Here is a 214,624-nt window from a genome sequence, read left to right on the forward strand (position 1 = left end):
AAATAAAAAAACTAAAAAAACAAACATAATTAAAAACAAAAACATGGAATATAAAAATAATTAAATTAAAAAAACATACAAAAAAGACAATAAAATATAAAAACAAAAAACGTTATATTTGCTGCTGTGGTTGTTCTAGTTTTAAGTATTTTATAGGTAGAATATGTACTTTGTTAGTTTTAAGTTTTATATTAGGGACCTTATTTTAAGTAGTTTTTAAGTAAAAATAAAAAGGATATTGATATTAGTTTTTAAAATTTTCTAATTAATACAAATATAAATAAAATTAAATTGAAGTTAAAATAGATCTTAAGGCCGAAAGGCATTAGTAGTAAGTGTTATAGTTTAACTTAGAATGTCCGTATGGGACCATTTAGTTAGTTGTAAGTTATGGTTATTCATCCTTGTTTTATGTATTTTTGTCTAGCTTTAAGATAGGTTTAAGATTGAAATAATAAAATTGAATTAAAAAAAAAGTGCGTTGGACTGTCATGCCAGAGGTCTTGGGTTTTATCCCTGCCTATGTCATCTAAAGTTTTTTCACGGGTACTGCCTCTTGCAGGAATTGAAAATTTCTTCAAGAGTAATTCATGTCATGAAAAGTACTTTCTCAAATTAACCGCTTGGTTTGGCGTTAAACTGTAGGTCCCTTCAATCCCTGATAACATTACTCGCACACAGGAATGGTTGATAGTTGTAAGTAACTATACCCTAGTTCTCAACGGACTGTTGCGCCACCCAATTTATTTATTTTTATTTCATTTTCGGGGCGATTATTTTGATAGTGCACACTTGAGCGGCTTCATTTCACCAGAGGCATTCCTCTTTTTAGATAGATGCCTATTGATGCAGGATAGATTGGCAGTTCCGCTAATCTACCACGTTAGGCGAGGAACCGTGGATGTAAGTTATTTTTTTTTTAATATTCTAGTGAATACAAAAATAAATAAACTTGAATTAAAGTTAAACAGATCTTAGGGCCGAAGGGCAATAAAACTAAGTATTTCTGCTTAACTTCGTATGGGAATAAGAAATTAGTTGTAAGTCCTGGATAATAAGGCTAATTTGATGAATTTTTGTCTAGCTTTAAGATAGTTTTAGTAAAAATGATTTAGAAAAAAAAAGTGCGTTGGACTGTCATGCGAAAGGTCTTGGGTTCGATCCCTGTCTGTGTCACCTTAAGTTTTATTCACGGATACTGCAAGGATTTGAAAAATTCTCCAAGAGTAATTCTTGTCATGAAAAAGTGCTTTCTCAAATTTGTCGTTCGGATTCGGCATATAAATTGTAGGTCCCCTCCATCCCTGCAATTACTGGCACGCAGGAATGGTTGAGAGTTGTAAGTCACTAGGCCCTGGTTCTCTACTGTAGAAATTCGTGCAAACACCTCTTCTTGGAGCTGCTAATGTAAGGCCACTCACAAGTTCAATATGGATAGCTTTGGTGTTGAATCAAACATGTATGGCGATATGACACTAGGTCGATCGGTTTCCTCGCCCCTTGGAAATTAATATTTTAATTGGTCCATCATAATCAACTACGGTGTGTATGAACGGTCTTGATGGTTTGACTCTAGTTCCTGGAATTAGTCTCATTTGTTGATTTCTTTACTGCACTGTAAAACGGAAGCATTTCATACACTTATGAGTGACTTGTCGGATACATCTTTTAGCTTGAATGACCCAATTAATCTGCCTTAGTTTTGCAAGGGTAAATTTGATATCACAGAGATTCATTCATGGGCATCTTCAACCAACAGTTTTGTGAACCACTATTCATAAGGCTAGATAATTCGATGTTTTTATGTTCTAGTAAGCTCTGATTTTTTAATCCACCGCCAACAACAAGAATATTGTCTTCATTCAAGAATGGGTTTAAGGAAAGTACTTTACTCCTTTTGCTGATGTTCTTTCTTTTTTTCTTGAATATATCATATAATTACTTTTGTGACAACGTTCTGCTCCTGAAGTGTTAAAATAGCCGTTAAAGTTGGATTTATTCTAAGCAACTTATAGAAGTTAAGGAGTTGTTTGGAAATGTCACCAGTATTATCTTCTGCAGTCGTTAGGACTTAATTATTTTAGGTATATCGAATACTATGCGTTATTCTTGTAGAGGCCAATGATCGAAATCAAATTGCAGCCCACCCGCCCCAAACCATCAAATATGGTGGACATCTGTTCTAGGAAACAGCCTCTTAAACCAACCAACGTACATGCCTCCAGCAGGTTGTATTTTTTTCGAACTGTGAGCCAAAGGTCTGATGTTCAAATGGTACACATGTGCATTCAAGAGAACTCAAGCGTCCACAGGTTTTTCTCAAAACTCACCTCTGTCTATCAACTCCTACTTTCACCTGCCCATGGTGAGCATTGGGTGCCTAGTACCTCATCTAGAGATTGGGCTCCAACGCCAGTGGAAAGTTGTTGAGGGTAGCAAACGGGAGGGAGGATAGAATTGTTCCCACTAAGGCACCTATCCTTTCATTTAGATGGCATCGTAGGAATTCCAAGATGGAATCAACGGTGGCATCTGCAGTTCAAATTTGGTTGAACTATTTAGTGAAAACCCTATAGGGCTACTACTAATTATTCGATTCAAAGGTCTGTAAGGAGCGGTAATGCCGGCTCTCACCGTTTTTTAATAAATCAAATACCTGGTTCTTCAGGTTAAAGATCGTGTGTTAGGTTGTCTTCCTGACCACATAAAGAATAGCCAGTTGCAAAACAACAACAATCCTTGGATACGGACGAATTAACTGTTGACAACCCACGCAAACGATAAGAACAATGAACTTCGGATATGCATGAGGAATGTTAGGTCCCTTAACAGACCATGTGCAGCCGAAAAATAATCGGAGGCCTTAGACTGCTTAACAGCAGACATCACCCTCATCCATTAAATACGATGGGATGGGCCAAGTAAAAAGAGGATGAAAAACTTCTACATTTACTATGGTGACTGCTGCCTAGAAAACTAACCGCTTATTTGGACATGGCTTTGTCATTGGAGCCAAACTGAGGCAACAAGTCTTGAGCTATAGGTGCATCAACGAGAACCTCCTGAACATCCGCATCAAGGCTAAATTCGGCAACACTAGCATTTTATGAACGCTCGAGCTAGAAACATATGAGCTGTGTCCTAACTAAAACTGTCCTGGACGATTTTATTACCAAGTTAAGAAGGGACATCTTTGGTGGAATAATAGGGAAACACAACCAGCACAACACCACTTCTGGCAACTGATTCAGACTCATCAACTTTCATAGTAGTCAGTACTTGTTTTCCACACCCCAACATCCAAAAAGGGTCTTGGAATTCTCCAAATCAATGAACCATATTGCGATCGACGGTAGACACGCTTCTAGCATCATGGATATCTGAACCTTCTCAAGAGCTAACATCAACTGGGAGAAAATACAAAGTCGAACGGCTACAATCGCAAAAGATCGTCAAATCCTTCTCCGACCAAGTTACAATTACAAAAAAGCTCTCTCGAGGTTCTCTGCTGCTAACACAACGTATCGAGAACGAAGGGCAACATTGCCAAGAGGCAATTAGAGCGCTGGTCATGAGCTCTATGAGCAGAAGAGGTGAGAAGAACACCGACTTTTCAGAAGAAAAAAGAGGGAGCATAAAAAGTGTCCGGTCGAAGATGTTGAGACGTTCAAAAGCACAAATGAAGTTTGAAAGTTTTATGAGCAAGTGAAACGAAATTCACATGTACATAAGCCTAGAACCGAGGGCTGCAAAGACGAAAGTGGATACATCATAGTGGAATCGCAGTCATTGCTGATGATATGGAAGGACCACTTCTGCAGACTGTATTACAGCAACACAAACCGAATCCCGTTGTCGGGCAGGATTATCCGTTCAACATAGACGACGAAAGCCAACAATTTCGTCCTCCCGACTTAGAAGAAGTGGGAAGGTGGGAGCATATCAATGCTGAAGTCTAACAAAGCGCTGGAGTAGATGGCTTGATTGCCAAGCCCATCAAAGCGGCTGGAGATAATTTGGTTATTAGCATGCACCAACTTGTCTGTAAGATATGGTTGGAAGAAAACATGCCAGATGAATGGAACTTCAGCATTGTTTTCCCGATTCTGAAAAAGGAGATCCTCTTAACAGTTTATTTAACATCGCTTACAAAATCTTCTTCGTCGTAATATGTGTATGCCTAAAATCTATCGGCTACAGCCTAATAGTTCTTTATCAGTGTGGTTTTAGACTGGCAGATCCTGGAAACACCAAATCGACACCTACTTCCTCTTAATTTATTTAAAGGCTGCATATGGAAGGATCTACAGGGACGAGCTGTACAGAGACATGTCTATTTTTGGCATCCCTGCCAAACTCGTCCGTTTGTGCAGGATGACCATGGAGAATTCACGCTGATCCATAAAGGTTGGAAACAACTTAAGAGGACCTTTCGATGACAAAAATGGTTTAAGACAAGGTGATGCGCTGTCATGCGATTTTTTTAATATCGTACTTGAAAGAAGAGTGCAAAGCTCACTAGTCAAGACTAGAGGCTCTGTCTTTCAAAAATCTGTCTAATTACTAGCATATGCTGATGACATTGACATAATCGGAAGAACACACAGTGATGTCAATGGGGCTTGTTATTGAGGCAGAGGTGGCAAAAATGGGTTTAACGGTTAATGAGGGCAAAAGATGATGACTTGGTTTGACAAGACCGTTTCGTCTCACAGATATTTTATTTATATTAATTTGTTTAATGATTTCCTTATTCTCTATTTTTTACTCTGACATAAGCAGCAAGTGGAAATTAAACAAGAAGGTAGATCAGAAATGTATGAATGTGAGATATAACTTAGGATGGTATAAATACATATTTACAATACTGACGTCTCGGTTAAAACGTCACTATTGACAGACGTAACTTTGAGGTAGTTAAGGACTTCGTCTACCTAGGCTCTGCTTAGAATACAGAAAACAACACCAGCGATGAGATCAGACGAAGAATAACTCTTGCTAATCGCTGTTTCTTTCGGCTAAGAAAGCGATTGAGTAGCAAAACCCTCTCTCGAGGGACCAAAGTGTCACTATAAAAGACACTTATCATCTCCGTATTGCTATACGGATGAGAGCACCGTATGACGAGCTGTACGGGCTGTACAGCAACATAGACTTAGCCAGAAGGGTAAAAGTCCAACGACTTAGAGCTCATGGAAACCAATGCTCCAGCCCGGAAAGTCTTCGAATCCACACCTAGAGCACAGATCAATAGAAGAAGACGCGGATCAGTTGGCATGCACAAGTGGAAAGTGAACTGACCAAAATTGGAGCGTAAAGCTGGAGAAATCTAGCTAGAGATCGAGCTAGATAGAATTAATACCGTTCTCGATTTAGATAACTTTTTGTCGATTTGTTATTTTAAATGTACCCATGTTCAATGAGAGAAGTAAAATACAACGTAGTTGTAGGTGGACGTTTTAATACCAAAGTGAGATTAATGTAATATAATGAGGTTAAAGCTGTGCTGCATAATTGTACCACTAGTTGTGAAACAATTTGCTTTGTTTAATATAACTTAAAGTGGTAAACATACGTTTTAAGAAAAAACTGACTTTTTTTTCTTAAGAAGACGATTTGTAATGGTCTTTTCAAGTCAATTTCATGATTCATTTGCTAAAAATTGTATTTCACTACAAAAAGGAAAACCTCGTGTAATGTAATACAAAGGACAATCATGGTTTACAAAGAATGAGCAAATAAAATGATTTGTAAGTGGGATTTCATGCATTTCATATGAATTTTTGGATAGATTTTTTTTGAGAAACACTTAGAGGAGGGTAATTATGACTTAATACTGTTGGAATTATCTAAAAGGAAGAATAAGTTTCGGAACGGCAGGACTTTGTCAGAGGGATAACCCTAGGGATAAGTAGATTCAAGAGCAAGGTAAATTTTCGTGACGTTTATTTGAAACAAAGATTTAATCGATGTTTTTAATTATTTTACTGTTATTTATTGGTTAAAATCTGTACAACTAAGGATGCATTTGGGCTTCCTTCGTAATTTGCCCTATCTTTCAGATAAATTGATTAAGCTACGGTACGTCAATTTAATATTTGAGCACTTAGCGCTATTATTTAAATCTAGTTTGTTAAAAAAAAAACAAAAACAATTTTAATAGCTATTTTAAAAATTCAAATCATTCGTATTAGAATTGAGTTCGAAATTCAATGAAATAATTGACGTTTCGTAATTCACCACGAAAAATAACAGTAAATATTTCCTAGGAGATTTTTCCAAATTGCTTATTTGAGGTGCCTCTACACTGCTAAAATAACATCTTATTGAGTTCTTTAAGCTTTTAACTGTTTGGTATTCAATAATCTTTTATATAAAATTGAGTCAGTGGCAGTAAGTAGTGTTCGAGGAAAACAAACGAATGCCCCATTAAAATGGCGATACAGTCAAGTTTATTTAATCTAATAAATTTCACACAATACGTCGTGTTCTAAACATAAAAAGAACAAAGATTCATTAAAGCAGTATAATCGACAATACAAAAAAAAAACTTAAAATATATGTCATATCTTTATTTTATAAAATTTAATTTAGAAAAAATATAAAATAACATATTTCATCATAGACATTGAGTACAAAGATAAATGAAAATTCATAAAATTCACAAAAAGAAACTACAGCTGAAAAAAAATGCAAAAATTTGTTCTTTAGGATTTTAGGTTATTATGTGGAAAATATGTATAAGCTAGTCTGTTTTGTTATTTCACAAAGCATTGAGTTGTACTTTTGTCCATTTCCAGTTATACTTACCAGTTACAGCTCATATTGTGTTCGCAAATAATTTAAGTGAAAAAAATACCGCATTAATAAATCATTAATTACGTATTTGGTCATTTCTAGATACAAATCTTCCAATTTAAGACCATGTCAGCACTTTAGATTGACACATTCAAAATGAAGCATTTTGATGGGTCGGAACACTAAATGTGAGATTTTTTCTGGTTTTCGCATCATTTCACGCACACTTTCTCACATTTAGTGTGCAGTTAGCTTGTAGGCAAACTGAAACGTCAGTCCCCAGAGGAAATATATTATCTATAGTCCTGACCAGAGATGGCAGAGTAGATTACGTCAGGTAATCTACTCAGTAAACTACGTGTAGTTTATTGGGTAAACTACACGTTTGATTTGTTTCATTTACTACCCTACAATTGTTACGTGTGCTACCTTCACAAAAAACGTTAAATTTTAAAAAGAATTTAAAAAACGCCTAACGTAACTAGTGAAAAACACTAAACTATACATAAGAACCAAATATGTAGCGTAAATGAACTAAATCAATTAATTCGAAGTTTTATGAAAGAAAAATGCAAATTAAATAATCATGTGTTTTATTTTTGTCGTTCATTTTAAGAGTATAGTGTATATTTATTAATTTTTGGGAATGTTCTGGAATACTTAATAAACGAATAGCATATCTTGATATGCGTGGATGCTGTCTGGATGCCAAACTCCAGTAAGTTTTTGGCAACAAAACTTCACTTCCACCACCTTTGCCTTCGCCAGTATCACCATCACCACTTTCTCTAATAAAGCAAAAATGCCCTGATCTTCGAGGAATTTATCGTAATCATTTAGCTCTCCAGCTGAGAAAATTTCAATGAAATGTAGTGTAACCTCGTTTCGCTGCGGTGTTGTTAAACTTTTGCCAAGATATCTTGGATCCAAGCTATATGCTGCTATTGCATCGATGGAGAGCCCCATTTATTTCCTTGCGCTCAAAAAGTGGTCATATTTTTCTGGCAATTGCAGCTGTAGCCACAAATCTACAGCTTCAGAGATGTTGGTTGCATCATCTTGACACTTGTTGATCAGTTTGCAGACTGGATCGTAGATATAAATTTCTTCTTCTATTGACTGGACGAAATTGTCATCATACAATAATTGCTTAATATCTGTTGTTATCTTTTTATCAGTATCTGTAGCTGCTAAAGTCTTCATATGGTTCAGGTTGTGCAACAAATTTATCTTTTCGATGCAATTTGTCAATTTGGTGGCTGAATGGACATTTCAAACTACGTTTTGACGTCTACCGCTACGTCTGCTACATTTAACTACGTTAACTACATTAAACTACTTTAACTACCTTATTTATGTAGCAGACGTAACAAATGTAGTAAATCAAAAAAAATCGCATTTCTGCCATCTCTGGTCCTGACTTAATGGGTTTGCTCTCTTTCGGCCTACAAACTAAATTGGGAGAATTTTGCCCGTTAGCATAAGCATGTGTTAGTTCTCCCGTGCATTTCTTATGGGAAAATCCAGATTGTATGTAGTTGTAATGGGCTTGTGGTGAAGTTTGCACAATTGGGGGAAACACAACGTGAGGTGAATTCAGAAATTCAAAAAAATGGATCCGTTGAATTCAAAAATTGAAAAATGAATTCGATATTTTAAGAAAAATTAATTGGGATACATCTTTTCAGTGAAAACTTTGCTAAAAATAACATTTGACTACTTTTAACATACAAATTCTATTATTTTTATGAAAATTTTCACTAACAACAGAAAAAATAATGCAAAAAGTTTAGGCGCGCCCTAGAACTGTAATGAGAGTGTTGAACAATTTCAGTTCGGCTCATTTCAAGATTAACAACGAGGTGAGAATTTTGACAACTCAACAAAATGTAAACAAAACAAAATTCATTTCCAGTAATGCAAACGAAGGTAAAACAATTTAAATCCGAAATATTAATTTATTTAAATAAAATATGTAATGAATTTGCACTTAATTTACTCTTCAGATGAAGAAGTAACCAAATAAAATGTTGCAACAGAAGAAGTGGAATTCCCTGGAAGATATTCCCATATGGTGCAACGCCGACATATTTATTCTGGAGTGAAGAGGTATAAATTGAAGGTAAACGAATATTGTATTAAATTATATGAATATTGTTTTGTTTTGTTTTTTAGTTAAAATTACACTTCTTAACAAGACTTTGTTCCTGGCAATCAAAACGCTCTATTCTGATGGCTTATATCCTCATTTTTAACCCTGTAGGAATGAGAAGGGCCGATTACAGCAAAGGGATCGATGTCGCAGAACCATCGCAACCTATCTGACATGCTTCATTTGTCAAGATGGATATACAAGTCGAAAGTTGCTATAAAGTTGAAGAATCTCTTTACTTGGTGGTTATTCATAGCCAAACCAACTTGAACACATCAATCAATTGCAGTGTTTGATGGCAGTAGCACATTCACGTCATGTGTCACCATCTGTGCAATGCAAAGAACTTCTTTCAGCCATCTACGGATAGGCGAAAGATTGCAGTGTATTCAAGTCCTTCTTCATGATGTGAACAATAGTTAATTTAATATACAGTCAGTTTTTCAAAACAGTACCTACCACCGAGGATTGGCCAATTGATCTGTTTTACTATGTTCTTTTTTGTATTAATTCTGAAAAGAAATAGTTTATATTAATTATTTAGATAAAACAAAATAATTTACAAAAACTTACTTGTAGAATCTCAAATTGAATGTTTTGTTTTTGAAATCGAAATTGTGGAACTTTCATTTTTGACAAGAATTCAATCTGACATTTTGCTTTTTTTCCACCACTTACATGTATTCACCGATACGGAATTTGAGAGTGTTCACCTCAAATAAAATTTGAGGGTGTTTCAAGTAGGACGGGTACCGGTCGGGACTCTAGATAATATAAGGAGTATTTTCGATGCCAACGAACATGGGTTTTATATCAAAAACACTCTATATGAAGATATTAATCCTTCGTATGTATCACCCTCCCACGCATGCATTGACTTACTGTTCTTAGGTGAAATTTAATAAAATTAGGGGATGAATCACACGCATACTTAAATGAGTTTATGAGTCCGATTTCCGGTTTAGCTTTTAGGCAAACCAATATGGTTACCGAGGATTTATATCTTTGCTAGAATGTTTTTGGTTTATATCTCTTTTGGAGTGTTTTTGGAAGTAACTTGTGACGAGAGCTTCCCACGGCCACGATTTTGTGTGTCAAGTCAGAACTAAGTTCGCTTTTTGGAAAAATAGAATAATTGATCTTAATAGATTATACTTTAAATTGAATTTTTTAACAATCTTATCACATAAGTAACAGGTAATTTATACGTTTTTCTACTGCTGATTCAACAAGTAAGATCTTACATCTATTTACTTAACTTGTATTATTCATGTTGTGTATAATAAATTAGAAGAATAAAAATAAAATAATACGATTGTAAGTACATACATACATGGATGGTTATATTTTATGAGACCATTTTGGTTCAATTGAATATTTGAGTTGATGACTAACCTCAATTAAAAATTAAACTCAATTTCGATAAGGAAAACCAATAGTGCATATCTTTTCTTTAAAAAAATAATGTTTTTTATTTTGCACAGTTCTTATAACTTCGAACATAGTTTTGCTTGCCACAACAATAAGAAATATTAAATAGGTATAAATTTAAATTTTTCTTACTACCATCATTGTCCGATATAAGATATATTTATACAAACATTTCTTTTTAATTTCTTATCATTTATTAACTCTATTTGTTTAATATCTAATTCAAGTTTTAAGGTAATTATGGAAAAAGTATATTGAGTTATTTAAACATGATATATGATTTTGCTCACCCATCTATTTTGACAGTATTGTTTGGTTGATATACTTACTTTCGTTTCGTTAAATGTTTGGGGTCACATAAAAAAAACTCGAGTTAAACCTGGCAGTCTGAATCCAATATATATTCATACTTTCATTACTCGGAGAAATTAACATTTAAGTGAAAGCGACTGTGATTTCCTAAAAATTTAATTTTAATGGCAATTGATAAATAGATACCAATCAAGTTCTTGAAGATGGAAACATAAACCCATTTTTGAAACCAGCTATCAGCCCCTTTTGTAAACTTAAAACCTATGTACTGGTTTTAATTTAATGTTACAGTAAACCATAAAGTTAATGATTATACATATATTCCTACAAGTCATATGACGAAATACAAAGACATTGACAAATCGAGGAATTTATAAGGATTTGATTATATTGTACACAAACCGATGAATCTTCAAGGAACAAATATATTTTTGCGTTCATCGGTTTTTATTATTCCCTACCATTGCTTTAGGCAAAAGTATGCTTCAATTTATTTTACTAGGACTACCTGCACCTGCAGAGTATGCACAAATGAGTTAGACATCAATGAATTTTATGATCATTATTATCAAAATGTTTAAGTTTGAAGTAGCCGCATGCGAAAAGTTTCAGTTCTTGTTTCCAAATAATTTTTCTAAATATTTTCCTATTAAAGTCCATCTGCTTATTTTTTCAATTTCGATTCCAACATTACCGAACTTTTGTGGAGGACTTTATTTATAAGTGTTGAACACTTCCTGGAAAAATGGAGAGAAAAGAAAGGGGTTAAGGTACAGTTTTGTACAAATTTTTAGGAAATTAGTTTTTTTTTTGAAAAAGTTGTGGGTAGACTTTAAAGATTACATAATTTTACATACAAACAAAATTGTAGATTAAAACAAAATTATCGAAAACATTGCGCATATAGTCAACAAACTTTAATACTATGGAGTAAAGGAGAATGGGCATCTTGGTTTACATATTGCCAACAATTGAGATATGTACATATATGTATGTCGTTGGAAAGCTTAGCTCTAGCGCATAATTTCTTTGCATGAATAGGTACGAAGCTCTAAACCATAGAGTTTAGGGTTTATATCAACCAAAGTTTGCAATTACAGTAAAAAGTAAAGTGACTTCAAAATGACTGTATTGGTCACTTTCCATGAACTGTATAGGCTTTAAATAAATTAACTTTTGTATCAATAGCCAATAATATTAAATTACCTCATGGTAGAGAATAGTTCACGTTAAAAAATAAAAAAATCAACTTTTTTCAATTCAATTCAGTGAATTATGTGAATGGGAATAAATGTTCACAATTAAGACATGCCACATTGGAAAGCTTAGTTCAAGATCATTTTTGATTGTGGACACAAAATTCTAAACGATGGAGTTTAGAAAGTGTATTGTAAAAACTATTTTTCACTTTAAAAATATAGTGCTTTCATTTCTTATTCAGCTGAAGAGAATTGTTTTGTTTTTGTTAGTTTATATCAACTAATTTAAAGATTATGAAATAAAGGGAATTGTATATCGATCATTGCCTTTATGTAAATTTATTGACAGATGATTCTAGTGTTAAGTTGCAACAAGATGTCGTGGTACCAGATACTATAGTTTTTACTTATTTCATCAACAAGGAAATGAAGAATATCGATGTAGTTATTGTGTTGAGTTCGAGAGCAAAGCATGTTCATACAATAGGAATAGGACAATATGAATAATGCCATTCTTCATAAACCAATTATGTATATAAAATTATAAAACCTGAAACATTTCTTCTTTGTTTATTTAAGTCAACAACAAGACTGTTGCGCCACCTAATTTATTTATTTATTTAAGCAAACCCTCATTGTGTTCGTTCATAAACAATAATCATAGTACCTAATCATTTTAAAGTTCTTTTTTCGGGGCACTGATAGACCATTACATTTTTGATAGTCAAATTGACAATAACTGAGCTTTCCGTCTGTGTAAGATGAATCAACTCAAGTCAATTCGATTGAAAAAATTCAAATTAGAATTGTCACAGTTCATTGTTGCTATGGCTTGTTACTTACTTACTTAAGGTGGCGCTACAGTCCTGTGTGAACTAGGGCTTCACCCAACAAACTTCTCCATCTAGCTCGGTCCCTAGCTAGATGTCTCCAGTTTGGCGCGCCACCTGATCCGCGGTCTTCCTTTACTGCGCGGTCCTGTGGGTGCGGATTCGAAGACTTTCCGGGCCGGAGCATTGGTTTCCATGCGCTCTACGTGACCCAGCCATCTTAGTCGTTGGACTTTTACTCTTCTGGCTAAGTCTACGTCGCTGTACAGCCCGTACAGTTCGTCATTCCATCTTCTCCTCCACTCCCCTTCGATGCATACGGGACCGTAGATCACACGAAGAACTTTTCTCTCGAAGCGACCCAAGGTGCTTTCATCCGCTTTTGTCATGGTCCATGCTTCTGCACCGTATAGCAGGACGGGGATGATAAGGGTCTTATATAGCAACACTTTGGTCCCTCGAGAGAGGACTTTACCACTCAATTGCTTTCTTAGTCCAAAGAAACAGCGGTTAGCAAGAGTTATTCTGCGTTTGATCTCAGCGCTGGTGTTGTTTTCTGCGTTTACAGCGGAGCCTAGGTAGACGAAGTAACTGACTACCTCAAAGTTACGTATGTCGATTGTGATGTTTTAACCAAAACGTCGGTGTTGTATGTCCTTTCTAGACGTACTTTGCTTTGTACTTTGTTTTGCCCTCATTAACCGTAAAACCCATTTTTGCCGCCTCTGCCTCAATACTCACAAAAGCCCCATTGACATCACGCTGAGTTCTTCCGATTATGTCAATGTCATCAGCATATGCCAGTAATTGGACAGACTTTTGAAAGATAGTGCCTCTAGTGTTGACGTGTGAGCTCTGCACTATTCTTTCAAGCACGATGTTAAAAATATCGCATGACAGCGCATCACCTTGTCTAAAACCTTTTTTGACATCGAAAGGTTCTGTTAAGTTGTTTCCAACCTTTATGGAGGAGCGTGAATTCTCCATGGTCATCCTGCACAAACGGACGAGTTTGGCAGGGATGCCAAAACTAAACATGGCTCTATACGGCTCGTCCCTGTAAATGCTGTCATATGCGGCCTTGAAATCGATGAAAAGATGGTGGGTGTCGAATTTGGTGTTCTTGAGTTTTTTCCAGGATCTGCCGTAATGTGAATATTTGATCAACTGTAGACTTTCCTGGTCTAAAACCACACTGATAAAGACCTATCAGGTTGTTGACGATGGGCTTTAGACGTTCACATATTATAGCAGAGAAGATCTTATAGGCGATGTTAAGTAGATTTATTCCTCTATAGTTGGTGCAGTTTAGAGGGTCTCCTTTTTTCAGGATCGGGCAAACAATACTGAGGTTCCATTCATCGGGCATGCTTACCATATCTTACAGATAAGTTGGTGCATGCTCCTAACCAACTTATCTCCAGCTGCTTTAAAGAGCTCGGCATTCAAGCCATCCGCTCCAGCGGCTTTATTAGACTTCAGCTTAGATATGGCAATCTTTACTTCGTCTAAGTCGGGAGGACGGGATTGTTGGCTTTCGTCGTCTATGTTGAATGGATCATCCTGCCTGACAGCGGAATTCAGTTCTTCGTCGCCGTTATACAGTCTGCAGAAGTGGTCCTTCCATATCCTATTATGTTTCCACTTTCGTCTTTGCAGCCTTGGTTCTAGGTTTATGTACCTGTGAATTTCGTTTCACCTGTTCATAAAATTTTCGAACCTCATTCCTGCTTTTATACCTCTCAACATCTTCGACCGCACGCTTCTCATGTCCTCTCTTTTTCCTTCTGAGAAGTCGGCGTTCCTCTCGCCTCTTCTGCTCATAGAGCTCACGAGCAGCTCTCGTCCTTTTATGCAGCGCCGCTTTGCGTGCCTGTTGTTTGGCTGCGTTTGCCTGCCGACACTCCTTACCAAACCAGGGGTTCCTTGTTGGTGGCTGTTTGAAACCCAGCACATCAGAGGCGGCTTCTCTGATTGCATCTTGGCAATGTTGCCACTGGTTTTCGATACATTGTGTTGTCGGCAGAGAACTTCAAGAGAGGTTACTTGTACATAAGGCATTAACACTTTAGAGGAGCAAGATATGAGCGAAACTGGGCGATGTCCGTCAATTAAATATTTGTCTTTGTTAGGTTTTTCAACTGTGTGGAATTACTGCGGTTTCGAGTACGTTATTGTATAGTGTAACAAATTCTGTCTCGGCCAGGTGTTTTACCCTTAGTTTTACTCAAGCATGACGGAGACATTTTTAATGGGTTGTACGGAGAACTATTCATCTTTTTTTGTTTTGAAGGTAGTATGGAAGTTTGGTCTTTTAAATATTCAGACCAAGTTTGGGAAAATGTGTGTAAAATTAATTATAGAGCGGTAGGCCTTTGCAGCTAGAAGCTCAATAATTTTATATTAACATGTAATTTATTACTTGTTTAATAAATATATAATACAAATAATAATAATAAATTACACAATTTAGCTGGATGTGTTAAAAACTCTTAAATTGAATACACGGTATTGTAAGTCGGTTAGAATTACCGGTAAGTCGCCGGATGTTTTGGCATATCATAGTCGTAGTGGATTTGGGATTTATGCAAGAGGTAAATTCTGCAAAATTGTTTGATTTACTTTCTTTGAGCTCACGTCTAAAATTAGCATTTGCTTTTTTGTAGGATATCAAATTGGTCTGGGTGGGTGATTTTTCAAAAACTTTCAATGTTTTCATTTTGTCTTTGCGTAGTGACGAAAGAGTTCGGTTCCACCAAGCGACAATGCATTTGATATGAAAATTCTTTTTTGATGTTGTTTGGGGAATCGTAATATTCGTAGCGGTTTTCACTGTTTTTCGAATTAAAGCTGCTTTTTGTTGGTGTTTGTAGCAATGGGTTTGTCACATTAGTATGATGTAACAACTTTTCTAAAAATTGTCCAATTGGATGAATTAGTTTTAAATTTAACGATTGGGGTTATTTTTGTCGAGATCGTTTTTACAAAATGTTTGTTTAGAATGAATGTATATTCCAATGTAAGTTATTTTGGCTTGGAGTTGCATTTCAAATGCCAAAGTTTAAATATCTGAGTTAATAGATTTAAATTTATGCGGGATGTTATTCTGGATCAGTAAACATATGTATAGCCATTTTGGATGTTGTTTACTGGGTGTTTACTTGTGTTTGGGTTTGCTGTTTGGAAGGATTTATTTTGTTGTAAATATAAAGAGTTTTGATGATTTCGGTTGTTAAGATATTTACTCTGCGAACCATAAGTTGAATGATTAGAGCTCCCTGTAGAGTTCAAATAATCCAACCTCTTAGTTGCAGAGTCAATATTTGTGTGTGTTGACATCGTTTTCGTCTAGAGTTGTACGTTCGGTTCGGTTGCTGTAATCATTGAAAAGAGGTAATTGTCTAGGTGAACCAGCTCCAGCAGACTGGGCAGCGTGTTAGACATATTATTGTTTGTGTTGGCTTTTGAAGACAGTGGTATTGATGTAGTATTTTTTGTTTAAGTTTGAAGGATAGTGTGCTTGAGCTAAATGAAGTGAAAAGAAATTTTTGGAAGCTGTTGTTGAGGTTATTGATGTGTTTGTAGAAGGACAATTTGATAAGGCATGAGAGTAAGATGTTGATGCAAAAAGAAAGAAAAGGGTTGGATCTTTAATGTTGTCAGTCTTCAGAGCTAGAAAGATCATTTGTATTTTGTTGAACTTTGAGTGAATTATGTGGGGAGTTTTGTTTCAACTTTTCATCCAATGAGTTAAGTGAGGTAGGGGTTTAAGTAGAATTTCGATATTATACTTGCGTTTGGCTTCACTAATAGTGCATTTATTTGTTGTCTTAATTGCTAAGATTAGAAGCATAGACCTGTAGAGTGTGGTGGGAGGCTGCATGTTTCATATTTGGTATTGCCGTTGCATCGTTAAGTAGTATGGCCTAATAATTGTCAATTTTTGCATGGCATGGCATTAGGAACGTAGTACCCGTAGCATGATGGTTAGTGCGTTGGACTGTCATGCCAGAGGGCTTGGGTTCGATCACTGCCTTTTGCCATCTTAAGTTTTTCACGGGTACTCCCTCTTGCGGGGAATTGACAAATCTTCCAAGAGTAATTCTTGTCATGAAAAGTGCTTTCTCAAATTAATCGTTCGGAGTAGGTCTCCTCCATGTGACAGCACTACGAGCACAAAGGAATGGTTGAGAGTTGTAAGTCGCTAGGCCCTGGTTCTCTGCGGACTGTTGCGCCACCTAATTTATGTACGACATTAATAATATATTCCGTAATACGAGCATTATAAAAACCAATTCCGATTAATTTAGGGGGGTTGGACAAATTAAATGTGAATAACATTAAATCCAGAAGGTTGTGGCTTACCTTTATTGTAATTTTTGTTGTATTTATACACTTCAGTAACACCTTGATTTTCCATTTCATTAACACTGGAGTACGTGGCCTACTACTACTACTACTCGCACCGATGCGCTAGCGCTGAAATAATTTTATTTTTCTTTACACTCCAACTTAAAATTCATAAATTATGGTTATTAAATGTTAAAGGCAAAATAAATATTACTTTCAAATATTTGTTTCATTTTAATCTTTTCAAAATAAAAAATTATTAACATCATTAAATGGTCTACCAAGTAGGCCATTGGTGTACAAAAATAGGGCGCGTGTACTCCAGTGTTAACAATTTCAGTTTCTGTTACATAAATAAGACACGGCGCGTAAGCGATGCCTTTTGAGGAGTTAAAGCGGCCATGAAGTTTTGCATCCACTGTGCAGACGCTTGCTAGGTTGGGATTTTGCCATGATAAGGAGGCTATTATCACGAAGCATAGACATTTTTTCATATTCTGTGCTTTTTTTTTAAGAGGAAAGGACTTAAGGATGACGTTGGTGAATGAATACTAAGTAAAAAGTTTAAGTACCACTAAAATTTAAGAAGAATCTTCGATCTTATGTGCTTTTTACTATAAGTAATTATTACGTACTTCATTTAATTAAATTCTTAAAATTGATCCAAAAACATAATAAATACTTTTTGGAACAATTTTTTTTGCAGACTTCGTTTTTATTGTAAACATCCTGCACTTTTGCTTTGTATCATTTTTAATTCTTTTCTTCAAGTGGAAAAAAAGCAATGACAACTAAAACACATCGTTCTATCAGCCAAATTTGTAAAGAGTGATTTTTAGAGGTATAGAACTTTGAAATAAAAACCAAGATGTTTTTTAAATTTAAATGAAATTTAATTTTTTTAAAAAGATAATCTTTAATCAATATAATTTAAAATAAATATTTGCATAGACCGCCATGCAATCGATGTAGTCTAAATTAGAGGTCCAATTTTTGTAGATTGTTTCCAACATTTGTGTGCCAAGTGGTCAATCGTTCCGGGCTTATCGGCGGCGACTACCGACTTCGAAAGACTTTTTCTTCACGTATCACGACTTTAACCAAAGAGTTGGCTTCATCGCAAAAAAATGAGCGCAATACGTATTTTAAACAGAATTATGATTATCAAAATAAATTTGCGCAATTTGGAAGTGTTCCTCTATTTATGTTGAAACCAAACTAAAAATAATTCACTAGACAAAATGGCCGCCAGTTATAACAGTGTTGTCAACATACAGTTATATACCTCTTTAAAAAACACCCGTCATTTTCGTAAATATTAAAAGTGCTTTCTGTTAAAATAAATAAATCTCACCAACCACTAATAAAAAGATCTAAAACAGAAGTTCTAAAATTATTTATTGATGAATATAACAATAAAACGAGTTTTAAACTTAATGCAAACCAAATAAAAAAAAGTATAAATAATTTCAAGATTGATTTAGAATGCGTTTCGGAGGAAACTACGTTCCAACGTACTTCGAAAGGACCGTCAGTGTTGTATAAAATAATATAAAACATTTTCGCCTGCATTACTTATTAACTCGATGTTGAAATATCTGTGGGGGAACTTGGAAGAAACTCCAACGTCAAAAAGGAGCACAAGGTGGAAGATGGTGCAAGATTCAATTCTGTTACCAAAAATAAAAGTGAGGATTAACAACAATTTTAACCATTAAATAATTATTAAAAAAATAAATATTTTATCAATTTCAATTGAAATATAAATTTACATAAGAAATGAAATGAAGTGTAAAATATTTGCGTACGGTGCTTTTCTTGAAACTGTTTTATAATCTACCCATCGTTACTCGTTTTTTGCCTCGAACTGTCTTACACTTCGAAGAAAACTATATTGGCATGTTCTAAATGATCTCAACCAAATTTTGCTTTGAGAGTTCAAAATATATATCAGCTATCAAATATGTTCTCAGTTAGATACCATTTTGATGATGAAGGATGCTACAATGAAAAAACTGCTTTTTATTTATTTTGCTTGACTGATATACCAAGTTCATGTTTTCCGTAGTGGCAAGTAAATATATAAGTAATCATGCACGATACTTAAGAATTTAGATTAAAATTTGCCGAATTTGTGTCTTAAATTTATTTTTTTATAACATTCCTTACCTATTGACTTAACAGACATTTATTTTTTTGTTTATAGAAAATAAATTAACATGGCAGACGAAGCAAATGAACAACTGGGCCATGAAAACGAAAGGTCTTCACCTCCGCCCCCACAACAACAAGTGACTATTAGAATCATTGAACACATCAAAGCGAATAAAATTGACGTTGCTATGTGGGCGACTCGCATGTTGGCTATTATCTTTACAGCTGGCTACGTTCTCCCTATTTTTGGGTAATTTTAGCTTAATAGTCGAAATTAAATCACGAAAAAAAATATATTTTTATTCTTTTCAGAACGTCTCAAAGTTCATTTAACAAAGTTCTTCTAGCTAATGCAGCAACTAATGCATTGCGCTTACATCAGCGACTACCTAGGTTTACCCTGTCCAAAGAGTTCCTGGCCAGATTATTCACAGAGGATTCTTGTCATTATCTTATGTTCTCGTTAATTTTCTTTAATGTGCAACCAACATTATTTATATTAGTGCCGATTTTTCTGTTCGCGGTGTTACATGCTGCGAGTTATTCACTTAAAATTGTTGACGTGAGTATGAAATACCTTTATTTTCCAAAACTTATACATTTGTATTCAAAAGAATGTTTTAAAATATTATTATTTAATTATTTTCTAATAAAAGTAGAAGTAAAATATATGTACATAAGACCATGTGTTAAATCCGGTACTTCTGATTTTTGGATACCTGTTTATGATGTTAGCCTAGATTTGTATAAATTATTAATTTCTAAGAGAAACCATTAGGTCAATTAACACTTAAAAACAAAAAAAATCGAATATGTTAGCACCTGGAAACCTTGAAACCTATCTTAAAGCAATTGGTAAAGTTTGTGGTAGTTTCCGTGTTCTCCAAAACTTTTTAAAGTTTCGTCCCAACAAAACCAAAACTCTTTATTTACAATTTGGAACGTAAATAAATATTAACAACGTAAAGACTGCTAAGTGTGACAAAATCTCTCTAATCTAAACTTACTGCTTATTTAAATTTCTTTAAATAAAATAAATACTAAGTTAATTGTGCGCATATTTAATGCATGGATGGTTAGGAACTGTATACACATGTAAAAAGAGAATAACTACACGTGTATACAACGATATTTCTTGAAATTTAGTTAAACCTAGAGAGAAACTGTTTAAGCGAACAACTGAACCAAGCATTAACTAGGATCTGCAAATGAAAAAAGAGCTGTGTCTTGTCGATTAACAAACTTAAAGCAGATTTAGTACATCTAACGAATAGGAATGAAACACTACTCAAAAACAGGATCTTCAGTAGAAATTGGGACAAAATCCTAAAATCATATTTTGAATGTAGTTTGCAATATTCAGTCCAGTGCAGACTCTTGGTAACATGGTTTGGTGGATGGTTTTAAAAAAGCCTAACATTTTAAAACCCTTACAAAGGAACCCTTGATTTATATGTAGAAGAAACCCTTGCAAACAGCACCCTACGTCTCAGCTAAACTAGTTGCTGGAAAAATAGTAAGATGGGACGTGCACGGATTTTACAGGAATACTTAGCGAATGTTTGCACAGGCTGCATAACACTATGTCTAAACTTCAATAAACCCATCCGAACAACCTTTGCTTGATTTAGAAAAAGTGTTTCATCCCATAGAAATATTGTTGTTAATGTTTTGCAACATTTTAAAACAATGTTTTGTTTTACAGAAACCAAACATCTTTCAAAATATATTAATTTAACTTCTCGAAAAATCTATTTCCACAGAAAACAGCTTAAACTAACGTTTTTGCATACTTACTTACTAATACAATTTTTCTAAATAAAAAAAGTACTTTAAAAAATTTAAGCGGGTCTCAATAGGAAATTATCAGTGTGGGTCACATTTGAGTCTATTTTTTGTTTCGTATCAAAATTATTCACAAGTTCGCAAAATGCGCAGCATACGTTTACGAGGACAAAAAAAAAAAAAAAAAAAATATCAAAATTGAAACTCACTTTTTGTCATATATGTACATATACCTATGGATACGTGTACATGCCTCTATAGACATTGAATTGACAGCAAAAAAAGCAATCTTCGAAGTTTTTTATAGTTAGACACATAGCTTTGAACAGGCATACTGGCAAGCCAATATGTGAAATCAAAAACAGCTTGTGGAAAAAATATGGGACATTTTCTTCTTTAGACATGAGACATCTCTATAGTTTTTTATTTGTGATAATTCTTTTCATTGCTTCAATTTTTTTCAAAAATGTATCATTTTCTGGGATTCCTTTTGATTGAATGTTAAGAGCATAGAACATAGAAACTTTATGACAAACACCGTTTCTTTATATCACTATAAATTCATCGATTATTAAGAAATAATTGAAAAAAGCAAAAGAAGCCAGTTCAGGAATGAAAAAAAAAATTAATAGGCGTAGCACGATAAGTGACATTTCAGTCTTTTATATGTCTATAGTCTATCCCTCGGAACATTTGTTTTTTATTAATGAATGCAAAAATTTAATAAAAATACCATTTTTTTTATTTCAACAACAAAAAATTAACACGTAAAAAATTATAACTGTTCTTTCTTTTCAATTGGCTGGCATTTAATAATAATAATAAAAAAAATAAAAACGCTCGAAACACCCACAAGAAAATAAATACCAAAACTAACATCTATTTTTCTTTTGAATTGTTTAACAATTGCAATTTCAAGACTTTTTTCAATTTAACAAGTTCTGCATAGTTAATTTTTGTATTAAATCACGCTTAAGCACCGAAATGTAACACTGTGCGACGCCCTCCTGCATCTGGATTATAACTTTTAAAAAGCTTATATCATCGAGAATATACATCCTCATACTGTCTCTCGATTTTGAAAAAGCTTTCGACTTAATTGTCTTCAAACCTTTTGCAATAAGGAATTTGAAATGAAGTATAAAGATATATTATGTTCAAATTTCCATTGTATACTAGAAAAGAAAAGGACCACCTTTCTTGGTTTTATTTATAATACCATTTAATGAAATAAACAAAATATTAACTAATCTCAAATAACTTGAACACTTATGCTGATGATATTTATCTTTATGTAAATCTAAAGCTATGGACAAGACTAAACTTTTATTTCGAGTACCTATTGAGTAAATTATAAATTGATCAAGCAGATCAGATCCTACTTACGAAAATGTAAATTGATCGATATTTCTTGAAAAATAACTAAATAATGAAACAAGCAATCATGTTAATTGATTAAGTATTTTAGAGCTTTCATTTAACAAAAAAGTTAGTTTAAGTAAAATAGATTACGGGATGCACAATATACGGACATTGGTCTAAATCAAAATTTACTACCATCGAGGAGCGTAAGACAAAAATACGAAAACACTTTTGGCCAAACTTGTTTTCACCAAAAACCCTATCATTGAAACTAATCAAGCAATCACTGATAAGATTTCGTCAACCATACTCCCCACAGCTGCCCAATTGAATGAATCTGCACACAAAAATCCACGATATATACCAAGATTCTTTAATCAGAGATTAGTTATATGCACTCTAACACCGTACACAAAACTAAACTTTTAGACATTCCTGCAAATTAAGCTAAAAACTCATTCGTTTACAATTAAAGTCTTCACCAAATCAGATGTATATAAACTGGTAAAAAAAAAAATAAAGCTTATTACAATTCATATTTAATTCCTAAAAAAGGCATCCATATATCCCACAAATGTTTGAAAACATATTCAACTTCGTACGCCTTCGCCTCTTACATACCACAACAACACGCCAACATCTTCTTAATAAAACCTCGCCTCCACTATGTAATACAAGAATCATATTTTAATGTGAATCTTATGAATATTGCAAATCTATCTAAATTTATAGAAAATTAATATAAATTTTTTAATAAGAGCCAATAGTCTCGGCAACTAAGTTCACTTTTTGTCTCTACATTGCCACGTAATTTTAAGTACTTGTTAATAAACAATAATAATAATATTTGTTTTGTTTGCTTTTAGTTGATTGGACAAAATTCGTGGTGGGGAGCCAGATTCCTCATTTCTTTGGTTGAATTCCAGGCAACGAATATTCTTAAGGCTGTTGCCTTTTCAGAAATTTTCATAATGCCGATGGCGATCCTCTTGACATTTATGTAAGTATAACTGAATTCACATTGCAATTAATAAATAAATACCAATAAATGAAAAATTTAGGGGAAGAGCTGGTCTGATGACACCCTTTGTGTACTACCACTTCTTACAGATGAGGTACAATTCACGTCGGAACCCCTACACAAGAAATGCATTTGCTGAACTAAGAATGGCTGTTGAATCACTCGCCGGCTTATCACCACCATTTGTAGGAAAAGTTTTACGGGCTGGTATTACATTTGTCAATCGTCTCAGTCCGCAACCTCAACCAACACCTCCGCCATCGCAATAATACACTTAATTCGGAAAGTATTTAAATAGAAAACTATTTTTTATAATGTTCTATATAAGAGAATCAAACCTAAAGTAAAAGACAAAACAAGTTTTTGAGAATCCAATTTCTTGAAAAATGAATCCAATAACTCTAAGTTACTATTGGAATATTAATTCTAAAAATACCTTTAATTCTAGTTAGGTCAGAAAAAAGGAAAATGAGCAGTTTCGTTCCATGAGTGAAAGTTCTGAATAAATACAACTATTATGTAGCCGTTAAAATCTGCATCGGGTGCAGGAAAAAATAATGTAATTAAGGTTTGAATATGAATACTATAACTAATGCGGGAACACTGTTTCCCTGTAAGAAATTCAGATTTCAAAGCACTGATAAAAATGTATTTGTGTTAAAAATGTACGCCGTAAAATTAAAATAGTAATTCCCGAAAAGTTATCTATGAATAACATAAAAGTAGGTTTGGCAACAGCGTACGTGAACTTCAACCATATGAATGTTTTAGTTTATTTTGTTACAGGCCTACTTTTATCATTGAATAACTAATTAATAAAATGAAAACAATTTAAACCGTATCAAATTTTTTCCTGCACGCCACCCAGAATTATGACTATATAAAGTCTTTACAAAGTTAGTTGCATTCGTTGAGACCTTTAGGTCTTAATGTGTTACAACGATGGAGCGCAACTCAATGGGTTACATTGATGTGACGAAACTCTTACAACTATGCTCATTTTCCTTTTCAAGGATTTTTAATTCTCTTGTATTGAACGATTTATAATTTTTAAAATGTTGGCAGGAAATTGGACTAAAAAGACGATTAATCATTAAAATATTTAATGTTTAAATTATGTTTTAATATAAATAATTTTTTTTGTTTTCAAGTTTGTTTGGAACTAGGGTGATGTTTATACAATAAATAAAAGTTTTTTTTATATTCAGGTATTGAATTTTCACTAACAGAGATTATGAATGGCATTTCAATACAATCCGGTATCGGAATCGACTTCATATCTGTGAACGCTTCTAACACTTTGATGATGTGCGATTAGTCTATGGCACTACTAGATAACTCGATTTTACAGATAATTTTTAGAAAATTTAATCCTTTCTACGAAAGTTGTTTTCAATGTCTTTAATATTTCATTAAGTACATTTTTAGTTTGTATGTTATTTGAACATAATCACCTAAATCTTAAGCTTAGTGCACACTATTGGAAGATCTTCTAATGTTGGCAGACTTTCCGCAAAACATTTTAAATAATTTTCTATCAACCATGTTAACAACCAATTTTTTATATTTTCAAATTGGATTTTGGATAATGTTCTTTCCGAACAACATCATTTAATTTTTAATTATTAGACAGTTTTCGAAACAACGACAAACACTTACAGGATTTTAATACTAAGTATATCAAATGAAACAAGAAGTCACTGTTTGGAAAGTTAACGAAAAAGGAGTTATGCAAAAAACAAAGGTTGAAAAGGATGGGACACGTGAACAAACCTTACATGATTGTGGTCATTGTCTGCTTCATTTGTCATGATTTTGCATGGCATGTTGTTTCCATTTCTAAAATAAATATTCATATTCTCTGTAATCTGAAAAGGAATTTGTCTTCCAACTTAAGTAAAACAAAGCCATTTTTTCGGAATAAACATTTCTTCAAATAAATGTTTTCTTTCTACTAATTTTACTTCTTACATTTTCATTAATTTCAAGCCAAATCGTTACACTATCCATTAATTCATTGTTTTATTACTATAACTATTAATTAATTTTTTCACTACAAGTGTAAAATATAATGCGACACTTGTTTTAAAATAGGAAATTTTGTAGTTATTTCTTTGGTATTACCGTCATTCAATTCTTCTTTCAACAAGAGTCTCAGTTTGAAAAAGAATCGGAAATAACTTTCGAATAGAATAGAAATAGAATATCTTTGCCGAAAAACTGAAAGATCTTGCTACAAGGGATGATCTAACGAGACTTTACAGCGAAATAAATTCTCTAAAAGAAGAAAACTTGCAACTTAACAATCAACTTCATGTGATGTCGGAAAGATGCGAGCTTCTGGAAAATCAACTTGAATTCTTATCACGTAAGGCCAACGAATGCTCCATTGTTGTACAACTTCCCATAAACGCAGAAACCAATGCAACTCAATTCGCTATACAAAGTGGCAAGGGGCTTCTTAAGCTACAGGAAAGTGATAGTTTTCACATTAAAAAGTCCCGTGAAATTCACAACAACAAGGCACAACGGTGAACTTTTGTTCTCGAGCTTCTTTCGGCAGAAATCGTAGACAAGTTTATAACCGCGGCGCACCATCTTAAAAACTCGGGCATCAGTATCTTTCGGGAGCAATTATTTTTATATAGAAAAAAGAGCCAAAAACTATTGCAATTCCGGAGCAAACTTCTCGAAATTAATCCGAACGTGAAAATTATTGTCAAAGGCGACAAAATGCAAATTAATAGCAACACATTTGTTTACAAATATTCACGTGGACTTAATGTCAAAAGTTCTACGGAGTTGACATTTATCAAGCAGATGTTTGGTGACGATCGTCTGAATTTTTTGACTGCGGCGAGGAAGTGAAATTTGCACCAATTTCGATCTCACCACCTTCCTCTCAACGGATGTTAGCGCCACCTGTGAGTCAACATCACAAGTCTTAAGGGTTGTTCGCAATAGGAAGAATCTGTCGCCTGACACAATATTAAAACCATAGAGGAAATCTATGATTAAAACTAACAATAATTTACAAACTATACAAATTTTATCGTATAATATTACAGGTCTTGGAAGTAAGCTTGCACAACCTGATTTCTTTAACTTTATTCAAGATTTTGATGTTATAATTTTATTAGAAACTTTTTTAGAGGAAATACACGAAAATGATTGCATAAAATATTTCAAAAATTTCAAAATAATGGGTTCGCCTGCAACTAGAACAAACGTCCACGGTAGAGCTAGTGGAGGAATTTTATGTGGTGTCAAAAAAACTATAAAGAGCAAATTTTTTGTATTTGTTTAGAAAATAGAATAATTTTTAATGATAACTTAAAATACTCAGTAATTCCGGTGTACTTGAACTATAATAACTGGCAGAGTGACTTCGATTGCTTAATTGATTACGTGAATAACAATAATCTGGAGAACATCATGATCATTGGAGATCTAAACGCACGTATTGGGAGATATCAGAATCCTTCAAATTATGAATTACTGGCGCTAAACTTACTAAATGTTGCTAGAAACTCCAAAGATGAACAGTTTAATGGGAGCGGACGACTTCTTACCGAATTCTTTAAAAACTTTGAACTATTTGTACTGAATTGTGCGATTACAGGCGACGAATATGGAGAGTTTATCAGGGGGCAAGGACAGTCAGTGATCCATATTTGCGCATTATCAACTGGGTGGCTAAATACAACCCCAAACTTCAAAGTCGGCATAGCGAACTTCTCTGCACACCTTCCAAACTTCAAAGTCGGCATAGCGAACTTCTCTGCACACCTTCCAATAGAAGTCAACGTTAAATTCTTTGATTTAGCTAGCCAAAGCATCCCAAATAATTTCCAAAAGTTAAGGTGGAAAGAAAACAGTGCTACCGTTTATAAATTTCTCCTGGATCGTAACTTTAGCTCCCTCCCTCCCCATGCCACAACCGGAGTAGAACATTTAGATGATAGAATAACAAGTGAAATTCATATCTCAGCGCCATTTGCCATTAGCAACAACAATTCTAACTCTTTTACTCCTAAAAACTTATGGTTTGATAATGATTGCAAGAAGCTCCGCAAAACTATCATTTGTTAATCTCAAACTATTTCGATCCACAAATGCATTGTTCTTCAAAAGTATTTACCTTCACGTAAATAAGGAGTAAAGACTTTATGCGCAGCAAAAAGAAGAGATTACAATACTAGTCTGGCGAAGAAACTTGTAGTTTGTAAGTTTTCTGGGAAATTATTTGCGAGCTAGGAGGACGTTGTCGACATTCGGTGAATACTCTCGCAGCTGAGACACTAACGACTCATTTTAAAACGCTTTTGTCGGCTGACGTGAATCTCCATACCTTCTCTTATGCTCTCCCCAACTTTATAGTCGATGAACTGGATGTTCCAATACTGTTACGTGAATTGGAATCAACTTTACAAAAAATGAAAAATAATAAAGCACCTGGTATCGATGGAATTCCAGTAGAATTTTACAAAAATGGTACTGAGCAATTGAAAAATTATCTTCTTCTATACTTCAACCTATTATATGACGAGTCTCATGTTCCAAACAATCTAAACAAAGCAGTTATTTTTGCAATGTATAAGAGATGGAGATGTGAACCAGCCAGAGAACTATAGAGGCATATCTATTCTTAGCTCATTAAGGAAGACCTTCACTTCAATACTCTACGAACGGCTGACCAAATGGATTGAGGACAAAAACCTTCTCAGTATGTTCCAAGCAGGTTTTAGAGCGCGTTACTTAACGCTGGACAATATATTTGCGTTAACAAGTATTGCCAAGAAATGTATTGATAAAAAAAAGTATACGCTTGTTTCGTTGACTTCAAAGCTGCATTTGACAAGGTGAATAGATAAGCATTGTTGTACAAGCTTCAGAATCTCTCGAAAATTCTTGCAGCTATACTTCAACTTCCTTATCTCGTCGACTGCTTCGGTTTGAAACGACAACAGGTGTCCCACAAGGCTGCATTTTAAGCAAAATACTCTTCGCTTTATTTATTGATGATATTTCCGATGTTCTTCCAGGAGGAAAATCTTTTGCCGACATACAAGTAAAAGTTTTACTCTATGCTGATGACCTAGTACTGTTGGCGGAAAACCTTTTCACTCTACAGCTGCAAATAAACAGGTTAAATACATTCTGCGAGAAATGGGGGTTAGCTATCAATACTAGCAATACTAAGGTGATGATTTTTGAGACTCGTCAAAGAAGAAGGCTTCCCGAAGAGAATTGGCAACTAAATATTGCTATTGAAGTGGTGCATGAATTTAAGTATCTGGGAGTTTTAATCAAAAACAAAATAACTTCAAATAGCATCTACTAAAAATATCGTAATATGAGGAATTAAATTAAATATCAAAAACTTTTCGTTTTATTATAATTTTTCACAAGGTTTTGTTTTAAACAATTAAGAAGAATTGAAGTTTATCAAAAACACGTTTGGAGAAGACGCATTGCAAAACCTTGACACAAATAGCACCAACTGCTGTCAGAACTATGCGATGACAGCGCCAGTAGTTCTTCAGGGAAATCGCGGTGGTCAGCAGAATCGACAGTCACTTCGTCTAAGAAATAAGCTTTAATCTCCAGATTTTTTTAAAATTAGTTTTAAACTTTGATATTATTATTTAATCACTATGTTTTAAGTATTTTAAAAAATTTTCTGTCAAATTCACTCCAGCTACTAGAAGAAGTATTTTTGGTGGCTTTTTAATCGCAACTAAATGTAATTTAAACAATTTTGTAAAAATTAAATCAATCACTTTCGTATGGGGGTTTGAATGGGAATGTATGAAACTTCACAAAAAAAGGAAACTTTATATAACTGGTGTAGCAACGATCCTCTCATCATGTAAGGACTCAAAAACATTTTGACAAAAATAAAAATTTGTCATCTTCAGTTTTGGCAGTTGAATAACTTGCTGACCACTTCAAAGTGCTTCTAAACCCGTTTCGGTTCACCAAACGTTTGAATATGCTCTATCTTTAGTGAAAATCCAAGAACTTGATGGGCAGCCTTCTTGTTAAAGAATCTACTCCGAAATCATTTTTAAAAGCATGGATATGCACGATATTTAAAAAAGGAGACTTGAATTAAATTGTACATTATATATTGTAACATGATACCAAACCACCATATTTTTGGAAAAAAATCCAATTTACGGTTTTTTTATAAATCCATAAAACTGAAAAAAAATTGTCATGTCAAAAATCTTACGAATTTAAAATGATTTCATCTTCAAAAACAATTTTGTGCAACGTAAAAAACGTTTTTAACATCTGGTAAACATTTTTTTATACAAAATAAAAACCTAAATTGTTTACTCAGAGTTGGTAAAAATTGAATTTCGACTCAAATATCTTTTCGAAACCTTGGGATTATGGCTTTCAACTTATTTTATCTTATAAGAAATATAGTTTTCAACATTTGGGAAAATTTTGATAAAAATTGCATTGGCAGTTTTTTTTTACAAAAAATAAAAACTTAAAAGAAAATTTAACAAAAGTTGGTAAAAATTGATTTTCGACACAAATATCTTTTTCAAAAAATTGAGATAAGATAGATAGATAGATAGATAAGTTCTTTATTTTATCAATTTTTTTATAAGTACAATATTTCACGATAAAAGATATACAAAGCATGGCTATATAAGCCGTCTGCCGGGAAAAAAAACTAATTAAATAAACAACCAAAAAAAAAGTACAATTTGAGTAAAAAGAGAGAATATTTCACAAAATAAGTTTCATAGTTAAAAAAAAAGAAAGTGTAAATATAAATATTAAAGAAAACTATTTTTTTTTTAAATTATTATTTTTATAATGTGGCTTTTAGTTTAGTCAAAACAAAGAAAAAAAAAAAGAAAACATTGAACCATATGAAATAATGTTCACCATTAAAGTATATTTTGATATATATATATAGTATAAAGCAAGCAATAACAGGTATTTATAAGTTTAATAAAAAATGTGACTTTTAGTTTAGTCAAAACAAAAAAATTAAGGAAAAAAGAAAAATATTGGTAATGGGCTTTTAGTTTAGCTAAAACAGATAATGGTTTGTAAGTGAGAAAAAAAAAGCAAAAAAATAGGAAAATAACTGTATATTTCTCAAGTTTTTTTTTTTTTTTTAATTTTAAGGACTTTTAATTTGGTTAAAAACAAAAAAAAAAAAAGAAAGGAGAAGATACAATCACATTAACATCGTCTTAAAACTCAAAACAATTGAGATAATGGCTTCCAACAAATTTTTAAATATAAGAAATATTGTTTTCAACATTCTTAAAAATTTTGAGAAAAATTGCATTGGCAGTTTTTTTTACAAAAAATAAAAATCTAACCAAGAAAATGAATAAAAGTTGGGAAAAATTGATTTTGACTCATATATCTTTTTGAAACTTTGAGTTTTGAGCTTCAAACTACTTTAATCTTTTAAAAAACACTGTTTTCAACATTTAGTTAAATTTTGAGAAAAAAGAATTGACAGTTCGTTTACAGAAAATTTAAAACTTAAACAAAAGTTGGTAAAAAGTGATTTTCGACTCAAATATCTTTTCAAAAACTTGAGATTATGGCGTCAGACTTATTTTATCTCATAAGAAATATTTTTTTAAATTTTTTTATCAAAATCGTACTGACAATTTTTCTACAAAAAATATAAACCTGAACAAAAAAATTAATAAAAGTTGGGAACAGTTGATTTTCGACTCATATATCTTTTCGTAACTTTGAACTATTGGTTAAATCTACTTTTATTCTTTAAAAAATATTGTTGTCAACATTCAGTAAAATTTTGAGAAAAATCTAATTGACAGTTTTTTACAAAAAATAAAATCCTAAAAAAAAACAATAATAAAACTTAGTACAAATTTACTTTTCTTTTCAAAAAATATTGCCTTCAAACTTTTTTATTTTGTAGAAAATATTGTTTTCGATATTCAGTAGTTTTTTTTATAAAAATCGAACAGTTCATTTTTTCATTAAAAAAAATAAAATCTACAAGAAATATGGGCGTATTCATAGAGTACTAATAAAGTCGTGATTTCTTGATCTATAGTTTAAGGTTTGTTAATTAATTAGTACCCGTAGCATAGAGGAAATATAATTCCCGACCTGTACCCGTCCTACATAAAACAACACAAATATTATTCGAGGTGAACTCTCTCAAATTCGAGGTAAACTCTCTCAAATTTGCTATCGGTTCGTTGAATACATGTGAGTGGAGAAAAAATAGCAAAATGAGGGATTGGGCTAAAAAGAAACTTATGGAATTTGTGTGACCTGTCAAAAATGACAATCAATTTTGCAAAACAAAACAATGGATTTTTGTTAATTGTTTTGATATTTAATATAATTTGATAAATTTCAGACTAAAATCCTTTTTAATGAAAAGAATATATACTTAGCTGGCTGACACAGATGACGTAGATGAGGTAGCCGAACAGAATGTCGATTTGGAAGCAACCTGCTGAGATAATAAAGCACCTCTTAAATGAATCCAGTCGGAAATCATTGGTTAGTCTTCCGAATGGAAATTAAAAAAATAATTTATCATTTTTGTATGTACTATTTTAGAATTTCCTGCAGTTTTGGTAAAATTAAGGACTGCCAATATAGAAGAATTCCCTAAAGCATGTTTCAAACGACTTAATAAGCCACAATTTTTCAATCTATGGATCGACTTACGAGCCTTCTTTTGGGAATAATACAATTATAATCTAATCCATTTCATTGTGCGTTCGTTAACCAGAAGGTTCATGATGGCGATACTACTTCAAAGTAAGTTTTACATAAACCACAAACTTTGAAAGCACTAATTAATATTTTTTAGCAACCAAACCAAACGAAGTTGTATTGCAACAAGTCATACAATTTGATTCGACGACATGCTTAGAATTTCATCCATTGATAATCTTTTTAAAATAAATTTGATTTTTTTTTCAAAAATTTTTTTTAAATTCAATGCTATTATTTATTTTGAATTAAAAAAAAAACAGAAAATTAGATGTTTAAATGTATCTTAGTTTTTGATTAATTAAAAGAATATTTAATATATGTACCCAAGAATAACACTTCTTTTTGGTTTTCCTAAATTGTATCTACTCAAGTCAAATATTAAATTGCTGAATTATAACTTATTAGTTGTATTAAATTTTTGGCAAATAATACAAAAAAAAAACGAATAAGCTGTATAAAGTATTTTTTTCTTTATTGAGGCATTCAAAACGTTATATTTGTAATCCTTATTCTTCTGATGTTTTGGTTTTTTTTTTATAATTCATTTTTATTAATTCATTCTTAAACCTATCTTAAAGCTAGACAAAAATTCATAAAACTAGCCTAATTATCTATAACTTACAACTAACTTAATGGTCCCATACGGACACTCTAAGCTAAACTATAACACTAATTACTAATGCCTTCGGCCTTAAGATCTATCTTACTTCAATTTAAATTTTATTTGTTTTGTTTTTATTAGAAAATTTTGAAAAAACTTATATCAATAACCTTTTTTTTATTTATTTTTACTTACAAACTACTTAAAATAAGGTCCTTAAATAAAACTTAAAAACTAACTTAAACTACCTATTCTACCTATAAACTACTTAAAACTTAGAACAACCACAGCAGCAAATCTAACTATCTAACAGTTTTGTTTTTTATATTTCGTTGTCTTTTTTTTTTTTTTTTATTTTTTTATTTATTTTTTTTTTAATGTTTTTTAATGTTTTTTTTTTTTTTATTATTATTTTTTTTTTTTTTTTTTTAATTTTTTTTTTTTCGTGCCACCATGCCTATTCTACTTAAAACTAAACCCTAAACATAAAACAAGTATGTAAGCCGGCCAAGGCTTAAAACCCCATCCCGACTACCCAATATCAAGTGCCGATTGAAGCCACCAAAACTGGTTCTCCTGCTTCACCCTATCAGTTATGATGTTTTGGTTCATCACGTTTGTGTGTATTCTTTCTCGATTTCATGTGGTTAACAGACTCATGAGTCTTCATTTGACTCTACCTAAAGTTTTAATTTATGGTTTTAAATAGTTTGCGAGTTAATTTTTGATGCTGATTACGAACTTCTATTTTAGCTACAAAACTATTTTTCAACATTATTTTTGTGTATTTTTAATTTACTACAGGAACTTGATGTTTTAACCTAAGACTACAAATTCGTAATAAAAAGTACGAAACAATTTTAAACGGAATATTGATTAAAGATATTGTAGGTTTTGGAAAAACATCACACATTTTTTTTTTGGAAAAAAGCTATTTCATGAATTTAGGTAGCCTCGAAAAGCCTTATAATGTATTATAAATCATTGTTTAGAACCAGTGCTCCACTATCGTAAACGTCCTTATTTTATCTTTTGTTGTTCTGTATTAATTCATTTTAATGTTAATTATGTATTTTGTGCGTGTGTTAGGCTTTAATTGTATTATTATCTTACTAACAATTAACACATGCACATGATGAGCCTCTGATCGTGGTTTGAAGCTTGCTATAAGCTAATTACTTTCTGAAATTCTGAAGTGTAGAAAAAAAGGTTGGGTGCCGAATAGAATTTAAAAACGTATTTTTATTAATTCCACTTTATTTTGAAAACAAATAATCATGATTAACATGTCAAAAAGTCTACATGTTTAATGATTTAAATAATTCCTTATGACAGAAAAAGAATACAATATTATTGTTAATTACTGTTAACTAGTATGAATTTTAATGTGGATCCCATTCATATACTAATCCTCATTGCCAACAAAAAGGAGACAATTTACATTTTAAACGGATCGATTCCAAATCGATATGCATGCTTAATTAAAGCCACACCAGGCATTCGGATACTATGAACAAAACAAAACATAAGAAATTAACAACTTGAAAATCGTAATAGTAAACTTACTTACATCTAAGCTCGAAGTTAAGCTGCAACAAAGCATTAACAGCAGCAATATGATTTGGACGAACACGGTTGATCGGTTTCACGTGTTGGACGCACTCCACTCCCATTCTTATAATGAGTGCTGGCAGTCTCTATTATCTAGGATCATAAGGATATAAATCATCGTAGATATGTTGTGGTGTTCTACAGAAGGTGAAATCAGACTGGTTGTTTGTTGATGATTCTGATGTCTTGGATATTGTGAAACAACCTTTAAATGAGTAAATAAATAAATACAAATTTTAAATAAACTTACAGAATCATCTAAGAGCAGCCATCGGAATTTTCATCATTTTCCTTTTTTACATCTTCGAGGTCGATTTTATCCTGTTCCTCTGTGCTCCCTTCAAAACATTCCTCTTCTTAGTCTTCAAATTTAGAACATCCTCATTATGCTTCAAGCTTCGTAAATTTTATCGTGAACTTACGAACGGTTGGTTCTTTGTTTTGGATATTGCATATTGTTGAACAACCTTAAAATTTATTTTGGATCTAAAATTAACTTACTTCTGGTGGTGTATGTAGTTGTTCTTGATATAGTAGTTGTCTTTTTTAAAATCCATCTATTTAGCATCTTCCTCCTTCTTCTTGGCATCTTCGAGATTTTAACCTGTTCCTCTTTACTCAATCCCCTGCTTCGTCTTCAAAATCTCGTCATATTTCTTAAATTGTGCAATGCTTTTGCTGATATCACTCAGGTCTTCGTGACTCATGTTAATAGCACTGTATTAGTGGTTATCATCTAGGCTTGATATAGCAGGACACACCAGAGTTCTTTAACTTCGTGATTAACTTTTCTTGAACTTCGTGATTTGCGTCTGGCAGGTGGAATGAATTGATTGCGAAATACCACGCCTGGCCTCTGTGCACCACTCTTACCGCTGTTAGATAAAGCATTTTTGCTGGCCGACTTATTGTTATCTTTGGTGCTTCAAGCATCGTCAACTTTATCGCTTGATGATGAGGACGAAGAGGAAATGAGTTCGAATTGGATGACGACTTGATGATTCTAACTTTTTCCATCCAGATTTCATTGATGTGGCTAACTTAATAGATTCAGCTGATTTAGCCGATCTAGATTTCAAGTTCTTGGAATCTTCTGGTTAAAAGCAATCTTTGATGCTTCTTAAAATAAAAATCTGCATAAATTATAGTTTTATAAGAAAAAATATTGAATAGATTTGTTTTGTTTTGATTTAATTTTCGCTGTCAAAATACTTACCTCGCTGTTGATCTGTCAAAACTGGGAACAACTCAAATTGGGCCACGTTCACATTGCAGTTCCTAGTGCGCCTATACTTTCTTCATGATTTGTTCTGTTTTTATCAAAAATTTTAGAAAAATCCTAGAATTTGTTTGCCAAAAGCAGTCAAATATTATTTTTAGCACAGGAAAGGAAGTTGCAAAATTATTTTTTCGTAAAATATTGCATTCATTTTTCAATTTTTGAATTCAACGGATCTCTTTTTTGAACGGCTGAGTTCACCTCGTATTTTTTTCCCCGCGGTTGAGCAATATGGGCACAAATTCTATAACAACTACATTCATAATGGCTTGGTCCCATAAGAAATGCACGGGACAACTAACACATGCTTATGCTTATGGACAAAATCCTCCCAATGTAGCTTGTAGGCAGAAAGAGAGCAAACCCATTAAGTCGGGACTCTAGATAATATATTTCCTCTATGACCCGCACCGTGATGGTAAGTGCGTTGTACTGTAATGCAAGGGGTCTTGAGTTCAATCCCTGCCTGTGCCACCTTAATTAAAAAAATAAAATAGTTTTCGCATGTACTGTCTCTTGTGAGGAAATGACAAATCCTCCAAGATTTTCTCATGTGTTTAGTAAAGCCCCAGTTTAAGATTGTATTTTACTACAATTATACTTTAAATGACAGGTCAAAGCAAAAAAATACTGTAACGCAGTATTCACATGAGCGCGACCAACGAACGACGAATGAATTTCAAAATGTGAGATATATTTCCACACAAGAAGAAAACAAATTTATTCGTCGTGAACAAATTTGTAGTTGATACTACCTGTCAAACTTTATTTGAGTGCCACATTATACACACTAGCAACTAATAAAATAATCACACGTACTTAACCTAAAAAATCATTCTTGTTTCGGTGGTAAATGGTGAATGGCAGTCTCATTAAGGAAACATATTCTCCCTCAATTTTCTGATTTGCATTAAATGGATGCACATGAAATCTTTTTCTTGTTTATTAACAAGGACACCAATAACTTTTTTTTTAAACAAATATAGCTTCGATTGCATTTTCTCAATCGTTTGTTTTCAAAACCATCGACATACTATACTTGGACTGCTAGTAGCCAAAACTTCACGGTGGTTCCACTTTTAAAGGACAAAACACTAGCGCAAAGAGGGATATGCGGATAAATTGTGTAACATTTAATACTCACAGCCACTGCTGTCGTTCTTGCTACTATAGTAGTATTTTACTATTTTCAGACTCAACTGCTACTCTACCCACGGACGAAAACTACTCCCCAAAATAAAACGGAAAAGAAATTTTTATTTGGTTTACAATAAAAAACAAAATTAAAAATATAACGCCCCAATAATAGTGCAACAACAGAGAGAAAATTTTCAGACTTATAAAAGATAAAAAAAATAAATTCACTCAAGGTAGAAACGGTGAATGCCCTACTTACTGCTAAGAAACTTCTTAAAAACAATTTCACCGAAAAATGGGAGCCATCGAAAACTTTAATCTAGAATAACAAAACATTAAAACATTGTATAAGGCGCCAGTTATAGCTAGCTAGAATTGGTTTTCATTATTGAAAACAAACATTGGAACTTTTTTGACAGGTCGTGTATAGCTATCCTTAATATTTCTGTCATTGCAAAAATTTCCGGATTGAAATCCACTGACAAAATTTTACCAAGTGAAATCTATCATTAGAATTGTGTGAAATTGAAACACAAATCAGTGGAACGATTCGTTTCACTTTTGAACATAAAGTATCAGCTGTTCAGGAAAATGAATTTCCATCCGTTGTAGAGAAAAATAAATGCGCAATTACACTTTTTTTTCTCAAACAAAAATTCTTTGTGTGATTTCCGATGGATGATTATATAATTTTCATTTCCAATCAAAGGGAAACACCGTCAAAATGTTTTGTAACTGAAAATATGAAACATCGAATTTACAACAATGAATTTAATTTATTCATGAATATTCAAACATGTATGTTGATGTAAAATATAATTTAAATTGTCAATTTCTTATTTAATAAACAAAAAGTATTGAATTTAAATTATTTATTTCAACAATATTATTTTAAAATGTTGGCCTTTAAGCAGTGAAAGCAAAAATTTGGTACGACATTACATCCATCTATTTGTCTGTTTTCGGAACATTAACCTTTGCAATAGTCCAATTAACTTCAAATTTGGACATTATTATTTTCAGTTTTTAATTTTTTTCAGGGGCAAAGCATGTGTTGTTTTTTTGTTTTACTCCTCCTTATTTAAGAAAATACTCCCCAAAATGATTGAAAAATACTACTCTTGAAATTTTCAAAACGACAGCACTGCTCACAGCAAAAAAACATGGCATCGTTTGTCTTCAACAAATTATACTAGATGTCAATACTTTCTATGTCAGAAAAAGCTTATCTCAACTAAAAACAAACAGATGTCGCTAAATATTTCATACCTTTTTTTGCCACTGGGCCTGAAAGGGCTAGTGTAGCTAATTTGAAGTGGAACCATTTTTATTAAAATTTTGTATGGAAAATTCACACTACTAGCAGTCCATGTATAGTCTGTCAATGTTCAAAACAAAACACATTAATGATAGACAAAAAAAATTTGATTTTTTTTGTTGTGATTTTTTAAATTTTCTTCATTTCCAATCAACCAATCAAAAAACCTCATTTTACGTAATATAAATAATAAATTATAAAAAAGTGTCTTTTCATTGCCTCCCTCGAACTTTCGCTGAGTTTGTAAACATTCTTGTCTATCTTCTGTTTTCTTAATAATCTGGAAATTTATTATTTAATATTGGAATTCTCGCTCATTTTTACCCTACTACAATAAATTCCATATGTAAGTCATGTGGAACGAACTGTTTGGGAAGTCCATTAAAAGGTGTCAGGCCGAGCGTTCGGCTTCGTGATTATTCAAATATACATACAAAGCCAAATGTCATTTCGATTATACATCAATTCAATTACTCGATCCACTGACGACATATACCTGGATCGAAATCCCAATTCAATTTTAATTCGATTCCTCAATCTCCTCTTGTAACCAGGGTAAGAGAAAGTCAAAATTCGTCGTCTCCGTCCTCTCGAACTTCTGTCATATACAAGTTGGATTTTTTTAAGTTGGTTCGCAATATAATAGCTTCTTCGGTAAAAGAGAGCCATCGTCGAATATTACTCTATCTATTAGTTTCTTCTCTCTGGATTTTGTTGCCAACATTTTTTATTTTGTTTTATCAAATTAATTCTACTTCTAATTGGAATGTAAACATGACTACATTGTTTCCATATATCTACATTTGCTTTCGAAATTAAACAAAAGAACATAATACTGAACATTGCCAAATTATAATATTATCGTTATAATACCCCACTCGTGTATTTGTTTTTGCTTCATGACTTTCGAATAAGATCAACTAAAATAAGAGGGTAATAATAAAATTTAATATAAATCTCAACTAAAAAATACTAGGATTGGAGATATAACTTACTAATCGATTAGATGACTATAAAAAAAAACAAAGACGTCGACGAACTCGAGCAAAAGTGACTATTCATTAAATATTATAAATATTGAAAAAATTGCAACGCAATACAGAGATTAATTTGAAAGTTATATGGTCAAGTTATGGATCCAAAGAAAATCACGGAACTTGCTAATTTATTACGAAACAATGGTGATAAAGTCCTTAATTCGGAATTTAAGTTAACACTTACAGGTGAGTAAGTCTCGAAAATATATGCATATACAATATTACAATGAAAAAAGTATCATGTTCTCGTATCCAGTTTGAATCAAAACAAAAGTTTTAAGTTTAAATACTTCGTAGTGTAACCCTTTAAGGATCTAATCGTCTTGGCAAAGGTCTTTCAGTGATCTCAGACTATTTGTTCCTTCAGTTTTGTGCAGTTCTCTAGCTTATGAAAAACACTGCACCATCGCATCCACCTCTATGTTTGACTGTTCGTCGAATATTGTTAGGAAGGTATTCCATATGTAACTTTCAACAAACCATTTGTCTGTAGTCCGAGATATGGATATTTAAATAGTATCGTCTGTGAACATAATGGTTTAGAAGAAGTCCTTTGAATGAAATTCTTTGGCTAACACAAGCCGTTTTAATCTAATGACTAGGCTAATCAATGGTCATCTCATAAATCAAATATAGTCTTTGATGTCCTTATATTTGGATATATTTTACTTCCCGCGTAATAACCATCTTGTCTTGTGTGTTGAAAATACGTAATACGAGGCAAGTTCTCAATTCTTTTTGCATTTAAAAATTGGTTTGGTCGATCTACTAAAGATGAAATTTCTTAATGATTATATTGATGGTATTCTACAACGAGTTTTCGAAGTTATTATTATTATGTATTTAGTTTCTCGTTTTTACGATTGTATAATATGTACATTAGACTTTGAGCACCTAAGTCTAACAAAGATATAACGATTCTAATTCAAAAATCTGCGAACAATATGGCATGTGTCTAGTATTATCGATTTTTTTACTTTTCCAATGAATTTTTCCTAAGTTATTTATCTGAGCGAAATGGAGATTCGGTACGTCCAGGAGCCCTCTTCCACCGTCTTCATGAGGTGGGGTAACCCTTTCTACTGCATTTCGCGGATGGTGACGAAGGTATTTAGTCAGGGTAGTTCCTGCTGAGGTTGATATCTTGTCAAGATTTGTGTTTGACCAATCGACGAAATACTGGAATATCCCAGGTGTTAATGGCTTTTCGCTTATTACCAGCGTTTAAGTGAGACTTGAGAACTTTAACTAGTCTCTGTTCAAACTTGTTTATTTATTTTTGGATGGAACTAGCTACAAAATAAGAAGATACAATGTCTTTTAATATAGCGCAAGTTTCATTATTAACATACTATTTAGAAATGTTTATGATGGTAAGTAAAAAAAACTGATTAACATTACCAAAGAAATATCCAAAAACTAATAAAAACAAAATGCAATACTTTATGATAAATTAAACGAAAAAGAAAGAATAATTGCATTTAAAAATAGAAAGATTTTAAATTAGTTAAATATAAACGAAAAAGTTTATCATCGAGAGTATTGTCTAAGTCTCGTCTTGAACCAAATGCTGCATCTAATCATCTTTATGGGCAGGAAGAGGGAATTCCACAATCGAACCGCGTTTATAAAAAATTGACGACTAGAAAAAAGGCAAGAATAGCGTAATAGAGTCAGAACATAACTTCTAGTTGAACGAGAAAATTTAATTTTGCTATAAGGATATGGTGGTTTTTTTTTTGCAGAATACTGTGCAGCATTAATACAATTCTTAAAGCAAATACATTTTCGAGAGAGGTGACATGTATTATTTTCGAGTATGCAGAAATAAGTTCATATATCCGCAGAACAAAGATATGCCTTGCCATACAGGAGTATATTAAGAAGTGCGGGCACCTGTGGGGTAGTTGGGCAAGATGTCGCGGTTAACAAAATGTTTTAGCTCATTTGCTCTTCTGTTGTTGTAGATCTTCGGGATTCCGTCTCTGCGAGAATAGTCGCTGTTTTGATTGTTATTATTATTATTAAATTAAATTAAATTGGGTGGCAACAACCCGTTTGAGAACTAGGGCCTAGTGAATGACAACTCTCAACCATTCCTGTGTGCTAGTGCTGTTGTCAGGGATGGAAGGGACCTACAGTTTTAAGCCGAATCCGAACGGCAAATTTGAAAAAGCACTTTTCATGACAAGAATTACTCTTGGAGAAGTTGTTAATTCCTCGCAAGAGGCAGTACCCGTGAAAAAAAGTTTAGGTGGCATAGGCAGGGATTGAATCCATAACAGTCCAACGCACTAACCATCATGTCACGGGTAGTTAGGTAGGTAGGTAGAAATGGCGATCTCAAGGCAACCTAGCCTGAGTGCGCTGTTGAGCGCCGTTTTGATACCAAAAACTCGTTTGACCTGTGATTGAAAGGGACAAATTTATAGAGAAGCTTCATAGCGATTATGTTAGAGCCATTTTGTCGCATTGAGAAAAAATATTAGGTCTCTAATCTTTGTCTCAGATAGCTTATCAAGTTCGTGAAAGAATGCTTTACAAAGTATTTTATTCTAGTGCTTGCCAAAGCAGGACATTTGCAGAGGAAATGGATTATCGTTTCACTTTCTCTTTGGTCACTACAACTTCGGCAAAAAGAGTTGTAGGAGATACCCAACTTCTCCGTATGATTTCCTATAGGCCCATGTCCGGTAAAAACCGCAACAATCCTGACTATGTTTTGCCTTGGCCTGCACAGAAGATCGTTTGTACGGGCTTTATTATAGATGGGCCATATCTTCCTAAATATAATGCAGTTGGGTAAATTGCTCCACCTTCGGTTAGATTCAGTTTGGTAGATAGAAAAGATTTTACCCTTCATAGCGCCAAGAGGAATGTTAACCATTTCCGCAAGTGAGCTATGAAGGGCCGATCCTTGCCTGGCTAGATGAGGATGTGGCCGAGTTAATAGCTTTGACAGCTGCCTGTCCGTAAAGATATCCGCATTTCGGTTTTGGTTTGGGCTTTTTTTAAGTTTCTTACATGCCTCCCTTATTGCCAGCAGTTCAGCCTGAAAAACGCTGGCGTTTGAAATCCTTCGCGGATTCGTGGCCTCGCCTACCCACTTTCGGGATACAAACTACTTTCACCTGTCTGCACGACATGGACACATGTTTGAGAAGGAGGCATACTTTGAAAATTTGTTCCAGCTTTGGAGCTGACACATCATGCAACTTTTGAAGCATAACTGGCAGTATGCCGTAATATTTTCTCTGGTTATAACGGAATTGACTTGCTCCACATGAGCTACATTTAGCTTTGTGGTTTCAAGCTGTTCGGGGTTATCACTCTCGCAACCCGGAAAGTGCGTCTTCATCAGTAGCTCAAGAGATTCGGCTGGAGAGGCTGTCCAGGTTCCATCAGGCTTTTTTAGAAATGAAGGATTACAATGTTCCTTCGATAAAACTTTGCGGAGTCCTTTATGTCTTCGATTGATTGACAGTATTCTATCCAGCCTTGTCTTTTGGCTTATGAAAGGGCTTGCTTGTAAATTTTAAGAGCGTCTTTATACAGTTGGTAAAACTTATGTTTCTGGCAGATATTGAAAATTGTCCTCGTCATTTTCCTAAGACTGGACAGACCTTCATTCCACCAAAAAGGAAGGGTTTTTCGGCTATATTTAACTGGGCAAGAGACTCTAAAAGCTTAACTTATAGGAGTTTCAAAGGTTTTCACCTTTGATTCAAGGTCTCCTATCGATTCAGTGAGATTGGGTAAGTTGCTTTGTTTAGAATTAGCAATTTGATTGAATTTCGTCCAGTCAGTTCTTTTGGGATTTCTGTAAGGCGGAAGGATTTTCGACTCTAAATTAATTTGAAAAAGAATCCACTTGTGATCCGAAAACGAATTCAAAGGGGAAACTCTCCAATTCTCCACTAATAAATTACGGTTGTTTACTAAAGTAACATCAAGCACATCCTCCCGTTCATCATAATTTTCCGAGCTCGGAAAGACGAAAGTGGGAAAGCGCCACCGGTACTACCGTATATTATTATTATCATTATCATTATCATTATCATTATCATTATCATTATCATTATCATTATCATTATCATTATCATTATCATTATCATTATCATTATCATTATCATTATCATTATCATTATCATTATCATTATCATTATCATTATCATTATCATTATCATTATCATTATCATTATCATTATCATTATCATTATCATTATCATTATCATTATCATTATCATTATCATTATCATTATCATTATCATTATCATTATCATTATCATTATCATTATCATTATCATTATCATTATCATTATCATTATCATTATCATTATCATTATCATTATCATTATCATTATCATTATCATTATCATTATCATTATCATTATCATTATTATTATCATTATCATTATCATTATCATTATCATCAAAAGTAAGGGGATTCACGTCCCCGTCCCCATGGCAGTCGCGTTTAACTTTAATTTAAAACAAAACAAAAAAACTCGCAAAAAAAAAATGATCAACAAAAAATCAATAAAATTAAATCAAAAAACAGTAACGAACAAAAAAAAACAGTGAACAACAACAGCAATATATTAAAAAAAAGAGCAATACAAATGGAAAAAGCCAACAATACAAAGTTCCTATACAAAAACACAGTAAGTGACATTGCCTTCCTCACTCTTTCTTTATTTTTTTTGTACAGTTGAGTGGCTAAGCAGGTGCATTCATTGGGCTTAGCTTTTTGTAAGCCAGCTCAATGGTGTGTTTGTGTTGGTTCATTCAATTATATATGGATTGTAGATCACTGTTATGATTATTAGGGTCGTGACCAATTTAACGTCACTAGTAAAGGCATTACACTAGAAGTGAAGTTTTTTTTGTAAAGACCTTTAAACAATCTTATACAGTGATATACTAAGAAATTCGTCTGTTTTGATTTTTTGGATTTTATGTATTGCAATGACTGGTAATTTGGGGTTGGTGGGTTGAGATTGAATTTTCTGTCTGTGTACATCCCACAGTTTCTAGGTGAAGATTCCGATCCTGCTAAATTTTGTATTCATGGGTATTGCTTGGTGCCATTATTCTTCGTACACCATGGTCTCACACTATATATTAGGAATGATGTTACATTTCAACTTTTACCACAATATGGTTATTGTACCAACACCCTCTTTAATTTCATGTGGTTAAAATGTTCCTTTATTAAACACATCATTCACTATTGTTTTCTTTATCGGAACCCAAACCTGAACAGAGTTTCGACTTCTCAGGAATTTGATGATCTGTCTGATCTCCATTCGGAATGTGTGCTAAGATTTTTGCTGAAATTAAATATCTTACTCAGCTTGTCAATGAGCCTACTACTTGTTTCTCACTTCTGAGCCTGATAAGTACACAAGCAGTGTATTGACGCTTTTAGAAACATCGGACCACAGTGTCATATCTGCTAATTTCTCGTGTCAAACAAATCCAGTTAAAGAAAGAGCTCCGTTTGGCAGACTAGAAAGGCAACTGGGACGGTGTCAATAATTTCTTCAGGATCTTTAACTGGTCATTATGCTTCCTCGGTAGTGACGTAGACTCCTGCGCAGTGATTACTAATATGATTCGTCTGGGAATGACATTTTTATCCCGAGTAGGGTTAAAAGAATTAAACCTAAGAATAAATCATGGTTTAATTCGAGCTACAAAGATCTTATCAAGGGGAAAGAGGTGAGCTTCCGGTATTTTAGAGCCAACCCAACTGAGGAAAACCAGAAAAATTTAAACAAGCCAAAAAGGCCTGCAACGCCCATATTCGAAGGACGAAATTTTTGCATGACCAACAATTAAGGCAAAAAATACTGCAATGTCCCAAAGGCAGTAACAATTTGTTGCTCAATTGTAAAATACGTGAGGAAGTCTTCCTCTTTCTCGGTCCTACGCTTGTTGTCAATGACTCTAGTTAGCTCTATTGCTCTAGTCATGGCGCCAGCAAAACCACTGCGTAAGCTTTTCCATCTATCCTATTCTTCTGGGCTCGTTCCGAGTAGTTGGAAAATTGCATTTGTTAAGCCAATCCCAAAAAAAAGGCGAATATTCTTCCCCCACAAATTATCGACCGATAGAACTAACGAAAAATCCAAAATAGAGCAAAATAAGATGATTGAATTTTGACGTTAGAATGGGTTAACATCTCTGTTTCCAAAAAAGTTGGCTTTTGAAACCAATATCAAAACGGTATTTAAAAAATTAGTTATTTCAAAAACGTTCGCTTTTAGTATTACGTTCGATCCGTTTCTCGTATTAAGGGCATAATGCTAAACAAAATTCGCTTATGAAAAAAGGAACATTGATCCTATTTTGAAGAGTTGTATAGACATTACTCTACTCATGTGACAATACCAAACCAAACTAAAAATAAATTACTTGACAACTTATAAAATTAAGAAAGGAATGAATATTTTGGTCGGTTTTTAAAACAGCATTAATTTGTTTCGAAATTCCGCATGATGATCAGCTAAGTATATGTGGCATGTTCAAGTTGTTGTTGCATGATGGCCAGAGAGGTGGACTTTCTTTTCTTAATAGGTGTTGGTGAGTTAAGACACTGTGTCCTAAGCGAAGGCTAAGAACGATGATGGGTAGATTGGAGCGCATCGACCAGTGTTTATCTTTGCATAATGATTTTCGTAGCTATTCCAGTTGAGAATTTTGTTCTTTTTAAGTAATTGATCGATTTATCTTTCAATGTCATTCTTAAAAATGTATCGAAAGTAAAAACAGATTGTAGAGTTTTGCAGCTTTGTCGGCATATTCATTGCCTGGTATACCGATATGACATGATAACATTCATTTTAATTTTTAAAATTTCCTTCATTTGGACAGTCTTTTAAATCAGATGAGTGGGGGCAGGGCAATGAGCACACATTTTTCTTGTACACGCGGTATCTTTATGAAGTAGTAGATTAAATACATTGCACATTGGATTTCTGTTGCATTTTTGTTTCGTATGTCCAGCGCATGGGATTAGGGTAGTACTCAGACACTTTGGCCTTGGACCAACCTACTTCCACGGTATCGGGAGGTTGGAAAGAATCAACCAACACCAAAACGGCCTCGTGTGCACAACACCAGCACTCCTTTCAATTCCATCAGGAAACAAGTCAGTTTCAGTGACGTCACGAAGGACAAAGTAATGGTTGCGGTCATTGACAGGAGCGATGATGATGGCACAATATCGTCTGATCGTTGGCAGCTGGTCAAGGTAAAGCTCTTGGGTGGTTTTTTAAGCATTTTGAGAGAGCTTCCAAGACCACTTCCATCCATAAGCGATGAGGGTTCGCATTAGGGTCATGTAAACTCATGGTTTGTGGCGATCAGAGGTGGTATGACTTATACAAGCTTGCTGTCAGACGATTAAGTGAAGTTTGGCCAGGTTCGAAGCTCGAGGTTGTCGCTAAGGAAGACATTTCTAGCATAACCGGAAGATCGTCAAGCTAGACGAAGTGAAAGGTCTTTATAGGAGTGCCATTGTGGTACTCAATAAAGAATCCTTGGCTCCTCTAGCCTTGAAGAATGGCTCTATAAATTATGATTTCGATCCCATCAAAATTCGAATATGCAAAAAAATTAAGGTTATCGCGTCGTCTTTTCTCCCTCTCTAATCACGACTCCACCCTCTAAAAAAGTCGAAAACAGTCCATCCTTAATGAAGACTGAGGACGACCTTAAGATGATTCTTCTAAGCGAGGACAAACTCTTGGGTTCATCCTCAGACTCGGAGGATCAAAACATAACCGTGGTGGAGGTTGACCTGCCTAATTGTAGCCAAAATGCTGCAGTTAGTACAGATTAATCTCCAACGCTCCATAAAGGCCTCGTACTCACTTCTTCTCCGTATGGCCACCAAGTGCAAATCATAATTTTTTTTAAAGTAGTACATTTGTAGAATTTGCCTGTTGATCAGTGTTTTAAGATTATGAGGTGATACATATTAGAGTCGAAAAGCAGTAAAAATAATAAGGTGGCAACCATTGTGCTTAAAAAATATTACATAACTAAATCTAAGTGCATAAAATCGGAATAAAGTATTTAATTATTGAACTCAAATGATATACAAATTTGAACTGAGTGCTTTCTTTCTGCTAGAGTCTTAACATACTTGTGAGTACATTTTTACCACATTGATAACAATCAAATACATATAGTATAATACATCGCAAGCGACGAAACAAAGGTATCTCTCACGCTTGCAATTTTGTCTGCGCATGCTCAGTAGAAAAGTAACGTTGAGTAGTTTTTCAACTCTCACAAAAATAGATAGCCAACACAACTCATAGCTATTTATTTGACAAAACTCTCAATTCACAAGAAAGCACAGAAATTGGTCGCATTCACAAAGCTAGTGGCTACGAAGTCAAAATTCAACTAGCTTTGTGAATGCAAAACTACACTACAAAGCTAGTCAATCTGGAACTGTCGTATTATTGACAAATGCAAATATATAAAATAAGAAATTTTTTTGATTTGATAACTTTAACTTATCTTTTGTGTTTTTAAATTCAATAAAATCAAATTTAAGACACAATTTGAATGATTTATATTTGTATTTAAATACTGGAGGATTTATTTCATTTTGAATTCGTGTTTCTTTACCGAGCAGCTGATTCTGAAACGTCAAAATCATTCGTCACTAACTTTGTAGCCAAATTTTGTACACAACAACGGAGGGGAAATTTCAACTACTTTTGTAGTTAGGTTTAACCAATCAGAATCCCTTGACTACGTAGCCACTAGCTTTGTGAATGCGACCATTATTTCAGTATCTTATCACACAACCTCTTGATATTTAGAAAATTCACCAACCTTACTTATGAATGAAAATTAAATTCAAAAAGATCGTTACGAAGACTTCGCCAGAATTTGATTTCTCGTCGTTTAAGAAAAATTGCACAAATACCAATATGGCTAACGTACTATTAATGAATTCAATTATTTCGAAAATGGGTGCAATTTCATGCAGAACTTGAAAAGGAAAACAAAGCACGGAAATAGAAAATATGAAAAGAAGTCAATCCAGGTTTGAAAGAAGAATGAGAGAGGCTTAAATGCTAAGACTATAGAAGAAGCAAAAAAGCACTTTCAGCAAGTATGTAGCACCATACTTGAAGTTATTATTAATATCAAGTCTAGCGTTTAGATAGCCTATGCAGAAGCGGATCGCTTCGCACGATCCCATCTGCGGCACTGGACACCTTACTCTACCTAACACCTGTTGACATTTTTAGCAAACAAATAGCTGCAAGTTCTGCTATTCGCCTCAAAGCTTCTTCGCAGTGGACTAACAACAACATTATCCACTCTGTAATATATACAGTCCATAACTGTCGATCATCTCTAATGGAGATAGCAATAGGTTTAATATTCACTTTTGCTGGGTGCCGGGTATACCAATCGCTACTTGTAAACTGTTGCTAATGCAAGACCCTGTGAGAAGGGCAGGCACCAGGTGGAACATCACCATGTCTCAGGTCACAAAAAACATCTGGCCAACACTGGATTTAAAACGTTCAAGGTGCTTGCTATCTCTAAGCAGATCGCATATAAGCTCGATAATAGGTGTCATAACCGGACACTGTCTAATAGGAAAGCCCGCCACGAAACTAGGCGTATTCTCAAATGACTTTTGCAGGACGAGGAAGAGGAGGAAACATTTCTTCATCTTGTCTGTACATGCCCTGCTCTAGCTAAAAAACGCAAGAATTACCTAGGAGAATTATTCTTTAACGATCTAAATCATATTAGCATAATCAGCCTCTCACGTTTCGTAAGGGACTCAAACTGGTTCCATTGAGCTTAGGATGTAGCCTCAAGATTCATGTGGTATCACAATGGGCCATTAAACTGGCCTAAAAGTGTCCGTTTTCATCTTGGACAGCCACTTAACCTTACCTTACCTACTATCAATAATGCTGAAATACGGGCCTTCTAACCAACAGAATTCGTCGTATGTTTTTGAGCTTGCGAATGGAAACGATGTTAAAACCGTCATCGAGCGGTTTAAAAAACAAAAATATATCAGTTAATAAAGACCTTACAGGGAATGAACGATCTGAAATTTTCCATCCATCTATCAGTTGATGGACGTTAATATAAATGCACAAAGGATGGTATTATCACTTTATTTAATGAAGCCGATAAAGCTTATTTGGTTAATCTATTTAGCAAAATCAACCTAGACTATTCTGTCAATGTAGCAGTATCTAAAACCCAACAAAACAATATTAATAATTAGCACGGATTGCCTGTCAAGTTGTGTTTTACAATATAGCTGGCCTCGTAAACAAATCTTTTTTATGTAATTTTTTTAAAGATATATTTGTGAATTTCAAATTTTCATTTTATTCGAGACTTTTGTTTTATCTGAGAATTTTAAAAATTATGAGAAATAGTTCGTAGGTTATAAACTTACATGGATATCTGCTACAAAAACGCTCAAATTTGGAAGAGCGAGTGGTGGATGTCGGTACTCATACACAAATTCGAACAATTACCTATAGTATATGTAGTATCTAGAATCCAATTTGAACTTTTCAATAACAGACTTTCACTAGTGTTATCCTTTAGTGAAAATCTGCATACTGATCCGCCCCTGGTTAACTAGATATCACATATACATACATGTTTTTACCGCCCGATAATACCCCTAACTATGTTCTGCACATAGGTTTACCGAAGGGTTTCTAAAGTCCCTCCAGCTACATTGTTCTTTCCTAAGACTAAATCTAAATCTTCCTAGTAATAGACATTTTATCGAAAGCCATTATAAGCAAGAAAATCTTCTAGGCTAAGGAATGGTTGGGTCTTTTTATTGAATGTTCGTTGGCAGCTTACATAACATTCTCTTAGTGAAAATGAAAGAAAAACACTGGACTGAATTTACAGTTAGTGCAACACAGTCTCAATTTCACGATGAATATTGCAATTTGATTGCAACTCTGGCACACCGAACTACTTTTATGACTACAATTCACGTGAAATGATTTCAATAATGTTTAAAGCTGGCTGCGGACGCCTTAATATCAATTGAAGAGCCTTCCAAGAAAATACAGATGGAATATGTACATTGTGTAATTTGAAATGCTATGCACTTCATTGGAACCTGCTCAGTATTCAAAACGTACGTCATTCTCAACTTCTCAACGTTCTTAATGGCTACTGATAATCAAACTTATATTACTTCTTAAAAGCGTCAATTAAATATCGCAATTTTATTATAAATGAATTTTCAAAACTTATGTATGTAACTTAATCTACTTACTAAGCTTATATGTTTTTTAATTTCCTTTTTAACCTGACATTACTCTTTTTTTGTAAAGTCTTTTTGAAAATAAAATTATATAGGTATCTATCTATACAAAATTTACTTCAAACTCAAACACTTGAACTTGTTTTACTTGGAAATAAAATAGAAATAGCACTTCTTCTATGACAACATCAAGAAACAAGAAACTTTACGACGATGATCGAGCGAGGAATTAGAGTTGAAGATATTAATGTCAGCAATAATTTTAAAAGCTCTTTGAATACTGTCAATTTTTAAACGTGTGTAGGTTGTGTAAATTGTAGCCAGATCAGACTGAGAGAAAAATGTCTTGCATCGTTGTAAAAAACCCAGACATCTTGCGGCATTTTTGGCAAGGAGAGTCCATCTCGCTTTAGGGTCTCTAAGCATTAAATTCCACACGTTTTTGTATTTCCCATTGTATAATGCTGTGTAGGTCGGAATTTATTGGGCTCATCATATTTTGTCGTTGTAGTTAAACATAAGAAGAGGAGTGTTCGTGTGGAAAGGTATATGACAAATTCAATAATTGAAGAAAATTATTTTAAATCAAGTGTTGCACGTAAGCGGTAAATTATTTCACTAATTTGTATTTTTTTACTTCTTTCTCCTGTAGATATTGATTTTTGTGTTCTCATAAACATGAATGTTTAGGTCAAAAACTGGTTTCTTAACTTTATTTTTTTTTTCAGGATCTCTGCTTCGCGCCTTGAATGACTCTTTCACTCTTATTTCTGATTCTTCAGAAATTGTTGCAAAGCAAACGTTTCAGGTGGTGAAACCAAATTATTCTAAATCGAATGTCTTCCGTGACCTACAACTTATACACGATTTTGTGCAAAAAACTCTTTATCTCTGCATCATCCATTATCCGGGTGATGACTACTTTGATGGCGTTATTGACATATCGAAATTTCAATCCCTTAAACGATTAGAAGTACAAAAGACAAATGTTAAACAAATTGTTGGCATTCAACCATTGCGGTCTCAACTACATCAATTGGTTTGTGTGCGCAGTCTGCAATCAGTTGTGGAAATAATAACTCATTGTGGCGGCGATAATTCGAACGGCTTCGTATGGAATGAACTTAAAACTGCCGACTTCAGCTACAATAATTTGAAAACTGTTGACAGTTCTTTAGAATTCGCACAGTACCTACAGCATTTAAATCTGCGTCACAATCAACTAGTGAGTGTTGAGGCAATCAAATGGTTGCCAAATCTCAAAACTCTTGATCTAAGCTACAATCGATTGATCACTGTGCCTAATTTTCATGTGGAGACATCAAAGCGACTGCAATTCTTAAATCTAAGCAATAATTTTATAGAAGACCTTATTGGTATCTCAAAACTCGACTTATTAACTGATCTTGACCTCTCTGATAATTGTCTGTTGGATCATAATTCACTGTTTCCTCTTTGTGCTTTGGTGAGTTTGAAGTACTTAAATTTATACGGCAATCCACTCTATTGTCATCCGAATCATCGATTAGCAACAGCTCAGTTCTTGCACAAAGATACTTGCACAGTGAAATTCATTCTTGATTACGAACCGCTGTCGAAGAACGAAAAGGCATTGACTGGAACTCAGCAGCATGCAAGTCATTCCACCTACGTTGCAAAGTACATGATCAAATCAAATAGCCGTCCGACACCTTTAAATAAGTCATCTTCAAGTCAAACACCAGCCTCAAGTGTAGGGTCATCAAATAGTTTTCAACAGAGGACTAATATAGGTGATGAAGAAATTGGGTATACCTCATCAACTACCGATAAATCTAAGCGCGTTAAAATACGTCAGGTTATAATTGAGTGTTCTGACCAAAAAATAAGGGAAAAAGATGCAGTTGTTGACTCTAAAACCACAGAAAGAAATGTAAAAAGCAATAAAGATCACTTAGAAACTAAGAAACAGTTTAAAATTCTAAGAAACAAGTATGGTGCTGGGTGGCTACAAAACGAAAATGCTCATATTGTGCATACTATGTTAGGATTGAGTTCCTCAAATGCTTCGATAGCAATTGATTCTGAATGTACGCAACAGGTTTTCTGTAATTATCTGGGTGAAATAAATGCTAATAATCTGACGGTTGCAGTAGAAGCTGATCTAGGAATTACGAAAACAACTGATGATATCACACCAATAGAATATAGTTTAGAGAACAATGCGAAGACTAAGGATGTATCCGGTAATAAAAATGCCTTTGAGAGTGAAACGACCACTCAAGAAAACAAACAAATCTTTCATTCGAATAGTAAAGACAAAGAAAAAGAAAGAATAGAACCTTTGGATATTGCTCCTCATTTGAAAAGTATTTATGCTGATTCAGTAAATGAAGAGGAATGTAAGTCTAATAACAATTTTTTTTAATATGTGTACATAATATTTTTTAATTCTTAGTTTCTGACCCTGAAACAGATGAAGATGATTATATTGTAAATGCTTTGGGAACGAATCACCCTGTAATATTAACTATTTCATCTAATTATATTCGAGAAAAGCATACTTTAAACCATAAGTAATGTTAGTTGTGACTTGATAAAAATTTTAAATAATCTTTTTTTTTGTAACAGAACAAAAGTTAAATGGAGTTTGAAAATCTTAGAAAGTTGTGATCGAATGAAGTCGAATATGTTGCGCATTAATTTCGATACGATCAAAATGGATAAAAAAGAACGAGTTTATACGGTTGAAGAGTGTACATGCCAGGTAAGAAAAACATTTTTTTTAATATATTGAATGTTTGCATATTGTAATGAGTGGGAAATATTGAGCCTGGTAAAGCGTTTCACATTCGTGTAATGCGGCCAATGAAAAAATACCTGTACTTATCATTACGTCCGCAGTTGGGCTCAAGGGTAAACTGATAAGCATTAGCATAAGCTGTTGTTTTTTTGAGTGGTGTGATTTCTTTGTTGTTTTATTTGGGGATGCAATATTGTTTTTTTGTTTGTCATGGTAAATTATTGTTATTTTGTTTGTCATGGTAAATTATTGTTATTTTGTTTGTTTATTGAACTCTTTGTGTATATGTATAATTGTAATTGTAATTGAAAGGTTCACTGATAACAAATATATTTAATGTTAGGAACATTCGAAAAAAGCATGTAACGCATAAGTAAGGTTTTTTTTATGTAAATAAATCACTGTTTTTTTGTTTGTCATGGTAAATTATTGTTATTTTGTTTGTCATGGTAAATTATTGTTATTTTGTTTGTTTATTGAACTCTTTGTGTATATGTATAATTGTAATTGTAATTGAAAGGTTCACTGATAACAAATATATTTAATGTTAGGAACATTCGAAAAAAAGCATGTAACGCATAAGTAAGGTTTTTTTTATGTAAATAAATCACTTTTGTATGCAATATTGAAAAATTTAAAATCGTCCTTTTAGTGATGTTTTATTTTTGTTTTTAGAAACTTGAATATAACTATCAATATGCTTGAGGTGTCATTTAAAATACAATGAACGGTTTTAATAGACTTAGTGTCGTATCAGTTATGAGCTCAGCGCCGGTAACTTAAACAGGTTCATTTTGAGACTGTACTCTAAAACATTTGGTCTATTAAAAATTGCACGTATCGAGTTCATAATCGCATTTGCATGTGTACCTCAAGCGATCGCTCGAAAGGTTACATGCTTCCCTTGTTAATGCCTACCGAAGACAAGAAACATTTTCTCTGGTACTCAATTTGGCCTCTAAAGTCGTACACTTAAAAACTGATTAAAAACATGGCAATTATTTTTTGTCCTGACCCGAAAATGGCGGCAACTCTTGGCATCCAAGATTTAATATCGTCATTAAATTTGCCATATTCAACTCAAGATACGAACTGTCTTGTGACGTACTTTAGAATCTCACATTGTTCTTTGCTTGAGTGAAATCGCTTTGCTCAAAGGAGAAAGGAGTGGAATGCTCAGCAGACGAATCAACCGAAAATCGTTATTTGTGTGAGTAATTAATCTTTCGAATTGCTTCCAGCACGTTTGATTTTATTTGTTAAAATTATAATTATAATGTATGAAAACCTTATTAATTTAATATCACATACGTAGCAGTAGCTGCGACAAACGTCTTCTTTTTGTGAATTTTGTGGAGAAACATGTTAGTTGAAGAATTTTACTTTGTTGAGTTTTGGTCAAGTTATGTTCTTAAGTCACATGCAGGTGAAGCTAATGTACATAAGTGTATTAAAAATAAATATTAATATAATTCCATAGGAACTTGAAAAAAAGTTAAGGGCGATCTTATCCAAACGTGACCTATTTGAAATGAACCAAAAAGTCTTTCGATGCATCAACTGTAGTTGTCAATTTTCCGTAGAAAACACTCTAAACAATCATCAAAAGCAAGGTAAGTTTAAGCTTTTCCGATTTCTTTGTTCTCGTTCAGAAGAAAAAAAATATTTCTAGATATTTATTGTCCCGATTGCAAGAGTACATTCGTAACTGAAATTCACAGCTTGCCTGCGTCTCTCGAAAAAATATCAAAAGATGCCTCAAAACTACCTGTTGCAAAAATCAAAGATGTGATAGAAGAAGAAAAGCCGTTGACATTTGAACCATCACTTTACGAAGATAAAAATGAATTGATCAGCAAACCCGAAAACAGGATGAATGAAAGCATTGGTAAGGTCACATATTTTTTGCGTTATTATTTATCGAATATTTGCATTTATTCATGATCAATACAATAGACTTTTTTTATGACTAGACAGTTTGTACCATTTACTTTTTTTTTAAATCGACGATGAATGAATTGAATATAACAGATTTAATTTAGATTTATATGGATTTAGATTATATTTATGTTTTTATGGCAAGTTTGGGTGGTTTAATAGATTGCAGCAATTTTCCAAATAGTACTTGCTGCACTCGATGTTAAAAAAAAAATACATTATATTTAAACAGGAAGAGTAGTCATCTGAACAAACTTCCTCGTTTTTGTATATTCGTTGTTGTGCCGCCCTGTAGCAGTCGCTACAAAAACTTAAAGGAAATAAAAAATAATTAACAAAAAAAAAGGATTATTAAAAAATAGAAACTTAAAATGCACAAACATACAAAAGACAAAATTCACAAACAAATATAAACACAAAATATACCAATGTAAGAGCAGAGTGGCATTATGTCCATAATCTTAGAAAACAAATTTAAATCACAAAAATTAAAACAAAACATAAATTATTGAGACATTTTTTTCATATTTGTAGTTATAGAATACTTTTTTTTTATTTAGTTGTCAATGTGCTTGTCTATTAATGACTAAAAGCATTAAAATCGAAAACTAAAAACGAATTTTATTTTTTGAGAAGATTGGAAACAAATAAATCTACTATACTATTTTTTAGTCAGGTAGTCATGTGTGCGGCCGGTAAAAGCAGTTTCCTTAAATTAAATTTTTCTTTAAATCATGTTTTTCTACCGAATCGTGTGCTGTTGTAGATGTTTTGAGTTATGTAGTTGACAACGCTCAACTGCGGCTAGACTATTAATTCCTAGAATTTTTGTAAAAAAAACATTATAACTGATGATCTACCATTGTAGGCTCAAAAAGTAATTAATTTATTTGCATTTAAATCATCGAACATAATAGTATTCAAAAAAAAAAGTTTTACTTCAGGGTAAAAAAACGAAAATTTCGCGGTTGTTTTCGTGTTGCGTTGCGCTTGAGGTTGGACACTTGGATTATAAATTAGGTTAGAATTTTAGATCTCAGTTGAATGAAACTGAGCTCTAGCGTGACTTTTGCTAATTTTGTAGCACCCCGTAGATAGGCTCGAAATTCTGACATTTTATGATCAAAATTTAAAAAAAACATTCTGTTTTCGTTTGAGCGGACATTTATTTAAGGATTTAGTTTTGATATTAATACTTTTTTTGCAAATAAAATGTGTGTTTTGGTGTTTTATTGATTTTCGTTGATTATTTCAAATAATTCTTTTTTGATGAATTTACATGTACACATTTATTTACATATTCGTGTTGCACTGAAAATCTTAGAAGAACAAATATTAAAAGAAATTGGTTTCGAGTCATGCGACTAAACTATCATACGATGTATGCAATTTAAATGAAGTATCGCGTGGAAAGTTTAAAAAAATCGTGTGTTCAGTAGTATTTTTAGCTTTCAGTTGCATAATGTTAAAATGGGAGTTCTGCCATCTATAAAAAGATTTATCTATAGATGTATCTGGTTGTTTTGTCCATGGTAATTTGATTATTTTAAATTGGATGTTATTTATCGACATAATTTAAATAGCTCTTGTGTTTACTTGTGCAGAGCGAATAGTCGTGGTCATTATAATCGTCAATATGTATAATGCCCCCACCCTTTAATGAAATAAATATGTACAACTATAAAGCGCACGAAAAGTAAATAGTTGGTTTATGTAAATTCTACCAACTGACCGTTTGGGCCTTTACAATCCTCTTTGTTTGCGGCCACACAAATCAGAGCTACCGTAGAATGAATAAATGAAATAAATTTATTTCAATTAATGTTAACAATGTGGGTATTTTTACATTTAAGTCTGAATTCTGTAATAATCATATCCCAGATTTTATTATTTGTGATTCTGTATTAAGGTTGACAACTTAAAAATAAGATCAGTGATTATTGATATCAGATTTGAACCCGTATAATACTACTTGAATTTAATGGCCCGAAAGGTAATTTCTAACCCAACAAAGAAGAAATTCATCGATACTAAAAGCACGCATATTCGATAAGAGAGCTTGACTCTATCAAATGCAATAACATTACTTTCTCCAAAACAATGTACATAATTATTTGTTCCGCTGTTCGGAGATCACCAGTAGATCTATTGCTACGAAACCACCACTTAAATTACTTTCTATTTAAATTCTCCCGTTAGCGAAAAATGCTTCCATCCATCTCATAGATTTTTGAATTGGGTAACTACGAGTTACGAGTTGTTTGATGTTCCATTTTGACAAATGAGAGTTAAGAAAAAAGGACCATATTGTTCCTTGTGTCTATTGGTGCTGGATTCTTGCATTATTGAGTAAAGATTAGATTTTTATTTTTCGAATTTGTACTTACATACATACTTGATAAAGGTAAATTAGGACCCCACCCAAAAAACTTCCCCATCTAGCTCGGTCTCTAGCTTACTTACTTACTTAATTACTTAAGGTGGCGCTACAGTCCGGGCGGATCTGGTGCTCAACCAACATGCGTCTCCAGCCAGCTCGGTCCCTAGCTAGCTGTCTCCAGTTTCGCACGCCAAGTTGGTTGAGGTCTTCACCCACCTGACTGCGCCACCTGGTTAGGTTAGGTTATTGTGGCAGTCTAAGATGGAAACGGACACACTTACGCCAGTTTAAAGGCCCATTGTGATACCACATGAATCTTGAGGCTTCCTTCTAAGCTCAATGGAACCAGCTTGAGTCCCTTACGAAACGTGAGAGGCTGATTATACCGATATGATTTAGATCGTTTAGATTGTAACGAAGAATTCTCATAGGTAATTCTTGCGTTTTCGAGCTAGAGCAGGGCATGTGCAGAGAAGATGAGGAACCGTTTCTTCCTCTTCCTCGTCCATACAGCTTCTGCAAAAGTCATTTGAGAATACGCCTAGTCCCGTGGCGTGCTTTCCTATTAGACAGTGTCCGGTTATGACACCTATTATCGAGCTAATATACGATCTGCTTAGAGAGAGCAAGCACCTTGAACGTTTTAAATCCAGTGTTGGCCAGATGTTTTTTGTGGCTTGACACGTGGTAACGTTGTTCCACCTGGTGCCTGACCTCCTCGCAACGTCTTGCATTAGCAACAGTTTACAAGTAGCGATTGGAATGCCAGTACTTGCCAAACGTGGTAGGATGGGCTGTACTGTACCGTTCCTGGCGAGTTCATCTGCCTTACAGTTACCTGGAATGTCTCTATGGCCCGGCACCCAGCAAAGGTGAATAATAAACTGTTGCGCCATCTCCATTAGAGATGATCGACAGTTATGGACTGTTATAGAGTTTGTAGAGACAGAGTCCAGAGATTTGATAGCGGCTTGGCTGTCAGAGAAAATACGGATATCAGATGTTGATATCACGTTTTCTTTGAGCCAAGACAAGACTTCCTTAATCGCCAAAAGTTCAGCCTGGAACACGCTACAATGATTGGGAAGGCGGAATGAGAGACTTAATTTCAGTCGTTCAGAGTACACACCTCCACCAACCCCTTCTTTGGTTTTTGAGCCATCGGTGTAAAAATGGATTGACTCATCCTCCAAGAATGTCCTATCCTCCCAAAAAGATCTGGTAGGTACAGAAATCTGGAAGTTTCTGTCGAATTGTAGTTTGGGGATGGTGTAGTCTGTGTGCTTTGGAATTGATTCTAAGTACCTTAGAAATTCGGAGTGGCCAATGTTGTTGTTATTCCACTGCGACGAAGTATTGAAGCGAATAGCAGAGAGCGAAGAATTTTTCTCTCGAAGCATCCTAAGAACCTCTCATCTTTCTTTGACAGGCTCCAGGCTTCAGCGCCATAAATGAGAACCGGGATGATGAGTGTCTTATAAATAGTGATTTTAGATGCTCGAGAGAGGACTTTACTTCTAAATTTCCTTCTAAGTCCAAAGAAGCAGCGATTTGCAAGAGTCGTTGTCTCTGTTTATAGCGGTGCCTAGGTAGACAAAGAACTTAACTACATCGAAGTTATTGCTGTCCATGTCAATGTCCTTTTTTGATGACAGCATTTACTTGGTCTTGGCCTTTTTTGACATCAAATACATCGGTAAGATCTTTTCCGACCTTGATAGAGCAGCTTGCATTCTCCACCGTCATTCTGCACAAACAGATAAGATTGACAGGGATACCAAAACTAGACATTGCTCTGGAGATCTTTCCTATAGATGCTGTCATACACGGCTTTAAAATCGATAAAGAGATGGTGGGTATCGATTTGAAGCTCCTGGTTTTTTTTTCCAAGATCTGCCGTAGTGTGAATATTTGGTCGATAGTAGACTTTCCTGGTCTGAAGCCACACTGATAAGGACCTATCAGGTTTTTGACGAACGGCTTCAGACGTTCACATAATACTGCAGAGAGGATCTTATACGCAATGTTAAGGAGGCTGATGCCTCTGTAGTTGGCGCAGTTTAGAGGGTCTCCTTTCTTATGTATCGGGCACACTATGCTAAGATTCCACTCATCGGGCATGCTTTCTTCCGACCATATTTTGCAGATGAGTTGGTGCATCCTCCGTACCAAGTCATCGCCTGCTGCTTTGAATAGTTCGGCAGCGGTGCCGTCAGCCCCAGCAGCTTTGTTTGACTTAAGTTTAGATATAGGTATCTTCACTTCGTCAAGGTCGGGTAGGCGGAATTGTTGATCTGCGTCGCCGAGGTTGAGTGGTTCTATCTCCCTTACAGCGGAATTCGGTTCGTCATCGCCGTTATATAATTTGGAAAAGTGATCTTTCCATATTCCCAGCATCGACTGTGGTTCTACTACGATGTTCCCTTGATCGTCCTTACAGGCTTCGGTTCGTGGCTGGTACCCTTGGGAGGTTTTTTTTACCTTTTGGTAAAATTTACGAACCACATTCCTGTTGAGACATCCCTCTACCTCCTCGATCGCGAGCTTTTCTAGCTCCCTCTTTTTCCATCTAAGAAGCCGGTGTTCCTCTCTCCTCTTCTGCCCGTAGAGCTCGCGAGCAGCTCTAGTCCTTTTGTGCAGCGCCGTTTTGTATGCCTCTTGTTTCGCTGCGTGAGCTTGCCGGCATTCGTCGTCAAACCAGGGTTTTTCTGTGGTCCCAACCCGGAGGGCCAGATCCTTAGTATAACTCCAAGGAAGGGGAGCCGGATAAACCGCTTCTTACAGGCTTGGCTCCAAATATGTCGAAGAAGCCCTATAAGGTTTTCACTAAGTAGTTCAACCTTACTGGAACTGTAGACGCCATCGTTGATTCTATCTCGAGAATTCGTCCGCTGCCGCCTGGATAAGGAGAGATGCCTTAGTGGAAACACCTCTCCCCCCCTCTCTCGTTTGCTGCTCTTGAATGCACATGTCTACCATTTGAACATCCTTAAAAGAAGCTAAGATAAAAAATAAAGTTTTAGAGAAAATTAAAAAAAATCTATCGGTTTGTTGTTGAGAAAATTCGAATTTTCGTTTTTTGACCAAAAAAAATGTATGGGGGCCACTGTTAGTTTTGATCTTAAAAAAAAAAATGAAAAAAACGCCTAACGCGAAACTGCTCAAAAGCTTAACTTCCAAGTTTGAACTCAATCGACCCAATGGTGTAGGCTGTAGGAGCGTGGACAGATAGACAAAACCGACCGAAAGGAATCGCGGGACCCACTTTTTTTGACTCCTCTACGATCGTAATATCATTTTTGATTAAAATCTCGAGCTCGAAATTTTGCACGAATGCAAAACTTGCCATATAGTTCCTATATGTTGCAAGTAAAAATTATTTGTATATAATCTACTTCAAACCTCAAATAAAATGAAAATAAAAAATTATGCGTTGGGAAAACTTTATTCGATTTATTTAAATTTTTACAGAAAATAGTGTTGAATAATATGCATTACACATGAATCTCGTGAAGTAATAATTAAATATGCAATGGACAAAAATTATTATTCGATTTATTTTTCCGAAAAATATTTTAATTATTTGGTCTGCACTACGACTATAGTAATAAAAATCGGGTTTTCATTGTGTTCTCTTATGCAAACATTGGTATGCAATGCTTATATTTCGTGTTGGTTGCTTGAATCAATACATTACAAATTATGTTATTATATAATTGATATGCATAGTCTCTCAGTAAAAGCTTCATCAACGTTTAATGCTAACAACAAATTAATAATCCAATCATTCAAATTAAGTTAATATCATTCGTTTATGCTCACCATGGATTTGCAACTACAAAATGTAATATACTTTTAAAATTGTTTCAGGCTCTACAAACTCATTGAACGAATCGTCATCCTGTTCGAAAATTTCCCACTCGCAGGATTCTTTCGACTCAAATCAGAGTGTTGCTGGTAGTTCAGCTACGGATCGTGAAAACTATTTAAAGTCCAATACTGAAAGCGATGTAGATATTATAAGTAATCCCAGCCAAAGTAGTATTGAAGTACTCGATAACATTCATTCTAGCAGAAAAAATTCAGAAGATCGAAAAGTTAGCCAGTCCTCGAATTTGAAAACTATTAATGACTATTTAGTCAGTTCTGGCGACACTCAACAAAATGTGGAAAACAAGGACTTGGATAATTTGAAACAAAAAACATTTTCAGCTCAAGTTCACTTGACTGAAAGTAGTTCATCTGGCTCGGTGACAGATAGTGTATGTACAACGTACGATCAAGGGAATGTTATACCCGTTTCAGACGAAGAGAAAAATGTTATGAAAACTGAGTTCATAACCGAAGAAACGAAAAAGAAAGGAGAGTCAAAATTGTCTACAATGTTTGGCGGTAAGTGTAAAAATAATATAATACGAGATAATACAAAAATAAAAATAACAGATAAAAATGTTGCCTGTGCTTTGACAATATTTATGTAAAGCTCAATTTAAAATAATATCTTAAAAGGGTTTCTTTTGCGTTTAAAGTTCGAGTTTGTTAAATAATAAAATAAAATAAATCGCCTCATACGACATTTTAAAAATGAAGAGTATAGTAATAGCTAAACGATGTAAAATATCCAAATATTGCAATTAATTTTCAAACCTCGGAAAGTTTTCGCTTGACACAAAAAAAAATATAATTGTTTGTAACCTTGAAAAATTATTAAATTAAAATATTTTTGTTGGTAATTTTCAATTTTCTCAGGAACTGGAAGATATAAAATCATCTAGTTTTTAGTTTTTGATCAAAAACAAATAAGAGCAATACATTCTAAAATAAAAACAATATTAGATAATCTTAAAGTATTGAAAAATTACACTTTAAACCTTTTTTTATTTTTTTTTTGCTCAAATTTAGAGTTTAAAATTATTTTTGTTCAAAAATTACACATAGTTTTTACGTTATTTAAAAACTGGCTAATAGAACAAAATGTTGGCTTTGAAAAAATGTATTATACTTAATTGTAAGTATTACCGTTATCTTTTAACTATTTTTTTCCATTTTAAATAATATTTTTTATGAGTTATCGTACTCTTGCCCAACGTTTAAAACATCAAAAGGAAGTTATGAACAGATTGTCAGCTCACTATCTTTCATTCCGTCTTATTTTAGTGGGCTGTTAAACTTGTTTCGTTTATAAGACGTCTGATATGAAGTAATTTCTTGTTGTGCCATAATTATTCGTAACTTGTCACAAACTACCCTACTTCTTATATGGTAGCCCGTCGCAATTACCAAAAACTGCTTTTCATTCTCGTTATATTTGTTACTTACTACCTTATGTTTCGATTTTTTGCATAATTGTACCAATTTTCGTTTATTTGGTAAAGATCGTCACTCCATCTCTTGTTCGGTCGCCCAGTTGGTCTTTTACTATCCGGTCTTCATTTTGTAGTTATCTCTGTCCATCTTTGATCCTGAAGTCTTGAAATATATCCTACCCAACTTTTTTTTCTTTTTTTTCATTCAATTTTCGTCTGACCGATTCTCAGCTGGTTAAGTAATTTTGTAGTTAAGGTAAGAGTTTGTAAGAAGAGCTGACTCAATGAGATATTTTCGTGTTTCTATACTTTGACCCAGTTCTAAAATCTGTTTCAGGCTCCGTAATTATTTCCAGCTATTTCTTTCTTTTCGTAGTCCTTAAAAGATTTTATTTGTCCAAGTATATGTATTCTTCCACGTGTGTAATTTGTTCTTCGCTCTAAATTATAACTTCTCTGATTTGCTATTTTGGCTCGAAAATGGCCATTTCTCCGATTTAGAGGTTGAGATGACAACCACATGAGTGATACATCAAAAAAAAATCGGAAAAATCCCTAAATACAAGAATAACTGAATAACATAAATGAACAAGGCTTCAAAATTGTGCAAATTTGTTTAGCAATTAATCTCACTTTTAGTTGAATGGATACGTCAATAAACAAAACTGCCATATTTTGAGTAGGTATTCTTTAGTGTATCTTGAAATAACATTAAATCCACAAAATCTGGTTGGGTATTTTCTGTGGATATATGTATGTGAAGTCAGTAGTCTTGGCGAATAAACCCAATACGATTGAGCACTTGGAAAACAACATTCAACGCGTTATTGTAGATAAACGGTCACAAATGTTGGGAAAAGTTATCGATAAGAACTCCAGATTATATTTCGTCTGAACCAGTCGATAATAATAATAATATTATTATTATTACTGTTATTATTATTATTATTATTATTATTATTATTATTATTATTATTATTATTATTATTATTATTATTATTATTATTATTACTATTATTATTATTATTATTATTATTATTATTATTATTATTATTATTATTATTATTATTATTATTATTATTATTATTATTATTATTATTATTATTATTATTATTATTATTATTATTATTATTATTATTATTATTATTATTATTATTATTATTATTATTATTATTATTATTATTATTATTATTATTATTATTATTATTATTATTATTATTATTATTATTATTATTATTATTATTATTATTATTATTATTATTATTATTATTATTATTATTATTATTATTATTATTATTATTATTATTATTATTATTATTATTATTATTATTATTATTATTATTATTATTATTATTATTATTATTATTATTATTATTATTATTATTATTATTATTATTATTATTATTATTATTACAGGCTAATAGTGAAGGAGTACTAGCTGCAAAAGCTTCCACTCAAAGAATAAATTTATTTATTTAGATAGTTAATAGGTGACCACCTCAGATGATCAGACATCCTTCTTTCCAACACATCTCCTCTTAATTTGAATCGCTGTTCATTGATCGTCTGTCTGATTGTGGTCTTTTTTAACTAAATGGAGTAGCAAACTTTATGGGGAGACACCTTGATCTCATATTTTCATCTGATTGCGATAACTCTGTTGTCCCCGCGAGCCCTCACCTTCTCTCAACCATGGGTCGCTATCATCTTCCCCTTTATCTCTCCTTCCTCATTTTTGAATGAATTTGAAAACACCTTTTTTAAGTGGAGAATTACGTTATGATTTTCGTAGGGCTGATTTTTCCAAACTCAGCAATCTTCTTAGCTCAGCTGACTTTGAATTAAGTTTCCTCTACTCAACAGTAGAGTCCCTTGCAAATTGGTTTCATTTGATTCTCTCATACTGTATTGAAGAAACAGTACCGTTCTCTCGTAAAAAAAATTTAACCTCTGATCCCACAATAGAGAGCTCCGTAGCTTAAAAAATACCCGTAAAAAGCTTTGGAAGATCTTTTTACAGTCCAAATCTGATACCTACTACAAAAACTATCTTCCCGCCTATAATTCTTTCTCTGAATTAAGGGAATCTCTTTATAACCAAATGGAAAATAAACTTATTTTTGATGCAAGGACATTTTTCAAGTTTATAAATGTCAAACAAAAATCTGATGGGTTTCCACCTTCAATGAGTTTCTATAACATAATCTTCTCAGATCCTACAACCATATCAAATACAAATACTGAACATCTTCATGATCCTTCACCACACTATTTTAGTTATTTAGATGGTTGCACTCAAACCTCTCTTTTATCTTTTACAATATATGAAAAAATAGTATTTGCCAAAATCGTAAGTCTCAAAGAAAACTTTAGCCCTGGTCCTGATGGCGTCCCACCAGTTGTTTTAAAAAAAAGTATGCATTCTCTGTCAAAGCCTCTAACTGCACTCTTTGCACACTCTCTTCCCCAAGGTGTTTCTTCATATATAGAAAGATTCATTTATATTTCCCATTCATAAACAACATATATCAAATCTATTTGCTAAATACTTAAGCAAAACGTATACTGAACATCTTCATGATCCTTATCCACACTATTTTAGTTATTTAGATGGTTGCACTCAAACCTCTCTTTTATCTTTTACAATAACTGAAGAAATGGTACTTGCCAAAATCGTAAGTCTCAAAGAAAACTTTAGCCCTGGTCCTGATGGCGTCCCACCAGTTGTTTTAAAAAAAATGTATGCATTCTCTGTCAAAGCCTCTAACTGCACTCTTTGAACTCTCTCTTTCATAAGGTGTGTTTCCTCATATATGGAAAGATTCATTTATATTTCCCATTCATAAACAAGGCAATAAAACTGAAATTAACAATTATAGACCTATTGCTAAACTTTCATGCATTCCAAAACTTTTTGAAAGCTTAGGTTATGATTTCGTTTATTTCCATTGCAAGCACTTATTCTCCCCCGCTCAACATGGTTTTCTTAAAGGTAGATCCACTACGACTATCTTAATTAAATTTATATCCAAAGTTTTGTCAGTTTGATAAAATATCCCATAAGATAATTTATATCAAACTAAGAGCCCTAGGCTTTCCGTCTATATTTATAAACTACATAAGCCCCTATCTTGCTAATAGAACTTGAGTCCTTTTACGTAACTCACATTCCAGTCCTATACATGCAACTTCTGGAGTGCCACATGGTAGTCACCTTGGCTCCTTCTCTTCCTCTTATCTGTTAACGATGTCTGTCTTAGATTAAAAAACTCAGACATCCTAATGTTTTCGGATAATAAGAAAATGTTTAAGATTATCTCTACTTCATCTGATTCTATACTTTTACAAATTGATCTTAATATCTTTTTTCTTTGGTGCATGCATAATTTCCTAGAGTTGAATGTAGGTAAATGTAAACAAATGACCTTTTCGCGCAAACAAATCCCATCTCATAGAGTATACTACTTCCTGAATGACGCCGTCAACGTAATCGATTCTATAAGAGATCTTGATATTATGTGTGACAAAATTCCCATTCCCATTTTGACCAAATCATTGATAAAGCTAATAGATCTCTTGGTTTAATTAAGAGATGGTCAAAAGAATTGTCCAACCCCTATGTAACTAAAGCGCTTTACATTTCCCTAGTCCGTCATGAAAACTATTCACTCTGAATTGAAAATCTTCAAAGACGTTTCGTTCGACTTGACTTATGTATGTGGCTTCGCCTGGGATGATACATCCAACTTGCCTTCTTATGCCGATCGACTAAAACTGATAGGTTTGCAGCCCTTATATATTAGACCCAAAACCGCTGATATATTATTTGCTCACCAATTGTTAATGGGCAATATCGATTCCCCGGCAATCCTGAGTGATATTCATCTTAACACCAACCCTCAAAATCAGCGATCTGTCTCCCTTTTCTATATCCCTCATCACCGCACTAGTTACGGGCACTTTGAACCAATGTCCAGAATTCTTCGTCACTGCAACGCTGCTATGCTAGTCTTCGACCTAACATTTCCAAATCCCATCAGAACAATAACCTTTCCTTTTGAGTCCGCATTCCTCGTCCCTTTTTATTTTAAGTCTAATAAAGTCAAAATTGTTAGTTCTTGTACATTAAGGGCCTTAGGGCTTAGTCTAGCAGTTAGGCTCTTTCGAAGGTTTATACAATGTGGTTTCAAATTAAATTTTACGCGCGAAAGTTTTGCTCCAGACTTTTTAAACCAATCTACAATATCTTTACTAGGATTTCCAAAGTATTTTTTATTGTTCTAAGTCATTGAGTTTGCATAAAATATGAACTTCATCCGCATAAATGGTCTAAAGTACTGTTTCTATTAATGATAGCGCTAGTGTCGTTGAACGCTATTAAAAATAACATTACCGACAAAGGTGATACTTGTGGTGTGCCATTGTTGAGAGTTTCTGTTGAAGAATACAAATTATCTATTTTTACAGAGTTTTTTCTGTTCAACAAAAATGATGAAATGATTAAACCACCCAATTAAGCATCCCTATTTTGTCGAAAGATTTCATGAAATCTAATAGATACGTTTCTAAGAACAACACATTTTTTCCAAAACTTTAGGCATACATGAAACAAAAGAAATTGGATGGTATCCATCCATAGAGTTTATATGCTTGTTTGGTTTTGGCAAGGGGATTATAAAAGCAGTTTTCCATGTTTGTGGGATAATACCGGTGTTTACTATTTCATATAGAATAACAAAAAGAGTCTAGGTTTAACATTAAAAGATAAGTTTTTTATCCTGGAATAAATAATGCGGTCTGTGCTTGGGGTTTTGTCTCTTAAGACACTACTTAAACATTCCATTTCTCTATTTGTATTTTATGTGATTCTCAATTTGTTTGCTAATGTGTTGCCAGGAGGTTGAGGTGAAGAACTGCTCTAGATGAAACGGTGGAGCCTAACAGAACGTTCCAGGCATTTACATCCTCACAAAACAATTACGGTATGTTTTTCGAAGTGCCGATCTGCATCCCAACCACAGTGCACTTATCTGGAGAGACGTTTTCCCATTGTAGTTGTTGTCTACTTATTGTTGTCTGTTTTAAATTATTAAATTAAATTATAAAAATAAAATAACCCAATAGCAAAAAAAAAAAACAACAATAGTCCAGTCCCTATTTATATACTTTCTTTCAATTCTAATTAAATTAAAATAATAAAATTAAATTCCGTGTCGTGTTAAATGCTATCAAAAGCATATGCTGTGCTGTGTTCAGTGTTTTATTACAAAAAAACAAAAACAACAAATCATATCCACGAACAAAAATTGTTCCGACTAACAAAATAAATAGAGCTTAAACGATTAATGATCCGACTGAGGAAAACTGAAATAAGAATAAGTTCAAACAAGCTAGAAAGACCTGTGATGGTCATATTCAAAAAACCAAATTTTTGCATGATTAGAAATTAAGGCAAAAAATACTACAATGTCCCAAAGGTAGTACAAATGTTTGGTCATTTGTAAAAAGCGTACGAAACACTACGTCATCCTCGGTTCCAACGCTAGTCCACAATGACACTCCCTATGTTAGTTCGATTGATAAAGCCAATTTGTTTGCAGCATAGTTTGCTGTTAATTCGACGCTCTCGGAAAGTGTCATGAGTCCTCCTGTACTGGAGGGTGTAAATGATTCTATGGGCCGAATCTTCTTTTGCACTCGTGCAGTTGCAAGAGTAGAAAGACCTTGACATATACAATCCACTGGCCCTGATAATATCTCCCCAATTGTTCTGAAGAGGTGTTCTTCAACTCTGGCAAAACCACTGCGTAAACTTTTCCATCTTTCCTACTCTACAGGTCTCTTTCCGAGCGGATGGAAAATAGCATTCGTCCAGCCTGTCCCTAAAAAAGCCGAATCCTCCTCTCCTTCTAGCTATCGTCTAATAGCACTCACGCCCCTCCCTTCCAAGATCATAGAAACGCTGATTAACGACATCTTGAAGAACGGAAGCTTCTTAATGACCGACAGTATGGCTTTCGTATCAATAGGTTAACTGGTGATCTCATGATTTATCTCACCGAACAGTGGAACAAACCTTTACATTATTTTGGAGAAAGTAAGAATATTTGCACTTGATATTTCAAAGGCATTTGATAGAGTTTGGCACCAAGCTGTCTTATTGAAAATGCGCACTTTTGGTATTGATGAATCTCTTCTTCGTTGGATTATAGATTTTTTGTCGAATCGTATCAATACTATCCAAGAGGCTTAAGTAAGTTGAAGGAGCACCAGCCCAGAGATGAGTGCTATACTCAAGCTTTGCACGTATGTAAGTCTTGTAGATAATAGCCAGATCAGAAGGGGTGAAATATTTCTTGCATCGCCTAAGGAAACAAAAACACTTTGCAGCATTTTTGGCGACATCGCGTGTGTGATCATTCCACAAGAGGTGGTTGGTGACACACATACCGAGAATATCGAGGTGTTCAGTCTCATTGATGCAAGTGCCATCCATCATATTTTGTCTTTGCAGTTCCACATCCGAAGAAGAAGGATGTGAATCTGAAAACGAATATGAAAAGCTAAGAGTGCTATCGTCAGCGAAACAATGTATTCGATTAGATGTTGCAGACAGGAGATCATTAATAAAAATGAGAAAGAGTGTTGGAGATAAAACAGAGCCCTGGGGCACACCAGCATTTATTTTATGGTTTTCAGACTTGAATCCATCCAATACTACTTGTATTGAACGATCCGAAAGGTAATTGCTAATTCAATGAAGCAGGGATTCGTGAAAACCGGAAGCACACATTTTCGATAAGAGTGCCTGATGCCAAACATTATCAAATGCTTTTGAAATATCTTGCTTTCTCCAAAACGATGTAAAGATTTGCTCCACTGTTCGGTGAGATGAACCATGAGATCACCAGTGGACCTATTGCTACGAAAGTCGTATTGCCGGTCATTAAGAAGCTTTCGATCTTCAAGATATTTCTTGAGCTGATAATTTATCAGCGTTTCCATGACCTTGAAAAGAAGGTACGTAAGTTCAATCGATTCGCCTTTTTTGTGAATAGGCTGGACAAATGCCGTTTTCCATCCGCTCGGAACGAGACCTGATGAGTTGGATAGATGAAAAAGCTTACGCAGTGGTTTTGCCAGCGTTGAAGAACTCCTCTTCAATACAATAGCGGGGATACCATCCGAACCAGTGGATTTAAGTGTGTTTAGATCTCTTAGGACTCTTGCCACAGTACGAGTGCGAAAAAAGATTGGTCCCATAGAATCACTTACTCGCTCAAGTACAGGCGGTGTCATGTCAAGGAGTGTCATTGACAACGAGCGTAGGAACCGAAGATGAGGAAGAATTTCTCATGTTTTTTACAAATGACCAAACATTTTTACTGCCTTTTTTTTGCCGTTACTTTTGGTCATGTAAAAATTTGGTCCGTCGAATATAGGCGTTGCAGGCCTTCCTGGCTTGCTTGAACCTTTTCCGGCTTTCCTCAGTACGGTTGGCTTTATTGCAAAGGAAACTTACCTCTTTAGCCCTAATAACCCCTTTACAACTCGCATCGAACCATGCGTTTTCCTTGGGTCTCATACTATTAACCCTGTTCGGTATAAAAGTTCTCATTCCCAGGAAAATTATGAGCGCTGGCGTCAACGTCACTATCGAGGAAACATAGTGACCAGTTAACCTTCTCGTATTGCCAAACGGTTCTCTTAGGAGCTCTTTCTTTAACTGAACAGTTTTGACACGAGAAATTTGTTGATATAACACAATGGTCAGATGTGCCTAGAGGAGATCAGGGTCAGAGGTAAGAAACAAGTCAAGAGTGTATTCGGGTGGGCTCGTTGACTAGCTGAGTTAGGTGGTTCAACTCAGCGAAGATTTCTGCACACATTCCATCGGGTGTTGTCTGGCCTGAATGTTGAAGCCATGAAGAATTGTGTACATTGAAATCGCCAGTAACAACGATTTCAGTGCGAGGATAGGACAATTCTTTGGATGGAATCAGACAAAGCATCAAATTAACGAGAAGTTGATACTCTGTCTAAAATTGGGCTTCGATAAAGGAAGCAGTAGTGAATGATTTGCTTATTTACGGAAATTTAAACCACATATAATTAAAAAAGGAATTGGTGCAAAGGCCATATTGTGGTAAGAGCTGTTAAGCAACATCATTCTTAATGTATATGGCGAGTCCATGGTGGGAAAATAATAAAGGCACCAAGCTATATTCATGAATACAAAATTCAGCAGGATAGGAATCCTCACCTACTTGGGTTTCACTTAGTGCCAAAACATGTAACCGAATGGGCTGTGTTTAGACAATTAAAAATTATTATTTTTATTACATGCAAATAGAAGAATATCAAAATAAAAGTAAACAAAACAAACGAAAAAAAAAACACCACCAACTAGGACAAGACCGACGACGACTCAACTGCTAGTGCAGTTGTTTATACTTCTAACGAAATAGTACAGCAATGCTAACTCGCTCCCCCTCTACAGGGATAAGCTGAGTGACAAAACTTCTCCTTCTGGTCAGAAAGTATCATGGCTGACACACGAATCACAAATTGAGTGATTGTCAGCAAGTTACCGTAGGGTGAGAATGTTTAGAGGGAATGTTGCGAAGGTGGAGAAACTCACCTCTGTTGCGTGAAACAATTAGGATGCGATCGGTGTCATGACATTTATGAATCCGATTCGCATCCAAAAGACGTTTGCAACAAGTGCGTAAATCACACCCACCAATGTTCACACCCACATAAAAAGATTAATTGCGTTATAACATTAATGTAATAATGCGTAATCTAGTGGGTGTGAAACGAGACAAAGGCTGGAAAATCCTGGTTAGGTAGTGTTAGTGAGATAGGTAGAGCTAGGGTTCTTGAGCAAATGCCGTCGGCAAGTACCTTCTTTTCAAATTATCCACCCTCGAATAAAGAAGCCCAGAAGAATTTGAAGAAGATACCGCCAAACGACCGCTCAAGGAACCTAGTTCGAGAATAATCTCAATTCGTAAGTAGGTTTTCAATAAGGCAAATATGTTATAAATCAGTTTTTTTTTTAATAGTTTTTTTATTAAGACATATCCGCCAGCGCTGATTTTGGTCACATCGAGATAGGATGTACGTACCTATAATATCAACCTTAAAATAAAGATAGTTAAAGATCAAATTTTATTTTTTATATGTATATACATATATATATATATACATACGTCTACAAATTGGTTACTAAGGTAAGCTTCAATTAAATAAAATTCAAGTGAAAATAGATAATAAAAAGCATATTTTTTTGTGCATTTAGGCCGTTAAAAAAATTTTCTTTTGACGGCCTCAAATTTGTGTTTTTAAAGGAAACAGAAACAGGAAATTTACGTGCGGGAAATCCCAAAAAACCCCTGAAATCGTCTCGCCAATTAACCGCCAAACAAAGAAAAACCTAATAGTCATCATACATACATACATATATACAATTATAAAAGTGCCTTTTTTTTACTTTTTTTTTTAAATTCAAAAATTTAAACAACTTCAATCTTTTATTGTTCAATTTAAATTTTTTGTACAGTGATAACTTAACGTTTTTTTTTTATATTTAACATTCAAATTGAAAAAAGTAATTTTGATAAAATAAGAAAGTGGTGTATATACATACCTACCTTATACATATATATATATATTCATATACATATATATATATATAAGTGTAGATTTACCTTAGTGCGAATTATATTTCTTTTGGATAAAGTGGTAATATTTATATATTATTTCAAATAAAAATACAAAAAAATAAGGCGTACTAAAGATCGCCACATCGATCCACGATTCATCGAGGGAGTGGCCACTACATCGATATTTTGGGGTGAGTGATATTTTTGTTAACTAGTCGTATTGAGACAATTTTAAATATAAATATTGCCCATTACTTCCGTAGGATATAATAGTGCTAGTCTATAAATATATATACCCTACATTTTTTTTACTTCAGCTTTCAATTTTACTAAAATTTTTTTTACTTTCAAATTTTGATTTTTTTAAAAGTTAATTTCAATGTGAGATATTTTTTTTTATAAAAATGAAATTGGTAATAAAATTTGTCATACCTTAGAAAAAAAATTATGAATCTCTAGATTTTTAATTAGAAAGGGGAAGATGAGGTGATGAGGAAACCGAGGTAGAAGGGCGGAGGAAGAGGAACGTTGTTTTTTGAAGGGGTTGTTTAGCGAGGAAACAACCAGGTAGGGTGGGTAAAGATTATCTCGCGCATCATTGACAGCTAGATGCAAAGCCTGGCATATTTTTTTTGATAACGAGGAGGTCAAAGGATCCACTCCTGAGCTAGCGAGGGATATTTTGTGTGCCAGCAATGACCTCAACAGAGAATAAACTCGTTACAAAAATGGCGCCCAACGTGTCGGTTTCACTATCGGAAGATGGTGAGACTAACAATTTTTAGTTTTGATTTATGAGTCGAAAATTAATTTTTTTTTGTCAAAACATTTTTAATTTTTTTTATTTTTTTATATTTTTATATTTTTATATATTTCTTTCACTTAACAAAATTTGATTTCAACATCTTTGTGAGTCCCGGTTACTAAGGTCAGTTACCCGGTACCGCGTTGCAACAAAGAGGTTGAAATTGATATAAAAGTATTTATTTGTACAAAGGAATCATAAAAGCCTAGTCTTTGGGCGTCTGAAGAAAAGATACCCAAATTGCAGGTGGATATGGTATGCCCTTTTCTATACAACCACAAATTAAAGAGATCCCTTGATGCTAGCGGTGTCTTGGATGGTCCTTTAAACATTTCAAATTTTCAATTTTTAGTTTTCTGAGAATCTCCAGAGTCCTCATTGATGATGCTCGTCATGTAGTGTCCTGGAAACTTAGAAGACGATATATTAATCTTCATAAAAAAAAAAAAAACAATAGCAAACACTAGTTTATTTTATTTTATTTATATACATACACATATTTTTGTCGACTCAAATGACGTTCCTTTTCAATCCTCGGTAATTGTATCTCGTTTCCGGATTCAAACCTCGTCTTCCCTTTTTGACTTTTTTGAAAATTTACAACTCAAACTAATTTTTCTTTGAGATACTAAGGATTTCAATACTCCGATTATTTTTTTTAAAAATACGATTTTATGAAATACAGTTTCAATTAGACATTTATACGCTTTTTATTTTCTTTATACATTTTTTTTATTGAATTATATTTTTTTTAACAGTTTGTTTTGCAAACATTCTCTTTTATTTTATTAAAACATTTTTTTTATTACATTTTTTTTAACCTAATGTTGAATTGCAGTTTTAAAATTGTATATATTATTTGATTTTGTTTTTTTTTTTGGTTTTGTTCTTCAAGCTTTGGTTTTGGTTTTTCAAATTGGCAAATTCCAATTTTTTTTAGTGGTACAGAAAATAATTTTTTTGTTTTCCTATCGAAATTTGTCTTTTGAAGCTTACGGACAGGTGATAGAAATTAGTAGGTTGGTTCACTCGAACCAAGTATGAGCAGGAGTCGCCGAGTTTCTATTTACGACGACATAGAAATTATAAACGCTCACAACGAAGCAACATTTGAAGAATTTTTCCAAAGGTTTCGTAACACGGTAGATAGGTTTAACTTGGACCATTCTTTTAGTTTTTCAGAAGAATTAGAATCAGTTATTTCCAATTCAACATCCAATATGGCGGATCAAGAAGATCCCCAAGGTGTGGAAAATGACCCAAGCTATATAGTTGAGGGCGGTGATAGAGAGCCAGCAGATCGCGCTGATAATGATGTTGGTCGAAAGGAAGATTTACTTGCTAGAATAGAGAGAAGCATGGTTCAGAACCAAGTTAGGATTTTCCAGCAAATGGACATTTTTATGGGAAATGTGCTGCAAAAATTGGAAGATTTGCGTTTGCCTTCGCAACAAACAATCAACCCTCCTCAAGTCGAAAGACATAGCTCTTCCATGACCCAAGCTATTCCGCCAAGAAGCTCAAGTGCTTCCACTACCTTCAGTGCTTCAGGTCCATGTAGATTGGATCGTTGGAACATCAAATATGATGGTTCCGAAAATGTATCTGACTTTCTTTTGAAGATAGGAAGAATGCAGTCATGTTCACCTTATAGCGAAGAACAAATCGCAGCAAACTTCCATATTTTGCTTGACGGTAGGGCAAATAAGTGGTTTTGGCGTTTTGTGAAGAAAAATCCGAACGCGGACTTATCTTTAATAAAGGAAGCAATCAAAAAGGAATTCGGCAAATTGGAGTCAGAAATTGATATTTATATGAGACTCATGTGTCGAAAGCAGGGACCGAAAGAATCTTTTGATGATTTTTATGTTTCGATTTCAAGCTTAAACGATCGTCTAAAAGAACCATTTAGCGATAAAAAGTTGATTGAAATCATTAGGGGTAATACTAAGGAGAAGCTAGGAGAGATTTTGTTGTCGGCTGAGGTGAAGAACTTAGAGCAGCTTCGACAAAAAGCTCGCGAGGCTGAACGATTTTTGAATAAAAGAGCCGTCGGTCATCGAAACGTTAGTGAGATCGCGGTCGAAAACGATACTTCCGATACAGAATTGGAAGTCGCAGCCATGTATTCTACCAGAAAGCCAGTTTCAACCGCAAATTATATATGTTGGAATTGTGATCAGAAGGGACATGCCTATCACTTTTGCCCATCGGCAATCAGAAATTTATTTTGTTTCCTTTGTGGTGCTAAGGGTGTCACCACGGTTCAATGTGGTAAACATCAAGCGGGAAACTTCCCGAGGGACGAAACGAGGAGTGGGGAGGTTCGTTCCTCAAGGAATCTGACGAACCACTCTCAAAACTAAGAACTAAAAACCTAACGCATTCCTCCGATGAAGCTGATAACAGTTCAATCCCAAAACGAATTTTAAAAAGGGAAAAGTCCAACGTTGATGTTGATCAGTTTCATCCGATAGAATCACACAATCTTAAGTCTCTTCACGAGCGAAAACTTAATTACGAAAAAGTTCGATCTCGAATTTTCGGCAATAACAATAGAAAAACCAGTTTAAAAATTCAAAAAGCTCGTTGTCGTTTTCGAAATCGAAAAAGGTTTCGAAAACAAATAATCGAAACGATAATATCTTCGGATACGGATGGTCGTATGTATGCCAATATTTTTTTGAATAATGAGTCAGTGTTTGGACTGCTTGATAGTGGAGCATCTATTTCAGTCTTAGGTGACGGGTGTTGGGAGTTAGTCCGAAAACTAGGGGTTGAAATACTACCCTACAAAAATATAGTACGTACGGCTGATGGTCAATCTCACGATATAGTTGGATATTGCGAGATAGACACAAAATATAATGGCATTTCGAAAAAAATTACATTTTATATCATACCAAACTTGACACAAAAAGTATATCTTGGCATGAATTTTTGGCGTAGCTTCCAATTGTTACCTCAAATAAGTGAGTTAAAAATAGATTTTGATAAAGAAGAAGATTTTAAAGATGACACTGAATTATTGAAACTTTCATCTGAAGAGTCTTTTCAATTAGAAAGTGTTAAAAGACAGTTTCCAAATTTTGTTGTCCTTGGATTAGGGAAAACGGACCTCGGTTGTCACATCGTCGATACAGGAAACGCCACCCCGATAAAATCTAGGCATTACCCGTTATCTCCGGTTCGTCAAGGCGAGGTCTATAAAGAGTTAGATCGCATGTTGGAGCTGGGAGTTATAGAAGTCAGTAATTCTCCATGGAGTTGTCCCGTTGTGCTGGTGAGAAAACCAGGTAAAGTCCGTCTTTGTTTAGACTTTCGAAAAGTCAACTCGGTCACGGTTAAAGATGCGTATCCGTTGCCTCATGTTGAAGGTCTTTTAAGTCGGATAAAGGACACTCACTTTATCTCGGGGATAGACTTAAAGGACGCGTATTGGCAAATTCCTTTGCACGAAAAATCACGAGAGAAAACAGCCTTCACTGTACCTGGTAGACCACTCTATCAGTTTAAGGTAATGCCATTTGGTTTGAGTAACGCTGGACAAACGCTGTGTAGAGTAATGGATCAAGTTATTCCTAGCCATCTTCGAGATAACGTGTTTGTCTATTTAGATGACTTACTGATTTGCACTTCGGATTTCGAGTCACATTTACGAATCCTTAAAGAAGTGGCAGCCTGCCTTCGTCGAGCAAATTTAACAATTAATCTCGAGAAAAGCAAATTCTGCATGAAGGAAATAAAATTCCTAGGTTTTATTGTAGGCCAGGGAAACCTGAAAACCAATCCGGATAAAATAGAAGCAATGGTTGATTTTCCGATTCCAACCACCGTTAGGCAAGTAAGAAGGTTTCTAGGGATGACAGGTTGGTACAGGAGATTTATTCGTAACTATGCCGACGTAGCTGCTCCTTTAACCAACTGCCTTCAAAAGAAGGCTAAATTCGAATTCACCCCCGAAGCACTGAGAGCTTTTGAGAGACTTAAATCAGCCCTTTCTTCAGCTCCAGTATTAGCTGAACCTAACTTTTCAAAACCTTTTGTCATTCAATGCGATGCCTCGTCTGAAGGAGTAGGCGGTGTTCTCTTCCAAGTGGATGAGAACGGTAATGAGAAGCCTATTGCATTTATGTCGAAGAAACTCAACAAATCGCAGAAAAATTATACGGTCACAGAACAAGAATGCCTCGCAGCCGTGCTAAGCGTGCGAAAATTTCGGCCTTACGTCGACGGATTGCCCTTTACAATCATTACGGACCATTCGAGCCTTAAATGGCTTATGTCAATGAAGGAGCTATCAGGGAGACTAGCCAGATGGAGCCTAGAACTCCAAGGGTACGACTTCTCGATTGAACATCGAAAAGGATCCTTGAACGTAGTACCAGATTGTCTGTCGAGGATGAACATGGAGGAAATCGCGACAGGTGATATTGATGCAGATAATGCGATTTGTGGAGGTTCTTCGATAACGATATGCGATGATATCGATTTAAATTCAACTGAGTTTGATTCGGAACAATATACTCGCTTGAGAGAGAACATTGTCCAAAACCAAGCAAATCTCCCAGACCTTGTCGTTTCCGAAAAATATATTTACCGAAGAGTTAGATTCAGAACCGGAAGCGTAGACGAAGAAGATTCCCTTTGGCGCTTATGGCTTCCCGATAGTCTAACACAAAAGTGTATCGAAATGTGTCACAATACCAAACTAAGTTGCCATAGTGGTTTTGACAAGACGTATGTCCGCGTACGATCCAGATATTACTGGCCAAAAATGATTAACGACATTAAGACTTACGTGAAAAACTGTGAAATTTGTAAAATGGTTAAGGCGCCAAACAAAATTCTTCGCCCACCGATAGTCAACCAAACAAAAACAGAAAGGCCCATGCAACGACTCTACGTTGATTTCCTTGGCCCGTATCCGCGTACAAAGCGAGGAAACATTTACGTTTTCATTGTGGTTGACCATTTTACAAAGTTCATGTTTTTCAAAGCCTTACCAAAAGCTACGTCAAACCGTGTGATTCAATATCTTGAATCAGAGATTTTCCATACTTTCGGGACCCCTGAACAAATCCACTCCGACAACGGTCGTCAATTTGTGTCCAAAGATTTCAAAATCTTTTTGGATAACTACGGCGTTAAGCATGTGCGAACGGCAGTATATTCGCCTCAAGCCAACATTTCGGAGCGGGTCAATCGCAGTTTTCTTAGCAAGTTGAGAATTTTAATTTCAAAGCAGCAAAATGACTGGGACCTTCATTTATCCAGTATAGCATGTGCGTTGCGATCCGATATGCACGACTCGCTAAATTGTCAACCATATTTCGCCATGTTTGGACAAAACATGATAAACCACGGTTCAACTTATGCTTTACTAAGAAAACTAAACGCATTGCACGATCCCGAAATGTTGGTCAAACCGCGCACACTTAATTTGACACTCGCAAGACAGACGTTGTCGGAGAATTTGGACAGGGCATACGTTAAGTCGAGAAACACTTATAATAAAAGATCTAAAAATGTCACTTACCGTGAAGGTCAAGAGGTATTCCATAGGAACTTCGCCCAGAGTAATTTCGCTCAAGGAATCAATGCCAAATTGCTTCCGAAATTTTTAAAATCCCGTGTAAAAAAGGTGGTGGGCAACTGCATGTATGAGCTAGAATCCCGATCTGGTAAAACTCTAGGCATTTTCCATGCCAAAGACATTCGTCAATAACCGGACAACTGAAGCAAAAAGAAAAAAAAAAGAACACAAAGTATCGTTTCAAAAAAATAAATACAAATTTTTTTAACTTATCTGACGTCATCCTATTGTTTTGATAAGTGGGTTCGCGCCCCACGTTTAACACAGCAGCTGATACACAAAAAAGCTCTAACCTTTTAAAAAATTAATCCGAACCAATTTAAAAGTTAAATAACTTTAACACGATCTTTTTTATTAAGAAACACCGAAGAAAATTTTAATTTTAAAACCCCGTCGGCAAAACAAAAAGCATCGCGATTAACAACAAGATTTTTTTTGCCACGAATAGCAACATATGTTTGAGGTGAACGACCTCTGTTTTTTTTTATTTTAGCAATATGTTTATGTTTCCTTAATGTAGCGGATGTTTTTTTTTGGGCATCTCACTCGCGGCTAGTATGGTTGTCTTCGTCGCACAATATTAAAAACAACCGACAAGCAAATTGCGAATTCCTGATTTTTTTACCGTTAACACTTTTTTATTTTGTTCACACTATTTATTTATTTTGGATTTTTTTCCTTGACAAAGGCTTTTTATCACAAAAAAAACACTTAGAATAAAAAAGCTTCGCCTAAGCCGAACTTATTCCGGCAATTTTGAATTTCACTTCAATCACCTGTCACAATGCACTACCCGGCCGCGCGAAAAAGAACGGCGGGTTCAGTTCGCATATTCCATATAAGTTTTATATGGAAAACGCGAAGCCCTGTAACCGAATGGTCTGTGTTTAGACAATTAAAAATTATTATTTTTATTACATGCAAATAGAAGAATATCAAAATAAAAGTAAACAAAACAAACGAAAAAAAAAACACCACCAACTAGGACAAGACCGACGACGACTCAACTGCTAGTGCAGTTGTTTATACTTCTAACGAAATAGTACAGCAATGCTAACTCGCTCCCCCTCTACAGGGATAAGCTGAGTGACAAAACTTCTCCTTCTGGTCAGAAAGTATCATGGCTGACACACGAATCACAAATTGAGTGATTGTCAGCAAGTTACCGTAGGGTGAGAATGTTTAGAGGGAATGTTGCGAAGGTGGAGAAACTCACCTCTGTTGCGTGAAACAATTAGGATGCGATCGGTGTCATGACATTTATGAATCCGATTCGCATCCAAAAGACGTTTGCAACAAGTGCGTAAATCACACCCACCAATGTTCACACCCACATAAAAAGATTAATTGCGTTATAACATTAATGTAATAATGCGTAATCTAGTGGGTGTGAAACGAGACAAAGGCTGGAAAATCCTGGTTAGGTAGTGTTAGTGAGATAGGTAGAGCTAGGGTTCTTGAGCAAATGCCGTCGGCAAGTACCTTCTTTTCAAATTATCCACCCTCGAATAAAGAAGCCCAGAAGAATTTGAAGAAGATACCGCCAAACGACCGCTCAAGGAACCTAGTTCGAGAATAATCTCAATTCGTAAGTAGGTTTTCAATAAGGCAAATATGTTATAAATCAGTTTTTTTTTTAATAGTTTTTTTATTAAGACATATCCGCCAGCGCTGATTTTGGTCACATCGAGATAGGATGTACGTACCTATAATATCAACCTTAAAATAAAGATAGTTAAAGATCAAATTTTATTTTTTATATGTATATACATATATATATATATACATACGTCTACAAATTGGTTACTAAGGTAAGCTTCAATTAAATAAAATTCAAGTGAAAATAGATAATAAAAAGCATATTTTTTTGTGCATTTAGGCCGTTAAAAAAATTTTCTTTTGACGGCCTCAAATTTGTGTTTTTAAAGGAAACAGAAACAGGAAATTTACGTGCGGGAAATCCCAAAAAACCCCTGAAATCGTCTCGCCAATTAACCGCCAAACAAAGAAAAACCTAATAGTCATCATACATACATACATATATACAATTATAAAAGTGCCTTTTTTTTACTTTTTTTTTTAAATTCAAAAATTTAAACAACTTCAATCTTTTATTGTTCAATTTAAATTTTTTGTACAGTGATAACTTAACGTTTTTTTTTTATATTTAACATTCAAATTGAAAAAAGTAATTTTGATAAAATAAGAAAGTGGTGTATATACATACCTACCTTATACATATATATATATATTCATATACATATATATATATATAAGTGTAGATTTACCTTAGTGCGAATTATATTTCTTTTGGATAAAGTGGTAATATTTATATATTATTTCAAATAAAAATACAAAAAAATAAGGCGTACTAAAGATCGCCACATCGATCCACGATTCATCGAGGGAGTGGCCACTACATCGATATTTTGGGGTGAGTGATATTTTTGTTAACTAGTCGTATTGAGACAATTTTAAATATAAATATTGCCCATTACTTCCGTAGGATATAATAGTGCTAGTCTATAAATATATATACCCTACATTTTTTTTACTTCAGCTTTCAATTTTACTAAAATTTTTTTTACTTTCAAATTTTGATTTTTTTAAAAGTTAATTTCAATGTGAGATATTTTTTTTTATAAAAATGAAATTGGTAATAAAATTTGTCATACCTTAGAAAAAAAATTATGAATCTCTAGATTTTTAATTAGAAAGGGGAAGATGAGGTGATGAGGAAACCGAGGTAGAAGGGCGGAGGAAGAGGAACGTTGTTTTTTGAAGGGGTTGTTTAGCGAGGAAACAACCAGGTAGGGTGGGTAAAGATTATCTCGCGCATCATTGACAGCTAGATGCAAAGCCTGGCATATTTTTTTTGATAACGAGGAGGTCAAAGGATCCACTCCTGAGCTAGCGAGGGATATTTTGTGTGCCAGCAATGACCTCAACAGAGAATAAACTCGTTACAAAAATGGCGCCCAACGTGTCGGTTTCACTATCGGAAGATGGTGAGACTAACAATTTTTAGTTTTGATTTATGAGTCGAAAATTAATTTTTTTTTGTCAAAACATTTTTAATTTTTTTTATTTTTTTATATTTTTATATTTTTATATATTTCTTTCACTTAACAAAATTTGATTTCAACATCTTTGTGAGTCCCGGTTACTAAGGTCAGTTACCCGGTACCGCGTTGCAACAAAGAGGTTGAAATTGATATAAAAGTATTTATTTGTACAAAGGAATCATAAAAGCCTAGTCTTTGGGCGTCTGAAGAAAAGATACCCAAATTGCAGGTGGATATGGTATGCCCTTTTCTATACAACCACAAATTAAAGAGATCCCTTGATGCTAGCGGTGTCTTGGATGGTCCTTTAAACATTTCAAATTTTCAATTTTTAGTTTTCTGAGAATCTCCAGAGTCCTCATTGATGATGCTCGTCATGTAGTGTCCTGGAAACTTAGAAGACGATATATTAATCTTCATAAAAAAAAAAAAAACAATAGCAAACACTAGTTTATTTTATTTTATTTATATACATACACATATTTTTGTCGACTCAAATGACGTTCCTTTTCAATCCTCGGTAATTGTATCTCGTTTCCGGATTCAAACCTCGTCTTCCCTTTTTGACTTTTTTGAAAATTTACAACTCAAACTAATTTTTCTTTGAGATACTAAGGATTTCAATACTCCGATTATTTTTTTTAAAAATACGATTTTATGAAATACAGTTTCAATTAGACATTTATACGCTTTTTATTTTCTTTATACATTTTTTTTATTGAATTATATTTTTTTTAACAGTTTGTTTTGCAAACATTCTCTTTTATTTTATTAAAACATTTTTTTTATTACATTTTTTTTAACCTAATGTTGAATTGCAGTTTTAAAATTGTATATATTATTTGATTTTGTTTTTTTTTTTGGTTTTGTTCTTCAAGCTTTGGTTTTGGTTTTTCAAATTGGCAAATTCCAATTTTTTTTAGTGGTACAGAAAATAATTTTTTTGTTTTCCTATCGAAATTTGTCTTTTGAAGCTTACGGACAGGTGATAGAAATTAGTAGGTTGGTTCACTCGAACCAAGTATGAGCAGGAGTCGCCGAGTTTCTATTTACGACGACATAGAAATTATAAACGCTCACAACGAAGCAACATTTGAAGAATTTTTCCAAAGGTTTCGTAACACGGTAGATAGGTTTAACTTGGACCATTCTTTTAGTTTTTCAGAAGAATTAGAATCAGTTATTTCCAATTCAACATCCAATATGGCGGATCAAGAAGATCCCCAAGGTGTGGAAAATGACCCAAGCTATATAGTTGAGGGCGGTGATAGAGAGCCAGCAGATCGCGCTGATAATGATGTTGGTCGAAAGGAAGATTTACTTGCTAGAATAGAGAGAAGCATGGTTCAGAACCAAGTTAGGATTTTCCAGCAAATGGACATTTTTATGGGAAATGTGCTGCAAAAATTGGAAGATTTGCGTTTGCCTTCGCAACAAACAATCAACCCTCCTCAAGTCGAAAGACATAGCTCTTCCATGACCCAAGCTATTCCGCCAAGAAGCTCAAGTGCTTCCACTACCTTCAGTGCTTCAGGTCCATGTAGATTGGATCGTTGGAACATCAAATATGATGGTTCCGAAAATGTATCTGACTTTCTTTTGAAGATAGGAAGAATGCAGTCATGTTCACCTTATAGCGAAGAACAAATCGCAGCAAACTTCCATATTTTGCTTGACGGTAGGGCAAATAAGTGGTTTTGGCGTTTTGTGAAGAAAAATCCGAACGCGGACTTATCTTTAATAAAGGAAGCAATCAAAAAGGAATTCGGCAAATTGGAGTCAGAAATTGATATTTATATGAGACTCATGTGTCGAAAGCAGGGACCGAAAGAATCTTTTGATGATTTTTATGTTTCGATTTCAAGCTTAAACGATCGTCTAAAAGAACCATTTAGCGATAAAAAGTTGATTGAAATCATTAGGGGTAATACTAAGGAGAAGCTAGGAGAGATTTTGTTGTCGGCTGAGGTGAAGAACTTAGAGCAGCTTCGACAAAAAGCTCGCGAGGCTGAACGATTTTTGAATAAAAGAGCCGTCGGTCATCGAAACGTTAGTGAGATCGCGGTCGAAAACGATACTTCCGATACAGAATTGGAAGTCGCAGCCATGTATTCTACCAGAAAGCCAGTTTCAACCGCAAATTATATATGTTGGAATTGTGATCAGAAGGGACATGCCTATCACTTTTGCCCATCGGCAATCAGAAATTTATTTTGTTTCCTTTGTGGTGCTAAGGGTGTCACCACGGTTCAATGTGGTAAACATCAAGCGGGAAACTTCCCGAGGGACGAAACGAGGAGTGGGGAGGTTCGTTCCTCAAGGAATCTGACGAACCACTCTCAAAACTAAGAACTAAAAACCTAACGCATTCCTCCGATGAAGCTGATAACAGTTCAATCCCAAAACGAATTTTAAAAAGGGAAAAGTCCAACGTTGATGTTGATCAGTTTCATCCGATAGAATCACACAATCTTAAGTCTCTTCACGAGCGAAAACTTAATTACGAAAAAGTTCGATCTCGAATTTTCGGCAATAACAATAGAAAAACCAGTTTAAAAATTCAAAAAGCTCGTTGTCGTTTTCGAAATCGAAAAAGGTTTCGAAAACAAATAATCGAAACGATAATATCTTCGGATACGGATGGTCGTATGTATGCCAATATTTTTTTGAATAATGAGTCAGTGTTTGGACTGCTTGATAGTGGAGCATCTATTTCAGTCTTAGGTGACGGGTGTTGGGAGTTAGTCCGAAAACTAGGGGTTGAAATACTACCCTACAAAAATATAGTACGTACGGCTGATGGTCAATCTCACGATATAGTTGGATATTGCGAGATAGACACAAAATATAATGGCATTTCGAAAAAAATTACATTTTATATCATACCAAACTTGACACAAAAAGTATATCTTGGCATGAATTTTTGGCGTAGCTTCCAATTGTTACCTCAAATAAGTGAGTTAAAAATAGATTTTGATAAAGAAGAAGATTTTAAAGATGACACTGAATTATTGAAACTTTCATCTGAAGAGTCTTTTCAATTAGAAAGTGTTAAAAGACAGTTTCCAAATTTTGTTGTCCTTGGATTAGGGAAAACGGACCTCGGTTGTCACATCGTCGATACAGGAAACGCCACCCCGATAAAATCTAGGCATTACCCGTTATCTCCGGTTCGTCAAGGCGAGGTCTATAAAGAGTTAGATCGCATGTTGGAGCTGGGAGTTATAGAAGTCAGTAATTCTCCATGGAGTTGTCCCGTTGTGCTGGTGAGAAAACCAGGTAAAGTCCGTCTTTGTTTAGACTTTCGAAAAGTCAACTCGGTCACGGTTAAAGATGCGTATCCGTTGCCTCATGTTGAAGGTCTTTTAAGTCGGATAAAGGACACTCACTTTATCTCGGGGATAGACTTAAAGGACGCGTATTGGCAAATTCCTTTGCACGAAAAATCACGAGAGAAAACAGCCTTCACTGTACCTGGTAGACCACTCTATCAGTTTAAGGTAATGCCATTTGGTTTGAGTAACGCTGGACAAACGCTGTGTAGAGTAATGGATCAAGTTATTCCTAGCCATCTTCGAGATAACGTGTTTGTCTATTTAGATGACTTACTGATTTGCACTTCGGATTTCGAGTCACATTTACGAATCCTTAAAGAAGTGGCAGCCTGCCTTCGTCGAGCAAATTTAACAATTAATCTCGAGAAAAGCAAATTCTGCATGAAGGAAATAAAATTCCTAGGTTTTATTGTAGGCCAGGGAAACCTGAAAACCAATCCGGATAAAATAGAAGCAATGGTTGATTTTCCGATTCCAACCACCGTTAGGCAAGTAAGAAGGTTTCTAGGGATGACAGGTTGGTACAGGAGATTTATTCGTAACTATGCCGACGTAGCTGCTCCTTTAACCAACTGCCTTCAAAAGAAGGCTAAATTCGAATTCACCCCCGAAGCACTGAGAGCTTTTGAGAGACTTAAATCAGCCCTTTCTTCAGCTCCAGTATTAGCTGAACCTAACTTTTCAAAACCTTTTGTCATTCAATGCGATGCCTCGTCTGAAGGAGTAGGCGGTGTTCTCTTCCAAGTGGATGAGAACGGTAATGAGAAGCCTATTGCATTTATGTCGAAGAAACTCAACAAATCGCAGAAAAATTATACGGTCACAGAACAAGAATGCCTCGCAGCCGTGCTAAGCGTGCGAAAATTTCGGCCTTACGTCGACGGATTGCCCTTTACAATCATTACGGACCATTCGAGCCTTAAATGGCTTATGTCAATGAAGGAGCTATCAGGGAGACTAGCCAGATGGAGCCTAGAACTCCAAGGGTACGACTTCTCGATTGAACATCGAAAAGGATCCTTGAACGTAGTACCAGATTGTCTGTCGAGGATGAACATGGAGGAAATCGCGACAGGTGATATTGATGCAGATAATGCGATTTGTGGAGGTTCTTCGATAACGATATGCGATGATATCGATTTAAATTCAACTGAGTTTGATTCGGAACAATATACTCGCTTGAGAGAGAACATTGTCCAAAACCAAGCAAATCTCCCAGACCTTGTCGTTTCCGAAAAATATATTTACCGAAGAGTTAGATTCAGAACCGGAAGCGTAGACGAAGAAGATTCCCTTTGGCGCTTATGGCTTCCCGATAGTCTAACACAAAAGTGTATCGAAATGTGTCACAATACCAAACTAAGTTGCCATAGTGGTTTTGACAAGACGTATGTCCGCGTACGATCCAGATATTACTGGCCAAAAATGATTAACGACATTAAGACTTACGTGAAAAACTGTGAAATTTGTAAAATGGTTAAGGCGCCAAACAAAATTCTTCGCCCACCGATAGTCAACCAAACAAAAACAGAAAGGCCCATGCAACGACTCTACGTTGATTTCCTTGGCCCGTATCCGCGTACAAAGCGAGGAAACATTTACGTTTTCATTGTGGTTGACCATTTTACAAAGTTCATGTTTTTCAAAGCCTTACCAAAAGCTACGTCAAACCGTGTGATTCAATATCTTGAATCAGAGATTTTCCATACTTTCGGGACCCCTGAACAAATCCACTCCGACAACGGTCGTCAATTTGTGTCCAAAGATTTCAAAATCTTTTTGGATAACTACGGCGTTAAGCATGTGCGAACGGCAGTATATTCGCCTCAAGCCAACATTTCGGAGCGGGTCAATCGCAGTTTTCTTAGCAAGTTGAGAATTTTAATTTCAAAGCAGCAAAATGACTGGGACCTTCATTTATCCAGTATAGCATGTGCGTTGCGATCCGATATGCACGACTCGCTAAATTGTCAACCATATTTCGCCATGTTTGGACAAAACATGATAAACCACGGTTCAACTTATGCTTTACTAAGAAAACTAAACGCATTGCACGATCCCGAAATGTTGGTCAAACCGCGCACACTTAATTTGACACTCGCAAGACAGACGTTGTCGGAGAATTTGGACAGGGCATACGTTAAGTCGAGAAACACTTATAATAAAAGATCTAAAAATGTCACTTACCGTGAAGGTCAAGAGGTATTCCATAGGAACTTCGCCCAGAGTAATTTCGCTCAAGGAATCAATGCCAAATTGCTTCCGAAATTTTTAAAATCCCGTGTAAAAAAGGTGGTGGGCAACTGCATGTATGAGCTAGAATCCCGATCTGGTAAAACTCTAGGCATTTTCCATGCCAAAGACATTCGTCAATAACCGGACAACTGAAGCAAAAAGAAAAAAAAAAGAACACAAAGTATCGTTTCAAAAAAATAAATACAAATTTTTTTAACTTATCTGACGTCATCCTATTGTTTTGATAAGTGGGTTCGCGCCCCACGTTTAACACAGCAGCTGATACACAAAAAAGCTCTAACCTTTTAAAAAATTAATCCGAACCAATTTAAAAGTTAAATAACTTTAACACGATCTTTTTTATTAAGAAACACCGAAGAAAATTTTAATTTTAAAACCCCGTCGGCAAAACAAAAAGCATCGCGATTAACAACAAGATTTTTTTTGCCACGAATAGCAACATATGTTTGAGGTGAACGACCTCTGTTTTTTTTTATTTTAGCAATATGTTTATGTTTCCTTAATGTAGCGGATGTTTTTTTTTGGGCATCTCACTCGCGGCTAGTATGGTTGTCTTCGTCGCACAATATTAAAAACAACCGACAAGCAAATTGCGAATTCCTGATTTTTTTACCGTTAACACTTTTTTATTTTGTTCACACTATTTATTTATTTTGGATTTTTTTCCTTGACAAAGGCTTTTTATCACAAAAAAAACACTTAGAATAAAAAAGCTTCGCCTAAGCCGAACTTATTCCGGCAATTTTGAATTTCACTTCAATCACCTGTCACAATGCACTACCCGGCCGCGCGAAAAAGAACGGCGGGTTCAGTTCGCATATTCCATATAAGTTTTATATGGAAAACGCGAAGCCCTGTAACCGAATGGTCTGTGTTTAGACAATTAAAAATTATTATTTTTATTACATGCAAATAGAAGAATATCAAAATAAAAGTAAACAAAACAAACGAAAAAAAAAACACCACCAACTAGGACAAGACCGACGACGACTCAACTGCTAGTGCAGTTGTTTATACTTCTAACGAAATAGTACAGCAATGCTAACTCGCTCCCCCTCTACAGGGATAAGCTGAGTGACAAAACTTCTCCTTCTGGTCAGAAAGTATCATGGCTGACACACGAATCACAAATTGAGTGATTGTCAGCAAGTTACCGTAGGGTGAGAATGTTTAGAGGGAATGTTGCGAAGGTGGAGAAACTCACCTCTGTTGCGTGAAACAATTAGGATGCGATCGGTGTCATGACATTTATGAATCCGATTCGCATCCAAAAGACGTTTGCAACAAGTGCGTAAATCACACCCACCAATGTTCACACCCACATAAAAAGATTAATTGCGTTATAACATTAATGTAATAATGCGTAATCTAGTGGGTGTGAAACGAGACAAAGGCTGGAAAATCCTGGTTAGGTAGTGTTAGTGAGATAGGTAGAGCTAGGGTTCTTGAGCAAATGCCGTCGGCAAGTACCTTCTTTTCAAATTATCCACCCTCGAATAAAGAAGCCCAGAAGAATTTGAAGAAGATACCGCCAAACGACCGCTCAAGGAACCTAGTTCGAGAATAATCTCAATTCGTAAGTAGGTTTTCAATAAGGCAAATATGTTATAAATCAGTTTTTTTTTTAATAGTTTTTTTATTAAGACATATCCGCCAGCGCTGATTTTGGTCACATCGAGATAGGATGTACGTACCTATAATATCAACCTTAAAATAAAGATAGTTAAAGATCAAATTTTATTTTTTATATGTATATACATATATATATATATACATACGTCTACAAATTGGTTACTAAGGTAAGCTTCAATTAAATAAAATTCAAGTGAAAATAGATAATAAAAAGCATATTTTTTTGTGCATTTAGGCCGTTAAAAAAATTTTCTTTTGACGGCCTCAAATTTGTGTTTTTAAAGGAAACAGAAACAGGAAATTTACGTGCGGGAAATCCCAAAAAACCCCTGAAATCGTCTCGCCAATTAACCGCCAAACAAAGAAAAACCTAATAGTCATCATACATACATACATATATACAATTATAAAAGTGCCTTTTTTTTACTTTTTTTTTTAAATTCAAAAATTTAAACAACTTCAATCTTTTATTGTTCAATTTAAATTTTTTGTACAGTGATAACTTAACGTTTTTTTTTTATATTTAACATTCAAATTGAAAAAAGTAATTTTGATAAAATAAGAAAGTGGTGTATATACATACCTACCTTATACATATATATATATATTCATATACATATATATATATATAAGTGTAGATTTACCTTAGTGCGAATTATATTTCTTTTGGATAAAGTGGTAATATTTATATATTATTTCAAATAAAAATACAAAAAAATAAGGCGTACTAAAGATCGCCACATCGATCCACGATTCATCGAGGGAGTGGCCACTACATCGATATTTTGGGGTGAGTGATATTTTTGTTAACTAGTCGTATTGAGACAATTTTAAATATAAATATTGCCCATTACTTCCGTAGGATATAATAGTGCTAGTCTATAAATATATATACCCTACATTTTTTTTACTTCAGCTTTCAATTTTACTAAAATTTTTTTTACTTTCAAATTTTGATTTTTTTAAAAGTTAATTTCAATGTGAGATATTTTTTTTTATAAAAATGAAATTGGTAATAAAATTTGTCATACCTTAGAAAAAAAATTATGAATCTCTAGATTTTTAATTAGAAAGGGGAAGATGAGGTGATGAGGAAACCGAGGTAGAAGGGCGGAGGAAGAGGAACGTTGTTTTTTGAAGGGGTTGTTTAGCGAGGAAACAACCAGGTAGGGTGGGTAAAGATTATCTCGCGCATCATTGACAGCTAGATGCAAAGCCTGGCATATTTTTTTTGATAACGAGGAGGTCAAAGGATCCACTCCTGAGCTAGCGAGGGATATTTTGTGTGCCAGCAATGACCTCAACAGAGAATAAACTCGTTACAAACAGTTGGTCTGTATAAAACAGTATGGCGGTATGCCAACAAAAAATTTGCCCTTAGCCCACGAATATTACAATAATCTACTCTGAATTGTCCAGTCATAGCAAAATAAAAAAATGTCTAAAAGCAATCCAGATAAAGATGAGAAAATAAATTCACTGAATTGAAACACAGAATAATTATCAATACCCTTCACTGTTAGTGTTATGCCTTAGCAGTGACGAGAACCGATCCGACCCTGTGATGCAAAACAGTAAATTCAATTAAAATAATCTGTTGAAACACAGATTAGCATATGAACCAATTCCAATTGTAATTGATACATAAACTATTCTGTGCAACTGTGGAAGAAGGGGAAAGTAAGGATAGGATGGTACTCACTGTGAAGTACTGTGCTAAGTGGCTTATTATTGTGATCACTCCACAACAAATGTTTGTGATACAAATACCAAATTCTACACGGTTTTTGATTCCGCGTTGGACAATACTGTCACGATCGGAATTTATTGAGCTTATTATATGCTGTCGTTGGAAGTCCACATCTGTAGAAGGAGGATGAGTATCTACAATCGAATTTGAAAAGCTGAGGGAACTGTCATCAGCGAAACAGTTTAGCGGGTTTCAGACAAAAGAAAAGTTATAAAAATAAGGAGACCTTGATGCCGAACTCTGTCAATTGCCAAGTGCAATAATCTTATTTTTTCCAAAACAATGTTAAAAGTGTTCCACTGTTCGTCGAGATAAACCATGAGATCACCAGTTGATTTATTGCTACGAAAAGCACACTGCCGGTCGTTCTTCAAGATATTTCTTAAGCTAAAAATCAATCAACGTTTCCAGGACCTTGTAAAGAAGGGACGTAAGTGCTATTGAGAGATATTTAGAGAGGAGGAGGATTCGGCTTTTTTTAGGGACATGCTGGGGTGAATGGCGTAAGGCGATAGTTGATTGTCACTGTTTTGATAGTCAATTTTGATCATCACCTTCTCTTTGTTCTGTGTAAAGTGATCGCTAAAACTTTACTATTTGCTGGCAGCACTTACCTAAGTTTGAGACACCTGGTACAAATTACAACAAGTATAAATGTCATTTCGATCAGCTGTTGTGTTTATTGTGTTGAATTTTCAATTTGCAAAGTTTTGTTTCTGTAAAAGTGTAAGTATACCTATAACTATACTCAATAATAGTTATAATTCAAAACAAATGTTTGTTATATGTTTGCAAAAAATATTCTTTTGTTCAATCGAAGTGCTCAATTTTCGGCATAGAGCCGGTGCAACACAATCAGCCCCAACTTTTCGTTGAAAACCACCAGCCCGAAGAAGATTTAAAGTGGCAGCCAGTTGAAGCATAGGTGGAATATATGTATGTATATATTATTCCTGATTGTAAATCGAGCAACCGCAAAACATACACAAACGTTTCGTTGTTCAATACAAATTTTTTCATGAATCGAAAATAAATAATGCATACGTATAGATACATAAAATATGTTGTAAATAACTTATTTATAAATATTCATAGAAATTTTAAAAGTTACATTGGGCTAGAAAGTTCGAAAATATTTGCTTCCCTAAGTTGATTCTCAGCAATTGAACTTTTATTGTAGTCATTTCTCTTTCTGGTGATCTGATACAAAATTTGCATTGAAGTATAACTGTTCACTTTTATTTATTTTAACTTTCATATATTTTCACTTTTTCCACTAAATTTTAAATTTATAGTGGAGCTGAAGTTCACACAAATTATCTTTCTCACAAAAAAATAATCAAAATATATGAAAGTGACAATTAAATAGCTGCAACTAACAAACCATAGGAAAAAAGTGATATTCAATTGTATGATCACCTTACGTGGAGCAAAATCATCAATTTTGATGGTCAACAATCAACAATCACCTTACGCGATTCCACCCCTGTTTTCCATTCACTCGGAAAGAGACCTATGAAGAACACCTCTTCAGAAAAATATGGGGAATACTCTCCGGGAAATTGGATTTGTGAATGTCAAGATCTTTAAGTACTCTAGCAACTGAACAAACTGCAAAAGAAAATTCGTCCCATACATTAATTTACGCTTTCGGGTACAGTAGGAGTCATTTCGCTCATTGGTAGCATCGAATTAACAGCAAACTGCGCTGCAAGAAAATTGACTTTATTTATCGAGCTTACAAAAAGAGTGTCATTTGAAGCGAGCGCACATTTTTTACAATTGACCAGACATTTTTACTACCTTTATGACATTGTAGTATTTGTTGCCATAATTTCTGGTTATGCTAACATTTAATGCGTCGAGTTTGTCTGTTACAAGTCTTTCTAGCTTGTGTGAACTTATTCTGGAAGTTTATATCCATGGGTTTATTTAAGGTTTGATAAATTTTACCCTATTCGGGATAAAATTTCACATTCCACAGAAAACTATGTTTGTAACCATATCTGTGCTGAAATCCACGTCAGTATCGAGAATTTATAGTGACCAGCGTAAGTTCTTAAAGAAGTCATTAAGACCGTTGCAGCAGGCCTTCTCTGTTTGCCATACGGTTCTTGTAGGTGTTTTCACTTTAACTTTATTAGGACAGAGGTAAGAAACAAGTCAAGATTGTTGGCGGATTGACCTGCAACGTCAGGAATCCAAATTCACTTGTCAACTAACTGAGTCAGGTGGTTTAACTTATCAAAAATCTTGACATACCTTCCTTTGCGTGTTGTCTGGCCAAAATAGCGCAGCCACGAAGAATTGTGTACATTAAAATAGCCCGTAAGATCGATTGTAGTACCACCGGTGACATGATGGTTAGTGCGTTGGACTGTCATGCCACAGTCTTGGGTTAGATCCTTGCCTATGCGATCTAAAGTTTTTTTTTCACAGGTACTGCCTCTTGCGAGGAATTGACAAATCCTACAAGAGTAATTCTTGTCATGAAAAGTCCCCTCCATCCCTGACAACAGTACCCGCACATAGGAATGGTTGAGGGTTGTAAGTCAACAGGCCCTAGTTTTCAACGGACTGTTGCGCCCCCTAATTTAATTTAATTTAAAAACCATCTCACTGTGCGGAAAATGGGATACAATTCTCTGGACAGAGTCGGACGGCGGCGCATCGAATTCGTTGGACGTCGAATTGCTATCCAAGCTTGGGCTACGATTAATTAAACACGTGCAAATGATGCGCGTTTGGACGGTGAATTTCAACCACATACAATTAAAATTTTTGTTGGTACACTGACCATATTGTGCTGAGAAAAGAATAAAGGCACTAAGCTATAACCATTAAGGTTAAACTCCGAGTGATCGGTGGTTTCACCAACATGAGTTTCGCTTAGTGCCAAAACAACTGGCTGTTCAAAACAGTATGAACGAATGCAGCATGGACATTTTTCAAAAGCCCACGAATGTTACTATACTAAACACAAAACATACCAGCCATAACAACAAAAAAATAAGACAGTTTACTATGCAGTAGATTTAATTTGGGCATTAAAACTTCTCAGTCGCAATTGACCATTAGTGTTATGCCTTAATTGTAAATTAAAATTGATCCGCTCCTGAACCACAAAAAAAAATTATGGATGAAACGCAAACACGCTTCAGCTTCGGCTTCACTACGTTACGACACTTTTGTCATTAGAGCTGTTATTTTTTCTCATAAGTTTGTTTTGATTTTTCGTGCAGTAAAAAATATGAATTTTGAAAGTAGCTTGCATAGCCTATCGTGGGTATGTTCAGCTCATGAAGCAAGAAGAAGCACAGACTGAGAGACGTCGGTGGGTCCGGGAGCTTAATCTATGAGGATTTCTTAGAAACTCATTTCGTGTTCTACAAGAATAAAAAGTTTTCAAGAAAAAAATGTATACATATTCTATTTATATTTCAATAACTTACCTTTTAACTTTTTCTAATAACCCATTGGAATCCATCCAAAAGCAAATGTATGTATTTTGTTTGTTGATTTTTATATAGCTTTTGAGCTGTCAGACAAAGCAAATGTTCAGCAAATTTGAACTAGAGCTTCCTATTGGAGTCACATTACGTTCTTTTCCTTACGATTGTCAAACAAAAGGTGAGGTCAAAGCTTCATTTTAATAGCATGCATTGAATTCTTATGGCTAAACTAGTAAACGTCAGGCGAAGCCGAAGCTGAAGCGTGTTTGTGTTTCAGCCATTAACCGCAATATATCAAGTAATTATTTCGCATATTCTATTGCCGCACTGAATGTTATGTACTTAACAAGCAATACGTGCAGCGGCTATGAGAAAAAAATAGTGAGCGAAGGTGGAACAGAGAGGAAGGGAGCACAAGGGAGACTCTCTGTTTTTTTTTTTAAATTTAAATTAATGTGCACTGCACTGCGCTCAAAAAACTTTTCTGTTATAAATGAGCTATTTCTTGTTTTTACTCACGAGGCGCCGTTAGTTTCTTTGTTTTATTTTTGATTATAAATTAAAAAGAAGGTGATTAATTAATTCATGATCTTTTATATCAATTTTACAAAAAACAACACAACACAGATAATTGTCCACGCTGCCACGGGTGCGCTTACGGTGGAACGTAGATCTACATAACATATGCAGATAACTATTCCCGCAATTTAATATTGATTCCGTTTTTTGGATATTAAGTATTTTTGACTTCGAAAACAATATTGTATTAAAAATACATACAAATATTAATTTGTAAAATTTTAAAACTTAAATTAAAATGAACAAAAACTTTCCATTACCGCAGCACGAATTTCGACTCGCGGTTTTTTTTATTCGATAGATATGTGCAAATAAATAATAACTATAGCAATTTTAGAGCAAGGAAACATTTATTTCTATTTTTAATTAATTTTTAAAGTTCACTTTTTACATACAAAACACAGAAAAATGGTTGATTTTGTTTGTTCAGTGTTGCCATACTTGTTTTTTTCTTGGTGATTTCTTTTATTTTAGTGCTCAAATAAAAAAGTACTTTGCATATACCCAAACTCGCACCCACTCCAAATCCTATAGTGATACCAAGCAGGGGGGTTGCATACCTAGCTGTTAGTACGCCGCCGCGCCGTGCTATCAATTAAAAAAAAACTTGTTTTAGGCTCAAAAAATGCAATACAAAAAAAGTAGGGTTAAGTCCGAAAAAGAAAATTTTTTTTTTTATGACTTAAAGTTGTTTCCTCGTCCTAATATTTAAAACATATTCTATTGAGAACGCTACCTAACTGTAAAAAAAAATCAGAAGTAAATTCGTGCTGCGGTAATGGAAAGTCGCCCCAAAATGTATAGCTACCTACATATTTGTATTATATGTACGTAAATTTTAATAGAATATTATTAATCAAATATATTTTTCTTCCAGGCTTACTACAATCAACAAACGTTTTAATGTCGCGCAGCACAGTGCGGGCTAGCGAATCTGAATGTTTAGCTATGCAACCTGAGAAATATAACTTTAACTACATTGACTTCAGCGATGTCGATCATCGGCTCAAATTTTATTTTTACCAAACAAAATTCGAAGAACAATCTGAACACTTTAAGTGGATTGTTAAAGGAAAAATATATAATCAAAATTCTCGAACAATAACAAATGGTATTGTGGTAATGTCAACTATAAAATGTTATATAATGGAAGAATTTGGACGAGAAAATAATAACATAAGCAAATGGCTACGGCCGGTTGTGAGTGTAACAGTAGACCGTCTAGAATCGATACAACTGCTGCCATGGAAAGTGGGCCTCTGTTTTACATTGCGTGATTGGGGCGGATTTCTTCTACTCTTGCAAGATATCTTGCGGACCGATAGTCTTCTGTTTTATTTTACAAGTAATGAATTCCTATTATAATTAAATAATAAAAAAGGTTTTAAAAACGTTTTTTAGGAAATGTTCTTCCTGACCAATGTGAGCTGAACTATCAAATACCAGAGAAAGTTTTACATCGTCTAACAAAAAGTATGGAGGGAGAGCAGATTAAAATGTTTTCCTTGTTGAATTGTTGCGAATTGAAATCGAATGATAAAATTCAAAGATTGGAAATAACAGGTCTCCTTACCACTGACACACGGCTCTTTATTACTACATCAAATCTTTCATGGCTTTCAACGACTTCAGAATCTGGTATTGAAATTGATGTTACCCAGTTAATGAGTAACTTGGTTGAAGTGGAGCGCCCCGAAAGGAATGTTTGTATCTTACATTTTCATGATGAAACCCAAGACAAGTCTGAATTATGGAAGTGCACATTTGAAACAAAAGAAAATGCTGAAAGTTGTCTCAACGCCATAGGACAATCGTGGGAAAAGTTGTTTGGTGTGCCTTTGTTGAGTAATTAGTACAAACCAATGAAAATTTGTTAATACATAAATAATGAAATACAATAGGATCTTGAAAACAAAGATTCTCTACATAAAATTGACATTAAGAACGTTGATACTATTTATTTAAACATGATATTAACCAGTGCAGCTTCCGTCACTATTAGATATCACATATGTACATGTAAAGGGTAAAAGTTAATATATCCAAAGTTTTAATTGAGATAATAAATGCAATTGATTTCCGATACTTTAATATTGATCGGTTTATTTTTGGAGAATTTTTTAAAGTTTTTTCTATTCTATGTATTCTATTCTCTTCCAATTACTATATCCCTTCCAAAAAGGAAGTGACACACTTCCTTTTTTCTAAAGGATATAGTAGTTTGAATTGAGGTTACAAACAATGTATCTGCCACTTGAAAAATATTAAAATCATTCTATAGTTTTACATTCCAAGTACTAAGAAGAACATTTCATTCCATTTCGATGGTGAAGTTAAGTTGTCGGCAGAAAAAAAGTTATAACACTCCCACATAATTCGTTGTAGCGTAGTGAATTTTTTTATACGGCCTCAATTTTCAAAAGTAGAATGTATATGCATAATACCTATAGATTTATAGAAACAATTTGCAATGCAATGAAAAATGAGTAAAAGGTTACACAGTTTTTTTATATTTATTTCTTTTACTTTTTACAAGGTGATAATTTTAATGAATATTTTACATAAATTACAGAGAGAGCTGCTGAAATTTCAATGCATTCCATTAGTAAAATCAGAGTAAAAGCTGGGGTAAATTCAGTGATAACATATTTTGGCTTACTTTACAGTCCAATCATAAATGAACTCCAAAAGCACAGATTCTCCTTTTTATACAATTTTATTTTACATATTTATACTCAGTATACTTATTCACTAACAGGGCCATCCTGCAATATTCATAACTATGCATTTAAAATTTATTTTGTGTTCTTTATCAAAAACTTCACTAAATCAACCAAGTAAAAATTGTTTCACATATTAAGCATACAAACATATTTAATTCGAACTCTTGGCTATACATTTAAAGACTTGAAATTGTTTATATCATCACACTTTTAGCAGTTCAAAGGCCACAAGCTTGACTACTGTCACGTAATCTTGTTATATTACGTTATATTACTAAGACTATTTTCATTCTAAACATTAACATTTCTCGAAATAGCTTATAGTCTGTTTAATATGGCCCTTTTCTGATTTTCCTGTTTTTTTTTGCTGATGACATACAGATTTTTAAAATAATAAAGTCTACTCTTGATCCTATTCTTTTACAAGCCGACATTGAAGGAGAAATATCCTTGCCCTCAACCCTTCAAAATGCCACACTTTTACAAAAAAATAAATCGGTAGTGTTGTTGAGACTTTAATAAACCTTTTTTATATACTTATGTCAGATATGTACTTCCTTTAATTTAAATTTTTCTTCGTTTAACTTAATTTTTAACATCGCTAAACACTTTCTAAAAAATTGTTTTTTTGAGTTGTCTACAAAGTAAATTTCATGAAGTGTCAAAGCTTTTTTTAAGAAAAACCCTTGCGGTTGTCCAAACATAGCCTTATATAATTCCTTCTTTTTAATAAAACTGTGAACAAGTAAAAACCGTGTATTTATTCAAATCTAAATTCAGTAAGGTGAAACATTGGACGTATCACAATCAACTTCTAATAAACATGATTCAATCAAATCGCCAGTAATTGAACTTCCTTCATTCTCAATTGACGATACTAAGTGAACGGTTTGGTACAGTCGCTTCGTACCATTGGTGCATAACAACTTCAAACTTTCCAATCAAGCAAAGTTTCATTACCTTCTTTTGAAACTAAGCGAAACGGCAATCGTGTTGCACTTTTACACGACGAACCGAACAATTATATTACTTATTTTAATTTCAATTTAAGAAAAATAAAACGACGAAATCAAAACACGACCAGCACACGAGGCCGGCCACAGGCAATCTTGCGCCCTGTGCAAGATTAGTAAAATTCGCCCCTTTTTTAATTTTTCACACATAAACTGATACACAAGCATAAGTCTTTCCCACATTACCCAGGAGGTAGATTTTTAATGCGTTTTCTTTATTAAGGTATCCCAGTGGGCCTATACCATAAACTAAAACGCAGCTAAGAAATGAGCATCCCTCTTTAATTTGTACACTCTATGGTCTTTTTCTATTAAATATTTCATCACCTGTAAGTTAAGTGCTTAACTCTTACACAGATACGAAGTACGGGTACGGTATATAGTAAAAAACCTGCACGTTATACCCCATACGATTCAATATGAATAAGTATTTTGCTTTATCATACTCTCTGTGTTAATTTTGGGACTCGGTGTGCAGGAAATAAATCTTGCACATATGAGGTGGCATTTAACTTTTTTTTGGGTATGTAGGATTTTTAGTTCTGCTACCTCTTGAGTTTAATTTTCATTAAATGCAACAATGAAAGTGATGTTAGTTAGTGCGCAAGAGATAACTTAGAACAATTGTGATGAATGATTTTTGCGATTATTTTAAGAATGTTTGTTGTTCAAAAAATTGCAAATAGTAGTAGTGCATATTTGTTTGCGCAAGATCAGATAACATTTTCTTTCTCCTGGTAATGAGCCGAAACAACGATAAAGTATGTTCGAATTCGAAGTGCAATAGGTAGCACTTTCAATAGTCGCATTCACAAAGCTAGTGGCTACGTAGTCAAAGGATTTTGATTGGCTAAATCTAACTACAAAAGCAGCTGAAATTTCCCCTCCGACGTAGTGCAAAAAAGTCGGCTACAGAGTTAGTGGAGAATGATTTTGACGTTTCAAAATCAGCTGCTCGGCAAAGTAACACGAATTCAAAATGAATTAAATTGTTCAATATTTAAATACAAATATAAATCATTCAAATTGTGTCTTAAATTTGATTTTATTGAATTTGAAAACACAAAAGATAAGTTAAAGTTATCAAATCAAAATGTTTCTTTTTTATATATTTTGGTATTGTCAATAATATGACAGTTCCAGATTGACTAGCTTTGTAGTGTAGTTTCGCATTCACAAAGCTAGTAGAATTTTGACGTAGCCAATATCGTTGTGAATGCGACTAATGCTACCACGACGGCCAGATCAAAAGTGGTGGGTTCCACCAATTAAATTTATGGATCAATTCAATTATTTTAATCGATCAATTAAATTAATCGAAATGATTTTTGATTGCCACAGAGGTGTAAGATCTGAAAAGTAAAAGAGGGCCAGCAATTTTTTTTGTATAAAAAGTTAAGGAGAAAAATAAGAGGAATACATTTATATTCCCGAAATGGGAAATTAATTCTTTTTATTTGTTTCAAAACGGGTTTGCTTGAGAAACCTTTTAAATAGGAGTAACCCCAAGATATTTTAATAAACACAAAAATAGAACAATGGGCCACTTTGACTTTGTCCCGAACGGCCAAAAGAAAAGATTTCGTAATTTGGAAACAATTTTAACGGAACTAAATAAACCGATTTCCTGATCTCTTCCAAAAACTTCCACAATAACAGCAAAACGATTTGAATTTAAAATAATAAACAAAAAAAAACACTATACATAACTTCCTTTTTTGTTTTTTCCTGCCAACTAGACCTTCTTTGATTTCTATTTCTTTTTTCCCAACTTTCCTCCCTTCATTCACACTTTCTAGTTACTTGTTCTCGATTTTTCTTCTTAAATCTTTCCTTTCCTTTGCAATATTTGTTCGACCTTTTTTTTTCTCTTTTATCACTCGAAATAACATTTTTAAACTTTGACGCTTTTCTCTCTGATTTTCTTCCTTTTTTCAAATCAGCATCATACAGCTTATTTCCTGAGGTGAGCCGACGCTCTTGAAATCCAGCGGTCCTACCTACTCACATAACTCCCCGGCTTATGCACAGTCATCGTTGAATTCGCCGACCGCTGGTGTCGCTTCCAGGAGCGTCGAACCCAATGAACAGTCCAGCCATTTGCCCACTATTTCTTTCGAAAAAGCTAAGCAGAATGTTAAATACCAGGATTCAAGATTTCTACTTCGAATTAATAAATACATTAGCCCCCTCAAAATCTAGAATACAATAATATAACAACAAAAAATCGAGAAGAAATCGAAATTGATGGAAGAAACCTTGATTAAGGAAAATGTATAGAGTTTCTAAGGAAAATATGGCCCTTATATTCTTATGCGCGATTAAAAAATATAAAACAACGTCGGTGGGGTTGTGTTAGATTTTGTGTGTGGGGGCTGAGGGATAAGCGAATAGCGTTCCATTTTGTACAATGGTGAGAAGTGAAAATTATTCTCAAAATGATTTACATCTAGCTGCCGGGGACCAACTGTCACCCACGTTCTCTTTCTGCTGGATCAGACTGCCCGTCTATCCGTCACATACAATTATCCACGTTCAATATCAAGATTGATATGGATGATTATTGTCTCATCAAAATAGAGAGAGGGAACCAATGGCTGATGGACCATGGCAGCCCTTTCTTCTCTGTCCATTGACAGAAACACCTGTAGAGGAAAAAAGAAATGGCAAGGAAGGAACAAGGAATGAGATAAATGAAAGAATGACTTTTGTCGCGGTAAATTTTTACCGTGACAATTGCTCCAGTTGAAGGGTTCAAATAGATGACGATAACTACGATGTGGCATTAGCAAGATTAAAAGAACGTTTCGAAAACAAGAAAATAATTGCAAATTAACATATTCAACGCATATTCAATCATCTTAATATTTATAAGGCTTCCGCACCAGATATAAGAAACTTGGAGCTATCGAGCATTGGGACGATGTTGTTGTTTTCATAATGAAATTCAAGCTGGATCCTGCAACTTTAAGTAAGTGGAATGATGACGCCCCAACAGTTAGACTACCAAGTCTGAAGGAACTTTCAGATTTTCTTAAAAAGAGGGGTCAGCATCTCGAAGGTAATGTTATAAATCAATTATTTACTCTTGATTGTTCAATTAAATCCGATAATCAAAAAGGTCAGAAGTCTACTTCAAAACACTGTGTAAAAGCATTTATTACCACAAAAAACACTTGCATATTCTGCTCAGTTCCCGGTCAATTTATTTATCGATGTTACAAATTTCAAAATCTTTCTTTTCCGGAACGTAATAAAATAACAATCTATCCTTCAACTGCTTAAAGTGTTAAGATCACAGTAGCGCTAATTGTCCATCTTGTGGTTGTCGTCATTGTGGAAAGAAACACCACACACTTTGCATCTTGTTGAAAATGCTACAAGTTTTGTACCAAAAGCTCCACTTAGTTCTAGTAGGTACCCAGCGGTTATGAAAATCTCACTGCTTCCAAGGAAATACCTGCTTCAACTTCTCATTTAATATACTCCAGCTTTACTGAAAATAGTATTTTAGGAGCAGCTGTCATAAATATAATAAACAAATTACGACAGATTGTACCCTGTCGGGTGCTTTTGGACTCAGGGAGTCAAACTTATTTAATCTCTGCAAGGCTCATGCAGTGTCTTGGAACGCAAGGTCTTCCATCCCATACCATCTTATCTTGTGCCAATTCTTAACTCCAGTTCTCGCATTAATGGATTTACAGTTACAATTGAGGCGCTTGGGATACCAGAAATAACGGGACTGCTACCTGATACGAAAATCGATATCAAAGGATGGAACATTCCAAACAATATTAATTTATCTGATCCACATTTTAATGTTCCTCAGCATATAGATCTGCTTCTTGGCATATACATATTTCTTTTACACTCTACTATTAAAAACACTTCGCATGAATCCGAATCAGATGAAACACTGAACAACACGTTAAAAGCATTCTGGGAAATTGAAAGCTTCAGGGGCCAAAGAATGTTATGTCAATAGAAGAAACAAAATGTGAAAATCATTTTGTGAGCCACTATTCTCGCTTAGAGTCTGGTCTCTGGTGTCTTTAGTGTCAAACTTCCCTTCAAACAGGATCCAAGCCTACTAAACAATGCCTATGCTGGAGCCAAAAGGAGGCCAATGTCGCTAGAAAGAAAATTTCGTAAATACCTAGACCTGTTCCAATAATACTGTACACAAATTGGTAATAACAGCTGATATAACAAAAATGTATCATCAAGTGCAGTTTTATGGAGAAACTGCGAGAACGGAAACTTTTGGCACTGCCTTGCCTCATTTTTGTTGACGAGTGCGTTAAAGCAGCTGTCCATCGACGAAGAGGAACGATTTCCTACAGCGGCTAAGGCTATTATTTCTGACGATCTCATGACTGGATGTGTCTCCCGATCAATTAAAAGCGCTGAAGCCAGAATTAATAACATTGCTAGGTAGCGGTGATTTCATTCTGAAGAAATGGTGTGCACACTCTCTTGAAATTCTGAAAGGAGTTCCAGAGAATGATCGTGAGCAATATTTCAAACTAAAGGGTAATGAAGTGATCAAAATATTATTTACCTTTTGGAGTCCAGTCGAAGATATGTTTTATTATGAGATAACTCCCCTGCTAACAAAGAGAACGATTCTCTCTGATATTACTCATCTTTTTGACCCGTTAGGTCTGATAAACCTTGTCATTTTGCTTGCTAAAATGTGTATGCAACAGCTGTGGCGTCTAAAAATTGCATGGAATGAATCTTTGCCTCAAGAACTTCCTCACTTATGGTTGAAGTTTCGAAAAAATCTAGGTGAGCTCAACAATATGCACTTGGGTCGTAGTATATTTTTTGGTAATCTAGATAACTATCATCTTCATGCTTTTTCCGACAGCTCATGATGAGAACTAACCTTACATGTGGCTTGTGTAAAGTAGTATCTGTTTGCGTAAGGTGACCCTACCACGTTTGGAGTTATGTGCCGCAGTGATGATGGTTCAGCTTAAAGGAGATTTTTGGTTCCATTCCACATCATATAACTTATTGGACGGATTCGTCAATTGTACTGAATTGGATGGCAAAGGAATCATGCAACTGGCAAACTTTAATAGCCAATCGCGTTTCAATTATTCATCAACACTTTTCAGTTTCTCAATGGCAGCTTATTACCTTGGAATTAAATCCTGCGGACGTAATTTAGAGAGGATCATATCCGTCAGCATTAATTCAAAATGAAATGTGATTCAGTGATACACAAGGCTATCACGCAATCTTCAAATAATGGGTGATTTGCCTCATCAACTAGTACAACAGTCGAGGCCATTTAACATTGTTGAGGTTGATTTTTGCGGCCCATTTAGTATACACTTTCGTCGTCGAGTTACATCTCCTATGAAAGCTTATGGCACAGTATTTGTTTGCTTCGTCACAAGAGCAGTCCATCGGCAGACGGGGACTGTGCTCAGTAATATACATCGGCATTGATACAAATTTCATAGGGGCGCGTAACCAATTGCATGTTAATGCAGAACGAAAACAGGGAAGAATGTTGGGACTTAAATATACCGTTTTTGTATATTGTGTATTGTATTGTATATGTATTTTGTTAGATGCTTACTTTAATTTAATTTTTTCTTTATTTAACTTAATTTTAAACATCGCCAAGCACTTCCTATAAAATTGAATTGGATTGAATTAAAGCAAGGCAACGGCCTAGTCACTGATAAAGCTTCGGTTCCCATCGATCACCTGCTTGTTCGATATTCCTTTCCTTTTATTTTGATTTTGGAATCGAAGGTTATCACGAAGGTACCATTTAGTATGATGGGCTAGTCTTTGCCATCAGTTGTTATGCTTTCGTCTCTGGCTATAACAATTCCATCAGCGAACGCTTCAATTTTTAAGAGGTGATCGGCTTGAGTCGTTGGACATTATGCCGTGTGATTATTATTAAGGAGATTACATAAATTAACTTTACCATTTTTTTCTTTTCGAAGTTGACGCACATCCGCCGCAGAAGGTTTTTTATTATTTTAATGTCCCTTATGTATCTTTTTACAGAAAAACACTGTGTCCACATATAGTTTGGTTAATGAGTCGAAGAACGATGGATCTTACTAAAGTATTTTTTTTAATTTGCGGGTTTTTGTTTTTTGCTAACTTAATATTTGTACACAAAAATGTTTTTAAAGCACAATGTGATAAAGTTAATTGTGGATGAGAGGGGTGAAATCAACAATAACACGATACAATTGATCTCAGGCAACTAGGAGTAATTCAATGTTTCTTTCGCCAGTGAAATAAAAGATGTTTACTCTTTTCTGTTGAGTTATTTTTTATTGAAAAATTTCAACTTGCACAGCAAATAATTGATTTGCTTGCATTTTAATAATTGAACAATATAACTTAATGATATTTTAGCTTGCAAAGTAAATAATTGATTTTCTTGAATTTTTATTATTGAACAATATAACTTAATGTTATTTTAGTTTGCAATGCAAATAATGGATTTGCTTTCATGGTTATAAAAATTATTAACTTAATAATATTGTGCTGACGTAGGTATATAATAAAAGGAAGTGGGAATGGGAAATTAGGTACATATATGAATACCTAATGTAATTGTTACTAACTAACATTCCTTTAAATCATCCAAGCACTTAAACCTTTTGTCTAATATTGAACAGCACGTATCCCTAATGCAGTTATAATAGCTGATTTGAGATAGATTTCATGCGTGGTAGGAGTTTATTGAGCGCTCTGTGAACTAGAGTCTTGATTTTGCTAACTAAAACAGCTTTCAGAATTTGAATTCAATAGTAACTATAAAGTGAACAGATTCTGAGGGACAAAATCATACAGTATTATGTTCGAACGAAACTCGTCTCCGACGAAGAGAAAAAGGGCTTAATTTTGGCAATAAAAGCAAAGGCCATGGGAAAGCACACGGACTAATGCTTGAAGTTTTGAAAAAAATAATACCTGGTTTTCAGAAGAAACCTGGACAAAAATCAACGAAGGGAAGAGCGACTGCTCGAAGAAGAAAGAAACGGGCTAAAATCCATATACTTAACAAAGATTAACCCGCTAGTGTTTAGAGTTCAAAACAACACCAGGTAAAAGCCGGTTGAAGCAACAGTAAGTTTTGCAAATTCTCATCTCTATGACACAAAATGAGTGTCATAAAGTCGTTAAAAAGCCGGGAAGCAATATCATTTCGGGAAGGTTTGGAGAGATTTCAAACGAAAAAAAAAAACGCCGGAAACGACACACGACGATGTGGAATAGTAGTTGAGTATCGAGACCCTATGTACTGGGGTGGAATCGGCTAAGGTGATTGTTGATAAATGACAATCAAAATGATCGAATTTGATCTACATAAGGTGATAGTCAAATTGATACCTTAAAAGATATCACAAAAAAATGTGATAGTCGTTTTCAAACAAATTTGTTTATTCCGAATAGAGCTACCAGACGCTTACACAAACGACTGGAAAATTTTCTTAGTTCACTTTGTTTCTTTTAAAAAACACATTCCTGTGACCGACAAAGCTTACGACATTCGAAAAAAGCAAGAAAAGTAAGAATTTTATTCAAAATCAGCCAATTTGAAACTTTTATTTAGATATTTTATAAGAATCAATTTAAAATTTCACCAAGGCAACAACGAATTTTGACAATTTGAATCTGAAATTGTTCAATCGAATTGAATTGAGTTGAATCATCTTACACAGACGGAATGAAAATGATAGTCAATTTGACTATCAAAAAATTGATAGTCAACAATCACTTTAGCCGATTCCACTCCTGCTATGGAACATTCAAGCACTTTGTGTGTAGGTCTAAGGACCTAAGTAATTAAAGTTACGAAAGACAAAGTTACGGTAGCCAAATATACAAAGAACTGAAATTACAAAAGACCAAAGATATTATTCCCTTTTGTTTTCAGTGCATTTCGTCTAACCACGCCAAAGAATGTATTGTAATTCATTTTAACTTTCTTGAGCCCAAACTATTTAACTTATTTCTCTGTAATCAGTTGGGTAATTAGAAGCCGAAGCAGATGTATTAATGTACATATTTCGTTGTTTTAACTTGCCCCAAGCAGTTCCTTCGGAATTGATTTTTATTTTTAATTCTTTTTTTGTTAGACTTTACAATTTTATTTTAAATATTTATTTGGAAACTTTATTTCGCAATAAAACTGAAAACAATAATTGTTCGAAGAAAAAGCAGCGTAACTTGATATTCATTCTAGTGCCAGTGAAACTACTTTTCCCGAACTAAAATTTTTAGAACGACGAACGGGGCATACGATACACTTTTATGGGTTTCCTGCACGGATGTTTGACGATGGGACCCCTGACAAAGCTGAAAGTTATATATATTCATATATGTACATATGTAAATATATATAGAGATATGCATGGAATGAATACATATACAAATAACTTCAAAAGTATTAAAATTTGTGAAGCAAAAAAAGATTTATTTAAAATTTAAAAAGGTAAAAATACAACTTTTGTGTATGCCGACCTAATATGATTTACTTTCAATTGATAACTGTTCTGCAATCCATTCCATATTTTCATGAAATCGGGGATCACTCATCCTTAGTGCTGTTCTCTTCAATAGATAGTAATAAACTGGAGCAACTGAAAAAGTAAAAGTATTAAAAATTAGCTTCATAAAATAATTTAACATAATGTACAATGTTTACAATAGTTTAATAATATCACACAAAAAACATAATATTGATGTTAGAAAAGCACCCAAGTTCTGTTGAAAACAAAAAAATGAAGTGAAAACTCTGACGTAAAAAATAATAAGATCAAAATAAAAATAAATTTATAGTAAGCAAAGTTGATATCAAAGCGACTATAATATGTAGAGCTTTGTCAAAGCGAACAACAAAAGCTGCCCAAAAAGTTGGGAAATTTCAAAAAGCTAGAGATGATTGGCTTTAAGGTTTTTTGAAACGTAACCCAGAGCTAGAATCAAAGGATTTACAAAATTTGCGGTTGATGGTTTCTTTAAAAATCTTGAGCAAATATATAGACAGTTTTCAATTGAACCTAAGGATGTATATAATTTGGATGAAACCGGTGTGACAACGGTAATGGACTCACCAATGGTAAGAACTGCAACTATTAATTGGTATAGGTTTAATCAATAATAAGTATTTTTTCTCACATCTTATAGGTCTTAGCAGCAAAAGGTCAGCGTAGTGTTGCTCAGGCATCATCAGCAGAGCGTGGGTGTTTGGTAACAATGGTGGGCATAATATTAATACTAATGGAAATCACTTGCCACCAGCATACGTGTTCCCCCGCGTGCGCTTCAGCGACAGATTTTGAAATGGTTGCTTTCCTGGGTCACTGATTTTGAATTCGAAATCTGGATTAATGATTTTCGAACTCTTTATATATACAACATTTCATCAATTGTTCAATGGAAAGACCAATCCTGATTCTTCTCGATAACCATGCATCACACTGCAGTCCTCAAAGCATCGACTACTGCCATGTTAATGGGATTGTGTTACTCTCCTTTCTACCACACACCTATTATCGACCTCAGCCATATGATGTATCTATATTCTGGCCTTTCAAACGGTTTCGTAGGAAGCGATTTAATGATTTTCTAACCACTAATCTATAAAAGCAGATTACAAGTTACGATTTATGTAAAGTTACCAACCTACAATTTCAAATGGCATTCTCTTCAAAAAATATATTTAATGTCTTTGAAACAATTGGGATCAATCCCTTAACCTCCCAGATTTTAGGAAAAGATACATTTTTAGTGGGCATTTTGCCAGTTGAAGATTATTTAGTCGAAATTGTTCCATCAGCTCCGAGTCAAGCTAATAAGCCGTCAAACAAATGCCATTTCTCCAACCCAAGCTCTAACACCTAAGTTGTAAGACCAATATCGCGTCTTTCCACACCAAACAGAACTCCAAGGAGTGGATGCTCGCGCATCTTAACAAGCTCAATTAAAAAACGTGGAGCAGAAGAGTGTGAATTAAATAAAATTGCACGGTACGCTAAACGAACGCTTAAACTTGCAGATAAACGTGAGAAAAGCCCAAAAAAAAACGTTACCAGTAGAATTAAAATCATCAGATGTAAGCGATAAAACCGTTTCTTATGCCGAGTCAGACAAGTCCAACTGTTTTGTTTCGGACCAGGACAATGTCGAAATGGAAAAAAACTGAGCATTTTGAATACCAGTTAACAGACGATGGTGCATTGGAAGTCGGACAATATATTCTGGTCAAATTTGGCGAAGATTCTATAAATCCATTTTTGTATGCAGTCAATTATCTTAGAAATTATCACTTTCATTTTGGAAGTTTTTATATTAAATGAATTAATTAAAAAAATGTTTATTAATGAAATAATTTATGATTTTTGTTTTTATTTTTGTATACATTTTTTTAATTGATTTATTTTTGTCGTTATATTATTAAATAAATTGTTCAAAATCAAAAATGACGTTCTAGATTCGTTAATAATTTAAGAAATATAATTCACACTATGTGAGCTTTAATCAACCATTGTCAAAAGTGCCCCTGTTAAAGTCAAAGGTAGTACTTTTGACAAAATGACTTTTTAGAACACATTTGTATGTACCCCCTTCTCCCCTACTCGTACCTTTCACTGATTCTAGATAATATGTCGTAATGTACGTAAATGAAAAATGTTAAGGAAAAGCTCCTGACACCAACACTTCTTCAATTAAGGAATCTATCGATCTTCCATAGGCCCTCCACCGGCGTCTCAAGCTATGCTTTGTTAAAAAAAACCCAAGCACCTCTAATAGAGTAACTAATACCACAACTAAACTTTTACAGCAAAAATATTCCCAAACTTTTCCCTCACCAAGGGTGCAGAACCGAAATATTGGTTACCTCGTTGCTAGTTTTAAATATTTTATGCAAATTTCGAATACTGTATCAGTTGGATGTAAACAATACTGTAATATATTAGAATAATTGTTTTAGAATACTCACATAAACGCTATAAAATGATTAACGCAGTTAATCCTGTTGGCCACTGATCTAAAATCACATTTTTCTGTTGGCTCACAAGAATCCAAAAGTGCTGAGCGACAGAAAGGATAAAGTAGAACGTTATAGTGGCTAGTGGCATACGAAACTTTTTGCAAAGGATATTTGCAACTCCAGCCTTAAAAAAAAAGGTTAAAATTATTTTGTATAATAAATAGCAATATTATGTATTTTTAATGTAAGACGATCCCTATCAAGCTACTTTTTAATATTTTAATTTTCAATGATGATCCAATAATGACGTCAGTATTACCTGACTGTTGTTCTACGTCCTTATACAGAACGATATTATTGTATTATTGTGTTTCCACGCTTATTTGGATGCGGCTTCGTTATTAGAGCCAGACTTAGGCACCAAGTCTTGAGCTATAGGTGCATCAAAGAGCGTTTCATGACCATACGCATCAAGGGTAAATTCGGCAACATTAGTGTAATATGCGCAAACGTCCCTACAGAAGAGAAGGATGAAAACACCAAGGATATGTTTTTCGAGCTCTTAGACAAAACATATGAGCAGCGTCCTAGCTGCAGTATTAACATGATTCTGGGCGATTTTGATGCCATAGGATGGTAATACATCTTTGGCGAAATAATCGAGAAAAATAGCCTGCACGACAACACTTCCGGTAACAGATTCAGGCTCATAGATTTTGCTGCGGGGCAAAATATCATGGTAGCGTTTCCTACACCTTAACATACACAAAGGAACTTGAAAATTTTCAGACCAATGTGATCAGATTGACCATATAGCGATGTCCAAACTTTCCGAGAAGCTAACATCGACTCGGACCACTACCTTGTTGTAGCTGAGGTAGCACTTTGGGTTTCCAGACAAAAAGCAAAGCAGGAAGATGCTCGGAGAAGATACAACTTCGAACTGCTACAATCGTAAGAGATCACCAATTTCTGCTCCAACCCATTTACACGTAACCTCTCTCAAAGTTTTCTGCCGCCAACACAATGAGGTCCGTAAAGCTGGAAACACCACAATCGAATTTCGAAATTCTAATGATGGGGTGATTTAGGGCTCTTTTTGGGCTATTTTAGTGCTCTAATCCCGACTTGGTTCAAAAATCGCTTCCCCCTCAAACTTGTGGTGTTCCCAGCTTGACGTCAAGCTGGAAACACCACACCTTTAGGTTCATAATTTCAAAAAACTGATGATGAGGGAATTTAGGGCTATTTTTGGGCTCCTAAGTTAGCGAAACTCCAAATTAGTATCTCCACCCCTTACCCCCTAAAATGACTCGCAAAGTTGAAGTTTTTGGAGACTTTCTAAACCAAACAAAATTTAAAAAAAACTAATGATGGGGTCGTTAAGTGCTATTTTTGGGCTCCTTAGTTCGCGGAACTCCAAATTGTTTTTTTAAGCCTATATCCCCAAACTTAAGTCTCAAAGCTTAAACTGTTGGAGACTTTCTTAACCAAACACAATTTAAAAAATCTAATGATTGGGTAATGTAGGGCTCTTTTTGTGCTAATGTAGTGCTCTTATCCCGAGTTGGTTCAAAAATCCCTTCGCCCTAAAAATTAATTTCAAAAGTTTAAACATTTTTTTATTGCATTAGCCTGACGAAATTTGAACAATTTTTAAATTTGAAACTCAAAATAAAATTTCTGTGGAGAAATTCTGTACCCGACGTTTTGAAAAACAAAATACAAAATAATACCATTCCATTAAAAAAAATACCAGTTTCGTGTTTTTATTCCCACTGGTTTGTGTTTATAGGGAAAAAATCAATTTGTGATGACGTGATGACGTCACTCCCAGCAAACTCAACTTCACAGGCTTAACTCATTTATATTTACTCATATTTTATTTTGGAGATTTGTATATCAACCAATTATATTTAAACAAAGCCTTTCAACCAATCAGATCAAGAATTTCTTTTTTGAAATCAAAGTAACCTTCATCGGAATTCAAAATTTAACTAATCAATTTTGAATTTACGCATTTTGTGATAGGAATTTTGTGCACAATTTACGCATATCTCAATACGCATAAGTTTTACGCATATCTCAACTTAATATGCGTAAATTAAATGTAAATTATCACACTGGTACATTGATTGATTAAATTTACTTATCATTTCATTTGAGGGTAAAAAATCTTTACAACAAATTTTTTAACTGTAGCATCAATACGTAAGCTCATAATTGCATCGAGCGATGCTGTAGTCAATCGATTTCTTGGTTTTGTTTTTAAACAGTTCATGAAAGAAAATGTTCCTTTTACTACAGCGTTGCTCACAGGTAAAGTTAACAATTGTATTACGAAATACAAATCCCCGAAAACTATTTCACCCGAAATGTTTTTCACATTCAGAGACAACTCTGTCCAAAATTCTTCCAATTTCGTAGAAAATTTGGAGGGAAAAAACGGACTCCAATCGAATAAAGGCAGCTTATTCCATTGTTCTTCCAAATTTTGAATATTCTGTACTGTTTTCCTTGTTTTTCATGTGTACGGAAAATAAAATCGTCAAAGATTAGATTTGGGCTATTTATAGCCCAATTATGATTGGGCTGTCATACTGAAATTGCTGTGGGCAATTTTGGAAAAAGATAGCCCAATTTCCGAAAATAGACCAATCTGGCAAGCCTGCTGCTCACGAGCTCTATGAGTAGAAGAGGAAAGGAGGTTTAAAAGCTGGAATGAAGTTCGAAAGCTTTATGAGCAGGTGAAACGAATCTCACATATACATAAACCTAGAACCGAAGGCTGCAAAGATAAAAGTGGAAACATCATAGTAGAACCGCAGTCAATGCTGAGGGTATGGAAGGACCACTTCTGCAGACTGTATAACAGCAACGACGAACCGAATTCATCTGTCAGATGAATTAATTTAATATAGACGATGAAAGCCACCACAAAGTTAAGATTACCACATCTAAGATCAAGTCCAACAAAGCCATTGGAGCAGCTGGCTTGAATGCCGAGGTATTCAAAGCAGCTGGAGATAATTTAGTTAGGAGCATGCACCAACTTATCTGTAAGATATGGTCGGAAGAAAGCCTCCCCGATGAATTGAACCTTAGCATTGTTTGCCCAATCCTAAGAAAAGAGGAGACCCTCTAAACTGCACCATCCATAGAGTCATCAGTCTACTTAACATCGCTAGCAAAATCTTTTCTGCCTGATAGGTCCTCATCAGTGTGTTTAAGGTCAGGAAAGTCCACAGTCGATCAAATATTCACATTACGGCAGATCCTGAAAAAAAAACAAGATCATCAGATCAACACCCACTATATCTTTATCGATTTAAAGAACGCAGAAAACAACACCAGCGCTGAGATCAAACGACGAATAACTCTTTCCAACCGCTATTTCTTTGGGCTTAAAAAGCAATTGCGTAGCAAAGCCCTCTCTCGAGGGACCCTTTATAAGACCCTCAATATCCCTGTCTTGTTATATGGGGCAGAAGCCTGGAGTTTCGAGAGAAAAGTTCGGAGTGGAGGACAAGATGGGACGACGAGTTATACGGCCTGTGTACGGCAGTACACTTAGACTCAAAAGAGTAAAAGTCCAACAAAAAGGAAGGCTAGGTCATGTAGAGCGCATGCAAACCAATGCTTCGGCACGCACAAGTGAAAAGTGACCTCACCCAACTTGGAGCGCGAAACTGGATGCATATAGCTAGGGACCGGGCTAGTTGGAGAAGTTTGTTGGTTAAGGCCCTACTTCACACAAGGCTATAGCAACACAAAATATTACGAAAAATATAAAACTTTCCTCTCTTTAAAACGTTTTGTAAGTGAATTTTTATAAAATTGCCTCTCTGGTCTGAACGTGAGGAGATCCCCCTTTACATAGTAAGAAATGCTTTTACTAAGCCGTTTTGCTGAAAACCAGTATTTTTTTCTTGTCGCCAAACTAACTTTAATAGTACATTGAAGGTTTTTGAATTTGTATGATAAATCTGATGGAATCATTGGCACTCGAGACTTAATTACATTTTCACTCTTTCCACATCTCAGACGCTCACGAAATGCTCTGTTATAAGTCCCTAACTTAGTCTATTGATTCGTTTGATTTTCTTAATACTATATTTACTATATTTTTAAGCTTTTGGTGCTTTTGGTAGAGTACGATAACTTTGGCGCGAAAATTTGATAATTTTCGATGTTCTCAAAAACTAGAAGAGATAGAAAGTGCTTGTTTTTGACCCCTCTACAAAATATCGTATCAAATCTCGGCACCCAAGTTATCGTAGTCGGACCGCCCTTTAACACAGAAATTGATCGTTATGTGTGTTATTTCGTAGGCCAGGGTAAACACATGCAATAAGTTTGGAAGAATTTTGTACTAAATAACAAAAACCTTCCATTAGTGTCACATAAAATAAAATAAATAAGATGGCCCAACATTCCGTTGAGAATAAGGGCCTAGTGACCCACAACATTCAACCATTCCTATGTGTGAATAATGTTGTCAGGGTTGGAGAGAACCTACAGTTTTAAGCCGAATCCGAACGGCTAATTTGAGAAAGCACTTTTCATGATTCTGAACAAGGAACGAACCATCTTTTGAAACCTATTAATACAATTTCATTGAAGTCCTTTAACATGTTTTTCAAATAAAGAAACACAAATTCATGTAACCAATCAATTAATATCAATTAGAATGTGGAATGGGGAATGGTCACTGGAAAGGAATAAAAATAAAAGGCAAAAGTTATATAAAAAATAAGTTATATACAGAATATACGAGTAGCTTAAATGTGTTGATATTATGGAAAATTTTGTCAAAAGATTAAGAATATTCAGTGCAATCGAGCTCTTGACCAAGTATCGTTTATGGAAACTTTATTTGTATGTTTCTTGAATTAAACGACCCGTGCCGATGATCAGCCTGGCTGGGGGCCCAATTAAAAAATAGCCCAGTCTCTAACGGAGTATCCGGATACCTGGCGACCTCCGGATTAACTAGCCTTATCTGTACATGCGAATCTCTGTGCAGATGGATCTTTTTTTTCGCGTCTCGTGGGGCCAACAAATGAACAAAACAAACAACAAAAACAAAAATTCTCAAAAGGTCTTTATAGACCTGAAAAGACACCGCAGCAAACAGAAGTCTTAGACATAACTCTTGTCTCAGATAGTATACACCATATGATCTTGGACTGGAAAGTATCCAATGAACACTCGTTCTCTGATCATAGATATATCTAGTTCAATATAAATGTGGATGATAACCCTAGTCCATTGACTTTTCGAAACTATCGGAAAACTGACTGGGCTTCATACAGGAACTCATTACAGAGTTTACTAGAACCTGGACTATCTAGTCCTTCCTCTAACGCTAACGAACTTGACAACAAAGTCAATGACCTTACCTCAGCTATGAACAGATCGCTAGAAATTGCTTGTCCCCTTATACACATAAGAGGAATGAGGAAAACACAATGGTGGGCCTCAGAGCTTGACTCGCTCAGGAAAGAATGCAGGAATCTTTTCAAAAGGCCCAAAGCTGCAAGACTAGTCTCTCATTGGGACTCCTACAAAGAATCTACAAGAAGGCACTAAGGAAACCCAAGCGATCTTCTTGGCGATCTTTCTGTGTGATAGAAGAAACTTCTGAAGCCTCTAGGTTACGGAAAATTCTTTCAACTAATCGAGCTATGCAAAGCTGTTTGAAAAATACAGTCTCCTGGACAAATTCAAGTAATGAATCGCTGAACTTACTATTGGACACTCACTTTCCTGGTAGCTCTCTTACCGAAACTTGCAACAGTTTTATACGTTCAAGTTCAAATAGAACATATCCACAAGGTCTTATCACAAAGGATAAGCTACAATGGGCTCTCAACAGCTTCAAAACATTTAAAGCTGCAGGACCAGATGGTATAATACCAGTCGAATTACAAAAGGCTTCTGATATAATTGCACCAATCCTTGAGGCAATTTTTACCAGCTGTCTTTACCGGTTCCATGTTCTCTCGGCATGGAGAGAGGTTAAAATTGTTTTTATACCTAAAGCAGGTAAATGCTCCCAAGTCAATCCTAACGATCTACGACCTATAAGTCTATCATCATTCCTTCTTAAGACCCTGGAAAGATTGATTGATATCCATTTAAGGGCACGTACCAATACAAGACTTTTGTCTTTGCCTCAACATGCCTACTGTAAAGGTAAATCGGTGGAAACAGCGTTACACACTTTAGTACGCACCATCGAATATTCCCTCCATCATAAAGAGTTCACTATGGTTGCTTTCCTTGACATCGAAGGTGCCTCTTACAAAATGCCTTGGACAGACTAATACTTTGAGCTGATCGGTGTGGATTGGGTGTTAACCCACACAAAACCGTACTGGTCTTATTTTCGAGGAGATACAAAATTCCATTTGTCAACCCTTCTTATATTAAAGGAATCCAATTAAAATTCTCAGGCGAGGCTAAATACCTGGGTCTTGTCTTAGACAAAAAACTAAATTGGAAACGCAACGTACAGGAAAGAGTCAAAAAAAAATAATGTGTAGCTCTCTTTTCTTGCAAAAAAGCTATTGGTAATAAATGAGGTTTACAACCCAGAATCATGCATTGGCTACACACATCGGTAATCAGACCGATTTCAAAGGTACTTAGAATCAATTCCAAAGCACACAGACTAAACCATCCCTTAACTACAATTCGACAGGAACTTCCAGATTTTTATACCTACCAGATCTTTTTGGGAGGATAGGACATTCTTGGAGGATGAGTCAATCCATTTTTACACAGATGGGTCAAAAACCAAAGAAGGGGTTGGTGGAGGTGTGTACTCTGAACGACTGAAATTAAGTCTCTCATTTCACCTTCCCAATCATTATACCGTGTTCCAGGCGGAACTTTTGGCGACTAAAGAAGTCTTGTCTTGGCTCAAAGAAAACGTGATATCAACATCTGATATCCGTATTTTCTCTGACAGCCAGGCCGCTATCAAATCTCTGGACTCTGTCTCTACAAACTCTATAACAGTCCATAACTGTCGATCTTTTCAAATGAAAATGGCGCAACAGTTTAATATTCACCTTTGCTGTGTGCCGGGCCATAGAGTCATTCCAGGTAACTGTAAGGCAGACGAACTCGCCAGGAACGGTACAGTACAGCCCATCCTACCATGTTTGGCAAGTACTGGTATACCAATCGCTACTTGTAAACTGTTGCTAATGCAAGACGCTGTGATGAGGGCAGGCACCAGGTGGAACAACATCACCACGTGTCAAGCCACAAAAAAGATCTGGCCAACACTGGATATAAAACGTTCAAGGTGCTTGCTCTCTCTAAGCAGATCGCATATAAGCTCGATAATCGGTGTCATAACCGGACACTGTCTAATAGGAAAGCACGCCACGAGACTAGGCGTATTCTCAAATGACTTTTGCAGAAGATGTATGGACGAGGAAGAGGAAGAAACGGTTCTTCATCTTCTCTGCACATGCCCTGGTCTAGCTCGAAAACGCAAGAATTACCTAGGAGAATTCTTCTTTAACGATCTAAACGATCTAAATCATATCGGTATAATCAGCCTCTCACGTTTCGTAAGGGACTCAAGGTGGTTCCATTGAGCTTAGGAGGAAGCCCCAAGATTCATGTGGTATCACAATGGGACATTAAACTGGCCTAAGTGTGTCCATTTCCATCTTGGACAGCCACTATAACCTAATCTTACCTAACCATGTTTATAGAGTTGAAGTGAGATTGCTGTAGTTTCCTTTTTGAAAAAATCAGTTCTGTTTTAAAAATTATATTAGGTATCTACGAGTATTTGGTGAATTATGTAGCGTTCTATTTCAAAAATTGTATTACATATTAAACTGTTAAGACTTTACTAACCATATAAAAATGATGAAGCATATGTATTTTCGAATTGAACTTTTGACCATAAAAACTATAAAGCTAAAATTTTCGAAACAAATTTAAAAATTTTGTGCATCCTGTAAAAGATTTGCGGTTTGACAATTAATTTTGTTGATTAAAATTAGTGGTTATATTGACACCAAATAAAAATCAAACAGAAGAACGATTTGAGAAGAAAATTTGGAATATGTTCATTTCGAAGCACATTTAGGTGTAGTCAGTTTCTTGTTCATCCTTAGTTAAAATTCGAATGAAATGTATACAAAATTAGCTAAGATATCATATCAAGAAGAAATGTTTAAATCAAGATGCTGACTTTTTTCTCCAACTTATATTTAATTGTGAACGCTTGATACTAATTCGCTTCCTTTACAAATATATATATTATATGAAAATAGAATGACATCACTCACCTGAAAAACACATGTTGAGTAGATATTGAATCCGAATAAAACATAAGAAAATATGATAAATAGATCTTGAATCCTAAAATAATTATTATTTATTGTTAGTAAAAAACATATGTAATTATAATAATGTTACTATTTATTTGTTTAGAAATCTAGAATTCTAACTTAGTAATTTTACCGACGGGTCTGTCGATGACTGTCAACTTAACTAGTGGCGCAGAATATTGAAAACTCAAAATGAACATCTTTATATTTTAAAAACTAAAAAGAAATATATTTCAAATCTGTGCGAAAATCTATTTAGAAGTGAACGTGCAGCGTCATTCATTTAATAGTTTTAAGCTGGTTGAACTGGTAAAACTCAGCCGTCATTTGAAGTGTCAGAATATTAGTTTATATCTGTACCGTTTACGATAATCGATAACAATCGAATACAAAATTATTCAAAATAACCCACTGGCATAGGACCCTAAAATGTTTTCATGACTTATGTATGTACGTAATTTAATCTACTACCTAAGCTTATATGTTTTTAAATTTCCTTTTTAACCTGACAGGAAACTTAAAGCGATTGTCAAAACTAATTTAAACCAGCATTTTTCATTTTTTTGTAAAATCTTTTTGAAAATAAAATTATGTGTATACATATTCAGTCTTATTTAAAAACGCTGTATAGAGCCTACATAAAGTTATGTAATCTCTATAATGCCTCTAAACGCAAAAATGCTATTTATAAAACTTATACAAGGTTGCATAGTCCCATAATAAGCTAAACGCGTTTTGAGGTTGAATAGAGCCTACATAACGAAATTATTGTTATTATTATTTCGTTAATGTCAATTTGATTTTTCTTCTCTCTTTTTAAAATTAAAATAAAAACAATAATGCCTCTCCAGTTTAGCTCGTGAGCCGAAGAAACGACGAATTTAAAAAAAATATAGGTTTTCGAAAGAGAATATCATAAAAATAATTGGAATTATTTTGTTATATTTTAGTTGTTATGACAACAAGCTGATTTTATAGACATTTTGGTACTTTTTTTGATATAGGCATTGTATAACTAAAATTAATAGCAGAATTTTTTATAAATAGGAATTTTCGCAACGTTACATAGAGCCTACATAAATCCTTATTCACTGTATAACTATTCATCTGTTTAGCGAAATCTATTAAATAAGACTGATATTATCTATCTAATGTATCTAATTAAAAGGAAGGGTAGCTTTGAAATCAAAGGAATTCGGGAATTAAAACTTCTTCGCCTTTGTACTTCTCTTTCAAACATTTTCTTTCGATGCCGTTGATCATTAATTTTTTCACTGCAAGTGAAAATTTCGTATACCAGTATTGAGATGGGATACATGTATGATATAATGAACAAATATGTATGTATGTATATGTATATGTATTATTCCAATATTTTCATTTATAAATAATTATCCGTGATGGTGCTTCTAGTGGCAGTCTTAAAAACTCTAAACCGAAAGTTTTGGCTCTACAGCGTATACTCACCAAAGATCTGTGTCTTCATGCTTACAAAATTCAATTAACGTAACAATTGAAGCCTAATGACCATGGACAGAGGAGAGAGTTCTTTGAATGGATTATTGAACACCAACAAATGGACCCTGATCCTAAGCGATGAAGCACATTTTCATCTTGATGGCTTTGTCAATCGCCAAAATTGCCGCATTTGGGGTTCGGAGAACCCACATGTGATTGTCGAAAAACAAATGCATCCACAACGCGTGACTGTATGGTGTCGATTTTGGGCTGGAGGCATAATTGGGCCATTTTTTTTTGAAAATGATGCTGGTCAAGCAGTGACTGTTAATGGTGCTCGATATTGATGTGTCCAGTATGTGGTTTCAACGAGACGGTGCCACATGTCATACAGCCCGTGAAACAATTCAATTACTGCATGATACATTTCCAGGTCGTGTACTCTCTCGTTTCGGTGATCAAAATTGGTCTCCTAGATCGTGTGATTTAACACCATTAGACTTTTTGGTATGGGGTTATTTGAAATCACAAGTCTACGTCAACAAGCCCACAACCACCCGTGCATTAAAGGAGGAGATTCAACGCTGCATCAACGAAATTCAGCCACATTTATGCAGAATGGTCATGGAAAATTTCAACAAAAGAGTGGGCATGTGCATGCAAAGCCGTGGAGGCCATTTGTCCGATGTGTTATTCCATAAATAACCCTATCCTATGTACTTTACGAGTCAATAAAAATATAACTATCAAAAGACTAAAAACGGCGTTTTCTATTTAATTCAAATCTTGCGTTAATTTTGGGACACCCTTTATTTGAATAGTATTATTATGAAGAGGATCGATCGGCCTGATATCTTTTCATCGACTTCCTAAACAGTTCGTTCCACATGTTTTGCATGAGGAAGCGATTGGGTTGGGGGTTAAAATGAGCGAGAATTCCAATATAAAATAACAAATTTGGAGATTATTAAAAAGAACAGAAGATAGAGAAGAATGTACATACATATACAAACTCAGCGAAAGTTCGAGGGAGGCAATGAAGAGACATTTTTGTTAAAATTTATCATTTATATTCTCTATAATGTGGTTTTTTGATTGGTTGATTGGGAATGAAGAAAATTAAAAAAAATACAAAAAAATTAGAATATAAACTTTGTGTGGTTGCCAATAAGAAAAATTAAGGCTTTAACTACTTTTTTTGAATCATTTTCAGATGAGACAAATATTTTTAAACTATGCTAATATATTTTGTTTAATTTTCTTTTAGGGATAAATAATATAAAAAGAATGACTTAAACAAGGTAGGTTCAGAAAATTCAAATGTTATTAACTTTCCATAGGAAATTATTGTAATTGGTCCTATTTGTCGAATTGAAAATTTTCACATTTCTCGACGTTTCAAGGTCATTAGAGTCTAAATAAAAGATTTTTAGAGAGATGCCTGTCCGTGTGTGTGTACGTACGTCCGTGCGTCCGTAAGTTTTTTGTATAATGTCCTTTTTCCTAAGAATACGAAAGCTATTACACTAACTTCATCCATTTTTCCGTTTAAAAAAAAAAATGAGGATGAGTACGAGGAGGATTGTAGGGTCTTAAATTAATTTTATTACTTTTTTGGTTTAATACATTATTTAACAAAATTATTCCAAAAATTGAAAATCTAAAATCAAATACAATTTTCTGCTAACAAATCTAAAACACATGCAATTAAATGTATTGTACATGCATACATTCTATACATTACATAGCATTTTTAACTTTCATGTTACCACAGTATGTTAATCCTTAGAAATTAAATTGGCACTTTCTAAGTGGATAGATTTTTGTATCATGACTTATTTCAATTACATATATAACCTAATTTTGACTTGATTGGATTAAAATTTTTAATTAAAATTAATAAAAAATAGGCTTAAATATTGCAAATTTCATCTGTATCAGATGCAAATTTATTAAGGTTTATAAACAAAAAACATTTTAACGACCTTTGAAACAACTTAACATCATTAATTTATAATTATTTATAATAAACACTGATAGAAAAACCTCGAAAGAAAGGTGTGCTACGACTTTAAAAATATTACAAAGCAGTTAAATTAGAGTACCTCCGTTTTTACAAATATTAAAATCTGAATTTTTTCTCCATATAACTTTCTCAACGACCGATTCTGGTAGTATTTTATAGGCTTAAATTATTCTCTATCAAGCAATAAATCAATTAAAATTTAATTGGATCATGTGCCTATATTTAAAAATAAAAAATGTCATTTTAAAGTTTAAAATTGAAAACGTGATTGGGACAGAATATGTGATTTTTTTAGCGGCACACCTATCGATAAGATCTTACAGAGAAATAAATGATTGTGAATGATAATTTTACGAATAATCAATAGTAAAAAAAGCCTTTGATAGAAATTTTTAAATTTTAAAGTTTGTACGACAGTACAAAATCAAATTTGTTCATGAAATGAGGGTTTTTCATTGAATGCACACATCTCCACTGCACTGCACAGAACGGAAGATATTTATGAACGATGTTTCAAAATGAATCACGCAAGTATTTTCTTGTTATTTAGATGATAAACAATCAAGAAAATGATTGTTTATAGATGTGCCTCAAAATAAAAAATTCAATTGTTGAAAATGAAAGATTCTGTGGAAATGCATATATGTACAAGGAAATCAGCTTTTTCGGTGGATTTCAACTAGGAATTCTTTTAATGACAGAAATTTCTAATGGTATAGTTATAAACGACCAGCGCCTATAATAGCTACACGAGAACTTAGGTGTTTTTTAAATTGACATTCGTTTTGCAATACTACTCAATTTCTTTTTGTATTGTAACAGATTCCTTAGATAAAATGAAAGAAAAAAAATATTAAAATGTTTCGATGTCTTTTGTATGAAATAAGCGTGGGTGCATTTGGGTTATTAATAAACTACGAATATTTTCAATGCAATCCAATAATTCTTATGAAAAAAACTTGAACTATCTTTTTAATATACATATATCATATCAATTACTACAAATGTTAACTCACAAAAACATTAAAATCATTGCAGATCTATTAACACAAGCTAAATAGAAAGAACTATTAATAAACAAATCAGCAAGAAGAAAGGCGTTTTGAAAAATCAATAATAATGAATATTTTCTTAAAGTAATTGTCATTTTTGAATATAGTTTTTTTATGTATGTATGTACGTATATTTTTATTTTAAAACTTTAACAAAGATATTTAAAAAAAATCACTGAATTAATACACTAAACAGTAATTAATTGTTTTCAATATTAGCCTCTGTGTTCCAATTAAGCGCCACTAAATGAAATGTATGAATATTGGCATTTAATTTGTAGAACTGGAAGTTTGGAAAGTTAATACATTGGGGGCATTCACTAAGCTTGTGACTACGTAGTCAATTCATTCTGATTGGTTAAATAAAATGAGTTAAAATTTCCCATGCGGCGTAGTTTGAAAATGCCGACTGTTTTAGTTTAATTGACTTCTTTATTTCTTAGAATAATAACATTTCATAATATTAATTTCTAAAGCCTAATTGGTATGGCCTATTTGGCTTTCTACCAGAGTGACATATTATAATATGAATTCATTAAAAAAATACAGAAATTGTTAAAATTTGTTTTGTTTACTATTTTATATAATTAAAAATCTTCTTCAATAATAGCTTTTCTATAACGCAGCGCTGTGATAACATAGTTGTGAAGTCCATCCCATCCCTGGTCGCCGTTGAGTAGGGAAGGAGAAGGGATTACCGATAAAGTTATTCCTTCTAATGGAGAGTGCTGGACATGTACACAGAAGGTGTTGGATTGTTTCCTCTTCCTCTTCGTTCATGCAGCTTCTACAGAAGTCATTTGTGTAGACCCCTAGCCTCAGAGCATGTCCTCCTATGACGCAGTGTCCCGTTATTACTCCAATTGTAGAGCTTTTACTTTGTCTGCTCAGTGTTATCGAGCCTTTTTACTGTTTTAAGTCAATACTTGGCCATATTTGCTTGGATGCTAGGCAGGTGGTGTTTGTTGAAGTATCTCAACCGGATTTAAATCAGAACAGGACATATTGCAATAAAATGAAATGTATCTTCACGCGTTTTCAAGTTACATAGACTACACAGTAAAGGCAGATTTGGTCGGTGGGGTACAAAGTTGAGACTGAGCAATTCTCCTCTTGCTTTGAAAATAATATTTATTTTATTTAATGAGTTCTTATTTAGAAGGTACGAGTTCTGTTGAAGGTTGAAGTTAAGACGATTATAGTAGCATCTAGACAGAGAAGAGCTGGCTTCCGATGCATATCTCTCAAACAAGATGCTTCCAAACTTTTCGAGGATCTTATTGAACTATCTCCTTAGCATTGACGGTTGTTCCCTTGGGGATATGTTCATGGTTGTACCACATGTTTCAGCGAGGTTAGTCCATTCTTCGAACATTGATCCTTTTCCTTGGATAGCTGCTCTTAGAACTTTTTTTTGGTAGCCGATTACCATCCATTTCAAATACCTTTACAATATAGTTGAAGTGTAATGCGAGGGTATCTATAATCAAAGGTGGTGTACCTGTTTCTAGGTAAACCATGTAGTTTGGGGTAGTTTTTGGTAGTCGAAGTATTCTTTTCACAAAATATCTTAGTAATTTTTCCACAGATTCAAAGGAGGAATATCCCCAAACTTTCGTTCCGTAGAGCAGGATTGACAGGGATGTACAGCGGAACAACTTTTGCTTAACATTGTGCTCAACATACCTGTTTTTGAAGCACCTTTCCCATAACGAAGAGATTGCGCGCTTGTCTGGCCTTTATATTTCCACTGCTCATTTCTTTAATATCTGCCACCCCCACCTCTAAAAATCGTCATCTTCGATTTTTGCAAATTAACTTCCAGATTCCATCGATTGCAATATATCATAAGCCTGTTTATCATCAGCTGCATGCCATCTACTGTTTCGGAGAATAGCACGATGTCATCGGCATACATAAGGGCTGGAACAGTCAAACCTTCTACAGTGATTCCACCTCTCACTTCATCAGTAATATCATTTATGAAAATTATAAATAGGAGGGCGCTAAGAATACAGCGTTGCTTAAGACCTGCTACTGTTGCAAACTCCTCGGATATAGACTCGCCAAACGTAAGCTAAGTTGTTGTCGTACATCGCTCTTAGCACGTTTATAACTTTACTTGACACACCTGATACAGAGAGCTTGTAAAAGAGAGCTTGACGGTCGACAGAGTCAAAAGCTGCACGGAAGTCTATAAAGAAAGCGTATAATTTCTTCTGCTTCCTTTTATAAAGATCAGCAATGTTCAGCAGTGAGAAAATATGGTCTGTGGTTGAATAATTTTTCCTGAAACCAGCCTGGAATTCCGATAGAATGTTCTTGTCCTCCACCCACTTCGACAGTCTGTTGTGAATAAGTCCAGCAAATAGCTTAGCGCAGGTGTTAAGAAAAGAAATCCCTCTGTAGTTTGCTGGGTCCTCATAGCTAGGTACCTTTTTTGTGAAGCGGAAAATAATTGACTTATGAAAAACTTCCGGAACAGAGGCACTTTTGAAAATTCGGTTGAATTCGGATGTTAAAAGAAAGAAAAATTTTTCCGTGGCGTGTTTGAAGAATTCAAAGGGGATTCGGTCATCCCCTATGGCTTTGTTTAATTTTGCATTTGCAACAATTTCTTTCACTTCTTGGATGGAAAAAGGGGCATCTAAGTACTCATCGAGGATCGAGGGAGCTGCATATTGCACTAAAGGACCATTTGTTGAGCGATTGAGAAGGCTGATGAAGTAGTCTCTAAGATCAGATGCCTGGAAACCCAGAGCGATAGTATTTATTTTTCCATTAAGATGCTTAACAGTTTTCCAAAACTCTGAAGATGAGCGGGTGTTATTTATAACGACAATATTTAAATGTTCAAAGGAAACTTTTTTGACATAACATAATCGTTTGAAGTTCCTATTCGCATCGGTATATAATTTTCTTAAAATCTGTAGGTTTTGGGTTCAGATTGAGGTAATTAAACGACAATTTCCTTGTTTTCAAGCATTTAACATCAAACCATTTTTGTTTAATTAATGCTTTATTTTTTCCGGATTGTTTTTCGGGTTTGCTTTCTTAATAATTTCTAGAAGGGAGTTTATATCAGCACGAATATCCAAATTTCCAAGCGTCTCCAGTTCTTTTTTTAAGTTTGTTTGGTACACGTTTCGGTTCCTATCGTTCCAAATCAGTTTTGGAACAAAGTTAAGCTGTCTTGTATTGACTGGAGATTGTGATGTTGTACACGAAAGTGCTATTTCAAGCGGCATATGACCTGAAAACGTTTCAACTCCTACTTCAAAATTACTTATGACATCATTCCATTTTCCAGATATGAAGCAATAGTCAATGACAGAACAACTAGTTCCTCTAATGAAGGTATACTCCCCTTTAGCGCCTCCTTCACAACTTCCATTTAGAACATGACAGTTGAAATCATCTGCAAGTTTCAAGATTTTCGATGCCTTCCTATTGTACAAAGCGTGTTTCGAATTACGGTTCAGGTTGAAAAATGGGTAATGTGAACTGATGTCGTTATTTTGTGATTGGCCAATCCTGTCATTGAATTCTCCAATAAGCATTATGTTTGTCGAATCAATGTCTTGCAAGTTGTCACACAGTTTTTCGAAGTCTAATTGCCAGTGATTACAATTTAGGTAAACTGGAACTAAGTAAATTTTTTCGCCACCAGCTTCGGCATCCAACACCCATGACTCATTCGCCCTTTCACACTTCATGTTTTAACATGTTTTCAAAGTACAAAGAAAACAAATGCTGAACCCATCCAAAAATTCCAAAGCAAGGTCCTTCGTGGATTAATAAATGCCCCTTGGTATATAAGAAATAGCGATCTACATCGTGACCTTAAAATTGAAATGGTTACAGAAGTGGTTAAGAAACACGCAGTATCACACAATCAGCGACTGCAAAGAAATGGAGACCGTATTAAATGTACGAGACAATGTTCGGAGATTAAGAAGAACCAATCCTCATGAGCTGATGGGCTAAAAGCTACCGGAAAGTGTTATAACCTTAAACTTCCCCCAATGCGATTTAAAAATTAAGAAATAAAAATCATTTGTCGATCTTTCATAGATTGGTCCTGATTCACCGGTGGTTTTAGTGCGGTAAGAGTCCCACACTACTCGGTACCGATTATTACCGAGTGTCTTTTGAAGATTTCCATCGGATATAAAAAAAAAAAAAAAATGTTTAAACCGACAAGATCTCTGCGATAACCGAAAATTTCTCCTCCACTGCCACGACCAAAGATTGATGTTTTAACAACATTATCCCATCTTAATTTATACTCAAAAAATAATTTCTTAAATCTATCTTCTTCTCCTTCTAACAAATGAGTTTCAAAAAGAACAAAAATATCAAAAGATTTAACATAATTAAAAAAATTCACATATAAAGTTTTGTTTTTTACTCCTGATACATTATAACTTATAATTCTAATTTCATTAATATAAATACTGGCATTCTGGTAGACTGGTGAATGTTATGCCTCGTGTGAACGAACAACGCTTGTGCTTGCACCCAAATTATCTTCTGACTGTTGTGGTGTCACCCTGTTGTCTATTTTGTCATTTACGTTGACGTTTCCATTGTTTGGCATGTTTGACGTGAAATACAAATCTTTTTTGTCTGGTAAAAGTTCATTCATTAAATTTTGTAAGAAATTAATGTCTCCAAAAAAGGATTTCAAAGTGCTAGTGCCATCATTTTCACCACACCTTAGGCCCAAGGTGGAATCCCAGATTAAAACGTTCCCATCGATGACCAGTTTGTCATCCCTTACTGTAATTTTCTTATGTGGGTGTTTAGCATGGAGCGCTATTCTAATTCGAATTAGTTTAGCTCGTCGTTGGCGGGCATTCGGAGGAAGATCTTTATGTATGCTGATGTTTTTCCCTTTCAGCTTCCCTGAGTTTTTAAGCACATTCCATGCTCTATCTCGAGACTTCATCTTTACAATTATAGTTGCGGTTTGAGCATTACGATTGGGCACACTGTATGCGGATTCGACACTTGTGCTAGTATCACTTTCATTAAGGAGCCCTGCACAGATCGATTTTGCAGTATCACAGACATCGGAGATGCCGTCGCCAGGTAGGAGCACCACCAAGTTCGATTCTGTGTTCTTTTGTAACATTTTTTCAATTTGCTCCTCCAAGATCTTGTTTTGATTTTCTAATTGAACCACTCACTGAGTCATGTCTTCATGACGGGTATGCAAGTTAGCAAACTCAGCATGAAGGTGTTGCAGGTCAGCTTTTGTTGTTAGTCGCTTGAAGAGTTCATCGTTGTTTTCTCTAAGTATTTGCCTCATAATTGGATTCGAATTTTTGGGCAGATGTTGATCCTATATCGTTACCTTTTGCAGTGGAGTAACGTTTTTCACTTTGAGAATGCTCAGGAGAGGTTTCTATTAGATTTTTTTTTGCTCATTGGTTGAGGTTAGCTTTTCGTTTGTTTTTTTTTACAGCTCAGGGTATTTTATTATTAAGACTTACTCACCAAATTTTGATTTTTTCTTGGACTCTGTGTTTTCAACTATTTTTTAAATGTATTTAAGCAATAATTGCACTTTATTTTCTATTTTAATAAATTTTATAAATAGGAGCTCTTTGATTTTAACAACCTCACTTGACAGACGACAAAATAACACTCCCGGTCCCGTCCCGACTGTAAAGTTAGGGACACTAACAGTCTTTCGGTCCGCTAATGTAAGTATACAAAATAGGAAACATATATGTGTTTTGAGAACTCTAAATAATTTGTTTTGTTTTTAATTGAATTTGAATATATACATCGAAATTGGTGTCTACTAACTCATGGATTATGGTGGATTACGATTTAACGGTACAACATTAAATTCTATACGGTTCTTAATTCCCCATTGTAGAATGCTGTCGTAATTAGAATTTAATAAGCTTACCATACGCTGCCGTTGAAGTTCCACATCCAAAGGGCAAGGATGTGAATCTAGAAACGATATGAAAAGTTGAGGTTACTGTCGTAAGCGAAACAGTTTAATGGATTAGAAGTGGCCGACAAGAGCTCCTTTATAAATATGAGGAACATAGTTGGAGACAAACCGAAGGCCTGGAGAACACCGGCATTTATTTTATGAATTTTATCAAAACGTTTTTATTGTTGCAATAACTGGTTCCTTGTAATAACATCGGTTTGATTGTTTTAGAGGTGAATATTTTCAGGATTTCTATCCGAATCCGATGATATATTTTTAGAGACAGATGGATTTTGGTCTATTGGTGGATCTGATGTTTTCGGTATTTGAGGGATATAAATAGTCTATCACCGAGCAGATATCTGAAGCGGTTCTTAAGCACACTAACCGTTCTTTAAATTATATTTCTGAATATCGAGTGCCTGGTGTTGAAGTCGTTTTGACTACTTCACACTTCATGTTTTAACATGTTTTCAAAGTACAAAGAAAACAAATGCTGAACCCATCCAAAAATTCCAAAGCAAGGTCCTTCGTGGAATAATAAATGCCCCTTGGTATATAAGAAATAGCGATCTACATCGTGACCTTAAAATTGAAATGGTTACAGAAGTGGTTAAGAAACACGCAGTATCACACAATCAGCGACTGCAAAGAAATGGAGACCGTATTAAATGTACGAGACAATGTTCGGAGATTAAGAAGAACCAATCCTCATGAGCTGATGGGCTAAAAGCTACCGGAAAGTGTTATAACCTTAAACTTCCCCCAATGCGATTTAAAAATTAAGAAATAAAAATCATTTGTCGATCTTTCATAGATTGGTCCTGATTCACCGGTGGTTTTAGTGCGGTAAGAGTCCCACACTACTCGGTACCGATTATTACCGAGTGTCTTTTGAAGATTTCCATCGGATATAAAAAAAAAAAAAAAATGTTTAAACCGACAAGATCTCTGCGATAACCGAAAATTTCTCCTCCACTGCCACGACCAAAGATTGATGTTTTAACAACATTATCCCATCTTAATTTATACTCAAAAAATAATTTCTTAAATCTATCTTCTTCTCCTTCTAACAAATGAGTTTCAAAAAGAACAAAAATATCAAAAGATTTAACATAATTAAAAAAATTCACATATAAAGTTTTGTTTTTTACTCCTGATACATTATAACTTATAATTCTAATTTCATTAATATAAATACTGGCATTCTGGTAGACTGGTGAATGTTATGCCTCGTGTGAACGAACAACGCTTGTGCTTGCACCCAAATTATCTTCTGACTGTTGTGGTGTCACCCTGTTGTCTATTTTGTCATTTACGTTGACGTTTCCATTGTTTGGCATGTTTGACGTGAAATACAAATCTTTTTTGTCTGGTAAAAGTTCATTCATTAAATTTTGTAAGAAATTAATGTCTCCAAAAAAGGATTTCAAAGTGCTAGTGCCATCATTTTCACCACACCTTAGGCCCAAGGTGGAATCCCAGATTAAAACGTTCCCATCGATGACCAGTTTGTCATCCCTTACTGTAATTTTCTTATGTGGGTGTTTAGCATGGAGCGCTATTCTAATTCGAATTAGTTTAGCTCGTCGTTGGCGGGCATTCGGAGGAAGATCTTTATGTATGCTGATGTTTTTCCCTTTCAGCTTCCCTGAGTTTTTAAGCACATTCCATGCTCTATCTCGAGACTTCATCTTTACAATTATAGTTGCGGTTTGAGCATTACGATTGGGCACACTGTATGCGGATTCGACACTTGTGCTAGTATCACTTTCATTAAGGAGCCCTGCACAGATCGATTTTGCAGTATCACAGACATCGGAGATGCCGTCGCCAGGTAGGAGCACCACCAAGTTCGATTCTGTGTTCTTTTGTAACATTTTTTCAATTTGCTCCTCCAAGATCTTGTTTTGATTTTCTAATTGAACCACTCACTGAGTCATGTCTTCATGACGGGTATGCAAGTTAGCAAACTCAGCATGAAGGTGTTGCAGGTCAGCTTTTGTTGTTAGTCGCTTGAAGAGTTCATCGTTGTTTTCTCTAAGTATTTGCCTCATAATTGGATTCGAATTTTTGGGCAGATGGTGATCCTATATCGTTACCTTTTGCAGTGGAGTAACGTTTTTCACTTTGAGAATGCTCAGGAGAGGTTTCTATTAGATTTTTTTTTGCTCATTGGTTGAGGTTAGCTTTTCGTTTGTTTTTTTTTTACAGCTCAGGGTATTTTATTATTAAGACTTACTCACCAAATTTTGATTTTTTCTTGGACTCTGTGTTTTCAACTATTTTTTAAATGTATTTAAGCAATAATTGCACTTTATTTTCTATTTTAATAAATTTTATAAATAGGAGCTCTTTGATTTTAACAACCTCACTTGACAGACGACAAAATAACACTCCCGGTCCCGTCCCGACTGTAAAGTTAGGGACACTAACAGTCTTTCGGTCCGCTAATGTAAGTATACAAAATAGGAAACATATATGTGTTTTGAGAACTCTAAATAATTTGTTTTGTTTTTAATTGAATTTGAATATATACATCGAAATTGGTGTCTACTAACTCATGGATTATGGTGGATTACGATTTAACGGTACAACATTAAATTCTATACGGTTCTTAATTCCCCATTGTAGAATGCTGTCGTAATTAGAATTTAATAAGCTTACCATACGCTGCCGTTGAAGTTCCACATCCAAAGGGCAAGGATGTGAATCTAGAAACGATATGAAAAGTTGAGGTTACTGTCGTAAGCGAAACAGTTTAATGGATTAGAAGTGGCCGACAAGAGCTCCTTTATAAATATGAGGAACATAGTTGGAGACAAACCGAAGGCCTGGAGAACACCGGCATTTATTTTATGAATTTTATCAAAACGTTTTTATTGTTGCAATAACTGGTTCCTTGTAATAACATCGGTTTGATTGTTTTAGAGGTGAATATTTTCAGGATTTCTATCCGAATCCGATGATATATTTTTAGAGACAGATGGATTTTGGTCTATTGGTGGATCTGATGTTTTCGGTATTTGAGGGGTATAAATAGTCTATCACCGAGCAGATATCTGAAGCGGTTCTTAAGCACACTAACCGTTCTTTAAATTATATTTCTGAATATCGAGTGCCTGGTGTTGAAGTCGTTTTGACTACTTCACACTTCATGTTTTAACATGTTTTCAAAGTACAAAGAAAACAAATGCTGAACCCATCCAAAAATTCCAAAGCAAGGTCCTTCGTGGAATAATAAATGCCCCTTGGTATATAAGAAATAGCGATCTACATCGTGACCTTAAAATTGAAATGGTTACAGAAGTGGTTAAGAAACACGCAGTATCACACAATCAGCGACTGCAAAGAAATGGAGACCGTATTAAATGTACGAGACAATGTTCGGAGATTAAGAAGAACCAATCCTCATGAGCTGATGGGCTAAAAGCTACCGGAAAGTGTTATAACCTTAAACTTCCCCCAATGCGATTTAAAAATTAAGAAATAAAAATCATTTGTCGATCTTTCATAGATTGGTCCTGATTCACCGGTGGTTTTAGTGCGGTAAGAGTCCCACACTACTCGGTACCGATTATTACCGAGTGTCTTTTGAAGATTTCCATCGGATATAAAAAAAAAAAAAAAATGTTTAAACCGACAAGATCTCTGCGATAACCGAAAATTTCTCCTCCACTGCCACGACCAAAGATTGATGTTTTAACAACATTATCCCATCTTAATTTATACTCAAAAAATAATTTCTTAAATCTATCTTCTTCTCCTTCTAACAAATGAGTTTCAAAAAGAACAAAAATATCAAAAGATTTAACATAATTAAAAAAATTCACATATAAAGTTTTGTTTTTTACTCCTGATACATTATAACTTATAATTCTAATTTCATTAATATAAATACTGGCATTCTGGTAGACTGGTGAATGTTATGCCTCGTGTGAACGAACAACGCTTGTGCTTGCACCCAAATTATCTTCTGACTGTTGTGGTGTCACCCTGTTGTCTATTTTGTCATTTACGTTGACGTTTCCATTGTTTGGCATGTTTGACGTGAAATACAAATCTTTTTTGTCTGGTAAAAGTTCATTCATTAAATTTTGTAAGAAATTAATGTCTCCAAAAAAGGATTTCAAAGTGCTAGTGCCATCATTTTCACCACACCTTAGGCCCAAGGTGGAATCCCAGATTAAAACGTTCCCATCGATGACCAGTTTGTCATCCCTTACTGTAATTTTCTTATGTGGGTGTTTAGCATGGAGCGCTATTCTAATTCGAATTAGTTTAGCTCGTCGTTGGCGGGCATTCGGAGGAAGATCTTTATGTATGCTGATGTTTTTCCCTTTCAGCTTCCCTGAGTTTTTAAGCACATTCCATGCTCTATCTCGAGACTTCATCTTTACAATTATAGTTGCGGTTTGAGCATTACGATTGGGCACACTGTATGCGGATTCGACACTTGTGCTAGTATCACTTTCATTAAGGAGCCCTGCACAGATCGATTTTGCAGTATCACAGACATCGGAGATGCCGTCGCCAGGTAGGAGCACCACCAAGTTCGATTCTGTGTTCTTTTGTAACATTTTTTCAATTTGCTCCTCCAAGATCTTGTTTTGATTTTCTAATTGAACCACTCACTGAGTCATGTCTTCATGACGGGTATGCAAGTTAGCAAACTCAGCATGAAGGTGTTGCAGGTCAGCTTTTGTTGTTAGTCGCTTGAAGAGTTCATCGTTGTTTTCTCTAAGTATTTGCCTCATAATTGGATTCGAATTTTTGGGCAGATGGTGATCCTATATCGTTACCTTTTGCAGTGGAGTAACGTTTTTCACTTTGAGAATGCTCAGGAGAGGTTTCTATTAGATTTTTTTTTGCTCATTGGTTGAGGTTAGCTTTTCGTTTGTTTTTTTTTTACAGCTCAGGGTATTTTATTATTAAGACTTACTCACCAAATTTTGATTTTTTCTTGGACTCTGTGTTTTCAACTATTTTTTAAATGTATTTAAGCAATAATTGCACTTTATTTTCTATTTTAATAAATTTTCTAAACAGGAGCTCTTTGATTTTAACAACCTAACTTGACAACCGGTCCCGTCCCGACTGTAAAGTTAGGGACACTAACAGTCTTTCGGTCCGCTAATGTAAGTATACAAAATAGGAAACATATATGTGTTTTGAGAACTCTAAATAATTTGTTTTGTTTTTAATTGAATTTGAATATATACATCGAAATTGGTGTCTACTAACTGTCCAAATACTTTCACTTGTTTTAGGGACACCTGCCCAAATATGCAAGTTATATTCAAGTTTTGGACGAATGAAGGCTTTTTAAATTACAGCCATATAAGAACGGTTGAAAAATGTCGAAGAAATCCTAAGCACCTAGCAGTATTTTTGGCAATATTGAATATGTGATCATTCCAAAAGAGGTGATCTGTGATACACATACCGAGTATTGAAAGTTGATGAAAGTTTCCTGGATGCAAGAGCCGCTCATGGATTATGGTGGATTACGATTTAACGGTACAACATTAAATTCTATACGGTTCTTAATTCCCCATTGTAGAATGCTGTCGTAATTAGAATTTAATAAGCTTACCATACGCTGCCGTTGAAGTTCCACATCCAAAGGGCAAGGATGTGAATTTAGAAACGATATGAAAAGTTGAGGTTACTGTCGTAAGCGAAACAGTTTAATGGATTAGAAGTGGCCGACAAGAGCTCCTTTATAAATATGAGGAACATAGTTGGAGACAAACCGAAGGCCTGGAGAACACCAGCATTTATTTTATGAATTTTATCAAAACGTTTTTATTGTTGCAATAACTGGTTCCTTGTAATAACATCGGTTTGATTGTTTTAGAGGTGAATATTTTCAGGATTTCTATCCGAATCCGATGATATATTTTTAGAGACAGATGGATTTTGGTCTATTGGTGGATCTGATGTTTTCGGTATTTGAGGGGTATAAATAGTCTATCACCGAGCAGATATCTGAAGCGGTTCTTAAGCACACTAACCGTTCTTTAAATTATATTTCTGAATATCGAGTGCCTGGTGTTGAAGTCGTTTTGACTACTTCCTTCCTGGGCGGATCTGAATGATGTTATTAGAAAAATAGAAAGGGATTCAGTGGATAGCCAGCATTATCTTTAAATTTGATTTTTAAAATTATTCATGTGTGTTTTACTAACGAGTTCTAACTAGCCTAGTAACCAAGTATTTCTCTCTCCATTTGTTGTGGCTGGTCCTGAAATAGAAAAATGTGGTTAGAAAAACTAGTTATAAACCAGATATTCAATTCCTCGTCCTTCATTTGATACGTTGTTTTTTGTATGAGGTTCCGTCCATCGTTAGCTCGTCCCAGTGTTCATAGATCGATACCTGTGGAAAAAAAAAACTTAAGAGTATGGAAGGTAAAGAAGAAGGAAAGAAAATGCTACTTAGCTTTGGACTCGGGGATTCCTGCCACTCCCAGGTTAGAGTTATGAGTATTAGGTTTCCTCCTCTTCCTTCCTTCTGTAGATTCCTGGTTTTTTTGTATGTTTTGGTCCGCACTCGTGCTTGTTTTTATCCTTTTTTGTTTATTCGAATTAAAATAATTACCCATAGGCACTTGCGACCGGAACAAAAATTGAAATAAAATAAACATAGCCAGCTGACAAGTTAGTGAGGGTCCAAACCCAAACGAGGTAAACTAATTCTAACTGATAGAGGGAGTATATGGCTCTATCAGAATACACAACCGACGTCGGTAAGAAGAATCTGATGTATATAAAAAAGGTAGAAGCCGTTAAAACAGCTGACGGTAATTAATTTACATAAGATGGAATTGAATATATGTATCGGATGAGGTGATGGATTAGGGATAGGATGAGGCGATGTACACTCGGTCCGTAGAGTAGTGCCTCAGGTGACTGCAACCAACTGAAATAGAAATAGTGGGTGGCAATCAGTTCAAAGGCATCGCAGAGAAAAGACGACCGAGCAAAAAATAAAAGAAAAGGAAAAGTGAAGTCGATTTTTAACCTAAATTGATTACAAAAAAGGAAATTAATTCAAATGTATTTTTTTGTTGGTAGTGAAGTGTAAACTGCGCGGGTGAGTTTGCTGGCTATTAAAAGCAAATAAGTGTTAAGTGTTTTTTTTTTTGTATACAAAAAGGTGGAAGATCGAAGTCAGCTTACGACCCCCGGACATACCCGGCAAGAAGAAAAAAAGGCCTGTGAAGTACCCGGGCTCTCAAGTAACGCTCATTTTTTTTACTTTTTCCGTGGAACGTCCACCCGCGCAGTGAGAAAAAAAGAAGTTTAAAAAAAAAGGAAGTTTAAAAATAAAAGAAGTTTAAAAAAAAGGAAGCTAAAAAGAAATAAAGTAAACGAACAACCAAAAAAAAGGAGTTATCAAGAGCCAGAGGTTCCGGTCTGGAACTCGAGGCGGGCAGCGCACAGGACGCCGCTCTATACATACGTACATCCGTGCCTATGCTACATATTCAACAATACGAGGATTTGTTGCCCTAAATCCCTTTTTTTTGTTTTGTTTTAAATTATTATTTCATTTCTTCTTATGTATATAGTTTTATTAACTTTCATTTAATTTCGATTATTTAATTTTTTTATATACATATATTTATTTATTTATTAATTTTTTTCTCTTACCTTTTTGTTTTTTTTTTTTTGTTCCTAGTTACATTCATTTATTTAAACATTTTTTTTCTCTCTCGTTATTTTCTTTTTTTTCAAATTCATGGAAATTTGCGCTAGTGTCTTTTTGTAATTTTTAAGTTTTGTGATAGGGAAATTTCAGCGATTTTGTTTTTTTTGTTTGTTTCGATTAGGGAAAAAGTCGCCGTCGTCGCCAGTGCGAAGAGGGGTTCCTCTTACGTCCCTCGCGACGCAATATTTTGCATCCCCTCTTTTTTTGTCCACCCGCAACGAGCTCTTTGTAGGTAGGGAATAAGGGTCCGATTAGGGATAACAAAAAAAAAACTTATAGGAAACGCTTCAGATACGGGACGCTGGAGAAACAAAGATTCGCCGCGTGGCCCCGGCGATCAAAGCTCCCATTGTTGTTTTAATTGTTGTTGTGTGGAACGAAGAAATTTCCCTAAGTTTTTTGTTCATCACTTCTTTGGTCTTGATTTTACATGTTATTGCTGCAATAAGGAATTTCAGTTAATAAAATAGTTAAAATTTTTTTGTATTAACGATGCCATGAATCGAGTGTTTTTTTGGTAGTGATTCTAATTTAAAAATGGAATATGAAGTTATTTCCAGGGGGGTGCGGTATGGGTGACTTTATTTTAGGTGTGGTGGAAATGTAGTTCCATGGCAGCGAACTTTTCTGGGTCCGCTTTTGGGGAATCCAAAAACCAGGCCGAGTGGATTCCAGGAAGGGTGGGTAAAGGCCAGGCCGTGACGTCATCAACGGCCGCCGAGAAAAGTGAATGAAGTGGTGGTAGTGCACAATTAATTTAAAACATCCGGCATTATTTATGTTTTTATAAAGAGGTGAGTCCCGGTTACGGTAGCAAGACCCCCCCAACATCCGACGAGCTCAGCTGTGCACCGCAAGCATGCCGCAGCTACCGTAACGGACAGTCCTTCCTCCACCCAATCCCTATCCTAGTTCCCCATTCCAGAGCTACCTTCTTCGACCGACCTGATCCTACCCATACCTCTCCTATTTGCCTAACAACAACTAGCACCCAACCTCGTTATGAGATAACACCCAATGTCAGTAGAGGGTGTCCTAACTCCATGCAAATGGTTACCCATTCCCATACCAATGGCTCCCGATACCTTTTCTTCTTCCTTTTTCCTTTTCCTCTTTCTTCCTCCCCACATCATTATAATTTACGTAGTCTTATTTTGATTGAAATAATCGAATGTGGATTAATATACATTATACGGTTCACATGGTTAGCCGCACTATTTTTGTCCTCAATAAATTGTAGTTTTTCTGTTTGTTTTCCTCATGAACTACCAAACAATGCATTTATTTGAAAGGTTATTAAATTCTCTTGGAAAAAACCTTAATTCAAGAATAGTGAGAGACACCTTACGGTTGTTTTGATCTCTTTCTTCCCACGAGTTCAAAAAAAGCTCAAATAAATCGGTTCACTTGGTTAGACGCACCTGTTAAAAGTTTGAAAAAAAAAGTTGATCGATTTCTAAATTTTTTTGCGTTTTTATTAGTATTATATTATTTTTTACAGTTTCAGTACTTTGTACAACCTCCACGACTTGAAATGACATCAAAAATTCTACTTTTAACAGATTCATATAACTTTTTTAAATAATTTAATAAAATCTTAGACCAGGCATCTTTTATCGCGGCAATAAGCTCCTTACAGCTTTCATTCTGTTTGCCTCCTTCAAAAATTTGACGGGTCAGCCATCCGCAAACGTTTTCTATAATGTTTAGATCAGGTGAGTATGGTGGCAACGGCAACAATTCCACATTTTCACTAGCGAGAAATGCTTTCGATACGTTCGCGTTGTGGATCGGAGCATTATCTTGTTGTAAGATCCATTGGATTGGTCCAAAAAGCTCTCTTATTGCTGGAAAAGCTGTTTCCAAAAGAGCTTTAGAAGAAACTCCTATCATTTTGTGAGAGACAAAAACCAACTTAAAGGCGCCGTAGTATGAAATGGCCCCCCATACCATTACTCCTCCTTTCTTGGAATGATTTCGATTCAAAAAGCATTCGTCTTTGCGGATGTCATGGAAATAAAAATTATACCCATCAGGACCATCTAGGTTGAACTTTTTCTCATCAGAAAACACGCCATTTCTCCAATTTAAAACGTTCCCAATCTGAGTATCCCATGTCATGTGAAGACGCGCGAATTCTATTATTCGCGCAATTCTTATTATTTTTCGCTTCTCGTTCGGTGTTAAGGCTGTTTTTGTCCTTCCTTTATTATTTATTCCGTAGTTAGCAGGGTTTGATAAAAAATTTCGAACTGCTTTATCACTTCGTCCTATTTTACTGCCAATTTTCCGCATCGAATACCCTTCTCAGTGGTAGGCCTCAATTTTTGCTTTTTCCGCCACGTCAAAATTTTTTTTACCCGTTTTCACTTTAAATACTCGGAAAAACTTTTAAAACGTACACTCATTAACCAAATTTAATTTGCATTACCCAGCATTCAGAAAATAACTGAATAAATTCGTGCGTCTAACCAAGTGAACCGATTTATTTGAGCTTTTTTTGAACTCTTGGGAAGAAAGAGATCAAAATAACCGTTAGGTGTCTCTCACTATTCTTGAATTTAGGTTTTTTTCCAAGAGAATTTAATAACCTTTCAAATAAATGCATTGTTTGGTAGTTCATGAGAAAAACAAACAGAAAAACTACAATTTATTGAGGAAAAAAATAGTGTGGCTAACCATGTGAACCGCGCTGTATACCAGGCATAAATTATTTTTTCTTAAATCCAGCTTATTTAAATACGAAAGAAACTTTGGCTAGAAAACTTTGCGATTAAAAGTGGCCAGAAATTGTTAATTTTTAACTTTACTATATTCAATAAAACGCTATAATTGTCTGAAGAAGGCATTTGTTGTATTATGTAAAGAAAACTTGAAATATATTAGCAAAAATGTAAAACATTGTTATTTTTTTTAAATTTAAATGTAATACAAAGATGTTATAATAATTCTTTTTTTCTCGAATTTAAAAACGATGAATATTTCCTAAAAGTATTTGGATAACTACAAAACAGTGACTTAGTTTTAACAATTTCACTATAAGTTAAGTTTTTCAAATAAAAAAAATGATTAAAGTGTGACAACACCTCAACATCACACATAAAATTACTATTTATTTCGTCGAGGTGAGATTTTTTAAATCTCTCGAATAGCAAGATTCGTTTTTGCATTTGTTTATTTAAAAACTTAAATTATTAGGTACTCAATAGTGTATAAGCTTGCAAGTATTTTCTAAACAATGGGAGTTGATTAAAATCAAGAACCAAAAATAAGAATAGCAATACAATGAATGTTCATCACTGTTGTACGCTTAAGATATCAACATGTCGGGACAAATATAAATGCCACAAAACTAATATGATTTTCCGCTTACCTATCATACGAAAACTAAAACCACCTTTGAAGAAAGTTGGAATGTACTTTGAGTACATAATTGATGGACAATTTAACACAAATTTCATACACACTTAGGAGGGTTCAAAAAGAATCTTTTATTGAATGAAAGTTGATTGAAATGGGAGGCCCTATTCAAAGCACACAAATGTTTAATATTTTATAGTTTTATTTATGTAAATGTTCCACCAACAGTTCCATCGACCGTATTGTTACTTGGGTTTATAAAGAAATTCATTTAGCTATATAATAAACAATTTCAAATCAATTGATTAAGTAAATTAGAAAACAATATAAATTTGCATTTCCATTTTAGTAAACAAAACAATTCGTCGTAGACGTCAAATTCTCACCACAGCTATTTTAATAAAAAAACATCTGTCAAAACAAGTAAATACACCGCATCGAATTTTTATTGGATTTCATATTTCAAAATGGACCTAATGTCAAATTACAAATACAACAATGTAAACAAATGGGTGTTGGAGGGTAAAACGTACGAAAGATTCCGGTCTTTATGTGGTGGGTCTATGCTGAGAAGTATCAAACGTTTATGCAACGTCAAGTATGTCGTTGCCAACCCAAAGTTTTAATAGTGAAGAGGTGTTATTAAACAATATAAATATTCACCTCTCGGGATTGCCACTTATTGAGTAAACCGGTATTCAACCAAAATTGATATTAAGTTTAGCACATGTTTTTTAATAGTCCTTCTGGAACGACCGTATGTACCTCTGGGTAGAGGTCCGATAGCCACTAGAACCAGGTTAGGATGGATTGTCTATGGGCCTCTACTAGCCAGCGAAAGCTCAAAAGGGATAAGTAAACGTGTTGCTCACATCAATAAAAAGCACGAAAATTCTGAAAGTAAGTTGGACGAAATGAACAACATGATGAAAGATTGCTTCGACATGGGAACATTTGGCATACGCTCAGACGTCAAAACAGTTTTATCCAAAGCCGATGAGAGGTCTATGTTACTGTTTGAAACAAAAAAAAAATCTTGGAACTCGCTATTAAGCAGGGCTTCTTTGAAAAGAAGATCTTATGGCATTTCCAGATAGCTACAATTTGGCGTGGAAAAATAGTTCGCGATGCCAAAAGGTACTTAGAAAAGATCGAAAAATATGTGAAAAAAGGCTATGCCCGAAAGTTGAGCCCCAAAGAAGATAGAATTCGAACTCCAAGCACATTTTACTTCCCAAACTTCGGAGTAATAAATCCTAATAAAGAGGGTATAAGACTAGTGTTTGATGCGGCCGCAGAAGTGAAAGAATTTTCGCTCAACAAAGCCTTATTAACGGTATGCAGTGTGCGGTGACATAAAGGAAATGTTCCACCAAATCCAGATGGTAAAAGAAGACTAGGAAAGCCAACGATTTCTGTGGAGAAAAGACTCATCGAAAGCAGCAGATACTTACGTTATGGAACGTTTGATTTTTGGTGCCACCTGTTCACCGACAATTGCATAATATGTCAAGAACATCAATGCTCTCAAATATGTCAAACAGTGCCCTGGAGCCGTTGTGGGAATTATCGAGAGGCATTACGTTGACGATTACGTGGATTGTTTCCAGACCGAGGAGGAGGCAATGGAAGTGTTAGCAGATGTTATAAGGATACATAGGGCAGCTGCTTCTGAACTTCGTAACATCGCAACAAACAGTGACAGGTTAAAGTCGGCCGTTGGAAGTACACTAAGTGAAGATGGTAACTCCGCAAGGGTATGCATTGGCTGCCAAAACCAGACGTCTTCATTTATACTTTAAAGTTTAACAAAGTGCCGTCAAAAATATTGAATTTCACTAGAAAACCGACCAAACGAGAAATGCTTAGTATGAATGTGTCGGTATTCGACCCGTTCGGATTTCTGGTTGACTTTATGATTACAGCAAAGGTTCTCATGCAGTTCAATTGCCACGCTGTTACTTCTCGAACTTTGAAACAGCACAAGTTTCGTGGATGCGAGCGTGGAAGCGCTGGCTGCGGTGGCATATTGGAAGGCAACATTCAAAGGTAAAATCAAGGTGGTTTTTGTAGCAGCAAAGAGCAGTTTGGCTCCGACACGGTTTCACTGGCTGGAACTGCAGGCAGCAGTAATGGTTGTTCGATTGATGGAATCAATCGTAAAGTGTCACACAGTGAAAATTATCCAAAATAATTAATTTTGGACCGATTCACACACCGTGATACGATGGAGATGTTCAGATCATCGAGTATATTAGCAGTACGTTCGTGTCTCGTAGATACTGGAATGCAGTCAAGTTGAAGAATGGAGCTGGTGCCCTGATGTGCAAAATCCCGCGGATGAGGCAACGCAAGCTAAGTTTCCCATGCGATGGGATTCCAATGGCAGGTAGATTAAAGGTCCACAATTCTTGTATAAAAATGAAGACGCCTGGGCAGACTAGTCTTTAATGGGATTGAAGGATGACAGAAGTCATGAAGAGATTCCCACTAAACATAACCTACTTTTAGCAAATTAAAAGAGGAACTTAATAAACAATGTAATTAACCGTTTTTTGAATTATTTCAAGCTCAAAAGAACTATCGCCTGGTTGTTTCGATATATGGGAAACCTATAGAAAAAATCACTTAAAGGAGATCGTGTTAGCGACGAACCCTTTATTGCCGAAGATGGAGTCATGTGTGTGAACGGTAGGATAAGCAACGCAGGATGTTTATCCCTCCAAGCGAGACAGCCAGTCATCCTACCAACCAAACACCCCCTTACCGCATTAATAGTGAGGTTTTATCATACAAAATTTCAACACATAAATATGACAACAACAATAAGCGAATCCGACGAAAATGTTGGGTACCTTCTATCCAAAGGTTGATGAATAGCAGTGAGTAGGCAAGATGCGAAGACTGCAAGATGCGAAAGGCTAAACCTGTACAACCACAGATGGGTGCACTACCTCTTGACCGAGTAACACCATACGTTCGCCCCTTTTCCTACACAGGGCTGGATTATTTTTGTCACGGATCTATTTTTGTCACCATTCGTCGCCAAAGAGAAAAGAGATGGGTGGCTCTCTTCACATGTCTGACGGTCCGCGTGATTCAACAGTGACGCCTGTCTTGTCTGTATTCGAAATTTTATTAGGAGTGCTGATCCTGATCACAAATGACAACGGCACCAAATTTGTCGGCATTGCTAAGGAGCTTCAAGGTTTTTAAAAATTTATCGACCAAGACATCATCAAAGCTGGTTTATCGCCTTTGGAAACTGCTTGGAAGTTCAACACCCCCTTGAACCTTAGTACAGGTGGTGCTTGGGAGAGGCTGGTCCAATCAGTTAAAAAATCACTGTATACGATGTTAAAGGAACAATCCCCGCGTTTAGAGACACTTCAAAGCTTTCTTATTGAGACTGAAAACATAGTTAACTTAAAGCTGTTAACACATATAGCCGTGACACCCGAAGAACCCGAACCACTTACTGCTCGGTGGGCTTTACTCTACTCAGGCATCAGCACCGTACGAACCCAGATTAATGTGTTTGAGCAAACAATGGCGCATAGTTCAAAATTTGAAAAAAAGGTATGTGGCATCAGTGGATTAGAAAATACCTGCCCGAACTTACGAGACGAACCAAGTGGTGTCAGCCTGTCAAAGCGATTGAAGTGGGTAGACTTGTTTTCATCTGTGATGTTGACGTCCCTAGGTCACAATGGAAACGTACCAGATTATTAAAACTTCACTTTGGTAAAGACAATGTAGCCCGGTCTGCAGTGGTAAGGACAGGCACTTGTGAGTTCAAAAGGCCAGTATCCAAGTTAGCCGTCCTGGACGTGAAGATGTCGGAAGATGTTGAGGCTTCCCCCTCCAGGTCAGCTCATGGGGGTGGGGATGTCGAGAATTGAACGCAGCCCTTTTACTTCTATGACTGTTTGCTATAATTTGTTTTATTCTCTTAATTTAAACATATCTAGTTGCCTCTTTAATTAAAGTTATATTTGTCCTTTTCTAATTTATACCTACTTAAGATTTGCTCCCTTTTGTAAAATTATTTTTATTTGGCGGCTCATTAGCCATTTTACTTTTTTGAGATCCAGCAGCAAGAAAAATGTTTAAGTTTTTGTATTTAATTAATATGTTGCTTTTTATTTTAAGTAATTTATTCAAATATTGTTATTAATCTTTTTAGAGAATAAACACTTCGTTACACTAAACCTAAGGCAATCCGTATTTATTGCATTTTGGAGAAAAGTTTATTCAAAGCTGTGCCGAATAATTAAAGTTGTTTTGCCAGCCGCAACAGGGGAGATGTCAATTATCGAAATGCCTTCACATATCAAGTAAATAGGTCGTTTTCACCAAACTTCTTGCTGTGGGTAAAGCAAACAGTAAGAGTGTTTCAGAGACAGTTTTTTAATCTCTTTCCAATATATTCTTCTGAAGAAGATAATATTGGATGAGGACGATTCGTATGATTCGAGTAAAGTTTATGATTAACCTTCTAAATATTGAAGATCGAAATTCAATAAAATGTTTGCCAATATCTATTTACTTCGAAGTTATTACAGCACCAGCGTGCTTTAAATAAAATTTCTCAACTAGCAGCCAACAGAAGGATATCAAACATTTTGGATCTCCAGCTACAGCATTTTAGGTTTGAGTGAAATCGTAGTCGAATTGTAGTAGAATATACCTTAAACAATTTCTAACTAAACAGAGCTTCTAAATTCTTTATGAATATCAGCTGTGTCTAACCTAGATGTTAAATTTAGACCCCAGTTCAATAGAATCGGGTTTTAAATATGATTTTGAATACGCCCCAATCAGCTTATAGTTTTAACCCAAGTTGTTTTTAAATACAAAGTACCGTTTAAGCAAAATATGCAAAGTATCGATATTTTCGACAGTTGTTTTTTAATGCTTGCTCCTAAAAAAACTGTTTATTTATTTTAAAATAAAATAGAATTAATAATATTATGTTCTTAAATTCTATTCAGCACTCAACCTTTAAATTAATGACATATTATACATATAAGGCTTTTCGAGGATATCCAAATTCATGGAGTAGAGTTTTTCCAAACAAAATTGTGAAGATTTTCGAAATCTTCATTATTTTTCTTCAATATTCCGGCTGAAATTTTTCAAAAATTCAGGTAGAGTCTAATGGAGGCATGAGTCTTCTCATAACTAATGAAAAGTGAAATACTAAAGTGATTTAAGCTGAAGCTGAGAGGTAGAGATATGTAATTTACAAAATCATCTTGCTATTTAATGTTAAGCGGGACACGTTGTTTTAACTCTGATGCAAGAAAAAGATACTGAATTTCTAACTAATTCTGTTGACGTGATGATTACAAATATTTCATTTTTCAATTTTTATGTATTTTACATATTATTACAAGAAACAATTTACTTAATAAATAATAATTCACTTGAGCAGATCAAATTTAGTAGGTTCTATATTTTCAAAACAGGTTGCTTCTAAACCAGTCTTCGGTTCAGCTACCTTTTCTGCTTTTGTTGCCACTGCAAGTCATTTTTTTAGCGGTTTGCATTATATTTCATGACAGTTGCTGAATAGGCCGAACATTTAGGAAGCCTTAAAGAATCATATTTTAAAATATTCCTGTTTAGAACACTCACAAGTCAATCAACTAATCTAAATTGCCTAATTACTCTGTAGTTGCTGTTTCTTCTGTTGAGTCTTTCCAGCACCAAACCTCAGCTGCTAAGAGAAGGACGTTAGCGGTCAGCGCGATGAGCGTTGAAGCGCCTACTTGCATCATTGACTTGGTGGTGTTCCTGCAGTTTGTTGCATTGGAAGCATTTGAGTTTGGTTACAGATGCTGACACCTCCACCGTCTACGCCTGTGGTAGCTATGGCTGCTGATATATAACCAGATGTCACAAAACATGATACAGCAAATTGAGTACTGGACAGAGAGATGCACCATTAAATCCACAATCCACAATCCACACGAATTGTTTAGAAAAGTGTTCTTCTTAATACAATAACTAATACACAATGGCCAGCGTCTATCGTTAAAAAATTGATATTATTTTGTTACGAGAAATATAATATAAACACAACTTACCTGTAAAGTAGTATTCAAATGAGCGCGACCAATGAACGACAAATGAATTACAAAATGTGAGTTTGTATACGTTTGAAGACATATTTCTCACAAATTCTTAACAAAACGATAGCAATATAGTTTCGATTTTATTTTCAATATGATATAATAATAAATTTAAAAAAACAAATTTGTTCATCGTGTAGTTGATACGAACTGTCAAACTTTATTCGAGTTCCACAGTATCCACAATAGCAACGAATGAAATAATCGCGAGTGCTTAACCTAAAATCATTCTTGTTTTTGTTTCGGTGGAGAATGGCGTTCATTCGCGATGAATTAAAAACTCTCATGTGAAAATCGACGAATATTTGTTCATTTTTGGTCGTTGGTCGTGCTCGTGTGAATAGTCCTTAAAATGCACTGCTTGTTTTCACGCATCCATAGAATTAAATAACGAGTTTTGCTCCCAAACGTCATGCACACATTGAATCAACTAATAAATCAGCTGTTCGATTTAGGTTGTTGGCAAAATTTAATGGCTACCGACGATATATCTTAATATAGATTGTTTTTGGGATCTGACTAACCTTGGTTACCGAGTAGAGTAGTATAGTTTTAATAATAACTATGAGATGTGAAACGCGGGTGCTAGTGTAATTATTTAAAAATGGCTGCTGGTCAGGATGCGTGTTATATTTCACTTCTTGGTTTAGCGGAGTACTTTCGCACCGCAAATCCGCCAAATGTTAAAAAATGCATTCAGTGTCTTCAAGCCTTATTCACTTTTCAGCCACCTTCTAAAGTAGAGGCTCGAACTCATTTGCAAATGGGTCAAATTCTTATGGCATACACCAAAAATATCGAATTAGCCCGAAGTCATTTAGAAAAGGCTTGGAAACTCTCGGAGAGCTTGATGAACTTCGATGATGTTAAATTTGATACAGCAAGTTTGCTGGCCAAATTATACCTACAAATGGAATTGGGATCATTAGCCAAAGGAATCCTACGTAAGGCTGTAGAGTTATCGCAGAACAATGTTTATTGGCATTGTAAGCTGCTACTACAGCTTTCTCAGATTCACGCCACTGACAAAGAATACAGTTTGGCATCGGAGCTGTTAGCGGTTGGCGCCGAATCCGCTGAGGAAGCAAATGCCACTTACTTAAAAGTTCTTTTTCTTCTTAGCCGGGCCATGATATTAATGATTGAACGGAAAACAAACGATGTTCTGACGTTATTAAATCAAGCAGGATCTATTATCGATAATAACATTGTTAATCCCCACCAAAAAGAATACCTGAAGGTATTTTTCTTAGTTTTACAGGTTTGTTATTATCTGGCGTTGGGTCAGGTGAAGACAGTGAAGCCGAGTTTAAAGCAATTACAGATGAGCATTCAAACCATCATGGCACCCAATTGGCCCTCCGATGATGCAATATTTGGTCAACATCCACTTGAAATGTTTGTTTGGATACCAAAAGAGCAGCTGTATGTATTGGTTTATCTAGTCACCGTCTCGCATTCTATGATGGCTGGATACATGGACAAAGCCCAGAAATATACTGAGAAGGCAAGTACTGTAAACATTTGATACAACATAGTAAGATGTCTCGCATTAAGTATAACATTAGTTAGAATTAGAATATTGGGAATAATGTAAAGTAAATCTATTAACATTTAAATATTGGTCGCCTTTGACAAGGTGAAAAGTCGGGGCTTAATTTAAAAACTGTTCTGTTTAGGCCTTTGGGGCAAAATTTTCTTTTAACTTACTTAATTCCTGCATCGGAATTATACAATACCTTAAATTCAATAAAATTCTATTAAAACGTATGAATAATTTAAAAATATAGTAAAACAGTAATATTTTCTCGCCAAAAAATTACAAATTAATATGTATATATGTACATATTTATGTATATTTATTATGTATTTGCTCATACTTATCAAAAAACATACCGTGTGTAAAAATTCGTGTAAAGGAAAGTTGGGCTCAAAAATTGTAAGAAGAACAATTGGTGATGATTAGGGTTTTGGACTTTTTTGCCAGAGGTCTTGAGTCAATCCCTGCCTGTGCAAACTAACATTTTTTTCACGGATACTGCGAAGAATTGAGTAATTGAAAAATCCTTCAAGAGTAATTTTTGTCATGAAAAGTGCTTTCTAAAATTAGCCCTTTTGGGTATCGGCTTAAAATTGCAGGTCCCCTCCATCCCTAACAACAGTACTCGCACACAGAAATGGTTGAGAGTTTTTTTTTTTATTACATTAGAGTAATACAAAATAAAGTTATCAAGAAAAAAAATATATATTCTTAAAAAAAATAAGATAAGAAAAAAAAATATAAAAATAAAGTGCAAATAGCAACTAGACTACTTTAAATAAAGTTATCAAATTATTGAATAATGGCTTAATTTAACGCAGAAACTTAATGCTTAACACTGAAACCTTCGTATTATGCTATTCAAAATATTCTTACAGCTATTGACATACACAAATATCGCCAAAAGTTTGTCCCACTAGCAATTGAGTTCTTTTTAGAAATGCCTTGATCATTTAGTATGTTTTGTATATTTCATTCTATTTCTCTTCTGATTCCATAAATCAGATGTTCTTTATGTTATTCCCATTGATCTTGTGGCTTTAATTTAAGACAGTTTCTGGTTAGTATAATAAATTTGAATTTATCAAATCAAACTTATACATATTTCCTTACCTATTACCTGTCTGCACTATATTATGTACATACAACTTAGGATCATAATTTTTCATAAAAGGAGTTTATTTGCCAGTTCTTGGCACTCTTGATGATTTCAGGGTAAGAGTACGTTCTCTAATTCCATTACCTAACCAGAAATGCCTTGATCATTAAATATGTTTTGTATATTTCATTCTATTTCTGTTCTGATTCCATAAATCAGATGTTCTTTATGTTATTCCCATTGATCTTGTCGGAAAAAGTAAATGGAGCTTGTATCACCGTTTGATTCCAAGTTATACGTTTTTTTTTTCTGAATTAGTATTGGTGCATCAGCAAAAGCCAAAGACATCTCATTCGGATCTCTATGGATCGCCGGAATATGATCAGAATTAGTATTGGTGGAGGTTGATAAAAGGTTGGTGTGGATTTAGATTGTGGAAACTCTAACTATAGTGATTTTTGGGAGAATGTCATTTATCTATGTATTTCAAAGGTAAAGATAGGGTTCGCAATAGTCTCTGCTCTTAGCTGTACTAAGGAAACTGCAGAGAAAGTTAAAGGTTTCCTCTTTCGTCTCTCTGACTTCAAACCGGATATAAAACGTATCTTGTTTTTTTTTTTTTTTTTTAATATTTAGCCAAAGATTTATCGCAACCCAATTAGTTTCAAGGCTAGTTATGTAGTTGGTATAGACAGTGGGCAGTGATTGCACCAAAAACTCTCTCTGTCTGGAAAAACAGTCATTTATTCATTACGTCATAGTTACTTCGACAAGTAAACGTAGCTCCAATTCACCATATGTCACTGTCCTACGAGCTTTGACTTAGATTTAAAGTTTTTGTATTGGTAAATATACCTACATATATATCTGTTAACCAGGAGGGTCATTCCGTAAAACGATAATCGTTTGACGATATCGTTTCGACGATAGTCTCACTTCACGTAAGACGATAATCGTCAAAGTGATATCGTCAAAACGATATCGTTTGCACGATAGCTAAGTAGGTATCGTCTGGTTTTAATTTTCATTGACAACTAAGCAAATTGAAGTCAAAAAAATTCGGTGTAGTTAAGTTTTGTTACAAAATCAAACTAAAAACTCTTAAAAATACAATGAATTCGGTTACGAAGAAAATTAAGAGATGAATGGGACATTCTATCTATTCAAGTATCGCTCTTGCACAAAGCACTTATCCAAATTAGTTTTGGAAACAAAAAATATTTTTGAAGCTAAGTTATGTTCCCTGTGGATAAAATGAATTCTTCACTTCCTTCCCTTGGACAAAGAACGAAATTGGGTTTATTACTGCAGCTGATTTACAAAAATATCAGAAATTTGATAAACATTTTGATATTATAGTTTTATCTTCGGCGTCAACAAATGAAAGCACAAGAGGTGACAATAACAATAAACATCACAAAATAGGGGGCATGTTTATTTACAATACATTTTTTGCAAATTTTCAAAATTTCTCATAGAGAAAAACCAAGTTTAATAACATTTTCAAGCTATTGAACAAGCATTATTTTTCGTTGAGTTCAATTTGACATTTCAGTCATAGTATAGTATACTCAACAACCTTATACTGAAAACGATTGAACGAGACGATAGTGATAAAGTTACGTGAAGCAAATTATTGACGATATCGTAAATGATAATCGTTTTGACGATTATCGTTTTGGAAATTACGGAATGACTACCCTGGATAGATAGGTCAGAGTTCTTTCCTATTAACCAGTTAATTTTTCTGTACTTCAAGTTTAGTTCTTCTCTTTTCTTTTTGATGTGTTCTTTCCATTTAAGCTTTGCATCCAAATTCATTCCAAGGTATTTGGCGGTATTGGAGTAAGGTACTTCTGTACTGTTGGAACATTGTTTATGTTTTTGTTTGTAAAGTTTATATGCGTCGATTTTGTTTCGTTTAATTTGATACGCCATTTGTGCGTCCAATCACTCACTTTATCGACTGTATTTTGGACACTTCCTTGTGGTACACCGGCTTCAATTTTCTTAAGTTCCGAGTAATTTTGGTCGTACCATACTCTAAAGAGTCGGTTCGTAACGTAGAATTTCAGTATTTCGTAGTACTGCCTGGGGAAGTCCCTATGCAGTTTGTACTCAAGTCCCAAGTGCCAAACCTTGTCAAAAGCTTGAGCAACATCTAAGAATACAGACGAGCATACTTGTTTTTCTTCAAGTGCCTTTTCCACAGCATCCGTAATTCGATGCACTTGGTCTATCGTGGAATGTTTATTTCTAAATCCAAACTGATAGCTCGGAATTAGTCTTCTTTCTTCAATTATTTTGCAAAGCCTTTTCAGTAGCAGTTTTTCAAAAACTTTTGCCATGATTGGTATAAGCGATATTTGTCTGTAAGATGTAACTTCTGTTGGTGGCTTACCTTGTTTAGGTATAACAATGACTTCTGCAATTTTCCAATGATGTGGCACATATCTTAGTTTAAGGCATGCGTTTATTATAAATTGGAGTTTCTTGAAGGCTATAAGAGGCATTTCTTTCAGAACCTGAGCAGTTATAAGATCGTACCCTGGTGATTTTTTGTTTGACAACTTATGTTGACACATGCTTCTTACTTCTTTGAGCGTGACAAAAGGTATTTCACATTCGTCGTTTCTGTCAACAAACTGTAAGGGATCTGTAGCTGTGCTTGCTGGGAATGGCTTGAAAACATTCGCGAGATGTTCAGCGAAGAGATCAGCCTTTTGTTTCGGGTTTCCGATCCATTTACCATCTTGAGATTTTATCGGCGGGTTTTGTGTCTGAGGTCTTTTTAGGCGCTTGCTGCTTTCCATAAGGAGTATTCTGTAGAAGCATCCGTCGTCAGACTTTTCAGGAATCTACTTAGTGAATCATTTTTAAACTCACAGATTCTTTTTTTTAATTCGTTGTTAAGACGGTTAAAAACTATCTTATCATCTGGGAATCTCGTGGATTGCCATTTTCTTCTAGCTCTTCTTTTTTCCAATATCAACTCCCTTATTTCGATAGGATATTTTATTTCTTTTTCTCGAAATAGATGGAGTACTTTCTTCTGCAGCCTGCTGCACATCAGCAATAAATTGTTCTACTTCATCATCAATTTGTTCAATTGTTTGCATAGGGGATCTTAGGTTTATAAAATTTTCAAGTTTGTCTCTGAATTCGTTCCAGTTTGTTCTGTTATTCACGAGCTTGGGATTACTTTTTTCTATTATTTCTGTTTCGCTCAGTGATAAAATTACTGGAGTATGATCTGATGATAAATCGTAATTACCTTCGACACTGATATGATTTCGTTTAATACCTTTAACTACGAAAAAGTCTATAAGGTCTGGTATTTTGTTAGTATCAGATGGCCAATATGTTGGCGAACCAGAAGAATAAAATTCGCAGTTGTATTTTCGATCCTTGCCTATGCCATCTAAAGTGGGTTCACGGGTACTGCCACTTGCGACAAATTCTCCAAGAGTAACTCTTGTCATGAAAAAGTGCTTTCTCAAACTAGCCGTTCGGATTCGGCATATAAACAGGCCGTAGTTCACAACGGACTGTTGCGCCACCCAATTTATATTTTTTTAAGTGAGTATCAATTTAAGGACATATTTCGCGTCTGCAGAAATTAAATGAAATGGAAAAACAGTTATTTCAATTTTTTTGTGTACATACATACACAATTTGTACATAAATAAATAATACTGTAGATCAATTCACTTTCTTATGTGTACGTAACAAAAAGACTGCCAAAGTATAAAAGTGTCAAATTTGTCATTGTTTCGACAAAATTGTCGTATTTAACTGTCACCTGTTAATACTTTATGCGATGAAAAGTTATAACATAAGTATGACAAATTTGTAGAATTGTCACCTGTCAGTGTTTATGAAATAGGGCCCTGGTGTAAAGAGTGTATTTACATTCCAGGTACATACTCAAATCGTAGTCCATTTTTGTTCCGGATCAGGTTGCCATTTTGAAGGGGTCGTTTCGCAAGAATTTATTCAAATTTTTCATAAAATATGTGTTTTTTCTTTGTGACTTGTAATTTTTGTTTCTTTGAACAAACTTCCGCGCTTACAAGTTTAGCAATTCCGGACATAAGCCAATATAAAGTGCAAGGCAACCACATCCAACCATCAATTAAAAGCCGCACTAATTGTATAAAACACAAAATATTAATATTAACAATTTTTGTTATTCACATACTTAGCTAATTATCCGAGCCTATTGCTCCATTGTTTCATAGAGTCTGTGTAATGTTATAGAACGCAGACAAGGAATTTTAAAAATCTGATCTTAAATTTCTTGTAACTGGCGCCTAATCGTTCAGTGGATTGTTAATCAAACTAAGTTTTAAGAATTTTCAGATAAGATCCAGAATATTCAAAATTTAATAAAAATTAAAGGGAAAGGTTATTCAAAAAAACTAATGTCATTGACAATCATATACAAATTTTTGCATACGTTTTAATGCTTTTCAAAAATTAAAAAAATGTTCTTACATTTTTGGGACATATTTAAACTAATTGATAAAAGATCTATAAATTTGTATAAATGATTATTAGTCAAACAGCGTTTTCAGAGTTTTCAATTTCGAAAGTTGTCTTAGTACATGCTATCCCGTTTGTTGTCCTTATTATTAAATTTCATGCCCGAGTTATTAAATTTTATGGTATAAATTTATGAAAATAGTTAATTTAATTCAATGAATTAAATTATTAGTATTTTGTTAACCTGGAAATTGTGTCTCTCATTTGAATTTTTTTTAATACACGTTTTTCCAATATTACGTTAGGATAAGTTGTGATACCACATGGATCTAAAGAACTGCCTTGACGATATCACGATATCACACAGCAGATATCACTTTTTTTTTGTCAAGAGAGGGCTTCTTTGATTGCTGAAATTTCTGCGTGGAACACGCTACAGTGTATTAGATCCGTATGTATAGAAGTGAATTGCTTCGTCTTCCAAAAATGATAAATTTTCTCAGGGATAGAGAATCGGAAGTTTTTAATGAATGGTGGAAGGGGGGATTATGTAGTCGACGTTACTGTTTAGAGATCTGAACGATTTCAGAATGGCAGAGTGGCCTTAAACCGAATGCCTGTATTAGTTGAAGACTTCTAGCGTTATAAGATGGAACAGAACAACAAGTGCAGCGTAGGGGTTTGAGCGGAATGTTCCACTCATACATAAGAAGACTGCTAAGTTTGTGACAGATTGTTGCAGTGTGCATAGAAAACGTTATATAATGACCGAGATGTATAACCAGTGAGTAATGTGTGTTTGTAGATCCCATTTTAATGTTTAATTTTAAAAGAATAGATATGTGTTCAATCTATAGATTTTAAATTGGAAATAAAACAAATACACAAGAGATAGTCTATAACTTCAGTGATAATATGAATTGTTGAGTAACGTGCAAGTATCTTCTTTTTTATAATTATTTAAAATCTTTTCTTCAACAGGCTCTCACTCAAATTGAGAAATTGAAATGCCAGGACGACAAACCGATACTTTCAGTCTTCAAAATTATTCTTTTGGAACACATTGTGATGTGCCGCATGGTGATGGGTAATCGTGAATTAGCTATCACTGAAATCGCAGCAGCCAGGGATGTTTGTCTTGCGACTTCAAATTCAAATCTTTTAAAACGCCATTCAGCTCAGTTACATTGCTTGCTTGGGCTATACTCAATGTCCACGAGCTTACTTGACTACGCCGAACGACAGTTTGTAGCGTGTGTAAATGAAACTGCGGAGAGAGATTTAAAGTTATTCGCAAACTTGAATTTAGCAATAATTTATCTCAGGACAAAACGAGATCAAGACTTGAAGCAAATTCTGGATTCAGTGTCCACTGAAAACACTCATTCATATAGTTCCCAAGCTCTTATGGGAGGATTCTACTATGTGCAAGGTCTTCATGCGTTTCACAAAAGCAGTTTCCATGAAGCTAAGTAAGTTAATTTTTGAATTTGTTTTTATTGTATACTAGTGAACTTACTCGTTATGTCATAACTGAAATATTATAAAATAAAATATATCATTTTCATACTAAAAAGGCGATGCAAACAAAAAATGCGACATTATTTGACGATAACAAAATTGGTCAGATGATATTCATCTTTTTATACCCATTGTTCTTTTCATATTGTTTTTGTTTGGTTTTTAAAACAAAACACTTTTAAAAAATGAAAAATAAGCTTTCGCTTAATTGTAGGCATTACGTACGGTTTTTTGTATACCTATACATTGCGTACAACAATTGGCCGATGTTTTGGATATACTAATGAATGTGATTACTACTTAACCAGGGGTGGATTAGTATACAGATTTTCACTGACGCGTAACACTAATGGAAATCTGTTATTGAAAAGATCAAATTAGAATCTATATAGAACATACACGTATAATAATAATTGTCCGAATTGTGTTTCAACAGTTTTGAATAAAGAAATGTATGATCATAGTGGATTTTGGCAATATTCGTGGTCTTAACAAGAATTTCTATGCCACATACATTAAAACTGTGACAAATATTCAGGTGAAGATTCCGATCGTTTAAAATATAATCTTAATGAGTATTACCAAGTTCCATTATTCTTTCCCCACCATGGATAAGTCGTAGACATATGCATATAGGTTGCATACCAACTTCAGCCACAATATGGCTTGTGCTCTAACATAAACTTTAACTTCATGTGGTTAAAATTCACGGTAAATAAGCACTTCATCCATTCATATTTTCTTTATCAAAGTCCAAATCTGGACAGAAATTCAACTTGTAACGAATTTGATGCTCTGCCCGGCTTCATCTAAAGAATAATTGCAAATTATCCTTGCATTGAAATCATCATTGCCTGTAAATGTCATATTCGACGAACCAAATTTTTGCATGACCGGAAAAAAATACTACAACACACCACGTTATCTTCGGTTACAACGCTCGTCCACAATGGCATGCCCTATGTAAGCTAGATTGATAAAGACAATTTGCTTTGTGTAAGCTTTTCCACCTTTTCTTAATTACATGCCTCTTTTTCAGCGTATAGTAAACAGGATTTGTCCAGCCTTACCTTACCTTACTTTAGTTAGCGCTACAGCGCATCGTGCTCCTGAGCCTCAAGTAATAGATCCCGCCAGCTTACTTGATCTCTAGCTTGTTGTATCCAGTTTCGAAAAACAAGCCGGTGGCGTGTGTCGGCTTCAAATTGATCACTCTACCGGAGATGAAGTCTGCTTCTGGTTCCCTCAGGCTTAGCGTTTAATACTCTACGGGCAGGAGCTTCGATGTTCATTTACTCTAAATGCCGTAGCCATTCTAATCGTTGAACTCGTTGACCTGTGGCAAGTCGCTGTACAGCTTGTATTAGGCCAGCGATTAGCAAGAGTAATTCTACGTTTGATTTCAGCGGTGATGTCATTTGCAGAGATAGATAAATTCATTTACCCCCTCGAAGTTTTACCTATCAATGGTCACGTTCTGACTGAGTCTACAAAGGGAATCGACTCTATTCGCTGACAGTAAAACTTCCATTTGTCCTCGTTAATCACAAGACCCATTTTGCTCGCTTCAGACTCGACACCGAAAAAGGCACCTTAATTGCTCGTTTGGTTCTTCCGATAAGGTCGAAGTAATCTGCATGCCCAAGTTATTGTGTGGATTTTTGAAAGGTGAAGCCATTGTTGACGTTGGTGTTTCGTGTCTCTCTCAAGAACAATATTGAAGCAGTTACATGACAGCTCATCGGTTTGTCGAAGTCCTCGATGAAAAGATGATGCGTATTAATGTTATGTTCTATGGTGTTCTGTAGAGTGACAATTTGGTCGATGGAAGATCTTCCAGGCCTGAAGCCACACTGATAATGACCAAACACTTTATCTGTGAATGGTACCAAGTGTTCACATAATACGCTAGACATGATCTTATAGGCGATGCCTCTGTAGTTGGCATAAAAAAAACGATCACCTTTCTTATGGATTGGACAGATAGTGCTTAAATTCCACTCATCGGGCATGTTTTCTTCCGACCAGATTTTGGTTATGAGTTGGTGCATGTTCCAGGTCGGGTAGGTGGAACTCCAGATCATCATTCAAATAGATTAGTCGGGGCTGGTCGTTCGCGGGATCGAGGGCTTCATACTTCCAAATTTTTAGCATCAACTGCTTCTCCACTATAGTATTTCCCTCCTGTCTTTGCTGGCTCTTGGTCGGCTAGTAAATCCCGATGTTTTTCTCTTGACTCGTCTATAAAACCTACTAAGCCATTCTTGGATTTCCTAGTCTTCACTCTTCATCTCTTCTTCTCCGTTTTGGCATATTCGGAGTCAAACCATGGGCTCCTTAGTTGAGGCTGTGAGAACCTTAACACTTCTTCCGCAGCATTCCTGATTACATGTTGGCAAAGCTGCCAGTAACTAGATATTTAGGTTAGGTTAAAGTGGATTACCGTGATGGAATAGTACACACTTTAGCCAGTTCAAAGGCCTATTGTGATACCACACGAATCTTGAGTCTTTCTCCTAAGCTCAATGAAACCAGTTTGATTCCCTTACGAAACGTGAGAGCCTTATTAGAAGCTTTTATAGAAAAATTCTCGTATGTAATTATTGCGTTTTTGAACTAGCGCAGGGCATGTAGAGAAAAGGTGAAGAACTGTTTCTTCCTCGTCCATACAGCTTCTGCAAAAGTCATTTATAAGACGAGCTTAAATGCGATCTGCTTAAAGATAGCAAGCAACTTGATCGTAGGCAAGTTGTACGAAGCGATCCGCTTATACATCGGCAAGCTGAACGTTGGACTTTGTTTATTTTGTAGTGGTTTATAGCTTTTTCTAAAGCAGTCCACCATACTGCCACACCTTACATTAAAATCGGTCTAATTACCGTAATGCGTGATACTGGGTTGTAAGCCTCATTTATCACCAATAGCTTTTTGGCAAGAAAAGGGAGCTACAGTAGCTTTTTTGACTTTTTCTTTTACATTGCGTTTCCAATTTAGTTTTTACCTAAAATAAGACCCAGGTACTTAGCCTCGTCTGAGAATTTTAAATGGTTTCCTTTTATATAGCGAGGTTTATTAAATGGAATTTGGTATTTCCTCGAAAATAATACTAATTCGGTTTTGTGTGGGTTAACACCCAGTCCACACCGATCAGCCCATAGTATTAGTCTATCTTACGCATTTTGTAAGAGTTCTTTTAAGGTGTTAAGATGCTTTCCTGAAACCGCTATAACAACCTTACCGCATAAGCAATCACTCTGAAAACCTCCGGATCTATACTAGTTAGGATTTCATTCACTGCTAGGTTTCAGAGGAGAGGGGATAGTAGTCCCTCTACCAACAAATTGTCTGCCAGAAGGGTTGCCCAGGTTGCGAACTCTACGTTTAGAGCTGTTAATGCAGAAGTGTCCACGTTGTTAAAAGCACATTCGATGTCAAGGAAAGCAACTTAGTGAACTCTCTATGCTGGAGGGAGTATTCGATGGTGCGTACTAAGGTTTGTAGACATGTTGAGTCGTAGACGGAAGTCTTGTATCAATAATTACCCTTAAATGGGCATCAAACAATCTTTCTAGAGCTTTAGGATTGCCTTGCGAGCATTTACCTGCTTTGGGCATAAAAACAAATTTAACTTCCCTCCATGCCGAGGGAATATGGCCTCAAGGATCGGTGCAATAATGTCTGATGCTTTTTGTATTTCGGCTGGTATTATTCCATCTCAGATCAGACCTTGTATTATTCTGACAGCTTGAAGTTTCTTTTATCGTGCCATAGAAGGATCGCCAGGAAGATCGCTTAGATTTAATTAGTGCCTTCTTAAAAATTCTTAGGAATTCTTTGTAAGAATCCCAGTGAGATGCTACTCTTGTTTTTTTGTCGCGGTTAAGGAGTTTCCTACATTCTCTTCTGAGCGATTCAAGCTCTGAGGCCACCATTGTGGTTTCCTCTTTCCTCTCATATGTATAAGTGGACAAGCAATTTCCAGCGATCTGTTCATAGCTACGTTTCACTAGTATGCGAGTTCTAGTTTCACCTTTATCTGTCACACACACTGTGTAGTACTCAGGAGTCCTGAGGCCTCGAACAACGGATCCCACAATCCATTTCTCTTAGATCAGGACAATGTCTTCCCCGTGTCTTGCCAGATGAAGAAGGAGTGAGGCCGAGGCCTTTATGGAGTGCTGGAGATTAATCTGTACTAACTACAGCATTTTGGCTACAATTAGGCAGATCAACCTCCACCACGGTTTTGTTTGAGTCTGAGGATGCACTGTTACGACTTTTTTTCGAGGGTGGAGTCGTGATTGGAGAGGGCAAGGGTGGATCGTCACCCTGTGTTAGGGACGACGACGTCCCAGGCCCACTAACCGCGAGTTCACCTTCGGTTGTTGTTGGAGGCCCGCTATCCGCGTTAACCTCATCTTTTTATAAATTCGAATTTTAATGGATTCGAAGCCATAGTTTATGGAGCCATTCGTCAAGGCTAGAGAAGTCAAGGATTCTTTATTGAGTACCACAACGGCACTCCTATAAAGACCCTTCAGTTCCTCTAGCTTGGCTATCTTCCAGTTATGCGTCGGAAGGGATGGGTTACAAACTTTGACCATCTCGATAATGTCCTCGATGCCAGCAGGATTGATTGGAATCCAAATGCGGGCTCTAGGTCTGCTAGGAATGTCTTCCTTAGCGACAACCTCGAGCTTCGCACCTGGCCAAATTTCATCTACCCCCTGACAGCGAGGTTGTATAAGTAACAAGACCTCTGTTCGCCACAAACCATGAGTTTGACATGGCCTTGATGCCAACCCCCATCGCTTATGGAAGGAAGTGGTCCTGGAAGCTCTCTCAAAATGCTTAAAAAGCCACCCGAGACCTTAACACTGACCAACTGCCAACGATCAGCCGATATTGTGCCGATCGGTACGGCCCCCTCAAGAGATCTTTTACGATTCACGCTCGGTCCCTCGCTAGATGTCTCCAGTTTTGCGCTCTAAGTTGGGTGAGGTCACCTTCCACTTGTGCGCGCCACCTGATCCGCGGTCTTCCTATACTGCGCTGTCCTGTGGGTGTGGATTCGAAGACTTTCCAGGCTGGAGCATTGGTTTCCATGCGCTCTACGTGACCCAGCCATCTTATTCGATGTACAGCCCGTACAGCTCGTCGTTCCATCTTCTCCTCCACTCCCCTTTAATCCATACGGGACCGTAGATCACACGAAGAACTTTTCTCTCGAACCGACCCAAGGTGCTTTCATCCGCTTTTGTCATAGTCCATGCTTCTGCACCGGACGGGGATGTTAAGGGTCATATATAGCAACACTTTGGTCTCTCGAGAGAGGACTTTACCACTCAATTGCTTTCTTAGTCCAAAGAAACAGCGGTAACAAGAGTTATTCTGCGGTAACAAGAGTCTCAGCGCTGGTGTTGTTTTCTGCGTTTACAGCGATGGTTACATTTTGACCAAGACGGTGTTGTTTGTCCTTTCTTGATGACAGCATGTACTTTGTTTTGCTCTCATTAACCGTTATACCCATTTTTGCTCCTCTGCCTCAATACTCACAAAGGCCCCATTGACATCACGGTGAGTTCTTCCGATTATGTCAATGTCATCAGCATATGCTAGTAATTGGACAGACTTTTGAAAAATAGTGCCTCTAGTGTTGACGTGTGAGCTCTGCACTATTCTTTCAAGCACGATGTTACAAAAAATCACATGACAGCGCATCACCTTGTCTAAGACCTTTTTTGACATTGAAAAGTTCTGTTAAGTTGTTTCCAACCTTTATGGAGCAGCGTGAATTCTCCATGGTCATCCTGCACTAACGGACTAGTTTGGCAGGGATGCCAAAACTAGACATGGCTCTATACAGCTCGTCCCTGTATATGCTGTCATATGCGCCCTTAAAATCGATGAAAAGATGGTGGGTGTTGATTTGGTATTCTTGGGTTTTTTCCAGGATCTGCCGTAATGTGAATATTTGATCAACTGTGGACTTTCCTGGTCTAAAAAAAACACTGATAAGGACCTATCAGGTTGTTGACGATGGGCTTTAGACGTTCACATATTACGGCAGAGAAGATTTTATAGGCGATGTTAAGTAGACTTATTCCTCTATAGTTGGTGCAGTTTAGAGGGTCTCCTTTTTTCAGGATCGGGCAAACAATACTGGGGTTCCATTCATCGGGCATGTTTTCTTCCGACCATATCTTACAGATAAGTTGGTGCATGCTCCTAACCAACTTATCTCCAGCTGCTTTAAAGAGCTCGGCATTCAAGCCATCTGCTCCAGCGGCTTTATTAGACTTCAGCTTAGATATGGCAATCTTTACTTCGTATAAGTCGGGAGGACGGGATTGTTGGCTTTCGTCGTCTATGTTGAATGGATCATCCTCGTCGTCGCCGTTAAACAGTCTGCAGAAGTGAGCCTTCCATATCCTCAGCATTGACTGCGGTTCCACTATGATGTTTCCACTTTCGTCTTTGCAGCCTTCGGTTTTAGGTTTATGTACATGCTCATGAGCAGCTCTCGTGCCTGTTGTTTGGTTGCATTTGCCTCGCGACATTCCTCATCAAACCAGAGATTCCTTGTTGGTGGCTGTTTGAAACCCAGCACATCAGAGGCGGCTTCTCTGATTGCATCTTGGCAATGTTGCCACTGGTGTCGATACATTGTGTTGGCGGCAGAGAACTTCGAGAGAGGTAACTTGTAACTCGGTCGGAAAAGGATTTGGCGATCTCTGGCGATTGTAGCCGTTCGACGTTGTACCTTCTCCCAGCACCTCCCTGTTTTGCCTTGGGTCTGGAAATCCGAAGTGCTACCTTGGCTACAACGAGTTAGTGGTCCTAGTCGATGTTAGCTCCTCGGAAAGTTCGTACATCCATGATGCTGGAAGCGTGTCTGGCGTCGATCGCAATATGGTCAATCTGGTGGACGGTAGATTGATCTGGAGAAGTCCAAGTTCCTTTGTAGATGTTGAGATGTGGAAAAAGCGTACTGGCTACCATGACTTTTCGCCACGCAGCAGAATCTATAAGCCTGAATCCGTCGTTGGAAGTGTTGTCGTGCAGGCTGTTCTTCCCGATTATTCCACCAAAGATGTCTTCCCTTCCTAGCTTGGCATTAAAATCGCCCAGGACTATTTTAATATCGTAGCTAGAACACTGCTCATATGTTTTGTGTAAGAGCTCAAACAACATATCTTTGGTGTTGTCGTCTTTCTCTTCTGTAGGGGCGTGCGCGCATATCAGGCTAATGTTGCCGAATTTAGGTCCGTCTGCACAGAGATTCGCATGTACAGATTAATCCGGAGGTCTCCAGGTATCCGGATACTCGGTTAGAGACTGGGCTATTTTTGAATTGGGCCCCAGCCAGGCTAATCATCGGCACGGGTCGTTTAACACCTTAGATCCAGCAATGGTTGGTGAGGAAGAGATAGGGTGAGGAGTCAGTTTATGTTAAATCATCGTTCTGATATGTAAGGAAAAGATTGGGATTTGGTAACAGCAATTCAGCTAGGTTACCTAGAGTGAGAAGGAGCATAGGAGATAGGAGCGCTGTCTAGCTTTTTCGCCATTACACCGTGGGAGGTGGGATGGGAGTTGATGACATAAACGTAGGCTGGTATGCCTTGTTTATGTGGAAATGGGTGATGATTCTGGGAAGGCAGAGGGATAAGAACTTCCATTAGTTTAAGGACTCATGTGGAGAAAATTGTCGAGAATCAATGACCTTACTCAGCTTCTGCAATTCGACAAGCCATCTTAGGAAGATGGTTATGTTGTGACTGGAGTGATGGCGTACGACAAATGTAGTAATCTTTAATGGCCCATAGTGATAACAATGAATCTTGAGGCTTTCTTCTAAGCTCAATAAAACCAGTTTTAGTCTTTTACGAAAGATGAGAGTCTGACTATATTAATATGATTGAGATCTCTTAGATCGTTATAGAAAAATTGTTTTAGGTGATTCTTGAGTTTTTGCCGGCATTCGTAGTTTTCGGTGTGGTGGCCGTGTAGAACCTAGCATTCTAATGGCTGGAAACCAATGTTCCCATTGGTTTCCAATGCATTATGAAGGCAGCATAGGACTACTTAGGGGTTGTTAGAGACTCGATCGGAAAAGGACATGGCAGAGCAGTCTCTTGTATGTATGTATGTATGTGTGTTTATTTAGCTTTTCAACTATTTGATTACAAATGATATAAATTTACATTAATTTTATATTATATGGAGTGGAATAAGAGAGCTTAACATCAAAGAAATAAATAATTTAACAATTTTTTAAATAAACTTAATAATATAATTATGTATATGAATGTTTATAATTTACATTTATAATGATACATTGCGCTGAGTTTTTATATGCGCTATAATTTTTCGTTTGAAAACTTTTACATTTAATTCAGTCTTTAATACACTTGGTAAATCATTGAAAGCTTGAAGTCCTTTGTAAAAAATACTGTTCTGACTCTTGCGAATGTAGCCGCCTAACGTCAAATCTTTTCACAGTACTTCATTGCTTTGGATTGGTCGGGATATCCGTAACCGTACCTTGGCTCGGAATTTTTGGACATCTAGAAGAATCGTTCGTCGATCGCAATGTGGTCAATTTTGTTGACAGTTAATTTGTGAGTTGCTGCTGTCGTGCAGCCTGTATCTCCCGATTGTTCCACCAAAAATGTCTCCTCTTCCTAGCTTGACGTTACAATCTTCTTGTAAGACAATTTTAATGTCATAAAAAGGGCACTTCTCATATGTCTTGTCCAAAAGCTCGAAGTATGCTTCTTTGGTGTATTCATCTTTCTCTTCTGAAGCATGCGCTTATTCCTAACCCAAACTAACATTCAACGTACAGATCAGAAGTTCATATTCCTAATTAAGTTTGCTTGGTTCGTCATCAGTAAATCGGTCCGTATCCAAAGCTTATTGGTGCTTTTTAACTAGGATATTTGTACGTGGTCAGAAACTCACCTAGACAACACAACCCCCAACCTGGAGGGTCAGATCCTTACTATTACCCAAATGACGCAAGCTGGACAAACCGCTGGGCCTGGCCTACGAATATGTCGTAGAAGCCCTATAGGTGTTCACTAGCTGCTAGTAAATAGAACTGGAGACGCTAACTTTCTACTGGGGTTAGAAGAAAGTCTTTAGTTGAGGTACTAGGTACTAGATGTTCACCTTGGGGAAGTGAGACTAGAAGTGGATAGGCATCTGAACATCTACGAACTCAAGTTGCATAATATTATTATTATTATTATTTATTAACAAGATAATTATAAAATAATTACAATGGTAATATTGTTTAGTGAGCACAAGCTGCAGGGACTAACGGCTCTAATGTTTAGATACAATTTATATAGAAATATTTGATGCTTTTATAAATTCATTAATTATTAATATATTTTCTATGGATGGAGCCTTTAAAATTGATATAATAGATTTATTTTTAAGAATATCGTTTATGATGGAACTAGGTAGTGAACATTGTCCTAAGCCCAAAATGTGTTTTATATCGATGACTGCGTTGCATGTAGTGCAAATCGGAGGGTTTTCTTTACGGAGCAGATGTTGGTGGGTGGAGGATGTGTGACCTAAACGAAGTCTTATGAAATTTGTGTTCTCGATTTTTGTTGTAGATGTTGGGTAATTTGGCTTGTCTCGTTTTGGGTTAATGGTGACGTAGTGGTGAATATATGTTTTCCATTCCTCTTGATTCATTTTTGCATTGCCAATTTGAATAGCGTTAGCTAGGTCTTTTTTAGTGAATGTTTCAAAGAGGTAGAGTGGTGTTTTGTGAGCCGCAGTAGCAGCTTCGTCGGCATATTCGTTCCCTTGAATTCCTGTGTGACCAGGGGTCCACATTATTTTAAGTTTTTTTGGTGAAAGAATGAGAATGTCTCTAATTTTGTTTATAACGGAAACATTGTATTTATCATTACGGATAGCGTTTATAACAGATATACTATCGGTTGTTATAATGTATTTACCCTTTCTTTTTAGAGAAGTTTTGGCCGCTTCCAATATAGCATGAGCCTCTGCCGTGAAAATAGAAGCTTGTTCGCATAGTAGACCCGTGCTAATGAGCAATCCATTCTCTTCGACAACCGCGAATGACACGCTTTCGCTTATTTTTGACCCGTCGGTGAAAATAAAAGACCATCCTTTTGATTTCAGTTCGTTAGAGATGTCATTGTAGATAGCACGGTAGTATCTGTTGTCAGTAATGCCTTTTCGATTGAAGTTAAGGTCTAGAATAAAAGAAGACTCTTTGATTGTCCAAGGTGGATGCAAGGCCTTATATTTGGAGTAATGTCTCAATGGAAGGTTCAAATCAGTTGCAACTTCAACAACTGTTTCTATTGCGGATGCTATTCTTTTAGGAATATGCCGGCGAATTGCTGACTTAAAACAGTTTTCAGCTATAGATCCGGATGAGAACGAAAGTTTGGCAAAGCAGTTTCCTCTTGTTTTTATAATTTGTTCTTCGATTGAGGGCAGTCCTGCTTCTGCTAATATGTTTTTAATTGGGGTGGTGGGAAAAGCGTTGATACTCCTTCTCGCTGCATGATGATACATCGGTTTGATGATTTTTAGTGCGGACTTAGGACAACTTCCGTATATACAAAGACCATAATCAATTTTACTAAGTAAAAGGGCTCGGACAACGTTACATAATGTGTTAATATGTGCACTACTTTTCTTACATGCTAAATAACTTATAATGTTTCCTCTGTCAGCCAGGCTCTTTTTAAGATTAATTATGTGATCATTCCATTTATATTTTTTATTAAAAGTAAGACCTAGAATGTTTAGTTTATCAACCGAGTTAATTGTAATATTATCTATATATAGTGTTAGTGTTTGAGAACAAGTTAGTTTTCGGCAAATATGCAATATTTTACATTTTTCTAGTGAGAGTTTAGCACCAGATGTATTCGACCAAACAAGAATTTCATTTATCAGGTTAGTGAACATTTCTTTAGTTTTGACTAAATCGTTGCATTTACTCAAGACATAGAGGTCATCTGCATAGATGCAATGGTCTAGAAGTTTATGTCTATCTACAATTATTGATAATTCTTGAAAGGCAATAAGAAACAGGACCACTGATAGCGGGGAGCCTTGAGGAATGCCGTTGTGAAGCTTATATGTTGAAGAGTAGGAGTTGTTAGTTTTTACACAGAATCTTCGGCTAGTTAAAAATGATTTTACGTATTGTATTATTTTAGGACCTACCCTCCAAGAGTGTAGCTTGTTCAGAACAAGATGTATCCCAATTTTATCAAACGCTTTCTCAAAGTCAATTGACAGGATTGAAACACGATTCCGGGATGATAGAGCATTTGTTGTGTAGTTATCAATATGTAAAAGTGCATCGATGCAACCCTTTTCTGGTTTGAAACCAACTTGATTGGGGCTAATTAGATTTTTTCTTTGTGTAAACCATTGAAGACGCCTCGCGATTATTTTTTCCATGATTTTAGAAATACATGGGATAAGAGAAATTGGGAGGTAGCCGCTAATGGTGGATATGTCTTTTTTAGGTTTTTGAATCGGAATAACACAAGCAATTTTCCAACTCAGAGGTATAACTCCAGTTGAAAAAATATTGTTATATAAGTTCAGTAGCCTACATTTTATTTCAAGGGGAAGGTTTTTTAGCATCGGGTAAGATACCCTATCCCGACTTGGGGTTTTACCTTTGAGTTTAGTAAGGCAGCTTTCAAGTTCTTTGAGTTCAATAGGGTTTTCGATATATAGAGCCGAGGTGTCAGTTGTGTGTATTTGCATGTTTTTATTGATGCAAACGTTTTTTTCTATACAATAACTGACCGGAAAATTAATATCACTCGAGTCTTCAGACCAAATATTAGCAAAGTAATTACAAATTTTAGAAGGATTAGAGATGGGGCCTTGAGGTGACACTATACATCTTATTATTTTCGAAGGAAAATTTCCTGTTAAACATCGGATGTTGCTCCATATTTTTGCGGTGGTTGAGTTTCTATTTATTGATAAAGTAATTTCATTTAAATTTTTGGCTTTGCTGATTTTAACTTGACGTCGAAAGGCGGCATTTGCTTTTTTATAACTAATTAAATTTAATTGATTATGGTTTTTTTTAAACTTTTTCCAAGCATTTACTTTAACTAATCTAAGGTTAGCTATTTCCGGAGTCCACCACGGTACAACTCTTTTATTTATTTTAGGATTAGATTGTGGTATTGATAAGTTAGCAGAATATCGAATTGCTTTAACCAGTAAGGCGGCTTCTTTGTTTAAGTCTGAATATACGGGTTTATTTGCCATGTATTTATTTATGTTAAAGCCAAAACTAGGCCAGTTTGCTCGATCTGTTATAAATTTGGGGGAGTTAATAACTTGTGTATTGAATATACCTAAATCAAAAGTTGTAATTAGTGGAAAGTGGTCACTATTGTGAAGGTCGTCTAAAGTGTGGGAAGTTGCTATTGGTAGTAAAGAGCCAGAGCAGCAGCTAATATCGATATGTGTCAAAGTGTTGTGGGTTGATAAATGCGTGGGCGAACCATCATTTAAAACTGAGAGGTTGGAGCTTAGAATGAAATCTTCTATAATAGAGCCTCTAGCGTTAGTTTTGGGCGATCCCCATAGTACACTCCAAGCATTTACATCTCCTGTTAGTAAAACAGGGGTGTTTATATGACACAGAATATCTATTAGGTCATTTTTGTTAAAATTTTGATGAGGTAAAATGTAAATAGAAACAATCGTTAATTTAATGCCAGATTGTATTTCTATAGCAAGGACTAGTAAGTTAGAGTTAATTGCTATCTGTTTGTGGGGAATGTTATTTTTTATTAAAACAGCAATACCCTGTTTATTCGTAAAGTTTGTTGGAAAATTATGAAAGTATCCTATATACGATTTTGGGACAACATGAGTAGATTGAAAAGAGCAGTGCGTTTCTTGCAAGGACATAAAACAAGGTGAATGTTCCTTTATAAGAAGATTAAGCTCATCGTAGTTATTTGAGTAACCTTTCATGTTCCATTGAAGAACTTTCAGTAAATTTTGGATTTGAAGTGTGCGGTTTACTTTTATTTTCGGTTGTGATGTTATAGAGGAAGATGATTGTGTGTTGGTGTTAATAATTCGATCCCGCTGTCCGGTAGTCAAGGCGCTTGGGCCATTCCCATGGTCCAAGCGTCTTGACAAACGGTCAGCGGGGGTCGCATTTGCGGGAAGTTTATTATAAATCGGATTCTTTTTCATCATCATTTACAGATGGGGGTATAAAATATTTTTTTTGTTCTAGGAGAGAGTGAGTAATAGAGGATATGGGAGATGCCACTACGTCAGTAGAGACGTCCATAGTTTCAAGCTCGTTGTGTTTTGATTGAGTGGAAGAAATTGAAGAAGATGATTGAGTTGTTTCGGTTTTGTTTTGTTGTTTTTGGGAACTAGTTTGAGTTAAATGTGTTTGAACTGTTTTTTGTTGAGAAGTGTTAGTGTGCTGAGTAAAAGCGGTTTGATTATCTAATGTTTTTGATAGATTAGAAAGAGAAAAATAAGTTGATGCATTTGATAAGTTTGAGAGAGAAGAGGAAGCTGATGTGTTGGAGAAATTATATTTTGGTTTTTGAGTTTTATCATTTAGGCTAGGCTTTGCTGTTTTATTTGTATTTGTATTTGATTTTTCACGTGAAGAGGCATTATCGGAAGAACTGTTATTACCTACCTTTGCTATTTCAGTATAAGTATTTGCGTTTGTATGAGTTGTATTTGTATTAGTAATTTTATATAGGCGTTGGGCTTCTGACATGCTACATTTATTTCTAGTTTTTATCGTCAAAATGTCTTTGTTTTTTATATATTTGGGGCATTTAACGGATGAGGATGGATGGGGATCGGCAGTTGGGGGGCAGTTTGCGCACATCACACGTGTACAACTTTCGGGGGCGTTTTCATGAGGTGGGAGATTGCAAATTGCACAGACTTCATCTTTGGAGCACCTTTTGGTGGTATGACCTAGAATTTGGCACTTGCGACAGCGCATTGGGTTAGGGATGTACTCTTTAACCTTTTCTTTATAGAAACCAATTTCCACCGTGGTCGGTGGTTGGTAGAGGTCAAATGTGAACAACATAAGTCCAGTGGGAATCTGTTTCCCGTCGATTTTTCTGGTGAATTTGTACACATCCGTGACCCCCTGGGAGGACATTTCAGAAATGATTTCAGATTCGGGAACATTAGTAAGGAATGGTGCAAATACGATACCCTTACACGAGTTAAGATTATCATGGTATTTCACTTTAACCGGATACTGGTTGGCTAAATTAGAGATTGCTATAAATTTTTCCGCTATTCTTTTATTCTTTGCAAGAATAAGAATGTTACCATCGCGGAGCTGGTTAATGCTGTCGTATTCTTTGCTAATCGCGTCTATAGCTTTCTTCAACACAAAAACACTTACACTTGAAAGAGGTTTTTTATCATCTATTGATGAAATTAGTATAAATTTCGGATTTTTGCTATTTGATTGAGGGTGTTCGGGAAATTCTTCTTGGGACATTATTTGTTTTGTTCGTTTAGGTGGAGGAGAGTGCACGGGTGGAGAGCTAAGGGGTTTATCCGGAGATAACCCCTTATATCTGTTCCCATACATTTTAGCCCGTTGGGAGAGGGCTGTATAAGCAATTAAATAGGGTTATATATGGAAAGAAAGATAACAGTTTTGGTGAGAAAGGGAGAAAAAAAAATTACTGAAAAGCAAACCGGTTTATAAAGAGAGGGAGATGATAATGCACTAGAAAGTGAAAGATCGGATTATAAGAAACGATGTCTACGCAACGAAAGATAGACGGAGACTGAAGTTGCATAATAAAAAAGGGGTTCCTGGTTCATGTTGGCCAACTAGGCCTCTTCCTTAAATCCAATTTAAGATCTCCTTGGCCTTAATTTTGCCAAAAAATGCACCAGATATAAAAGAATCCATTTCCAGCATACATATGTACATTAGGGTGACCGCAACTCCCGAAGAAATTTTTTTTGTCGAATTCGTTACGGGGGAACCCCATAAAATGATCAGCCTTTGCAGATTTTTAGCTAGCCAAAATTTCAGCTCGATTCGATAACGCTAAATGCTGCCGACACGTGCTCAAAGTTTCAAAAAACTCTTTTTTCTCTGTTTTGCGAAGTAAACTAGCCCTAGCTCCCAAACAACTGTCCCTATTCTCATTATTTATACAGGGTGTCCCGTAAGTAATGGATAACCCTGAAATGCCGCATAGTAGACTTAATGACCGTCCTGAAAACTGATAAAAAAAGTTCTATCCCAACCACAAGAAAATCGTGTGGAGGCAACTGCACTTTTTTGACATTTTTATCAATAATGTATTCGGCCCTAGAAGTTGAAAACTTTTGGTTTTGTTATTAGGACACCATCGTAGAAACCGCAAAGTCCAACAGTTATAATAATTTTCTTCTACTTATGTGTTGGCACAAGTAATGTAAAATATTCCTGAAAAAAATGATGGAACTTATTCACTTGTAGCCGTGGTATTCAAAAATGTAAAGTAAGAAAAAAAATAAAGCACAGAACAAAAAAATGCATATAAATTTTCTTGTGGTTGGGATAGAACTTTTTTATCAGTTTTCAGAACGGTCATAAAGTCTACTATGAGGCATTTCAGGGTTATCCATTACTTACGGGACACCCTGTATAAATAATAAGAATAGGGACAGTTGTTTGGGATCTAGGGCTAGTTTACTTCGCAAAACAGAGAAAAAAGAGTTTTTTGAAACTTTCAGCACGTGTCGGCAGCATTTAGCGTTATCGAATCGAGCTGAAATTTTGGCTAGCTAAAAATCTGCAAAGACTGATCATTTTATGGGGTTCCCCCGACCCAATTTCGAAAATCGATTTATTGCGGTCACTCTAATAGGGTGACCGCAACTCCCGAAGAAATTTTTTTTGTCGAATTCGTTACGGGGGAACCCCATAAAATGATCAGCCTTTGCAGATTTTTAGCTAGCCAAAATTTCAGCTCGATTCGATAACGCTAAATGCTGCCGACACGTGCTCAAAGTTTCAAAAAACTCTTTTTTCTCTGTTTTGCGAAGTAAACTAGCCCTAGCTCCCAAACAACTGTCCCTATTCTCATTATTTATACAGGGTATCCCGTAAGTAATGGATAACCCTGAAATGCCGCATAGTAGACTTAATGACCGTCCTGAAAACTGATAAAAAAAGTTCTATCCCAACCTGGTCCTGGTCTGAAGCCACACTGATGAGGACCTATCAGGTTGTTGACGAACGGCTTCAGACGTTCACATAATACGGCAGAAAGGATCTTATGCAATGTCAAGGAGACTGATTCCATCTAAGGAGCCGGTGTTCCTCTCTCCTCTTCTGCCCGTAGAGCTCGCGAGCAGCTCTGGTCCTTCTGTGCAGCTCCGTTTTGTAGCAGATAGGACTCCCAACAAAATTGAGTGCGTGTTTATTTACAATAGCGACTTGATTTAATTTTATATTATATATTATAATACAAAACTGATACCATGGTGATACAAATTTAACTAACCGTTTTTTTATAAATACAAATATAACTGTCGAAATCGAATATTTTATGAACATAAAATGATATGACATATCCCTAAAATAATTGTATGCAACGAAAAATTACCTTATTGAAAAAACACGAAAACCTACAAAAACAACAACAATTAATTATAAATTGTTTTCTACTTAAATATTGAAAGATGAAAGTAAATATTGACTTTAAATTATTTTATCGTACAAAAAATATTGTTATGAATATTTTGTAAGCAGTGTGGGTCGCATCCCAGCCTATATTTATTATTATTATTTTAGTTATAATTATTAACTTTCAATATTAAATTATTTTTATAACAATTGGTTATTTGTTTTTTTTTTAAATTTAATTTATTTAATACAAAATACTGTTGATAACATTTCTCAAAACTTTTAGAAAAAATTAACCTACAGTAAATATGTACCTATAGTATTTTTAACCATGCTTGCAATAATATGCTAAACACGAATAACCCATCATGTAAATGTAGTTATACATATACGTATGTACGTACATACATATTTGTATGTTGTTAAAGGTACAAGTTTAAAAAGAAGCTAATCAGTTGGATAGGTACAAATTTGAAAACACTAGCTAATTAGTGCTTCAAACCTACTTTACCTACCTACCTAAATATGTATGTACATAACTGCTTTAAAACTGAATTTCCCTACCTATGTACATATGTACATATATGTATATACACCTAACCTACTGCTTCTTTTCAAAAAATGGAAAAACAAAAATCTATTGCCTATATTTAAATATGTACATCGACACAACTATGTACATATGTAGAATTTTCAACATTTGACAACATTATAGGTATCGAGAAAATAAATTTGAATTATTTTTTATTTCATAAATTTGAAATGATATCAAACAAAACCTACATAGTTCAATACATATGAATATCTTCATGACAAAAACCGTAAACAAATATATTATTACTTACTCCCTTGATTTCTTACGAGAGTGAAAACAATACAACCAACTCCTTTCCTCAACTTGGTTTTTGATTTAACTTCTGTAGTCTCCACAAAAAATGTTCAGTACTCCGAGCCACGCCTGTAAACCATCAATGAAATAAAAATTCATGTTCCATAAGAGTACTATAGTTTTTATATACAAAGATTTTTCGGTGAATTTCAATCAGGAATTTTTTTTAATGACAAAAATTTCTAAATATCGCCTGTCAAAAAAATTCCAATTTTTGTTTTTAATGGTGAAATGATAGCTATATCTGGCGCGTTAATAACATTTATTCGGATTTCAGCGACTGCTCGTAACAAAACGAACCTAATCGTTCAATCCATTAATATCACCATATTTTTACCTGCGGCTCATAGAAAGTATTGCTTTCGTAAAAAATTACGAATTCGAGACTATAATTAAACATTGTATTACGATAGTGGAAAAGTCGCCCCGATTCGAATTTTCCAAAACAAAAATTTAATAAATTAAGGTTCTTTTGAGAAACGAAGTGTCATTTAAGTTTTGAAGACACTCATTTTGTAGACACGTTTTTTATGTTTTAAAATTAAAGTACTCTTTGAAAAGATAGGCTTTGGATACAGGAGAAAGTTTGTGGCACCCAGTTGCGCATTTTATTTTAAACGTATCATACCATACCATCTTGTATTCATATATTATGCGAATAAGTTAGAATGCTGTCTAATCTCACTAATCCGAATTTCTACTTTTAGGCGCTTTCTTCGTGAAACTCTTAAAATGGCAAATGCTGAGGATCTAAATCGCCTTACATCGTGTTCACTGGTGCTTCTCAGTCATGTCTTCTTAAGTATTGGAAATTCTAAAGAAAGTATGAACATGGTAACTCCAGCAATGCAATTAGCTTCAAAAATTCCCGATATTCATGTCCAGTTATGGGGAAGCGCTATACTAAAAGACCTTCATCGAATGTCTAAAGATATGCAGCACGAAAAAGAAGCTTATGCGAATCATGTCAAGTACTCAGAGAATCTGATTGCCGATCAAAGGAAAAGCGTTACAATGCCGCAACATGCTCTTATCAATTGGTTTAGTGGGGAACCTATTGTTACATCAGAATCTAATACGATAAGCTCAGGAATTGTAGGACAAATGATGATTGTTCCTCAACATGCCACAACTCCAAATCAAACATACGAGCAGTTCTAGGCAGCTTACCTGGATTGCAAATACTTTATATAATTGTAATGTATCTGTAATAAAAAAAAGAACTAAAACATCTCGGTTTATGTTATATCCTTATTAAAACGACGCTATCCTTCAGTAGAGTGTTCAAAGTCCCCCAAAAAGCACAGAACAATAGGGGATTTTTGTCTTTTTATTCATACCCATGTGTTGGGAAAGTGTAAGTTAATTACACTAAAATAATTATGTAAGTACAATAGAAGCAGAGATAAGAAACTATACAGATGTCTCATCCCCATACAAAAAAATGTCTCATGTTTTTTTTTTAAATTTATTTGTATCATTAATTGCAATTTAAAATTCTAAATAGTAGATTTTATGAAAGCATTAACAAAAATGTCCATCAACCTTCTTAAGTATACATATTAGGTTATAATACAATAAATTTATTTCTTAATTTTTTTTATTAAATTGGATTTTTTTTAGAAATATCATGGTAGCGCTGTTAATTTCGTTGGGTTATTTTATTATGTATGTACGGTTGACCGACCCTTTCGAATTATTGATTTTTTTAAGAATCGTATCTATTGACTACATTTGAAGAGATTAGTGGTGAGTTGGTAGCTAACTTTGCAGAAGTATCTGCTGCTTCGTTACCTTTGATATTAACATGCCCAGGAATAGATGATAGTTTCATTTTAGAACCAAATTGGAAAATCATATTTACGTATTCTGACGATTGAAGTGAGGTTGCAGATGATGTTGAATATTGCGTTTAGAGATGAGAAGCTGTCTGAGAAAATGCAGAATTTGTCTTTTCTTTTTTCTGCGTATTCTATTGCAACCTATAATACCTGCTGATTCGACAGTATAAAGATGTTGCTATATTCATGAAGGCTACTTGTTTGTACAGTATTGAAGTTTGAATCAACTACCGCATATGCAATTTTGTTATCAATGACTGAGCCGTCGGTATAAAGGAATTTATATTGTTGTTTAGATAGGTTGTTGTGCATTTCGTTTTTATAAAAGCTGCTATTGGAGTGTCAACACTGTTTTCCTTTAATGTCCAAGGCGGAAACACACCTGGGCCCTACCCTGTAATACGTTTCGAAAGAAGATATTTTCGAAAACGAATATTTTGTACTCTCTTTTCAAATACGGGTAAGAAATCTAGTACTTGCCGAATGAATTTTTGGATTTTTTGTACCAGTCAATAGGTTTCCGAATGTCATAGCGTTCAAAAACGAAAATATTGTTTCTACACCAAGAGAGGTAACGAATTGCAATTCGAAGGTCGGTTTTTAAGGACACGAAAGGAAAATTGTGTTAAGTTGTGTAAAAAAGATTAAATACAAGTAAGGAAATAATAATTGTTTTCAAAATTTAAGCAAATAAATCCCATTACAGGGAATCATCAGCGAAAAATGTGCATACCAAACAAAAGCAATTTGAAATTATGGTGGAATTCGTATGACTTGAAGGAAAAAAGTATACCTTGGCAAAAGACAAATTTCAACTTTCTAAGATTGAATTAAAAAGAGAGATGTGGCAATTGAAAAGCAGTGAAGTGTAAAAAAAAGTCATTACGATAATTCTCAAGTGCTTCTTCTTTGTGATTTGTTTTTATTTTTTTTTTATATTTACTTTGACAAATCTCATAAGAAATACTTTCAGTCTCGGCAAATCTAGGGTGCTTTCATAAATGCATGGTTGCTTTGTTTACATGCGATTAATTGCCAATCAGACTAACGTCACACAAAATACTTGCGCATGTGTTTTAAGCTGCATTTATGAACACTTTCTTATGATTTGCGTCATATGTCAAAAGACTGTAAGAATTTGAAGTTTTACTTACTTCAAGTTTTGAAATTTGATAAATAATGGACAACAAAAAGTTTTTTTTTTTAATAATAATAAGTGAATATTGTGAAAATCGGATTAATCGAAACCATGGCATTGATTTTCTCAGAAAAAGGAATCTTAAGAGACATCAATTAATCACTTTTATTTTATCAAAAAGAAAAAAGGGACAATTTAAACGAAAGATTCCTAGCTTAAAGAAAAACTTTCATCGGTTGACAGTGTTCCATAGCACATTTTTCTTTTTTTTCCCATCCTTTAATAAAATTCAATTTTCAGAACAATCTTTAAATTTTTAGCAAACATTTACCTTTATTGAGCCAGAACAAGTTTGTGATGCCGTTTACTGTTTTCAATTGAAATTTGAATTTTCAAGGGAAAGAATTTGACAGTTTCAATAATAAAGGAAAGAAAATCGTGTTTACCATATACCGGTCTCTTTTATTGAGAAAGAAATTCAGATTGCATGTGAGTTTTTGTAGTTGCACATTTGCGCTGCAAATATTTGCTTTTTGCTTTTATGAACATCTGACATTTATCATTTGCATTTATGAAAACTATGCATTCGTCAGACTTTCGCAACCATGCATTTATGAAAGCACCCCTATTCTATGAATAGAAAAAGTACTATATGATTGTTTTATTTGTTTAGTACGAATTCATAAACTAATCGAATATCAGATTCGAATCGAAAAATAGTAGCATATAGAATTTTACATATCTCTTTTTCTGTTTTAGTTAGGCTTCCTCGATTTATTAACTTTTTTTGTTGTGTGGATGTTGTACTTATATATAAATTTTCAGGTGGGCGCATGAGAAATATCCTCAAAAACTAGAGGTTTTTTGTTTAGTAGGGCTAATACCTCAATATGGGAAATGGAAGTTAATTCAAGTGGACGAAAGGTATACCCACGGTTGCCAAATGCCAACTTGAAAAAAGGGGGAGAGTACGATAACGCTGGCGACAAATTTAATAACGGATTTGGGGGCGACTTTCCATTACCGCAGCACGAATTTCCTTCTGATTTTTTTTACAGTTAGGTAGGGGTCTCAATAGAACATGTTTTAAATATTAGGGCGAGGAAACAACTTTTAAGTCATAAAAAAAAATATTTTCTTTTTCGGACTTAACCCTACTTTTTTGTATTGCATTTTTGAGCCTAAAACAAGTTTTTTTTAATTGATAGCACGGCGTACTAACAGCTGCAACCCCCCTGCTTGGGGTCACTATAGGATGTGGGGTGGGTGCGAGTTTGGGTATATGCAAAGTACTTTTCCATTTGAGCACTAAAATAAAAGAAATTACCAAGAAAAAAACAAGTATGGCAACACTGAACAAAAAACAGGGAAGAAATGTCAAAATAACCATTTTTGAGTGTTTTGTATGTAAAAAAGTGAACTTTAAGAATTAATTAAAAATATAAATAAATGTTTCCTCGCTCTAAAATTGCTATAGTTATTATTTATTTGCACATATCTATTGAATAAAAAAAACCGCGAGTCAAAATTCGGGGGCGACTTTCCATTACCGCAGCACGAATTTCCTTCTGATTTTTTTTTTACAGTTAGGTAGGGGTCTCAATAGAACATGTTTTAAATATTAGGGCGAGGAAACAACTTTAAGTCATAAAAAAAAATATTTTCTTTTTCGGACTTAACCCTACTTTTTTGTATTGCATTTTTTGAGCCTAAAATAAGTTTTTTTTTAATTTATAGCATGGCGTACTAACAGCTAGGTATGTAAGGGCAACCCCCCTGCTTGGGGTCACTATAGGATTTGGGGTGGGTGCGAGTTTGGGTATATGCAAAGTACTTTTCCATTTGAGCACTAAAATAAAAGAAATTACCAAGAAAAAAAACAAGTATGGCAACACTGAACAAAAAACAGGGAAGAAATGTCAAAATCAACCATTTTTGAGTGTTTTGTATGGAAAAAAGTGAACTTTAAAAATTAATTAAAAATAGAAATAAATGTTTCCTCGCTCTAAAATTGCTATAGTTATTATTTATTTGCACATATCTATCGAATAAAAAAACAGCGAGTCGAAATTCGTGCTGCGGTAATGGAAAGTTGAGCCAAAATTCGTGCTGCGGTAATGGAAAGTTGAGCCCAAAAGGTTTAGAGCGTAATTTTTCAAAATTTTAAGATTATTTATTATTGTTTTTTTTTAGAATTTATTGCGCTTATTTGTTTTTGATCAAAAACTAAAAAGTAGATGATTCTATGTCTTCTAGTTCTTGGGAAAATTGAAAATTACCAAAACGTGGTAATGTGGTTATACATATCGTCCACTTAAATTCACTTCCGTGTCACATATTGATGTATAAGCTCTACTAAACACATACACGAAGTAAAGCAAATGCCAAAAAATGGCAGACAAAAACACTAGTGTTTTTGATGCAAGGCAAAAACACTAGGGAATTCACAATAGGCACACTATATAACGACCGAAATCGTTCGTAAGTTTTACCCTCCAACACCAATTCGTTTACATTGTTGTATTTGTAATTTTGACATTACGTCCATTTTGAAATGTGAAATCCAACAACAATTCGATGCGGTGCTTTCACTTGTTTTGACAGGTTTTTTTTATTAAATTGCTGTGGTGAGATTTTTAGATTTGATTTTAGCTGTCAAATGACGCATTTGTTGTTTTGTTAATTTGTTTAAAAATGCAGGATCCAAATGAAGATTCCGAATGGAATGATGAACTGGTGGTGATAAGCAGAAAAATATCGAAGACTTGAACATGGACGATTCTGAAGACACCCAAAACGAAAGTGTTAGCGAGGAATATCGTCACAAACAAATGGCATAGATGCGAGCATTCGCAGACAAGGCTCTATTCGGTTCAGTGTGGGAAATTTTCGGACAAGATTACGTCAACGAAGTGACCAAAGCTGGAGAAGGTATCTGGGTTGTGTTGCATTTGTACACAAATATTGTGCCGCTCTGTTCGCTCATTCACCACCATATATGCAACTGGCCATAAAATTCCCACAAATTAAGTTCCTGCGGTCGTTAGCCACCACCTGTATCCCAAATTTAACAGAGAAGCAACTGCCAACAGTGTTTATCTATTTTGAAGGCCAAACGAGAAAGCAATTCATTGGTGCCTTGCAGCTTCGTGGTTAAAAATTGACCAGCGATGAATTGGAATTAATGTTCGGTCAGTGTGGTTCAATTCCAACGGAAATCAAGGTAGATTCCAAGCAACAAAATCGTGACTAAATGCTCAGCGTACTGGAATCCGTTGATTTCTATTTATTTCGCAATTAGGAAGAAATGTTGTTAGATTTTTAATATTTATTTTTGTGTTCGAATGGATTTTTATATATTCAAATAATAATAAAAAAGAAAAAGGAACCATAGGCTTCACGAACAATTTAAAACCGAATGCAAATTTAAATAGTGTTTTATTAACTCCAAGTCAGCCGAAAAAAAATTAACGAAAAAATGCTTAAACATTTTTATTATGAAAAAAAAAAACATTCTAACTCACTTGGACGTGCTCTTTTAAGTTGGTCGTGTTCTTGGAACATTCCTACAGGAATGGTTTATACCTTCCTGGGATCCTTGAAGTGTGAGTAAGAACTTTGCATTCACACTTTTTAGTAAAAATCAAAATAACTTAAAAGAACACGTCCAAGTGAGTTCCAATGTTCGTATTTTACTATCGAAAATGTTTAAAAATGCAAACATTGGAATTTTTGTTGAAGTTTTCAAACTCACCTCGAAGAAATAAACATTTATGTTACTTGTGATGTTGAGGTGATGTCACACTTTTATTATTTATTTTTATTTGAAAAACTAAACTTATATTGAAATTGTTAAAACTTCGTCACTGTTTTGTAACTATCAAAATAATTTTATAAAATAGTCATCGTTTTTAAATTCGACAAAAAAAGAATTATTATAACATTCAAAAATATAATTTTTGGAACGTTTAATTTTAGCTGGTTCAGAACTCTTTATATTACATTCAAAATTCAAAAAAAAAAAACAATGTTTTACATTTTTGCTAATATATTTCAGGTTTTCTTTACATAAAAAAACAAATGAATTGACAAGTATATTATACGTAGTATACACACTTTTAAATATAGTCTCATGTCTAAGAAACCATAAGTTCCTTGTTTAACCATATTTGATGACAGTTTACAGCAAAAATGTTTTTCAATGTTAGTTGAAATCTGAGATGATCTGATAAATAAATATTTTTTAAAAATTTAATATCTCAACAGACTATTTTAATTTGCATAGTTTTGACTCTATTTGAAAACAACTTAATAGACAAAAGTTTTGGCTTTAAGGAACTTATAAAACTTAATTGAAAGTAGTACCCTTATTTTTTTCCACATAGCGTACATATTTTTTTAAAATGCCCCTACCTCCTTAACGTGGGGAAATAGACCCCCTCTTATATTAAAAAATGTTTGTTTTTAACTGTTCTATACAAATCCGTCATCAAATTTTGTCGGCTGAGATATCGTACTCTTCCCAAAAACTGCAATAGCTAATGTCGCCGTAGCCACTAGGTGCCACCCCTAAAGAATTTCTCATCACTATTCCTTATTTTCGTGGTGAATTGACTTTAGAGGGTGGTGAATTGATGTTAGCAGTGGTGAGTTGATGTTAGCAGTGGTGAATTGATCTTAGCAGTGGTGAATTGATGTTAGCAGTGGTGAATTGATGTTAGCAGTGGTGAATTGATGTTAGACCTAAGGGCGCGGGTAAGTTGACGTTCCAGCCTGTAGGTAAACCAGAATGACAAATTTGTTTCTGGTCTTTATATGGTTTGTCTATGGAATTCACGATCGGGTGTAAATGGTCTTGCATCAGTGCATGTGCATATATTTTGTGCATACAGATGCTTTACACTAACAAAATATATGAATAAGCACATGCGTTAAGCAGCATTCACATGAGCGTGACCAACGAACGACGAATGACTTACAAAATGTGAGTTTATATACGTTTGAAAACATATTTCCACACAAATTCTTAACAAAACGATGGCAATATAGTTTCTATTTGATTTACGATGCATACTTTTACTTTTCAATATCATATATTAATAAATTTAAGAAAACAGATTTATTCGTCGCGAAAAAAAATTGAAAATTGAATACGAACTGTCAAACTTAATTCGCGTTCTACATTATCCACACTCGCAACGAATAAAATAATCGCGCGTACTTAACCTAAAAAATTCATTCTTGTTTTGGTTTCGGTGATCAAAGTCAAACTTTATTCGCGACGAATCAAAAACTCTCATGTGAAAGAAATGTCAAAATCGACGAATATTTGTTCATTCGTTGGTCGTTGGTCGTGCTTATGTGAATAATGCTTTAGTATTGCAAATTTACTTCGCTGAAACCCTAAAGTATACAAATACACAAGCATGAGCAACAGTGTTTTGACAGCAATAATTCAGCTGATATTAAAATAATCAACATGGCTGATCTACAAAAAGAAAAACCGAATAAAAAGTGGTCAATTGCCGAAATTATGTATTAGAATAATTGACTTAAATTCATCAATAATTGTAGCAGCTGCTTCTTCAATAAGCGAATCAATATTTTTTTTTATTTTTTTCAGTTTTTCTTGGCATATTAAAACCAAAATAAGCTTTTGAATTTCGCATAAAAATAAAAATAACCATAATCAGCCGTTCTCACAACTGTCAAAAATCGTTGCAAGAACACGTTGCTTTTTTATTTGCTTTTCGGGCGTTCACTATGTTGTGCATATATTTACACTCAAATGCAATTCCCAGACTAAATGCACTAGATCCTGAATTCCCCTAGAGTGTTTTTGCTCTATATCAAAAACACTAGTAAAGATGTAAATCCTCGGTAACCATATTGGTTTGCTTACAAATTAAACCGAAAATCTAAATGCACACAAGAGGGCGACAGAAAACAGACACAAAACAAAATTCCTATTTGTGTATACAAATTATCATAATTTGCTGTCAAACCTCATATGAATAAATTCAAGTCTGCGGAAGTTGGTGAAAATTTCTCAATGGATTTTTGGTAAACGTTACTTTCCTCTCCCACAAACATTTTGGTTTTATACATGGAACATTTTAACCCACAGTTTAACTCTTGTTTTCTGGTTTAGTAAACTTGTGAAATGGTGTTCAAATGGTAGACATGTGCATCAACGTCACTATCGAGGAAGCATAGTGACCAGTTAAAGATCTTGAAATAATTATTGAGACCGTCCCAGTTGGCTTTCTTGTATTGCCAAACGGTTCTCTTAGGAGCTCTACTACACAATGGTCTGATGTGCCATGAAGATATAGAACAATAAAAGTGTACTTACTAGGGTCAGAGGTAACAAACATGTCAAGAGTGTTTTCTCCTCGACCTACCACGTCCGATATTCGAGTGGGCTCGTTGACCAGCTGAGTTATTTGGTTCAACTCAGCGAAGATCTCAGCATACACTCCTTCTGGTGTTGTCTGTCCCGAATGTTGAAGCCGTGAAGAATTGTGTACATTGAAATCGCCCGTAATAAAGATTTCAGTGGGGCGATAGGACGAAACAATTCTTAAACCACATATGTATATTTGAAAAAAGAATTGGTGCAGAGACCATATTGTGCCAAAAACTGAGAAGCAACATCATTCCAAATGTATATGGCGTGAACATGGTGATAAAAGAATAATGGCACCTAGTTATGACCTTGAATAAAAAATTCCTCACCTACTTGGGTTTCACTTAGTGGCAATACAGCTGGCATGTTTAAAGAAGTATGGGAGTCCAGAAGTCAGAGACAATTCTGTTCTGGACTTCGTTGGCTAGGGCCACGAGGGATACGTGCAAGAATTGGCGTAAGATGGTCATCGTTGATCTTCACGGGCAGCTTTTAGCGAGCAAAAGTGTAGTGAAGTACCTCGATAACTGGATAGATTAGTATTTATATTTCAACAGACATTAACAGTTGTTTTTTAGCAGTCGGTTTGACCCCAGAGTGAAGGTAATTTGCTACATGGCCCTCATACGGCCAATGATTGTTTATGGTTGCCCCGTGTGGTTCAACGTTGCCCCTTCCCAGATGGAGAAGCTTTGGGTGTTCGAGCGGCAGTGTTTAGAACGCTGTACCGGCTTATATCGAACAGCCGAAAATTCTTATGTGCATTACTATTCCAACGAGGTCCTATACAACGGGGCACGAATCAACAGAATTGACAATTTCATGATAAACTCGTTCGAGGTAACATTGCAAGAGCTATGTCTTCGACTAACAATTTAATTTTCGGGGAGTTCTATCCGAACGACGAGTATTTTGAAAGTGCACGCTTGAACGGCTTCATTCCACCTAAGGCATTCCTCTTTTTAGATAGATACGGTCTCATGCGGGATAGATTGGCAGTTCCGCTAATCTACCACGTCAGACGAAAAACCGTGGATAGGCGACTCCTGTACCAATCGGGACGTCATGGCTATAGGCGGAGCAGAGCTCCTTCGGTTCGGTAGGGCTGTGTCCGAATGAGACCGAACTAATAGGGTGAAGCAGGAGAATCAGTTTTGGTGGCTTCAATCGGCACTTGATAGGGGGTATTCGGGGTGGGGTTTTAAGCCTTGGCCGGCTTACATACTTGTTTTATAGTTTTAGGGTTTAGTTTTAAGTAGAATAGGCATGGTTGCACAAAAACAAAATACAAAACAACAAAAAATACAAAAAATAAATGCAAACAAAAAATAATAATTATAAAAATACAACAAAACATGAAAAACAAAAATGTTAGATAGTTAGATTTGCTGCTGTGGTTGTTCTAGTTTTAAGTAGTTTATGGCTTGGATAGGTAAATTAAGGCAGTGTGTGAATTGCGTTAAAATTTGCGTTAAAACTTCTACCTAGATTAAAATTTGACGTCTTATTTGAGGTGGGATAAAATTTAGCCATTTGCTGTGTGAATCGCGTTAAAACAATTATTTTAACCAAGATTTCTGCGCAGGTTAAAAAAATTTCCCTTGATAATTTAAGAAATTTCCCTGAAAAAAAATTAGTTTTCTTTTTCGCGGAAAAATAATTTCGCTTACAAAACATATTTTAAGAAAACAGGGTTAATAAAAAGTCTCTGAAACTAAAAAAAAAATCTGTTTTATTTATTGTTCTCGATTCTAATGTCATATTTTAAAACAACGGTCAAAAATGTTCAAACAAAATTCCCATTTTGATTAATTGATTTATTCGGTGTGGTAACACTGAAAAATTGTTGATATCTGTCATACATTTCAAAAGAAACAAAACAATTAATTCGTATTTGGTTTGGAAATTTGTTACTGTTTTACAAACCTCCATCCATCATTAATGTTTGCATTTTTAGATGTAAACATATCATCCAAACTTATGCTAGTTTGAATAAGTTTTATTTTTTCTTCGTGAGACCCTAGAAAACAAAAGCATTGAATTTATATAAATTGATTCATTTCAAACTTACATTTATTGTATGGTTTTCCAGCCTGCCTTCGTTTTTTTTCTTGCTCCATTTCCGCTTGATTTGAATGCAAAATTGCAAAAGCAAGAGCAAATTTCTTTATCAATAGAAACGTCAAATTTTAAGACACTTTAACCTGTTCCACAGCTCAATAAATTTTAACCCATTTTATTCACCTCATAAGTGTCAAATTTTAACGCTGGTTAAATTTTAACACACATTTTAACGCAATTCACACGCGGCCTAAGTTAGCTTTAAGTTTTGTATTCAGGAACTTATTTAAAGTAGTTTAAAGTGAAAATAAAAAGAATGTGCATATTATTTTTTTTGCAAATTTTCTAATAAATGCAAAAATAAATAAAATGTAAATTGAAGTAAAATAGATCTTAGGGCCGAAAGGCATTAGTATTAAGTGTTATTGTTTAGCTAAGAGTGTCCGTATGGGACCATTAAGTTAGTTGTAAGCTATGGATAATTAGGCTAGTTTTATGAATTTAAGATAGGTTTAAGAATGAATTAATAAAAATGAATTTAGAAAAAAGAAGAAAAGTGTGTTGGACTGTCATGCAAGGGGTCTTGGGTTCAATCCCTGCCTGTGCCATCTTAAATAAAAATTTAAAAAAAAGTTTTCGCGTGGTCTGCCTCTTGCGAGGAATTGACAAATCCTTCAAGAGTAATTCATGTCATGAAAAGTGCTTTCTCATATTAGCCACTCGGATTGGGCATATAAACTCTAGGTCCCTTCCGTCTCTGACAACATTACTAGCACACGAGATGGTTGAAAATTGTAAGTTACAAGGTCCTGGTTCTTCTTGGATTAATTTATTTATTGATAAAAATAAATAAGAAATTAACAACTAGAAAATCATTATAGTAAACTTATTTACTTCTTAGGACAAAATTGAGCTGCAACAAAGCATTAACAGCAGCAATGTGGTTTGGACGAACATAGCAAAAATTCACAGTTGAACGGTTTGGAGTTTTCCAGGTAACGCTGTGCCATAAAACGAAATATTCTTGGAAAATTTATATATTGTTTGTGATGTTTAAGTATGCGTTGTAATAATTAAGGCGTCTTCGACTGCTCTTAGCTACCTTAGAACATCTTCCATTTTACTCTTCTTTATGTCTTAGCCTTGTCTGATGAGTTTGAACTATGGCTTTTTATGATGATTTCAAATTTAAATTGGCGATCATTTTTAAACAGTATCTACTGAAAAAATATTATTTAGAAATGTCTTTAGTTCAGACAACTATCAGCTGGCCGCATACGTTTCATTGGATTAGTTCTTTCTGACTGTGACGAGATGAGGACGATGACGTTTCTGAACCACAACAACTATATTTTGAGTATGAGAAAAATCATATTTAGGATAAATTTAAAAAAATACAATCTCTCACCTCAGCCGGATCTACTTGTAACACAATGCTTCTTGGTGTAGTGGTGTTCTTGAGGAGGTGAAATAAGACTGTTTTTTGTTGATAATTCTGATGTCTTGGATGCTGTGAAACAACCTTTAAATGAGTAAATAAAGTAATTAAAATTAGTTTTGGATTTTAAATAAACTTATTTGACTTATTTGAAGTAGTAGTTGTTACTGAAAAAATAAAAAATATCCATTGCATTTCGTTTGTTTCGTTTTCATTTTCGCTGTCAAAATACTCACCTCGTTCTTAATATGTACTAAATGGGACCAACTCACATTTGAAAATGTTCGCTTTGCATTTCTAGGGTACGTCTCTACTTTATTTACGATTTTTCTGCTTTTAGTGAACATTTTCATCAAAATTACAGAATTTGTAATTGTATATTTGTATATTTCTTAAATTATTGAATTAATTTTTCCAATTTTTTAATTCAATGGATTTCTTTTTTCAACGGCTGAGTTCACCTCCTAGTTTGTTCCTGCTTTGTTGAGCAAGTTGGGCAAAAATTCCACACAAATACATTCATAATGACTTTGAATTTAATAGATTCAGTAATCGACATGAACGTTTATTTTTTATTGAGCCCATCAGCAAATAGCAACTAATATTTTGTTCGACATAATTAAAGCAAAGGCTCTAAAAATCGTTAAATATGTTTTGGTTAAATTTTATTCAATTTAATATGCACTTACAAGTTTCATTTTCATGGATGTTATAAATATGTACAAATCTTCCAATTTAAGACCATGTAAGCATATTTTAGATTAAGTTTGTAAGATTGTTTTGTTTTCGAACGCACCCGTTACACTTTTAAATGAAGCAATTTGATTGGTGTGAGGACTAAATACAAGAAAAAGTTTGGTTCTTGCATCATTTTACGCACATTAAGTCTTAGGCATCTTGTATTCAACCTGAAATGATTCTCAATAATGAGTATTTTTGGCTCATGGAATCGAACCTTAGTCTATATTACCGCGTTTACAAGGAGAATTGAATCCGAATTGAATCAGGATTTATCACCGTATAGACCTGGATCGGATCGAAATAGGATTACTCGATCCGATCCCACTGAAAGAGGTGAATCGAATCGAAAATTTGTTTGTAAACCTGAATCGGGGAATCGAGTTAATGGTGTGTGAGGTCTTGCTTGTGTGCGTGCGATAAGTTTTTTCTATCTTGTTTGTTCTAAGCAAAAATACTCCATTTAAATGAAGTATTTTTGGTTATAAGCTGAATTTAATTTGGCGCTCGTCTTTGTGTTGAGAGCATTGTTTTAAAATTTGAAAATTATTCACGTAGCAGTACGCACACAAATACAACCCAAATGTCATTTCGATTCCATTTGAATTCGATTCCTCGATTCAGTGCCACCATATACCTGGATCGAGATCTCAATTCGATTCGATTCGATTCCTCGATCTCCTCTTGTAACCAGGGTATATATCTACTTTATTCGAATTTGACTCTAGAATCTCTCATACATATTTTGTGCTAATATAACTTATTTCAAGATACATTTCCATTTGATAAAAAAATGGCTGCAATGGACATGGAATTAAAAAAGGTTACTGTTTAGTTTTTACTGCGAAACAATTTTAAAAAAAATTGCTTTTTTAGGCGTTTACCGAAGTGCAAATCCATCGTGTTGAAACGACGAAAAAGATGAATATGCTGGATATGAAGCACGATATGGTCAAAACCGGTAAACATAAATGTATCCTTACTGAAAAAGGTACAAGCGATTTACCTGACGACGCTAGGTAAAGCTAATAAGAATTTTGAAAGTACCTATCTAATTCCGTCTCCGTAGAGTTTATCTTTCAGTGGGTAGAATGTTCGTTTTAACCAATGTACAGAACATGCGAGAGGATCTAAAATCTAAACAAGAAAAATGCCAAAAAACTCTGGATCTACTAGAAAAAAAGAAGGAATTTCTTGCCAAGAGTTTAAAGGACCAAGAGGACAATCTTAGAGAGTTAGTGAAACAGAAAAAATATTCTGGCACAAAGGCGTCCAATGCGGAATAATAACAATTTTTTGTTTAATCTTTTTATAACAATTCATCTATATTAAAATTTGCATAACAAACGAATTCATTAGCTAGGTTTCTTTCATGTTCTGGACGGAAATTGTAGGGCTTGAGGTAAAGGTACTTCGCGATCCAAGGCCCGACAATTTCCCCTGAACAGAAAACTAGTTTTGCACATGGTTTCATTAATTTTTTTATAATATGTGCTGTTTTAGTTATACATTCTTCCGAAAGAAATGGAGGATCGGCTATTATTATGTCGTAGATTGCTGTATGGTGAATGAAATACTCGGGTTCACAAAAAGCTTCATTGAAATCGTAGTGGATGAAATCATCGCCGAATATTGAGAACCTTTTATCGAATTCAAATAATCTTACTAAAATGAAATACAAGAATGATTAATCATTGTTTGTGTGTCATACGGTTAAGAGTTACCATGGTCATGCATGTCCTTGATAGTTTTATAAAGCGATGGACAGGATAGGAGAGCGACTTGTGCGTCTGGTCCTAAAAGTTTCTTCACAACTTTTCCGAGAGCAGTCCGGGTATTATTACTGTACCAAAACTGACTAAGTTGCTGCAACGTTTAGTTAGGTGGTTAACAAGTTTTAAGTTGTTATTTACAAATTCTCACCCAATCTTCTTCAAACATAGAACTAGTTCCTGTCTTGGCTAGAATTCTATCTTGCTCTTTTCGCTCTCTTTCTTCTTTCTCAAGAAGGAATTTATTAAGTATAGACATAGTATCCATTGGAAGATTAAGTTCAACATCTTCTAGTGAATTCATTTTTGCTTTCAAATGATTAAATGAAAATTACACACGTTTTATTCGGGAATTCAATTGAATCGGTTTAACTTAGATTTCAATTTTTTTAATTTACCTCGGAGATTAACTGAATGTATGTCAACATTTAGAGATTCCACACGGCTGCCGTCACACGGTTTGACCAAAAATACTCCATTACCAAGATCGGAATCTCAGACTGACATTTCGGTTTGCCTACAAGCTAAGTACACACTAAATGTGAGAAAGTGTGCGTGAAATGATGCTTAAGTCAAACACATTCTCACATTTAGTGTTCCGGCCCATCAAAATGCTTCATTTTAGTCTGCAGGCACATCTAAATGCTTTATTTTAAATGTTTTATGGCCTCGTTCAAAAACTAAACAATCCTAACCAACAGAATCTGAAGTGCTGACATGGTCTAAAATTGGAAGATTTGTATAGCTTTTTAATTTCAATCCAAATAAATCTTGTTAATGTATATAAAATATGATTGACCAAATACATAGTTAATGATTTGTTAGTGCTAATTTTTATTTACTTAAATTATTTGCGAACGCAACGCAATATGAGCTGCAACTTGTTAAGTATAATTGGGTATGGACAAAAGTGTTACACAATACTTTGTAAAACGGCAAAACAGAAAATTTTTTCAGGTGTAGTTGGTTAAGAGCATTTTTTTGGTGACGTTAGAAGTTCAGGTGGAGATAATAGGAGGATGCCTCCGTATTTCTTTGTACAGACAATGCTACAAGAACCATGTTTAAAAAATAAGTTGCTTTGTGTAAAGCATCTTTAAGAAATAGAAATAGGCAATATGGTTACACACAATTCCAACTAAATGAGTGCAAATAGATTTAAGTAACTTTTTTTATTCCAATATGGGAAACCGAACACTCAATAATTGGCTGCAATTAATGCTTTTTTTTCTAAAAGGTTGATGAAGGTTTGCGAAGCGGAAATTTCTATAATGAATATACCTGATATGGCTTTCTTAAAAATATATTTAATCTGAAAAGTATTGCTTATGTATATTTTCTTCTATGTTCTGGATTTATAAAAAGTGATCTACGGTTGTATTTATTATATTAAGAAAAACAAAAACATATACGTAAAACTCATTAATTTGTTTTCACTAACTAAAAATTAAAAAATTTTAAGGAATGAATGAAAATTATATTTTGCGTTAAACTGTGGGAATTCACTAAAAAAAAAATTCTTTAGGTCAACAATAAACATTAATGTCGATTATTTGATTTTTTGAATGAGTTGTACATGAATTTAGAACGATTTTTTTCACGTTTTCATTTTGTGACATGTGTCAAAATTTTCATTTTATTTGTTCTGCATTTATTCCACAGGTTCGATATAATCGTTCTGATTAGTTTTTTAAAACATTGGCGTTCCTTTGATGCAAAGTTTTTTTTATAGCATAAACATGTATGCATCCATCAATCAAGAATGTTATGGATAAGGTATTTTTCGATCATAACTCTTTTTTAAACTTAATATTTATTAATTAAAATGGAATGGAAGAATAGTTGCAAGCTTAAATCATTAAAAACAAATTATAAATATACTTGGACTAGTTAAATTAATACAGATTTGAATTACTTGCAAACAAAATATTTGGGCCGTTCATTAACGAAAATTTATTAAAATTGATTACAAAAAAAAATTGCGCTCGCACCCTTATTTGATGGTTCTTCGAACACATCTTTGATACAATAATTCGAGCTTAATTATGAAATTTAAAGAATTTCGTAGTGATTACTCTAAATTAGTGAATTAATTACAATAAAATGATGTTGAACAGGCTTGTTTCAAGACAAAAATCATGACTGCAAAATTAAAGCTCAAAACTGACTTTTTCATCGAAAAAAGTAAAAAGAAAAACCTGAAAAAAAAACGTATTAACCTCCCCGCTTTGTTTTTGCTTTGCAAATTGCCGCTAGCCCAAGGCATCGTTTTTTTGTTTGTTTTCACATCTATTCATGGACTAATTGTCAAAATTACAAATACAACAATGTATTCAAACTGGTTTGGGAGAGTGAAACGTACGAAAGATTCCGATCTTGGTATTGGTAAATGGAGTATTTTTGGGTTTGACTAGAAGTTAAAAAGTCATTTGACACATACACTTATAAAGCGGCATTGATTCAGCAATAGTTTCACTACTGGTCAGAGAGAAGAAATTAATGGAAAGAATCAACTTCAACGGTTGCGCTCCTTTTTCCTACAAGCTGTGATTTGCACACCAACTTGCATATATGGATTAACTCCATATAAAAAAATGTGGGGACAAATCCTTATGCAAGAATATGTGCATACTCACCACCTTTGAACAATGATGTATAGTTACTTAAAATCAGTTTTAATCATTAAGTAAGTAAAATAAATTAGGTTGCACAACAACCCAATAAGAACTAGGACCTAGAAAAATACATACAACTCTGAAAGCACTTTTCATGACTACTATTTTAATTATTAGCTGCGTTTAATTTTCCTTCAGACCTTTGAATGCAACAAAACTCATATAATTTGTTTCAATTTTCAGCGTTTATCGACTTAATTTTGCCGATGCGAGAGGTACAAAATCTAAACACAGACCATGAAAATAAAACAACACAACAAATAAATAGACCGTCAACTTGCTACTTCTGTTCTAATCTATCTATCTATCATAAGCCAAAAAATACTTTGGTACAAAAGTAAAAATATTTGTATTTTGTCTAGCTCAGTGGCTTTGTGAAAGAGAATTTACAAATTTTTTCTCAAACCAAAATTTAAGCTTAATGTATAATTTTCATAAGTTTTAAAGTCAGAAACACTGTTCTAACTAAATCTTATCTTATAGCAAAAAGGAAAAGTCTGTCAGGGAAAATTTTAACTACAATTTTTCTGAAAATGCATTGGGGCTTATTGATAGATGTATGCTTAACTCTTTAGGATATTCAAAAATAAACTCAAAACTAAATTTAGGGCTTAACCTGAAGTTATTAGCTAAATTTCGAATTTGATTTTTTTGGTTAAATAAAAAGCTGAAAAAATAATTCATAAAAAAATAAATGTTAAGTTAAAATTATCTTCCAGTAAATGTGGATTGATACGCAATTGAAAAGAATATGGATATTTTACATACAAATTCCAGGTAAATTGTTAAGCTTTATTAATTCGGCTTTTAATAGTAATACTTTTATAGTAACAAATAATTTGATGCAGTATATTTAAGATAAAACACTCCATACACAGTTCAACTTGTCTTTCAATTTAATGTCAATTTCATCAAATCAACTCGTGTGTGGGCTTGAATTTGATTTTTTTGAAGGTTGACGATTGAGTTGGAAGAAAATCAAAAGATTTTGAATTTGTTCAAGTTGATGTGAATGTTTTCAACTTAGTTGAGGTGTGTGCAGGCAAGTCACTTGACATTTCGTGCCCAGCAATTCGCTTAGTTCAATTTTCAATATTTCAATTCAATAAATTGCAAGCGTTGTTTGTTTGTAAGACGATTCATGATGCAATTATAGACCAAACTGAAGATGTTTGACAGTGAAACAAAACACGAAACGTGCGTCAGCTGTTTAAACCAGTGTTGTGTTGGATTCGTCAGTACTTTCAGTTAAACCTCAAACTATCTGCTAATTCTTTAGTAAGATCTCATATGCTAGAGTCAAATGATTGCTCACATTTGGGGAAACAGTGGCCAAGCTGGAAACTTACATTTCTAATGTACATGATATCCACAGAAAAAAACGAGGAAAGCCAAACAAAAAAAATTGCAACATTCCTATGGCTTATAGGTCCAGCTGCAATGGAAATTTATACCACGTTGTTCCCAAATGATGGCACAACTGATGGAATACTGGGAAATCAAAATGCTGTGGCTCCAGGAAACGAACAAGCAGGCGAAGGCAATAATCAAGCAGAAGAGCGACAGTCACGCACACTTGAGGAAATCATAATTGCTTTCGACCGCTACTGCATTCGAAGCAAATTCAGTTCTGCGAATTTGGTTATGCTTGTGGTGTCTCCTACGAAGAAAAAATGATAAAGGACAGAATCATCATCGGGGTCTATGACAAAAAGCTGCAGCTTAAGCTTCTGGATGTTAAGGATAAATCACTGCAAAACGTGGTTTCAGTTTGCAAGGCGTTTGAGGCAGCAAATGGTAACAAAGTCTTACTTGATAGAGGTGCCATCGCTCAAAAGGCATACAGTGTGGAAAAGCAACAATTCAGCGCTATAAATCGAAGATGCTACAACTGTGGGGACGACTTCACTCCTTCACATCTTAGGAACTGCAAAGCGAACGGGGTAACTTGTCGATGTTGTGGAAAGCAGGGGCACTACCATAGGTTGTGCAAATCAAAAGGAAAGCAAGGGGAGCAGACTGGAAAACAAGGGGATATCATAAGGAAAACAAAAAGCCGGACAACTACAATAAAGGAAAGCCTTCTGTTCACTGGGGTGACTCATCAGGTAAATTACAAAGCAATGTTTTTGATAGTTCTTATTATTTAAATGATAAATTTCACTATAGAATAAATTCGAATATCTTTGGAAAAAAAGAGCAATGGAAAAAAACATTGTTGATAGGGAATGAAAACATCACCTTTAAACTTGACACTGGATCCGATGTCAATTGTATTCCGGTTCATTTAACAAAAAAAACTTGACATTGAATTAAAGTATAAAAACGAACTTAATAATTTGCTAATCTCTGATTACAATAGTAATAAAATTAATGTATTTGACATAGTGAAGCTTTTGTGTTATGATTTGGAAAAAAAACTGAACACTTTTCTCACTTCTATGTCGTTGATGATAGTCATGAGCCATTGCTAGGCTTGGAATCGTGTAGGGAGTTTGGGTTGGTAAAACGAATTGATGTTGACGCTGTCATGTCCTTATCACTGGCATGCACTGAGTTCATAAAAACTAATGGGGATGTTTTTGGTAGTGTTGGTAAGTTTCCGGGAACCAATTCAATTAAATTGAAAAAAAAGGCCATCGTTACACTATAAGAAAAGAATATCACTTAGTCTACTAGATAAACTTAAAGTAAAAATTGAAAATATGTTGCGGGAAGGTATAATTTCTGTAGTAAATTATCCAACTGAATGGGTAAACAATCTTCAAATAGTAGAGAAACCAAATGGGAAGCTTCGGATATGCCTTGATCCAAAACCACTTAATAAATGTATTCAGCGCGAACATTTTCTAATTCCTACAATCGATGACTTCACGTCCAGGCTAGCAGGAAAACGTGTGTTTTCTGTATTGGATCTATCTAATGGGTTTTGACATATGCAATTGGATGAAGTTAGTGCTGATCTTACAACATTATGACCCTATTTGGGAGATATAAGTCCAATCGTGCACTATTCGGACTTAATAATGTTCCTGAAATGTTCCAATGTAAAATGGTTCAAATATTTGGGGACATCCCAGGAACTATGATCTATTTTAATGATATAGGCATAGCTGCTGAAAATGAAAGTGAGCATGACAAAATAATGGGAATGGTACTAGAACGTGCTATTGCTAATGGAATTAAGTTTAATCGAGAAAAAACTCAATACAGGGCAAACCAAATTAAGTTTATGGGACATATTTTGTCATATGGGAAAATTCAACCGGAAATCAAACATCTCGATGCAATTTTAAATATGGAAAAACCTAAATGTAAGCAAGCCATTATGCGATTATTTTACTTATCAAAATTTATTCCTAATCTATCAAAGCTTACTGCCAAGTTACGTGAACTTACTTATAACAACGTTGAGTTTAAGCTTACAGCTGAACACGAGGAAGAAATAAATAAGCTATTGGGGATTATAACTTCTGATCCCGTCTTGGCAATTTATGATGCAAATAATCCTGTCGTGATACAAACAGATGCGTCCAAGGATGGATTGGGTTGTGTCTTGATGCAACTAGGGCATCCTGTCGCATTTGCATCTCGCACATTGAGTACCAGTGAACAGAAATGGTCACAAATAGAAAAGGAGCTTTTAGCTATACTAATTGCTTGTACAAAGTTCCATTTTTTTGTTTATGGACGTGAATATACAGTTCAAAGTGACCATAAACCACTAGAAACATTAGTCCGGAGAGACATTGATGGTGTATCACCACGATTGCCACGTATGTTTATGGCACTCTTGAAATACCCTAAAATGGAAGTAGTTTACAAACCTGGCAAAGAAATGCTGGTAGCAGACTGTTTATCGCGTGCACAACTAAGTTGCTGTGGGGAAATCGAAAACTTAATGGAAATAATTCACACTGTAACTAAGTCTGCATGCCTATCGATGGCAAACTATGACCTTTACAGTTTTGTTTTAAAACGTGATGAAGAATATTCGAAAATAGTCGGACTTATTCAGAATGGTTGGCCAAATTTCCATCATCTTAATAAGTTAGGGCAAGAACTTCAAAAATATAAGTCAGAACTACATTTTGAAAATGGGTTACTGTTTCGTAACCATCGTTTAGTAATTCCAACTGAATTACAGAACAAAATTGCGAAGTGGATACACGCTCCACATTTGGGGATAGAAAAAACACTTGCTCGAGCAAGAGCGCACTATTTCTGGCCAAACATGAGTGTTCACTAAAAGCAAATTGTAGAATCTTGTCAAATTTGTGAAAAATTTACGCGAAACAATCAAAAGGAAAAACTATTACAAGATTATCAACCTGAATATCCACTTCAAATCATTGCTATGGATTTATTTGAGTATGCGGGAAAAGACTTTCTGCCCATTATTGACGCATATTCATGCTTTGTAATAGTAGAAAATCTTAGTAACAAAACTTCAAGTCATATAATCGAGAAACTAAAGATTAATTTCAATAAAATAGGATACCCAACTATTATTCATTGTGATAATAGTCCTTTTGCCTCCGGGGATTTTGAAAAATTTGCAGACAGTCACAACATAATCATGAGATTTTCAAGTCCACGGTATGTGCAAAGCAATGGGTTAGCAGAAAAGGGTGTAGCAATAGCAAAGAATATTCTTAAAAGGTGCTATGAAGCACAAGAAACAAAACATTTTCAGTATAGGTAGCTTGAGTACAATACCACGCCTGTGACTTGCACCAGTTCAATTAATTTTTGTCAGAATGGTTAAAACAAGAATGCCGATCTCTAGTTTCTTACTTCACAGAAATCACATAGATGAGAAGTTTGTTCAGACCAAATTTAAAGAAAAAAGGCAAAAGCAGAAATATTATTATGACAAAAGTGCAAAATCACTTGCAGTGTTTGAGTTGTGTGATCGTGTGATTTAAAAAAAAATCAAAAGAATGGTATTATGGAACAATAGTTGATCATGTAAATAATCGCTCATATATTATAAAAGATAGCTTTGATAATTATTTTAGGCGTAATAGACGTTTCATTGCTAAAACTAAAAATAGTAATTTTAATGTTAGCGATATGATGTTCGAAGAAAACATCAAACAAAATGTAACAAATCCAGATATTTTTAAAGAAATTAAAATTGTTCCTGAAGATAGATATAATAAAAGAAATTCTCAATCTCTAAATAAGACTAAACAAATTGAATGTAATGTGGATGATTCACAACTATCAGTTTCATTTAATAATACAAGTACATTATCAGATAATGAGTATGAAACAGCTGATAGTAGTGAATCAGAATCAAACTAAAAAGGTGATTTTGAGACACCAGAAATTGCTGTAAATAAAGATAATATACGAGTAATGGGTAATAAACAATACAGAACTAGTAGTGGCAGAACTGTACGTCCACCGCAAAGATACGACTGGGACTGAAACCTTATATAGGTACATACATATATGTATACATAATTAAAAAAAAAATATTTATTAAAGAAAAAAGCGTGTAATAAGCTAGCTAATGTACACATACCTTAATGTAAAATAGTTAAGATTACGAATGCAAGCATAATGTTAAGATTAAGAACGCAAACATAATGTATTCCTACACCTGAAAGAAGAAACTACTTTCTTGCTCTTGTCTGGATTAAGATCATTCTATTCTCGACCGCTGTTAAGATAAGATATCTTCAGATAATAAATTTATATTGTATAATTAAATTATTAGTGTTTTATTTCATTAACAATTAATCATCATCATATGCCAAATATGGCAACATTTCATTTTTCAAAAAAAATTGAAAATTTAAAATGAAATGAGAATTATTAATTTCAAAATACCTACAACGTTATTGTATACATAGCTACAAACATATGTATATGCAAAATATGGCAACATTTCATTTTTAACAAAAATTGAAAATCGAAAATTTAAAATCTAACGACAATTTTTAAATTCAAAATACCTACAACGTTAAAGTATACATAGCTACAAGCATATGAATACATATGCACACCTCCTCTACATTCACACGTGAAAGCAAAAAAAATGTAAACTAATATTATTCCTTTTAGGTTTGAAATTTGTATTTTGGCTATCTCCCTCGAACATATTAATGCTTATGAAACCTAAACAAATATACTTTTCTCATTCTTTCTTTAGTAATTTTCTCCTCATTCTTGATTCCCTACCAGGCATTTTGATACACGCAGCGCCATAAACGGCGTGGAGATGAGATACAAATTTGCGTTCCATAGGAGTACTATAGAAAATATATATACAATGTTGGATCCATTGGATCCATGAGATGCGTCACCTGAGTTATCATTTCAGGAACTAGGAGCAAAAGAACAGAAATAGCGCTCTGAATGCACCAGCTCGCAATTAAATCCAAGAGCATCTGACACATATTGTGCGGCACACTGGTCATCGTCTCTACCCTGTGGGGCGGCTGAATATAAACTATGGATAGAAGTTACTGACCTATTTATGGTACGAACACTTAGTTAAAAAAATTATGGCAATGAACAAAACAACTAGATTAAATACCCCAGTTGGCACTCCAGTGAAATAGGTTAATCCACTCTCTTTCGAGGTCGGTCCTATGGATTCTCGGGAGGACCAATTATTGCTTAAAAATATTGAGAGACGGAGTTCAAAGATGCAAAGAACTCCCCCAAACAAATTTACTTCAGAGGTTACATAAACCTTTTAAACAATACTATAGATGTTAAAAACATCAGCGAAAAGAGAAAGACCAATACAAATCAAAGAACTACTTTGAAGAATGGCAAATTGAAATAGCGGCAATAAAACAACTTGAAGTTCTAGTCTTCAGCTTCAAGTGAAAAAACTCGAAGATAAAGTTTCCTTGCTTGACAAGACAAATTCAGAGTCCACGCTTCAGTTAAGTGCAAAATATATTGAACATGAATATCAAACTGATGAATAAGAGCTCTTGTTTGAAATTGAGGAAAAGAAGAATAAGCATACCGCAAAGAAACGTAAACGTAGTCCCGAGACTCGTTCAAGAAATCAGAAAAGCTCTAAAACCGAAAATAACAGAGTTGATTACAGGAAGAAGCGAATAATGTGGTAGCTTTTGCTAAATCAATATCTCACACTAAAGGCAGCAAAAAAATAACACCACCACCAATTTTGATCTCAGGATTTGCAATTTTTGGAGATATCAAGAAAATAATAGTAAAATGCACTAAAAAAGCTTGCAAATACACATCGTACAACAAAGACAACTGTGAAGTCACAGTCTATCACTGAAGAATTGAGCAAACAACAAATACAATGGCATTCATATGAGAACAAAGCTACAAGGTGAATAAAAGAAGTAGCCAGAAGTCCGCATTCCTCGTCCTCTCCCGAGGAATTAGTAGAAGATCATTTACAAAAAGGCTTGCAAGCCCTTGATGCAGTCAATCTATTTAAGAATGATACAATTAAGAACTCCTCTGGAGAATCGATGACAAGTAAGAGGTTACTACCTTTATACATGCTTACTTTTGACAACAAACAAAGTCTCGAGAAGATTTATAAAGAAAGATCAATCTTGGGCATAGTTGTTAAAATTGAACCACTCCGAAAATCTAAAGTTGTTCCGCAGTGCAAACGTTGCCAAGCTTTTAGTCATAAGCAAAAATACTGCAACCAAGGGTTTGCTTGTGTAAAGTGCGAAGTAAAACATGCAACTAAAAATTGTCCTATGAGCAAAGATCAGAAAGCAAAATGTGTGAACTGCCAAGGCAATCACCCGGCATGGTATAGAGGCTGCCCAGTTGACAAAAAAATCCAAGAGTTCATAAGCAAAAATACAGCTGCTAGAGACAAACCCAGAAACACAGCAAATACCGATTTAACCGCTGAAAACATTACTAAGAAGACCCTTGACCTTTCAAGACCTTAACCTTTTAATACCTCTTGACCCTTGACCTTTCAAGACCGTGACCTTTCAAAACCTTTTGACCCTTGACCTTTCAAGACCGTGACCTTTCAAGACCGTGACCTTTCAAGACCTTGACCTTTCAAGACCATGACCTTTCAAGACCTTGACCTTTCAAGACCTCTTGACCCTTGACCTTTCAAGATCTCTTGAACTTGACCTTTCAAGACCTTGGCCTTTCAAGACCGTGACCTTGTAAGTCATCTTGACCCTTGACCTTTCAAGACGTCTGGACCCTTGACCTTTCAAGACCGTGACCTTTCAAAACCTCCTAACCCTTGACCTTTCAAGACCGTGACCGTGTGAGACCTCTTGAACTTTAACCTTTCAAGACCCTGACCTTTCAAGACCTTGACCTTTCAAGAAGTCTTGACCCTTGACCTTTCAAGATCTCTTGCCCTTGACCTTTCAAGACCTTGGCCTTTCAAGACCGTGACCTTTTAAGACGTCTTGACCCTTGACTTTTCAAGACCTCTTGACCCTTGACCTTTCAAGACCATGACCTTTCAAGACCTCTTGACCCTTGACCTTTCAAGACCGTGACCTTTCAAAACCTTCTGATCCTTGACCTTTCAAGACCGTGACCGTGCAAGACCTCTTGACCTTTAACCTTTCAAGACCCTGACCTTTCAAGACCGTGACCTTTTAATACCTCTTGACCCTTGACCTTTCAAGACCGTGACCTTTCAAAACCTTTTGACCCTTCACCTTTCAAGACCTTGACCTTTCAAGACCATGACCTTTTAATACCTCTTGACCCTTGACCTTTCAAGACCGTGACCTTTCAAAACCTTTTGGCCCTTGACCTTTCAGGACCTCTTGACCCTTGACAGTTCAGACCTTGACCTCTCAAGACCATGATATTTCAAGACCTTGAGCTTTCAAGACCTCTTGACCCTTGACCTTTCAAGATCTCTTGCCCTTGACCTTTCAAGACCTTGACCTTTCAAGACCGTGACCTTTCAAGTCCTTGACCTTTTAATACCTCTTGACCCTTGACCTTTCAAGAACTTTTGACCCTTGACCTTTCAAGACCGTGACCTTTCAAGACCAAGACCTTTTAAGACCTCTTGACCCTTGACCTTTCAAGACCGTGACCTTTCAAGACCGTGACCTTTCAAGTCCTTGACCTTTTAATACCTCTTGACCCTTGACCTTTCAAGACCTCTTGACCCTTGACCTTTCAAGACCGTGACCTTTCAAGACCTTGACCCTCCAAGACCATGAAGTTTCAAGACCGTGACCCTGCAAGACCTCTTGACCTTTAACCTTTCAAGAACGTGACCTGTCAAGACCATGACCTTTCAAGACCGTGACCTTTTAATACCTCTTGCCCCTTGATCTTTCAAGATCTTGATCAATAAATCTTGACCCTTGACCTTTCAAAACCTCTTGACCCTTGACCTTTCAAGACCGTGACCTTTTAAGACCTCTTGACAATTGATCTTTCAAGACCGTGACCTTTCAAAACCTTTGATCTTTCAAGACCGTGACCTTTCAAGACCATGACCTTTCAAGACCTCTTGACCCTTGACTTTTCAAGACCTCTTGACCCTTGACCTTTCATGACCGTGACCTTTCAAAACCTCCTGACCCTTGACTTTTGAGACCGTGACCGTGCACGACCTTTCGACCTTTAACCTTTCAAACCCTGACCTTTCAAGACCGTGACCTTTTAAGACTTCTTGACCCTTGACCTTTCAAGACCTTGACCTTTCAATACCTCTTCACCCTTGACCTTTCAAGACCGTGACCGTGTGAGACCTCTTGAACTTTAACCTTTCAAGACCCTGACCTTTCAAGACCTTGACCTTTCAAGAAGTCTTGACCCTTGACCTTTCAAGATCTCTTGCCCTTGACCTTTCAAGACCTTGGCCTTTCAAGACCGTGACCTTTTAAGACGTCTTGACCCTTGACTTTTCAAGACCTCTTGACCCTTGACCTTTCAAGACCGTGACCTTTTAAGACCTCTTGACAATTGACCTTTCAAGACCGTGGCCTTTCAAAACCTTTTGACCCTTGATCTTTCAAGACCATGACCTTTCAAGACCATGACCTTTCAAGACCTCTTGACCCTTGACCTTTCAAGACCGTGACCTTTCAAAACCTTCTGATCCTTGACCTTTCAAGACCGTGACCGTGCAAGACCTCTTGACCTTTAACCTTTCAATACCCTGACCTTTCAAGACCGTGACCTTTTAATACCTCTTGACCCTTGACCTTTCAAGACCGTGACCTTTCAAAACCTTTTGACCCTTCACCTTTCAAGACCTTGACCTTTCAAGACCATGACCTTTTAATACCTCTTGACCCTTGACCTTTCAAGACCGTGACCTTTCAAAACCTTTTGACCCTTGACCTTTCAGGACCTCTTGACCCTTGACAGTTCAGACCTTGACCTTTCAAGACCGTGACCTTTCAAGTCCTTGACCTTTTAATACCTCTTGACCCTTGACCTTTCAAGAACTTTTGACCCTTGACCTTTCAAGACCGTGACCTTTCAAGACCAAGACCTTTTAAGACCTCTTGACAATTGACCTTTCAAGACCGTGACCTTTCAAGACCGTGACCTTTCAAGTCCTTGACCTTTTAATACCTCTTGACCCTTCAAGAACTTTTGACCCTTGACCTTTTAAGACTTCTTGACTCTTGACCTTTCAAGACCTTGACCTTTCAAGAACTTTGGACCCTTGACCTTTCAAGACCGTGACCTTTTCAGACTTCTTGACCCTTGACTTTTCAAGACCTTGACCTTTTAATACCTCTGGACCCTTGACCTTTGAATACCCCTTGACCCTTGACCTCTCAAGCCTCTTGGCCTTTGACCTTTCAAGACCGTGACCTTTCAAGACCATGACCTTTCAATACCTCTTGGCCCTTGACCTTTCAAGAACGTGACCTTTCAAAACCTTTTGACCCTTGACCTTTCAAGACCTTGACCTTTCAATACCTCTTGACCCTTGAACTTTAAAGACCTTGGCCTTTCAAGTTTGTGACCTTTTAAGACTTCTTGACCTTTCAAGACCTTGACCTTTCAAGAACTTTTGACCCTTGACCTTTCAAGACCGTGACCTTTTAAGACTTCTTGACCCTTGACCTTTCAAGACCTTGACGTTTCAATACCTCTTGACCTTCAATACCTCTTGACCCTTGACCTCTTGACCTTTGACCTTTCAAGACCATGACCTTTTAATACCTCTTAACCCTTGACCTTTCAAGAACGTGACCTTTCAAAACCTTTTGACCCTTGACCTTTCAAGACCTTGACCTTTCAATACCTCTTGACCCTTGACCTTTCAATACCTCTTGACCCTTGACCTTTCAATACCTCTTGACCCTTGACCTTTCAATACCTTTTGACCCTTGACCTTTCAAGCCTCTTGACCTTTGACCTTTCAAGACCGTGACCTTTCAAGACCATGACCTTTCAAGACCGTGAAATTTCAAGACCTTGACCTTTCAAGAACTCTTGACCATTGACCTTTCAATACCTCTTGACCCTGGAACTTTCAAGCCTCTTGACCTTTGACCTTTCAAGACCGTGACCCTTCGAGACCATGACCTTTCAATACCTCTTGACCCTTGACCTTTCAATACCTCTTGACCCTTGACATTTCAAACCTCTTGACCTTTGACCTTTCAAGACCGTGACCTTTCAAGCCCGTGACCTTTCAAGACCGTGACCTTTTAATACCTCTTGACCCTTGACCTTTCAAGACCGTGACCTTTCAAAACCTTTTGACCCTTGACCTTTCAAGACCTTGACCCTAGACCTTTCAATACCTCTTGACCCTTGACCTTTCAAGCCTCTTGACCTTTGACCTTTCAAGACCGTGACCTTTTTATACCTCTTGACCCTTGACCTTTCAAGACCATGACCTTTTAATACCTCTTGACCCTTGACCTTTCAAGACCATGACCTTTCAAAACCTCTTGACCCTTGACCTTTCAAGACCGTGGCCTATCAAAACCTTTTGACCCTTGACCTTTCAAGACCTTGACCCTTGACCTTTCAATACCTCTTGACCCTTGACCTTTCAAGCCTCTTGACCTTTGACCTTTCAAGACCTTTTGACCTTTAAACTTTCAAACCCTGACCTTTCAAGACCGTGACTTTTTAAAACCTTTTGACCCTTTACCATTCAAGACCTTGACCTTTCAATACCTTTTGACCCTTGACCTTTCATAAGCTCTTGACCCTTGACCTTTCCAGCCTCTTGACCTTTTACCTTTCAAGACCGTGACCTTTCAATACCTTGACCTTTCAATACCTCTTGACCCTTGACAGTTCAGACCTTGACCTCTCAAAACCATGACCTTTTAAGACCTTGAGCTTTCAAGACCTCTTGACCCTTGACCTTTCAAATCTTTTGCCCTTGGCCTTTCCAGACCTTGACCTTTCAAGACCTTGACCTTTCAAGACCGTGAAATTTCAAGACCTTGACCCTTCAAGACCTCTTGACCTTTCAAGACCTTGACCTTTCAAGACCGTGAAATTTCAAGACCTTGACCTTTCAAGAACTCTTGACCCTTGACCCTTCAAGACCTCTTGACCTTTCAAGACCGTGACCTTTCAAGAACTCTTGACCCTTGACCTTTCAATACCTCTTGACCCTTGACCTTTCAATACCTCTTGACCCTTGACCTTTAAAACCTCTTGACCCTTGACCTTTCAAGACCGTGACCTTTCAAAACCTTTTGACCCTTGACCTTTCAAGACCTTGACCCTTGACCTTTCAATACCTCTTGACCCTTGACCTTTCAAGCCTCTTGACCTTTGACCTTTCAAGACCGTGACCTTTTTATACCTCTTGACCCTTGACCTTTCAAGACCATGACCTTTTAATACCTCTTGACCCTTGACCTTTCAAGACCATGACCTTTCAAAACCTCTTGACCCTTGACCTATCAAGACCTTGACCTTTTAATACCTCTTGACCCTTGACCTTTCAAGCCTCTTGACCTTTGACATTTCAAGACCTTTTGACCCTTGACCTTTCAAGACCTTGACCCTTGACCTTTCAATACCTCTTGGCCTTTGACCTTTCAATACCTTTTGACCCTTGACCTTTCAAGCCTCTTGACCTTTGACCTTTCAAGACCGTGACCTTTCAAGACCATGACCTTTCAAGACCGTGAAATTTCAAGACCTTGACCTTTCAAGAACTCTTGACCCTTGACCTTTCAATACCTCTTGACCCTTGACCTTTCAAGACCGTGACCTTTCAAAACCTTTTGACCCTTGACCTTTCAAGACCTTGACCCTAGACCTTTCAATACCTCTTGACCCTTGACCTTTCAAGCCTCTTGACCTTTGACCTTTCAAGACCGTGACCTTTTTATACCTCTTGACCCTTGACCTTTCAAGACCATGACCTTTTAATACCTCTTGACCCTTGACCTTTCAAGACCATGACCTTTCAAAACCTCTTGACCCTTGACCTTTCAAGACCGTGACCTATCAAAACCTTTTGACCCTTGACCTTTCAAGACCTTGACCCTTGACCTTTCAATACCTCTTGACCCTTGACCTTTCAAGCCTCTTGACCTTTGACCTTTCAAGACCTTTTGACCTTTAAACTTTCAAACCCTGACCTTTCAAGACCGTGACTTTTTAAAACCTTTTGACCCTTTACCATTCAAGACCTTGACCTTTCAATACCTTTTGACCCTTGACCTTTCATAAGCTCTTGACCCTTGACCTTTCCAGCCTCTTGACCTTTTACCTTTCAAGACCGTGACCTTTCAATACCTTGACCTTTCAATACCTCTTGACCCTTGACAGTTCAGACCTTGACCTCTCAAAACCATGACCTTTTAAGACCTTGAGCTTTCAAGACCTCTTGACCCTTGACCTTTCAAATCTTTTGCCCTTGGCCTTTCCAGACCTTGACCTTTCAAGACCTTGACCTTTCAAGACCGTGAAATTTCAAGACCTTGACCCTTCAAGACCTCTTGACCTTTCAAGACCTTGACCTTTCAAGACCGTGAAATTTCAAGACCTTGACCTTTCAAGAACTCTTGACCCTTGACCCTTCAAGACCTCTTGACCTTTCAAGACCGTGACCTTTCAAGAACTCTTGACCCTTGACCTTTCAATACCTCTTGACCCTTGACCTTTCAATACCTCTTGACCCTTGACCTTTAAAACCTCTTGACCCTTGACCTTTCAAGACCGTGACCTTTCAAAACCTTTTGACCCTTGACCTTTCAAGACCTTGACCCTTGACCTTTCAATACCTCTTGACCCTTGACCTTTCAAGCCTCTTGACCTTTGACCTTTCAAGACCGTGACCTTTTTATACCTCTTGACCCTTGACCTTTCAAGACCATGACCTTTTAATACCTCTTGACCCTTGACCTTTCAAGACCATGACCTTTCAAAACCTCTTGACCCTTGACCTATCAAGACCTTGACCTTTCAATACCTCTTGACCCTTGACCTTTCAAGCCTCTTGACCTTTGACATTTCAAGACCTTTTGACCCTTGACCTTTCAAGACCTTGACCCTTGACCTTTCAATACCTCTTGGCCTTTGACCTTTCAATACCTTTTGACCCTTGACCTTTCAAGCCTCTTGACCTTTGACCTTTCAAGACCGTGACCTTTCAAGACCATGACCTTTCAAGACCGTGAAATTTCAAGACCTTGACCTTTCAAGAACTCTTGACCCTTGACCTTTCAATACCTCTTGACCCTGGAACTTTCAAGCCTCTTGACCTTTGACCTTTCAAGACCGTGACCTTTCAAGACCATGACCTTTCAATACCTCTTGACCCTTGACCTTTCAATACCTCTTGACCCTTGACATTTCAAACCTCTTGACCTTTGACCTTTCAAGAACGTGACCTTTCAAAACCTTTTGACCCTTGACCTTTCAATACCTCTTGACCCTTGACCTTTCAAGCCTCTTGACCTTTGACCTTTCAAGACCGTGACCTTTTTATACCTCTTGACCCTTGACCTTTCAAGACCATGACCTTTTAATACCTCTTGACCCTTGACCTTTCAAGACCATGACCTTTCAAAACCTCTTGACCCTTGACCTTTCAAGACCGTGACCTTTCAAAACCTTTTGACCCTTGACCTTTCAAAACCTTGACCCTTGACCTTTCAATACCTCTTGACCCTTGACCTTTCAAGCCTCTTGACCTTTGACCTTTCAAGACCTTTTGACCTTTAAACTTTCAAACCCTGACCTTTCAAGACCGTGAATTTTTAAAACCTTTTGACCCTTTACCATTCAAGACCTTGACCTTTCAATACCTTTTGACCCTTGACCTTTCATAACCTCTTGACCCTTGACCTTTCCAGCCTCTTGACCTTTTACCTTTCAAGACCGTGACCTTTCAATACCTTGACCTTTCAATACCTCTTGACCCTTGACAGTTCAGACCTTGACCTCTCAAAACCATGACCCTTCAAGACCTCTTGACCTTTCAAGACCGTGACCTTTCAAGAACTCTTGACCCTTGACCTTTCAATACCTCTTGACCCTTGACCTTTCAATACCTCTTGACCCTTGACCTTTCAAGCCTCTTGACCTTTGACCTTTCAAGACCGTGACCTTTTAATACCTCTTGACCCTTGACCTTTCAAGACCATGACCTTTAAAAACCTCTTGTTCCTTGACCTATCAAGACCTTGACCTTTCAATACCTCTTGACCCTTGACCTTTCAAGCCTCTTGACCTTTGACATTTCAAGACCTTTTGACCCTTGACCTTTCAAGACCTTGACCCTTGACCTTTCAATACCTCTTGACCCTTGACCTTTCAAGCCTCTTGACCTTTGACCTTTCAACACCTTTTGACCTTTAAACTTTCAAACCCTGACCTTTCAAGACCGTGACTTTTTAAAACCTTTTGACCCTTTACCATTCAAGACCTTGACCTTTCAATACCTCTTGACCCTTGACCTTTCATAACCTCTTGACCCTTGACCTTTCAAGCCTCTTGACCTTTTACCTTTCAAGACTTCCTGACACTTGACCTTTCAAAACCGTGACCTTTCAATACCTTGACCTTTCAATACCTCTTGACCCTTGACAGTTCAGACCTTGACCTCTCAAAACCATGACCTTTTAAGACCTTGAGCTTTCAAGACCTCTTGACCCTTGACTTTTCAAATCTTTTGCTCTTGGCCTTTCCAGACCTTGACCTTTCAAGACCTTGACCTTTCAAGACCGTGAAATTTCAAGACCTTGACCCTTCAAGACCTCTTGACCTTTCAAGACCTTGACCTTTCAAGACCGTGAAATTTCAAGACCTTGACCTTTCAAGAACTCTTGACCCTTGACCCTTCAAGACCTCTTGACCTTTTAAGACCGTGACCTTTCAAGAACTCTTGACCCTTGACCTTTCAATACCTCTTGACCCTTGACCTTTCAATACCTCTTGACCCTTGACCTTTAAAACCTTTTGACCCTTGACCTTTCAAGACCGTGACCTTTCAAGACCGTGACCTTTCAAGTCCTTGACCTTTTAAGACCTCTTGACCCTTGACCTTTCAAGACCTCTTGACCCTTGAATTTTCAAGACCTCTTGACCCTTGACCTTTCAAGACCATGACCTTTCAAGACCGTGACCTTTCAAGAACTCTTGACCCTTGACCTTTCAATACCTCTTGACCCTTGACCTTTCAATACCTCTTGACCCTTGACCTTTAAAACCTTTTGACTCTTGACCTTTCAAGACCGTGACTTTTCAAGACCGTGACCTTTCAAGTCCTTGACCTTTTAAGACCTCTTGACCCTTGACCTTTCAAGACCTCTTGACCCTTGAATTTTCAAGACCTCTTGACCCTTGACCTTTCAAGACTGTGACCTATCAAGACCTTGACCATTCATAACCTCTCAAGACCTCTTGACCCTTGACCTTTCAAGACCATGACTTTTCAAGACCTTGACCATTCATAACCTTGACCTTTCAAGACCTTGACCTTTCAAGACCTTTTGACCTTTGACCTTTCAAGACCTTGACCTTTTAATACCTCTTGACCCTTGACCTTTCAAGACCTCTTGACCCCTGACCTTTCAACCTACTTGATGCGTACAAACAACAAATAATACGCAAGAATAACAACAACAAAATAACTGAGTATATTTAAAATCTTCAATGCATCATATGCCAAATATGGCAACATTTCATTTTTAACAAAAACTGAAAATTGAAAATTTAAAATCTAACGACAATTTTTAAATTCAAAATACCTACAACGTTAAAGTATATATAGCTACAATCATATGAATACATATGCACATCTCCTCTACATTCACACGTGAAAGCAAAAAAAATATAAATAAATATTATTCCTTTTAGGTTTGAAATTTGTATTTTGGCTATCTCCCTCGAACATATTAATGCTTATGAAACCTAAACAAATATACTTTTCTCATTCTTTCTTTAGTAATTTTCTCCTCATTCTTGATTCCCTACCAGGCATTTTGATACACGCAGCGCCATAAACGGCGTGGAGATGAGATACAAATTTTCGTTCCATAGGAGAACTATAGAAAATATATATACAATGTTGGATCCATTGGATCCATGAGATGCGTCACCTGAGTTATCATTCAAGGAACTAGGAGCAAAAGAGCAGAAATAGCGCTCTGAATGCACCAGCTCGCAATTAAATCCAAGAGCATCTGACACATATTGTGCGGCACACTGGTCATCGTCTCTACCCTGTGGGGCTGCTGAATATAAACTATGGATAGAAGTTACTGACCTATTTATGGTACGAACACTAAATTAAAAAAATTATGGCAATGAATAAAACAACTAGATTAAATACCCCAGGTGGCACTCCAGTGAAACAGGTTAATCCACTCTCTTTCAAGGTCGGTCCTATGGATTCTCGGGAGGACCAATTATTGCTTAAAAATATTGAGAGACGGAGTTCAAAGATGCCAAGAACTCCCCCAAACAAATTTACTTCAGAGGTTACATCATCAACAACCTCAAACAGTACTATAGCTGTTAAAAACATCAGCAAAAAAGGAACCAAGATCAATAAAGAGATCGACATCACAGATCAACAGAGTTCCAACAAAGTCAAAGAGAAAGACCAATACAAATAAAAGAACTACTTTGAAGAATGTCAAATTGAAATAGCGGCAATAAAACAACTTGAAGTTCTAGTTCAAAGTTAAAAAACTCGAAGAGAAAGTGCTTGACAAGACAAATTCAGAGTCCACGCTTCAGATGATGATGATGATGATGATGATGATGATGATGATGATGATGATGATGATGATGATGATGATGATGATGATGATGATGATGATGATGATGATGATGATGATGATGATGATATGGGGGTTCTGTTGTGCGGCCCATTCTGGGCTCTCGTCTTGTAGCGGGATCTTTTCTTCCTCTGCTTACTTCGTTCCTAGGTTAGGAAGGGTTTGGTAAGGAGGGTTATATAAGGATTAGGTTAAATTAGTTGGGTTTCGTTAGTTTAGATTAGTCTTTTATTAGGTGAAGTTAGGTTACGTTAGTTCAAGGTGGTTTTGTTAGATTTGGTTAGGTTAGTATAGTAATAGGTTTCTGAGGAGCTGATGCGTGTATGTACTAATCAAGTTCCAGTTATGTTGGCTAGTAAGCATCTTCTCGACTATGTTCTCTGGAGTGATGGTGCCAATGTTTCTCTCCAGTTCGTTTTTTTGTGCTGCCCATCTGCTGCAGATGAAAAAGGTGTGTTGTGCATCATCTTCTAGGGAGTTCCCATACTGGCAGGCTGGACTATTGGTTTTACCGATCTTGTGGGAAAATGCGTTGAAGTAACCGTGTCCGGTGAGTAACTGGGTGACGTAATAATTAACCTCACCTTGTTTCCGATCCTTCCACTCAGCCACATTTCTGATCAGCCTCGCCGTCCATCGTCCTCTGTTTTTTGCGAACCAACGCTCTTGTCACATCTGTATGGTCAGCTGCTTAGCCTCCTCGGCTGCCAGTTCCGTCCCCATTTCGTCTTTGCACTGCCGCCATCTATTTCCGGTACTTCTCTTGCTTAAGTGCGTCCGCCCATATTTCGCTGCCAAATTTTCAATTTCTGCATAGATATTTATTTATAATATAGTTACCTTAATATTTTTGTTACACAAAAAAATATTTTTTATAACTTTTTTTTAATAAATCGGCCTTTCGAATTTCGTTTGCATTTAGCTGAGCGTTTTCTTTCACGTGGTAGACGTTATAGAAGTTATAGTTAACATTAAGTCTTTTTTAATTTTAAGGGTCTGCAACAATCATTTTTCATTCGAAAATAGAAAGCGTTTGCTTTTAGGGGCTGTGCCAGATTCTGTTGCCCAACATTTATCTGCTGATGTGGCTTTGGAAGAAAAGCATGGCCTGGAAGATATTGGCTACCATAGCCTATCTTTTAGGACCTGGGACTTCTCAAACCCAAACAAGCTCTGTGTTGAAAAAAACACGCCGAAAAAGGTAAGCTTGAGAAAAGAAAATTTAGAACTAAAGCAACAAATTAGGGAAATGCAAGTAGACCATCACAAAAATATTGGGTCCAAGGACTGTAAGCTTTTGTCCTTGAAATTAGAAAGTGAAAAATTAAAAAAAAAGTTAAGTCTTCCCGGTTAGCTATGGAAAAGTTGCTGTAAAAATGGATGTTAGGTCAATAGTAGATAACAGTTTAAGGAATTTTGGTAGGCCTCTTCAGGGACGTAGGTATAGTTTAGAAATAAAGATGTTAGCACTTTCAATTCATTTTATATCTCCAATGGCACATAGGTTCCTAAAACCGTTGTTGGATCTTCCATCCCTAACAACCCCGCAGGATTTTATTTCTACCTGGCCTAAAACTCCAGGTAATATAGAATTCAATGTAAAAAGCCTAGTGCTTAAAATGAGTGAGAGTGAACTCCCTAACATTTATAAATACTGTTCAATTTCAGCTGACGACATGTCCTTAAAGACTTATTTCTATTATAGCAAATAATCAGATTTAGTTATAGGTTTAGAAGATTTTAGGGATGATGGATCTCCCTCACCTTTCCCAGCAAACAGCAAATAGTGTGCTAGTATTAATGGCTCAAGAAATAGCGAAGAGATGGACACATCCACTAGCCTATTATTTAGTTAGGAACAGGTTTACCCCCTCAATTTTGAAAAAAAAAGATTTATTTTTATACCTGCGTTGCAAGAAAACAATTTATGAACTGTGCAGTTTGTTTGCGACCAAGGATCAAACTTTAGAGGCTTGGCCCGAATTCTAGAGGTCAGTTCATTTATTTTATTTATATTATATTTATTTTACTGTTTTCTTTTATTATAAATATATAGTAAAAACATATACATATATAAAATTATCCAGCTTAATGAAAACTCGGTTCGGAATCAATTTATAAAAACAGCTATTGAATCAGAAAGTCGAATAATATATAGCCAGTTACAATTTAATCTAAATAACAATAACTATTTTCATGAATCTTTAAGCTACAAAGATATTTCTTTGATTTTCAAAGCTAGATGCGAAGTCTTATGTCTCAACGGTAGACCATACAATGGGAGTTTCAACTAGTTCTGTACACTCTGCAATCATAAATCCAAAGAAGACTGCTTCCATTTTATAAGCGTATGTCCAATTTTCAGTTACAAGAGATTCTCATATTTTCAAAAATTCTCTCTCACTCTACAAGAGACAATTCTAATATTGAATGGACCAGATTGGAAAAATCTTGTCAACTATCTGAAGGAAATTTGCAGATTTAGAAAATTGATTATGAGTGAATATGATTAAACTAGTAGATGTATATATGTATGTAAAAATCAATATATAATTAAAACTGAAATTTAAAACAAAGTTTACCAATGTTATAAAAATTTAAATTGCTAGTCGAGCTGACGGCAAAGCCAAAGCTTTTAAATTCAAAAACAAATCATTATGTATTTATTTTAAAAACTGTTAATAAATGAATTACTTACTTACTTAGTAATAATATAAATACCAAAATTGAATGCAATATTAATTAGGTTTTTTTAAAGCTTGGTGCATAGGCCTCCTGGGGAACGAACACCTTATCAAATAATCGGTAACGCACTAAATAGAATACCTCATAGGTGGTGAGGAAATGCTTTGAAATTTGACCATGATCTCCTTTATTTTTAGGCCTGAATGTTCTTCAAATACAATGCAATTTATTCGTAACTATTAATTGTATCTATTTGTTGTTGCGGCTCCTTAACAATATACATACATATATTTAAAAAAAAATTATCATACGGTGGTATATTTACGAGCTGCAATATTTTAATTTCTAATAGACCTTCATGTATGTACATATGTAAAATTTGCTTGCCAAGGCAAAAAGAAGTATTACATTCAATTAATCGGTGGCATGTCAAAACACTTGATGCTGCCGTTCTTTCTTCAATAAACTAATGGAGCAATGCATTCTAATTTGCAACCCAACTTTCACTTGGATCTGGGTAAGAAGCATTTTGTTTTTTTTTTTTTTTCTGTCAAACTTAAAATGATTTTTTCAGCTTATAGAAAATACTATTGCTGGTTGAATTAATCATACAATGATCCTTAAAAGGAAGTGCCGCACATTCTAAAGGAATATTTTAAAATCATAGAACATAGAATCGACACATCACAGCTTGCAAGGAAATACAATCTCCACTCATGATGAATAACGTACGAGTTTTTAAAAACATAGGTATAGGTTTCAATTCAATATTATGTGTATACATAAATATGTTATATGTAATTCTAAAGCTAAACATATGTATTTTTTTGTAATAAAACTAACGATGCTCAGGCATTCACTCAAGCGGTTTGTGTTCTTTCACCTTTTAATTTGTAGTCGTCGTGGTCTTCCCACCATTGTTCTGTTTTAACGTGTTGGTAAACGATCACTTTCATCCATGGCGGATAATTATCCATTTCAAGCGACTTATACCACATACAGGTACTATCTGAACAATTGGCTTGGTACCTATCCTAATTTAATTATATTTAATAATAATTATTACTTGCAATAAGAAATAAAAAGACGCATGATTTAACAATAATTGGCCTGAGAAGATCAAAGTGGGTAACCCCAAAAAGAATTGTTTTTCTTGGAAAAGTAGGTACATTTATTATTATTTTTTTTAATTACTCAAAAGTTAAGAATTTACATTTCAACATTTAGTTTTCCTTTTTAAATAAATATACATTGAATTAAAAAAATATATTAAATTGCATACATTGTTGAAAAAAAATTACAACTTTAAACATGCCGACGAATCAACAGACCGACAAAGTCAAAACAATTTCGAATCATCTTCGTTGCAGAATTTTTGTAATACCGCATCGTTTTGATTTGTTGTTGAAAAAAAAAACAATGAGTGCTTTCAAAGTTTGTTGTTTATGTTAAATTTACTTTAAAGTTATCTTGCCATAATGAGCCTTCTGGTCAATGAATCGCACAATGAAATGGTAGCAAATTGATTGGTTTTGAATTATACCATTCATTCCCAGATTAGTGCTCGTAAGTCCACATTAAGAAATTGTGGCAAGTCGTTTGTTACATGCTTTTGCGAGGAAAATTTCAAAATCCGAATCGGGCCATTTCACAAATCCACAATTTCCGATTAAATTATTTTTTGACATTTTCGGCAGGTGAAGGTTGCGGGTTCTTAATTCTTGGAACATCATTAAAATAGTTTGTAAGGGCATTCCTGTGTCGACGCTCTTCTATGTGAGTTCAGTTAGTTGTGTTCAGAATACACTTAGTTTTGGTGATTCAATAGGAATTTCGTATTTAGGAATTCAGCTTCTATTTTTCCAGTCAATAAGTTTACCAAAATTTCTGAAAACTTAAAAATAATACATACAAAACTGACGATATTTTCATTATTCAAAAGACTTACCAATGGTTTTCCATTCTAGTAATTTTGGAGGCGTTTTCCCAACAAGTTGCTTCAAAGTCAACATCCAGTTCATCATCTGGGTAGTCTGCGTCGGTCCAAGCGGCTGCAGTAACCGCTGCCTCAATTAATTAATGAAATAAAGATTTGAGGAAAAAAAAAATATCACTAACATCTTTTTCACTTTTAAACAGCACTCAGCAGTGTCGCTGCTGTTATTCAATGAGACAGTTACACTCTGTGAAACCATACAATTTTGCTTTAGTTGCAGCTGCAAGAGTGGCTTTCTGGTCGGCTTGCATCATATTTCTGGGCGGAGGACGTTGGAAATCCTAAAGAATCATAGAATTTAAAATATCCGTGTTAAGATTGCTCGTAAGTAGATGAATTAATTTACCTTGTTTGCCTGCATACTCAGCCGTTGCTGTTGCTGCTGTTGAGTCGTTCTAAACTGGGCGGTCAACTATTAATGTTGAATTACCAGTTTGGGGCTAGTCAAGTATATTATTTGAATAATCCATATCTTAAAAAATAACTAAAATATTCTTTTGTTTACGAAATTCTTTTTTTGAACGTACCTGCTTGAACTCCGAGTAGAATACGTCTCATTGCTATCTTCTGATTTCTGCTCTATTGTTTTTCCAATTAAATACACTTGTATTGAAAAGAAATAGATTCTATTAAATATTAAGACAAAACAAAATAATTTACAAAAACTTACTTGTAGAATATCAAATTTAATGTTTTGTTTTGAAATCGAAATTGAGGAACTGTCATTTTTGACAGGTCACAAAAATTTAATACGTTTCTTTTTGCCCAATCCCCCATTTTGATTTTTTTTTGCACCACTCACATGTATTCACCGATAGCGAATTTGAGAGAGTTCACTTCGAATTTGAGAGAGTTCACCTCAAATAAAATTTGAGGGTGTTTCAGGCAAGACGGGTACCGGTCAGTTCTCTTGGTAAATATATTTCTCTATGGGGTTCTATACGCTCTACGTGATCCAGCAATCTGAATCGTTGGACTTTTGACCTTCTGGCTAAGTCTACCTTGGTCGCTGTACATCCCGTACAGCGTCCTTTTTTCTCCTTCACCTTCTATGCTTATGGGACCGTAGATCACACGAAGAACTGTAAGTTTGTTTTGTAAACAAAAAGTATTACAACTAAATGTTTTGGGGAAAATAACATTCGGGACAGCAAATTAAAATTTTTAATTTTGTTCTATATAGACGAAATACACAATTTCCATAATAATTATGGGCCTTAAATTTATAGAGATCTGAATCAATAAACCATCTTTAAAATTCAACATTATGGTCATAGAGGATATATATTATCTAGAGTCCTGACTGGTACCCGACCTACCTGAAACACCCTCAAATTTTATTCGAGGTGAACTCTCTCCAATTCGGTATCGGTGAATACATGTGAGTGGTGGAAAAACGACAAAATGTCAGATTGTTCCACAATTTCGATTTCAAAAACAAAATATTCAATTTGAGATTATACAAGTAAGTTTTTTATTATTTTGTTTTATCTGAACAATTAACAGAATTTATTTCATTTCAGATCAAAAACCTTAACGATAAAGAGCTACAAGTGCATTTATTTGAAAAAACGATAGACCAGGAACCAGAAGAAAACAATGAGACTTACTCTACTCGGACCTCAAGTACGTAAGTACGTTTAAAAAAATGAATCTCGTAAACAAAAGAATATTAACAT

At 35.1% G+C, this 214,624-nt stretch overlaps 6 protein-coding genes and 1 long non-coding RNA gene across 10 annotated transcripts; 5 read left to right on the forward strand and 2 right to left on the reverse strand.

Moving 5' to 3' along the window:
• Positions 1-9,991: 9,991 nt before the first annotated feature.
• LOC129954070 (Krueppel homolog 2) lies at positions 9,992-24,601 on the forward strand. Of its 2 annotated transcripts, none has more exons than XM_056067722.1 (5): positions 9,992-10,147; positions 19,279-19,476; positions 19,539-19,788; positions 23,240-23,373; positions 23,435-24,601. In XM_056067722.1, exons 2-5 carry the CDS (start codon positions 19,292-19,294, stop codon positions 23,661-23,663), a joined length of 798 nt encoding a protein of 265 aa, XP_055923697.1. In that variant the 5' UTR covers positions 9,992-10,147; positions 19,279-19,291; the 3' UTR covers positions 23,664-24,601. The 2 variants fall into 2 exon arrangements, with proteins under 2 accessions (XP_055923697.1, XP_055923698.1); XM_056067723.1 differs by having other exon boundaries at positions 10,016-10,182.
• Positions 24,602-31,170: 6,569 nt separating this feature from the next.
• Positions 31,171-32,470, forward strand: LOC129954071 (uncharacterized). The gene is made up of 3 exons (XR_008782635.1): positions 31,171-31,926; positions 31,987-32,190; positions 32,243-32,470. It is a non-coding gene; the product is annotated as an uncharacterized LOC129954071 (long non-coding RNA).
• A 6,221-nt stretch (positions 32,471-38,691) lies between these two features.
• LOC129954098 (serine/threonine-protein kinase 11-interacting protein) lies at positions 38,692-97,068 on the forward strand. Of its 2 annotated transcripts, XM_056067768.1 has the most exons (10): positions 38,692-39,317; positions 51,162-52,502; positions 52,566-52,814; positions 52,871-52,988; positions 53,044-53,179; positions 54,696-54,828; positions 54,888-55,103; positions 61,404-61,925; positions 95,855-96,322; positions 96,379-97,068. In XM_056067768.1, the coding sequence occupies exons 1-10, from the start codon at positions 39,227-39,229 to the stop codon at positions 96,828-96,830; spliced, it is 3,726 nt and encodes a 1,241-aa protein (XP_055923743.1). In that variant the 5' UTR covers positions 38,692-39,226; the 3' UTR covers positions 96,831-97,068. The 2 variants fall into 2 exon arrangements, with proteins under 2 accessions (XP_055923743.1, XP_055923742.1); XM_056067767.1 differs by having other exon boundaries at positions 38,693-39,317; positions 51,162-52,814.
• Positions 97,069-107,156: 10,088 nt separating this feature from the next.
• Positions 107,157-122,888, reverse strand: LOC129954101 (transmembrane protein 138). The gene is given in 4 exon segments (XM_056067773.1): positions 107,157-107,349; positions 109,713-109,887; positions 118,025-118,097; positions 122,567-122,888. Coding segments are annotated over 4 exon segments (498 nt in total). The 5' UTR covers positions 122,698-122,888; the 3' UTR covers positions 107,157-107,230.
• Positions 122,889-146,306: 23,418 nt separating this feature from the next.
• On the forward strand, positions 146,307-173,225 carry LOC129954099 (MAU2 chromatid cohesion factor homolog). The gene is made up of 3 exons (XM_056067769.1): positions 146,307-147,278; positions 153,877-154,367; positions 172,700-173,225. The coding sequence occupies exons 1-3, from the start codon at positions 146,376-146,378 to the stop codon at positions 173,151-173,153; spliced, it is 1,848 nt and encodes a 615-aa protein (XP_055923744.1). The 5' UTR covers positions 146,307-146,375; the 3' UTR covers positions 173,154-173,225.
• A 13,088-nt stretch (positions 173,226-186,313) lies between these two features.
• LOC129954102 (prefoldin subunit 1) lies at positions 186,314-186,968 on the forward strand. Its single transcript, XM_056067774.1, has 3 exons — positions 186,314-186,440; positions 186,494-186,636; positions 186,687-186,968. The coding sequence occupies exons 1-3, from the start codon at positions 186,411-186,413 to the stop codon at positions 186,901-186,903; spliced, it is 390 nt and encodes a 129-aa protein (XP_055923749.1). The 5' UTR covers positions 186,314-186,410; the 3' UTR covers positions 186,904-186,968.
• Positions 186,927-187,940, reverse strand: LOC129954100 (protein-lysine N-methyltransferase CG9154). 2 transcript variants are annotated; one of them, XM_056067772.1, is made up of 4 exons: positions 187,788-187,940; positions 187,541-187,698; positions 187,342-187,483; positions 186,927-187,282 (listed from the first exon to the last, which is right to left on the reverse strand). In XM_056067772.1, the coding sequence occupies exons 2-4, from the start codon at positions 187,691-187,693 to the stop codon at positions 186,927-186,929; spliced, it is 651 nt and encodes a 216-aa protein (XP_055923747.1). In that variant the 5' UTR covers positions 187,694-187,698; positions 187,788-187,940. The 2 variants fall into 2 exon arrangements, with proteins under 2 accessions (XP_055923747.1, XP_055923746.1); XM_056067771.1 differs by lacking the exon at positions 187,788-187,940 and having other exon boundaries at positions 187,541-187,781.
• Between the last annotated feature and the right edge of the window lie 26,684 nt (positions 187,941-214,624).

This window comes from Eupeodes corollae, chromosome 1 (genome assembly GCF_945859685.1).
Source record: "Eupeodes corollae chromosome 1, idEupCoro1.1, whole genome shotgun sequence".
NCBI classification, from domain to species: domain Eukaryota; kingdom Metazoa; phylum Arthropoda; class Insecta; order Diptera; family Syrphidae; genus Eupeodes; species Eupeodes corollae.

What these genes read in the sequence shown, in the direction of transcription:
- LOC129954070 (XM_056067722.1), top strand. Translation starts at nt 19,292, where the DNA reads ATGGCAGACGAAGCAAATGAACAACTGGGCCATGAAAACGAAAGGTCT. An exon ending in ATTCACTTAAAATTGTTGAC is followed by an intron (nt 19,789 to 23,239) that starts GTGAGTATGAAA and finishes GTTTGCTTTTAG; the next exon opens with TTGATTGGACAAAATTCGTG. An exon ending in GCGATCCTCTTGACATTTAT is followed by an intron (nt 23,374 to 23,434) that starts GTAAGTATAACT and finishes TGAAAAATTTAG; the next exon opens with GGGAAGAGCTGGTCTGATGA.
- LOC129954100 (XM_056067772.1), bottom strand. Translation starts at nt 187,693, where the DNA reads ATGAATTCACTAGAAGATGTTGAACTTAATCTTCCAATGGATACTATG. An exon ending in CTATGTTTGAAGAAGATTGG is followed by an intron (nt 187,484 to 187,540) that starts GTGAGAATTTGT and finishes TAAACGTTGCAG; the next exon opens with CAACTTAGTCAGTTTTGGTA. An exon ending in CAAGGACATGCATGACCATG is followed by an intron (nt 187,283 to 187,341) that starts GTAACTCTTAAC and finishes ATTTCATTTTAG; the next exon opens with TAAGATTATTTGAATTCGAT.
- LOC129954102 (XM_056067774.1), top strand. Translation starts at nt 186,411, where the DNA reads ATGGCTGCAATGGACATGGAATTAAAAAAG. An exon ending in TGGACATGGAATTAAAAAAG is followed by an intron (nt 186,441 to 186,493) that starts GTTACTGTTTAG and finishes TTGCTTTTTTAG; the next exon opens with GCGTTTACCGAAGTGCAAAT. An exon ending in GATTTACCTGACGACGCTAG is followed by an intron (nt 186,637 to 186,686) that starts GTAAAGCTAATA and finishes CCGTCTCCGTAG; the next exon opens with AGTTTATCTTTCAGTGGGTA.
- LOC129954098 (XM_056067767.1), top strand. Translation starts at nt 39,227, where the DNA reads ATGGATCCAAAGAAAATCACGGAACTTGCTAATTTATTACGAAACAAT. An exon ending in TTCAGTAAATGAAGAGGAAT is followed by an intron (nt 52,815 to 52,870) that starts GTAAGTCTAATA and finishes TTTAATTCTTAG; the next exon opens with TTTCTGACCCTGAAACAGAT. An exon ending in CAGGATGAATGAAAGCATTG is followed by an intron (nt 55,104 to 61,403) that starts GTAAGGTCACAT and finishes AAATTGTTTCAG; the next exon opens with GCTCTACAAACTCATTGAAC.
- LOC129954099 (XM_056067769.1), top strand. Translation starts at nt 146,376, where the DNA reads ATGGCTGCTGGTCAGGATGCGTGTTATATTTCACTTCTTGGTTTAGCG. An exon ending in CCCAGAAATATACTGAGAAG is followed by an intron (nt 147,279 to 153,876) that starts GCAAGTACTGTA and finishes TTTCTTCAACAG; the next exon opens with GCTCTCACTCAAATTGAGAA. An exon ending in AGCAGTTTCCATGAAGCTAA is followed by an intron (nt 154,368 to 172,699) that starts GTAAGTTAATTT and finishes TTCTACTTTTAG; the next exon opens with GCGCTTTCTTCGTGAAACTC.